General features: G+C 47.8%; 2 protein-coding genes across 2 annotated transcripts; both read right to left on the bottom strand.

Annotated features, from left to right (window-relative positions):
• Positions 1–10,291: 10,291 nt before the first annotated feature.
• LOC142559395 (receptor-type tyrosine-protein phosphatase alpha-like) lies at positions 10,292–78,171 on the bottom strand. Its single transcript, XM_075670997.1, has 6 exons — positions 77,375–78,171; positions 36,616–36,692; positions 33,474–33,670; positions 32,021–32,108; positions 10,449–10,516; positions 10,292–10,300 (listed from the first exon to the last, which is right to left on the bottom strand). The coding sequence occupies exons 3-6, from the start codon at positions 33,624–33,626 to the stop codon at positions 10,292–10,294; spliced, it is 318 nt and encodes a 105-aa protein (XP_075527112.1). The 5' UTR covers positions 33,627–33,670; positions 36,616–36,692; positions 77,375–78,171.
• LOC142559394 (cell adhesion molecule DSCAML1-like) lies at positions 75,255–146,625 on the bottom strand. The gene is made up of 11 exons (XM_075670996.1): positions 146,069–146,625; positions 140,643–140,942; positions 135,385–135,681; positions 118,862–119,112; positions 110,524–110,596; positions 106,180–106,280; positions 93,648–93,852; positions 89,034–89,130; positions 87,556–87,805; positions 81,303–81,342; positions 75,255–75,415 (listed from the first exon to the last, which is right to left on the bottom strand). Exons 1-11 carry the CDS (start codon positions 146,184–146,186, stop codon positions 75,255–75,257), a joined length of 1,893 nt encoding a protein of 630 aa, XP_075527111.1. The 5' UTR covers positions 146,187–146,625.
• Positions 146,626–215,266: the final 68,641 nt, after the last annotated feature.

Below are 215,266 nucleotides of genomic sequence, written 5' to 3'. Positions count from 1 at the left end.
ACGCTAGAAGCCTAGGGCGAAGAAGTGCGTGTAGTAGCTGCTGCAGAAACAAACAGTCAACCACCGTTCGCTTGGAGCTGACTGCTTGCCTTTTCCTCTCGCGACATACTGGTGAAAGTGCTGAGCGCCCGTGGTGTTGTCGTCTTTCTTGTGCGTTGTTTTTTGGAGCAAAATCTTTTCAGTATGCAGGGTACGCATACGCCCTATGCTTACTGGTCCTGAACCAGAAGCTACCGACGCCAGTATCTCGCGGACGGCAGAAATTAATCGAATCCGCCGTCGCCTTCAAGGTCTTCCGCTGCAATACAGTCCCCTGGAATGTTCTGCGAGGAAGATGTCACCAACAACAACCGCAAGCCAAACCGAGGAGATCCCAAATGCTGCTGTACCATGCATTGTCAACGCGCCTCGCACGCTTAACCCGTTCCACGGCGAGGCCTTCGAGGACGTCGAAGACTGGTTGGACTATTTCAGCCGGGTCGCTGCCTTTAATGAGTGGGACGATTACCGTAAGGTGAAGGTCGTTTACTTTTCCCTTTTAGACGCGGCAAGGGTGTTGTACGAGAACCACGAAGCTCCATTTACTAGCTGGCACTGGCAGGAGTTTTACCGACTGCTTCGTGACGCTTTCAGCACCCTCGAAAGGAAAGAAAGAGCCGAACCGGCACTATCTTCGAGGTTCCAAATGCCGAACGAAACCATCGTCATGTTCGTCGAAGACATGACACGATTGTTCCGTCGGGTCAGAAGACAAAAAGGTGCGTCTCTTAATGCGAGGCCTAAAAGAACAGCCTTTTGCGGGCCTCGTGCGCAACCCTCTTGCAACAGTGTCTCAGTTCGTCCGTGAGGCAACAGTTACGGAACGCATGTTTCGGCAACTGCTATCGCAGTATGAACGCCAGACCACCACGACTGTTGCAGGCTCGCTTGTACCTGCAAATAATGACAGGAAATCCCTTACCGAACTAATACGGCAGATTGTTCGAGAACTCCAGAAGCCTTATGCATCGGCTCCGGCACCTCCGAGTGCTGGGGCTCTTACGGACGTCATTCGGGAGGAAATCAGGCATGTGGTTCATCTCTTGCCACCAACACGTACCGAACCCTTCACATTCTCGTACGCGGATGCTCTTCGGTTTACTACGCCGTCGACGGCCCGTTTCTCGCAGCCACCCGCTGGAATTACTCGATGCTTCCTAAGTCCTACCCACCACACGACTCTGCAAGCAGCCTTTCATCCTGATCCGTGCAAGTCCCCATTGCGGGCAGGCTGGTCACTTGTATCGCGACTGGCAGTACCGACGTATTGGTCTGTGGGGATACCACCCGGACGCCCGTTGTCCGCACTATGGCGAACGCCCGCACGAAATCGCTGATTACTTGGAAAGCAACCGTCTTCCTCCTGCCTCGCAGCGAATATAGTCATGGTCACTATCACCTCGTCGGCACGCGTCACCAAATCGCGCTCGACCCGCCTTTAATTCCACTGGAGTCAACGGCGGAAGGCCGCTGTTGTGGCTAAGGTGGCGTTCAGGACATGGGATCCACCAAGCCTATCGACTACGACGACAAGTTGTAGAAAATGGAGGAAAAAAGGTGTATTTACATAGTTACACGGCACGAGTGCGGAAGCCTACTCGATGCAGGAGCAAGTTAAACGTCTCAGTTCACATCATGACTCTCTGTCCACCACTCTCCAAAATCTTCGCTTTTAATCCCGTCGTCTTCCCTAGGCGAGTCGACTAGGAAATCTCAAGACTGCCCATCAGCAAACCACTATCGTCGACTCCGTTGCGGACGCCCAGGCTATTCATAACCCGCCGTAACATCGCCTCGAAGAAACAGGTTCTTAATTTGTGGAAAAAAGAAATCATCCAGACAAAAAGAAATCATCTGGGGAAACCTGGTACGTTCGTTGTTGCCCACCCCGTCCTTCGTTCCATCTGCAAGGTGAAGCGCGGGCTTAGGGCCTTTCGGGGAGTCCTGCAGCAGACGAAATACACGCTGCCTGTCTTCGCTCCGCCTGCGAGGTGATTTGACTCGTCTAATTTACTGCGCTTATCTCTTCGTCGACGGGGCTCGATCCCCCTCGTTTATTCTTTTATCCGGTTTCTAGATAACGGGGGGTGAGCGCTTTTAGTCGTTGTCCACCCCGGGCTGACGTCTGGTTAGGAGGTGCGGTGGTTTGACAAGGGGCAAACGCTTAAATAACGCCCTTGGTGGTGTTTGGAGGTAACACGGCGCCGGGGAAACTGAAAACGATGACCCCCAGGGCTGAAGTCGCTGTCATGGAAACCATCAAATATTGACACTTGTACTTGTTTGTCTTTATCGGGCGACACGTTTCACTGCCCAACAAATGTTATTGCACAGCGCAGGACGCGCCTGCATGTGCCGCAAGTTTCTGGAATGTTATCGGTGCTTCCATCCGCTGCCTGTGGCCGAACCTTGTATAATCTGATCGCATATGTGTGCGCGATGCGAATAATGTAGAACATCGTGGAAGGAACGCGGGTCCCAGCGATTACTCTGGAGCATACGACGAATGATGTATAAAAGCCAGCGCGCTTTACCCGCTGATCAGATTTTCGACGATCGCCGACTGTGTTCGCCGCTGTCGCCGTTCTTTGAGTGTAGCCTGTTTTTAGGGAACAAGTTCGCCCAATAAAACGCTAGTTTCGTGTTTCTCAGTTTGGCTGCTTTCTTCACAGTCACTACCACGTGACATCTGGTGAAGGTGCTGGGTAATGCTGGGTAGCATTGCTGAGCCGCTGACACATCTAACTAAATCTGATGTCGAGTTCTAGTGGGAAACGCCGCAGGCCGACGCATTTGAAGAACTCAAAAGACGCATACAGTCGCCTCCAGTACTTGCGCACTTCGACGAGGACGCCTATACCAAAATCCACACTGACGCCAGTAGCCTAGGCTTCGGTGCCGTCCTAGTCCAGGGAAAAGACGGACTTGAACGCGTGATAGCTTACGCGAGCCGGTCGTTGCCAAAAGCGGAAGGCAATTATTCTACAACCGAAAAAGAATGCCTCGCCATCGTTTGGGCTACAGCGAAATTTCGCGCTTACCTATATGGCAGGCCATTCAAAGTCGTCAGCGACCATCACGCCTTGTGTTGGCTAGCCAATTTAAAAGACCCTTCAGGATGGCTGGCGCGGTGGCGCCTAAGACTGCAAGAATATGATATCACTGTAACCTACAAGTCCGGACGAAAACACTCTGACGCCAACTGCCTATCACGTGCCCCCATCGATCCCCCGCCGCAAGACGACGAGGACGACGACGCCTTGCTTGGAAGAATAAGCGCGGAAGATTTCATTAAACAGCAACGAGCAGACCCGGAGCTAAAAGGCCTCGTCGAGTGTTTGGAAGGGAGCACCGACGTTGTCCCTAGGGCATTTAAGCGTGCATTGTCCTCGTTCACACAACAAAACAACCTGCTCGTGACAAACTTCTCACCAGTCCGCGCCAACTACGTTCTCCTTGTTATCTCAGGGCTGCGTCCAGAAGTATTGCACGCCCTACATGACGACCCTACCACTGGACACCTGGGATTCTCCCGGACACTATCAAGGATACAGGAAAGGTATTATTGGCCACGCCTGACCGCCGACGTCACCCGTTATGTAAGAACGTACCGAGACTGTCAGCGACGCAAGACACCACCGAAAACGCCAGCGGGATTACTACAGCCAATCAAGCCTCCTTGCCGACCTTTTCAGCAGATCGGGATGGACTTGTTGGGACCCTTTCCGACGTCAACAACCGGAAATAAGTGAATCGTTGTGGCGACGGACTACCTCACCCGCTTCGCTGAAACTAAAGCACTGCCGAAAGGTAGCGCAGCCGAAGTGGCGAAATTTTTCGTCGAGAACATCCTGCTGCGACATGGTGCCCCAGAAGTCCTCATCACCGACAGACGAACGGCCTTTACAGCGGAGCTCACCCAAGCCATTCTGCAGTACATTCAGACAAGGCACAGGAGAACTGCCTACCACCCACAGACGAATGGTCTTACGGAGCGCCTGAACAAAACCTTCGCCGACATGCTAGCAATGCACGTCGACGTCGAACACAAGACCTGGGATGCCGTCTTGCCATACGTAACATTCGCTTACAACACGGCGGTGCAAGAAACAACACAGATCACACCGTTTAAGCTGGTTTACGGCAGGAACCCGACGACGACGCTCGACGCCATGCTGCTGCACGTCACTGACGAAGAGAATCTTGACGTCGCTACCTATCTCCAGCACGCCGAAGAAGCCCGACAGTTAGCCCACCTACGGATCAACAACCAGCAGCGTACCGACAGCCGACACTACAACCTCCGACGACGCTTCGTCAAGTATCAGCGCGGCGACAGTGTTTGGTTTGGACCCCGATACGCTGACGAGGACTGAGTGAGAAACTATTGCGCCGCTATTTGTGACCTTACAAGGTCATTCGACGTATTGGCGCACTGGACTATGAGGTCGTGCCAGACGGCATTTCGCATTCACAGCGGCGCCGCGCACGATCTGAAGTGGTCCACGTGGTGAGTCTTATACCCGTGCCACACGGGCAACTAGGATCTCCTTCAAACTTCTTTCTGTTTCACCTCAAAGAAGTTAGCTCCGTGTCACACGGCCTCTCTCTCTCTCTCTCTCTCTCTCTCTCTCTCTCTCTCTCTCTCTATATATATATATATATATATATATATATATATATATATATATATATATATGTATACATAAAGCGAGCTTTTGAAAGCCGCCGTTGGGAGCCCATTAGGCACTGCTCAACTCAAATATCTTTGTCAGTGCTCAAATACTATATTATATGCAATAAGAACTGTTATAATTGCTGGTAAAAGTGAAATTAATAAAAATGAGGGTGCTTTCTTGACTCAAAATTCAAGCACGCTGGGAACAATCTGCAAGGGAGATCTTGCATCTCCTTTCGCTAGGAACTTCCTTAAGAGGAAGCTTTAGCTCGGGCCCAACTCCGACGCGGCCTATTCAAATACATGTAAAACGCAAAAACGTTTTTCTGAGATAGCCCCTGCACCGATTTTGATGAAATTTGTTGCATTTGAAAGAGAAAGTTAAATTCTAGTGACTGTTGGAAGCGGAATTTCGATTTAGGGCTTAAATTTTCTGAACACATTTTTCAAATATTTGACCGTTTGAAAAAAATAGAAGCACGAAGTTTACAAATTCAGAGCTCTGCATCAAGAACTGATATCGCGGTTCTGTAAACGGTATCCATTAGATCATTGATAGCGGACAAATTCAGTATGCCGTTTTACATCTTACGTGAATTTGTTACGTTGGTTACAACGGTTTTGCAAACGTTGTATGTCCCTATGATTAAATTTTTTTATATTCATGTGTAACATACCAATTTTGTCCGCTTTAGATGCACTATTAGATGCAATTCACAGAATTGTGATATCATGTTTCATTGCTGAGTTACAGAGTTGTAAACTTGATAGTTTCGTTTTTTGAAATTTTTTCATTTTTGCCAATTTTTAATAAAAAATTCACGATCTAACTCAAAAATTCGAAACCAACAGTCACTAGATTTTGAGTTTTTCTTGTAAATGCAACAAACCTCGTCAAATTTGGTGCGGTGGTTGCTGAGAAAAACGAATTCTCCTTTTACATGTATTTAGATAGGAGCCCCCGAGCTAAAGCTTCCTCTTAAGCTTCGTGTGCTAAAGGACTGTCGTGTGACACGGCGCGCATCTCCCTCGAGATAAAGACGTCCTTGGTTGAAGGGAGTTAAAATGATTTTAGCTGCGCGCGTGGGACAGGGTACGGACGCTGACGAACGTCCTTAGTTTGTTGTTTTCTTTGCTACGGGTGTTTTCATTTTTTTCGTTTGCAGCATCGGGTCGATGTTCTTTAAGAGTGGGGTATTGACATGTGTACTTGTTTGTCTTTATCGGGCGACACGTTTCACTGCCTAACAAATGTTATCGCACAGCGCAGGGCGCGCCTGCATGTAACGGAAGTTTCTGGAATGTTGTCGATGCTTCCATCCGCTGTCTGTGACGGAACCTTGCGTAATCTCATCGCATGTGTGGGCGACGCGAATAATGTAGATCTTTGTGGAAGGCATGCGGGTCCCAGCGATTACTCTGGAACATTCGATGACTGATGTATAACACGTCGGCTGATGTATAAAAGCCGACGCGTTTGACCCGCTGATCAGATATTTGACGATCGCCGACTGTGTTCGCCGCTGTCGCCGTTCTTTGAGTGTAGCCTGTTTTTGAGGGCATAAGATCGCCCAATAAAACGCTAGTTTCGTCTTCCTCAGTTTGGCTGCTTTCTTCACAGTCGCTATCACGTTACAATATCCTCCGCCGACGCCACTCCCTCGCGACGTACCACTGAAGCTTTCATTCGAAACGGCCAAAAGAATTTCCGCTGTTATTGCTGTTTCCGTCGACTGTTATCCGGTAACTGCACCTGTCAATACTGAAGCTGATTACTCGGTTATGAATGCCTCCCTGGCCCCTCGGCTACGCAAGGTGCTGACAGCGTGGGACAGCCCACATCTGATCACGGATGGAGGACACCTCGTGTCCACCATTGGACGATACACCGCTATACCTGCAATTTGTTCTTCGACCTTCGTAGCGTTTCCTTGTGCTGCCCAAATGTTTCGGCTGGTTATATTGGACATGGATTTTCTCCAGGAATATGGGGCTATCATTAATCTGCGTGACTTGTTCGTGACTTTTTCTAACTATTTCCTTCAGATTGGCCTGTGGAGGATGAGCATCCTCGCGCGGCTTTACACATGGTCGATAACTGTGCGACGTTACCACCTCGAACTAGCATCTTCGTCCTCGTTGAGTTCCCACAAGACTAACTAGGAATAGGCGTCGCTGAAGGTAACCTCACCATTCTGCCGGATCGAGAAGTCGGCGTCGCACGAGGTCTCGTAGAGTTCGAAAATAGGCAAACTACGATCGTTGTTACTAACTTCAGTGGCGAATACAAGCACTTTGCGAAGCATACCACCATTGCCTACTTTGAAACAGTGGACGAGTCCAGCGCCTGTGCTTCGTTAACGACACTCTCGATTTAGGAACACAGCAATGTGGACTTGACGATGCAGTCACATCAACGTCAACTCACAGCTAGACCAAAACGAGAAGGAGAGGCTCCTCACTCTGCTATCGTCATTTAGCGACTGTTTCGCCACCACGTCGAAGGTCAAACAGACTACTTTAATCAAACACAGAATCATCACTGAACCGACCGTCCAACCTGTTCGCCAACACGCTTATCGCGTGTCGCAGAGAGAACAGGATGCTATTCGTCATCAAGTTAAACAAATGCTCGACGATGATGTCATTCAACTATCGACAAGTCCTTGGGCTTCACCTGTTGTATTAGTTAAAAAGAAAGACGGTTCACTACGATTCTGTGTCGATTATCGCAAACTGAAGAAGATCACGAAAAAAGACGTTTACCCACTTCTTCGAATTGACGACTCCTTGGATCGCCTGCGACATGCCCGTTACTTTTCTTCAATGGATCTCCATACTGGGTACTGGCAAATTGAAGTTGACGAACGGGACCAGGAAAAAACGGCGTTTATAACACCCGACGGTCTCTATCAATTTAAGGTCCTCCCTTTTGGATTGTGTTCCGCTCCGGCCACATTTCAACGCATGATGGACACAGTTTTATCTGACCTCAAATGGCACTCGTGTTTAGTCTACTTAGACGATGTAGTTGTTTTTTCCACCACGTTTTAGCAACACATCGAGCGGCTCGAGGCGGTTCTTCAGGCCATCCGCACCGCCGGCCTGTCTCTGAAGCCCAAAACATGTCACTTTGGATACGAGGAGCTTAAATTTCTGGCTCATATTGTCAGCAGCAACGGTGTTCGCCTTGACCCTAACAAAGCCAAGGCAGCTGCTCTGTTCGCGATACCATAGACAAAGCACGATGTCCGCCGATTTTAGAGTTTTGTGCATATTACCGCTGTTTTGTGCCCAATTTTTTCAATATTTTCGAACCCTTCCAACAAAATTATAGTGTTTTACGTGCCAAAACCACTTTCTGATTATGAGGCACGCCGTAGTTGAGGACTCCGGAAATTTCGACCACCTGGTGTTTTTTAACGTGCACCTAAATCTAAGTACACGGGTGTTTTCGCATCTCGCCCCCATCGAAATGCTGCCGCCGTGGCCGAGATTCGATCCCGCGACCTCGTGCTCAGCAGCCTAACACCATAGCCACTGAGCAACCACGGCGGGTAAACCCTTGCAACGACTCATCAATAATGACGTCCCTGTTGTGTGGGGCCTGGCACCAATCGGACGCTTTCCACGACCTTCAGCGAAATCTACAGACACCACCCGTCTCCTTGGTGACTTCGACACAAAGGCCGACACAGAGGTGCATACTGATGCTAGCAACGTTCGTCTCGGAGCGACACTCGTACAATTTCAAGCTGGTGTTGAACGCGTCATTGCGTATGCTAGCCAGACGTTGTCTGCTGCTGAAAAAAAAAACTACTCAGCAAATGAAAAACAATGTCTGGCGGTTTTGTGGGCCACCAGAAGATCCGGCTTTATTTGGACGGACGCCCTTTCCGTGTCGTCAGCGACCACCACTCTCTCTGTTGGCTGGTGAATCTCAAGGATCCTTCAGACCATCTCGCAAGATGGCACCTTCATTTGCATGAATTTGACGTGACAGTCGTCTATAAGTCTGGTCAGAAACACCGACGCCAACTGTCTGTCCCACGCCCCCGACGAACCCGCACCACTAGATAGTGACGAGGACTGTGGCTTTCTTTGTAATCTTCCGTCTTTAAACCTAGCTCAACAGCAAAGCCAGGACTCCGAGCTGCAACCCTTGATACCTTGAATGAAGCCGCCAACAACCCCCGCACCAGTTAGCCGTCACTTGTCCTCTTTCTGCCTATGCAGCGACATCCTTTACAAACGGAACTTCCACCATGTGGAAACTGTTTTCCTGCTCGTTGTTCGCACTTCTCTCTGCGACGACATTTTACGTGCATGCCACGACGAACGAACGTTCGGGCACTTGGTTTCACGCGCACTCTGGGAAGGATCACGCAGAAGTATATTGGCGAGAACTCAGAAAAACCGTAAAGCAGTGCGTCAGAAGTTGTCGAGATTGCCAACGTCGCAAAGTTACACCAATGAAACCAGCCGGTCTGCTTCAGGCTTTACGACATCCTTGCTGACCTTTTGAATAAGTCGGGATGTATTTACTTCACCCGTTTTCCAAGTATTCGGCTGAGAACCGCTGAATCGTTGTCGCGAACGATTACCTCACTCGATACTGCGAAACCCAAGCCGTTCAGCGAGCGACTGCTTCAGATGTAGCCACGTTCTTTGTCAAAAATATCGTCCTTCTACATGGTTCTACCGCTATCGTCATCACAGACCGTGGTACGGCTTTCACCGCGCAGTTGATGCGAGATATTCTGCAGCTGAGTGCAGCTGAGTTCTGCACTGTACGGCAACTGCGTATCACCTGCAGACTAACGGGTTAGCTGAGCGCCTCAACGAAACGATTGCGGATATGCTTTCTATGTATGTCACCACGGATCATAAAAATTTGGACGAACTGCTCCCGTATGTGACATTAGCGCATAATACTGCGCTTCAAGAAACCACCGGGTTTCCTTCTTTTTGTCTGCTCTACGGACGCGACGTCACCACTATGCTCGACGTGATGCTCGTGCCAACTGCGTCTCAACGTACCACACCAGATACAGACGCTTTTGTTCAGCATGCCAAAGAAGCACGGCACCTTGTACGGCAACGAATTCTATATCGACAAAGTCAAGATGCTCGTCGATACGACATACGCCACCGAGACGTAACATGCAACCCGGGAGATCTCATATGGGTTTGGACCCCTATACGTCAACGAGCCTGCTCAGAAAAATTATTGCGCCCATACTTTGGACCCTACATAATTTTGCATCGCCTAAGTCCTGTCAACTACGAAATTCTCAGCCGAAACATCACACCAGTCTCGTCGACAACGTTCCTCTGACATTGTTCACGTGACCAGGATGAAGCGCTGCCACTCGCGCTGGCTCCAATTCACAATTTTTTTGGTGTGGTCCTAGTCCTCACGTCCGTTGTCTTTCTTATTTCTCTTATTTTCTCCTTGTGGTATTCAACCCGTCCCCAATTGTTTTAGCTGATCTTTGGTGTAATCGCTTCGAGACGAAGTTTATTTCCATTTTTTTGAGGGGGGTGGGTGGGAGGGAAGGGTAATGCCAAGCGCTAGTAAGGCTAAAATCGGAGGACGAAGAAGTGTGTGAGTTAGCTGCTGCAGAAACAAACATTAAATGACCGTTCGCTTGGAACTGACTGCTTGCCTTTTCCTCTCGCGACAATATAAAAGAAGTAGGCAGAGTATACATGGAGAACTTTGCCTTACCGGTATGAAGCTTGCATTGATGTAGTCCACGATGCCTTCGCCCCTAAGCACAACTCTCGAGTGGTCGTCTGAAGGGACCAAAGAAAATTATGAAAATATTAACGTTTGTTCGCTGAGCGGCACCATGAAAGCTCCAGATTTTCAAAGCGAACAACACTGGGTCTGTCCAAGAATGGTAGCATGTGGAACGCTTCTAGTTATTGAATTATGCACAGCCGAGGACAAATTTGCGGTATGACGGTTTTGTGAAAAGAAAAAGAAAACGAAAAAACCCAACTACCGCAATGCCTGGGCACACAGCCTGTAATTCGAGATTTCAATCTATAATAGCTTCTGCCACATACATGGTCGTGCAATTAATTTGAAGCCGCACGCCTCAACAAAGTATAAATTGCACGTTCGGCGTGGAAGTCACTTTCCGCATATTTTTGTGGTCGGCTACGCTACGTTTGCAAAAGTAAATGCAGCGCAATACATTGTTACCCTGAGCACATAGAGAAGTGTTTCTTTTACCACAGTACTAAACTATGACAACTCCATGTAAGTGCTCCAGAAAGAAAACTTTTCTTTGAGTTGTCTTCATGGCAGTTGATCGGCAAAAAACAAACAATTTAAGGACATATGACAGAGAAAGTCAGACATGAGCTGGCTTTTTTTTTAGCGTTGGCGTCTTTTACTCAGCGATGTGATGTTTTCCATTTGTTTCTATTGGTGCAGCGCTCCCATTTTAACATGAGAATTAACTAATTATTCTCTTTTGGTGTTCCTTGATAGCGGCGCATAAGTCAACAAGAGAACGGAAGGTCAAGAGTGACATCTTCAAAAACGGCATGACGGAGGAAAACAAGTGACGAGCAAGTGAAACATCAGCCCCAAAAAACTGTAAATTATTTTGTTGTGCAGTAGGCTATACTTTTATCCCCCATGCTGGATAAAATATGGCCGTGTTTAATTCACAGGCTCAAACGTTTGTTTTTCTAGGATACATTTTTTTACAGTTCGCAAGTGAACTTCACTACGATGCGCGTTTGTATAACTATTGACAGTAAGTTAAGACAAAGTACCACAGTGCGCATGCTTTTCATTGGCTGTTGCGCGTGGTTTTGTAAGGCGGCCAAGTGTACTTTCCCATGTGTGCAAACGTGACCACCTGGGATAACGCTCAAGAATCGGTTACTTCGCCGTCACATTGGCAAGTGGCCTTGCAGAAAGGCTAGGGAACTACGCAAATGGTATATGTTTTTTTAGTTATATAATTTTCTGCTTAATGCACGTACCATGTCCCTGGCAGAGTGCACGAGGCTCCTGTAGCAAGCATGTGACGCCCCCTCGGGCATGATCTTCGTTGGCCCGCCAGGCTCGGTGGCCTGCCAGGCTCAGTTAGGCAACATTGGTCAGCGCACCAATGAACACCGGCGAGCACAGCTGCTTGGTGGTCAGTCATCGTTCATAGCCACCACGTTGCGGAGCATCCGTCTAACGGAGGGTGCCTCGAGCCCTCCCTCGTTCACGAACCCGGGCGGATCGTGACACTGGCGACGATGATGGCGACGAGTACCACCGGATCATCCCACGCCGCCGCGAGCGGCGAAACACCGCCCCCCGTTGCTACCGCCATGCCGGTGTACGGAAGGCTTGAGCCGTTCGAGGGAGATGGGTGCGCCTGGCAAATTTGCGAACAAGTCCACGTGTTCTTCCGGGCAAACGACACACCTGAGGCCGAACAACGGGACATTTTCCTGGTCAGCTGTGGGACACGCGTCTTCAGTCTCCTGCTCGACCTTCTCAAGCCAGCCACGCCGCATGTTAAGACGCTGGGTGAGCTGTTCGCCATACTGCGCTCGCATTTCAGCCCAGCACCGTCCACACTAATGGAGCGTTTCCGCTTCAACAACCGAAGCCGCCGGGAAGGAGAGACCCTCAGGCAGTTCGTTGCTGCGCTACGAGGGTTAGCGAGTGTCTGTGTTTTCGGGGACCAGCTGGACTCGCTGCTCCGGGTCGTGCCCACTCCCCCCACAGTGCCAGTTCTCTCAAGCACAATGCTTTACGTGCGGGAAAACTGGGCACCTGGCACGTGTATGCCGAAGGGGGAAGATGAACAGCAAACAGCAGCAGCAGCCTCATTCAAGTCCAGGTACCACACAAGCCCGCGGCCAGGGTAGCCGTCGCAAGGGTACGAGGCGGGGGCGTGCGGCGGCAGGCTGAAGTTCTTCCGTGGCCAAGGACCCGCCGATTTTCGACATGTGGCACACAGGCTTTTTTATCGTCGTCTGTGCCACCATGCATGCTGACCGTCGAAATCTGCGGGGACCCCATTTCCATGGAGCTGGACACAGGGGCCAGCGTGTCGGTCATGGTCGGGAAACTCTTCAGGCGTACTTTCCCCGGCGTGTCCATCGAGGCTTCGGGCGTGATGCTGCGCCGCTACTCCGGGCAGCTCTCACAAGTCCAGGGTCAGGCACAGGTCAGTGTTCGCTTTGCGACAGGGAGGGAGGCAACCCTTCCCCTTTACTTAACCAAGGGGTCGTCGCCGACGCTGCTGGGCCGAAACTGGATTCAGGCACTGGGCGTTTGTCTGCCATAGTATCAGGAAGCCAGCCTGCATGTGGTGAAAGACCTCACCAGCCTCGTGACCGAGTTCGTCCCTGTTCCAGTCAGGGGTGGGCACATTCGCCTGCATGACGGCTGGCATCTGTGTACCTGAGGGGGCCCGGACACATTTTTTCAAGCCTCGCCCACTGCCGTTCACGCTGAAGGACGGGGTCACCCAGGAGCTGCAACGGTTACAGCGTCAGCGCATCGTGGTCGCCGTCAAGACACCTGAATGGGTCGCTCCCATCGTACCAGACCTCAAGCGAGATGGCAGTGTCAGGTTCTGCGGGGACTTCAAGGTTACCATCAACCCCGTCGCTACCGTTGAGAAGTACCCGTTGCCTTGGATTAAAGATCTCTGGTCAGCATTGCCTGGTGGACAGAAGTGCACCAAGCTCGACCTCAGGGATGTTTATCAGCAGCTGGTGTTCCAGGATGCCTCCCTGAAGTATGTCACAATATCGACAACTTTGGGGCTCTTCCAGTACACGCGCTTACCGTTTGGCGTGGCCTCAGCTCCAGCCACATTTCAGAGGGAGATAGACAACCTTTTCAGGGGCATGAGACACGTGGCGGTGTACTTGGATGACATCCTAGTTACTGGCAGCGACGACAGGGACCACCTGCAAAACCTGCACAACGTCCTGGCACGGCTGCAGGACGCCGGCCTTAAGCTCAAACTGGAAAAGTGCATTTTCCTGGCCCCCCGTGTTGAGTAGTTGGGACATGTCATTTCCCAGGCTGGCCTAGACCCGGCTCCCCACAAAGTTGATGCTGTGCTCAAGGCGCCTAAGCCCCAGAACAAGAAGCAGCTTCAGAGCTACCTCGGCCTCGTCAACTTCTACAGGAGTTTTCTGCCGAACCTGTCGGAGTATCTACAGCCGCTCCATCTTCTGCTTCGAGATGATCAGCAAAGGGTCTGGAAGAAGGAGCAGGACCGGGCCTTCGAGCGCAGTAAGGAGCTAATCAACAAGGCTCCAGTGCCGGTACACTTCGATCCTGCCAAGCCTGTCGTCCTGACCGTAAATGCGTCCCTCTACGGCGTGGGAGCCGTCCTGGCGCACCGGGACAAAGATGGCCAGGAACGTCCTATGTCGTTTGCTTCTCGTCGGCTTCATGCTTCAGAGCAACACTACACCCAGCTGGACAAGGAAGGCTCGGCCCTCATGTTCGGTGTCGAACGCTTCCACCAGTACCTGTGGGGCCAGAAGTTCGAGGCGGTCACGGACCACAAGCCGCTGTTGGGGCTGCTGGTGCCTGACAAGGCAGTTCCCGTGCAGGCATCTCCTGGAGTGCTACTCTGGGCCTTGAGGCTGGCATCTTACAGTTACCAGCTGGTTTTCCGTCCGGGAAAATACCTGGGACCTGCTGATACTCTGAGCCGCCTGCCCCTGCCAGAGGTGCCTGCCTGGTGCTGTTCCAGAACCTGCTGAAGTGTTCATGCTGGAGCACGCGTACCCGGAGGTGCTATCCAGATCTGCGGTATCACAAGCGATCATCCGGGACCCAGTCCTGTCCCAGGGGGTCAAGGCGGTGTCGCGTGGGGAGGAATAGGTCCAGCAGGCCTATAGCAACAAGGTCGCTGAGCTGAGCTTGCAGCAAGGCAGCCTACTGTGGGGTTCCAGGGTGGTGATCCCACAAAATTTCCGGTCCAGGGTCCTGCAGTTGCTGCATGCGGGTCATCTTGGCGTGGAAAAGATCAAGATGGTGGCCCGGACAAATGTTTGCTGGCCTGGCCTGGACCAAGACATTGCTGACATGGTGCAGAGCGGCCAACTTTTCCAGGAGCATCGGCGGACCTCAAGTCATGTGGAAATCACCCCCTGGCCGTTCCCACAGAGACCCTGGTCCCGCCTACATGTGGAATTTGGGCGCCCTTCAAAGGCCACTAGTTCCTCGTAGTGATGGACGCCTTTTCGAAGTGGTTGGCGATTCTACCTGTCACCACTCCATCAGCAGGCGCGACCATTGCAGCGCTATTACAGGTCTTCACCACCCACGGGTTGCCGGATGTAATCGTGTCCGACAATGGTCCTGCTTTCGCCAGCACAGAGTACCTGGCCTGGCTGACGAAGAACGAAATCCGCCGGATGATGGTTCCGCCGTACCACCCTGCTTCAAACGGTGCAGCCGAGCGGGTGGTGCAAACCATCAAAGACAAGCTCAAGAAGAGCCAGACTGGGGATTTCCGGACGCAGATTGCCCGGACACTGTTTCAGTACCGGACCACGCCCCACGATTCGATGACCGTTACGCCTGTGAGCTCCTGCTGGGTCGGATGGTCAAGACACTCATGGACGTCTTGCATCCGGACCTCCGATCCACAGTGCTCCTGAAGAAGCTGAAGCAGAAGCTGGCTACTGACAAAGGGTGCCGTTCCGGGCCTTTGCCGGAGTTGGGAACTCCGGTTTTCGCCAGGAACTTCCGTCCTGACTCACCCTGGTCTGTCGGACAGGTGGAGTCTCCTGCCAGCGTCTCATCGCTGTTCGTCCGCATGCCAGACGGGGCCACGTGGCACAGACACACTGGCCTTGTTAGGCCTCACCTTGCTACCTGGCCAGTACCCTCAATTGCCACTTCGGAGTTCCAGCCCGCAGGAGGACTAGCGGCAGCACCAGTCGCTTCCAGCGGAGCACCGCCCACCTCAGAGGCGGCAGGCGTTGCCAGTGGTGCGGCGCCCGTTGGGCCAGTGTCGAGCCTGTCACCACTCACAAGACCGACCACTGCGGATCCTCCGGATGGAGCGAAGCTGGCTCAGGCTAAACCTGGCGTTGCCACTCCCGGCCCGTCAACACTGGTGCCCAGGCGGAGTACTCGACGGCGGATCCCACCAGACCGTTACTCGCCTGGATAGCAGGAACCGTAGATACGGTTAGTACGGAAACAGAGCCTCGTACATTGAACTTAGAAGTTTTTTTTGTTGGCAACAAAGAAACTGGGGATAAGGGGGTGTAGCAAGCATGTGACCGCCCCTCGGGCTTGATCTTTGTTGGCCTACCAGACTGGGTGGCCTGTCAGGCTCAGTTAGGCAACATTGGTCAGCGCAGCAATAAACACCGGCGAGCACAACTGCTCGGCGGTCAGTCATCGTTCATCACCACCACGCTGCGGAGCGTCCGTCTAACGGAGGGTGCCACGAGCCCTCCCTTGTTCACGAACCCGGGCGGATCGTGACAGCTCCCTGTTCTCGTCTCGCGCACCTCGTTTCCGCCCCCACACATCGGAGCAATGGGAGATGCTGCCGCGGGATTCACAACGAGATTCGTGTCCTAGAGTATATGCCTGATTTTATTCACCAAGCGGGCTGACAAGACGCTTCCCAACTCTGGTGAGCGCTGCATGGCGTTCCGTTCTCAAGTCCCTGGGTTTTCCAAAAGTAGAGGGAAAGGTGTTTGACGCGTGCGGTACAAATGAGTTGCCACGACATCCTACAGTAGAACAAGAGATCGCTGGTTTCATGTCCGGTCGTGGCGGCCGCTTTTCTATGGAAGCGAAATGCAGAAATGCTCGTGCACTGAGATTTAAGCTTACAGCGTCGCTTGTAGCCCCAGTGTTGCTTAGGCACGTTAAACGCCACGAATTAATCGAACCAAGTAAGCGCTAGACAGCATTTTGTGACGGTAATAATGACCAGGCTGCAATAATTAAAAAAGTGAAGCTCATTAGAAATATATGTAAGGCTTTATTTTGGCTGTTTTAGCGCGGCATTAGGGCTTATTCGGCTAAACGATTACATATTGTTCAAAAACCTGTGGTGGCAGCACCAAAGTAGCAGACGTTCGCATCATCATGAGAGCGCCAGTCTTCCGCTCGGCAAGCGGCAGCCCTGGCTAGCATTCGCCGAATTAAAACCAAGCCTGACACGTTGCTGACGCGACCTGTCTAAGGGTGGGCAAATAACATATAGTGCTTGACCTCACTTCAGCCTCTAATCAGATTTGACGATGTCACTCAACCTCACCCACAGAGCAAATTGCGTTGTATTCACGAGACATCACCTTGACCTCATCTCAACCTGATCATTAAGCTTGAAGTCGGCTCTTCAACCTCAACATCATCTCTTGAGTTCGGGGTCGGGTTATGAGCGTTGAATGTGTTACAAGTAGATAAACACGTTCTAATGTCTCTTATATGCACAGGTTAGCCAAAGGAAATGATACAGCTAGAAAAAAGAAGTATATTTCGCGAAACGACTTGTTCAATAGGAATTTCGAGCTACAAAACATGAGATAAAGGGAGGAGGCTTCTTAATGAATTCCGAGGAAAATTCATTATAAAGAGACCAGGATTCAATGCGTACTAAAGAGGATGCTGCCAGTCATGCTAGACTTGCCCGCTGGTGCGTCCAGTTAGCGTGCCACTCCAGGTGGGTATGAAGAAAAATAAATATATATGTCACAGTGCCACGTCACAGATACACAACTTCCGCCGTGGTTGCTCAGTGGCTATGGTGTTGGGCTGCTGAGCACGAGGTAGCGGGATCGAATCCCGGCCACGGCGGCCGCATTTCGATGGGGGCGAAATGGGAAAACGCCCGTGTACTTAGATTTAGGTGCACGTTAAAGAACCCCAGGTGGTCAAAATTTCTGGAGTCCTCCACTACGGCGTGCCTCATAATCAAGAAGCGGTTTTGGCACGTAAAACCCCATAATTTTTTTGCAGATACACAACATGCAAAGAGAGCCTCAAAACCCTCAGCAAACTAAACTATCTTATTGACGCCAGTGTCTCTGATGAACGTGACGTGCTATGGTGTCGTATAGGGCTTTGGTAAACCACTAGTCTCGTAGGCCTTAGCTATAGTATCACTGTGAACAACTGTGGCGACGAGCGACCACGTTGACCGTTAAAGTCTCGGGCTCTCGCAGGAGAGGAAGAACCGACAGTCCGTCTCTTAGAGTAGCATTCTTTTTAATGATCTCCTTCGGAACGCTAGCCCGTGCCGGAGCGCCAGCCGCTCGAGCCTCGTGTAGACGCGAGCGTCTACGTCATCCCTCGTGCGACGCCGATGCTGCTGCCGCTACAGAGGGCTCCCCCCCTAGAGAGGAGGAAAGTTCGACGAACGATGGAAAGTCCGCGTGACGCGGCGTGTCTTGGCGTTGGTCTTGGGTGTCACGTGCACTGGCGGCGGCGAAGGATGCAGCAGGGTCGCGTCGCGTACTGGTGGAGCTGATGGCGTGGGTGCTTCTATGTAGGCGGGTTGGAGACGTTCCAGGGCAATTGTGTCTGATCGGCCGTTGACATTCACAACAAACGTCGTCGGACGACGCTCTAGAACACAATATGGCCCGGAGTAGTGTGGTTGCAAAGGCTTCCGCACGGCACAGTTACGCACGAAAACGTGGGTAGCAGAGCTGAGTGCGGGAGAAACGTACGGGGACCTCGCTTCTTGTGAACGTGTAGGCACGGGGCGCATCTGGCTGAAGAAAGCTTGCAGTTCGGCAACGTAGTCGGCAGGTGATGGCATAGGCGTTTGGGGGGTGGCGACAAAAAAATCGCACGGAAAGCGTAGGTGGGTGCCGTAGACTAGCTGAGCACAGGAGCAACCTAGGTCACTCTTGAGTGCAGCTCTGATGCCAAGTAAGACAAGCGGCAAATGTAGGAAAGGTGGCGAACCTCGCGGGGCGAGTAACAGGACGCCGAACGATTCATTGCGTGCACAAGGGGCTTGTGGTCCGTCAAGACAGTGAATGCACGGCCTTCGAGGAAATGGCGAAAATGCTTGATAGCCAGGTAAACCGCGAGTAATTCACGGCCGAACACGCTGTAGCGGGACTGCGCAGGCTTCAGTTTCTTGGAGAAAAAAGCGAGTGGATGCCACGCATTGTCGATGAATTGCTGCAGAACGGCACCAACGGCGTTGTTTGAAGCGTCGGTCATGATGGCAGTGGGTGCGTCTGGCTTTGGGTGTCTAAGCAGCGTGGCGTCGGCGAGGGCAGACTTGACTCTTGTGAAAGCGTCGGTGGCCTCTTCAGTCCACTGAAGCACTTGTTTGCGTTTGTTTACCAGGAGAGCATCTAGCGGAGCCATAAGTCGTGCGCACTCGGGAATGAATCGGCGGTAGAAATTGACGAAACCGAGAAATTGGCGAAGCTTGGTGAGTGTGGTCGGTCGGGGAAGGTTTTCGATGAAGGGAATCTTGGAAGGCAGTGGTCGAATGCCGTTAGCGTCGACGATATGACCGAGGAACTCGAGTTCGGTTTGACCGAATTCACTCTTGGCGGCGTTGATGACAATTCCTTTACTGGCAAGGCGTGAAAACAACAACCGCAAGTGGTGAAGATGTTCTTCTGCCGAAGAGCTTGCGACGAGAAGGTCGTGAATGTATGCAAAAACGAAAGGCAAACCTCGGGTGACGGAATCGATGAAACGCTGAAAGGATTGGCCCGCGTTCCGTAAACCGAAAGGCATGCGGAGAAATTCGAAAAGACCGAAGGGTGTGGTGATGGCGGTCTTGGGAATGTCTTCTTCAGCGACCGGTAGTTGATGGTAGGCGCGAACGAGATCGATCTTAGAAAAGATCGTCGCACCGTGCAACGCTACCGTGAAGTCCTGAATGTTCGGTAAGGGGAGCGATCAGGAACTGTGACGTTGTTTAGTGCCCGGTAATCGCCGCATGGGCGCCAGTCTCCCGCCTTTTTAGGCACCATGTGAAGTGGTGATGCCCATTTACTGGAGGAAGGGCGGATGATGCCAAGTTGCAGCATGTGTTCGAACTCCGCGCGAGCGATCTTGAGTTTCTCCGGGGACAAACGCCGGGGTCGGAAGTAGACCGGTGGGCCGGAGGTGACGATGTGATGGCAGACGTGATGTTGTACCGGTTGCGTCCAGTCCGGCAGGCGCGTCAAAGTGGGAAACTCGCGTAGGAACGCGGCGAAAGGTTCGTCCAACATGGCAGAAATAGGCGCTATGGGCGATGTGCCTGATGATGGGACGCCGGGAACGGATAGCTCGGTCACGGAGTCGATGAGACGGCGTCGCTGGATGTCCACAAGGAGTCCGTAGTTATGCAAGAAGTCTGCTCCAATGACTGCATGACGGACGTCTGCAACCAGGAAGATCCAGCGGAATGCTCGTCGAAGGCCAAGGTTTAGCATGACGGAGCCTGACGAGAAAACTGGAATCCTGGTGCCATTGACGGCTTGCAAAAACGACACAGGAGTCGCTTTTCGGTAGGAGCGCTGGGCGGGGAGAATGCTGACGTCAGCACCTGTGTCGACTAAGAATCGTTGTCCCGTAACTCTGTCCGTCACGTAGAAAAGGCGACTTGTGTGTTGGGCCGGACAACTCGTCGCCGTTAGAGGTCGGCCGGCCTGTCTCCCTGCCAAGCGCAGGGACGCCGACAGTGACGAGCGTCGTTTCCAAAACGGCGGTGGTAGTAGCAAACGCCAGGCGCTGTAGTTGAGGTTTCATTTTGGGTGCCCGTGCGTCTCGATCTGCTGGAACTACGGCTGCGTGGGCGACGAGACGCGCGGCGATGTTCCGCTCCACAGATGATGCGTTCCAGGCGCTCACACAAGGAGTCGAGCGGAGATTGCACTGTGGAAGAGCAGCGAAGAGTTTGCAGAGCGGTTGTATTGTCACCCGGAGACGGTGACGTGGCTGCGATGGTTGGGGTGGCTACTTCCATGACTTTGTCGGCCAAAGCGGCAAGTCCGGTAAGGTCCATGGTAGAGGCTGTCGCCAGGACCATCTGCACGTTAGCCGGGAGTCGTTGCAAAAACAGTTCGCGCAACAGCGTGTCGTCGATGGATCTCGCGTTGTTTCCGAGCAGCTGGCTCATTCGGCGAAGAAGTTGACTAGGGCGTCGGTCGCCGAGTTCTTCAGCGGACAGAAGCTGCTGGATGCGAGAACATTGTGAAGCTGCTGTGCGCTGTAGCAGTGCTGCCTTGAGATCGTTATAGGCGGCGGCAGACAATGGGGAGTTCAGCAAATCTGCCACCTCGTCAATGGCGGCGGGCGAGAGCGCTGCGACGGCGTAATGGAACTTCGAGGCTTGAGAGCGGATACCAGCGACTTGAAATTGCGCTTCGGCCTGAAGAAACCAGGCCGAAGGATGCTGGTCCCAGTACTGTGGGAGGCGGACAGCGATGGCGGAACAGGAGGGCTCACCGCGTTCCTCGGATGGGTTCTGGCCTTGAGCTCTCGTAGCGTCGGTCTGGTCCATGGTCGTCTTTACCACAGGAGCGTATGGCAGTATCACGTCCGGGTTCACCAAACTGTGGCGACGAGCGACCACGTAGACCGTTAAAGTCTCGGGCTCTCGCAGGAGAGGAAGAACCGACAGTCCGTCTCTTAGCGTAGCATTCTTTTTTAATGATCTCCTTCGGGTAGGGCCCTATTCCGAGCACGACAACGGACGCTTCCTGCGACCTTCCACGGCGGCATCAAGATCACCACCGATGCAGCAGCGACGCTCGCGGCGTCTCTGAGCCGTAGTGCTCGAGCTAAGCCTCAGCGTGGTCTGGATCGGCGTCCAGGGACAGCCGACCTTGTCCAACACCGCGAAAACCCGTTGACCACGATCATGGATGTGGAAGCTACCAACAGCGACGATCCAGCAACAGAAGGATATCCAGAAGACCCGGCGGATGGATCATGGCTCACTGCTCGCGGCCGGCGGAGACGCCGCGCCGACGCTAAGTCTGACCCAGCAGCCCGCCGCCAAGAGACGCTGCAATCGAACCAAACTGTACCGCGACGACCCCAGAGGCCCCCACCTCTGCCCACTGACGATTTTAAAGTCATCCTGCGCCCGAGAAACGGTCTCATATTCGGTGAGTGGCCTCGCCACACTCTGACTCGCGCCGTCGGCATCGAGGCGCGCCTCAAGGAACAAGAGGTCGACGAACTTCATCTACGTGTTCAACGTGCCCAAAACATCGCCCTCATCAGCACGCCAAGTGAAAGAATAGCGATCAGCCTTAACAAGATGACATCGCTTGCACTTGGCCCGCATCGCTACCCCATCTCGACATACATCGCCTCCCCCGATAATTCCTGCAAAGGAGTCATCACGGGTCCCGACACAGGGACTACATCAACCGAACTTTTAGACTACCTGTTGGCACCTGGGGCGGAAATCCTCCATGCTCGCATGATGGGGCGAACAACCACGGCCATCATAACATTTGCTGGCCTCAAGGTACCGCGCTACGTTAGGTATTATGGGGCCGAGTACCGATGCTACATACACACCCCGAGGGCCCAGGTGTGCAGCGTATGCCTCACAGTGGGCCACCGTGCGGACGTCTGCCCCACGCCAAGCATCAAGCGCTGCATCACATGTGGGACTGAAAACCCATCCACCACCGAACCTCACCAGTGCCAGCCCCGGTGCCTGACGTGCAAAGGGGATCATCCGACAACCGATCGCAGCTGTCCAGGCCCGGCACGAAAGCCACCCAACAAGCAACGAGTGCGCCAGGAACTCGAGAAACAAAAACGGCAACAGCATCGTCCTCTGGCCCAATCTAGAGAGCGACGAAGTCGATCGCGGTCCCGTTCCCGATCTCGGTCCCGATCCCGGTCACGATCTCGGAGCCGAGACCCCTGCGAGTGTTCTAAGAACCGCGAGCGGGTACCGCCATCATCTTCATCATCATCATCATGCTCATCACCACCGTCGTCACCACCACCAGTGGCACCACCACCGGCCAAGAAGAAGCCGCCACCACTACCGCAACAGCTACCATTAGCAGCGCCCGAAGGGCCAGCCGGACCTTAAGGGGTAAGTTGGGCGGAGGGCCCGCCACCTTCACTGCGCAAATCTCCCTCACACTCATCCGAACCTCAGTCCCTACCACAAACCCAATCCCAATCCCAGGCGCCTCGCGCGAAGATCCCTCCCCAGTCTACAACTGCATTGTGCCGCTACCTCCAGCAGGAGCTTCGACGAGAATTGCACCGAGCTATACAAGAGATGCGAGAAAGCATTCTCACGGAGGTTAAGGAAATGATCCGAGCCGCCTTTGTAGACTTCCAAACCACCGTGCTGAAACCAATGCTACATGAAATTACTAACGAACTCAAGCAGAGCGTGAGAGAGCTCACGGCACAACCCCTTCCCCCTAAATCATCATCCTCCTCATCCTCACTAGTCGTACGCGCTACACCAACCTCAGCGCCGTCACTAACGACAAGCGAGCGCGCTCACCCGTACATTCGCCCAGCCCAGCTACAGAATGATGGCTCCTGCAATGCAAATGCAAAATAGAACGGCGGGACTGACGATGTGGCAATGGAATTGCAGGGGGTACCGATCTAAACGGGGCTCACTCCAACAGTACGTTGCCGCATCGTCAGAACCGCCGGACATCATACTTCTCCAAGAGCCGGGCGCCACCCTTGTAACTATCAGTGGCTACGAGGCCATTAGGGGCTCGGACGAGGCGAAAGTGTGCGCGCTTGTGTCCAAGAAACTCACCTATACCCATGCTGCTCTCACGTCAGATATCCCTCATCAAATCATTGAGGTTGTCCCCGCGGACACGAGACAAAATAGCCTGTACATCTTAAATGTATACAGTGCACCTCGGGCTCGGTGGGACAATTTCCAGTATCTACTCTTGGAACTCATCAAGTTGGGCCCGGTGTCCGTAGTGTGCGGTGACTTCAATGCCGCACACGTGGCCTGGGGCTATCGCAGTAACACACCAAAGGGCACCCGGCTTTGGGACCTCACACATAATCACCGATTCACCCTCATAACAGATCATACCCAGCCTAGTCGCCAGGGAACTAGCGTCGAGAGAGACACTTGCCCGGATCTCACTTTCACGAGGGGGGTCCAGGGCGAGTGGCTGAACACTGGCGAGACGCTGGGTAGCGATCACCACATTCTTATCATCCGCATCAATCACACAAGTTACAAACGCCCTGAAAAGAAAATTTGCATTACGAATTGGACCAAACTTCGCGAAATCCGTAAGGATCGAGCCACAGGAGATGAAAGCCCCAAAAATTATGCCAGTTGGCTCAGTGATTTACGCAGTGATCTAAACAAAACGACTAGCTGCATAACCACGACGACAGAGACCCCCGAGGTTGACCCGCATCTCCTACATTTGTGGGACGCGCGCCGAGGTCTCACGAAGCGATGGAAGCGCCAAAAGTTCAATCGAAAATTGCGCTACAGAATATCCCAAATTACGAGAGCAGCCCAGGAATACGCAGACCACCTAACTAGTGCTAACTGGCAAACGTTTTGTGATAAGCTAAGTGGTACGCTGGGCACCGCGAGAACGTGGGCAATTCTTCGGTCGCTAATAAATCCGAGAAACACGAAATCCCATAAAAACCGGCAGCTTCAAATTTTCCTCCACCAGTACGGAGGAGACGGAGACCAGCTCCTGAAGGACCTTGAACAAAGGTATCTCTCCCATAACTCTAAGCCAAGCTATCCGGACTATCCGTATAGAGAAGAAAGTGACCCACTAGGCACTGACATAACTGTCCAAGAAATCAAAGCCGCACTCGCAGACACTCATAGGAACACCGCACCCGGAGAGGACGGGATACATTACACTCTACTGCGAAATCTCCCGGACGAGGACCTGGAAACGCTCTGTGCTATGTACAATCAGCACTGGCACGCCGGAACTCTTCCTCTAGAATGGCGACGTGCCGAGATCACTTTCATGCTCAAGCCCGGAAAACCCCTGTCGATCCAAAATTTGCGGCCGATTTCCCTCACATCGTGCATGAGGAAGCTGCTCGAGTATGTAATCCTAAAACGGCTTCAACGTTTCTTGGAGATGTAAAATTTCTTCTCCCACACACAGTTTGGATTTCGCCCCCATTTGTCCGCTCACGATGTTCTTCTTCAGATAAAAGAGGATCTCGTTGACCCACCCATCAGGGCCCGGACGAGAGCTCTTTTGGCGCTTGATGTCAAAGGAGCTTTCGATAACGTTTCCCATGGTCTCATCCTTGAGAAACTGGCCCACTCCCACTGTGGCTCCCGTATGTACAATTACGTGCGAGCCTTTCTCAAGGACCGTGTAGCCACAGTGGAAATGGGCCCATATCGGTCAACAGACATTAATGTTACCGGAGCGGGGACACCGCAGGGGTCGGTGCTCTCGCCGACGCTATTCAACATAGCTATGGCGAGACTACCCCAGTTACTGGAGAAGGTTGAGGGGCTATACCACGCGATATATGCTGACGATTTGACTCTCTGGACGTGCACCGGCTCGGACGGAGACATTCAGGACCGCCTACAGACGGCGGTGGATATAGTGCAGGCGTACCTCGCGACTGGAGACCTCGAATGTGCGCCAAATAAATCAGAACTATTACTAATCCGACCCCGAAGCACCTATGAAGCGCCAGTTCCAGTGATTGAAGTGAAAATACAAGGCATACCAATTCCCACTGCACAAAGGGTCCGAATCCTTGGTTATCACCTACAATCCAATGCCAAAGATCACTTCACGGTAGATCTCCTTGGTAGACAGTGCGAGCAAATCATCGGTATGATGAGACGTGTTAGTAACCGCCGCTCAGGACTCAAGGAAGCCGATATGCTGTGGTTGGTCAAGGCATGCATTATCAGCCGGTTAACCTATAACCTCCCATACCACAACCTGACGCTCTCCCAGACCAACCGTATAAACACAATTATTAGAAGAGCCGTTAAACAAGCACTCGGAATTCCTGTATATGCTTCCACGGAACGACTACTTGCTCTCGGGGTACACAATACCATCGAGGAACACATCGAAGCACACAGAATGGCACAACTCGAGCGATTGAGACTGACCCCTACAGGCAGGCATTTGCTCTCACGGCTGGGCTACCCACAGCATTCACCCTCTACGCGAGAGCATGTCCCAGTCCCATCAAACATCCGAACCTTACTCACCATAGCGCCCATACCGCGCAATATGCATCCAGAGCATCATAATGGTCGCCGGGACGCACGTGTTAGATACCTTCGGAAACTGCTCAACGCCCAGCCGGAGGGCACCGTCTATTATACCGACGCTGCCCACTATGCTCTTGCGACCAGAAACAAAGAAAGACAAGTGTCGGTGGTGGCGGACGATCAGGGGAATATCGTCACCTCGTGTAGCGTCCAAACCGAGGCTACGCTCACAGGGGAGACGTTGGCCATAGCACTCGCCTTCAACCACATCGTCGGTCACATGAAAAGATCACCAAAACACGACCACATCATCATTACAGACTCACAAGACGCATGTCGAGCCTACCTCAGGGGTCATATACCCCAGGAAGCCAATCGCGCTCTCACCAGCACACGTAAGCTCCCCGCCATTCCAGATCCCTCAATACCACGCATCAGGCTGATTTGGACACCTGCTCATGCCTCACTGTCGGGCAATGACCGCGCTCATGCGGCTGCCCGAGAGCTAACCTGCCGGGCACCTGGCAGTGAGGCGAGCAACCCATATCAAGCCTCCCAGAATTTGCCCAACACATACCGGGACACTCTAGACTTTCACAGACTAGGGCGCTTGCAATATCACCCTCCTCCCAAATCCTTCTCCCGGAATGAAGCCGTATCCCTGAGACGGCTTCAAACCAACTCATATCCGAACCTCCTCCTTCTCAACAAGCTCTCCCCAACCTTATATCCCACCACCTGCCCAGGGTGCGGTGCACCACCGACGACGTTCCACGTCACGATAGAGTGCCAGAAACCACCTAAGGATATCTCACTTCTACAATCCCCCCAACCAACATATGCGCAGTGGGAGGCGATCCTCCGTCGCTCCGAGCCTCAGGTCTGGCTGGCCCTGATACGACGAGCACGAGCGGTAGCGACAGCCATTGGGGCCTTGGACTGAGGGCCCCAACCACATAAATCATTCCACTTTATAATGAAGTTTCTTCTCTCTCTCGCTCCTTCGGAACGCTAGCCCGTGCCGGAGCGCCAGTCGCTCGAGCCTCGTGTAGACGCGAGCGTCTACGTCATCCCTCGTGCGACGCCGATGCTGCTGCCGCTACACAACGTTTCGGTCACGTTAGCTTGGGGAATTACTTTTGTCGTCTGTGGCAGTCGTACTGGAAAAGTGGAATTTTTATTCACTTGCTCCCGTTGAAGAGAACAAAAAGAGGAAAGGGAGGAAAGGTCTGCTGCCGCTCTAATTTCCGGAGGTCTAATTCACAAAGCTTTTCGTTCGTAAGTGCTGTTTTGTATTGGCTCATCGGTTTTGCTAATAATATGTCTTACATCACTGGCTTGCAGGAATGCTTTTAGCTTAAAAACGTTTTTGAATATGGATCCTGTTGCGTAACATGGCGCTCTCCAACCACTCTCTGTATTCTCTTCTAGTGTTAGTTGATAAATCCTAGTATTTCGATAGAAACAAAGGGTATATTACAGCGAAGCTGTACATGGGTAGCATGATCGTCCGTCCGTCCATCTGTCGCCTGGACGCCGAAAACTCCTCTGGCACAATCCCATGCGCATGTGCGAAAAATTAAAAAAGAGAGAAAGAGAGGCGCGCGATTGGCCGCGCCAGTAGTGACGTGTTGCTCTCCGTCGCAGACGAACGCGCACAGCAGTTTCTCTTCGGCTCCGAAATGGGTAGGCTGCGCTTCATACGTACTCCTCAGGAGCAGGCAGCTTTCGATCAGCAACGGCGCGAGCAGAACCGGGAACGAGCTCGTCTGCGCCTTGCCGATGCTGCAGCCCGGGCGCAAGAACAGGCTCGTGCGGCCGCGCGCAAGCAGCAACTGCGTACCGAGGATCCGGCGGCCTACCAAGCCGTCGTTTAATGAATCGTCAGGATTAACGCAGTGATAAACACCGGTGCCGCACGTTTCAGCTTCGCTGGTTAACCCTCTGTACGGAGTGCTTGCGCAAATTCTTTATTGTATGCCTTCCATGAATAGAGAGAGGGAGATTCGTAGACAGATCAAAGGAAAGCTTGCCGCACCGTAACTGCCTAGCGCACGGCTGAACCTGAAAATCGGTCGGCAGTGTGGAGAAGGAGGAGAAGGGACGGAAAGACCATAAAGGACATAGCCGCCCTAGACAGGTGCGTGGTCTCGTGCCGCCCTGGCATTGCCTCACGGCAGGTAAGCCAGGATCATCGCAGCTATAGAACCTGAACAGAATCTTAAGGCTCAATAGCAAAGTGGCACTTCAACTAAACCACAGTGAAATTGGCCACAAAATTTACGTTTCATCGATAAGGCGGCTTTGTTCCACACAATTAAAGCTATTATTGACGAGAAAGATAACTGCCATTTTCAGTGATAAGCGATTACGCTCGAAAATTGGTTGCACCACGCTCAATCATTTTTCACAATCTTCAAACAAGAGTTGAATTCTTTTTTCTTGCAATTATTTCATGATCATTTTTCATGCGAGAAATCAATGTTACTTTTGGTTTTCACGATGGAACCCTTTCTGTTGACTGCAATGTTATAATACACGAAACAATCACAAAACTTCAATTTGTTACTGAAAGGTTAAAAACACTCTATTGGTCAAAAAATATACGCAGGAGGGCATGTCAAGGCAACCGTGGTGCACACAATATAGTGGGATTGTTCCTAACCTGCGGCAAGTTGCTTTTCCATCCACTTTCATTTCCATTAGTTTATCATTTTTTTATTTCCATTTGTTAAGCCCAAATAATTTCCCCTACGTTATCCTTGATGTCGGTGTTTGTTGGCTTCTTATGATGTGACTAATAAAAATGGGGCCCCTCGGTTAACCCCCTTTGTTCTCACTTATGTTACTTAGTATTTCGCGAGCAATTCCAAAATGATCATCTTCCTTTCATTGCTGCAGTTTCCCAAATAAATATGAGGAGCCTTTGGAAAATTACATTTAAGACAACGCATAAAGAACCTGACCAAGCTTTATCACCCGCTTTTCTATACGACAGCAACTATTTGCATCCCTGGACAAATGTTGCCCCGTAAGCTGCACACACCTACCCTAAAATTTTTTCGTCAAATGCCGAGTCTTCATTGTGTTACTTGTTTCTGACACGGACGCCGAACAGACTAACATGCAGGGGTAGAGCGGAGTCCGCCTTGACGTGTCGTTCTGGTGGCTAGCGGCGGGGTTTAAATCATTGAAGTTCGATTTTCTGGGCATGTCAGCGTCGTGGCACATCACTACTCACATTTTCCTACGTTTTTTGTACCTTTGCAACGTAACTCGGTCACTATGCCAGCCTTTACTTCTAGTTGGAACTTCTTTAGGTCAGGGTTCCCAAAGAACATCCGCGCGGAAGGCCAAGCTTACTCGCGTTACTAACGTTCCTGCGGTCTACGGGCCTTCACGATAGACTTTAAGCACGCCACTCCCTACCGCTCTGTATTGTGCGTGGTTTGTTCGTGCTAGTCTATCTTTCCCTCTATCTTCCCCTTCCACTCCCTTTCTCTTTTTATCCTGTTAACCCTTCCCACCAGGCAGGTTAACCAACCTGGTTAACCTCCCTACCTTTCTCTGAATAATTCTCTCTCTTTCTCTCTGTACTCTTAGCTAGCTGCAAGAGGTTTCAGCTAGCCATTTTATGACCACCGAAAACCTGGGAACGAGCGGTTGTTGGTAAGCGCGTTTGACGGTTACGCGGTTGATGGATAGCACTTCGTCGCCTACTACGACGCTGAGGCCAAGGAACTCCAGTGAAAGTGCGTCATACGCCGTCTCGTCATGGTCGTCACTGGGCCTTACCAAGACCAAAGACGCGCAAACAGAGTCAAGCGTGACACCCTTGTCTTAAAAGCGTCCCCTTCTTTCTCTGGGACAGTGAGCAGCGTGCCGCCGAGGGTATTTCTTCGATGGCGTTCCGTGGACAAAGGTGCGGGAGAAATTGTGCACACTCTCGCCCTGAAGGCGACTACGAGCACTCCGATTGGCAGATGGTGTGATCGCGGATTTCCCTGGCCTAGGAATCTAGGGAGGACTGGGGGAGGGGTAAAAAAGTTATGCAGATCCCACGCACTCTGGGAATTGATGTAAGCAAAGCATTCCGTGCTGGATACCTTGATTGACGGTAATTAGTGGTGATGTTGACGGCTAAAGCTTAATTTCTTCAACGTTTAGTCTAACACGAGAGGGGTACACTTCATGTTAAACGTTACCTTGCGGGAACCACTGCGGTTTGGCCACGTAGTACACAGAACACACAGGGAGATGTGTTTGCTTGAGGCGTTGTTGTGCACCATATTCCATAACCTCTAAGCACGGTTGAGCATAGTCATTGCCTCACATGGCACATCGCATTGTGGCAGAAGTATTAAACTTGAATTTGATTACGGGGCTCTACGTACCAAACCCACAATCGGATTATGAGACACGCCGTATTTGCGGACTGCGGATTAATTTTGACACCGTGCTGTTCTTTAACGTGGCCCAAAATCTAAGTGCACGTGCGTTTTCTATTTCGCCCCCGTCGAAATGCGGCTGCCGCGATCACATCCGCTATCTCTAAGAATGCCATAGCCGCAAAGCTAACGCGGCGGGTACAGAAGTGCGCATTTGATGGTCGACCGCTTCCGTAGTGTCGCCTGGACCGTGCGGTGCGCTTTAATTAATGCGGCCCTGCTTCTGCACGCCCAGCGTAGTTTGTCCCCTTGACATATATTCATGGTGTTCATTTTTCAGAAATAGCAGCGACGTACTGTACCGTGCCTTGAACTTCAGCTTATCCAGTTTCCCTGCAAACGCTGTCGTATAGTAGTAGGGCTTGCTTGCCTTCTCACGTCACCTCCCCCCTTTCTTGTATGGGAACTGGCTCTTCTCCTACCTCCTCCCTACAGTTATATCTACGACCCCTCTGGACTCTCCCCTTAGTAGAAAGGGAAGCGCTGCAGTTTCTGCAATGCTTCTGAGGGGAGCCGCGGCTAATAAGAGCTGTCAAGAGGCTAAGGTGGCAACGGCCAGGAAGCTCCCGGAGCATTATGCGCATTCGACGCGGTGGGGTGAAAAGGAGTTTCTAGTGTCGCCTTTCTTCTCTGACTCGTTCCTGTCATGTATGTAAACGCTGTGACCTCCCCATATTCCCCCCCGACGCGGTGTACCTGACAGCAGTGCTCACAGCAGCCACAGCAGCAGCAGCAGCACTGGGAGAGCCGAAGGAAGAGGCAAAGAAAGGTTCGCTTTAAAAGCGGACACCTTTAGTGTGCTAGTGTGCTCTAGTGTGTGAGTGTGCTGCGATGTGCGCTCGCCGAAAACATGTAGCCTTCTGACCGGTAGCTAAAGGAGCAACCCTCGTCAACAAAACTCTGACCACGGCGTGGGCACTCTTAGCCTCCGTGTGACGCCCCGGTAGCCTGGGCCAGCTACCCGTTACGAGACGCACCTGCGGCGTAGGCTAAAGAGCCACCGTCTTTGCGACGCCAGACTCCGATGCCACTTTCCCGGCTCCTACAACCTGAGGAGCTGCGCAAAATATTGGCAACACCAACCAACAACCGACCACATTCAACTTCACAGCTACGAATGAGGTCAGCACCGCTGGCCTAGCTCGCACACATAATTTATACCAGCCACCAACCTCCCCTCATTCTGAGGTTGAGGTCAAATTGCGGTCGAGGTCGACCTCGTGGGGGGAGAACCTCATGAGGTTGGCCACCTGTGGTCCTCTATGCTCTATCGGAGGCCTGCCGAGACCTGCGGGCAGGCACTGTTGCTCGTCGCCACGCCTTCGTGACCCGGACGTGGTCCCAGGTCACGAAGCCGTGGACCGGACCAAGTCCGTATCCCCACAACTTCGGACGCCACAGCTTCGTGGAACGTGGAAGAACTGTGCGCTGCTGAATGAAATAGGTTGCGCACGTCACGCACATCACTTGAATATTTTGTGTTAATGCCAATCACCAGAAGCTTTGGTGAGGTAATCAGAGATGGGTCCGAGCAAAATGAGGCCTTAATTCCTGTTGTTACCGAAAGCAGCATAAAACAGGGTAGCTACAACAGTACGGTTCGTTATAGGTATACGACCTCAGATTATGACTTTCCACTCAATGGCGGTCAAAATTCTTACATGGCAGAACGTTTCCGTCGCGGTTCTTTGGCTTGTGGTCGGACTTTTCCGCGACGGTTGCCGGGTGCAGCTTCTCATTCCTCAGCGTCTGTAGGAAGCAAGACTGTTATGAAAAAAAAACTGCAGGAGCAGTGCATAGAATCAAAACGCTTACTAATTCGCGGTCTAACTGAGCATTCACGATGCGTAACACGTGAGACTGATAAAGAAATATGCTGGACATGAACCACCGGCTGTCACCAGCTGTAACACACACACACACATACACTATATATATATATATATATATATATATATATATATATATATATATATATATATATATATATATATTATGAGAATCCAACATAGACACCAAGGACAACACAGGGGAAATTACTTGTACTTAAGAAGAGAAAGAAGTGATAAATTAGTGAAAGTGAATGAAACAACTTGCCGCAGAGGAGAAACGATCCCACGTCTTCGCATTACGCATATTATATAAAGATATGAGGATCTCTCAGGTAAAGGATAACCTAGGCGTTTTCCGGAGCCTATATAGCTCCTGCATGAAACGTACAATTAAATAATGTGTTGCAATATTAACGTCTTATACTTGCATAGTCATTATAAATGCTAGTCGTCCAGTAGTCGTTGCTCGACTTTGTCTTGATGTTTTTTTAACATGTTATCACTGGCGCAACATTAAGAAACAATAAGAGAGAGGTTTGGATTAGATCGCAAACGGGTATAGCCGATATTCTAATTGACATCAAGATAAATGAATGGAGCTGGGAAGGTCATGTTGAAGTGAGGAAACTCGCGCGCGCTAGTTGCAATCGGTTGGCACAGGACAGGGGTAATCGGAGATCGCAGTAGATCGCAGTCACATAAAGTAGGCTGATGATGATTACTGTTAAGTTATTCTTTCGCGCAATATGTACCGATCATAAACGAAATCTCTCATACATTGCTGCTAATTCTGCAGCGATGGAAGCTGATCCGATCATATTGCACGCGAGTTGCGAATAGTTTGGTAGCGGGTAGAATGTACGCATACATACGCGATTAATTTTGAATGCATGGGGAGACATGTGCAAACAGTGAACAAGCTCGTTCTATTCGATTATATTCGACGACCGACGACCGTGATTGCGGATGTCGTTGTGATTTGAGGGATTGCATATATATGTGGGCGCAAGTTCGCCCAATAAAGAGTTAACTTCGTAGCCCAAATTCTGGGCTGTGGTTCTTCAGCGCAGCGTTGCTGCAATGGGGCAGCATAATGCAAAGATATTCTTCAATGAGGGCCACTTGTTACAATGCATTGAGGAGTAATTACACCCATCAAAAAAGAGAGAGAGAGAGAAGTATAAGTGCAAAGCAGAAAGGTTACCCAGGATTGAGCCCTCGCACTGGGGCAAGGGGAATGGGGAGAGGAAGGAACTACCAGAAGGAGAGATTTTCCACCTACCGTGTACTCAAGCGCCAGTGTGTCTTCAACAAGGGCACGTGTCACGTACTCTTGGAAGCGCTTGATGGGTACGGGATTCGACGGGCGACTAGGAGGTGAGCCTACGCTAGCTGGAGATGCTGATTTGGCGTCCGTGGAAATGTACTCGTTCATCTCTGCACGCTGCGTCTTACGATCCAGTGCTGACTTCTCAATGGCTGAAATGCAGAGGCGCATGCAAGACTCATGGTTAGGTCGCCTCTAAGTTATGAAGTGGAGAGAACCAGGTTGAGCTGACTGTTCTAGTAGTTGATCAGGTACTGTAATTTGAGTTTGTTCATCATAAACTTGGAGGTATTACAGATTGAGCAGAATATACGAAAGAGGTCTCATAGTGTGATCACTGTAGAGGATATCCTGTTATAAAAAAAACGTAACAAAAAATTAAAAAATGATATAGAAGCAGCTGCGAAACAAAGTACATCTGTCAGTTTGTGGTGGTACAACAAAACATGGCAGGTTTAAAAGAAAGAAGGAATGAATGAGCAAGAGGGTATCTGTATTAATCGCGAAAACAGAAAAACCGGATCAGTCGAAATGTGATAACGCTAAAGTACGCAGAATGAAATATAAACAGACAAGCCGACTGTGGGAGTGTTGTAGGTACTTATGTAAAGTGTTTCCACGTTAAATTATTGTCAATATTATGACCTTTCAGAATGTTCGCAGAAATGGTCATCAAGCCCGCGTTTTATAACATTTCATTTCATTTTCCTTTTATTGCGATAACAATTACATGGGCACTCCAGGCGTATTTCTGCCGTCGCCATCACCGCCACCGTCGTCGCTGGTGTCGCCATCGACGCCAACCTCGATCACTTGCTCCGTGACCTCGATGCGTTGACGCCAGAGTCGAGGTGCGTCGGCGACTCGTATATTTGTGCGGGCTGTGTTCTCGGCGCTCTCTTTGCGTTGAAGCGATAGACAGCACGAAGGCCACTTCGCTCGCTGCTGCTGCCGTCTTTCTTCACGCCAGCTTTTTGACAGCAAGTGTCCGCGGTCATCCAGTGTGATGTGTTTATGTATGCTGTGCACGCTCACACCAAGCTTCTTAATTTAGTTAGCAAGCGAATGTTTACTGGCTGATACGGCCGATAAAAGCCGTGTCTTCACTTCGTTCGGCTGTCTGCTAATTTTCTATCGCAATAGATGCTTCTCCTTTCGGGCGAAACTGCGACTTTCCTTTCCCTCTTTATAGCGCGGTGCGCCCCTCTGCCATTACCAGTGATAACGGCGCTGTGGCGGTGCAAGTGACGTCAGAGTCAATGAAGGCGAGTGGAAAGGACGAAAAATGGAATAAAATATTGAAGAATACGGCCGGATGATGTTTACACTGTAAAATAATTTACACCCTTAAAAGCGAATAAGGCTTTGAATCAATGTATAACTCGCACCCTGACGCCATGTTTGGTGTAATAGTTTGAGTGATATGCCGATTTACACCCTTATTCACTCGAATGGGAGTAAACAATTTTGCAGTGTACTACAGTGAGTCTTCATGAGCAGATACCAAATAACAACCACGGCCGGCATTAAAGGGATTTTTACAGCTTTGAACAAAACTTCGTAGATTATCTTATTCTAGGATATAATAAGGCTCTCTCTTGCGTTTTCACTCATCTGTAGTTAGCTACACAGGACCAGCGAAAAATGTATTTTCGAATGATGAAACCAAAAATATTTTACAGCGTGACCTGTTACCCTTCCCTATACAAGGGTTATGAAGATAGCGTTACAGCGGAAATAAAGCGGCGGGCATTTAAGGCACTCAACAAATTCACTTATTTAGGGTAAAAATGCAATGGTAAAAGACGTGTATCTTCGAGCCGTTTCCTGTGAATATTTCTACAGCAATGAAGGTGTCGCGAAATGACCCAACGCTGACACCATGGAGGAAGGAAAAAACATGAAGCGAGGCCCTGACGTCACTTTTGTGAAGCGTCCGCAACGCTGGACGTCGGCCTTGCTGTCGCAAATTCTCCTCCCGTGCTTGCGTATTTCCCCTTCGGCGAACAACCCCGCCAGGGTGCGCACGCGCTGTAGCGATCCCACCAACTGATCTAATCACGACGTAGCGTCACGATATCGTTGCCGCAGTCATGTTGTGCGAGTATTCTGCTCAACTCCACAAAGTATAGACCGTGAGGGCAGTTTGTGGAGTCCAGTGTTACATGTGCGCTCGTTTCACGCTTTTGGTTAATCCAGGGCCACTGGGCCACGACAACAGCGGGGAGTGCGCGCTGTCTAGCTGGCCCAGCGCCACAAGGCGTAGCGACTATCGTAATATCTGCGCACAACACGCCTTTCCCGCGTACGAGACACACCAAAACAGCGCACACGCGGGCGCACATCACCATAACAAAACCGCCATTCCGCCGCGACAACATGGCCAGTAAAGCTAGAAATGTCACGTGACTTCCTCCACATTTTTTCTGATAGCGCATTGAGTGGGCCTCTTCAGTGCTTCTTTTCTTCCTCCGTGGCTGGCACCGTGCGGGCTCCCACAGAGAAGATACTGAAGAATAGCTTGTTTGTTCTTAGATGATTGTTTGTTCTTAGATGATTTGTTTATCGCGGATTAATCACTATTTCGATATTATCGGTCGATATTATCGGTTATGCATCAGAAATCTTTGGAATGCTGCCGCCGATTATCTAGCGAGGAAACCGTGCGTGATCAGCTTGCATGCTCGGCACGAATAGTGTTGTACGTTCTGAAACGCACGCGAGCTCCAGTGATTGCGCTGACAGCTACGACGTGCACTGTACAAATAGGCTGACGTGCTTGATCCCGTATAGATCACATTTCGACGACTCACTGCGCTCACCGCTATTGTTACGCTTTGAGTGGCATAAGTTCGTCACTCAAGGTTTGGCTTCTGTCTTGTTTTTCACTGTTGCTACAACGTGACAATGTACTTTTCATCTTCAATATATAGAAGTTTGTTTTATTTCCGTTATTGTTGCAGTTTACCGGTTAACGTTGTACCGATAATAGCCTTTCAATGCAAAACTCTGAGGCCGCAAAGACAGAGTAATTGATTGGTGATGTTGCATTCCCCGAAAAAACTCGCGTATCAACAATCTATTAAAGCGAACGCACGTTCCGGCGCTTCCGCGAAGCAATCTTCCAGTGCTACTCCAGAAATGTCAGATCGCCAACGATGACCTGAGCGCCTCCTGAAAAACAGAAGAACAACATAGAATATATATCAGACTCGGGCACAGCAAAGATATTGAAATCATAAGCAATACATCAGAGCTGAAAAGGCGCAGTGAATTTGAATGACCATGCTTACATCAAGATACATAATTAAGATCGTTGATAAACTGTGAATCAGCACTCCATTAGCTGCATTTAGCGCTGCCTTTGTTCGAATAAAGCAAAATTCTATCGTAGTTACATGTATTGCGTAGTTTCGTCGCTGACTACGTTGCACATAAATTCATTTTATTGACACGTGCGCTTGTTTATCTTTCGCAGGTGACCGCTTTTCACCGGCTAACAAACGTTGAACAGAATCTCTTGGCACAGGATGTGCCTGCATGTATACCGGACGCTTCTCGAATGTTATCGATGGTTCTACCCTTTCTTCGATGTCACCGAAGCTTGTGTAATCTGATTGTATGCGCGACGCTAATTGTGTAGTAATTTTTAAGACACGTGGGCTTTGTCTATATCTCTGTATGCGCTGCAAGTGATGTTTACAATAGTTTCGAGTCATTCTTCGACATAAATCCGAGCCTCCCCATGAGTTACCAGCAATAGCTTGGAAGTCTTGTTCGACGATGCAAAGACTGCTTTTCGACGTCATCGAAGATTCGGCAAACACCAGTCGGAAAGCATCGCATAGATAACCGAAGAATCCGCTCGACCACTCCGCCAGAGCCCTTATCGAGTGTGGACGCGAGGACGAGAAGCTATAAGGCAACAAGTCGACGAAGTGCTGCGCCATATCATTCAGCCGTCCAAAAGCCCGTTGGCGTCTCCTGTGGTTTCAGTGAAAAAGAAGGATGAAAGTCTGCGCTTCTGCGTCGATTATCGCCGCTTGAACAAGGTAGCGAAGACAGACGCATATCCCCTTCCACGGATAGAAGACGCATTAGACCGCCTGTGCAATGCAAAGTACTTTTCTTCAATGGTTATCAATACTGGTTATTGACAAATTGAAGTCGACGAAAGGGATCGAGAGAATTAAGACCGCATTTATCACACCAGACGGCCTTTTCGAGTTCAAGGTGATGCCGTTCGCACGTTGTTTTGCGCCTGCAGTGTTCGAGAGCGTGATTGACACTTTCTTGGCAGGACTGAAGTGGCAGACTTCTCTCGTCTGCTTGGATGATGTTGCAGTCTTTGTCACGAATTTCGAAGATTACCTGAGGTGACTTCAGAGAGTACAAGAGGCAATCAAGTCGTCTGGACTCAGCCTGAAGCCGGAAAAGCACCGTTTCGCTTACGAAGAACCTTGTTACGACTTTTACTTCCTCTGAATGATCAAGTTTGCTCATCTTTCCAACAGACCGGCGCAACCGAAAGGCCGCGCCAGACATCGCTCCGAAGACCTCACTAAATCATTCAATCGGTAGTAGCGATGGGCGGTGTGTACAAAGGGCAGGGACGTAATCAACGCGACCTTATGACTCGCGCTTACTGGGAATTCCTCGTTCAAGGAGAACAATTGTAAGCCCTTATCCCAACCACGAAAGAAGTTCCGCGGTCTACTCAGTCTTTTCAGACAGGGATAAAGACGCGCTGCTTCCTTCAGTGTAGCGCGCGTGCGGCCCCGGGACATCTAAGGGCATCACAGACCTGTTATTGCCCTGTTTCGTGCGGCTAGGAGCCGCTTGCCCCTGTAAGAAGGTTATAAGGTGCTGGGAAGCCCGCAGTTATTTAATAGGCTAGAGTCTCGTTCGTTATCGGAACTAACCAGAGAAATCGCTCCACCAACTAAGAACGGCCATGCACCACCATCCACCGTAGGCTCGTAGGTTCGTAGGCCACGCCATCAGCAAGTCTGCAATCCGTCCCGCTTCACAGGAGACAGCTGCAATCGCCAAGTTCCCGCGGCCCGTTGACAAGAAGGTATTGCGCAGATTCCTTGGCCTGTGTGCCTATTAGAGCGCGTTGTAAGAGACCTTTCAAGCATTGCGGAGCCATTAACTCATCTCACGAACGCCGACGTCGACTGCAAATGGGAAACACGGCAAGTTCACGCATTTGTGTGGCTGAAGCGACGGCTGCAGTTACCGCCGGTGCTTTCACGCTTCGACGAAGACGCCGAGACAGACATCCACACCGACGCAAGTAGCGTAGGCATCGGTGACGTGCTAGTGCAGAGCAAGGAAGGAGCTGAAAGCGTAGCATCTTACTCTAGCCGGTCACTGTCAAAAGCGACAGTGAATTATTCTACGACGGAAAAAGTTTCTTGCGATCATACGGCGAAATTGCGGCCTCACATATACGACAGGTACTTCAAAGTGGTAGTGACCACCACACCTTGTGTTGGCTGGCAAACTTAACGGATCCTTCTGGTCGCCTAGGCCGATGGAGTATCAGACTGCAGGAATTCGACATCACCGTGGTGTATAAGCTCGGAAGGAAGCATTCAGACAGTGACTGCCTGTCGAGCGCACCCGCCACCCTCAAGGCTAACTGGATGAGGACGCCTTCCCAGGAACAATAACTGCAGACTACTTTGCCGAACAGCAACGAGCAGACACAGAGTTACGAAGCGTTGTGGAGTACTTAGAAGGCAAGACCGACGTTGTCCCTAGGGTATTTCAGCGTGGGTTGTCTTCGTTTTGCATGCGCAACAAGATCTTCGTAAAGAAGCCAGTCCGCTCAAACTACATTCTCGTTGTGCCAGCAACACTCCAGCCAGATGTGTTGCACGCCCTGCACAACGATCTGACAGCCAGGCACCATGGGTTTTCCTGTACGCTCGCATGAATACTAAAGAAGTACGATTGACCACGCCCGACCGCCGACAGCGCCCGTTACGTGAAGACATGCCGAGACTGCCTGCGACGCAAGACACCACCGAAAAGGCCAACAAGATAACTACAGCCGATCGAGCCTCCTTGCCGACCATTTCAGCAGATCAGGATGGATTTGTTGGGACCCTTTCCGATGTCAACATCTGGAAATAAGTGAATCGTCGTGGCGACGGGCTATCTCACCCGCTTCGGTGAAATGAAAGCTCTGCCGAAAGGTAGCGGAGCCGCCGTGGCAAAATTCTTCGTCGAAAACATCCTGCTGCGCATTGGTGCCCCAACAGTCCTCATCAACGACAGAGGAACGGCCTTCACTGCAGAGCTCACCCAAACCAACTTGCAGTACAGTCAGACAAGGCACAGCAGGACAACTGTCTACCACCCACAGACGAATGGTCTTACGGAACGACTGAACAAGACGCTCGCTGATATGTTAACGATATACAGTCGCAATCGAAAATACGCGGCGCACGGCACCGGGCGCAGGAGCGGCTGCGGGGCCACAACGCGGCGCAGCTATCTCCATCGGGCGCCTGCTTTGAGGGCACACCGAACGATGGCAATCTTCGCCCTTACTCTCGTGCGGCCAAGTCACGCGCTTCATAAATTTCAAGTGCGGCGTTCGGCTGTTTCGCAGCTGATGGTCATTGCACACGAAGGCACCGTCTAACGCCATCACCGTCTAGCCAATGTTATCGTTCAGTGCGGTACGCGCTTGCATGTATCGGAAGTTTCTGGAATGTTATCGACGCTTCTATCCGCTGTCTGTTGCCAGCGCACCTTGTGTAATTTGATTGCATGTATGCGCGGCACGAATGGTGTCGAACTTTCTGGAAGAAACGCGGGCAGTAGCGATTACTCTGTGATTACGTTCCATGGCTCGCGTATAAAAGCCGACGCATTCTACCGGCAGATCAGATTTTCGACGATCGCCGACTGTGTTCGCCGCTGTCGCCGTCCTTTTTTCTGCTTTCTTCACCGTCACTACTACGTGGTAATATTTTTGTGTATTATTTGCCAATTACACAAAATATATACGAGTTCCTCAGGAACTATACTGAAAAATATTAGATTTGAAATATTTTTTTCCTACTCTGAGCAGTACTGTTACAGTGAGCCTCTGACAGAACATACAGGTAGGGTCTTCCTCGTCTGCACTAATATTGCCTGTTGTGGCATTCCAGTGCGCGCACAGTACAATGCAAATACCTGCGTAGTAGGCAGTGGCGCAATGCCTCGCACTAACTTCAAATCTTCAAGCTGCATGATGGCACAGGCTTTAGCGTGTCTGGCTGTATGCCATGCATTATCTTAGTGCGGCGGCGTTGGCTGCAGCGCTGTTTTTCTTAGCATATGGCAAGGGCTCAAGGTCTGCTAGTGGCCTCCAGGCTCGACGATGATGACCACCAGCGTAACTCAAATGGCTGACGCTGCTCAACCTGTTGGGAGTTCTTAATTTATGTGAAATCGTTAAGTTTCGGACTGAATAGCAAACTGTTACAGCGGGGGAGTCAAAACTACTGGTCTGGCATGTCACTAAACTTCCAGTGTACTTAGGGGACAATGTAGTGCTCTGAAAATTACACTAGCTATTGTACACGGATAGCCACTCATTGTATTTAAGAGATGAGCTAGATCTCTACTGAAACATTCCATACACGCTTCAGTAAGGCCATATGTTTCCTTCCCAGCACAGGGTAGCCAGCCGGTCTGAGAACTGGCTAACCTCCCTGTGTTGCCGTGTATTCCTTCCATACATTTTCTATGCAATCCTTGTAAAAGCTACATGAAATTTAGGTCATTCTTATTAGCGCCAAAATAACCAAACAGAAAGCATACGAAAACTATGTGCAGGTATTAGAACAATACATAACGTTTCAGTAGGATTAATGATAGCTAGAAAACCTTTGGTACCCACTTCAATTAGACAAGTAAGCCGGCCGACATTGCGAATCGCTTGGAATATCAAAGAACCTCACAGTGTTAAAATAAGCAGCGAAATGTGGTTAGCATGATGTAGGGGAACCCACGTGACCATTGAACCAGCACATGATTGAAAATGGGCTATGGTTCGCTGCTCACAAAGCGGCCAATGAATAGCTTGTCGCCAACATTGGCAGCGCTTCGTGACTTTCGAAGCGAACTCCGCGTAAGCTTGCTCGTTGTAGCACACTCGATACGAAGGATTTTGATGGTATTGATTGAATGGTATAAGTGGCAGAGTTAGCTGTGGTTAGCACTAAAATTGAGGCGACGTTTCAAGTATCTGCAATGTATGAAAAGCTTTTCAACATGCGGCGGGTAAGAGCAGTATTTGCGTTGACACAGATTTGTCTCTCGGTAGTAGCTTTTTTGGAGTCACACAGCAGTAGTACCAGTTATTCTTTCAGCTGTGATGGCTACCTGAACACCCAAGGTGGTAAAATATGTACTGACAAACGGCTGGACCTAATGGTATGAGGTGGTATTTATTTTCTTGAGAGGCTCGGAGTTCAAAGCCAATACAAACAACTACGTGGTCGTGGTAGAAAGGTTGAACAAGTCAGCGCTACAATTCAGTGCTGACAAAAAACGAGAGCTATCGACTCAATCTCGCAGTAAAGGGTCGATAACAGCATACAAAATTGATAGACATGACGAAAAAAAAAGACCCGCGAAGACGTTCCTACATCCTAAAGTGGGGATCCCGACACGCCCTGTAGCGGGTGCACTGTGGCGTAATTCCAAAACCCGTGATCAAGGTACTGACCATAGGCAAACCTCTGCAAAACTTTTGCGGTTATCGACTGGCTCCCGTGCCAAAAAAATGAACACCTAGTCCATTTTTCCTGATTGTCTTAGAGCATCATTCAAAGGAATACTCTGCTTTGGAATAAGCTTAAACAGAAACTGTGCGAAAACGTTTGCGCTGACGCCCTCACAATAGTTTCCTCTTCACATGAAGCATTTGGAGCCTTTGAAGAATCCATCATGATCTAGAGGAGAGAGGAAATGAAACGTCTATAATGCACATGTAAGGACGAAGAACTTCAGCGGCACGTCAATGAGTGCTTACAGTCGACTTTTGGAACAGCTCGAAAGACATTCCTTAGCCAGTCGTCGGAAGCTATATGGTTTCATTTTGTAACGGCGTCTGTGCTAGTTTTATTTTTCTGTGTAAAGATCGCACTGAGCGATTTATGACTTTCAACAGTGGCATGGTGTTATTACCCTTTCGAATGGCTGTCCTTGTTTTATGTCAGAGCAAGTGTCCTCTTTAAAAGGTTTTTTTTGTCAACCAGAGACTTCTGGAAGACGCAGACATTCCTGGATCAGTAAAAGAAAATTGGAGCCTAGGTGCTAATAGCATAAATAATAGGTGTATCCAGATGTCCTTGCTCCCTACACGTGAACCGAACGACGCTTCAAAGCCCAACAGCTACAAACATTACATTTTTATTGATGCCAGCGTAAATTGGTTTTGTGCACCTGTACACCCCAGAGCACAAGAAAGCGGCAACGTTAGTTACAGCAGCCCTAGATATCTCCATAAAGAATGACGTTCATTGAGCAGATCTCAAGCATGGTGAGAACTTTACGCGCAGATTGGGCTGCGCCTAAAACAGTGAAGAAGAAACTAGGAATAGGCAAGAATCAGATGTATGCGTTAAGAGATAAAGCCGGCAATATCATTACTAATATGGATGAGATAGTTCAAGTAGCTGAGGAGTTCTATAGAGATTTGTACAATACCAGTGGCACCCACGACGATAATGAAAGAGAGAATAGTCTAGAGGAATTTGAAATCCCACAAGTAACGCCGGAAGAAGTAAAGAAAGCCTTGGGAGCTATGCAAAGGGGAAAGGCAGCTGGGGAGGATCAGGTAACAACACATTTGTTGAAGAATCGTGGGCAGATTGTTCTAGAAAAACTCGCCACCCTCTATATGCAATGCCTCATGACTTGGAAGAACGCGGAATCTTGGAAGAACGCTAACATAATCCTAATCCATAAGAAAGGAGACGCCAAGGACTTGAAAAATTATAGAGCGATCAGCTTACTGTCCGTTGCCTACAAAGTATTTACTAAGGTAATCGCAAATAGAATCAGGAAAACCTTAGACTTCTGCCAACCAAAGGACCAGGCTGGATTCCGTAAAGGCTACTCAAAAATAGACCATATTCACAATATCAATCAGGTGATATAGAAATGTGCGTAATATAACCAACCTTCTTATATAGCTTTAATTGATTACAAGAAGGCGTTTGATTCAGTTGAAACCTCAGCAGTCATGGAGGCATTACGGAATCAGGGTGTAGACGAGTCGTATGGAAACATACTGAAAGATATGTATAGCGGCTCCACAGCCACCGTAGTCCTTCATAAAGAAAGCAACAAAATCCCAATAAAGAAAGGTGTCAGGCAGGGAGATACGATCTCTCCAATGCTATTCACAGCGTGTTTACAGGAGGTACTCAGAGACCTGGATTGGGAAGCTTTGGGGATAAGAGTTAATAGAGTAACTCGTAACCTAGTAACTTGCGATTCGCTGATATTGCCTTGCTTAGTAACTCAGGGGACCAATTGCAATGCATGCTCACTGACCTGGAGAGGCAAAGCAGAAGAGTGGGTCTAAAAATTAATCTGCAGAAAACTAAAGTAATGCTTAACAGTCTCGGAAGAGAACAGCAATTCACAATAGGCAGCGAAGCACTGGAAGTCGTAAGGGAATACATCTACTTAGGGCAGGTAGTGACGGCGGATCCGGATCATGAGACTGAAATAATCAGAAGAATAAGAATGGGCTGGGGTGCGTTTGGCAGGCATTCTCAGATCATGAGCAGCAGGTTGCCATTATAGCTCAAGAGAAAAGTGTATAACAGCTGTGTCTTACCAGTACTCACGTACGGGGCAGAAACCTGGAGGCTTACTAAGAGGGTTCTACTTAAATCGAGGACGACGCAACGAGCTATGGAAAGAAGAATGATAGGTGTAACGTTAAGGGATAAGAAAAGACCAGATTGGGTGAGGGAACAAACGCGAGTTAATGACATCCTAGTTGAAATCAAGAAAAATAAATGGGCATGGGCAGGACATGTAATGAGGAGGGAAGATAACCGATGGTCATTAAGGGTTACGAACTGGATTCCAAGGGAAGCGTAGCAGGGGACGGCAGAAAGTGAGGTGGGCGGATGAGATTAAGAAGTTTGCAGGGACAACATGGCCACAATTAGTACACGACCGGGGTAGTTGGAGAAGTATGGGAGAGGCCTTTGCCCTGCAGTGGGCGTAACCAGGCTGCTGATGATGATGGGCTGCTAGTGTACACAAGCTGTTGTGGGAGGCTTTAATCTTGATGTTAGAGCAGAAGGGAGGACGTGTCGATAGACTTCACTTTAACAGTTTGTACGGATTAAAATGTTGTTGCCAAGTAACACCAGCATCCTTCAACTTGCTGCTGCCAGAACTTGTGCGGCAAACAATACCTCCCATTTAGTGGCGTAAAATTTTGAAATATTTTGGAAATACTTAAAAAATATCCCCACCTTTCCTAGTACACGGACGTAAAAACAACCGCAGACAGGTGTATGTGCAACAGTATGCTTCCAAAACTTACGACAGGACGTTGTCATTCTGTACCATATAACTTACTTCATTTGCCCGAGATTCTTGGTAGCTATGTTCGCGGTATATCACACGTTAAGGATTCGCCGCGGCAAACAGAAGGCCAAACATATGAGCGCCTTTATATTTACAGGACGGTGTCAAAGCAATAGCCATAGGTGAGTGGATTTTCTCATGCCAACAGCCTATAGAGGTTGCAATGGTAGTTTCTGTCATTTTTATTCAATCTGTTGTAACAGTATTTGTAAATAATTGAAAAAGAAGAGAACCAAACCTTCTTTACTCAATTCCTTGCCGTAACGTCAGTGCCTGTGCTTGTGACCTCACGAATTCAAAGTTTTATTCTCGTATTTGGGCCCTTTTGATTCACACGTTCACAAGAGTTGCCTTTAGGTTGAGCCTTTGGTTCCTTCAAAAAGCGTTTGCAGTCCTTCGTTAACGAAAAGCAGATAGCTACACATCCACGCAAATGCTGCAGGAATCCATGACGTCTTTGACAAGCTAGAGTTGGTAAGGTTAGGGCAACATCACCAGCCCCATTTGGCTTCTGCATCTTTTCTGCCTTACTAATTCAGTTTCTCATAATAAATGGGGACTTCTTATCACTCATGAAGGATAATGTGCTAACACTGCGCAATTTCTTTATTGTAACTGCACGAATAAAATTATCCGCTTGAAGGAAAATGTAGTCAATGAAGTTATTTGTCGCCACTTAATCTTCTGAATCTTGCTCTAGAAGTGCGCTAATTCAAGTAGGGCAGCCAGAAAGCCCGCTGTTGAAAGAAAATCGCATAGAGGATTGAACCAAAGTTGAAAGCTGAGGCAAAAAATAATTTTTTGCCGAAACTTTCTTTATCAGAGTAAGAATAAAACTAAGTCAAGAAGCTGCTTTGCAGAGAACACCCATGGGCAGAATAATGTCGACATTTTATTAAGTACGGGGTTTATGTAGTATCTAATAAGGGGTGTACTTTTTGTGCCACCATACGTGAGATTCTGGAACTACGAGGTCATAACCATTTAGACATCATTCTATATTGGAGTTACCCATCGCGATCAGCAAAACACGTCTATCATGGATACATCAAGAAAGCCTTTAAATATGTAAGATTTACGGAATGGGCTGCCGTAATTTCTGAAGCGCGCTGCCTATTTGGATGCCCTCCCCCCCCCCCCCGCTCCTTCTTTTTTTTTTGTTACCGAAGCGAGCGCATCGTGCACGTTATTATTATTTTTAAACGCGAGTAGCTGTATGGGACCTGTGGCGCAGACAATCCGGTGGCGGAGTGTTCCGATCCGTTCGTGAGTGAAAGTTTCCGCGTATATATACGTATGTGTCTATGACAGTGCAGCGTATCCACTCTCGATAACTCGGCCTTTCGACGCAGCACAAGATGGAAGAACCCCATGTCTCATCACCTTGCGGGTGAGAGAAGCGACTACTTGCCCCATTATTTTGCCCCTTATTCATTTTAAGTGTTGTTCGAGGTCTATCGTCTATAACACGTCTATTGCGGATAAATCAAGGAAGTTTTTAGCCACGTAAGATTCTCTGGGCTGAAATTCTTCGTCATAAGACAGCCTCACAGCATGCAGGGTTATCTGACTCAGCTAACTGGTATGCTCGGTTGTCGTAGTCAGAAGCTCGAGTCTTCGAGGTTTTCTTTAGAATTTAGATTCTGAATGTGGTAATTTGGAATTCACCATCTCCAGTACTCAAACATCTCTAGGCTTGGACTGGCGCTGACATCGACTAAAACACCGAGAGTCAGTGGGACTATACGAATCGAATTAGGAACGCCCACTAAGCTTCAACAAAGTCACTCCTTCACCAGAACAGGAAATGGCCTCCCTGGTGTATTATTCGGCCACTACCTCCCTCATGACTCCTACAATTTACCCATGGCTCTCACTCCCCAGCAGCTGCGGAGCACCTGACCAAGGAGGTGGTCAGACCTGTAACGCAGCAGAGGGTGCTAAGGATCTCTGGGTCCGGACAGGCCGCCAATGGAAACTGGCCCTGTCAACTTTTAACAGCCGAACTCTGTCTAGTGAGGCTAGCTCAGCAGGACTCTTTGACGAACTTTGTTTGGGATATCAGTACCCTTAGTGAGCTTAGAACTGATGAGGCTTATACAGTGCTGATTAACGGCAATGTCATCTGCTGTAGAGGTCTCCCAGATAAGAAGCAATACGGGGCAGAGCTCCTAATCCGTAAGGACATAGCTGGCAACATTGACGAATTCTACATCATTAATGAGAGGGTAGCAGTAGTAATCAAACTTAATAGGAGGTATAGATTAAAGTAGTACAAGCCTACGCTCCATCATCCAGTCATGATGATGATGAAATAGCTCAGTTTTATGAAGATGTTGACTTAGTGACGAGAAACTTGCCAACGCAGTATACTGTAGTTATGGGCGACTTCAATGTAAAAGTGAAGAAAAGGCAGGCTGGTGAACAAAGATACGGCGTCTAGGAACACTCGAGGACAGATGGTAGAATTCGCAAGAAGGAATAAGCTGCGAATTGTGAACACCTTCTTCAGGGAGCGTTGGAACAAAGAGTGGACCTGGAAAAGCCCTAATGGTGAAACAAGAAATGAAATTAATTTCATACTTTCTGCCGATCCCAGCATAGTGCAATATGTAGAAGTGTTAGGTTCTGTAAAGTGCAGTGATCATAGGTTAGTGAGGTCTAGGATTCACATCAATTTTAAGAGAGAAAAGGTGAAATTGATCAAGAAACAGGCCAACCTAGATGCAGCAAGGGTAAAAGCAGACCAATTCAGGTTGGCACTTGCAAACAAATTTGCAGCCATAGAACAATGAGATGAAGATAACATAGAGGTAATAAATGACACAGTAACTAGGCTGGCTTCAGAGGCAGCAGTTGAAGTGGGAGGTAAAGCCCCAAGGCAACCAGTAAGTAAGCTCTTCCAAGTAACAAAGGACGTAATTTATTACGTCCTTTGTTACTCCTTTGTTACGTCCTTTGTTACTTTGTTACGTCCAGCTGAAAGGATCAGATAGAATTCGTGGAACTATCAAAACTAATCAACAACGAGGAAATAAAGGATATTCGAAATTATAACATGAGAAAGACTGAGGAAGCAGTAAAAAGTGGACGCAGCCTGAAAACAGTGAGAAGGAAACTAGGCATCGGACAAACCAAGATGTATGCACTGAAAGATAGACAGGGTAATATCATCAGCAATCTTGAAGATATAGTAAAAACAGCGGAAGAATTCTATACTGACCTGTACAATACCCAGAGCAGCCAGATACCTCCTTTGAAAGTAGTAATGAACAGGTGACAGAGGCTTCTTCTATAACTTTCGATGAAATTAGAAAGGCCTTTGAAGACATGAAACAAGGAAAGGCGGCAGATGATGGAATAACAGCCGCTTGAGTCAAGGATGGAGGAGACATCATGTTTGAAAAGCTTGCGGCCCTTTATGCGAAATGTCTCACGACTTTAAGGGTCCCAGAGAAATGGAAGAATGCCGACATTTTACTAATCCACAAAATAGGAGACGTTAAAGAAGTGAAACAAAATTTTATGCCCATTAGATTACTTCCAGTATTGTATAAAATATCCACGAAGATAATTTCCGATAGAATAAGGGCAACACTTGACTTCAGTCAAGCAAGGGAACAGGCTGGCTTCAGGAAGGTATAGTGTACAATGGATCACATCCATGTAATCGATCAGGTAATCGAGAAATCTGCAGAGTACAGTCAACCTCTCTACATGGCTTTCATAGATTACGGAAATGCACTTGATTCAGTAGACATATCAGCAGGCATAGAGGCACTATGTAATGAAGGAGTAGAGGAGGCTTACGTAACTATCTTGGGAAACATCTACAAAGATTCCACAGCTACCCTAATTCTCCATCAGAAAAGTAGGAAGATACCTATAAAGAAAGGGGTCAGACAAGGATGCATAATTGCTCCAATGGTATTCACTGCATGCTTGGAAGAAGTATTCAAACTATGGCAAAGAAGTCCGAAACGGCTGTGGACGCGGACAACGATGGACGCGGACGAGAAGACGCAACAGCGTAGGCTTAGCCAGTCACACCAGGAACAGCGTCTAGCCCAAGCCCCACTTCAGGAGCACTGGCGATCCGGCTGCGGAGCTCTGCAACGGCGCACTTCTTCTTCCTTAGAACTTCCCCCCTCGCTGAAGACGGAGCCGCAAAGGAGGCCTAAGGCGTCGTGAGGACGAAGGGCTCGTGATACGGCTTGAGCCGGTCTACGTGCACAGTTTCGCGGCCTCGGCGACGCAGGTCCGTAGGGGGCGTCAGAGGTTCGATGACGTAGTTCACCGGAGAAGTTTGCTGTAGAACCTGGTAGGGCCCATGGTATCGGGATACAAACTTCGAGGAGACACCTGGTGTCGAAGTATAGGAGGCACCCACAACCAAACGAGAGCGTCAGGCGAAAACTGGTAGTGGGGGCGCCCATCATGATGGCGAAATTTCTGTAGGGCTTGTTCTTACGTTGTAAGGGAGCGAGCTCGTTGCCGACAATCTTCTGCATACCGGGCGGCTTCGGAAACAGCTGTACCCTCTGATAAGTCGGGACGGTAAGGAAGAATAGTGTCAATGGGAAATGATGGTTGGCGGCCATATAGAAGAAATAAGGGAGAAAAGCCCGTCGTTGACTGAGGTGCCGTATTGTAGGCGTACGTGACATAGGGAAGGATGAGGTTCCAGTTGGTGTGGTTGGAGGCGACATACATCGAAAGCATGTCGCCAAGAGTTCGGTTAAAGCGTTCTGTCAATCCTTTTATTTGCGGGTGATATGCGGTGGTACAGCGATGAATAATGCGGAATTCAGCGAGAAGTTCTTGAATGACATCGGCGAGAATGACGCGGCCACGGTCGCTCAGGAGTTCGTGGGGAGCGCCGTGACGTAGAACGAAGCGGTGAAGCAGGAGGGAAGCAACGTCACGAGCCGTTGCGGCTGGCAGAGCGGCCGTTTCTGCATACCTCGTGAGATGGTCTACAGCTACAATGACCCAGCGATTGCCAGCAGCTGTGTATGACAGAGGCCCGTAGAGGTCTATCCCAACCCGGTCAAAGGGTCGCGAAGGGCACCGCAAAGGTTGCATTGGTCCAGAAGGGCGGCAAGGATCAGGCTTCGGGCGTTGACATTCTGTGCAAGCGCGAATGTACTTTTGCACAAATGTGTACATACCACGCCAATAAAACCTATGACGTAGTCTGGTGTAGGTCTTGAAGAGACCAGCGTGTGCGCACTGAGGGTCGGCGTGGAAAGCGGCGCATACATCGGTGCGGAGCTACCGAGGTATTACAAGCAGCCATATGCGGCCGTCGGAACTGTAGTTACGGCGATAGACGATTCCGTCGCGGATGGCGAAGTGCGAAGCTTGTCGTCGTAACGCTCGGGATGGTGGGCGTGTAGGTGAATTAGAGATGTAATCTATCAAAGATGAAATCCAGGAGTCCTTGCGCTGCTCCAAAGCCATGTCGACAGAAGTGAATGGAAGTGGGTCGTCTAGGACGGACACACTGACAATGTAGGCGTGGACAGGCGAGCGCGAAAGAGCATCGGCATCGGCGTGCTTCTTGCCTGAGCGGTAGACAACCCGGATATCGTACTCTTGGAGCCTCAGTGCTCACCGGGCTAGGCGGCCGCAGGGATCCTTGAGAGACGACAACCAGCAAAGTGCGTGGTGATCGGTAACGACATCGAAGGACCGGCCGTACAGGTATGGGCAAAATTTTGTGATGGCCGAGATGATCGCGAGACATTCTTTTTCCGCGACGGAATAGTTCGCTTCAGCTTTCGTCAGAGTGCGAATCGCGTGAGCAACATATTCTTGGCAGCCGGGCTTTCGCTGGGCGAGCACAGCGCCAAGACCGACACCGCTAGCATCCGTATTGATTTCCGTGGGAACAGTTAGATCGAAATGGCGCAGTATGGTGGTGTTGCGAGCAGGCGACGTAGCCTCGCGAAGGCATCATTGCAAGTCGGGGACCACGCGGAAAGATTGGGGTCTCCCCGAAGAAGCTCTGTCAGAGGTGCCATAATCGAAGCGAAATTTCGAATAAAGCGGCGGAAGTACGAGCAGAGGCCAATGAAACTGCGCAAGCCTTTTAGAGACGTTGGCCTCTGGAATTCTTTAACAGCACGGAGCTTAGCGGCATCAGAGAGAACGCCGTCCTTCGACACGACATGTCCGCGAATTGTCAGCTTGCGTGCCCCAAAGTGACATTTTTTCAGATTTAGTTGTAGGCCAGCGTCACTGAGACAGCGTAAAACCCGCTCCAAGCGATGAAGATGAGTAGGAAAATCTGGTGCGAACACTACTACATCATCCAAATAACACAAGCTCGTGTTCCATTTGAGGCCTCGAAGAATAGTGTCCATCAACCGCTCAAAAGTCGCGGGCGCGTTGCAAAGTCCGAATGGCATTACACGAAATTCGTATAAGCCATCTGGTGTGATGAAAGCAGTTTTAGGCTTACCTTCTGCAGCCATAGGCACCTGCCAATAACCCGAGCGTAGATCGAGGGAGGAAAAGAACTCTGCACCTTGTAAGCTGTCGAGGGCGTCGTCGATCCGCGGCAATTTATAAACATCCTTTCGGGTTACTTTGTTTAGAAGGCGGTAATCCACGCAAAAGCGGATCGAGCCATCCTTCTTTTTAACTAAAACAACTGGCGATGCCCATGGGCTGTCAGACGGTTCAATGACACCACGCTTTAGCATGTCACCTACTTGCTCATCAATGACGCGTCGTTCTGTCGACGAGACGCGGTAGGGTCGCTGCCTTAGCGGTGAGTGAGAACCGGTGTCAATACGGTGACATACAGTCGTCGTTCGGCCCAGAGAAGTGCTATGACTGTCAAAAGCAGGGCGAAATTTCTCGAGGAGACGGAGAAGATCATGGCGTTGCGTGGGGCTTAAGGTGTTGTCAATGACGTGGCTGAAAACGTCTTCAGGCGATGCGGCAGGTGCGGGACTACAGTAGAGGGTGTTGACCTCTGACGATCCAACAGGACGTTCCGACGTGGTAATGGTGTCGTAAGGCTCCACTGTGCCGAGAGATTCACCGCGAAGCAACGCAATCGAGAATGGGAAGTGGTTGTGTATAGGAAGGTGAGTAGCACCAGCTTGAAGGCTAAGCGGCGCAGTTGGGAGTGGTGAGAGGTGGCGGTGAACGAAAGCAGTCGAAGGCGTGAAGAGTACGGTAGAGTCGGAGGCAATGGAACAGGGTACAGGTGCCAGAACGGATGCGTGCGGAGGTATATGGATGTCGTCAGTGAGGGACAACTTGGTGCAGGAAAGCGAAACGTCAACAGATATGGCATTGCCAAGCGAAGAGAAGGCGACTTCTGCACGGGAGCGGTCAACAACAGATTGGTGACGGGAGAGAAAGCCCCACCTAAAATAACATCGTGGGAACAGTGGGGAAGAACGACGAACTCGACTGTGTAGACCACTCCTTGAATTTCAAGTCTGGCGGTGCACGCAGCCACCGGCTAGACGTGCTGTGCTGTGGCCGTGCGGAGTAAAGGACCGAAGAAAGGCGTCGTGACTTTTCGTATTGAGCGGCATAGTTTTTCGGCAATTACAGATATGGCGGCACCCGTGTCAATGAGGGCAAGCACAGAGACACCTTCAACTGCGACATCAATAACGTTGGGCGGCGAAAGAAGAGGCCTTGAGCGTTGTGACTATGACGCAGTTCTTGCCTCGGGAACTGCGTCAATTAGTTTTCCGTGTCAGCGGTAGAGGGATGTCGACGCATCGGGGAGAGCGAGCGACGACGAGGAGAAGGAGAACGGCGGTCGGAAACTGGGCGAAGGCTTGGGCGGGGAAGGGGTAAATCGCGGTCTGGAGCGTAAGACAGAGGATGGTCGTACGCGGCTGTGCGTGGGTCGTCACGTGGATGAAGTGGACGGCGGTGGCACAGGCGTGCAACGTGTCCGGGAATACCGCACGAATAGCAGATGGGCCGATTGTCCAATGTGCGCCAGGGATTATTTATTCGATGGGCTGGAGGTCGTGGCGGCTTGGGGGTAAAAACAGGGCTAGGCATCGGAGGCGGAGCCCGGAAGGTCGGCGGTCGTGGTCGTGCGACGGCGTCGGCGTAAGTCAATGGTGCGGTGAGTTGAGGCGCCCGTTCCAGAGGAAGGACCTCGGACACTTGCTGTTCTATAACACGTCGTAGGGTCGGACTAAGGGAGGAACTTGAGTCCGGCGGGTTGGAGATGAGGGAGAGCTGGCGAGCTACTTCTTCCCGGACGAAAGCCTTGATCTGCGAGAGGAGGGTGGAATCTTGAATAGGGGAGGTCAAGCCGGACAACGATTCGTGATGGGGAAAAGGACGGCGAGTGAGGCTGCGTTGACGGCGGAGCTCGTCATAGCTTTGGCGCAGTTCAATAACTTGTGCAACAGTAGAGGGGCTCTTTGAAATGAGCATCTGAAATGCGTCCTCGTCGATACCCTTCATTATATGCTTGATATTATTGCCCTCAGTCATGGATGCATCGACGCGTTTACAGAGATCGATGACATCTTCGATGTAGCTGGTAAAAGTCTCACCAGGCTGCTGAGAGCGCGACTGCAGGCGTTGTTCGGCACGAAGCTTTTGAACAGCAGGGCGACCGAAGACTTCGCTGAACTTTGTCTTGAACACCGTCCAGCTTGAGACTTCGCTTTCGAGGTTCCGAAACCACAAGTGGGCAATTCCGGTGAGGTAAAAAGGGACGGTAGTCAGTTTCGTGATGTCATCCCATTTGTTGTTGAGACTGACGTGTTCGTATGATGAGAGCCAGTCATCAACGTCGTGGTCGTCAGTGCCGCTGAAGATGGGAGGGTCCCGCTGACGGAGTGTGCCGGGGCTTACGGAGGACTGGGGAGCAGGTGGTGGTAAGCTCGTGGCGCTTGTGGTGGTCATGATAGCAGGGAGAGTCCGGCTGAGCAATTCTAGGATGACAGGAGACCCAGCGAACCTCTACCAATTATGGCAAAGAAGTCCGACACGGCTGTGGACGGCACGATGGACGCGGACGAGAAGACGCAACAGCTTAGGCTTCGCCAGTCACACCAGGAAGAGCCTCTAGCCCGAGCGCTGGCGATCCGGCTGCCGAGCTCTGTACCGGCGCACTTCGTCTTCCTTACAAAGCTAATAAATTGGGATGGTTTACGGGTAAGAATCACCGGTGAATATCTCAGCAGCCTCCGATTTTCAGATAACATTGTCCTATTCAGTAACACTGGGGACGAGCTACAACAAATGATTGAGGACCTTAAGGGAAAGAGTGTAGGAGTAGGGTTGAAGATTAATATGCAGGAAACGAAGATACTGATTAATAGCCTGGCAAGGGAACAAGTGTTCCGGATCTCCAGTCAGCTTCCAGTGTAGGCAAAGGCATACGCTTGCCTAGGACAGTTACTCACAGGGGATCCTAATCATGAGAAGCAAATTTACAGAAGAAAATTGAGTTGGAGCACATACGGCAGACATACCCAGATACTTACTGGAAGCTTACCATTATCACTAAAATAAAAGGTGTACAATCAATGCACTATACCGGTGCTAACATATGGGACAGAAACTTCTAGACTGACAAAGAAGCTCAAAAATAGATTAAAGACCCCCCAAAGAGCGATGGAACGAAGAATGATAGGCATAACGTTAAGGAGACAGGAAGAGAGCGGTGTGCATCAGAGAGAAAACGGGCATAGCAATTATTCTAATCAACGTTGAGGCAATGTAATGGAGCTGGGCAGGTCATGTAAAGCGCAGGTTAAGTAACCGTTGGGACTTTAGGGTTAAACAATGGGTTTCGAGAGAAGTGATGTGCAGTCGAGGATAGCGGACGACTACGTAGGGCGATGAGGTTAGGGAATTCACGGGCGCTAGTTTGAAACCGTCGGCGCAGCACAGCGGTAATAGGGGATTGGAGGGAGAGGCCTTCGTCTTACAGCGGACTTAAAATAGGTTGTTGTTGTTGATGATTATTATTAATAGTATGGAATTACTATAGCATCATCATGCGCTTGCGCTTATTCCAAAAAGCACAAATGCAGCCTATCTACTCAAAACTTATGCAGGGAATTGCCTATATTTTGGCTGACGTGCAGCTCAGGCCTAAGTTGACAGAATAGCAGATTACTCCGCCCTCAAAGAACCCTGCACCCTCCTCACTATCTGGTGCGGTCCCGGCAGCGACAGCGGCAGGCCACTCAACTGTAGTCAGCCTCGAAATTATTTATTCTACAATGCAGCAGATGCTTTGCGAGATAGGCCATTTGATCAACAAACTCAAGAACACACTAAGCAGTGAAGACATTGAAAGAAGAATATGCAAGGTTGAGTTTGGCTCGCGCATGAGGGTCGACGACGAGAGCAGGACCCCACGCATCAAGGGGTACGGCCGCATAGACAACATGGACGACACCAGCGGCGCAGACAACTACGACGGCGACAGCATGAACCTCAGCAGTGGCTAACACCCCACAGAGTACGCACGAGCACCTGGACACCTGGCAGTGGAATTGCTGGTTCTTCAACAAGACGGCGTGTTCGCTGCAGCTCTACATCTAAAATCACCCATAACCCCATCCCCCCTTCACGACGACGTCATCTGCCTGCAAAAGGACTGGAACCAGTCGATCAAGGTATGGGGTTACTACGTAATTAAACACGTGAGACCACTGACGGTGGCGGTTTTAGTTGACAAATCAGTAATGGCGGTGGGAAAACATTACTAACATCACGACATTAATCCCGTGCTAGTGGAAGTCCTCCAGCAGAAGATGGCTAGACGCAAGATGACACTCATCCTGAATTTGTGCAGTCGGCTGAGGGCTCGGAAGGACGACTTCCGCAACATCATTTACGGCAACGCGAGAGCCGCTGGTAGCAACCAGCTGATCGTGGGCTACCAGCAAGACACAGAGAAGGGGAGGCCGCTCCTCGATGTGGTTGACCGAAGGGGCCTCGAAATGATAACGAACCTCCTCCAACCAACCCGAGTAGGCAACACTGTTAGTCCAAAAACATTTCCGGATCTCTCATTTGTCAAAAACGTAAGGGAAGACTCGTGGACGCAACTGGACGAAACACTGAGCAGCGATCAGTACATCCTCAGCATCTCGTTATCCGGCCCGAAGCTCAAGAGAACATGTAAAGAGCAGGGCGCTAAGAACAGGACAGAAGAACACAAACGACAGGACCGGCGTGTGTTCTTCTTCTGTCCTCTTCTTAGCGCCCTTCTCGTTACACATTCAAACATGAACCAAATAGCTCAAGCAAGAGTTTTGCTTCAAGAGAACAATTGGCGAAATTAGGCTCACGAACTTCAAGACGTATAGCCAGCATCCCCTGCCAGTGAACCGTATGACGGATATAGCGGAATGGGTGCAGCGCCACTGGGACGCCTACATCGAAACCACCAAAAACAATCCAGTGCACAGTCGAGACGGCCGAAGTCGACCGCCGGCTCTTATACCTCTAGGAAGCGCGTGAGAGCCTTCTCAAATGGTGGAATACATAGCGCTTAAACCGAAAACTGCGTCTCCGAATCGAGCAGATAACAGGAGCCAGAAATTACGTGGCCGAGCCACACAAAAAATAGGGTGCAGTTTTGCACCTCGCTCAAGCGAACCCTCAATACGGCGGAGACGTGCACCATCCTGCGCTGCTGTAGACCGAGCTCGACAAAGCTAAATCACTTCAAGAAAGCGCTCACGAATTCCCCGGTAACGACCAGGACCTGAATGATGCTCTGAAAAACAGATACCTGGGCAGCGATCGCGTGCGACTCTGCCTGCTAAGGTACGAAGGGAAACCCAGACTAGAAGTGGACGCTCCGATCATGGAGGAAGAAATGTGCGCCACGGCGCGAGCCTCACAGCGCAACACCACTATCGGGGCCTGCAAAATTATCAACGTTATGATTCGAAACCTGAGCCCAATGCACATCCTGGACTTTACCGAATACATAACAAAGAACTCTGGAGTAAGGGCCACTTACCGTACGAGCGGAAACACGCGGAAGTCGTCACCATTTCTAAGCCCAGCAAGAAGGCCGCGATCGATGCCCTCCGTCCCATTTCGCTGACATCGTGCCTTTCTTTTTTTCTTTTCTTTATTTGTTTCCATTGCTAAAATACAATGACGGGGGCAAGCTATATGAAAGGGTCATCGAGGCCTGTCTCCAACACTACATAGAGGACTGCGACCTCTTCCCACACCCCATGCTCGGCTTCAGGTGGGGTTCTCTGCGCAATATGCTTTAATAATCGTAGGGAAAGGAGTCCTCAAGGGCGTCCCGAAGGGAAGAGAACACCTCCTGCTGGTACTCGACCTGAAAGGGGCCTTCGATAACACCTCTCAGGAGGCCATCCTCAAATCACTGAGCGACGTCAGCTGCGGGGAGCCCATCTTTAATTACGTGAAATCATTCCTGACGGGCCAAACGATGACCACCGGAATAGGCCAGGCTCGATTGGAGGAGATTGATGTGCCGAACAAAGGAGCGCCACCCATCGAGGGGTGATAGTTTCCCCACTTCTCTTGAACATCGGCATGCTAGCGCTGGCCAGAGAGCACCGTAAGGTCCCGGATCTGGGTTACGCCTTGTACGCAGACGAGATTATGCTCTGGCCTATCCAGAGCTCTCTCGCGCAAAAAAAGAAAGAAAAGGCGACCGTTCAGGAGGCCGTGACGGCTGCGGAGAGATTTCCGGCAGCGAGCGAGATGGGTTGCGCGCTCGAGAAGTCCTAGGTGACCCGGGTGCACGGAGGAGGTATCCACAACCCCATCAGTCTTGATCTAGAGGGCAAGGAGATCACGGAGAGCAAGGAGACAGGGATTTTTGGTTCCGGGATACAGAACATCCTGAAAGTCTCCCACAGCATCCAAACCTTGAGGTGCGCCATGAACCAGATCGCGCAGATTATCAAAACAATAACAAGAAGCCACAAGGGTATGTGAGAATAGGACACGCTAAGCCTTGTCCAGGCCCTGGTGGTCATCAAAGTGACGTATAGCATGCCGTATCACGGCCACTCGCTAAACAAACGAGATCAAGAACAAGTCAATGCCATCATCAGAGGCGCGTACAAAACGGTCGTGGGTCTCCCCGTCACCACCTCAAACGAGAAGTTAGCGGCTCTTGGGATCCGCAACACCTTCGCCGAGCTGTCAGACGTGGTTCTCACTTCGAAAAAAGCCAGACTACAGAACACGGTGGCAGGCAGAGCCTTCCTCCACCAGACCGGAACGTCAACGGATCTCCGCGCCCTGGAATGGCGACCATCACTCCCAACCGATGTCAGAAGCAGAATCAAGGCGAGCCCCATCCCGAAGCACATGAGTCTTGAAATGCCGACGCAAGGCTCGCGTCGGCAGACAGCGCCGACAATTCAAGGGTGATTCATAAGTAACGTACGTGGACGTGGCGACGTACCCCGAAGGGGGCGTTTTCGCGGCAGCCGCCGTGAACGGGAGAGACAACTCTTTGACCCTGGCAGCCTCCGTCAAGGCAGAGACCCTGGCTGCGGCTGAGAGCATAGCCGCGGCGCTAGCAATAAACCAACAAGACAAGGTGGGCAGGAAAATTCACGTCGTTACCGACTCGCAACAGGCCTGCCTTAACATTACCAACGGACGAACACCCCTGCTGGCGGCTGAGATTCTTGGCCCGAGGCCGGAAGAATCCCATCGAATCACATGGACGCCGAGCCACGCGGGAGTGGAGGGGAACAAAAGGGCGAACGCCTTAGCTCTAACCAACCGAGCTGGACAGAAGCAATTGTCCCGTCAATCTCTATCCTTTACCTTCGTGCCCCTGTCATCCAATTGCGGTGAGCGCCTAGGAATCCAGCGGCTCAACCGCATGATTTATTCTCTACGTGACAAAATGCTCAGCACTGAAGAGGCAGTAGCTCTCAGTTTTATCGAAACATCTTACTAAACCTACACAGATACAGCAAAATGTGCCCACTAACAATGACGCCGCATCTGCCCTTGGTGCGGCGACACATGCCCTACACTCTTGCAGACCTCGTTGGGATGCGTGAACCCATCGCAACACTTAAAGAAGCCAGCGCGTCATTTGAGCTGTGGGAAGTACAGGCGGGCCAAGAAGCGCTCGTCCAGCAAGCTCGTGGAGCAGCCATGGCCAGTGGAGTCCTGGAATGAGGACATCACGCACTCGACCTCAATAGCAATGACCTCAATGGTTGAAATAAATGTTTTCTCTCTATCTCCTCTGCATGTCCACCAAAGTGTTCATCAGTAGGCAAAGACGTTTTTACAGAATTTTCCCAATGAAAAGATTCTCCTAATGCCTTGAGCAAGTGCTGATGTTGAACAAATACACTTAAAAACGATGTCTTGTGGCTCATGCGAGGATGTTCCGAGGACGTCCTAACGCACAGAAGTGTATGTCCTGAGGAAGTCGGGAGAATTTTATAGTACGTTTGAGACAGATCAATGTGAATGATGGCGTTAGCAGGGCTGTCCTTGTTGCTGTTCGATCATAAAAGGTCGGGTGGTGTGTGTCATGCTAAATGACGTATGTTGTAACAAAATATGGAAATGCCGCGCACCGCCATCGTCAAAAAATTTACACAAACATGATGAAATAATATGCAGCCTGAATTTTTATTATGCAAATTTGGACCCTTTATTTCTTTCCCTCTTAAGAGTTTTTCTTCAAAATTCTGTTTTTTACTGCGCCCTTATATCTCTGTTACACTTAGAACCACTTTTTTTTGAAGACTAAAGGCGGCAAGTTCGTCATGTCGTAGCTTTGCATTGAAAGGTGTCTGAGGTAACATGATGACGTGACGAAGTTTTGAAAAACACATCAATGGCTGCCATGAACGTCGGGTTATTGTTCTTCAGCAGACAACGTTACAGGTTCAGCACCGGCATGTGGAGAACTAAGCGCTAAGCTGAAGACGTGCTTTCTGATTGTTACAATGTAAAGTTCGGCAGCATGTCACACTCCTGCAACACGTGAAGGCGAAAGCCTGCTGCACACTTGGCAATGCATTATGTTATACGATCGGAGGGGTCAGACTTCTTGCCAGACATAACGAGCCGCAGTGTGAAATAAATGTGTGGCAAGCCGTGGAAGCGAGCTTCAGCCTCCTCTCTACGTTGCAGCTTCGCATCGTCGCCTTGCTGCTTTCGCAGTTCAGCTTCCTCGGCTCATTTCCGACGCTTAGCTGAGGCTTCGCGCGCTCGTATAGTGGCCAGACTCGCGCCAAAGACGTTTCTCTTCGACTTGCATCCTCTCAGGAGCGGAAAGCAGCACTCGAGATGGAACGCCTTGCTCTTACCGTTTCGCACGTCGCACCTCGTTTCTCGACCGTAGCGTACTTCCGAGGTGGGTATGCAATACTTTATTAGTGGTTCGGATGCTTGTTTCGAGCTGGTTCTTTATAGAAACGTATGCTGGTCTATGTGTCGTATGGGTGATTATAATGAATGTATGCACTGTTCGTTTCACTTTGCTGAGAACTTGTAGCCTCTGCCTTTAGGGGTATGAGCCATTGCATTTTACAGCGTAAGCTGTTATGGGCTCACTCCAAAAGCCGTTTCGGTTGGCGATGGTGGCCGTCGCAGCGTAATGTTGAATAGGAACGGGGACAAAGCAGCTCCCTGTGGTGTTTCCCCGCTGCCCATGGTGACTTTGTCGCTGCAGAGGTCTCCAATGTGGAATTCAGCAGTGCGGTTGCGGAAAAAGTTGGCAATATAGTTGTAGGTGCGAGTGCCTGCATTCGTCTGCGAGAGGTTGGTTAGTATAGATGCGTGCGACATGTTGTCGAACGCTTTACTGTCATCGAGGCCGAGAATGGTGCGTGTTGCCTGGATGGGACCCGGGTCGAGTATGTCGTGTTGTATCTGCCACATGATGTCCTGGGTAGAGAGTCCAGCCCGGAACCCAAACATGGTGGGGGGGGAGGAGATCTTCCTTGTCTGCGTGAGTGTGGAGGCCCTCCCACACTTCTGCACACCATACCCCACATCAAGCTTATGCTGACGACATCACCCTCTGGACAAATTCTGGCTCGGACGGGGACATACAAGATTCACTTCAGGCAATCGACATCGTCCACACTTATGTGCAGGCAAGCGGTCTCGTTTGATCGCCCATCAAATGTGAACTGTAAGTTATGCTAGACAGACGTGTTCGCCGACTCGTCAACGACCCTCAAGAGCCGATCACGCTCCACGTTGCCACCCACCCCATAGTCCGCGTACAGACCATCCACGTGTTAGGCATGCTGGTGCAGAGCAACACGCAGAACTCGGAAGCCATCCAACGACTCCGAACCACAGCCCACCAAATCAACGGCCTAATCCGCCGTATAGCCACTCGCCGCAGGGGAATACGGGAGACCGACCGCTGCCGCCTCACACAAACCTACCTCATCAGTAGGATTGTCTACGCATACCCTTATTACCACCTCCTCCGCAAAGACGAAGAGGCGATAAATAGCATCATCCGCTTGGTGTACAAGGAAGCAATGGGACTGCCCCAGTCCGCCAGCACACAGCGTTTCCTCCAGCTTGGAGTATACAACACCCTCATAGAGCTGATAGAGGCACGCAAGACTGCACGGATGCACCATCTTTCTCGCACCGAACACGGTCGTTACATTCTTAACCTTCTTAACATCAGCCCTACAGGTGACATCCACCCCACTGCTCCCCTCTTGACTGGAGTCTGCAGTCGGCTGGTCATCAAAGCCATGGCCAAGAATATGCTACCCGGCCGCCACGATAGGCGCCGCCAACTGAAGGCACAAGCCTTAGACGTCACCTACTGCACCGACGAACACGCCATGTACGTGAATGCGGCGAAGTGCGACTCTAGCACATATTTGGCCTGCGTTGCCACGCCAACCACCACTCTCATCAGCACCGCTACAGTGCGCACACAATCCTCCACCGCTGCCGAAGAGGTCGCGATCGCGCTAGCCATCGCGGATCCCTGCACACGCACGGTTCTCAGTGAATCTAAGCAAGCCATTCAAAATTTTTCGAAAAACTCACTTTGTCTCCCCGCCGCACACATCCTCCGCGGTTGCGCTCACGGCAGAACTGTATGATTAGTGTGGGCACCTGCTCACGCGGGGAACTCTGGGATTGAAGAGGACGACCGCTTAGCCCGAGTCCTAACAAACCGGGTGGCCGGCCTCTCCAACCCAGATGCTCTCAAAGAGGCCCCCAAATCCTATGCTGAAATTACTAACTTCTACAAGGAGACGAGGCGTGTGTACCCGCCTCTGCACCCCGACCTCGACCGAGCGCAAGCCACCACGCTTCGCATGACTGCAGACCGATTCCGTTCTCAGTAATATTGAGCTTTATTTAATCACTGGCGGGGATTACAACCCTGTATGTACTAAGTGCGACCACGGAGTGTTCGCCACTCGTACATACATTCTCTGGGGATGCGAAGGTAACCCTCCCCCACTATCATTACTGCCAGCTCACTCCGAGGAGACTTGGAACCAGCTGCTGACAAGAGCATACAAGAAAACAGAACTGGCCCTCGTCTCGTGGGCCCAAGACGTCGCCCGCACCTGGGAGCCACACTAGGCCGACGTGCCCTAACTTCCAACCCTGCAGTGGCAAATAAAGTTGTTTGTCTCTCTCTCTGTGTCTCTGCCGCAGCTATCGCCTAGCGCACGAGAAGTCAGGCGACGCCACAGGCACGCCGCCTAGCATCGATACGTACTCACTTTGCATTGCAGTTACATTTTGTGGTGCGCATAACAGCATACTTATCAAGATTCGCGTTTTAATATTTCGAGCAAGCACACGCTTAACTTTCACAATGAGATGATGTATGCTTTGAACGGGCGTAAAATGACGCGTGTGTAGTGCGGCAACGGCAATGGCGAAAAGAAGACACCACCAGGCACGTACCCAGGATTTTTTTTTCGAAGGGGGGCGAACCCAAGATAACTTTTCCATGCAAATAAGGGAGGGGGTAGCTTTATTAGTGTAAATGCGAATAATGCACGCCGTTCACCATAAGAACACGTAAACCCCCAAAAGAGAAATAATTAAGGTGTATCTCACAGGTATACGCCTGTGAGATAGACTTATCCTTTGTTTGACAAACAAGGAACCACATCAAATGGACTCGCGCAGGAAAGAAGCGCAGGAAGAACACTGCTAAAAACAAGTAGACAAGCGAAAGTGTAAAATAAATATTTCTAGTAGCTTTTCTTAAAATTAGCTCCGGAAGAAATACAGAGAAATATATATTTTCGGTGCAATAAAAGTTCTTTAGGATCCCCCGTTAACTGCTCCACCAAGTTGAGTGCCAAAACTGACTCGTATTGTTATTTGGGAAGTTGCGTAACGATACGTGGCTGCCAGTCCCGTACTACCGCGTAGCACGCAAGACGCTGCAGTTCTAGACGTATTGCGCCCACCGCGGAAAGTTAGAAAAGCACCCGCATAAGCATAGGAGAGAAATGGCTACGTCAGGCGGTTAGACTGATAGCGGTAGAAGGGTCATTCAAAGCACACGGAATCCTTCTCCACTTTTGGCGGCGTTTTCTCTACTTCCTTTGTAAATAAGAATTTGTTGATCAATAAACAGTTTCACAAGCAACGGTTAAATGTGGTAATTTTCGTTTTTCCTTCCTGTTTGGCTGTTGCCTTGGCTATCTCCCTTAGTAGATCGCATAGTTTCTCAACTCGTTGCGGCTCTTGTTTCCAGTTGCCAACTTTCCATGAATATTTCTGTACTATTAGAGAAAAACCAGAAGAGGTAACGGGTCACATTCATATTCCTCAGGGGCTTAATGATTACTGCCGACTTTGATCATGGAAGCTGTTTCGCATGATTTTATTTTACACTTTATCTAACCTACATCACGGGTGCATGGTTCCGAGGATATGCTGCAGCGTCGCGGCGAGCGGTCACTCGAGGGAATAATGAAGCAAAACGAAAAGTTAAACGCAACAGGGGCCCTATAACGCAAAGCTATTCCAATATGTTTCTATTCCAATCTCCTGACGTCAAATTTGCGTAACCACCAACGCAAGCACCGGGCGGTCACCCGCAGGGTTGTCGAAAAGACCTATCAAACGCTCTCCTCGTTCATAGGAGGTCACTTTTGTTTGCTTGAAAAACGAATAACATGCCCTACACTGAGCGGCTTGTCGTATCTAATTGGCTGACAAGAGGCGAGGAGAACGCTCAAGTGAAGAGGGATTCGATGGGGCCGAGCCACTGCACTGAAAGTCGACAACTGGATGAAGAGGGTGGTGCCGGCGTCTACGATTGGTCGTCTTTCCCTTACTTAGCTTGCGGTGGCTGGTCGAAAATCGCCGCGGCATGCAACGAAACCTCAAGAATGACGCTAAAACTGACCCTCAGCAAAGAAGAGTTGGCAGAATGAGGGGGTAAACGTGCCGAAAGTGCTCGAAAACGTTACACGGCCACGCAAGAAGTTTTATTATTCGCAAATACACCCATGCTCTACGGCAGGTGCGAGTAGCCAGGGTATGAGCGATCGGCGGTAGCCAACTTCTATTCCTTTCGGAACGGGGCATCCTGCGGCTATTCCGAAGAAAATTCAGTTTTGTTCGGCATAATAATGCATCTTTATCGCGTACACGTCACTTTGACGCGGAGAGTTCTTGCGGTTTTGTGACGTCGCGTGACAGGCAGGTGAAGTGGGTACAGCCCGAAAACTTTTTACCAATAGCCGAGGGCTAATGGCGAAAAGGGGTCGAATCAGAAATAACTGCTTTTCTTTTTTTCTTTCAAATCATGCATAATCAGTGTGTACACATCATATCAGATGGGGAGGTATCACTGTTTTCGTGACGTCGCGTGACAGACAGGTGAAGTGGGGGCGGCTGAAAAAGTTTTTGGCCAATCGTGGAGGGCTGATAGCAGAATTGAAATAGAAAAGTTTGGAATAGTTTTACGTTATAGCGCCCCAGGTGTTGTCTCCGGCCGCAACTCGTTCCGCGAGCATATACAGACCAGCCGACTACGAACTGAATCCTTTTCCTTGTCCCTGGATCTGTCTAAACAAAGAAGGTTGAGCTAACGAAGCAACAGCGATGCGCGTGACCGTTGCAATAGATCGTGACAACTTAACGCATCTCGAGTTGATCGCGCGGGCACCGAATCGATGAGAAAACTGGCCTTCACACCCGAGGAGATTCCGATAACTGCCGCCATCCAAAAGCAGTGAAAAAGGCAGCAGAATTATTACCCCTCAGTAGAGGTCAAGTCTCAAGATTGATTTGGCGGCGCTTTAAGAATGTGTGTGAAGAGTGGTGGTGCGAGAAGGGGGGGGGGGTATGCCGCTTAGTTTCGGGGAGGGGGGGGGTTCCCCGAGGCACGTGCCTACACACCACCATATGCAAGAAACAGCGAACAGGAAGAAGCGACTAGCACGCGCTATTAAACAGTACTTTTCATTGGGCCTTAGCCACAAGAAAATCTGCGTGGCCATACGCAACTATCTCTGTGATACAAGAAGACGGCCATGCTGACTCTTGAAATCAGTAATTGGATAGCTAATCAAATCGCTGGTTGTGTGTTAAAAATTATTCTAATACCCCAAAAAGCATGTGCTGTTGATGTGTAATTCAAATTATTTTTATTTCTGTATCTGTCAGGTAAATCTATCTCCTAATTATCATAAACGTTATACCTCACCTTGATTAATTTTTTCTTAATCTTTTCTCTACCCGCCGTGGTTGCTTAGTGGCTATGGCGTTGGGTTGCAAAGCACGAGATCGCGGGATCGAGTCACGGCCATGGCGGCCACATTTCTATGGGGACGAAAGGCGAAAACACCCGTGTACTTAGGTTTACGTGCACGTTAAAGAACCTCAGGTTGTCCAAATCTCCGGAGTCCCCCACTACGACGTGCCTCTTGATCAGATCGTGGTTTTGGCCCGTAAAGCACATGATTTTTTTTAGTCTTGCCTCGCTCGTCTTTTTCGGTAACCTTTAACCTTCGGCTTCTCGGCCAATCCCCCGTAGTGAGGAAGCACCACAAGTGAGGAACAGGCAAGCAAGCACAGTCCTTCCCGTTTTTGTTCCTGCGAACTAAGTGCTTTGGAATCTCCAGTTTTCACTTGCATCGTATCGTGACCGCCATCAAGGGATGACATGTGCGGCGCGTAGTCTCGCGGCCTGTGTTACCTCTTCGCAACGCGTTCGGCTCCTCTCAAAATACGAACCGCTGCTGAAGAAGCGACTCGTAGAGCTGAGCGTGCGGCTGCAACCAGGCAACGTCTGACTCAGCAGACCACTATGCTGAGAGCAGTACAAGCCGCATGTCGCCAACGACGGCGGGCGGTCAGTTTAGTTCGTTCTTGAGAAAATGAGGAAATAAGACTTCGCCGCTGAGACCCTAAAGTGCATGTAGCCGAAAATGTGGCCCGGCAGCTCCGCCGCCAAGACCCTCGAATGCGTGTTGACGAAAGTCGGGCACTACAGCTTCTGCGAGCGCAACCTTGCGTGTGCTCAGCCGAAAATACGGCCCGACAGCTTCGCCGCGAAAACCGTCGTGTGCGTGCAGCAGAAAAGGAGGCCCGCGAGCTTCGCCGTATACAATAACGGTCGACATAGGCGAGATGGACGGGCTGGTCAATAGCGCAGTTGGGTACCTTGCCCACGCTGAGGTGGACGACTCGTGAATTGTAAAAAGACTGCGGCTCAGGTTCGACTGTGGTGCCACGGAACGACTGGCACGGCCAAGGCTCGCATCGTTGCGCAATGCACTCGGGAGCGTGGTCCGCCCCGAGTGGGTACCAACTGAACAACGCGCCGTCACCACAACGTTCGACCGTAAGGTTGATATCACATGTCGCCGCACACGGTTTGCCGTCGTGCAGGCTAGTGAAATAACGATTCCTAAATCTCGGGATGGCACATATACTACCGTTGTTTATGAATGTAACAACCGTCGCCCACAGGAACTTGTGTCCGTGGCAGTGAGTTTTAATGCATTCAAACAACAATGCCTTTACACAACCATGCAACGTTGCTTTGCACGGATCGAGCAGCTCCACCGATTTGCCATCTGCTCTATCAACCTACGTTCTCTGCCTGCCAACAGTCTTGACTACATGCACGATTGCATCTCAACGCGAATAGTCCCGAGACCTGGGGTCGTCTACATGGCGTTACCGACTACAGGTGACTACAGCAAACAGAACTGCGCACCGGGCCTCAGGTTTGGGGATATACGAACGAGGAAATTAGTGTGTACCATTCAAACTCGTAGGAGCACCGGATGTACACTTTGCCAACGTGTGGGCAGTGCGTGAATCCGAGCGCATAGTGGTTGCTTCAGTGCGTGTGTCACCATGTGCTCGACATGAGAAGATTGCGGACTTCTCGGCACCTACCTTCTTTCCTCAACAAGATGCGCCGCTAATTTTTACGGGTGATTTCAACGCAAACACGAAGGAACCCCACAACGCCTGGTGTGTATACTGTGTGAAAGAAGACCTCGGTGTGGACTTCGTGTCAAATGCACAATGCAAGATTTCGCGCAAGGCATATCGTTTGGACTTTGTATCCACAAACATGAATGCACCCTTATATTGCCCAGCTGCAAGGCCTTCTCGACCTATTTTTCTGACCATAAAGCACACCTGAGCGAGTTTCAATAAATGTACGGAAATAAAAACACGACTTTCAATATACTTACAACTCACAGTTACGCTGTGACTGTGACGCGCAAGTCTGTGGCTTTTTTTGCTTGCTTGCAGGGGTTTGAGCCATTGCTGATCATGCTATTTTTTGTACAACTCGACTGGACGCCGCGTTTCAAAGCGAAGCCTTCTTTGCCTCCTCCTCCGACTTTCCCACTGCTGATGCTGCTTCTGCTGTCTGGCACACCAAATCGGGCGGTGGCTCAGAGCGAGTGTATACATGACAGGAGCGCGGCAGAGAGGAAAGGCGACGCGAGAAACTAGTTGGGACCTTTGCGCCGCTCGAGCGGGCGCAATACAATTTGGAGCTCCCTGGGCGTTGCCACATTAGCCTCTTGACAGCTGTAATTATCCGTGACTCCACCCACAAGAATTGCAGAAATTGCAGCGCTTACCTTATAGTAACGTGCAAGTGCAGAGACACGCTAGATTGAAAGGTAGAGAGGAGGTGGGAGAGGAGGCAGAGAATGGGTAGAACCGACGCAGTCGCTAAACGAGTGAATAACAGCCTTGCCACTCTTTGCTAGCATTTCGCATATAAGGGGCCGAGCGATGGAAAAAGGTGACGTGAGAAGGCAACGAAACGCCACTGATAATGGCCATGCGGTCGAGCAGATTCGCCGCCTGGCGTACACTGGCTGAAGTCTTATAGTGTGGATGGCGCGCCGCATGGTCTGCTAGCCGCCACCTGTTTACATGTGCGCATGCGGCGCACATATCCTTTAAATTGGGTTTCTTCCGTGGTTGTATACTGCAGTCATAAATGGCGTTATCCATTTTTTTGACAATGTAGAGCTCATGTGGCTTTGCGCTGCATGCAGTCTTCGCGCTGCAATAACATCGCTGACGGCATGCGTCGAGCTTGAGATGCGTGATCGTTGCGCCGTCCGTTTGCCACACTCGTTAAAATTCTATGCTTGCACTGTGATTCAAGCACTTCACAAAGAGCAGCTCGCGTCGCTTGAAACAAATGAAGTGGTCGCTGCGATACCTGAACGCAGCGTTTTAGGGATTCCGTGTAGCGATGTGTTGGACATTCCGCAATGTTTGTGATGCCACGAAATATCAACGAGGTTGCGTGGGATCACTCAGCAGTAGGAAAGCGGATCTCAAGGGCTCATATGATGTCGCAAGATACGGTTGATCTTAGATGTATAATTGCATGGCTGTGATTGTGGTTGCGGTTAGCCGTTACGCAATCATTCTTAGTTGTTTCTGAGGTGTCCTTTTATTATGTGAATATGCCCCTACGCAAGTCAATTTTCGTGCGTTGATACTTTTAGTATCTGCTGCAAAAAAGCAGCGGAAAGAAAGTATTGCAAGAGGATTAGGTGTAAGAGTGCAGTCGTTAGACACGTGGCGTAGTAAAGCTACGCTGCTGGCGGCTAATATAATGCGCTCTTTAGCGTGGTGTTGTTTGCTTGACGGGAGTTAGCAGCCATCATTTTCGCAAAAAAGAAAACAAGACAACATGGTAGGCTCCTTAAATAATATGAAATTATTCGCACCATGCTCGTGAATGTGATGGCACGTGAATGGTGCCCTCGCATCATTCTCATGTTTCGATGTAACCATTGAAGACACCCTCGTGATAAAATTTCATTCTTGCTGTTATTGCAACGAAAAACAAAAAAACGCGCGCGCGAAGCCACACGGTGATCCTGCCACTGCACTGTCACTCACAGCGCCGTACTTTGTTTTACTAAAATTAGTAACTATATTGTATTTGACAGACAATCGAAAAAGTATGTAAAAGGTACTTATGCACGCGTTCAAGCGATGAAGTAAAGTCACAATAACTAGCTGCTTTAATTTCACTGAACGGGAACGCACGCATTTGTATAACCAGTGCAAGAATAGAAGAAAGTTGAGCTAGAATTTTGCAACAGCAGCGGCAACAGAATGGGCTGAGCGCAAGCCGAACAACAAAAAAGAGCACCATGCATGTAAAGGGAATGAAACTGCGTATTGCGCTCCTTGTGTGTATTGTAGGAAAGTTCCGTGTGTTTCGTGCAAAAATATGTACCATTGCAGGGCAACATATCATCAGTGCACAGCAGTAACGCATTTCATTGCTCAGAGCGAGCCCCCGCCATGTACTTCAATGCGCGCCGCCGACCACCCATCCACACTAGCGCGGCGACGGTGCTGCCATCTATAGACCGATCTTACGGCCTATGAGCCTATGACGGTGTTCCCCACTCGAGGCTTTGGCAAAAACTACTGAGCATGGGACTAGATTGTAAAAGCATAGACCTGCTCAAGAACCTATACACGGATTGCACAGCAGTGTACACACTACAAGAACTAAGGTCGAAGAAAGTCGAGCAAAAGATAGGACTAAAACAAGGATGCCCGTTGTCCCCAACATTATTCAACATATACATCAAACAACTACTCCAAACATTAGACAATGAAGGACCAGGCCTCCGCCTGTCCACGATGACAGCCGAAAAACAAGAAGAATGCACCAAAATCTCATGTCAGGCATTCGCGGACGATATTGCGCTGCTAGCAGAATCAGCAGCTGACCTCCAACACCAGCTCGACATCTGCTCCCAAGTCACAGGAACGGACCAGCTAAGGTTTAACACTGAGAAAACACAGTGGATGGAGATAAATACAAGCAACACTAACAACGAATTCACCCTCTAAGGGTACCTCGTCAAAAACATCGGAATACAAATACCTCGGCATAACTCTCAGTGACCAACCAAACTTTCTGGATCCGCATCAAAATGCATTAGTAAAAAAATCTAATCGCCTCAAAGGCCGCATCTGGCACTTGGTCAGACTTTCATACAACCTATACACTGTCGGACGCACACTGTGGGAGGGAGTAGCAGTACCAGCGACAACATACGCAGACGATGTGCTGGCCTACTCCAGGGAAACCATAAAATACCTGGAGCCTCACCAAACAGAACTAGGCTGCTAGCTGCTAGGGGGCAGCATAGCCACTGTAAATGCAACAGTAAGCGGGGAAATGAGTCGGTCCTCGTACGAGGCAAGGGAGGCGAGGTCCACATTACAGTACGCCGGCAGACTCAAATTCATGGCAAACACAAATTACAGTCGCAGAATGTACCTACACCTAAGATAGAAAAACACCAAGACGGCTTGGATTCGGAAATACACGTCCCTAGACACGAAATACAGCGAAAATTCAATACAACACGACACTAAGACGGAGGCAGATTGGCGCAAGGCTGTCATCAAGGAAATGAATGATGCTGAAAAAACGATTTGGCGCACGAAAGTAGTAAAAAAGCAAAGCCTGGCACTATATTACCACCACAAGCCAGAACCGTGCCCATCACCAGACAACCGGGGAGAGCGCCCTGCTGTTTCAAGCCCGCACTGGCGCTCTCCTCACAAACCAACGCCGCCACGAACTATTCGGCGTGGATCCGACGTGCCGCTTGTGCGGTGCACCAGAAGAAACCGTTCTCCACGTGCTACAACAATGTCCGAGACTTCCCGCAGATCCCCGATCGTGCTCCCTGGCTGAGAGTCTGGCGCTGACTGGTCTCACCGAGGAGGACCGAACTGCACGCGCCGAGACTACGAAGATCCGGCTAGAACAGTGGGAACGACTGGGCAGGCGAGCCGAATATGTGAAGGAAACCCCCAGACAGACATCGTCAAGCTAGAGCCGCCCAATCACAGCGACTGGCCGCTGATGCCGACCATCTCAGCTACACGAGCTCCTACGACAGAGACGGCCGAGCAGGCTGCGACGCAGCTGGGACGCACTGACTTGAACTGGCATGGCTGGCGGATTCGATTGTTGTGGATTTGGTGAAATCCGAGGCGACTGGAGCCTAGAATAAACGAACAGGACCAACCAGACGGACTCACAGACTGCGACTGTGACAAAACTGTGTTTTATGTTGTCTTTCTCCTTATTTTCTTTCTTTTTTGTACTTTCGACATCTCCTGTGGCGTTGACAAACGCCTGCCCTGAGTCAAAAAGGATCAGGACCACTTACTTTACTTTACCTACTTTACTTTACTTACATTACTTTACTTACTTTACTTTACTTACTTTACTTTACTTACTTTACTTACTTTACTAACTTACTTTACTTTACTTACTTTACTTACTTTACTTTACTTACTTTACTTTACTTACTTTACTTTACTTTACTTTACTTACTAACTCACTTACTTACCTACTTACCTACTCACTTACTTACCTACTTACCTACTCACTTACTTACTTACTCACTCACTCACTCACTCACTCACTCACTCACTCACTCACTCACTCACTCACTCACTTACTCACTTACTTACTTACTTACTTTACTTACTTACTTTTACTAACTTACTTACTTACTTAATTACTTACTTACTTACTTACTTACTTACTTACTCACTCACTCACTCACTCACTCACTTACCCACTCACTCACTCACTCACTTACTCACTCACTCACTCACTTACTTTACTTACTTACTTTACTGACTTACTTTACTTACTTACTTACTTACATACTCACTTACTCACTTACTTACTTTACTGACTTACTTTACAAACTTACTTACTTTACTTACTTACTTACTTACTTACTCACTTTACTTAACTTTACTTACTTAACTTTACTTACTTAACTTTACTTACTTTACTTACTTTACTTTACTTACTTTACTCACTTTACTTACTTTACTTACTTTACTTTACTTACTTTACTCACTTTACTTACTTTACTTTACTTTACTTACTTTACTTTACTTTACTTTACTTACTTTACTTTACTTACTTTACTTACTTACTTTACTTACTTACTTTACTTACTTACTTTACCTACTTACTTACTTTACTTACTTTACCTACTTTACTTACTTACTTTACTTACTTAATTTACTTACTTTACTTACTTACTTACTTACTTTACTTACTTACTTTACTTACTTACTTTACTTACTTACTTTACTTACTTTACTGTACTTACTTTACTTTACTTACTTTACTTTACTTTACCTTACTTACCTACTTACCTACTCACTCACTCACTCACTCACTCACTCACTCACTCACTTACTTACTTACTTACTTACTTACTTACTTACTTACTTACTCACTTACTCACTCACTCACTCACTCACTCACTCACTCACTCACTCACTCACTTACTCACTCACTTACTCACTCACTTACTTACTTACTTACTTACTTACTTACTTACTTACTCACTTACTCACTCACTCACTCACTCACTCACTCACTCACTCACTCACTTACTCACTCACTTACTCACTCACTTACTTACTTACTTACTTACTCACTTACTCACTTACTCACTTACTCACTTACTTACTTACTTACTTACTTACTTACTTACTTACTTTACTTTACTTTACTTTACTTTACTTTACTTACTTAGTTACTTACTTACTTACTTTACTAACTTCCAATAGACCAGACAGTGGTTGTGGACAAACGGGATAAACTTAAGTTAAAGGCACGGTATGGTACATCTCTGCTGTTTCTGAAGAAATAACCACCGTACAAATTTATTAAGCGGATAACTTACGCAGGGTTGGCAGAAGCAGAGCCGCACACACTGCTGAGTACAGACGACACTACCGGAGCAGTCACATGTCGAAGAATAGAAGAAAGTTGAGCTAGAATTTTGCAACAGCAGCGGCAACAGAATGGGCTGAGCGCAAGCCGAACAACAAAAAAGAGCACAATGCATGTAAAGGGAATGAAACTGCGTATTGCGCTCCTTGTTTGTATTGTAGGAAAGTTCCGTGTGTTTCGTGCAAAAATATGTACCATTGCAGGGCAACATATCATCAGTGCACAGCAGTAACGAATTTCATTGCTCAGAGCGAGCCCCCGCCATGTACTTCAATGCGCGCCGCCGACCACCCATCCACACTAGCGCGGCGACGGTGCTGCCATCTATAGACCGATCTTACGGCCTATGAGCCTATGACGGTGTTCCCCACTCGAGGCTTTGGCAAAAACTACTGAGCATGGGACTAGATTGTAAAAGCATAGACCTGCTCAAGAACCTATACACGGATTGCACAGCAGTGTACACACTACAAGAACTAAGGTCGAAGAAAGTCGAGCAAAAGATAGGACTAAAACAAGGATGCCCGTTGTCCCCAACATTATTCAACATATACATCAAACAACTACTCCAAACATTAGACAATGAAGGACCAGGCCTCCGCCTGTCCACAATGACAACCGACAAACAAGAAGAATGCACCAAAATCTCATGTCAGGCATTCGCAGACGATATTGTGCTGCTAGCAGAATCAGCAGCTGACCTCCAACACCAGCTCGACATCTGCTCCCAAGTCACAGGAACGGACCAGCTAAGGTTTAACACTGAGAAAACACAGTGGATGGAGATAAATACAAGCAACACTAACAACGAATTCACCCTCTAAGGGTACCTCGTCAAAAACATCGGAATACAAATACCTCGGCATAACTCTCAGTGACCAACCAAACTTTCTGGATCCGCATCAAAATGCATTAGTAAAAAAATCTAATCGCCTCAAAGGCCGCATCTGGCACTTGGTCAGACTTTCATACAACCTATACACTGTCGGACGCACACTGTGGGAGGGAGTAGCAGTACCAGCGACAACATACGCAGACGATGTGCTGGCCTACTCCAGGGAAACCATAAAATACCTGGAGCCTCACCAAACAGAACTAGGCTGCTAGCTGCTAGGGGGCAGCATAGCCACTGTAAATGCAACAGTAAGCGGGGAAATGAGTCGGTCCTCGTACGAGGCAAGGGAGGCGAGGTCCACATTACAGTACGCCGGCAGACTCAAATTCATGGCAAACACAAATTACAGTCGCAGAATGTACCTACACCTAAGATAGAAAAACACCAAGACGGCTTGGATTCGGAAATACACGTCCCTAGACACGAAATACAGCGAAAATTCAATACAACACGACACTAAGACGGAGGCAGATTGGCACAAGGCTGTCATCAAGGAAATGAATGATGCTGAAAAAACGATTTGGCGCACGAAAGTAGTAAAAAAGCAAAGCCTGGCACTATATTACCACCACAAGCCAGAACCGTGCCCATCACCAGACAACCGGGGAGAGCGCCCTGCTGTTTCAAGCCCGCACTGGCGCTCTCCTCACAAACCAACGCCGCCACGAACTATTCGGCGTGGATCCGACGTGCCGCTTGTGCGGTGCACCAGAAGAAACCGTTCTCCACGTGCTACAACAATGTCCGAGACTTCCCGCAGATCCCCGATCGTGCTCCCTGGCTGAGAGTCTGGCGCTGACTGGTCTCACCGAGGAGGAACGAACTGCACGCGCCGAGACTACGAAGATCCGGCTAGAACAGTGGGAACGACTGGGCAGGCGAGCCGAATATGTGAAGGAAACCCCCAGACAGACATCGTCAAGCTAGAGCCGCCCAATCACAGCGAGTGGCCGCTGATGCCGACCATCTCAGCTACACGAGCTCCTACGACAGAGACGGCCGAGCAGGCTGCGACGCAGCTGGGACGCACTGACTTGAACTGGCATGGCTGGCGGATTGGATTGTTGTGGATTTGGTGAAATCCGAGGCGACTGGAGCCTAGAATAAACGAACAGGACCAACCAGACGGACTCACAGACTGCGACTGTGACAAAACTGTGTTTTATGTTGTCTTTCTCCTTATTTTCTTTCTTTTTTGTACTGTCGACAACTCCTGTGGCGTTGACAAACGCCTGCCCTGAGTCAAAAAGGATCAGGACCACTTACTTTACTTTACTTACTTTACTTACTTACTTTACATACTTACTTACTTACTCACTTACCTACTTACCTACTTACCTACTTACCTACTTACCTACTCACTTACTTACCTACTTACCTACTTACCTACTTACCTACTTACCTACTCACTCACTCACTCACTCACTCACTCACTCACTCACTCACTCACTTACTTTACTCACTTACTTTACTCACTTTACTTTACTTACTTTACTTACTTTACTTTACTTACTTTACTTTACTTTACTTACTTTACTTTACTTACTTTACTTTACTTACTTTACTTTACTTACTTTACTTTACCTTACTTACTTTACTTTACCTTACTTACTTTACTTTACCTTACTTACTTTACTTTACCTTACTTACTTTACTTTACCTTACTTACTTTACTTTACCTTACTTACTTACTTTACTTTACCTTACTTACTTACTTTACTTTACTTTACTTTACTTTACTTTATTACTTACTTACTTACTTACTTACTTACTTACTTACTTTACTTACTTCCAATAGACCAGACAGTGGTTGTGGACAAACGGGATAAACTTAAGTTAAAGGCACGGTACGGTACATCTCTGCTGTTTCTGAAGAAATAACCACCGTACAAATTTATTAAGCGGATAACTTAAGCAGGGTTGGCAGAAGCAGAGCCGCACACACTGCTGTGTACAGACGACACTACCGGAGCAGTCACATGTCGAATCAACACTTTTGTGCCCGCCACGGGGTAGCTTTGTGTCTATGGCATTGCTCGAGGTCGTGAGTTTGATCTCGACCGTGGCAGCTGCCTTTCGACGGGGGCGAAATAAAAAACGCTCGTGTACTGATATTTAGGGACACGTTAAAGAATACCATGGTGTCAAAACTAATCCGGAGTCGGCCACTGGGGCACGCCTCATAAAACGACTGCGGTTTTGGCACGTACAGCCACAGAGTTCAGTTAAAGGTTAATACTTCTGCCACAATGCGATGTCTCATGTGAGGCTGTGAATATGCTCAACCCTCTCAGAGGTTATGAAGTATAGCGCATAACGCCGGTTCAAGCAAACACCTCTCCCTCTGTGTTCTGTGCACTTCGCAGACAAACAGCAGGGGCGGACGCAAGCAAAACTTAACATGAACTCATCACTCTCGTGTTGTACTAAACGTGATGAAGAAATTAAACATTCGCCGTCAACATCACCGCTAATATCGTCAGTCAAACAGCACAGAAACCTTCGCTTACATTGATTCCCACAGTGTGTGGGATCCGCATAAATTTCAAAGGTATGCAGCCATTGGAACGAGCCACTTAAAACTTTAATTCGCCTTAATAACAAGTGATTCCATAGGCCAGGGAAAATAGACAAACTCAGAAATCTTCAAGAAACACTTCGCTTGCAACATTTCTTCAACAAACTCTCGCCAAAAAATTATTACTTTCTGTGAACTTTAACGAGATCGTTCTGATACCGTTCAAGAAGAACGTTGTAGGAGGTAAACAATTCTGGGCCGCACTTTCTGCTATCGACGAGCTTTTGTTGCATCTTCACGGGAATTTTATTATTTGAACACACAGCTGAAATCTTAGAAGTGATCACCGAGCATTCAGCCACATACTGATGTACTACATATTGCAGAGCACGTGTAGACCTGAAGTATTAACGAGACTGCTCGCCCGCAATCACATACTTTTCGCGGAGCCTAAAACCGCAAAGTTATAAAAAGAAGCTGAATCTCTCCTCTATGAAGCCTTGTTATTCATCATAATGCTAAAAAAGTACAATGCTTACTTTCGACAGTAGCACAGGATTCCAGTGGCAGCCAGAGCGATAGCAGCGAGGCAGAGCAAACTCCCGGCGATGAAGGGCCAGTAAGTGTTGCCCAGTCCAGTTATGGGCACCGAACCACGTGGTTCGCTAGTGAGGACGTTCCTTCCGACTGCAAAAGAAGTCGGGCTGACATTTCTTAGCGTAAATATCAACTCCGTACTGTCAGCTCATTTAAACCTGACGACCTTATTCAACACTGACCTGAATTAACGCACTGCACGTAAGCATTCAAATAAAAGGCTGGCAGTTAGTTGCAGTTTTAACGAACTATTAGGGAAAATTCCTACGTGAGTCTCACGCACGACCTACCGAAAGTAAAAAAAAAAACGCAACAGCAAACTTGTCAAAGCGTTTACATGTCACACTCGAAAGTTGCATTATAGTGCTTGTTATGTCGTCTATCGTCGAGACAGAATGCATTCCGACACGAATTTGACATTGGTTACATGACGTTTGAACACTCTGGAAAGCACCCATTGTAACCGCATTAAATCCCAGTGTAACCACCATCTAATCAAGCATCTGAATCTATCATCATTTGGTCATGTTCTCGCGCTTGTTGTCTAGCATTTCTGCCTCGTGCATTGAGTCATGCGCCGTGTCGCCCATACATTTTTTAGCAAGTGGCTAAAATTAGACAAAGAAGTCATTTCTTTTTTGGCAAATTTTGCTGAAGTGTAGCTAAAATGCTCCCTGGCTCTGTCGAGTGAATTCTGAAAAATGTAAGCGTTCTGAAAGGCTATAATATATACTAACATAGCGCAACGTACCTACCAAAACACTTCACCTTCATCTGGTGTCCGCGTATGTGGGGAATTATAAGCGAACGTTTCTTCCCATATCAACTTGTTTGCAGATGAGTGTGTAAAACTTTGCGAAATAAGTAGTCTTGACGACAGTGCTATTCCACAGCCTTATCTTGATGCTGCGTGCGCTTGGTGCAGGGCTTGGTTCATGGAAATAACTACTACGAATGCCAAGTTATGCATGAAACTCGGTCTACTAATACATCGGTTTCCTATCATCTTCATAACCTTCCTTTGGAAGTAGTGCCGTCATATAGATATCTTGGCGTCACTACATCTTTAAAAGTTACCTGGAATGATCACATTGAATCCAGAATCTCCAGGGCCAGCAAAACACTTGCATATCTTCACCAGGATGTCTCATGTGCTCCTCAGGCTCCTAAACATTTACTTTATAAGACACTTTTCGTTCGAAGGAGGAATACGCCACCTCTGTTTGGCTCTCTTTCCATGACAATCTAATCTACTAACCTGAAATGGTTCAAAATAACTCTGCACGTCTTATTATATTTAATTACGCTCGAACTGCAAGTGTGACTAATATGAAATCGAGCCTTGAACTGCCATCTCTAGCATCTTTTCACCGGATATTTCACCATCGTTCACTACACGACGATTTCATCTTTTTTCCCCATTATGTATCATCGCGCATTCGTCACTGACATAAGGTTGCCGTTCCATGTTGTGGGACTTCTACTTTCCAGCATAAATTTTCCCCCAGGACTTGTGAGGAGTGGAACCATCTTCCTACCATCACGGCAGACATGAAAGACCATCAACGTTTCAAGAATGCTTTAACTAACATTAACTAAATACTTTTTTAGCTCATGTTAGTTGTTCTTGTTTGCTTGCGCTTACCTGTGTCATCTTCTTATGAGTGCACATTGTTTTATAGCTTGATGATCTCTATTGATGATTTGATGATTACAGTGTTGGATTTATATTGTATTGGTGCATTATATACCTTCATGTATCGGTATAGAAATGTTCTTCTTTTGCTATTGCCCTCTGTAATGCTTCGGCGTTGAGGGTACAATTAAAAAATAAATAAATATCACAATACACCGCTTCATTACGTGCCCGACTATAACCATCCAGGCGGCCACATCACTAATGAATGCTCCTGCGACATGCACGTCAAAATTAATAATAGGTCAATTGGTCTGGTCCTGAAGTAAAATAATATTAGGAAGAAGTTCTAGCTCGGGCCTAACTTCGATGCCGCCTATTCAAATACATGCAAAACGTGGAAAGACTTTTCGGACATAACCACCAGACTGAGTTTAATGAAATTCATGCAAAACGCGGAAAGACTGTTCGGACATAACCACCAGGCTGAGTTTAATGAAATTTGTTGCATCTTTGAGAAAGTTAAATTCTAGTGACTTTTGCGGAACATTGATTTAAGCCCTGAATTTTTAACAGGAATTTTCAGAAATGAGTAGGCTTGAAAAAATGCATAAGTCCAAAATTTACAAATTTGTAGCTCTGTAATAAAACAGATGTCGCAGTTCTGTAAACTGCCTCTGTTAGAGCATTCAAAGCAGACAAATTTGATCTATCAAATTAGATTTTATGTGAATTTTTCCCATTGTTTAAATGGCTTCTGCAGAAGTCTTACTCACATAATATTGGATAAAATTTTTAGCGCCAGCGGACGAGAATTAACAAAGACGTTGACAACACAACAAAGCGCACTGTGTTTTCAACGTCTCCCTTCAGTCCGCGTCCGCTGGCGCTAAAGATGTTACCCAAGTAGGAGTACCAACATGTCCAACATAAAGCAGCGTCAGAGAATAGTGGTATATTTAAGAGCCATATAGAATACATAATTTCTCTCCACTTTAGATGTACTATTATATGCGATTTACAGAACTCTGAGATCGTTTTTACCAATGTAAAATTTCTGCAGCGCGAAGCACTGAAGTGCGGGAAAAAGAACAAAAACAAAAACAAAAGTTTTACAACATGCATCTAAAGCAACTCGCCCACATCGCTATTCTTATATCGTTTTTCATTGCAAAGTTTGAGTTACAGAGTCGTAAACTTCATAGTTTCGTTTTCTGATAATTTGCAATTTTTAGGAATCTTTATTTTTCTATATGGACGGCCTAAATAAAAAAAGATCGGCACCAACAGTCACTACATTTTAACTTCTCTTTGAAATGCAACAAACCTGACCAAATTCGGAGCTGTCGTTGCCAGGAAAACGATTTCTGATTTCCCCTGTATTTATAAGGAGCCCCCAAACTGAAGCTTCCTCTTAGGAAAAGAAAATACAGAATGTCGATGATGGTAGACATTCCATGTCCTGAAAGGGAACGCTCAATTGGGTAGTTGTGGCGGCTATCACAGTGAGACCTTGTTGAGTCAAGAGTGAACAAGGCAAATCTGTAGAAGTCAGAACGTTCAACACGTTTGAGCACACCACTTTGGTCGGCGTTTCCGTGAGGAAATGGAAACTTCGGGAAACTATTATTAATTCTATGCCGCAATTTCGGTCCTTTCATTGTAACCCTGAAACTTCTATTTAGCGAAACCTTAGTGAGGCCCAGTTTTGAGTACACTTGCACGATCTGAGACTCTACTCGGCGAGTTTTTGTCTGTGCTTCTCTATTCGAAAGCGCTATTGGGACCAGAGAGCGCGGAAAATTCGTGGAGCGTTCTGCATTAGTGCAAGTAAGGCCAACGTAACGGTGCACCACCGCTATCTGTTTACGGCATGGAAATTGAGTCCTTATTATTAACTTGATCACGCCCAACTTTTGTCTTCATATTGTTTTAACCGTGAACCTTCATGGAGGAGAAGCGACTTAAGTCCATTTGAAGAAACTAGAGAGCGGGAAAAAGTATGTTGAAGGTAATAATCCTCTCGCCTAGGTGAACATTCCCACTGCAGACAAATAAGAGCTGTGTAGCCGAAAGGTTGGCATTGGTTTAATACTCGCTGTTTCATTTTCGTCTCATATTTTTTAACATTTGCCGTGAAACTGGATGGCAAGCCTTCTGTTTGGTTGGTTTTGCTCGAGAGAGAGAGAGAGAGAGAGAGAGAGAGAGAGAAGCAGGCGGGAGATTATACTTGCCGATTATTGGCGCGGTGAGCCGGTAGCCGTACAAGGTTTCCTGAAAACACAGACAATTCGTCACCAGACATATTTCACTAAAGCGAATGCTGCATGAACGCTTATCCTATTTCCAAATGCCTTTTTGGAAGCTGTACGAGCTACCGCCATTCATGGGTGCGCACATCATAACGAGTTGAGACTTTTCTGAACACAAGCTAGGCCGACTCTTCCATCATTGCCGGATTTCGATTCTCAAAAAAGTCTTAACGCAGCAAGCTTTGGAAAAGTGCACTCTGCGCATCTAAACGTAGCATACTTGTAATATGTCTGCGATCCACGCTGTTCGGAATGCTTTCACTTTCCAGGATGAGATCTATCCGCATTAATGGCGAGTATAAGCAATATGCTACTGCAACTTAAGCGCCAAAGAGCTAGATTAGCCTTTCTACGCGCATTAATCCATGGAGTATTGGGATGTTCGTCCACAGGATTTCTCAGCCCTGGGCTAACAATAAAAGACCGTCACCAATACGGCTGTAAGCTTGCCTCACACGTCGCGAAAACTGATGTGCATAGCTTTAGTTACGGTCCGCGAGCATTCCATGGGCGGAATTACTTGTCAAAAGCTGCTGCTATTAGTGAAAACTTTGATCATGCTCTAACCGCCCTTTTCGGTGCTCCTTCGTGATAGTTTAGCTAGTTGTATAAGTATGACTGACTGTAGCGCATGTTAATAATCCATAGTTAAGGACGAATCACGACCCTGTTCGTTGGCGCCATCCTTCCTTGAGTTGTACATTGTGAAAAATGGCGTATTCACTTCTTGAATTAGTGATGTCGCCGTTCTTGTTTCCCGTTCATATTAAAACAGGAATAATGATTGCGAACGTTAGGCTCGTTTAAATTATTCGTTGCTTGTACCATCTTGTAAGATTGTATAGCTTATCACGTGTTTATTTCTTAAAATATTTATTTTCTGTTTCTACCCGAATATATCTTCCTGATTGCACCTTAGTGCAACGTCCACACTATCTTGTAAACAAACAAACGAAGAAACAAAGAAATAAGATGTGGCTTCGTTTACGTCAACCCGACACGAGGAAGTCGAGTGAGAAGTCGCATTGATTACGGCCCACACGATCGCGCCGACACGCATCTTGCCAGCGCTCGGTGGTGGCGCGAAAAGCGACGGCCACCAGGTGGTCTGATTATCGCGTTTACGTCACTCAGCGGTGCACCACAGGGAATGGTATAATCGGTGCTCTATTAGCGCACTTCGCAATGCAGGCCAGCTCACTATTTGCGTAACGCCACGTTGTCAGCGCAATGCCTCACTCAGAGAGGGCAATCCGGATTTAGTCGAGGATCCGCGTTGGCACTGCATCAAATGACTGGGCACGGCGACATCACCACGATGTGGGTCGCATCTAATCCCTTCCTGTATTTTGCACAGATCTTTGGCCTGCTGATCACTGTCATAACACGCGCGGGGAACCGGCGAACGTCGTAGCGGCGCATGAGCGGAATTTCCATGACCTCGAAGCACCGGATAGTCTACAAGCATCATCATGGGCAACGCTACCCTTTCACCCAACGGAGACGTTACAGCGCTACCACGTGACCAAGGAGTGTATGACGACATGGACGGATTCCGCTATAAAAGGCTTTCCAGCGGACTTGCCTGGAACTGGGCACGGCGACATCACCACCATGTGGGTCGCATCTAATCCTTTCCTGTATTTTGTACAGGTAAGCAAACGATACGGAAAGTGCTTTCGTTCTGACGATCCATTTTTGGTGGTGTTGCCGTGCCCACGGTTGTTCGGCTCCGGAATATGTTGCGCATTGTTCGACGCTGCTTCATGTGTTCGATGGTTACTACTGCTTTGTGGCGACATCGAAACTAACCCCGGCCCTGACCTCGCACAAATAGCAAAACAACTTAGTGAGATTGCAATCGACATTAGGGAAATTAAAGAAAGACGCCTCACTGATATTGACAAAAAACTAGATTCCTTGGCCAGTCTAGAAATTAAGGTTACGTCGTGCCAGGAGCAAATTGCTTACCTTGAAGCAAGAATTGATAACCTGGAGAACCAAAGCAGAAGGTCTAATATCATTATTCACGGACTACCTGAAGCTGAAGAAGAGAAAACCGGATCTCTAGAGGGTGCTGTGAACAATGAGATAATAAAAGGTATTCTTGAGCTAGAACCACTGGCTATAGAACGTATTCATAGGTTGGGACGGCCATCGCCTGGCAAGGTCAGGCCTGTTGTTCTCAAGCTCCTAGATTCAAGAGACAAAATTAGAATTCTAAAGCAGGGAAGCAAACTGAAAGGCACGAATTACTCTATTGGCGAGGATTTTTCGGTAAGAGTGTGGGAAATCAGAAGAAAGCTATGGCAAAGCTGCAAAATGAATAGAGAGAACGGCGAGAAAGCCTCGCTAGTATACGATAAGCTATATATCAATAAAAAGGCACACGTTCGGGACGAAAACAAAAATGATTAAGTACCTGTTCAAAAAACGGAACCAAAAAGCGACGCACGGCGGGAAACCAGACGGCCAAATACTCGAAGCCAAGCGCCATTGCCACAGACATAACTGAGCAATGCGACCAGATCCCTCGTCTAGAAAGCACATCCAAAGTAAAAATCGCTAGGTCCTCAAAAAAAAAAAAAAAAAAAACTGGAGATTTAAGCAAATGGAAAGAACTGAGGCTACTTAACATAAACGCGCGCAGTGTCACTAATAAAATAGATAAGTTAGAAACCATACTTGTGCAGCATGATCCTCACATCGCGGTGATAACAGAGACGTGGCTGAGAAAGCAAATTAGTGACGATGAAATCTTTCCCTCATGTTACAACGTATATCGAAAAGATAGAACTACTAGAGCTGGGGGAGTAGCCCGAAGTAGAAGCTACGATTACAACTGATGTTGGCATTCCTGAATGCTTGTGCCTACAGTTGTCCTGTTGGGGACATAGCTTCATCTTATATGCATGTTACAGGCCTCCGGACGCGTGCCCGGAGTATTTACCTGTGCTCAAAGAACATATGTCACTGTATCATAATAAGAAAATTTTCGTGGTCGGTGACCTTAATTTGCCAAGTGTGGACTGGGAGGGACTGTCCTGTTCCCAGGCCAGTAAAAACGCTAACATTATTTTTGATATCATGCTCGCTCACGACCTAACTCAAATAATCAAACAACCCACACGCGTACAAGGACATGCAAGCTCGGTTCTAGATTTGGTATTTGTAAATAGGGCTTTTTCGGAACATACCATTCTAGTGGAACAAGGGCTGTCCGATCATGAACTTGTAAGCGTGTCAATTCCTCTTCCCAAATGCAGTAGCTACCAAAAATCTCCCATTCGGTATTTTAAGGACTATTCCCGAGCTGACGATGCTCGTGTGCTTGAATACATGGAAACCGTACTTGCAGACTTTGATGACGGCACCCCAAACACGGGCGCTCTTTGGGACAAATTTGTTGAGACGTGTCATTGTTGTATGAACAACTTTATACCCAGCAAACGCAAACAAACACACAGGCGTACACCCTGGATGACTCGCGAAAGCATTAAATTGAAAAGAAAAGTTAAACGGCTAAGAAAGCAGCATGCGCACTGCAAAGTTATCAGCGATCACCAAAGAATCCGTGCACAAGCGATGTATCACGCAAAGGATTACTACTTTAAAACTGTAATGCCCAATTTTATGAAGAATGATCCTTCCAAGTTCTGGAATTATCTTAATGAAACCAAGAAAGCAGTTTCGAAGATATCAGTTGGCGGTAGCATGGTTACAAATTATGAAGATATAGCAAATCATTTTAACGCCTATTTTGTTTTCAGTATCCGGACCATGTACGCCTACCGCAATCTCATTTCAACCATACGAAGTCAATTTTATTTCATATCCTGGTTTGGTTTCTATGCTTTTAAACTTAAACACGAAAAAATGTTGTGGTCCTGACGACCTTCCAAATGTGTTTCTTCGGCGAAATGCCGAATGCGTTGCCAAGTTCCTTTTTATTATTTTTAATAGTTCCTTGTTAACAGCAACCTTGCCGCGGGACTGGAAGACGGCCCGAGTAATCCCTATCTTCAAAAAAGGCGACAGAGTATTACTATCTAATTACAGACCGATATCTTTAACTTCCTCAAGTTGTAAAATTATAGAACATATTATAGCCACTCAAATTACAGAATTCCTTGACAAACACTCCATATTAAGAAGTTTTCAGCACGGCTTTAGAAAGAAGTATTCGACAGTGACGAAACTCGTCACTGTTACGCATGAGTTTGCCAAAGGTCTTGATAATAATATTCAGATAGACACAATTTCTTTAGATTTCTGTAAGCCTTTGATAAAGTTCCTCATGACAAACTAATCTATAAACTAAACAACATTGGTCTTCCGATGGTGTTGGTCGCTTGGGTGGCTGAATATTTGAGAAATCGGGTGCAGTTTGTCACAGTCGAGGATCTAAATTCGCGCCTTTTACCAGTCACGTCGGGTCTGCCCCAAGGCAGTGTGCTAGGGCCCCTGCTATTTTTGTGCTATATAAATGATATGGTAGATACAATTGATCCAACTGTTCAAGTTCGATTGTTCGCACATGACTGTGTATTATTCCGTGAAGTTTGCAGCCTACATGATCAACAAGAAATAAACAAAAATCTAGATTACATATACCAATGGTGCAACCAGTGGGGCATGGTCGTAAATGCACAAAAAACAGTTTCCATTTCTATAACTTAAAAAAGATCCCCTTTTCAGTATGCTTACTCCCTAGGTTCATCTACAGTTAATCATGTCGATAGCTACAAATATTTAGGTGTAACGTTCACTGCTAACCTCTCCTGGAATTCACACGTTGATAACATTTGTTCTTCTGCTTTCAGAAAGTTGTGTTTCCAAGACACAAGCTTCGTAATTCACCACCAAATGTAAAACTTCTATGCTATCAATCATACATAAGACCAAAACTAGAATATGCCAGCATAGTATGCCACCCCTACACAAAACATAACATTTGATAAACTCGAAAGAATTCAAAGAAAGGCTCTTCGATTTATCTTTTCTAAATTTCGTCGTGTGGACTCTCCGTCAGAACTAATGACAGCCAATAACATACCCCCCCTTCAGTACAGAAGAAGGCAATTTCACTTGGGTTTCCTGAATTCTCTCCTTAACCAGCAATTCGCTATTGACCCTTCATTGTATTTATCCCCCCTATCAACAAGACATACACGACATCAACAACCAAGATCTTTTACGCCATATTTCGCAAAAACAGATGCTTATCAATTTTCCTTTTTCCCGCACACAGTGTCTCAATGGAATTCTACAATGGAATGTGGTTTGTTAAAAAAATGCCCGTCCTGCTTGGACCACGTTATGTGCTCTGCAGTATCTATAAATAAATAAATAAATAAATACTAACAGATCGCAGCCCTCAAAATAAAAATAAAATAAAAGCCGCAGCTTCATGTGTTCCTTTTCTTGCATCGTGCGCTTCTTTGCGCTCAAAAACAATTAACGTAAATGAACAAGCACGGTGTCACGCGTGCACAATCAAGCACGATCACATCTCACTCAATGACAGCGGAAACTCGCCGTCAGAATGCTGTAATGAGGAAGTGCGGCAGCAGCAGCGAACTAAGCCGCGAAAGGACACCGCGCGGCGCACTGCGTCTCCGTCGTAGATGGCTTTCTGGATACAACGGCGCGGAGCAGAAGGCGTCCTCCCCCCTACCTACCCTCACCACGGAGCCTTGCGCGCGACAGAAGACGGCGCGCTTCCTCCACCTCGTCGTCGTCATAATTTATTAATCGTTAAAGGCTTCTTTCGGGACATTACATAAGGGGGCGGGGAGAACAGCTTTCGTCCCTTTCGTGCGCGAGATTGAGCCGCCATCGCCGGCTCACTCTCGCGCACTTTCACTTGCACATACACCATACGGCGTGCGGCTACGATTTTATCGCCCTTGCGATAAAATCGGCGGTGTGGGACCTCACGGCTACACCGACGCCGACGGCAGAAATGCGCTCGGGGTTTTGCATGAACTGCTACCGCAATAAAAGGCGACGCCGAGAACCTGCTTTGCAGAATTTCGCAGTACATGTCTGCTATGGCCAGCGGAAACGAAATGAGTGCCGTGATTTTACATATATATGAGCTTTGTAGACTCCGGAACAACCGAGCATTCCCACTGAATCTACGACGTTTTACCTAGGAGTGCTTGTTACTTACACCCGAGAAATTTGTCTCGGCTGCCCACCCGAAGCTGTACGGAGCACCGGCTTCGAGTGGAGGATTTGTGAAGCCGCCGACGGTGTCTCCAGCACCTACGACGAACCGTATCCCGTCGCCGACTTCCTCCGGTGTGAAACTGGCTCCAACGTAGTAACCGAGGTGCAAGTCTTCCGCTGAACTGAAGTTGAGAAGCTTTATGGGTGCCACAACTTCGTGCACTTTCTTCACGACGAGCAAGTAGTAGGCACTGAAAGTACAATACAGTTACACACTTTATTATGACTTTTTAAAACAACTACAGCCTTGTTACTACATGACAGGCGTGGTTATCTCGACGTTGATAAATTTTCAGAGCACTGCCGTGCGTACGGTAATAATTAGGTATACTTGAAATACGCACATCGCTCCGCATTTTATACATTACGCGCAGTGACGACGGCGACTGTGTATGTGAATGCGTCATTCATTCATGCAAAGCATCAAAACGTAGATGCCGCAGCACATCGTTTAGCAAGGCAACGTTCTTAGTAGCTGAGGAAAATAACGTACAATTTAAATCGAAATAATCTTTTTTTTTTTTTGGAACAAAATGTTCCGACGTGCAGGAGTGTTCGGCTTCCCTCTGCACTTTTCCTCGTAGTTATTACAGTTTTTTTCCTTGCATACTCATGTTTGTTTATTGTTGTAGGGGTGAGCAGCGCTAAATACATGGACACAGGTGAATGCACAAGAAAAACGGCGCGTCTGACTGTCATAGTAGCGTGTTCTTTTACCTTGCGCCTTCACCTGTGTTGTGTTGAAAAACCACGGTTTCATTATAAGGCACGTTGTATAGTGAGCTAAACCGGATTAATTCTGAATACCCGGTGATTTTCAGCGCGCACTACTGAAATCAGCGCAAGACCTTCGCAGGCCAACAACATCAATTCTTAGAAGTAAAACTGTACGATTTCACGTTAGAAAATCCACCGTTCATCTTCAAGGCGTGCACCTTCCTTGCGTCCGACCTGACACCGGCGTGCTAGAACGTAAGAGCACATGCGCTTTTTAGAACGCGCAATGCTACGGACAGATCGTTAGCTAGCCACGATACAGGCGTGCGTCAATCATCGTTCCAGATAGCGAGCTATTTTCGTGGCATCATTATCGGATGGCGTCAGCGTATTTTAGCAGTACACTGAAACTGCCGTAGCAACTCCTGGCCAGTGCTGATTTGCTACGGCTGGTTCGTATTTGGCGCGGCAGCAGAATCTGGAATTTCACAAAGTCAAGCCCAGTTGTCATTGAAAAGATTGTGATAACCGCGGCCTAGCACTGTAACGAAAATATGTGTTAACGTCGACGAGCATGCGTGGATACGTCATCCCCCTGCCATTAATGGCGAGGCTTAAATAGCTGTGGAGGAGAAAATAGACGAGATAGGAGAGCGGAAGGGGGGGCCCTTTTGGGAATGAGCTCAGCGTGTGAAAACTTACGTCAATGGCCCGTTGCGGAAGTCGACAGGAGCCAAACTGAGGGTGACTGTGTTGCCGTCCACCGCGTCCACTCTTGGTGCTCGGTTTATCACAGGAACTGAGAGAAAGGGAGACTGAGGCTGCGTTACTCGAGTTGCGCGAATGCTGTAGCGGCAATAAATTATGTATTAGGGCATGCGCAGATATCTGGAGAAACTAGTGAATCATCGGCCTTAGTGAGATTAGAAGTGGTGAGGCTTATGCATTGCTGAATAACGGCCATGCCCCCTGCTTTAGAGGTCTCCTAGATAAGACGCAATACGGGGTAAGATTCCTAATCCATAAGGACACAGCGGGCAACATCGACGAATTCTATAGCTTTAGTGAACGGGTAGCAGTAGTCGTAAATAAATGTATTAAGAGGTAAAGAGTAAAGGCAGTACAAGCCTATACACACACACACACACACACACACACACACACACACACACACACACACACACACACACACACACACACACACACACACACACACACACACACACACATATATATATATATATATATATATATATATATATATATATATATATATATATATGTATATATATATATATATATATATATATATATATATATATATATATATATATATATATACGCTCGCACATCCAGTCACGATGATGAGGAAGTACATCAGTTTTATGAAGAAGTTGAATGAGCGATGAGAAACGTGCACACTCAGTATACTGTATTAATGCGCGACTTCAATGCAAAAGTGGGAGAAAAGCAGGCTGTTGAAGAAGCTATTGCCAACTACGGCGTCGATTCTAGGAACGCTAAGGAGAGATACTGGTACAACTCGCAAAAAGGAATAAGCTTCGAACAATGAACACCGTTTTCAGGAGGCGTAGCAACAGAAAGTGAACCTGGAAAAGTCCTAAGGGTGAAACAAGGAATGAAATTGATTTCATACATTCTGCAGATCCCAGCATAGTGCAGGATGTAGAAGTGATAGGTAAGGTAAAGTGAAGTGATCATAGGTTAGTGAGGTCTAGGATTCACCTCAATTTGAAGAGAGTAAAATTGGTCCAGAAGAAACAGGCCAACCTAAAGGCAGTAAGGGTATAAGCAGACAAATTCATGCTGGTACTTGCAAACAAATATGCAGCCTTAGAACACAGAGATGATGATGGCATACAGCTAATGAATGAAACCGTAACTAGGCTGGCTTCAGAGGCAGTAATTGAAGTAGGAGGCAAGGCACCAAGTCAACCAGTGGGCAAGCTCTCCCAGGTAACAAAGGACCTAATAAAGAAACGACCAAGAATAAAAGTGTCCACGTCAAGAGATAAGATAGAATTCGTGGAACTGTCAAAATTTATCAACAAGGCGAAAATAAGCGATATTCGAAACTATAACGCCAGAAACACTGAAGAAGCCATAAAAAATGGACGCAGCCTGAAATCAGTGAGACAGAAACTTGACATAGGACCAACCAAGGTGTATGCACTGAAAAATAAGCAGGGTAATATCATCAACAATCTCGAACATATAGTAAAAGAAGCGGAAGAATTCTATACTGAGCTGTACAATACCCAGAGGAGTCAGGATACCTCCATTAGGAACAGTAATGAACAGGAGACAGAAACTCCTCGTATAATAACTAGCGATGAGGTCAGAAGCGCCTTGGAAGACATGAAACGATGGAGAACGGCAGGAGAAGATGGAATAATAGTAGATTTAATAAAAGATGGAGGAGACATAATGCGTGGAAAACTGGCAACTCTTTATGCGAAGTGTCATTCGATCGCAAGGGCCCCAAAAAACTGGAAGATCTCAAACATTATACTAATCTACAAAAAGGGTGACGTTAAAGAACTGAAAAATTATAGGCCCATTAGCTTATTCCCAGTAATATATAAGATATTTACCAAAATAATCTCGAATAGAATAAGGGCAACACTGAACTTTAGTGAACCAAGCGAACAGGCTGGCTTCAGGAAGGGATACTCTACATTGAATCACACCCATGTCATTAATCAGGTTATCGAGAAATCCGCAGAGTACAATTAGCCTCTGTATATGGCTGTCATAGATTACGAAAAGGCATTTGACTCAGTAGAGATATCAGCTGTCATAGAGGCATTATGTAATCAAGGAGTAAAGAACGCTTACATAAATACCTTGGAAAATGTCTGCAGAGGTTCTACAGCTACCTTAATTCTACACAAGAAAATCAGGAAGATAGCTATAAAGAAAGTGGTCAGACAGGGAGACACAATCTCTCCAATGCTATTCACTGCGTGCTTGGAAGAAGTATTCAAGCTATTAAACTGAGGGAAAGCTTAGGAGTAAGGATCGACGGCGAATATCTCAGCAACCTTCGGTTTGCCGACGATATTGTTCTAGTCAGTAACAATGCAAACGAATTACAACAAGTGATTGAGGACCTTAACAGAGAGAGTGTAAAAGTGGGTTTGAAGATTACTATGCAGAAGACAAAGATAATGATGAATAGCCGGGCAAAGAACAAGAGTTCAGGATGGCCAGTCAGCCTATATAATCTGTGAAGGAGTAGCTTTACCTAGGTTGATTAATCACAGGGAACCCTGATCACGAGAAGGAAATTCATAGAAGGAAAAAAATGCGTTGACTGCTGTAGAATCAGTGCATTTTACCAGTGCTGATATATGGGGCAGAGACTCTGGACTGACAAAGAAGCTTGAGAACAAGTTAAGGACCGCGCAAGGCGTAGATGGAGCGAAGATTGCTAGGAATAACGTTAAGGGACAGAAAAAGAGAGGTTTGGTCAGAGAGCAAACGGGTATTGACGATATTCTAATTGAATCAAGAGGGGAAAAAATGGCGCTAGGCAGGTCATGTAATGGGCCGGTTAGACAACCGCTGGACCATTTTGGTTACAAAATGGGTACCACGAGAAGGGAAACGCAGTCGAGGACGGCAGAAGACTGGGTGGTGCGATGAAATTAGGAAGTCTGGGGGTGCTAGGTGGGATCGGTTGGCGCAAGATAGGGGTAACTGGAGATCGCAGGGAGAGGCCTTCGTCCTGCAGTGGACATGAAACAAGCTTATGATGGTGACGATGATCTATCTATCTATCTATCTATCTATCTATCTATCTATCTATCTATCTATCTATCTATCTATCTATCTATCTATCTATCTATCTATCTATCTATCTATCTATCTATCTATCTATCTATCTATCTATCTATCTATCTATCTATCTATCTATCTATCTATCTATCTATCTATCTATCTATATGATCTATATGTACCCGTTCAACTGTGACGCCGAGGGTCAGCCATGGTATGCAGCAGTATAAACGCAAGAGAGAGTGCGAGGTAGCTACTGCATTCTAAACTTATTACAACCAGATTTTAAAAGCTGACTTATGACACATGTATTATTTAAATGCAAAACAAATGAAGTTCTTTTCATTACCTAACTGGATAATAAGCGAGACGGGTAGAAAAAAACTGAACAACTCATTTTGTATTAGTCACAATCGTAAGAAAACCGGGCAATGACGCCAGCAAACTTAATTACTATGTTTATTGAAATGCAAAAATAATAAGGTAAACGAAAATGAGAATGAACGAAAATATAACTTACCGTATTTCTCACGTATCGGGGCGCTGGGTATCCCGATGAAAGTCACCGCAAGGTCAAAATTATTCTGGAGCCCTCCACTCCATTCCACGCCCCGCCCAGCGCGTTGTTTTATGAATTTCGCCCACTCAGTATTTGTTCCACAAGATCCGAACTTGGTTATATTTTACTGCCTTTGTTTTGGACGAACACAAGAGCGAAACACTGAATATATTTACACTAATAAAATACTCTTTTACAGGTATGGAGGTACAGTTTACTTAGCCGTGATAGGTTTATTATTAAAGAAAGTACAAATGTCGAGTTTTCCTTTTGTTTTTTCAATTGAGCGCCTCATCACAGCGCTGGTACGTCTGTGTGACATCATAAATTATATTTCGCATTCTGTCCACCGTGGCCAAGTAAAATTCTTTTTTTTCTTTTAATTTTCTATCTTCGGTCTTCGGCTTCCTTCAAATAAAAAAAATATGGGGTTTTACGTGCAACACCACGATCTCACTATGCGGCACGCCACAGTGCCTGGAAGAACTGGGACCTCCTGGCGTTCTCTGACGTGCCCCAAAGTCGAAGTGCACGATTGTTCTCGCGCTTCGCTTCATCGGAATGCAGGGCTGCGCTTTTATCCCGTGAGCCCGTGCTTAGGAGCCCATTATTCCTTAAGACAAAGAGCAGTTGGGCCTTTACCGATAGCAAAGTTAACCAGACCTTAGAGAACGCCGTGAAAATTCCCGCCGTCAAGGCCAGCTAGTGCGGGGCTTTCCAGTCAGCACCTGCATCAGTCTTTAGTTTTAGAATATTCTTGGCTTTTTAAGTCTCGCTCGCGTGGTATCGTGGAAGGGTCATTTAACAGTAAGGTTTAAATTATATCTGTCTATATTTTATTATAACTATACCACTTTCATTAAACATTGGAAGTTATTTGTCGCTCTTGCAACCTTTACTGGGCACACCTTCATTGCGACCGACTTCAGATCAGTGCACTTGACTCGGGCACTTACTGGAAGGCCTAGTGCTGAAGTTCGCGCAGGCCGCTTCACCGAAGCCGTCGATTGTGTTTTCTTGAACGCAAACTAGATACGTCGATCCGGGGAGAAGCCCGGAAAGATGGAATTCTCTCTCTTTGGATCCGTTGAGTACAGATGACTGCGGTGGCGAGACTTGTTCCAAACCCTCGTCGAAGGTGTGAATTAACGAGGAATTGACCTGCGATGAATATTCGTGGGTCCACTCAATTTCAAGCATCGTGCGTACATGGATAAACAGCAGGGGCATGCGTGCAATATTGCCTTTTGTTTTGTCACAGGCGACAGAAAGTGGCAACCTGCGCAAATGACGCACCATTGGAAAACGTCCTCGACCTGTCTTTTAAGGACGCAGCGTAATACACTTCCTTTTTTTCTTCTTTTGTTGCTTCGTATGGCGTCAGGAGGCGAAACGGGACACCCGCAACGCTCGCAGATTTTGCCTGACAGGCAGCACGCTCCCACTGAGCGGCTGTGAATGTAACGGCATTTATTGCGTGCGAAAGCACCGAATGGCCCACTGAGCGAAAAAGCCAGAGTCTGCAGCAGCGAGGCGGAACCTGAATGCCCATTGGCTGCGACGCAGCGTCACGAGCGTGCCTCGACGGAGCGGGCGCAACGCGGGGGGGGGGGGGGGGGGGGGGTGCGCCGTCTCTCTCTCTCACCCAGACTATAATAATAATAATAATAAACATAGGCTCGTCTGCTGCGCTCGCCTGCCGGCCTTGGTGGCCGCAGCAGCTTTCTGCAAGAAAATTAGTTCTGAAATAGCCTATTTTAACTTCATAATGTGTTTTCCCATTTGGATACAAACTGGTTCGGCGCCCTTTTAAACAAACATCCCATTGAACTGTGAACTGCTCGGTCTTGCTGCTAAAATTCAGTCGGTGCTGCGACAACCGTCACCGTTCGGTGGCGCGCATGGCGGCTCAAGTGTGTGTGTGGGGGAAGGCGCGACGCCTCCGAAGCTCTAATCGTAACCCGAAGCGCACTAATCGCCCCGTCGGATATGACGCCTCCGGTCCACCTTTATGCCGGGCACCATTACGGGCTTCGCGTGCTTGCGATCGCTTTAATTTCTTCGCCCTTCGAGCGAAACTGTAATTAATAAAAGAGTGCGCCATTTTAGACATTTGTATTTCTAAACGCGCAACTGTAATTTATAAGGCTGCACATGTGTGTAGTTGCATTTCTCGATGTGCAACGAAGCTGCCACCGCCTCTTAGCATACACGTATCACTTTCGCGTTGCGGCCAATTCCTTTGAAAGAGGGGTGAACCTATTTGTTTTCTCGGGAACACCAGCGCTGATGTATTTTGCTGAGATGGCTGGACTTTAAAGATAAGTATTCCATCTGCACATTTGCGCTAACGTCAAAAAGCCATTTTAAAGCGAATAACTTTATTTGCCTCTCTTGCCCGTTTTCGAGGTTGGCGGCGGTCGCTGGTAGCGGTTCGTCTTAGCCCGTGCTTGGCCGTGCCATACAAACGCGCCGAGGGAAAGCGAGCCTGTTCTCGCGAAAGCTAACGGCGGTGGGGAAGGAGGGTGGGATGGGGTAATTTTCGTGCGCGAGCTTTGTGACGCCTGAATGTTTTCGCTCGCCAGGCGCAGCCCTCCTCTCCACCCATCGCCATCCCCCTCGTGCGATGGTAGAGAAACGCTCGCTTGCTTGTTCGCCCTCGATTGCTTGTTCGTGCGTTCGTCCGTCTATTCGCTCGTAAGTTGGGACTATTCGCTTGCATTGACAATCGTCGTCGATGTTCTTTCCACAGTTCTTTTATTACGCTTGCCAAATTAATTTTTTGAGCAGCTATAGTGCTGAAAACGCTTAGAAAGATTTCAGTGCGTTGTATACAGAATAGCCAGGCCTTCACATAAAGGTCAAACAAAAAATCGTTGCACTCATTTAGATAAAAATGGCGTTCCCATTCATGAACAATTTTTTTGCCTAGTATATAACAATCGTTGCCCCACGAACACTCCTTTAAACGAAGCTGACGTGATAAATTTTTAAAATCTAATATAGACGTTGAAGTAAGAACGCTTATGGTCTAAATAATTATACATAAATAATTTATGTATAGCTCATGCAAGCAGGTTTCTAGACGGCGCAGCAAACAAACAGTCACGAGACAATGACTGGGAAAACGTCGTTTGCGTCGGCCACTGCCTAGCACATGTTACTTTTTAATTCAACTTTTCGATAGTAATTTCTTTGCCCCTTTTGCGCGTTTTGGCGACTGGTCGCTAGCCGGACTCGGCGCGCGTAAGTTCTTTCGTTTTACTCGCGCGCTCACTCGTTCGTTCGTTCGGAGCTGTTCGCTCACGTTGATAACTACGGTCATTGGTTCCCGCGCAATTCTTTACTTTATCCGCTGATGTTGTTGTGCCTATTACTCGAAAAAGCATTCCTAGCTTGTCGCTGATGTTGCCACGAAACCCCTGCTACGAACATAGCAGCGAGCAGCAGTAGGAGGGCACCACAGAGCATGGGCGCAAGCAGCAGCTATGCGTGTAGCTATGCTGTCGAGCGAGCAATTTCGTTTTGCTGTGCCTTCGGCAAGACGGCGGATGGCTTTTGCTGCGATTTGATAATCTTGCTTGATATTTTGAATCTCCGCTATTCTCTGCATCAAACCCTGAGTTACGATAACACGTATGACGGGCGCACTTGTTAATTTATCCTCAATTGCTTGGGCCTTATGACGTAAAAGTATTCCAATATGTTTTTATTGCAATCTCCTGACGTTAAATTTGCGTAACTGCCGACGCAATCATCGGGCGGTCACCCGCAGGGATGTCTAAACAGACCAATCAAACGCTCTCCTCGTTCATAGGAGGCTACTTTTGTTTGCTTGAAAAACGAATAACATTACCTACATTGAGCGGCTTGTTTTATAAAACTGGCTGACAAGAGGCGCGGAGCACACTCAAGTTGTGAGCGATTCAATGGGGCCGAGCCACTGCACTGAAAATCGATAACCGTATGAGAAGGGTGGTGCCGGCGCCTGCGATTCGTCAGCTTTCCTTTACTTTGCTTGCGCTGGCTGGTCGAAAATCGCGGCGGCATGCAACGGAAGCTTAAGAATTACGCTAAATCAGATCCTCAGCAAAAAAGAGTTGGCAAAACGAAGTCGTAAACGTGCCGAAAGTGCTCGAAAACGTTACACGGCCACGGAAGAAGTTTGATTATGCGCAGATAAACCCATGCTCTCAGGCAGGCGCGAGTAGCCAGTGCATGAGGGATCGGCGGCAGCCATCTTTTATTCCTTTCAGATTGGGGCAGTCTGCGGCTATTCAGAAGAAAATTCCGTTTTCTTTGACATATTAATGCATTTTTAACGCGCACACCTCCCTTTGACGCGGTGAGTTTTTGCGGTTTTGTGACGTCGCGTGACAGGCAGGTGAAGTGGGTGGAGCCCGGAAACTTTTGACCAATAGCCGAGGGCTAATGGCGAAAAGGCGTCAAATCAGAAATAAGTGTTTTTCTTTAGTTCGGTTAAGCCATGCATAATAAGTGTGTGTACGTCATATCAAATGGGGAGCTATCGCGGTTTTCGTGACGTTGCGTGACAGAGACGTGAAGGGGGCCTGGTCAAAAAAAAAAAATGTTTGACCAATCATGGAGGCCTGATTGCAGAATTGGAATAGAAAAGTTTGGAATAGTTTTAAGTTAGCGCGCCCCCTTTTTTCAATAATGCATGGTATGTAGGCTCGAAAAGTACTTAAATCTTCCCCAAACAGCGCCGTCATAAAAGGACGACGTCATTTTAATTATCGCATTCGCTCTTATTGAGTGATTCTTAAACTCAAAAATGACCGACTGTTCGGATGGTCAGTATGGCATTAAACTTGGTTAGTGAAATATGCTGCAACAGACGCAAGAAACACTGCTTTCAATAGCGCGCTGGTACGCACAGGAATAAGTTTGGATAGAAACACAAACCACACAGAGCGCTTTATGCAGTGTGTGTTTCACTCCAATTTCAATTTGATGTCTGTGCATAATGAATGAATGAATGCGTGTTGCTTAGGGTTGCAAGGGCCAGGCATGGCCAAAGAGCGCCATGCCAGATTTAGTGAGTTCGCGGTGGAGTATTGAAATCTGAGACGTGGCTGTAAAGGGGCCTAGAAATAGACGCTGTAATGTGCGTAAGTTCTGCATGCAATAATATTATGGCAATGACTGATGAGGTGGTGCTATGAACATAAAAAATGCACTGCGAAAGAATGATACGATATACAAAGTATGCCAGATGTAAGAATTCGCAAGAAGCCCTATTGCCTAAACAGAGCCCTTTGAACACAAGCGCCTAGAAGCATATGCTATACGAAACTACTATCGCAGCGGCATCCTATGGAGAGATAATGCGCTACTAAATTGTTGGGCTAATAAGATAGACCACATCGTTCAAGATACCTAGGACAGCTTGGCTGTTAAAAGGCGCTTCTTCATCAAGAAACATAGCGTGATGGAAAGGAACACAGTAGCGGTATGATAGAGGCAAACGTTTCTCTCTCTCATCTTCTGCTTTCCGGCACTTCAGGAAGACGTGGAGGACGGTCAGCTACCCACCATATCTACCACAGGTTGGTGGCTCATCACCAGTCAAAACTGTGGGTGCCATATGTGTATTCTATTCTGAGACGACAGAATAGGACATCAGTTCGTCGGGTTTTCTTAGCGGAGGGCCAGAAACCTAACTGCGGCTTGTTCAAGTGGAGCTTATTATTTGTTTCGGAGTCGCACAAGCGTTGCCAGTGGCTTCGTAGTTTATTTCGCGAAAAAATAAAAGCTAGAGATCTGTGGTAGGAATAGCAACGGTAGGATTAATAGCTTACGACGAAATTGACGGTATCATTTTGTCTGCTAGCACATAACCGTCGATGCATCTATGGCCAGGAACCCAGCATATTGTCACCTGTCTACGAAATGGATAAATATTTCAGAAGTATCAGTAAAGCTTAGTAAAAACGAGATTCTTTCAGTTTTCTTACGAAAATCAGTGCTTTTACGACATATAAGGAATCCGTAAATATTATTGTATTTTCTAGTTTTAATTGCTTTATGTGTTTAACTTTAGACAGTGCTGCATAGGCATCTGCAGTAAATATACTTGTATGAGGGTTCAATATGTCTGATTTAGGGAAAGAGGGAACAACCGCAGCGTAAGATACGCCAGCATGTGAATTTGGTGCACTGGTGTACAATTCAGAGCAAGAGTACTTCGATTGGAGTTCATGTAATTATATTACAATTACGAGCCCGAGTGCGTACTCTGTAACTGTTATAAAATGTATGTCACATTCTGTCATTTGCCACTCCCAAAGTGGTAGCTGCTTAGCTGGAGGCATTAAGCGATGTTCGAGGAGTGGTACATCCATTTCAACGCTAAGCTCCCTCACACGCAGTGAAAAGGGCTGTCTCACAGTGGCTCGACTATGACAAACTGTAGTACACGTCAAATCGTTAATGGTTTGAGAACATGGATGTTCATGATTAGAGTGTGCTTTGAAGAAGCATTGGAAGCTGATTCATGATCTCTACAGACGGAACGACCACTGATTCGATTCTACTTATGAGCTTTCAGTAGGCCTTGCTCTGAAAGCGCTGGTGGCCAAGCGGATACCTGGGTGGTGAACAGGATGGTTGGATGGATGGATGGATGTTATGAGCGTCCTCTTTGGAACGGGGCGGTGGGTTGCGCCACCAAGCTCTTGCTATTGTACTGTGTAATGTCCTACCTAAGTAAAAAAGAAAAAAAAAATCCACGATGAATTCCCATAACCAAATTTTCTGACCACCTATTGCGAATTTTGTTTTTATACGTCTCCGTTTTTTGTCGTTTCCCTACTTTTCTTCCACCAATCCTACTAATCTCTATTGCGGACATGTTTACATTCCCCTGCCCTCGCTGAAGCCAAGGGCTTCAAGGGGGCCAGTGGTGCCTAAATCGACCACTGGGCAGATATCTTCACATTCAAATAAAACCGGCTGCATTGTTTCCCTAGCTTTACCGCAGCAAGCACATGCTTCTTCTTCCTTATTTTATCCTGCTTTATAGGTGCGACTTCTAAGGCATCCTGACCTCGCTTCAAAAAGTAATTAACTTCCTTTTGAGTTATCATATATTGTTTCTTTCTTGATGTCGTTTTTTCCTCTGAAGTAGTTACTCATGGCAGGCTTCTTTTTCATTGCCGCCACCCATGAGATTATTTCACCTCTCTGACTTTCTGCTTGACGTTATTTGTTGCTGTGTTGCTCACCCTACAGGCCGCATACCTGTTGGTAAACTTCCTAGTTCTTTTCCTCCCCTGTGAATCAATGTTCTTGCTGTACAAATACCTCAACACTCGCCCAGCCCATTCACTTTCTTGCATATTGCTCAGCCGTTCTTCATAATTAATTTTACTGTGAGCTTCCCTCACTTCAAAACTTGTCCAGCCCATATCACCCTGCAGAGCTTACGCAATTCAAACAGACTTCATGGTAATTGGAGGTGATTTCAACTTGCCTAATATTGTACGTTGGTTGGACTAGTTGGTTGAAGTGCACACGGAAAATGTTTTCGCGGAGACACGAGGACAATGCCGAGAAAAGACTGTCTTTTCTTGGCATTGTCCTCGTGTCTCGGCGCAAACATTTTCAATATGTCTAAGACTGATTTGAGTCATCAACCTCACTTCCACTCTTTTTCGGATTGGTCCAGTCAAGAACTGATTAACTTGGGTGAATTTCTTGCTTTGCGTCAAACTGTTTTGGAGCCGACACGTGGGCATCATAACTTGGGTTTGTTATTCGTAAATCAACCTGAATTCGCCCGCTCCACTCAAGTGCTACCTGCGATAAGCGATCATAATGCTGTGCTTTGTGAAATGAATGTTGAACATATAGAAGCATGGGAACAGCCAACATACGCGTATATAACTACGAAAAAGCAAATGAAAGCGAGATAAAGTGTTGAATGAGTACGGGACGGTATTTGAAACGTATGCCGACAACACTGGAATAATTGAAATATGGTCTATATTTAAGGAAAAGATGTTTGAGCTGAGACAGCGCTTTGTTCCGGCATGGAGGTTAACGAAAAGAAGTAAAAGTAAACCTTGGTTTACTCGGCAGTCACGCAGTCTTACCCGCAAAAGAGAACTAGTTTACAGCAAATTTAAAGGAAAGCCGACACATGAGAATTGGTGGAAGCTACATGAAATTACCGAAAAAATGAAAGTTGCAGTGGCAGCTGCAAAGCATTCATTTGGTATTGCAATGGAGTCGAAATTAAAGGAGAATCCAAAGGAATTATGGAAGCGTGTAAAGAGAAATGGACAAGGCACTGTAACTACACCATCTCTTGTGTATGGCAACAGCTTTGTTGATAATGATGTAAGAAAAGCTGACTTCATTAATACGTATTTTAGTTGTTTTCAGCCGTGCAATTGGACATGATGATAGAAATACCTTGAATTTCCAGTCAGTGATGAGTGTTATGGATGATATTGTTATTAGCATCAATGGTATGGAGTCTCTGTTGCAGAATCTGGATTGCTAAGACTGGGCGCCCTGATGACTTGCCAAACAAATTTTATAGACTTTGCGCTGAGTCGGTTGCACCGGGCTTGAAGATTATTTTTGAAAAATCGCTTTACGAATCATGCCTTCCAGATGACTGGGAAATTGCAAGCATTGTGCCAATCCACATATCTGGTCCTCGTGGCACCGTGTCAAATTATAGCCCCGTATCACTAACTTCATTTGCGTGCAAGACACTTGAACATATTTTGTACCCTAGTATAGTAGCACATATCGGCGGGCATTCATTGTTTAATCCTTGTCAGCGCGGTTTTCGACAGGGCCGATCTAGTACCACGCAATTGGCTGAATTTGTGCATGACCTGGCAGGTGCACTGGACAGGCGTCTCAGCGTGGACTGTGTGTTTTTAGATTTCAAAAAGGCATTTGATACCGTGACGCATTGTTTACTCATTCAAAAATGGCATTTTACAATATTAGCCCTCAAGTGATATCATGGGTAAATGATTACCTATGTTTACGTCAGCAGTTTGTGGTTGCGAATGGCATTGAGTCTCTGAGTCTCAGAGTGTGCAAGTTGTGTCCAGTGTTTCACAAGGCTCCGCGTTGGCGCCGGTATTGTTCTTGCTGTACGTGAATGACATTAGCGACGGAATAGTGTCTCAAATGCGGTTATTTGCGGATGACTGCGTCCTCTATAGCGTAGTCACTTGTGACCGTGATGCTGAGATGTTTCAGGAAGACTTGAACAGCATCTCAAAGTGGTGCGTCAAATGGAATATGAATTTGAATTTGTCTAAAACTGTTCGTGCAAAATTTACAAGAAAGAAAAACCCGATATGCAACCATATGTTATTAGGAATGTAATGTTGGAACAGGTATTCGAATTTAAATATTAGGCACATGTTTTACTACTGAAATGAAATGGCACCGTCACCCCGATTATGTAGCTGCTAAACTATGCGAAACCTCGGGATTTCTTCGCCGAAATGCAAACACTTTTCAACAGTCATGTCGGGACATTTCCCACAAGACTTATGTCAAGTCGATTCTGGAACACGCGTGCACGGTTTGGGACCCGCTTGCAGTATCTGGCACACGCGGTGCTTGGTGCAGTGCATCGCGTACGAAGGAAGCACTCAAACATGGGAATTGCTCTACACGGGCCGAAAGATGTTGCGTCTGAAGCTTTTTCACGCTATTTCTTATTCAGCTGTTCGGGTTGATCGCGAAAAGCATGTGCAAGAGCCTTTTTATAGATCCAGCCGCGTTCACCATGATTTTAAAGACTGAATTGTGTAGAATGTCTGTCTTTCCTAAAACCATTAGGGAATGGAATAGACTGCCAAGTGATGTTGTGAGTGTTGTATCAAATAATGCTTTCTTTTTGATGTTGTAGATGTGCACTGCTAAGGGATTTACCTTTCATTGATTTTTGGGGGGTTTTGAACTTATAACTCTGCCAAGGAGCAGAAATGTCATATGTACTTCTTCTTGTACCCCTCCCCGCCACCCCTGTTTTGCCATCGCGCTGTGGGTCTCTTCATAAATAAATAAATAAATAAATAAATAAATAAATAAATAAATAAATAAATAAATAAATAAATAAATAAATAAATAAATAAATGCAACTTGTTAAAGCTATCGGGCGCTAACTTGCCACCGAGGAAGGGTCATTACCCTGCTTCAAAACAGGGACTACAATCGCTTCTTTCCATGCGGATGGTCGGTATCCGGCAGACCAAATAGTGTAGAAAAGTGAGAGTAATGCCAGTTGTGTGTCAGTGTTTTAAGTTTTTAATCACGCCATACATGACTCTGTCAGGTCTCGGTGCAGAGCTTTCGTATGCAATCAAGGCATGCAGCCCTCAACTCGGCAATACCAAAATGACTGTTACATGGCTCGTTTTGTTGAAATTTACGAACAAATCCCTTAAATTGTTCTATTTGTTTGTGCTTCAGGAAAGATTGTTAGTAGTATATTGAGCTTGCCGCACGCTCAAAGTGCTCCCCAGGAGAGTCTGCCTGCTCTCCTAAGGTATTCCCTTCGTCGTTCACCAGAGGCAACGGATGTGTGTCTTGCCCCTTTAGCTTCCTTACGCCATTCCACACTTTCGACTCCTGTGTGCATGAATTTATACCTGAGACGAACCTAACTCAGGTTTTTCTCTTTGTCTGATGCCGTGCCGCCTTCCTGCGATTTAATGTTTTTAAACTGAATGAGATTGTCAGCATTCGAATATATGCGCAATATGTCCCATGCTTTATTCTGCTTCTTTCGCGCATCTGTGCTGTCTTCGTTCCACCAGGGAACACGTATTTTAAGGGGATCACCATTCGTTTGTGGGATGTACTTTTCTGCCGCATCAATAATGAAAGCGGTAAAATATGCGACAGCGCCATCTGTACTTAAACTGTTTATAAAACCGCTTGTTAAATAAGTTGATTTTTTAATAAGCCCCCACTCAGCCAATTGTAATTTCCATTGAGGAATATGGTGAGGGTTATTATGCTACGCTTTTAAATTTAAAATTACAGGGAAATGGTCATTTCCAAAAGTACTGTTGATAACACTCTATTCCAGGTCAGGCAGAAAAGAAGGAGAGCGAATTGCTAAGTCTAGCGATGAATATGAGTGGTACATTGTAATAGGTCGGCTCCTTCCTATTGAATATAAATGCACTATGAAGAAGGGTAAAAAGAAGGACACCGACCACTGAATGAATATGTGAACATATATATGTGAATATATATGAACCCTTCTTCATGATGCCTCCCGACCAGACGGGCTTCCGTCAAAACCTCGACTTCATAAATGCACTATATGTCAGAAGGAAATGTTCTATCAGCCGACCTCTCGCGTCACAACGGGAATCTCACCACATGGTGTTGTGAGCCTTAAAAACATCCACGAGTTTGTAAAGCGTCCCGCAAGCTGGCTTATGATATTATAGAAATCTAAGTTTATGAGATGGTAGTTTGGGGGGTATATATAGGGAACTAACAGTTACCAATTTATTAAAAAGAACTCCGGGAACTGACATTGTCCCAAGGAGTGTCTGTAGTGCTACTTGACGACAACTACAGACTTGTCTGCAATGATTGCTACACCGCCGCACGAGGAGTTAGCCTCGTCACGGTCTTTGCGGAAGTTGGCGTGCTTACAAAGAAAGTTTGTGTGTATTCCAGGTGTATCTATTGAACACAGGGCATCTTTGAATTACGTTTATGTAGGTGTTCTTTAACGTCGCCGAGATTGTGAAGTCCCCGTACATTCCAATATAATATTTTTTTATCCATAATGAAATATTTTTTTGTGCTGTGTGTTGAAGAAACGAGAACTGTGTTAGCTCACCGGGGCCTTTCCAGGCCCCGTGATGCGGAGTTCGTCTTTTTTGGTGCGCTCCTCAGAGATGCGCCAATTCCTCGGCGTCTGGGACGCTGGTGTCCGAATCACCCTAGGTGTGACTCGGACGGCCGCCGAAAAATGTGACGCCGCCCCCCGCTGCGTCACGTCAACGTAGGATGGGTTGGATGAATTAAGTCATGGAAAAACGTCTGTGTGCTCCTTGGAAAGAGATGTTCAATTTCACCCTGAGTTCTATTGCTTCATTCTATGTTTTCCATGACAGACACAATGGCGAATAAGCGGATGATCTCCGCTACACATGACACAATGGGTAGCAGAAGTGCGGATGTCAAAGGAGGTGTCATTTGAGGCACATTTCGCACAAGTAGGGCGCCCTCGGCAGCTGTAAGACACATGCCCAAACCACTGACACTTGATGCGTCGGCGCGGATTTGGGATGTACGGTCGTACGCGCATGTTACACTATCCAGTTTCAATGTATTCGGGCAAATTGATGGTTCCAAATGTGATAATCAAGTGCTTAGTTGGGATTTCCTTGTCTTCGCTCCTTAGTTTAATTTTTCGTGCATTCACAATGTTCTGAGATTTCCACACTTCAAGCAGTTCACTTTCAGTAAGTTCGAGCAGGCTGTTTTCCGAAATGACACGTAAAGTATTCATGGAAATATGGGAATGGGAATGTCCCCGAATGCAGAGAGGTTTGTCAGTTTGGCGTGTTGCAGTGTTTCACGAACCTACAGCAAGGGGTCGCCGCTTACCATCTTCGTTACCTTATAGCCCGGGCCTATGGTGTCTGTCAAACATTTCGATGCTAGAAAAGGGGCTATAATTCAGACAGTCTTTGTTCCGTGCTCAATGTGTACCTCGTGATACCCGAGAAGTGCTTCTTTCTGATGAATAAAGAACTTGAAAGTTGCATCGATGCGCCCCCTTTTGAGGGAGCGATCAGGGAGTGCAGAAAAATTGCAACCCTAATGATGCCATAGTATGCGGCAGACGTTCCAACTAGAGGACGCGATAAGACTTGAAATATTCAGTTATGATCACGCCAGCGGTACATGCCCACTATAACCCAGTATGAATAATCTAGGTTGGTTAGGTCACAAAAGCTGGAATATCGGGAGTAAAAAGAAGTGAAGAGAAGACAGTAAAGAGTGAAAGCACGAGAGAAAGGCAAGGATTGGAGAGGAGGACAGGAAAAGGCAAATACCAATTTCACCCAGGTGGGGCAGTTCGGGGGTTCCGCCTACGTGAAGCCGATGCCAAAGTGGTGTGTTGCCTCCTCCGAGGGGCATTAAAGGTCCAAACACTCAGCATCAGTTCAACCCTCAGGATCCTCTTTTCACTGGAGATGGCTGAGCCACGCGCGGCTAAACGCGGGAGGGGCCAGCCCCCATGTGCTCAGGCCCATGGTGCCACAACACACTAAACGATCCCCGTGCTTAGCAGCGCGTTATCGAAAACAATGTGTCCCCAACTGGCCCTAGTTGCAGCTCTAGAATCGCGTTACCTATTTTGTGCCGATGCCTCTTGCAGTATATTTACGCTAGTATACTCCTCGACAGCATGGTAAAAGTAAGCGAGAGAGATTGAGAAACACCGGCTACCATGTACGTCCTGTATTCTTCGTTCCTGCCGTCGGCCCCATACCACAGTATCCTCAGGCTGTGTTCCGTCCGCTCTGAAAAGTGAAGGTCCCGGGGAGGCCCTGTGCTCCGCAAACAAAGAAAGGGATGCAGCGTTATCCAAAGTACCCTCCATTCCTTAGTCTCAAATTTCATAAAAAATTGTCATCCTTGAGGACGTGTTGCCACAGCTACTGATTTTTGAAGGCATTGTTTGCCTTCACGTTTTGCCGCCACATTTCTGTATCGGGTATGTCAGTTTCTAGCCTCTAACGTCTTTCGTGGGCCGATCCCGTACATAGCGCAGTCTAAAAAAAATTCGGTGGAACCTGTCTCACGATGACTGTCGCCGGTAATGCATTGCGCATTGAATGAATATAGCGACATAATATATTGTCACCGTCGAAACGAGCATTGTATAAGGCTTGCACTGCAGCGGGAGTCCTCTTTCGCGCTTTGACGATGACGATGATTTATTTGCATCCACTTTGAAACGGGGCGCGGACAAATAGCGATCCAGACTGCTTGAGTCAATTAGGTATGCTCTACATCTTTTTCATTCGAGCATTTTTGTATAAATCGCTTCAATCTTATTTCACTTCCTCAAAACGTCTCTATCTACCTTGTACAGCTACTTATACCTGTAACGGATCCGGTCATATCAATCTATTTCATGCTTTTTTAACCAATACCCTAAACGCCTCTTGCTTATCTCGACTGCTGACCGGCTGATGCACCTCTCCACTTTAAGTCCAAGCGCTTCTGGAAGGTGTACGTTCCATACGGGTCTCACTGGGTAAGTCCCTTCGCATCCCACTGGGATGTGCTGAGTGGTCTCCCAATTTTTGCAGCATACACACCCCTCGTATATATAGTTGCGAACATGTGCTCCGGTATGCTTTGGTACTTAAGCAACCAGCTCGATATTCAGTAGCAAGGCACGTCCTTTCGTGCTATCATAGAGATTCTTCCTTGCAAGTCACTGTCTCTGTTGAAAGAAAGGGCCCAATGTAGAAGTGATATGCTCAAGTAAAACTCTTGCTTGGGCTAGTTGGTTCATGCTTGAAGTAGCAAAGGCAAGGCGCAGAAGACCAGGACTCAAGAAGAAGAACACAAACCAGTAATTTCTTTCGTTTGTAAGTAATTGTAAGAACACAAACGACAGTAATTGTGTCGTTTGTGTTCTTCTTCTTGAGTCCTGCTCTTCTGCGCCTTGCCTTTACTACTTCAAGCATGAACCAACTAGCCCAAGCAAGAGTTTTACTTGAGCATATCTCTCCTACATTGGGCCCTTTCTTTCAACAAAGCTTTCGCACCGATCCTGCCATTTTGTGCGTCAACCTGATCGCCATCTCAGCTTGCCAGTCTCGAATGGCGCCGTTCCTGTCGTTTGTGCTCTTCTTCTTGAGTCCTGGTCTTTTGCGCCTTGAATTCACTGTCTCTACTTCGCTCACTTTCTTTTTGATGACTCCTGGTTGTCTGTTTACACTTTCAGTTACCCCGTAGTTCGTTGCCAACTGTCTTAACTTCTTCCTCCATCCTGTGTCCATACTTGTGCGCTTTAGCTGCCCGTTTATTTTCATCCATGTTCCTTTCTTTCTTCAAAACTAAATTACTCTGCGCTTCTCTGACTTCAAACGAGGCCCAACCCATGTCACCCTGCACTGCCACATTTGTTTTGTTTTTCTTCCGAGGGCTCTCAGAGCCAACCGGCCTAGCGATCATTGTTTAACTTCACACCACGACAAGATATGCGATTTTAAGCACAGAATTGCATTTCCGAGCATTAGCGCTGGTACCCTTACTCGTTTTCAGATTCAACGCACCACCTCATATTTATTGCGGGCCCGAAACGTTCTATGTTCCGTTATTGCTGCATTAGGCTACCTCTTTACTGTCAGATTATCTTGATGGGTGCTTGAGTAAATCTTTCCTTTGCCGAGGTATTTATATTGCTTGACTATGGGTAAGGCTTGCCGTTATATTGACACCACGTAATTATTCGTGTCTTCATTAAATATAATCATTCCTGATTTATGTGTGCTAAATTTGAGGCTTAGATTGGTCGCTTAGTTGCCACACACATTCGCAAGTGTATGTAAATTTCTTCAGTTGTCCGCCAGTAGCAGTATGTCGTCCGCACACACCAGTCCGGGAACTTTCTGATGCGCCATTCGTACATTACGCATGCAGGATAAATCAAACCCTAATTCACTATTTTCCAGCCGCTTTTCTATGCCCTTAACATACAGCGTGGAGAACAATGGAGGCAGCAGACATCCTTGCTTCCGTCCTTGGTGAATTTCCACCGCATCTTTACACTTTCTGCCTTCCTACACAATGCCTAAGAACTATCGGCGCCATCTAGCGTAGCTGCCTCAAAACCTGTGCGCGGCCTCAGAAATTCATGGCGTGCCGGTGCATGCGGACGCCGAGAAGCACTTCATGCGGCGACCAGGCTCCTCTCTCAGGCTTCTCCCCGGACACGCTGCTCCATCTGGTGGCGCAGCGGAGAAGTCCGGGCGGTGCCTCCGTAGACAAGAAGCGTGGCACTTGGGTGCTCGCGAACGCTGAGAATTGCTGCCTCGCATGACGCACACCTAGTAATGGGGGTACGAGTGTTCATCGGCGTTTAGTTCATTTTTCAGTGCTGTATTCACACGGGTGTTCTTAGGGAATTGCGAAAGAGGAATCTTGCTGCAGTACACAACTCTTAAATAACTCGCTTTCACGGTAGCAGACGTTGTGTCACTATACTGATTCAATGCCAAACGTGTTACTGGCGACAGCCATAGTGAAATGGGCTCCACCGAATTAAAAAAAAATATGAGCGATTCACTGATAAAGGTTCGGGATCTTCTGAAATTTGGTGTCTTTCAGGAAATCAATCAGAAAATTTTTTACTCCTTCCGTTTTCCTTTTTTACTTTTTGTGCTAGATCTGCGAAATCTGCTGCTTTGTGAATCAAAATCCGCCGATCAAGTTTGAGTGCAGACCAGTAACGAGTGATGAGCCATTTATTTTATTTTGAGGATTAAGCGTAGCCAAAAATACACTGAACCCTTCGGAACTCAGCAGATGCGATATGGGGCTCGTTCAATACTTCTTTGAGGGTAGGAACAAGAAGTCCTTCTGCTAGATATGGTGTTTAAGATTTTCTGTGCGCTGTGCTGCGTGTGGTGTTTCAAAACCGTCACGACGCCATGAATTATGAATTTCATTCTTTTGTCGCTTTGCAAATGGTGCATTGTAGAACTAACACTCAGCGCTGGATTATAGCCAGCAAGAACTGAACTGCTGAACTGATTTCTGCTGGGTTTTTTTTACACAGGCTATGAAGTAGAGAAGAAAATAAAGAAAACAGCTCGCAATAGTGCAAAAAACTTTCTTAAGCTAGGTGGACGTCGTAACAAGTGTTGAGTCATTTTGTTTTTGATCTGAGCAGTGCCTTTAAAAATGACTTTTCACAACTTGAGATAGATTATTCGAAGAGGCGAACATTTCTTGCGAAAATTTACTGGGCAACAATTGTTGATTTACTTTGAAGTTAATTATTGTAGCGTACATATTGGAATTTACAAATTTAATCTGATAAGTTCTTAAGTCCTCATGGAACGTACTTTTAAAGCTGTTTTCAGATAGGCATTGCCAATGTTGTGGCAAATTGCAATACTAATGATTACAATTAGCTTTCTTAAGCAGCACAAGGGAAAGGATACCGGAATTACAGTGCATTTCGTTGAACATATGGAAAAATACTTAGTTAAATACATTTCTGGAGATTTATTTGCCAGGACAAAGATCTGATTATGAGGGATGCCGTAGCGGGAACCTCAGGATTAATTTTTACCAGCTTCGGTTCTTTTCTGGGAGCCTAAATGGAAGTACACTGGCGCTCTTGCCTTTCTAACCAATCGAAACACGGCCGTCGTTGTTGGAATCGAACCTGCGTCCCTCAACTCAGTAGCGCAAGGACTTGGCCACAAGAATACCACGGCGGGTCGTTTTTCGCAGTGCTTATCTCAATCTTGCGCAAGCCTGAAAATACCTCTTGATTCTAGATGCCGTGCGAGCTCACCAGTCCTAAATCGTAATTCGTGTAGCGGTGTATGGTTTCACAGGCACTTAAATTTAAAAACCGGTAGCAAACCGGCTAAGCTAAACTGGTTAACCTCCCTGCCTTTCCTTCTCCACTTTTTCCTTCCTTCCTTCCTAAATTTAAAAAGAAGTACATCATTGCCTCAAGTTAACTTGGTCGATGACTTTGCAAATGAACCTAAAATAAACCAAGAAATTTCTACACGCGATTTGTGTTCTTTTAGTTACCTGCATCCTTAGTTTTTATCTGGAGCTCCACGGAGTAGGGCGAATAGGAGGTTCCCTTGTTGGTGGCCCTTACCTGAAATAAGGGATAGGTTGTTTTTTTTCAAGGATAAGTGAAGCAAATAAGAATAAACGAACAAATTCGTCCGAACACTTGCCGCGCACTTGCTATTATATAGACAGATGTACTTGTTTGTCTTTTTTGGGTGACAGCTTTTCACCGTCTACCAGATGTTACCGCTCAGTGCAGGACGCACCCACATGTATCGCAAGTTTCTCGAATGTTATCAATGGTTGTATCTGCTGTCTGCTGTCACTGAAGCTTGTGATTGTATGCGCGACGCGAATTGTGTAGTGCTTTCTGGAAGGCACGCGGGCACCAGCGATTACTCTGGAACCTTCGAGGACTCATGTATAAAGATCGGCGCACTTGACCAGCAGATCTTATTTTCGACGATCACCGACCGTGTTCAGCGCTATCGCTGTGCTTTGCGTGTAACTTACTTTTGTGCGCCCAAGTTCGTCCAGTAAAAGTTAGTTTCGTCGTTTACAGATCTGCCGTTGCATTATTCACCGTCACTACTACGTGAAAATATGCCCCCGGAAGGTCTTTCTTTCTTTCTTCTTTCTTTGAGTCACTCAGTCAGTCAGTCAGTCGGTCGGTCGGTCGGTCGGTTGGTCGGTTGGTCGGTTGGTCGGTCGGTCGGTTTTCATTTGCAGGAAAATCACATCATCCTGCGAGTGGCAGAGACTAAAGGCATGATTGCCTGACGAGGTCTCTGCCCCCTCAGTACTCAGTAATCAGTAACCAGTACTTTGAATCGGTGACTAAAGGACTCGGTGATGCTTCACCAAGCAAATATATCGAGGCAAATTATTGACTTCGTCAAGTTGAACATTACATAAGCCTAAAAAAATGCGGGTATCTTGTATATAACGCAGCGGTGCAACATGAAAATAATGTTGGTGCAGCATTACGTTTCTTTTGCTATACTTCGCCAGGGCTACTAGCAAAGTGTATTTTAGCACTGCTGGAAGGCTACAGACATCGCAATGCTCATCTACTGCTTCGTTAAGGCTTTGAAAGGCTCTCGGAGGAATTCGTGTTCAACTTTATGTGCTCAACCTCCGCTTCATGCCGGCTTTCACACATGTATGTCTAAGCTGCAAGCACATACACACACAAACACAAAAAAGGCTACAATTGACGCACGCCGGAATAGAGCAACCAAATTCACGGTCACCTTATTGTGATAGTTCCATCTCCGGTCGTTCAAATCATCTACACTAAGAATGCTCAAACCAGCACTTGGACGCATGAGGAGCTTTATCTACTCGCATAATTCCGGCGCTCTGCTTCGGGGCTGTTACGAAAACGGCAATTTTGTAACACCTAGTTGGCTGCTTGAAGCTCACTGTTACGACCAGCTGGGAGCGTTGTAATTGAAGTCTGGAAAACGTCTCGAAAATTTTGTTCAACACTACTATTTTCTCAGCAATAAATTTTCAGCGCGCGTAAAAAAATAACTTGCCATATTTTCAAGATTTCGAAGTTCAAGCTGTGCACATAACTTCAGACATGTCAGGCACAACAAACAGTAACGCTCATCTGCAACGTGCCAGCAAGATAGTAGTGGTACAAAAACGTCTTTACCGTGGGCATTGCCTCAATTCCTGCGAGAGGATGGAGTGAAAGTATCCGTATGCTCCTCATTCACAGCAGGCAGTGCAAAGCGGCCTCCCAGATGAATGGGAGGAGGCTGGCACATGAGGTGCCGCTGAGCCATGCCAGTAGTGCTTCTCGTCAGAATCTGTTTCCTCGGTACATTAGCTGGGCATTGCCTCTGTGTTTATTTTTACTTCGCAAAGCCGATGTTCCTCTATAGATACCACGCTACGTTCTAGCTCGCAGCCGCGAAGAGCGCGGATGTTGAACATTCATGGAATTGAATGTTCAGCACACACATTTTGTGATGCGTTCTTAGATGCTGCACTCGTAGTGCAACCTCCTCGCAAATCATGCAGTTCGGGACGACGACGACGACGTAATAAAGACAAAAATTTCTTTCATATGTTAGCATAACCGCACAAACACTGACTATGCATGTTACCACATGTTATTTGACTTTTTTGCCAGTGTCCCTTTCGACCAGATTGTCAATGTTGTGAAGTTGTCGCTCGAAACGACGCGCTCCTATGCTGCATCCAAAATTTCACAAAATTTGTCGCAAGTTCTGTAGTGAAAGAAACGCGTCGCATCCTAACCTGCCGAACATATAGGTCTTTCACGCGCAGCTCTGATGACTAGACGCTCCTTGAAAAGTCCGCCGTAGGCAGGACGTTCCACGTCCGTCTGTGGCCTTTCACACGGAGTTGATCAGCATTTGGTAAAGCGCAAATGGATGAGAAGCTCAAGTGGAGCAATGTCTTGCCAAGCATACTACGCTAAATCAGCCTCTTGCAAAACAGTGCCACTACCTCTAATGGTGTCGTACATTCTTGAATGAACATTAAATACGAGAGATTATTCTGGCAAATCAGTTCTGCGGAAGCTCGCAAGACGGAAGGGGAAATGCTGTCATCCACGTGAACTGTAGCACGAAGCTACAAAGCCAACCCACATGGGTTTCCCAAAACGAATGACTCACAGTTGAACAAAAATTCCTCCTCCCGGGCATCCCGTCATCCCGGATGAGGACGAATTTTGCTTTAACTGCGAGGCTTTCTTTCTGAGAAACCCGTATGGGTTTTCTTTGTAGCTTTGTATTACGATTCGGGTGGATGTCAATACTTCCCTTTTAGCGATTACGTTGTATATTACGTTGATGCATGCACATATAGCAGGCAGACCCGGGAGCTGAAATTCAACAACTGAGAATGGTGCTTGCCGCCGTACAGAATTGTGTTTCGAGATAAAGTTTAATTTGCTGCTAACTGTGTCAGAGTGCGAACACGCTATTGTTACGGGGACAAAAAAGTACGAAATATATTTACAGGATGTTTACAATTTACAAAAACTGTAGCGGCTTATAAGATGGTTGTTATGTTGTGAAGATTTAGAGTGTCGTCTTCTTCGGACTAATCGCTGACGCTGTCGTCGATTTAAAGGCACGTGTCCTAGTCCTCATCTAACAGTATAGCTAGTTCGTAACGTTCCTTCTTTATCAGTGTCATTTGTTAACACAACTAACCTGATGTCGATGCGCGATCTCATTTCAAGTTATCTAGATTATGCTTACTCCTATGTTATTGCTTTCACCGAGACTTGGCTGTACCCCGCAATATCTGAAAATGAAATTGTTGCCTTAATAAGTATCTACAATACATATAGGTCTGCTCGCACTTGCAAAACAGGAGTCGCTGTCTTTTTGAAGTTGTCTGGGTAGCCTGCACGGTATTTTCTATTAGAATACTGTTGGATTGCCGTTACTGCCCGCCAGATTCAAGGAGCTATTTTAAAGATCAGTTGAGCATTAGAATAGAAAAAGGCGTCTGAGATCGTCACCACTGACATTACCTATCTGTTTGGTGAATTCAACTCTCCTATAATTTACTGGTACAAACTTTCATGACCATGCAACATGTCGACTGAATTCGTTAACTTGACCCTTGACTACAACCTCTCCCAAACTGCATCGCAATTACAAACAGCTTACAAACTATCCTGAAACAGTAGTTCACATGAACGTTTATCCAGTTTTAGTAATCACCCGACGTGGTTGCTCAGTGGCTATGGTGTTGGGCTGCTGAGCACGAGGTCACGGGATCGAATCCCGGCCATGGCGGCCGCAGTTCGATGGGTGCGAAATGCGAAAACACCCGTGTACTTAGATTTAGGTGCACGTTAAAGATCCCCAGGTGGTTGAAATTTGTGGAGTCCTCCACTACGGCGTGCCTCATAATCAGAAAGTGGTTTTGGCACGCAAAAACCCATAATTTAATTTTAGTAATCACAATTTGCTTCAACTCACAATAAATATACCTTCTCCTGTTTCTAATTAACATGTCGCCGAAACTAATTCGCGATTATAATAAAGGTAATTACATTGTCATCAACACTGAAATAAAAACATTTTGGGAGCATCAGGTGCCGTCATTTTACGACCGATCAGTTGAAAAGAATTGGTTGATGTTTAAGGAAAGGATGTCCTCGTTAACTGACACATACATTCTTCACATTAAAATCAGTAATAATGTATCGAATCCTTGGTTCACAAAATTTTTAAGTGCATGAAGAACAAAAAAAAGCGGCTTTACAAGTGCGCCAGGTGCGGGACAACGCCTTCGTCGTGGATTGAATACAAAGCCTGCCTTAAATCTTGTTGCATTGCCCTACGCACAGCAAAGGATAAGTACTTTTATAACAACCTTCCACAATTACTCATAAACAATGCAACATAACTTTTGAAAACGATAAACCCTAGTCAAGAGAGTAACCGCATTCGGTTACACGATGATAACGCAATCGCTCTTTCTTAGAGTGAGTGTTCAACGATTTTCAAATCCTTTTCGCGTCCGTGTTTACAAGTGAGGATAGCTCAAATGTACCCTTTGTACCTTATTTCGACTACGATTACATGTTACCGATGAACATCATGGTCGGGGGCATTGCTTCGCTAATAAACAACATTAAAGTGCCGTCTTTTCATGGGATTGATGGAATAAATTCTAAGATATTAATAAATACCACCTCTGTTTCAAGCGTCATCTTGTTTCATATATTCAGGCAGTCCTTAATGTCTGGTATGCTTCCCTCCTACTGGCAGATACCAAAAGTTGAAGCGTCTGAGAGCAGTGAGTATCAGATCGCATCACGCTCCGTTTTTAAAATGTTATCGTGCGGAAATCTTGCCGAACACTACCAATATATTATATCATCGTGTTCGTAAAGTCACAAGGTTTCCGAGGATACCGAATTCTTGGACCTACGACGACTTCACGAAGAACTATCGTCACCAGAAGAAAGCGCCGTGAAATTTCCTGCAAGTCCACAAGTCGACGTCGGGCAATATGGCGCACCTTCCGCGCCTTCAGTATGGCTTCGAGGGCGTAATCCGATGTGAAATTCAGACTGGCAGGCCGAGCGGTGTTGAAAGGTGGAGTAGGATCGCGGCCAAATAAGAGGAAGAATGGAGAGAATCTGTGGTATCGTGGCGAGAAGAATTATAGGCAAAGGCAACAAATGGCAATGCAAAGTCCCCGTAGCGATGGTCAGTGGAGACAGACATGCAAAGCATGTCAGGTAGGATTAGGTTGAGGCGCTCGGTTACACCGTTCGTTTGTGGGTGGTAAGCAGTAGCAAGCTCGGGTTTAGTCGCGCACGAGTGTAGGATGGCATTAACAGGTTTAGAAAGAAAGCGGCCTCGGTTGGTGAAGAGCTGTGGAGGGGCACCATGGTGAAGGAAGACGTTCTCTAGAAGATGTCGGCAACATCGGTTGCACAGCTTGTCGCAAGAACCCGTGTGATTGCGCACCTCGTGGCGTAGACTCTTGCTTCAGCAATCCATTTATTTTCCGAAACAGGCGTAAGAAAATGGCTTAAAAGATGGACATCTACACGGAAGAATGGTTCTGATGGTACGTCAAGTGGTTGAAGGTGGCGAGCAGGGAGTGTGCTCGGCTTTTTTCGTCGTTGGCAAAGCTCACACGCAGCGATATAACGGCAAACGTCAGGGTAAAGACCAGGCCAAAAGAAAACGCCGACGAAATTGGTCACAAGTCCGTGACAGGCCAAGGTTACCGGCGGATCATCATGGCACATCATGAAGCTGGGCAAAAATGGTCTGACGCAGATGCGCAGGCACTCCGAAGAGTCGCTCAGGCTGGTCATGGCGCATGTTAAAGTGATGCGATATGGCGTCTTGAAGTTCAAACATGCGAAGTGAAGGGTTGGTTGAATGAGGTTTTGTAAGGAGGCGTCCCGGCCTTGCTCCGCTCCGATATCGGGAAAAGCAGTCAGTGTAGCCCGAGAAAAGCAGTCGGACAGGTATGCCGGCTGCAGAAACGACAGGTGGGTCGACAGGATGGCGCAGCAAGCAGTCCGCATGTGTCAGGCTGTTCTTGTATTCAACTGAGTGGTTGTATTCTTGAAGGCGCAGAGCCCAGCGGCCAAGGCGCCGAGAAGGATCTTCCACGAGTTATTAACGACAGGTGAACAAATACTACAGGACCAACGGCTCGGAAGAACGCAATACGCTCCCCCACACAAAGCTCTCAATAAACTCCAGGCAAGGGACTGGCGCCGCCTGCAAACTAACACATACCCACACTTGTCTCGTCTACACGCAATCTACCCAGACAGTTATACGTCCCGAACACGTCCCTGGTGTAGCAACCACACAGCGACACTCGCGCACATAACACACGAATGCACCGACCGTCCGGGCGACGCAATTTCGCCACGAGTCACAACACACACACTCACTACGTGGTCTTGGGAGGCGAGACTCTCCGAACTGGACCTGGGAAGCCAACTGGCGACCCTCGACCAGGCCCGGCGAGCCGCGATCGCCAGTGGAGCCCTGTCAGAGGGAACCACCCAGGAATAAACCGCGCAACGGTTTCTGCAATAATAAAGTTTCTCCTCCTCCTCCTCAAGGACGAGAGCCAATACTGACAGAGCGTGAGGATCAGTGGTGACTGTGAAGTGCCGGCCGCACAAATAGGGGCGGAATTTACCCACTGCTCAAATGAGAGCCAAGTATACGCGTTCAGTGATATAATACTTGCCCTCAGAAGGGGAAAGAGGGCGGCTGGCGTAGGCAATAACACATTCTTGCCCTTGTATCTGGGTCAGAATAGCCCCAACACCGTGGCCACTGACATCCATACGTACTTGCGTTAGAGCTTACACATCAAAGTGAGCTAGAATGGGAGGGGAGGTAAGTGCTCAGCCTGATCCACGCGGTGGAAGCGGTCTCAAATTATTTGCCTCCGTATATCGCGAAATGAGAACATGCATTGCGCTGCGCTTAAATTTCGCATTAGAGAGTATCGGAATCAGCCGAGACATTTTTTGATCATTTGCTAGTCCTATAAGACGCTTAACTCACAGTTTTGGAAGCGTCTTCTCTCTCCGAAGTCACTACAATGCGTCCCTATAAAGTACGTGTAAGGTGCTTCAGCACTTGGACTGTTCAGTTGGAATTATCAGCTGTGTTTCCAGTGCTTGCTCTAACTGGCTTGTACGGAGCCATGTTTTCTTTGACAGTTCTTTCACGTTCGATGTCAACTCAATTCTTTACGTTCTGACAAAACACAAATAACTTGATCATATCAACATGCTTTGATTGGTTCACAGCATATTGGGATCATTGAGGGTATGAAAACCTGCAAGTTCATCAAGCGCTTTATAGTCACAGTTAAAGTGCCAAAGCGTAAAAAGACGCGCCGCGGTTGCTCAGTGGCTATGGTGTTGGGCTGCTGAGCATGATGTCGCGGGATCGAATCCCGGCCACAGCGGCCGCATTTCGGTGGGGGCGAAATGCGAAAACACTCGTGTACTTAGATTTAGGTGCACGTTAAAAAACCCCAGGCAGTCAAAATTTCCGGAGTCCTCCACTACGGCGTGCCTCATAATCAGAAAGTGGTTTTGGCACGTTAGACGCCATAATTTTTAAAGCGTAAAAAGCCTGTGTACAATATTTGTGCAAAGCAGATTTGTCACAGTCGCATGCATTTAATGTGTGCATGCACAATTGAGTGATGTGACCACAAAAACAGTTTGCATATCTAATGGCAATTTTCAAGAACTATTGCGAAAAGGTGAAATGCCATAGATCAGGTATCAGGTTCTTGTCAAAGTGTGCGGTTCACAACAAAACAGCCTATTCGACAACTAAAAGATACCACGCTGGCGGCTCACATTTAATCTGTTAGGGCTTGAAAGTAGAATTAAGTTCCTCATGAGTCCATGCCAGAAGCCGTTGTCATATGTATATCGTCACTTTTTCTTACCCTTGAAAGCCGGAATAAATCCGTCATTATAACATACCAGAAAAAGTGGCGATAGCAGTTGTTTACCTAGTGTGTGTCTCGAAAGTAGACCTAAATCTATCGTCAGAATATGCTAGAAGCAATGAAGATATATGAAGACCATTATTTAGTGTTTGCCTTTAAATTAGACTTAAGTCCGTCATGAGAACATACCAGTTGCAGCCATGGTTTGAGGCTCATCGCTAAGTGTTTGTCTCGAAATTAGGTTTACATCGGTCAAGAGAACATACCAGAAGCAATGGCGGTATGTGGATTATCACTTGTGTTATAGCTTGAAGGTGTAGGCTAAGATTAGTCGTGAGAAAATACTAGAAGCAGCGACGACACGTGGATCATCGGGCCTTACCGAGAATCGGTAGACGCTGCGGGGTTCCAGGCCTTTGACAGTATAGCAGTGCCTCGCAACGAAAAGGCGCCTGCGGCGACATTCCTCGTGCACGATGGTTATTTCCGTCGCTCTGGACTTGTCGCTGCCGCGCCAGAATAGGAGCCGGTAGTGATGCAGTACGCCGTGTGGAGGGTACGGAGCGTTCCACGACACGCGGACGCTGTCCTGGGTCAGGTCCGACGCCAGCAGGTCCGTCGGCTGCGGCGGAGCTGCGGCACGACCGTCGGCAGGTGAGCGCACACGGTCACCGACCAATGGGAAAGCTACATCGTACGAGCCGCGCATTTATTATTTGTCGTTATTGTTGCGTTAATGAAAGTTGAAGACCTAGGCAGACGCGTCTTATATTTCACAACTTGACGCAGTATTTCGCGTTATAATATCGAGGATTTCTAATCTTGCGGTTTTCGTATTTGCTTGTGTTAACATGTAAAAAGAATTGCTGAAATGTAGTGTTCCATTACTGTTCCCATATATGCTTGTATAACTCATCGCTGCGTGGTCACGGAAATGGCCTGCAGTATTCGAAATTCAACACAACAAAAGCTATCTCTGACTAAGTTAATCTCAAATAAAGACGCCTTTGTGCTCTGCTCACAACATCTATAGCAACTTATAACATTGTATTATAGGCGCTCGAGATATGGAGAAGTTCGGGCCATGAAAAATATATTTACACCTTTCACACAGAGTACAAGTTCCGGTTATATACTGATTGATTTCTATTATGACGTCGATCCTCCCTCTCTTTTCTTACCTTTTTCCTCGCCCTCATGAGGTTGGCAATGTAGCAAAAGTAATGTCAAATTACAATTTGTGTTGATATCTATGTTCCAAATATATAGTTAAAATTGCATGCAACTTCTAACGCGCGAATAACAATTTTTTATGTACACAGCTGTCACCTAAATCATATACAATGTTACCAAGGCTGATGTGTCTTCATATCTTCAAAAAGCGGGGCCTTTCCCGGTTTCTGCAAGTGCTAGTGGTAGATTTGCGTCGTTTAACAAATTTGGAGGAACAAATGTTTAACTTCGTCCTCTGCATTTCCGCAGTTTCATAGCGGCATCAGCACCACCAACACGGGGGGGAGGGAGGGGGGAGGATGCCGACAATACATGTAAAGTTCAATTAAGGCCAGCCGTTTAAGTGCAAATATATTCGATCAAGCAGCAACATAGGTATAAAAATTGTAGGATAAAAAATGCATGCTAAGTTTATGCGGAGAAAAATCAGCTTGTTTTTGCGAGAGCGACACTGAGATCGAGATGACGCATTAGCTTCAAGCGCATGCAATTTTAGTGACTTCAGCAATTTCTCTAGTGAATTCTGAACACTGTGCAAACGTCGACTCACAGCAACACCAAGATATGCACTAGCAATATTAGATTTGTGTTATAATTATGTTTTCCTAATAAATCGCTAAAACAGGATCAGTTTTCCCCACGTAAGCATTCCAGTATGAAAGTGCCAACACCTTCTGCAAGTGAGACAAGCACTTTGCTATATTTGCCGCAAACTGCTTTATCTGCGCCCGCTCGATTAACCTCCCAAGGGAGCGTAACAACTTTTGCGGAGCTCAAGAAAGATGTGGCAGTTCCTACGGGAGGTTATAAGCATTGACAACGCAGCAATTGAGGCATCACATTGACAGCCCTCCGCTTCAACTCCGCCGCAGCACACGAGGTCAGTAACTCTTCAGCTAACACACCACAAGAAGCAATCACTCCCAGTCAGGAAACGGCGCCATATCATTTCAAAGTGGGCGCTGCCGAACATAGGCGTTCCGACGTTTTTAGGTACACTTCGCAATTCGCCGTGCTTCTTGGATCACTTTGGTGCTAAGATACACCTGAACAAGAAGCTCTGGCTCATATGCAAAAAATATTATCTCTTATCTTATTTGACTGACGGAGCGAAAAGAGCAACGAAAGGAACTTGGCTCAATGAAGCAAATTTGAAAGCGGCTATTCATAATCGCTGGTTGAGCAGAGTCTGTTCGCGTATTCCAGAAATTACGCTACTGCGCGGGTCTACACTTCTTCTGGCTTTGGATAGACAATTAAATGTCCCGTTCAAAAGATCTACATTCTCGAGGTGAGCTACCGCGAACCAGCTACCGTGATGTGATCGCCCTGGCTCTTTGCAAAGATGTCGAAGATTGCATACAGGTGACAACCCAGCCGGCAGGGCATATAAGAAGTAAGAACGGCACAGTCTGTCAGAATAAAAGATGGAGTGCTTGGCTATGGGGTTCTTTTTCTGCGACACGCTGTAACATCACGCATTATCAAATCGAGCGAGAAACCGCTTTAAGAAATAGGAAAATCAAAATATTGGCAGCCTATGTAAATCTATTCCTATACGAGGCTTGTGTACCTGGGAGGGAGATATTCTATTTATTTCTGGGATAAACTGATTTGTAGAATGCTCAAACAGAACCTTCCTTTATTGCCCGTTTCTTTCGTGAAACACGTAAAAAAATACGAAAGAAAATATAAAAAGAATCGTGGATTGCTGCAGCGATGTTGTGTAGAGCGTCCCATTGTCATGGGGTCTCTCGTATATCGGACAGCTGTGTTAATGACCGACTCAGAGAGCATTCATCCTAGCTCAGAACGGATCAAGGACGTGTGCCCCAATCCCCAAAATCGCATCTGCCGGGGGTGCGGCATCGCCAACCCGGACAAAGAGCATGCGTGCGTGCCCAAGTGCGGCCTGTGCGGCGGCAAGCATCTCACCGCCGACCGGGCCTATAAGGCAAAATTTAAGACGCCGTACGTGGTGCGGCGCCGGCGCTGGGAGCAGCGCCGGGCCATCGACGACAGCATTCAAGAGGAAAGAGGTCCTGCAGGCCGACCCCAACGCAGCACCTCTTCGCGGAGCCGTTCGAGAACGCCACCCCGCAAGGGCAGCCATCAAAGCCGCCGACGATCGAGATCCCGTTCCCGGGGCGACCCGAACGGGGCCGACCAGGCGCCATCGGCTGGCTCCAAGAACGGCCGCCGCTGGTAAACGATGGGGAAAGGAGGCAGTCATAGCTCGAGCGGAAGACGGCTGGAATCCCGTTCGAGGTCCCGGACCTGATCGAGAACCCGTGTCGAGTCCAACCAACGAGGGATACTCGCCGAGAAAAAGGTGGGCTGGCCCGACAGGTCTTCCGTCGCTCTAGCGAACGACAGAGAGTTCCCACCCCTCAACCCTACCCAACTTCCCCCCTCTAACTAAAACGCCGCAACACGCCAAGAGTGCGGCGAATGTACAGAACTTAAAAGACTAATCGAAAGGCAAAACGCCCAGATTCAGGAACAGAACGTGCAGATCAGAGCACTCATGAGTAAAATAGATGCGCTAGCTAGCGGCAGCTCAGCGACTAAAATAACCAAAACGAGCACGGTGCCCGAGGACGCCAACGAGAAACGCGAGGTGCCGCGGAGGGACCCGCCCCTCGCCCCGCCAAAAAGGGAGAGGAGAGGCGCAGCCCATGCAACAAGCAGTGAATGTTCAAGAAGCGATGGACGCTGAAACCAGCGCTGACTGCGAGACAGCAGCAGCGGCACCGCACACGTCACATCAACGACAGCAACCGCCGCAAGAGGGCAAACTGGCTACTCGCAGCCATCAATCAAATCAACGAGAATCTCGTCAATATGAATGCCAGGCTAGCGGTCTTCGAGGGTCAAATAAAGATCCTGTCAGTCAAGCACGAACGACTGGCGGCGAAGACAGCGACGATAACCGTGAAGAACAAGTTCGCAGCGCTAAGGAAAGAACGCGCCAATAAAATCAAGGAATCGATCGCGTACAGGCGCGGTCGCATCAAAACGTCAAAGGAAGATGGCGTAGACGCCGAACAGTAAAAAGCAAATCCGCAGGGGAGAAACAACGATCATTTACCAGTGGAATTACAGCGGCATCCGCACCAAGGAAGCCGAGTCATAACTTCACATAGATGGGCTCGACAAGAAACCGGATATGATCGCGTTGCAAGAGACACACGGCAGACGCCCGGGATACGTGACCTACACGGATCCGACGGAAGGCGGGACGGCGTTACTGGTGTGCACCAACGTAGCAGCCACCCAGCACCTCACGGCGCAAAAAGGCTGCGAACACACGCTAGTCGTGGTCCACACAAGGACAATTGGCAGTGCCGGAAACCTGTTTGTGTTGAGCGCATACTGCAGGCCGTCACAAAGGCAGGAGGACTGTGAAACAACAGTGAGCCAGGCGAAGAAGTTGGCGGGGAACAGGCCGCTCCTGGTCCCAGGCGACTTAACACCCCTCACCATACATGGGGTTACAAATACCAATCTAAACGAGGCAAGGCTCTAGCAAAGGCAATGGAGGACCTAGAAATGGCGCTCCTTAATGAACCAGGCGTCGTCACCCGAAAGGGTAACAGCGTCAACAGGGACGCCACCCCTGACCTGTCGTGGATGGCGGGCTCCTTAGAAGTGGCTTGGCGGAACGAAAACGTAGACCTGGCATCTGACCTGAGCATCATAAGTGTAACGATCAAGGAACCAAGGTTCCTGGCGGCCCTCGGCAAAGCCCGGATCACCGACTGGGACCGAATGCGCAAGCACACGGATGAAGAAAACGAGACCATGGAGAAAACGTGGAGGAGGGCAGACATCAAACGTACGCAGAATGGGCGCGAGAACAAAAGATCGCGCTCGACAGATTTGCTCAAGAAGTTGTGACAACGATACAGACGCCCTTCGTCGACGCCAAGCTAGCCCGCATGTGGGCGGCGCGGCACTCGCTCACGCGAAGATGGAAGTCTCAACGTCGAAACAAGAAGCTCGTCAAACGCATCGCGCTCCTCAACGAACAGATCGCTGAACACGCAACCAAGCTGTGCCGAGAGAACTGGATGAGTACGTGCGACGGGCTTCAGGGAAAGCTGTCGGCGCGCAAGACCTGGTGCCTACTCAGACCCGTTGAGCAGCAAGACCGCAACCAACCGCCACCTCACCAAAGTACTGAACGCTTACGATGGCAACGGCCAAAGGCTCATTGAAGACCTCAAGGCGATCTACCTCAAGACGGAGAGAGGGCGATTTCCGATACCGGAGGAGTACGGGGGACCGGAAAATCCGCCATTGGATGAACCGTTCACCATCACGGAGTTATTAACAGCCATAGACGAAAGTAATAAGACGAGCGCACCCGGAACGGACGCCATCACATACAAGCTGCTCAATAGCATGAGTGAAGCGGCGGCACGCGCGCTCCTGGGTCACATCAACAGAACCTGGGAAAGCTCGAAGTTGCCTGCAGAATGGAAAGAGGCCGAGGTATGGTTCATATCGAAACCCGGCAAACCTCTGATGATCGAGAACATGCGCTCGATCTCGCTCACGTCCTGCGTGGACAAGGTCATGGAACGCATGGTTCTCAGAAGACTTCAAGCACACCTGGACGAGACGAATCAGATGCCGGCGACCATGTATGGATCGCAGCTACACATGAGCACCAAAGACGTCCTGATCCAATTACACGAACTAGTGATTAAAAGAGCAACGAGGCACGCGGCCCGGGGGATACTGGCTTTGGACCTCAACGGGGCCTTCGACAACGCATCCCACGCCAGCGTGCTCGAGAACCTGCGCAAGACGGGGTGTGGCCGCAAGACCTACGGCTATGTTGAAGGATTTCCTAACCAATAGAACGGCAACTATCTGGATAGGAAAGAAACGGTCAGAGCCTGTGGAGCTCGGAGACAGGAGTACCCCACAGGGGTCGGTCCTGTCGCCTCTGCTTTTCCACCTGGCCCTCCTGCCTCTCCCGGAACATGCAGCCGGGGAGGAACGACGAGAGACGCTCTGCGCAGGCCAGGGCACTGGCTCGACAGCTGGAAGAGGACCCACTACGCGGACGCCTCACTTCCCAAGCACGGAACCAGAGCAACGGCGGTCGTCACCACCATCGATAAACTAGTCACAGGCGCGTCGCTACGGACTACGAATACAGCCGAAGCAAAAGAAGTGGCCGTGGCCCTCGCACTCGCACAACCTGGAGTGAGGACCGTGGTCAAAGACTCCCAGACCGCCTATCCAAGCCACCGCAAGGGGAAAATCTCTCCCGCGGCACTAGCGATCCTCACCAAATACAAATCACCGGGACGGGCCGTTGAGCTCGTGTGGGTCCCGGCGCACTTGCAAGTGGAAGGCAACGCACTCGCCGACCACTATGCCCGAGAACTGTCAATCCGGGCTGAGGACGAGCCAGAGCTACTGCACCCCGTGACAAGTTACAAAGAAATCACACAAATGTACAGAAGCGGCAGATGTAGGCTTCCCCGTCCGCATCCGCAACTCAGAGAACGCAGCAAACGATCGTGCGACGCACGCAAGCGGGGTCGCTAGCGCATCCCGTGCTCTTAATAATAATATTTGGGGTTTTACGTGCCGAAACCACTTTCTGATTAGGAGGCACGCCGTAATGGAGGACTCCGGAAATTTTGACCACCTGGGGTTCTTTAACGTGCACCTAAATCTAAGTACACGGGTGTTTTCGCATTTCGCCCCCATCGAAATGCGACCGCCGTGGCCGGGATTCGATCCCGCGACCTCGTGCTCAGCAGCCCAACACCATCCCGTGCTCTTGCACAAGATGTTCCCAACAGAGCATGACACTTCATGCCCGTTTTGCAGACGATCAAAAGGTACTCTAGCACACATCCTTGCAGAGTGCACTAAACTTAAGAACCCCCCACTATCCCTACCCCCCACCCTCCCCAGCCCCAACCCCCCCGAGCGATGGGAGACCTTGTTGTCCAGCCCCGACCTACCGACCAAGCTCGCGCTGGCGGCTAGGGGCCAGGAACTGCTGGACACATATGGGACCTGAGAAGAAGGTTCCACCCCATCTGGTGCCAGCGCGCACCAACCGTTACTAAGGACTCAGTATAAAAGTTGATTCTCTCTCTCTCTCTCAAGGAAGCAATCTGGCTTTGCACGTCCCGACATGCAGCGGTTGCAAACCAGATTTTGCGCGTCGCACTATATTGTCACGTGGCGGTGACGTTGAAGAACACAGTAGCAAATGCTGTGAAAGACAAAACTAACTTTTATTGGGCGAACCTGTGCCCACAAAAACAGGCTACACTTATAGCACAGCGATAGCGGCGAACACGGTCGGCGATCGTCGAAAATCTGATCAGCGGGTCAAGCGCGTCCTCTTTTATACAGCAGTCGAATTTTCCAGACTAGTCGTTCGTACCCACGTGACTTCCACAAAGTTCTACGCCATTCGCGTGACGTGATGAAATTAGATAACACAACGTTCGGCGACAACAGACAGCCGGATAGAAGCATTGATAATTTTCCAGAAACTTCGGGTACATGCAGGCGCGTCCCGCGCTGTGCGATTACATTTGTTAGGCGGCGAAAGGTGGTCGCCCGATAAGTACACGTGTCAATACCCCCCTCTTAAATAGCATCGTCCCGAGGCTACAAATATAAGAGAGCGAAACACAAAAGGACACTTATTAAACATAAGTAACAAAACAAAGAAAAGAAACAAAGTCCAAAGGTCACTTACGCGAAGTCCCAAAGTTCATCAACGCTGGTAGTACGGCTTGAGTCGCACAACGTGGACAATTTCAGGTCGTGAGCGGCGCCGCTGTGACAGCGAAATGCCGTCTGGCACGACCTCATAGTCCAGTGCGCCAATACGTCGGATGATCTTGTACGGCCCAAAATAGAGACGCAAAAGCTTCTCCCTCAGTCCTCGTCAGCGTATAGGGGTCCAAACCCAAACACGGTCAACGGGCTGGTACTCGACGAAGCGTCGTCGGAGGTTGTAGTGTCGGCTGTCGGTCCTCTACTGGTTTTTGATTCGCAGGCGGGCGAGCTGTCGGGCTTCTTCGGCGCGCTGGAGGTAGGTAGCGACGTCAAGATTCTCCTCCTCAGTGACGTGCGGCAGCATGGCGTCGAGCGTCGTTGTCGGGTTCCTGCCGTAAACCAGCTTAAACGGCGTGATCTGTGCTGTTTCTTGCACCGCCGTGTTGTAAGCAAAAGTTCCGTACGGCAGGACCGCGTCCTACGTCTTGTGCTCGACGTCGACGTACATTGCTAGCATATCGGCGAGGGTATTGTTCAGGCGCTCCGTGAGACCATTCGTCTGCGGGTGATAGGCAGTTTTCCTCGTGTGGCTTGTATGGCTCTACTGCAGAATGGCTTGGGTGAGCTCCGCTGTAAAGGCCGTTCCTCTGTCGGTGATGAGGACTTCTGGGGCACCATGTCGCAGCAGAATGTTCTCGACGAAAAATTTCGCCACTCGGCTGCGCTGCCTTTCGGTAGAGTTTTAGTTTCAGCAAAGCGGGTGAGATAGCCTGTCGCCACAACGATCCACTTATTTCCGGATGTTGACGTCGGAAATGGTCTCACCAAATCCATCCCGATCTGCTGAAATGGTAGGCAAGGAGGTTTGATCGGCTGTAGTAATCCTGCTGGCCTTGTCGGCGGTGTCTTGCGTCGCTGACCGTCTCGGCATGTCTTGACGTAACGAGCGACGTCGGCGGTCAGACGCGGCAAGTAATACATTTCTTGTATCCTCGACAGCGTTCGGGAGAATCCGAGGTGCCCAGCGGTTGGATCGTCATGTAGGGCGTACAGTATTTCTGGACGCAGCGCTGACGGAACAACAAGAAGGTAGCTGGCGCGGACTAGTGAGAAGTTCTTCTTTACGAGCAGGTTGTTTTGAAATGTGAACGAAGACAATGCGCGCTTAAATGCCCCTGGTACTACGTCTGTGTTCCCTTCCAAATACTCGACGAGACCTTTTAGCTCCGGGTCTGCTCGTTGCTGTTTAGTGAAGTCTTCTGCGCTTATTATTCCGAGGAAGGCGTCGTCATCCTCGTCGTCTTCCGGCGGGGGATCGATGGGGGCGCGTGATAGGCAGTCGGCATCTGAGTGTTTTCGTCCGCACTTGTAGATTACCGTGACGTCATAATCTTGTAGTCAGAGGCTCGACCTCGCCAGCCGTCCTGAAGGGTCCTTTGAGTTAGCTAGCCAACACAACGCGTGATGGTCGCTGACGACGTTGAATGGCCTGCCATATAAGTAAGGGCGGAATTTTGCTGTAGCCCAAATGATGGCGAGGCATTCCTTTTCAGTGTTAGAATAATTGCCTTCCGCTTTTGACAGCGACCGGCTAGCATTAGCTATCACCCGCTCATGTCCGTCTTTCTTCTGGACTAGGACGCACCGAGGCGTGGCTACTGGCGTCCGTGTGGATTTCGGTATCGGCGTCTTCGTCGAAATGTGCCAGTACCGGCGGTGACTTCATGCGTCGCTTTAGTTCTTGAAATGTGTCGGCCTGCGGTGTTTGCCATTTGAACTCGACATCAAATTTGGTTAAATGCGTTAGCGGCTCAGTGATGGGTGAAAAGTCCTTGACAAAGCGCCTGTAGTAGGCACGCATGTCAAGGAATCTACGCACTGCCTTGTTGTCGATGGGCTGCGCGAACTTTGCGATGGCAGCTGTTTTCTGCGGGTCGGGGCGTACTCCGGATTTGCTGATGACGTGGCCTGGGAACAGAAGCTCGTCGTAAGCGAAGCAGCACTTTTTTGGCTTCAGAGTGATTTGATAGCCTCTAGTACTGTTGCAAGCCGCCTAAGGAGATCGTCGAAGTTTCTGGCGAAGACGACGACGTCATCCAAGTATACGAGACCGGTCTGCCACTTCAGTCCTGCTAAAACAGTGTCCATGACGCGCTGGAACGTTGCAGGCGCCGAGCACTGTCCAAATGGCATAACCTTGAACTCGTAGAGGCCGTCTGGGGTGACGAAGGCCGTCTTTTCACGATCTCTTTCGTCGACGTCTATTTGCCAGTAGCCAGACTTGAGGTCCATCGACGAGAAATATTTAGCGTTGCAGAGCCGATCCAGTGAGTTGTCTATTCGTGGGAGGGGGTATACGTCCTTCTTCGTGATCTTGTTCAGACGACGATAATCGACGCAGAAACGTAGGGTTCCGTCCTTTTGCTTCACCTGGACAACAGGAAATTCTGATGAGCTTTTCGACGGCTGGATGATGTCGTAGCGGAGCATTTCGTCGACTTGTTGCCTAATAGCTTCACGTTCTCGCGTCGTAACTCGGTAAGGGCTCTGGCGGAGTGGTTGAGCGCACTCTTCGGTTATTATGCGATGCTTTGCAACTGGTGTTTGTCGAATCTTCGATGAAGTCGAAAAGCCGTCCTTGTATCGTCGGAGAAGACTTCTGAGCTTTTGCTGCTTGCTCTTGGGAAGACTTGGATTTATGTTGAAGTCTGGTTCGGGTACTATAGTCGGCGGGGTAGATGCTGCAGAATCTGAGAGGACAAAGGCATTGCTCATTTCCACAATTTCCTCGATGTATGCGATTGTCGTGCCCTTGCTGATGTGCTTGAACTCTTTGCTGAAGTTGGTTAGCATCACTTCCGTTTTCTCTCCATGGAGTCGAACGATCGCTCTTGCGACGCAAATTTCACGGTCTAGCAGTAAGCGTTGGTCACCCTCGATGACGCCTTCTACGTCGGCAGGTGTTTTGGTGCTGACGGAAATGACAATGCTGGAGCGAGGCGGGATGCTGACTTGACTTTCGAGCACGCTTAAGGCATGTTGACTTCGAGAGCTCTGCGGCGGTATCGCTTGATCTTCAGGGAGCGTTATCGATTTCGACTTCATGTCGATGACTGCGCCATGTTGATTCAGGAAGTCCATGCCGAGAATGACGTCGCGTGAGCATTGTTGGACGATAACGAAGGTGACAGGGTAAGTCCGGTCATGAATGGTAATTCTTGCCGTGCAGATTCCAGTCGGCGTAATCAGGTGTCCTCCAGCGGTCCGAATTTGAGGGCCTTCCCATGCAGTCTTAACCTTCTTCAGCCGGGCGGCGATGTGTCCACTCATGACGGAGTAATCGGCCCCTGTGTCGACTAAGGCGGTGACTGCGTGGCCGTCGAGAAGCACGTCGAGGTCGGTGGTTCTTTGTCTGGCGTTGCAGTTGGGTCTTGGCGTCGGATCACGGCTGCGTCGTGTTGAACTGAAGCTGGAACGTCGCCTCGTCAAGTAATCTTTCGTCGGTGTAGTCTTGGCTTCCTCACTTCGTCGGAACGGCGGCGTGTCGTCATTAGGTCGTCGAGATGGTCTCTTTGTCGTCTTCGTCGGCGGCGGAGGATCTTCGTCAGTTCGACGAACAGCAACCGCACCTCCATCGGTTGCTGCTTTTAGTTTTCCGGATATGGGCTCGCAGAGTGGCTCCGGGCTGGGCCGGTGCATGGTCGGCGCTGCGGCGACAGGTAGCGGGCTGGTGACGGCGAACGGGACGGTCGTCGAAGGCTCCATTTATTAGCGGCGAGGTAGTCGGCGATGTCACGTGGGCGCTCTCCAAGCTGTGGACGCGGCGCGTTGACGGCGAACCCTCTCAGTCCCATCTCGCGGTATGGGCATCGGCGGTACACATGGCCGGCTTCTCCGCAGTGATAGCGGAGCGGGCGGTGGTCGGGGGCTCGCCAAATGTCCGTCTTCCTCGCGTAAGTGCGCTGGGCGACGGGTGGGCGTGCTGGCGGCGGCGGCGGCGGACGACGGAATTGCGGCGTTACAGGACTCTGGCGCGGTCGCGGAGGGGGCCTTGACGGCGTGCGACGGCGGCGTAGGTCATCGCTTCTGGCTGGGGCTGCGGTAATTGAGGTTGCACTTCAGGAACCCCAAGCGAACGCTGAACCACGAAGGCAGGACCTTGCGCAGTTCTTCGCGCGCGGTGGCCCTGATGGTCTCTTGAAGGTCGTCCGAACCCAGTCCTTGGATGGCGTACTGCGGCGTGAACCCCTGGCGGTTATATTGCCGGTTGCGCATCTCCAGAGTTTTCTCGATCATCGATGCCTCCGCAGAAAACAGTCTTCGGTGGGGCTAAGAATAAGTCCGGCGAAAAGTTCTTGTTTGACGCCCCGCATCAGGAAGCGGACTTTTTTCTTCTCTGACATTTCCGGGTCGGTGTGCCGGAAAAGACGTGCCATCTCCTCCGTGCCATCTCCTCCGTGAAGATCGCGATCGTCTCATTTGGCAGCTGCGCTCTGGTTTCTAGTAGAGCTTGGGCTTGCTCTTTTCGCACCCCGCTTGTGAATGTTTGCAAGAAGCCGCTTGGGAACAGGTCCTACGCCATTAAGGTGGCTTCTCGATTCTCGAACCACAGTCCTGGCAGCGTCTTCCAATGCGAAGAAGACATGTCGCAGTTTGTCGTCGCTGGTCCAGCTGTTAAATGCAGCGACCCTCCCATACGTCTCGAGCCAGGTTTCCGGGTCCTCGAATGTTGATCCGCGGAACGTCGGAGGTTCCCTGGGCAGCTGCAGCACGATGGGGGACGCTGGGGCTGCCATTGGGGTTGCCTTAGCCACAATCTTCTTGGTCTTCTCAGGTAGAAGTCTGTGCTCCGGGGGCAGCTGTTAAAGACGGTGGCTAGCTCGATGCTCCGGGACTACGTTGGTGTTCTCTTTGCGGTCCGGGCTTGGATCACGGCTTGTCGGGGGCGTCCGGTACATGAACGAAAAGCACCTCCACCACGTGTCACGTGGTGGTGACGTTGAAGAACACAGTAGGAAATACTGTGAAAGACACAACTAACTTTTATTGGGCGAACCTGTGCCCACAAAAACAGGCTACACTTATAGCACAACGATAGCGGCGAACACGGTCGGCGATCGTCAAAAATCTGATCAGCGGGTCAAGCGCGTCCGCTTTTATACAACAGTCGTCGAATGTCCCAGACTAATCGTTCGGACCCGCATGCCCTCCACAAAGTTCTACACCATTCGCGTCACGCGATGCAATTACATAACACAACGTTCGGCGACAATAGACAGCCGGATAGAAGCATCGATAACTTTCCAGAAACTTCGGATACATGCAGGCGCGTCCCGCGCTGTGCGATTACATTTGTGAGGTGGCGAAACGTGGTCGCCCGATAAAGATAAATACACGTGTCAATATTAAAGATGTGCCACAATCTCCTCACGCGCGAAATATTTGAGGGCCACGCAATCCACTGAAGGTACAATTGCGTCAGCATCCCATCAACCGATATGGGAGTTAAGGAGCGTGTATACCTTGGATGACAGATACATACTCATTCTTCGACTAACCACGTGTGCATTGGCGTCAGTATACAGTTGTCCCAGCTAACATTAGCCAGAGTTAAAAAATATGCTATTCACGGCGTGTTTACAGGAGGTATTCAGAGACCTGGATTGGGAAGAATTGGGGATAAAAGTTAATGGAGAATACCTTAGTAACTTGCGATTCGCTGATGATATTGTCTTGCTTAGTAACTCAGGGGACCAATTGCAATGCATGCTCATTGACCTGGAAAGGCAAAGCAGAAGAGTGGGTCTAAATATTAATCTGCAGAAAACTAAAGTAATATTTAACAGTCTCGGAAGAGAACAGCAATTTACAATAGGCAGCGAGGCACTGGAAGTGGTAAGGGAATACATCTACTTAGGGCAGGTAGTGACGGCGGATCCGGATCATGAGACGGAAATAATCAGAAGAATAAGAATGGGCTGGGGTGCGTTTGGCAGGCATTCTCAGATCATGAACAGTAGGTTGTCATTATCGCTCAAGAGAAAAGTGTATAATAGCTGTGTCTTACCAGTACTCACCTACGGGGCAGAAACCTGGAGGCTTAAGAAAAGGGTTCTACTCAAATTGAGGACGGCGCAACGAGCTATGGAAAGAAGAATGATAGGTGTAACGTTAAGGGATAAGAAAAGAGCAGATTGGGTGAGGGAACAAACGCGAGTTAATGACATCTTAGTTGAAATCAAGAAAAAGAAATGGGCATGGGCAGGACATGTAATGAGGAGGGAAGATAACGGATGGTCATTAAGGGTTACGGACTGGATTCCAAGGGAAGGGAAGCGTAGCAGGGGGCGGCAGAAAGTTAGGTGGCCGGATGAGATTAAGAAGTTTGCAGGGACGACATGGCCACAATTAGTACATGACCGGGGTTGTTGGAGAAGTATGGGAGAGGCCTTTGCCCTGCAGTGGGCGTAACCAGGCTGATGACGATGATGATGATGATGAAAAATATGCGAATGCCACGTAGCTGGACAGGACCAAGGTAATGTTGTTTACCGTTGCTTGGAGATACTTAAACTACTTTTTCATTCCGCCTAATTAGCTCATTAGTCTTAATTAATCAACTTCTCGAATATTACAATTACATAAAAAGTGTCAATGAGGAAATTGTAGAGCGACATGAAAAACTCCCGAAACAGCTGTCTGTTGCTCAATAGGTGCTACATGAAGGTGTTTTTCCGAGCGTTCAAGAAGCCCGCGAATACGGGGTATGCACTGACGTCATCAAGATCGCCATATTGCAGTACAGCGAGCATGGTGAAAGCCTGCGTGTTATCTGAATCCGCTTATCTTCAGAAGCGCTGTGGAAGCTGTGAAAAGTACAACAAAATGGGGTGCGGTGACGTCGCTTGAGTACTCCCAATACAAGGAAAGTGCCTCGAGCGGCCAGTAGGGCGGCAATGCGCCAAATTGTTCCCGAATCTCCACGGGTGGTACGTGGACGGGCCACTACCCTTAGTGATGTTGGTACGTCCTCCAGAATTAACTCAGCTAACTTCAAAGGCTGCGCACCATGCGGCTAACTTCAATGCAAACTGTGCCCTACGACGAGTACTACTCATGTGGCCAAGTGCATGCACCGCGTCTTCATTTCCATTCAAAATCCAAGGGGTTTACAAGTTCGACACCTGTAACGTTGTACGTATCCTCGAATACGCCATTTTCCACGCACAATACATCGGACTACCGGAAACCACTTTTCGGCTACGCTTTGGTAATCACAAATAACATGTATAACCTATACCTGAGCTCTTCCTCTCCAAAAATGTGAACACACTCGCCCACGCTTTTGGAAAATTTAAGTCTACTCTATTAAAATCAGGATTCTCCACTCGCTACGAGATAGAAGCTTGCGTTTCATGTCTAATACGCCCCCTCACCCCCCCCCCCCCCAAGTTGAGCATATTTCTAGGGGAAATAACAAAAGCATAGGTAGGCTGCCGTGTGTGCCCAACTACACTCTAAACACAGTTGCACACTTGGCGGTGTATATCTGCCACACAAAGATAATAGTAATCTGTCTTGCCCGCATTTCCTTTCTTTAACGCTGCGAGCCCGGTACTTCCAAGTCACGAACGGCTTGCGCGTTATTAGCACTTCACAGCATTCTCGAAAGGAAAGTATCAAGCGCAACGCTTTTAAGAAAGGAAACCCAAGCAAGGCAGATGACGAGTATCATTGTGTGGCAGATATACACCCCAAAGGGTGCAACTGTTTTTAGAGTGTAGGAAAAGAAAAATTTCCGAGATTGCAGACATGTTTGGTGCACCAATGGATATTTTTCCTGTCTGTTTTCTGAATTACCTAACGATTATATATATCATAAGAAGCCAACAAACATTGACACCAAGGACAACATAGGGGAAATTACTTGCGCTTAATAAATGAAGTAATGAAACGATAAATTAATGGAAATTAAAGTGGATGAGAAAGTTATATGAAAAAAAACGGTTATATGTTGTATATATCGCATGTTTATGAAGTTATGTGAGGATTTTGGCATCATTTATTAGCGATTATTGTCGCTCGTCTGTTATGTTGATGTTTATTACTTCACCTTTGTCATATAAAATTAAATAATGTTAGATTTTTCTTTTTCATATGCGGGTAAATTTTGTAGAAAAACAATTTGCCCGCAAATACACATTATACAATCCGAGCAAAGAATGCAACAGAATACAGTTCGTGTAACTCGGAGGTTAATGAAGGTCACAGTATGGGGGCTGTATAACGAAGAGGTGGTGTGCGACCGCCTTCGCGTACGGTCTCACAAAAGGTGCAGTCACTTCAAACAAGACAAAACACTTTTCTGGGAGCTGTGACCCCTCGCACGCACGGTTCATAGGCTACCTTCGCTTTCTTTCCTTCTTTCTTATTTCTTGACCTGAGTGAATGTACGCGTGTTGGTATTCATGACACCACTGAATACGCGCGTGCTTGTAGTCATAGGGTGCCTTCACTTTCTCCCTTTCGCTTTTGTTCCCACTCTTACAGAGAACATGTATAAATTGAGGTCTCGGTGCTTGCAATAGCACTCTTCATGAAGGCCGGACCACGGCCTAAACGTCTGAATTAAATTATTAGCGAAAACAAGATCAGTTTTCGCTGTCTGACAACACAACGCGAACAACATGAGATATCATCAAACCAAATGGACACGCAAACCGTGCACCCGCTAATGCCAAAATTATATAAAAAACGTACTTTTCTGAATCCAGTGTGACTTTGCCGGAATTTCATTTAGCGTTGTCTTTGCGCTTCTTGCCAGTAAGTAAAGAAAAAAGATATTGTGCATCTCTTAGACAAACAGAAACCACGCCAAATAAGGCACTGCCAGAAGTCACTTACGGAATGGGGCGGAGGTGAAATCTACAGATGCGAAGTACGGCGAACGTCCGGCGTCGTTTTGGGCGAAGACCTTGGCGGTGTATCTCGTGAAAGGAGCCAAGTGGGCGAAGGTGTGCGCGGTCGAGGTGGCGTTGTGCTCGTGCGTTTCCGTCTCCCAGGGGTCGAGGCTGTGCAAGTGCAAGTGGTAACTGCGTATCTCGCCGTTGGCCCGGTCACACGCAACCTCTGACCAGGTGAGCAGTTCGAGCAATGCCGCTGACGTCGAGTGTCGCAGATCTCTGGGCGGGCCATCGGGGGCTGGACGCCGTTTGCCATGGAATAGAGACGTGAAATGAGGCAATGGCTACGCTTGTAAAAAAAATAAGACGACCTTAAGATGCACGCACTAGGATAGCACCTGGCCGCACGGGACAACGGTCCGGCCGGCGAGGAGGTGCCCAAACTGTCGTGTCGGGTAAAACATTCGATTTGAATGACTGGCTGAACCTGCACTTAGTGCCCAAGCGGATAAATCGGGATAATGCGAGAAAATTACGGGGGGCATTTGCAGCAGTTGTTTAAGCTCGTTGCTTTTTTTTTTTTTGGAGGTCTCGACAAGAGGACTGATGCAGGCTGTCAAGGTGAGACAAATGACTGTAGGTCACAAGTGCTAGTTTCAGAAACCGTGTCATGGCCAAAATGTTTGCTCTTTTCTTGTAGGAAAAACTCAGAATTCTCAATATTGACGACCCATTTTCTATTAAAAGCTCTTAAGAAACCGTGAACTTCCTGAAAGACAATTCTGAAAAAAGCTTATCGGCTTGCTCCTTTGACACAATGGACTTGTACTACTCCTTGCCTCAATAGAAACTAATAGCATGCGTAGAAGAGTGCATAGACGAGCATGGCGTAATTGCATTTCAAAATTTATTTGGTCTATCCATTCACGGCTTTTTATAGATATGCTTAGTTGCTACCTTCGCTCGACGTATGTAGCATGGTATGGCGAAATATTCACTCAAAAGCCGGGTCCACGCATCGGTTCATGGTTGGCACCTATAATAAGTTACAATTTTCCAGCCGACCATAACAAAAACCTGTCGCGTACCTTGTCGGAGCACAGGGTGGTTAAAGTTGTCAGGTAAGTTGATGACTATCTAGTCCATTTCCAACCAGGCGCACGTTCTACAGTAGGCAAGCTTTACAAAGTTTTTTTCTGCAGGGCTTAGCCCACTTACTCTCACGCTTGAAGGGCGGACTGATAACGTGCCGCGTTTCTTAGATATTCAGCTCAAGTTCATGGAACGGCGCACGTGTTGGGAGTATAAACGTAAGGCTAATAAGCCTCTCTTGCCGTATCGGTCCGCCCACTCGAAGATCGTCAAGAGGAGCATTGCCAACTTGTGCTTTGGAAATTCATTAAAGAAGTCTTGCCACCATGAGATTTATACAAATCTTCTGGATCAGTCGGGAATATTATCAGCAGCAGGGCGTCCGGACTCAGTGCAGGTTTCGGTCATAGAGGGGCTGCTACAAAGATGCGGGTCAGACCGCACAACTTGGGACGCGGCATATCAACGGACGGAACACACATGGAAGGTAGCGGCAGTGCCCTATCTGCATAGAATGGCGCACAGTCCTAAGAAAATGTCTAGCCGGGTGGACACAAAACTGGTCTTTTCAGCGCCAGAAAAACTCGCTAAAATATGTCAGTCAACAGACCCGTACCGTAAGCCAGCTGTCGGATGCTCTGCGAATCATCGTAAAGCACCAGTGGGTTGCGTAGAAGCTATTGTTTATGAGCTTGCGCTGTCCTGTGGGAAAAATACATCCGACAAACAGGAAGGTGTCTTAATGACCGGTTACGAGAACATAGCCTAAACGTGAGCAATACGGTCATCTGCGAACTCACTGTGCGAAAAGCCCGTATACTTAGATTGAGGTGCGCGTTAAGGGACCCCAGGTGGTCCAAGTGGTTCCGGAGTCCACCGCTACGGCGCGCCTCATAATCAGATCATGGTTTTGGCACGTAAAGCCCCATAAATTAATTTTAACTCGGAGCCCCCCCCAAGTACAACGATGTACGTGGAAAAATCCTCAAAATACATAGAGTGATGAAACCTCGTAGGACACAATGCAGAGTGCTGCGCTCTTCCCCTCACAAGTACACACGCCCTGCTTTTATTATCGCTGGCACGAATTCATGGCAGCGCCTCGAGCCAGACCATAAATACACATTTTAAGCTCTCTTCGCCTAGTTTTTCGTGTTTCTCGTGGTCACCTGGCTGTTGGGTCGGTCGCTATCCCGCCTGACATATTTGTGGATATATATGCAAAGGTTGTGTGATAATATCCGCGCAGTGGTGTAGTGGCGTATCCGTGTAGTGTAGTGGCGTACTACTAATACCAATCCACAAAATACTAATCCTTAAAAACGGAAACGGTAAGGAATTGAAAAATTATAGGCCCATTAGCTTACTTCCACTCTTATATAAAATATTCACCAAGATAATCTCCAATAGGATAAGGGCAACACTGGACTTGAATCAACCAAGAAAACAGACAGGTTTCAGAAAGGGATACCGTATAATGACTCAGATCGATGTCATCAATCAGGTAATCGAGAAATCCGCAGAATACAATTAGTCACTGTATATGGCGTTTATAGATTACGAAAAGGCATTTGATTCAGTAGAGATACCAGCAGTCATAGAGGCATTACCTAATCAAAGATTACAGGCCGCTTATGTAAATATCTTGGAAAATATTTACAGAGATTTCACAGCTACCTTAATTTTACACAACAAATGTAGGCAGATACCTATAAAGAAAGGGGTCAGACAAGGAGACACAATCTCTCCAAAGCTATTCACTGAGTGCTTGGTAAACGTATTCAAGCTATTAAACTGGGAAGGCTTAGGAGTTAGGATCCATGACGAATATCTCAGTAACCTACGGTTTGCAGATCCCATTGTTCTGTTCAGTAGACAACAAATGATTGTGGACCTTAACAGAGATAGTGTAAGAAAGGGGTTGAAAATTAATATGCAGAAGACAAACATAAAGATAATAGCCGGGCAAGGGAACAATGGTTTTGGATCGCCAGTCAGTCGCTAGAGTCTGTGAAGGAGTATGTTTACCAAATAATCACAGGGAACCTTGACCATGAGAAGGAAATTCGCAGAAGAATAAAAATGAGTTGGAGAGCATACGACAGGCGTTGCAAGCTCCTGACTGGAAGATTACCATTATTATTGAAAAGGGAGGTGTAATATCAGTGCATTTTACCAGTTATGACATATGGGGCAGAAACTTCGAGTCTGACAAGACACAGAAAAAGAGTGGTTTAGATCAGAGAGCAAACGGGTATAGCCGATCTTCTCATTGACATTAAGAGAAAAAAATGGAGCTGGACAGGTCATGTAATGCGCAGGTTATATAACCGGTGGACGATTGGGGTTACAGAATGGGCGCCAAGGGAAGCGCAGTCGAGGACGGCAGAAGCCTAGGTGGGTCGATGAAATTAGGAAATTCGCGGGCGCTAGTTGGAATCGGTTGGCGCAGGACAGGGGTAATTGGAGATCGCAGGGAGAGGCCTTCGGCCTGCAGTGGACATAAAATAGACTTGTGATGATGATTATGATTATGATGATGATGATGATGATTATAGTTTCTATTAAGACGAAGTGCGCCCACCTCGGTTCTGCGCAACAAGAAACTTGCCCGCCCATAGGAGTCTGTAAAGCACACCCATCTCTTGACGCAACGGTCAATAATAATTAACGCACTCTTTCATTTTGCTATATTCTTTGATACAGCCGCTTAACATACGCCAGTGGGTGTGTACCCGTCCTCGGCCAATGATCCCGCATCGGCATGACCCGCTACGGCTCCGACATAAAATTCATCAGATCAATCCAAACCGAGCCAGCCATTGTAGAGCATGAAATAGGCATCACCAATAAACAAAGCTTCATTTCACATAGGAGGAGCAGATTTTAATGAAGAGAAAGGAGGAGAGTTCGGACTGGAGAGCGTGTCTGTAGCCTGCTACTCCTCACTGGGAAGAGGGAAAGTGGGAGATACAGGGAAAGGCAGGTGGCAGGTGATTATGTTGTGGTGCAATGAGCTACAATATATCCGTTGTCCAATACGCGGATGCGCTCTGTAGGCATAATACACGCAGGAATAATCTTGTCCACACAAGACGTTATTGCGCAAACACATTTCGCACTGTCTGCACGTCTCACAGGTTCTGGAGGCAATCGTCTAAGCCAGTCTCGCGTACAAAGTTCAAGAGTGACTTTATGGTGCGTTGCTACGCGCCGAAAATCTTCTCTACCAGAAAGGGCCAGATTCCAAGAAGTCAACGCTAGACCTAAGTGTTCTTCACTCTGCCGCATATTGAGGGCACACGCAAAGTACGTGAGCTATTGTCTCGGGAGTGTGACAGACGCTATAGTCAGGGGCCCGTTCTCGTCCAATCTGGTGAAGGTATCGGTGAGTGTACGCCACACCGAGATATAATCGATAGATGAGTGTTTCCTGCCCTGTCCACAATCGAAGTATAAGTCGGAATTGAAAACCAGCGTCAAGTTTGTGGAGGCGCTCTTACCCATGTTCGGGGTTGTCCCATTGTCACGTCATAGAAGTTTTGATGAAGTTATCTAGCAAGGCCTTGATGTCCATACCGGGAAAAATTACGTTTTATAATCTTCTCGTCAGTGTGAGGCTTTCTTGCCTCCGCGTCAGCCTGTTCATTTCCATCTATTCCCTAATGGCTAGGATTGTCGGCTCATAGGCGTCTCTAAAGCACACCATGCAATATCTTAATAAAATGGTGAATAATATTTAACGCAATCTTTAATTTTGCTGTATTTTCTTTGATACAGGCGCTTACATCGATCTGTACATTTTTTTTCATCCTAAATCAAAGGTGCACTCGCTGGTCCATTAACCGAAAAAGCGTATCGTGGATGGCACATCTTAGTAGTGCCCGTGTTCGGCTTGACACCAAGCTTTTACAAACAAGACCACTCAGATAATTCTGTCTGGGCGGTTCCACTCTCGCGAAAAAAAAAAAAAGGAATGCAGCCGGCGACACTTGCCCAACAAAATGTGATGCGTGCTTTCACGCATTCGGGCTACCTCACCGCTTCTTGCCATTATAAGCAGCTGGCGGGTCGTGCTGCCAACACCCTCACGATATTTCGAGAGATTTTACGTATCTAGAGCCCACGTTACGTCCACGTTACGCTGCGTAATATTGCCCGTCTCACCTGCATCCTTAGTGTGAAAAGTGGTGTCCAGTAGTGGCACTGTTGTGGCGCTGATGGCGACCACAGTGACTCTGTACACAGTGTACGGGCGCAGTTTCCTCAGCGTCACGCTGCTCAGTCCGGGCCGAGTAGTCACCGCAATCTCTTCGGTTTCCTCGATCGCGCAGTTCTTTAGAAGGCTGGCCATGGGCTTGTAAAGGACCCGATGCAGGATGGCGTCCCTGCTCGACGTTGTCGGTTGACTCCAGCTGACGACTGCTTCGCGGTCACCAGGCACAACACCGCTTGCCGTGGGCCTCGCTGCGCCCCGTACGCCGAGGGTAAAAAAAACAAGAGTCGTCCCTTTACCATCCGATAGGTGGGTGACTTGTTCAAGGAAACACGGAAACTCAAAGCTCGGATGTCGTCGCCATGATACGTGCATGCCTATTCAGTATCACGCTATTTTTTTCTTTATGACTCAATATTATTTTATTTGTTTTTAGCGCCTTACTAATACGTTGTGCACACGCATTAGTACTACGTGCCGACTGCCCAGCCTCTCACACACGCAATGTTGCTTATGCGGGCATGATATGTAACTGACTCAAACGGATGTAATGAAGATTATTATTATTATTATTATTATTATTATTATTATTATTATTATTATTATTATTATTATTATTATTATTATTATTATTATTATTATTATTATGCCAACTAGACGGCTTTTTCCCAACTTAGCTTAACATGTCACAGAAGTGTTCACTACGCAGTGCACCAATTGCAAAGATGTGCGCATGCGCAAGAGAGGTGTTCTCGAACCAGTTGTGAATATCTGCAGGTTACACCGTATTTAAGAAACGAACTGAGTAGTAATATATTGATGATAACACGCTTAACTTTTTTTTGCCTTGAGAAATATAAGGCGACTGACCAATGGCGAAGAGCGCGCATTCCAAGCGCAAGCGACTAAGCTCAGGTCAACCGGCCGATAGAGAAGCGGCCAAGTACTGCTGACAGCGATAGCCTTGCTTGCAAACCCGATTTTGTACTTCGACCACTGGATGCAAGAGGGCCGCACTGTGTTTCAAGTAGTCTATTCTGAAATATCTTAGAGGCTCACCACTTTGGTCGAGACACTATTATAAAATCTTAGCCTTCGCTCGTCCTTCGCTCGAGGGTTGAATTAATGTTCCCTCACTGCCTCTGGTTTACTTCATGACCTAACTTTTTGTGACCGTAAGCACAAAACTGCATTTCGGAACGCCAAGCCCAGTACCAGTACACCTCTTACTACTTCGTAGTTCGTATACTCTCATAATGCTCTCTGCTTCGTTACAACTGCATTTGTCTTACGGATTGCTTTAGGTTCAATTCTGTGCGTTTTCACAAACATTATTCGTTTATTTATTCACACTCTCAGGTGTTTTATTCGCTTACAGTAGATAACTGGCAATCCTGTGACGAGACTAACTCATCTGTATTGATGCTAATAACCGTGACGTCTGATTTTTTAAGTCAAACGTTTTTTGCAATTATTTGCGAAGAAAGTGACTGTAGCGTTCTATGTCGATGCTCACGCAACTAGAATGAACACAGACATGACAAGTCGCTTGTGCTTGTAGCCTCCTTTAGTACCGCTATAGGTGCGCTCGATAAGGGCTATGTTCTCTGAGGGACATGTTCACTGCACGAAATATACGCCTTAAATAGCCTCTTTCCTATAATTAAGCGCAGAAGCGTTCGGCTATTCGCTCACATTGACAATCGTCATTGCATGGTGGTCGGTGCGCAATTTGTATGCTTCTTCGTAAGGCTGTACCAGCACCTATGAATATTGACTCAGTTGTTCTATAGAAAGCGAATTCCTAGAATCAGTAGGTAATATGGCTAAAGTTTTTAGAAAATCGCTTCACAAGACAGAAGTAATTAAACTTCATCTGGCCTCAAAGTCTGGATAAGAGGTAATAATGGAAGAGTCGAGCACGTTGAACAACCGCTGAACTCCTAAGCTTAAGGTTCAGGTGGCCCAACAAGGGTTATGTTAAAAATCTCGTTTAATCTCACTCTGCGGAGACCTGCTTAATATGGTCAACTACTTCGGTATGTACGGTGCTGCTGCTACAAATTGGAGGCTTGCTAAAATGATATACCTCCTTGAAAAAAAAAATGCAAGCACAGGGACCGCACATGGATAATCTACGGCCCATTACTAACTTCTAACGCTATGAAATAATAGAAAGCTGTTACTAAAATACAAACATCTGATAACTTATAGTACATTGCTGTACGAATTTCAGATTGAGTTCTGACGCTGATACTCGATATTCTGCGCGGGCATCGCTTTCGAAGGATGCGTTAAGCTTGGTCGACAGTGGCGACAGTATGTGACTTGGGTGACCCTCGATTGTTGCTAAAATATACAACATCCTAGGGCATGTCCTTCTAAATATATCAACGTTCAAAAACTGTATTGCCTCCAACATAGGTTTTTGACGCCAAAAATGATATTGACAGGAGTGCATTGTTTATCTTCTTCCGGTGACCATTTTCGCTCGGCGCAAGACGCAACTTCATGTACACGAACTTTCTCGAAAGTTGTCTCCGATCCTGTGGCGAAAGAACCTTGTCTACTCAGGTTTCGTGAGCGACGCGAATAGTAGTATGCGCATTTGTGGAACGCACGCGTGCACCGGCGACAATTCTGGAATGTCGGGTGAGTCACGTGCAAGCAGCCGACGCACTTGACCCGCTTACCAGTTCGGCCCAGTGGAAAGTCGCTGACGTTGTCGGCCGTGGCGTGTTATTCATTATCGCGACAGCGCCGAACTATTATAAGCCAGAAATAGTTCCCCAGAGCACGGAGCTTTCTGCTCTTTTAAAGCGAATAACTCCCTCTGGCTCCCTGGCTCCAGTTATCGGCGCGGGCTCTCTCGCGGCGACCGAGTCGAGGAGAGCGTTGGTGACCGAACGACGACAACCGGCTCGTTGAGACGGACGTGCTGTCAGCGCGAGATGTTTGCAGCCTCCCAAGGTTTACAGACGCTGTGGATGATCGCGCCGATGTGCCCGGCGTGACGGTTGCGGGCCGCGTTAATCGCCGAGGCTCGCTGCACGTCTCTTGTCGAGATGCGCCCGGATGTACTTGAGGCGTCTTTCTTGCCAGTATTTCGTATTTCCGAAGACCTGGTAAATACAACTTATCACGGCGCTGCGCAATGCCTTATCTTTCACTTTGGCCATGGAAAACGTTCGCACGGAGAAAGAAAAAAAATTATTCGCAGTAGCTTGTTACGTTTTCTCGCAGTACACTGCATGCGGCCAAGACTATAAAACCGCTTTCCTTATGTGCAGCTACTAAAGCAACTTCATTTTTTTTTTGCTGAAGCCACGGGGGTTCTCTGGGAATTACCGTGCACAAAGAACCACATTCGAGCTTGGTTCTGAAGACCAGCAAACCAGCGTACTTCAATTTACATTCGCGCCAAGTTTCTTATTTTGAGTTCCAGCAATGGTTCTCTGAAATTCAGAAGTTAGGCCGAATGGGTAACGTTGCATAAATATCATTTGTAAGTTATGCACTTATGTCTATGCTTTATGGCGTACAACTTATGGTGGATGCTGTGAAATGTGTCCAGAACCGTGCCGCTCATTTTGTTGTATCCAATTACTCGCGTGATGCCAGTGTAGTCTATAAACTCAGTGATTGCTCCTCTCGAATCGCGCCGCATGTGCACCCGTTTGTGTTTTTGTTTCGGAATATTGATTTCGCTAACAACGCCGTCCTTGAAGATCAGCTTCTTCTGCCTCCCACCCGCGTTTCTTCTCGCAGTGACTACGAATCCATGCCATACCGAGCTTCTTCCGGTTCATTTGTGCCAGGCACACAGCAACGAATGGAACGCGTCTCCCTCCTTCTGTTGCTGCAATTAGAGATGCTACCGCCATCGAGAAAGCCACATTTGAGATTTGCGTATATAAAAATATCCACTCCTCTATGTAAAGCCGTTGGGCCTTGAGAATGTTGAAGTAAATAAATGAAAATTAATAAGCCAATGGTCTGATATATTACTGATGAATGCATTACACAGTAAGCATGAGCATGATGAACAGAGAATAAGTCTTTGTTTTTTTTTCACGAGATCATTGGTTAACAGCAACTCCAGTGAAAGAAAACAAAAGAAACTTCGAAATAAAATCCGTCTTCTGCAAATAATCTTTCTGCGTGAACCTTCAACAACTCCAGGGTATCAAAATTAATTCGGAGTCCCGCGCAACGGCCGGGCCTCATAATATTATCCGTGTTTTCGCACATAAAATCTCAGAGCTTTTTGAAATAATTTGTGTCCGGCTTATATCTTAACATGTAACCAAAGATTAACCATGCATGCTTTGTTTAGGCTCAAGTGCTAACTGGCTGAACCAAGCACAGCCAGCCGGGTACGAACCAGGTTTGAAATCACTTGGGACAGGATCGCATGGGCAACATATGGCATTCTCAGGCTCTGGCCGGCTGTGGGGCAGGATAAGGGGCCTGTTTGGTGCTTTAGCTTAAAGCACTGACAGCCACCTTTCATATAACGCCGCCCGTGAAAAAATCTCCAGGCAATGTGTTTCAACATTTCATAGTGAGATGTTTGGAGAACCAGTGCTTTGATTACCAGTAAATTTGCCGTGTACTTTCGAAATAAATGTGCCAGGCATGTCCTCGTAAGAAGAGGGTCACTCGCTTGAGTATGTTGCCTCACCACGTAAACCGTTATTAGGGCAGTACTCCCCTAATTAACACTTTGCATCGAAATTTCATTTCGCACATGTACGGCTCCTGTAGTGGTTAGATGCAGAAAAGCGCTGACTTAACCTCTTTGTTGCTGCGTCTTTTGGAGCAACATTGCGCTCCCCAAACAGTTCTGCGCCAAATCGATAAGCTTTTCCCTACGCTCTCGCTGTACGCTTTTGAGCTCGTTTGGTAGTGATTACAACACGCCGTTGTCACACTGTTGCCCTGGCATCATACTGCTGAGCGAGAGGTTGCTGGTTAGATTCCCTAGGCGGGGGTTTCCATCTTTTTAGATAAGTTTTAAAAAACGCGATGAAACCTTTTAATATGACGTTGATGGTAAGTTTCGGCATACTAAATCCCGTAATTTATTCTTCTACTACAATCTGAAAAACTTACGCGCCCATTAAGGGTTATCACGTTGCCAAAAAATAATCTCCGTCTATATGGCCCGCAGTTTTCCTCTTTCGCGCCGGGCGCCAGGTAGTTTCCCGTCAGGATCGACATGCCACGATCATACCGCGTGCCGTTCGGGACATCAAAAGTAATAAGAACGCAGCGTGAAAGAAATTGCAAGTAACGTAATAACGGTTGTTGTGCGCGAACAGGTAGGCCTTAAAAACATGTGCACATTATTGATCGCGCATGATATTCAACTCACCTGTAATGCATGCGGTGAATAACAGAGCGACGATGCACTTGGTAACATCAAAACACATTGGAACCGGCTGTCCGCAGACCTGAGACAGGCCCGTGGTTAGAGCTCCCAGGGGACGCATCTGTGTCGATGGCTGCGTCTGCCGCGGCGCCTCCGTTGCGTGTGCCCTGTACACAGCCTTGACTTTAACGTCCAAGGCTTTGTGGAACACCAGCAGCCACGCTGATGAGCGATCACATCGGAGGTCTGTTTGAGCGGAGCTGTTCGTTGAAACTCTACAACGGCAGTTAAACGGATGGTCACAGTTTCGCGTGCAGGAGCGCCAAGTGGACGTAAGGAGAGTAACGAAACACGGGGTTCCTTCTTACTGCGCTCCCTGTGCCGGATGAGTGTCGCGAACGAAGGCCTTCTTCTCCACGACCGGCGTTTTAGGCGTCGCCGTCAACTGTACAGAATGACGTCATTTGCCAGTGAAGAAACGCCAGCAAAACCATGGCGTAATCAGACAAACGATTCCCTTCGTCTTGCGCGGAAACTTCCTCGTTGGATGAACAACAGTTCCTTGGTGGATGCCAGCCGCCCGAATGATTTCACCAGCCTTCAACGGAAGTTTCTCACTCCCGCTCCCATTATCAGATCCGCCATTCTGGCTCCGATGATCGCCCCCAGGCGCGTGATTGTGTATAGCAGTGAAGTATCTAACACTGGGAGGGACGCGCCGCAAGGAATTGATGAGAGATTGAATAATGTCACTTAGTACGGGGAAATGAAACTTCAATAAACTTCCATTCCAACTAGCCCATTTTTTGCTGCTGATCAATTCAATAAGTGTCATATACTACCGAAATAAATACTCAGAATTGAGTGTCCTCTATGACTATCGGTCAGCTCAACTTTTTTATAATATAATGACAGTTCATCATGTGTATTCATATTGCTTAGTTTCATTCTATGAGGACCGAATAAAATGAAACAGTTTTGGCTAAATTAGCTCAGATCAAGAGAGCAGCTACGACATGCAAAACTAGCAAAACTGATGCATGGCATATTCCATGTCGTAATACGAACTATGAATCGCGAATGATCGAACCAACGCTCCCGGAACAATTAATCTATTGGGCAGCAAGTCAGATATTTCTACGAACCACTACCTGAAAAAAAATAATGCGTCCCTTTTTTTGATACGCAATGTGAATATGTAAATTTGGCTGTTACCGTGCCTAATTGAGCTCTCTGTGTATTATTCATGCTTGTTTAATTTATGTTACGCACGAGAAATGTGCTTTATGTCATTTTATATGTTTCTAAGAAAAATGTATTTCCATTCGGTGAGGTGAGCTGGTCAAGCTTGTTCTATAGGGATTTTCTTCATCAATATTACGATGCAAAGAAGTTATTATTATTATTATTATTATTATTATTATTATTATTATTAGCAATTTTTGTACAGGATACTTGGAGTGTGGAACAGGTAGCTGCTAATTTTTCTAGTGCGGAATCTTTGGCACTGAACATTTCAAACGAACTTAGTCATATTTCAATCTTGGCAGTATATAGACCACCCTCAAGTAAGCTGTCCTTGTTTCTCAATGAGCTGGAGGCACATTTACAAGGAACAAAGTTAGTTCCTAAGATATGCCTAGTAGGCGATTTCAATATAGACATTCTTAATCCCATTGCAGCCTCGGTATGCCATTACATAGATATCATTGCAAAACATGGCCTTGAAAGTATTATTGATATTTCAACTAGGGAAGAATTGCTTCTTAATAATTTAGCAAAGTCTTGTATTGATCACTTCAACATCCGCACGGAGTCTGCTTCAGTTCATGGTGCAGTGTTACAGCAGAAAGTTATTCAAAAGACTAGCGCAAAATAGCAGGGACAAAGACAGCGCAGGGATTAGAGCTCGTCCTGTCGTCTACTCTGTCTTTGTCCCTGCTATTTGCGCTAGTCTTTTGAATAATGATGACACACCAACTAGCCCAGCTTTCTGCCTTGATAATAGAAAGTTGCCGACCATTACTTCATAGCTTGTCAGTTACGCTTTCCTTCTCGGTCGTTATCATGTTCTAGCCCCAACACTTGCCACGCTGTTACCGATACGGCTACTTTTGATAAACTGGTCGCCTTTTTCGACTGGCCTGGCCTGCTTGAACATACCGACAGGCTCGAGCTATATAATGCATTTTCACGTTCGATGGACATTATATATAAATCCAGTGAAAGGACAATTTACGTTCGCCAACGCCGCCCGAGCCAGCCCTGGTTGAACAGCGTGATATTATCCGCTATCAAAGAAAAAAAAAACCTGCTTTGGCAACGGTGCAGACGTTCGCCTAGTGATTGCATTCTGCGTACACAATTTAAAACTTCTCGAAATAAAGTAAATGCCCTTATTCGTGCAGCCAAGCGTTCGTACAACAGAAACCGCTTTTATGAATCTCGTAGAAATCCTAAGAAAACGTGGTCTCTGATAAACCAGGTGAGAGGACTACTTTCAAATTCGGCTAAAGATATTCAGAATCATTTTGATTCGCGTTTATCAACAGTCGTAGACAATTTTAACCAATTTTTCTCTCAGTTTTATGGGGTGTCTAAGCAATCATGCTACACTGGTAGCACTGATACTTCTGTAATTGAATCCGCTTTCCTACCCAATATGACGGAAGAAGAGCTTTACTCGTTATTGGGCAGCTTTGGCAGGCATCAATCACTAGGTATCGATAAAATTCGCATGTTTGATCTATACAGGAACTTCGGCGTTCTGAACAATGTCTTGCTAGAAATCCAAAATGGGATAATTACAAGCGGAAGTATTCCTACCCGGTTAAAAACGGCCGTAGTTCGACCACTTCTAAAAGGTGGTGATGGTAAGTGTGTGCACAATTATCACCCCATTTTTATCCTCCCTAGTATAGCAAAAGTTCCAGAAAAACATATATTTTTAGTAATGAACAGCTTTATTAACAAAGCGGGGGGTTCTCCGACTGTCAATACGGTTTTATTGAAAAAAGGGGCACTCAGGCTTTATTAGAAGAATTGCGTGACCATTTATTTTCTTCACTTGAAAAAATATTGTATGTTGCGCACTTTCTTTAGATGTGGCAAAAGCCTTTGACACGGTTTGCCATTCGATTATGCTAGAGAAACTCTACAACTTAGGTTTTCGAGGACCTTTCTTCCGATTGCTACGCAATTTCCTTACAGATCGCCCCCAGATTGTTTCCATTTCAGACATTTGCAGTTCCCGTGTTTTTCTGAAGGCCGGTGTGCCACAAGGTTCCATACTGTCACCCTTACTTTTTAATAATTACGTTAAGAGGAAGCTTTAGCTCGGGTGCTCCTATCTAAATACATGTAAAAAGAGAATTCGTTTTTCTCGGCAACCACTGCACCAATTTTGACGAGCTTTGTTGCATTTAAAAGAAAAACTTAAAGTCTAGTGACTGTTCGTCTCGAATTTTTGAGTTAGGGCGTCAATCTTTTATTAAAAACTGGCGAAAATCCGAAATTTCCAAAAAACAACACTGCCAAGTTTACAACTCCGTAACGCCTAAAGAAAAAACGATAATACAATTCTGTGAAATGCATCTAATAGTACATCCAAAGCGGACAAAATTTATATATTACACATGAATCTCAAAAAATTTAGTAACATGGAAATACAGCTTTTCCAGAACCCTTGTAAACAACGTAACAAATTCACGTAAGATGTAAAATGACATATCGAATTTGTCCGCTTTCAATGATCTAATGGATGCCGTTCACAGAACCGCGATATCTGTTTTTGATACAGAGCTATCAATTTTAAAAATTGTGCTTCTATTTTTTTCAAACGGTCAGATATTTGAAAATCGTTTTAAGAAAATTCAAGCCCTAAATAGAAATTCCGCTTCCAACAGTCACTAGAATTCAACTTTCTCTTTCAAATGCAACAAATTTCATTAAAATCGGTCTAGGGGTTATCTCATAAAAACGTTTTTGCGTTTTACATGTATTTGAATAGGCCGCGTCGGAGTTGGGCCCGAGCTAAAGCTTCCTCGAGGAAGCTTTAAAAAAAAAAAGAAATGGGCAATGTGCTGTCTGCAAGTTATTTCAATATGCAGACGATACTGCAATATTAGCCACGCATGTGAATTTTCCAGACGCATTCTCAATCCTTCAAAATGACGTCGGGAAATTAATGGATTATTTTGGTGCAAATGTAATTGATATCAATCATTCTAAATCAAAGTTGGTTTGCTTCCATAGCCCACTCAAGCGTGTTTCACTTTCTTCTTCCCTTTATCTGCACAGCTCTCGATGTATTATTTGTTCCTGCCCTCCAATAAATTTTTCGGACTCTGTGAAGTATTTGGGCGTATGGTGTGATTCTAGCGTTATTTTTTCTACTCACTTATCCTACATATGTGCCAAACTTCGTAAAATCATCTGTTGACTGTACGGCATCAAAGTTTTTTTACCCTTGTCTGTTAGGAAACTTTTGGTCCACTCGTTAGCCTACAGTGTGCTCAGATATGGGATTACAACATTTGTACATTGTTCTAGTACCTGGTATCAATGTGTAAATAGGTTGCTAAAGTGTATGTTAAAAAGGGTTACTTATGACGTATACAGACCACAAGAGATGAACCTTTTTCAGATGCTAAAAATGCCGAACATGCGCTCGCTGTTTGTTCAAACAGTGGTACTGAAACACTTCTGGACGGATACCTTTAAAATCCCCACTGTGCCTTGCCGTCCTTTGCGGCGTGCACCTGCTTTTTCAATTCCTCACACACGTACCAGATTTGGCAGATATACTCGGGCCTTTTATGTTCCCGATATATTCAATGCCCTTCCTTCTGAAATTTCTTGCTGTAAGTCTGTACGCGATATTCGCAAAAATTTGAGGGCATTGTACACGGAATGATTATAGGCGTCATATTTTTATTTTTCCTGCCATTGTTGAAACACGTCTTCACTCTCTGGTCGTTTCTTCGCTTTTTTTGTTTTCTTAGTTTTTTTCCGTGATTCTCTATTTTTTTTTTGCCTTTTACTTTATCACTCACTACCTTAGTTTTCAATGTCTTTTTATTTTTATTTCTTGCAAAAGAAAGAAAAGTCAGTTTCTGGCTGAGTCCTGTTACTGACTGCCGGGTTTCGCGTGACAAGCCACTGTGATGGCTTAGGTGGACCCGATTTCTGCACTTATACTCGCAGATTTGCTAATAAATTATTATTATTATTATTATTATTATTATTATTATTATTATTATTATTATTATTATTATTATTATTATTATTATTATTATTATTATTATTATTATTATTATTATTATTATTATTATTATAGGATTTATATGCTGCCTGCCTTGGAACTGGGAACAGTAAGGGAATTATGTCGGGGGTTAAGAGGAAGCTTTAGCTCGGGCCCAACTCCGACGCGGCCTATTCAAATACATGTAAAACGCAAAAACGTTTTTATGAGATAACCCCTAGACCGATTTTAATGAAATTTGTTGCATTTGAAAGAGAAAGTTGAATTCTAGTGACTGTTGGAAGCGGAATTTCTATTTAGGGCTTGAATTTTCTTAAAACGATTTTCAAATATTTGACCGTTTGAAAAAAACAGAAGCACAATTTTTAAAATTGATAGCTATGTATCAAAAACAGATATCGCGGTTCTGTGAACGGCATCCATTAGATCATTGAAAGCGGACAAATTCAATATGTCATTTTACATCTTACGTGAATTCGTTACGTTGTTTACAAGGGTTCTGAAAAAGCTGTATTTCCATGTTACTAAATTTTTTGAGATTCATGTGTAATATATCAATTTTGTCCGCTTTGGATGTACTATTAGATGCATTTCACAGAATTGTATTATCGTTTTTCCTTTAGGCGTTACGGAGTTGTAAACTTGGCAGTTTTGTTTTTTGGAAATTTCGGATTTTCGCCAGTTTTTAATAAAAGATTGACGCCCTAACTCAAAAATTCGAGACCAACAGTCAGTAGACTTTAAGTTTTTCTTTTAAATGCAACAAAGCTCGTCAAAATTGGTGCAGTGGTTGCCGAGAAAAAGGAATTCTCTTTTTACATGTATTTAGATAGGAGCACCCGAGCTAAAGCTTTCTCTTAAGAGCGCCCCACGACCGAAAGCCATTTTTGTGTCTAGGCTCTCTCTCCTGAAACCTCGCCTGCTGGTCTGACTGCGCACCGCTGAAGCGTCGCAGCAGCGCCTGCAAACAGCTCTAGGCGCAAGCGTGAGTCTTCTTTCGCCTCGTTCCACGTCCGCGCCGATGGAGGGACATCTCTGCGCCTGCAGGACCCCTCCATGGGGCCAAAAAAAGACTGGTCATTTGGGTCATTTGAAAGGCCCCTCCGCGACAGTCTTCTCCAGGCAAGCGAGTTAGAAAGCCTTACCAATGATGATCACGTATAGAAACCTTGATGTTTACCATCAAAACGTTAGTGGTCTGAGGACGAAAGCTAATGATTTTCGTTGAAATTTCTTTTTCAGCTGTCCTTTTATTTGTCTTGACTGAGACGTGGATTTCTCCCCGTATATCGTCATCAGATTATTTTCCACCTAACCATAACGTCTACCGCAGTGACCGTGACAGTTAGGGTGCTAAGAACACAGAAGGAGGAGTCGCTGTTCTTAGTACGCTTGCATGAATGGGGCACGCGAACTTGGAAAACGAGCCCGAATCTGCATGGGTAGATAGATCCTGCGGCGAGGGAAAGCACATATTATTCGAGGAATTTTTCATATCAGTCTCGACGAGTCCATCTTTATTCGACGAGTGCCTACAATCAGTTGAGAATATCACGCCTTCCAACCCTAAGCATAACTTTACTGTACTTGGAGATTTTAACGTACAGAAAATAGAATAGGACAATTTGTCGATATCTCACCTAAACAACTAGATCACACATTAAAGTATCCACGCTCCTCGAATTGTTTCTTTATTTTTAACAACCTTTTACAGTTAAACCGCGTGCCGAACTCGCATTGTAAGATATTTGAGTTATATTTGTCGAAGATGGAAAGTGTCCGCGTCTCCCACGATGGCAGAAAACTGTTTAGAGCAGACAAGTACCACCCTTGTCTTTCACTTGTGACAACAATCAAACGAGGCTTCGAAGAAAATGCCCCACCTGAGTCGGACTTTCCGCAGTATAATTTCGACGCTGGCGATTACTTCAGTTATTATCACCGTCTTTCTAAGGCAGACTGGGCCCCTATATTAAAGCCAGATAATGCAAATTATCAAATTAAACAGTTAGCCGGCATTTTGCAGGAGGGAACGCGTATGTACGTTCCTCTAAAACGAAGTCACGCTTCGGGCTAGCGATATGGGTTTTAGACTGAGCTTCGGAAACCCATTAAATGCAAAGAGCATTTGTGCATGGCAAAGAGCCATGCACAAAAAGAGCGAAGAGCGGATCTGAAGATGGAAAGCTTAATTCAAGGCGTACCGGTACGTGTCTCATTAAGAAATTGTACGAGCGTGAACACGATAACTACACTAACTCAGTCGAAAATGATCTTGATAAAAAACCTAGAGACCTAGAGATTTCCAGAAATATGTGCAACTGAGGTCGATATCAAGTAAAACAGGTGCTATCTCTCGGTTAAGCAATCCAGAAACTATCCAAGGCGCCTCAGGTGCATCTGCACACATTACGTCAGTTCTCAGCAGGGGTGGTGGCTCCACTTGGTCTGACCTTCCGCCGCGCTGTGCCGATGCGCCAAGCATTGCGTCCATTAGTGAATAATTTATCGCCAAAAGCATTCGCACTGCAAGATCATAGCGGTCGCGTGGCCCTGAGGGTACGTCCGCACTAGCGACAAAAACGGGCTCGACGCACCGTGCGCGGCGAGCGACGCTGGTCCACCAAGCTCTTGCTGTTATACTCACTAATGTCCTACCTAGGTTAAAAAGAAAAAAAGAAAACACGATGAATTCCCAAACCCAAAATTTCTGACCCCCTATTGTGAACTTTGTTTTTGTACGTTTCCGTTTTTTTTTGTCGTTTCCCTACTTTTCTTTCGCCAATCTTCCAATCGCCTCTTACTAATCTCTATTGCGGACATGTTTACTTTTCCCCTGCTCTCGCTGAACCCAAGGGTTTCAAAGAGGCCATTTGTGCCTGAATCAACCGCTGGGCTGGTATCTTCACATTCATCGTTTCCCTAGCTTTACCGCAGCTCTAACCATATGCTTCTTCTTACTTCTTTTATCTCGCTTAATAGGGGCATGTTATAAGGTGTTATGTGTTATGAGGGGTGCAGCGGTGACGTAGAGATAGAGTATCCGCCCCGCGTGCAAGACGACCATGGTTCAAATCCCGGTGCCGCGCAAATTTCCGCTGGATAAAAAAAAAAACACGTGTTGATAAAATTGCATAAACAGGCCTGGACTGCGGCCTGATCGCGGTAACGCACTCCCTCACCAAAGCTGGATTGGCCACCCTGGTGCAGTACTTGGCCACAACCTCCTATATGTATACAACAATCAAACCCCGGCCGTCAGTCGCCAGCAGTTGCGAAGCAACTGACCACGGCGGCGGTCAGACTTGTGACGCAGAAGGGGGTGCCATACCTGGGTCCGAACAGGCCCCCATTGGAATCTGAACCTGGCAACTTTTAACGCTAGAACGTTATCTAGTGAAGCGAGTCTAGCAGTGCTATTGGAGGAATTAGAGGGCAGTAAATGGGATATAATAGGGCTCAGTGAAGTTAGGAGGCCGAAAGAAGCCTATACAGTGCTAAAAAGCGGGCACGTCCTGTGCTACCGGGGCTTAGCGGAGAGAAGAGAATTAGGAGTCGGATTCCTGATTAATAAGAATATAGCTGGTAACATACAGGAATTCTATAGCATTAGCGAGAGGGTGGCAGGTCTTGTTGTGAAACTTAATAAGAGGTACAAATGGAAGGTCGTACAGGTCTGCGCCCCTACATCCACTCATGATGACCAGGAAGTCGAAAGCTTCTATGAAGACGTGGAGTCAGCGATGGGTAAAGTAAAAACAATATACACTACACTGATGGCCGACTTCAGTGCTAGGGTAGGCAAGAAGCAGGCTGGATACAAGTCAGCGGGGGAATATGGCATGGGCTCTTTGAATAGAAGGGGAGAGTTATTAGTAGAGCTTGCACAACAGAATTATATGCGGATAATGAATACCTTCTTCCGCAAACTGGACGTGGAGGAGCCAGAATGGCGAGACTAGAAATGAAATAGACTTTATTCTCGGCGATATCTCGGGAATCATACAAAATGTGGACGTCCTCGGAAAGGTGCGCTGCAGTAACCATAGGATGGTAAGGGCTCGAATTAGCCTAGACTTGAGGAGCAAACGGAAGAAACTGGTACATAAGAAGCCGCTCAATGAGTTAGCGGTAAGAGTGAAACTATAGGAATTCCAGATCAAGCTACAGAAGAGGTACTCGGCTTTAACTCAGGAAGGGGACCTTAATGTTGAAGCAATGAACGACAATCTTATGGGCATCATTAAGGAATGTGCAATAGAAGTCGGTGGTAACTCCGTTAGACAGGATACCAGTAAGCTATCGCAGGGGACGAAAGATCTGATCAAGAAACGCCAATGTATGAAAGCATCTAACCCTGCAGCTAGAATAGAACTGGCAGAACTTTCGAAGTTAATCAACAAGTGTAAGACTGCTGACATAAGGAAGTATAACATGGACAGAATTGAACATGCTCTCAGGAACGGAGGAAGCCTAAAAGCACTGGAGAAGAAACTAGGAATTGGCAAGAATCAGATGTATGCGTTAAGAGACCAAAGCCGGCAATATCATTACTAAGATGGATGAGATAGTTCAAGTTGCTGAGGAGTTCTATAGAGATTTATACAGTACCAGTGGCACCCACGACGGTAATGGAAGAGAGAATAGTCTAGAGGAATTCGAAATCCCACAGGTAACGCCGGAAGATGTAAAGAAAGCCTTGGGAGCTATGCAACGGGGGAAGGCAGCTGGGGAGGATCAGGTAACAGCAGATTTGTTGAAGGATGGTGGGCGGATTGTTCTAGGGAAACTGGCCACCCTGTATACGCCATGCCTCATGACGTCGATCGTACCGGAATCTTGGAAGAACGCTAACATAATCCTAATCCATAGGAAAAGGGACGCCAAAGACTTGAAAAATTATAGACCGATCAGCTTACTTTTAGTTGCCTACAAACTATTTACTAAGGTAATCGCAAATATAATCAGGAACACCTTAGACTTCTGTCAACCAAAGAACCAGGCAGGATTCCGTAAAGGCTGCTCAACAAGAGACCATATTCACACTATCAATCAGGTGATAGAGAAATGGGCGGAATATAACCAACTTTTATATATAGCTTTCATTGATTACGATAAAGCGTTTGATTCAGTCGAAACCTCAGCAGTCATGGAGGCATTACGGAATCAGCGTGTAGATGAGCCGTATGTAAAAATACTGAAATATATCTATAGCGGCTCCACAGCCACCATAGTCCTCCATAAAGAAAGCAACAAAATCCCAACAGAGAAAGACGTCAGGCAGAGAGATACGATCTCTCCAATGCGGTTCACAGCGTCTTTACAGGAGGTATTCAGAGACCTGGATTGGGAAGAATTGGGGATAAAAGTTAATGGAGAATACCTTAGTAACTTACGATTCGCTGATGATATTGCCTTGCTTAGTAACTCAGGGGACCAATTGCTGTCCATGCTCTCTGACCTGGAGAGGCAAAGCAGAAGAGTGGGTCTAAAAATTAATCTGCAGAATGCTAAAGTAATGTTTAACAGTCTCGGAAGAGAACAGCAATTCACAATAGGTAGCGAGGCACTGGAAATGGTAAGGGAATACATCTACTTAGGGCAGGTAGTGACCGCGGATCCGGATCATAAGACGGAAATAATCAGAAGAATAAGAATGGGCTGAGGTGCGTTTGGCAGGCATTCTCAGATCATGAACAGCAGGTTGCCATTATCCCTAAAGAGAAAGGTGTATAACAGCTGTGTCTTACCAGTACTCACCTGCGGAGCAGAAACCTGGAGGCTTACGAAAAGGATTCTACTTAAATTGAGGACGACGCAACGAGCTATGGAAAGAAGAATGATGGGTGTAACGTTAAGGGATAAGAAAAGAGCAGAGTGGGTGAGGGAACAAACGCGAGTTAATGACATCTTAGTTGAAATCAAGAAAAAGAAATGGGCATGGGCAGGACATGTAACGAGAAGGGAAGATAAGCGATGGTCATTAAGGGTTACGGACTGGATTCCAAGGGAAGGGAAGCGTAGCAGGGGGCGGCACAAAGTTAGGTGGGTGGATGAGATTAGAAAGTTTGCAGGGACGACATGGCCACAATTAGAGCATCATCGGGGTTGTTGGAGAAGTATGGGAGAGGCCTTTGCCCTGCAGTGGGCGTAACCAGGCTGATGATATATATATATATATATATATATATATATATATATATATATATATATATATATATATATATATATATATATATATATATATATATATATATATGCAGTGAAAACTCGTTAATTCGCACTTCAATAGTTCGCATTCATGGATAATTCAAACTGTACGATTTGGTCCGGCCAAGCTCCACAGAAGTCTATGTATAAGAAAGTCCGTTAATTCGAACGCGAGAAGGTTTCCCCACGGATAATTCGAACTACGGTCGCCTGGCACACGGCCAGAGAAACGCGCCTACTGCCTACACACAAGGCTGCATTGCCGCCAGAACGGAGAGAACGGCCAGTGGAGGCAAAATCGAAAAAAATCTAACCGGCGCGGGGTCAGCCAGAAGGCAGCGGCGGCTGCCGCCTCTCCGTTCTACGTAACCTCCGAGACGTCTTGCCCGTTGCGAATCTCGGAGGCTTTGCAAATCTTGTGCAGCTGCTAATGTTGTGCGGAGATGGCACGGCAAGCACCAAAACACAGCGAATCAAGTACGTTGCAGCTGCGCTTGCAATCAACAACCAACGAATCAGGGCCTTGGCCACCTTCATATGTTCAGCGTCTTTGTCTCGGCAGTCGTCATCTGTTGTGCACCTCTGTTTTCAGCTTAGGAGGTATCGGCCGTCGCGATTCATTGTGATGGTGTTAAGCCTCAGCTAACGTTCGTTTCGGTGGACATCGGTGGTGTGGCACAGTCGGACCCAGAGCTTCGACTTGAAGATGGCGTATGCCCGCGGCACACGCCATTACTTTCTGACACGCCAAATATCTGACATGCCCTACTGCTCCCAAATCGCAGTGTACTGCTGCTCTCCTTCATTTTCGTTAGTTCGAACTTTCCTTAATTCGAATTGAAGCGGCTTCCCCTTGCGGTTCGAATTAACGAGCTTTTACTCTGAGCACTGAGCAGCGCAACGTCGACGGGCGGGGCAGTCACAGCTTCCAAGCACGAGAGCCGTTGCTGAGCAGGAGCGCTCGATCCACTAGCGTTTAGAGCCAGTAGCGCTGAACCCACTAGCGTCTCTCTTCGCTACAATCACCCCCCGGGAGCGAGAAGGGAGCCGTCCGGCGACCTAAAAGCTCGTCACGATGAGCGGGTCGTAGTAACGCTTTAAACGGTCGACATGGACAATGTCTCGTCCACGGCGGCGCATGTCTGAAGATGGCTCAGCTGGTTCTATGACATAGTTCACAGGAGATGCGTGTTCGAGAACACGATAAGGGCCTTCGTACTTAGGGACCAGTTTTAATGAGAGGCCAGGGGCAGATAAAGGAACTGAGAGCCACACGAGCGCTCCCGGATCGAAGGTGACCGTGGCAGTGGCGTCACCGCGAGTGCTCCTCTGGCGCTCTTGATCATCGGAAGTAAAGGCCCGTACGAGGTCGCGGCACTCTTCTGAATGTCTGACCGTGGCAGAAATAGGCACGCACTCGGATGCATCCGGCCGGTACGGAAGAATGGTGTCGATGGTGTGCGAAGGGTGTCGACCATACAGCAAGAAATAGGGTGAAAATCCAGTGGTGCTCTGCGTAGCGGTATTATACGCGTAGGTGACGAATGGCAGAACGGCGTCCCAGTTCGTGTGGTCGTAGGCAACGCACATTGAAAGCATGTCGCCGAGCGTACGGTTGAAGCGTTCTGTGAGGCCATTCGTTTAAGGGTGGTACGCCGTAGTCGTACGATGAACAACGTGGCACTCTTTGAGAAGCGCTTCAACTACTTCCGACAGGAAGACGCGTCCGCGATCGCTGAGCAATTCTTTAGGTGGACCATGCCGCAGGATGAATCGGCGAAGCAGGAATGATGCACCATCGCGCGCTGTAGCTGCTGGGAGAGCGGCGGTTTCAGCGTATCGTGTAAAGTGATCTACTGCCACAATGGCCCAGCGGTTACCAGCCGACGTCAGGAAAAGTGGCCCATACAAATCGATGCCAACGCGCCCGAACGGCCGGGTAGGGCCGGGTAGAGGCTGCAGACGAGCTGGCGAGTGGTGGGGTGAAGGTTTTCGGTGCTGGCAGTCGGGGCATGAGCGAATGAACTTTTGAATGTAGTTGTACATTCTTCGCCAGTAGTAGCGTCGTCGGATGCGCTGGTAGGCTTTGAAAAGTCCCGAGTGAGCACACTGTGGATCAGAGTGGAACGATGCACAGATTTCAGAACGCAGTTTTCGAGGTACAACTAATAACCAGTGGCGGCCGTCATAGGTGTAATTGCGTCGGTGAAGCAGGTCTTCGCGAATGGAGAAATGGCGAGCTTGACGGCGCAATGCACGAGTGGTTGGCTGCGATGACGGATCAGCAAGGCAGTCTATGATGGAGGCAATCCAGGGGTCCTTGCGCTGCTCAGAAGCGATGTTCCCAATGTCGACGGAAGAAACGTCAAGCTGGGATATTGCGCAGCAGGCATTGTCGTCTGGCAAGGGAGAACATGAGAGGGCGTCAGCATCAGCATGCTGGCGTCCGTTGCGGTACAGTACGGGGATATTGTAATCCTGTAAGCGAAGCGCCCAGCGGGCGAGACGGCCTGAGGGATCCTTCAATGACGACGGCCAGCATAGTGCATGGTGGTCCGTGACGACATCAAATTGTAGACCATACAAATAGGGCCGGAACTTGGTAAGCGCCCAGATGATCACCAGGCATTCTTTTTCCGTGACGGTGTAATTGGTCTCGGCTTTAGTAAGCATACGGCTTGCATATGCCACAACATATTCAGGAAACCCTTCTTTGCGCTGCGCTAGGACAGCGCCGAGGCCAACACCGCTGGCATCTGTGTGTAGCCCAATAGGTGCCGTTGGGTCGTAGTGGCGCAAAATGGGAGGAGACGTCAGCAAACGACGGAGCTTAGTGAACGCCTCGTCGCACTCGGACGACCACGAATGGAGAGGTCCGTTGCTGCCAAGGAGCTTCGTCAGGGGCGATATGACGGCGGCGAAATTGCGAATGAAGCGCCTGAAGTAGGAACACAAACCTACAAAGCTGCGCAGTTCTTTGACGGACGTCGGTTTAGAAAATTCAGCTACGGCACGAAGTTTGTCTGGATCGGGGCGGATTCGATCCTTCGAGACGACGTAACCTAGTATCGTGAGCTGCCGCGCTGCAAATCGGCACTTCTTTAGGTTCAGTTGGAGGCCAGCGTTTGCTAAGCACGTCAAAACACGCTGTAGGCGTTGAAGGTGCGTGGTGAAATCAGAGGCAAAAATAACAACGTCGTCGAGATAACATAAGCACGTGTTCCACTTCAAACCGCGGAGAACTGTGTCCATCATGCGTTGGAAGGTTGCTGGCGCATTACAAAGTCCAAACGGCATGACGTTAAATTCGTATAAGCCGTCGGGTGTGACAAAGGCTGTCTTCGGCCTATCGACGTCAGCCATGGGTACTTGCGAATAGCCGGATCTAGAGATGAAAAGAATTCTACTCCTTGTAGGCTATCGATGGCGTCATCGATTCGCAGCAGCGGGTATACATCTTTGCGAGTGATCTTGTTCAGGCGCCGATAGTCTACACAGAGCCGTACCGAGCCATCTTTTTTCGTAACAAGGACGACAGGGGAGGGCCATGGACTGTTCGAGGGCCGGATCGCTTCGCGACGAAGCATATCGTCCACTTGCTCATTAATCGCACGACGTTCTGTGGCAGAGACGCGATATGGTTGTTGCCGCAATTGCGGTTGGGAGCCAGTGTCAATATGGTGCGTGACAGCAGACGCCCGGCCCAGGGAAGGTTGCCCGACATCAAAAGAAAAACGAAATTCTTCTAAGATGCGCAGAAGCTGCGAACGCTGAGGTGGGGTGAGGCCATCGGCAATAGATGAATCGAACACGCCTGTGGGCAAAGGGTACGACGTAGAGAGAGAACCGAGCGTGTTGTAACTGGCGCAGGACGTGTCTTCGGGAACATCCGTAATTTGTACGGCGTCGATCACTTCCACGTGGCCAAGACATTCGCTGTGAAGCAGCATCACAGGGTATGAGAAGGGGTTACAGACAAAAATAGCTGTGGAGCCCTGTTTGACGTTCACAGTCACAAAAGGCAGCAGCAGACCTTTTCGAGTATAAAAGTGACCCGACGGAGAAAGTAGTGCGATGGCGTCAGAGAGGCTGCTGCAATGCATTGATACAAACACTGACGAGTTGGGAGGAACGTTTCTGTCGTGCCTGACGAGTAGTTTGCTCGCAAAAGAAGCATTATCGGCAAACGTCATATCTGAGATCGGCGACAGTTCTAGTTCAGCCCGTGCGCAATGAATGATGGCATCGTGGCGGGCGACAAAGTCCCACCCCAGGATAACTTCGTGGGAGCACGAGGAAATCACAAATATATCGACGGCGTATACAACGTCCTCGATGAGAACACGAGAGGTGCACGCCGCGATATGGTGAATACGCTGTGCGCCTGCTGTTCGGAGAGCGAGTCCAGCAATGGGCGTCGTAACCTTTCGAAGGAAGCGACAAAGCTTTGCGTCTATAACTGATACAGCGGCTCCTGTATCCACGAGGGCATATGTGCGCACACCGTCAACTAACACGTCTATCACATTGGTCGGGCTACGTTGAGGACTTCCGCGTTTCGACGGGGTCGCAGCCCTTGCCTCATGGACTGCGACGATTAGTTTTCCTCATCCCGAGCTTCGGGACGAGGCCGCATCGGTGATGGGGAGCGTCGGCGTGGAGAAGTTGAGCGGCGGATGTTGGCGGACCGGCGGAATGGTGGTGACGCAGCCCGAGGCTCGTCGTCGTAATAAGGGTGCGGAGAACCCGCCATAGAACTTGGCCCATATGGTGTAGCGCTAGGCGACTGCACGCGACTACAGTGGCTTGAGACGTGGCCTGCATAGCCGCACGCAAAACATATCGGTCGATTGTGCGCTGTACGCCACCGAGTCGTTGCGGCAGGTCCCATCCATGTGGAAGGACGCGTTGGACATGGCGGCTGGTGAAGTGATTGCATAGCAGGCTGTTGTCGGGGCATAGCGAGGACTTCGGCGTACGTGAGAGGTCCCCGTTGAGGGAGTTGTTGAGGCTGTGTGACGACTTCCGCGTAGCTGAGTGGTACAGCTGTCGGGATCTGTTGGGGCCTGGCCATCACTTTGGCGTAGCTGTGAGGCGCAGCCGCAGGGACACGCTGGTGGTGCTCAGGCAAAACCTCGTGCAGTTCTTGCGCTATGACGCGGCGAAGCGAAGGCACAAAACTTGGCGTAGGCGCCTGTACCGACTGCGGCTGTGCAAAATCCATCAACGAGAGTTGCCGGGCAACTTCCTCGCGGACGAACGCCTTCATTTCTGCGAGCAACACTGCCTGGCTGGGCATGGCAGCCAAACCAGCGAGGTGTTCGTCACGCGGTAGAGATCGATGGGTCAGTGACCGCTGCCTGCGGAGTTCTTGATAGCTCTGACACAGTGTGACAATTTGAGCCACAGAGCGTCGACTTTTGGCCAGCAACATGTTAAAGGCGTCGTCTTCTATGCCCGTCAGGATGTTTCGGATTCGATCAGAATCCGCCATGTTCGAATCGACTTTCCTGCATAGGTCCAGGGCCTCTTCGATATAGGTGGTGAATGTTTCGCCTGGCTGTTGAGCTCGTTCTCGCAAACGTTGCTGGGCACGCAGCTTGCGAACAGCAGGGCGGCCAAATACATCGGCGAGGGAAGTCTTAAATTCCGACCATGTCTGTAACTCTGCTTGATGATTGTTATACCACAGGCTGGCCACTCCAGCGAGGTAGAACAGAACATGGCTCAGTTTGGCCGCTTCGTCCCACTTGCTATGGTCGCCTACCCTGTCGTACGCCGTGAGCCATTCGTCCACGTCAGTGTCGTCCGCTCCAGTGTAGATAGGAGGGTCGCGATGACGAGGCACTCCGGGACACGCAGTGGGTGCAGGAGGAGGCGTTTGCTGGGAGGCGTCTTGGGGCATGGTAGATGGTAGGGCATGGGACTGGAGTTCCAGGATGATTGTCTGAGGGTACCCCGCACACTCCACCAATTCTAAAGGTGTTTATTTGGCAGAGCTCGGAGCAGCGCAACGTCGACGGGCAGTGCAGTCACAGCTTCCAAGCACGAGAGCCGTTGCTGAGCAGGAGCACTCGACCCCCACTAGCGTCTCTCTTCGCTACAGTATATATATATATATATATATATATATATATATATATATATATATATATATATATATATATATAGAGAGAGAGAGAGAGAGAGAGAGAGAGAGAGGCGAGGCAAAGGTTGCGACATATGTAACCTAGAGTACGATTCGTAGAACGTATCATGTCGTTGACGTGAGAGGTCCAAGTTAATTCACGCGAGATGTACACGCAAAGATATTTCAATGAATCAGTTGTTACAGTCCGCATGTGATTGTTGCTATAACTTGGCGCAATGTAACTACGACGACGATGAATAGGCATCAACATGGTTTTAGAACTATTTAATTACATGAGCAAAGCGTTGCACCAGTTATGTATGTGCCTAAGGTCACTTGGTGATGCGAAATGATTGGTGGGACTGGTAATTGCTCGATAAACCACACAAGCATCTGCCAAGAATCGGATATGAAAACAAATAATATAAGGCAGGTTTATAATGCATATCAAGAAAAGTAGGGGGCCTATAGTACGGTACGTTGCAGCACGCCTAAACGTACAGGTCTTAAGGACGAAAAGTGTTAGTTGGCATATGCCAACTGGCTGACGGTGAGTTAAAAAACCCTCGAATCCAGCTTGGAACACAAGGCTGAATGCTTCGACAGGATACCTTTACTAAGAGGTGACCATAGGGAACCTTATCGAACACCTTTTTTGAAATCAAAAAAGTATTGTGTCAGTCCGGAGGTAGCAATTTAGGCTTAAATGTAACTTATGCAAAGAGCAAGTTGGGTGTCACAAAAAATAATTTTTTTTGCGGAAACCATGTCAACTTGGGTAAAAAAAATTAACAAATGTTTGGAAGCTAGCAATCATCATCATTATCCTCATTATCATCATCATCGGCCTGCTGGCAATATGTGAGTATAAAATGTGTTCCATTATTTCCCAAGAGACGCTTGTTATGGAAATGGGATGGTAGTTAGTCGGTGATGATCGACTTCTTTTCTCGAAGACTGGGATCACCTTGCCCACCTGCCAGTCATGTGGAATTGAACCTGTTAAGGGATTTCTGGAATATGAGTGACAAAAAATAGGCTACACACATGTTTAATATTTTTAGCACTTTAGCATCGATACCGTCTACTGCCGTGGATGACGAGTTCTTCAATGCTTCAATTACTTTGACAATGCCGATGCGATGAAGTGTGGCATTTTGCATGAACGGATAGGCCAATTATGGTGGATCGGGCACGCTGTCAGGTGATTCATTAGTAAAAACCGAACTAAATGCTGTGTTGGGAAAATCTGCAACCTCAGTCTCAGGGATCGGGAGTTCGGAGCTATAATAAGTGAAATCTCATTCCGTTGATTAGGATTATTGGTTTTCCAATATCACTTTGGGTTAATTTGCAGCATAGCTGCTAAAGTGGTAGAAGCTTGTGTTTAATCTGAGCGGCTAACTATCCATATTCTTTCTCGACTGCATAATACTTCTGCCATATGTGGAAAAAGAGTTAGATTATTTGGCGGACTGAAACAGCCACATTTTCTGGTTATTTAGTCGTTTGAAGGATACATTATACCATGGTGATGTAATTCTTTCTGTTATTGTAATAGCGGGAATATAAAGATGTATGAGGCTATGCATCTCTGCTTTGAATAGGAAGCAGTTCAACTCGAGAGAAATTAATGGAAAGTTGGGGGCGAAGGTACAAAGTATTCAGACGATTCTCGGTTTATGCTGACACATCATAGAGCTTTGCCACAGAGTGTAAGCGTTTTGCGATTTTTTTTTCTTTAGCATGCTGCAATAAAACGAAGTATGTACTGTAAGGTGGAAGGAAGGAAAGAGAGAAAAGCAGTAGGCTGGGAGGTTAACCAGAATAACTTGCGAATGGCCATCCTACACCGGGGGAATGGGAAAGGGGAAATCAAAGATGACAGGGTGAGAAAGAAAGAAGGAAATTAGCGGTGAGTTCGCTGACGCGTGTGGTCTAATAGTTATTGCACTTATAACCACACACGTTCACACAAGCCCGTCGTCTCCAAGAAGCACAAAAGTGCCTTCACCGCTTTATGGGCCGACGAGCGATGGAGGCGGTGTTCCAGCAGCACCTGCACGGTAAGCGGCCAATTTTCCAGTTTTTGTAGAGCCTTGGCAAGTTCTTGTCTTTCTGGGGCATATCGTGAACAGTGGCACAGCAAGTGGTTTATATATTCTACGGTGCCGCAGACCTCGCATGCATGCTGCACTGTCGGTCACTCCAAATAATGTAGAGTATGCCTTTGTGAATGCAACTCCTAACCAAAGGCGACAGAGAAGCGTAGCTTCACGTTGAGAAAGTCCGACTGGAGGTCGGAGTTGCAGCGAGGGGTTTAATCGATGCGGTCCTGTGAGTCTTAAGTTTGGCGAGTTCCACGCGGTCAATGAGAGACTGCGCGCCAGGTGTCGAAGCTGCCTTGCGGCGTCTGCCCTGGAAAGCAGAATTGGAACGCTGTGCTCTTCTTGATGTGATGTGCAAGCAGCGCTATCGGCGGAATCATTGCCACTGATTCCACAATGGCCAAGTACCCATTGAAAGACAACCTCGTAACCTTTTTGTTGGACGTGGTGGCGAAGTTTAACGATTTAGTATGTCAGTTATTCACGACATCCTCGTCGGAGAACTGACTGCATGCACTTTAATGCAGGTTTTGAGTCCGATAACACAGCCCATTTTCTAGGTCTTTAAGAATCAATGAATTCCAGTGCACGACGCAGAGCCATTAGTTCTGCCGCCGTTGAGGTCGTGACATGCGATGTCTGGAACTGCAGTGTTATTCCTCGTGTTGGTTGTATACCAACGCCAAGAATGTATACTAGTCGCGGTGGTTATACCATCTCGCGTTGGTATAACCACCGCACCACCAGAACTGGACGACGTAGTCAATCCATCGGTATAGATGCGCACGTGGTTGCTGTACCTTTCATGCAAGAGGAGTAAGGTCAGTTGTTTTCGAGCAGAAGCCGGTACATCTGACTTCTTCTGTAGTCCTGGAATCATTATATGTACTTGCGGACGGCTCAAACACCACAGAGGAAACACTGGCTTGGCCGCAGGTGCGTACGCTGAAGTAAACGACGCGCGATGTGCACTGACAGTAGCGCTAAATGCCGAGCAGAGCCTTTCAGCAGTGAGGTTCGCCAGTTGGTGGGAAGGGGTCTTAGCATAATGTCTGAGGTGCCTACGCATTGTTTCAACGGTAATGTGCGCCTTGATTGGGTAATCCTGCGCAATGGCAATGGTTTCAGCCATTGACGCACTGCATGCTAAGCCAAGATATATCTTAAGGACTTGGGCTTGAATGCAATGTGTCGTACGCAGGAATCTAATTAACAACGCTATTTACAGTTGTGACATAGCGTGTATAGATACTCCCCAACTTTTTCTTAAGGTACCTGAACAGGCGACAGATAGCAGTGTGCCGCTTTTTCACGGAATTCACGTGCGGAGTGCAAGACAGGTCTCTCAATTACGACTCCGAAGAAGCTATGACTTCTGCTGTATGGTATAAGCTGTCCGTTAATTGATATGCTGCACGCAGACATTGGCTTCCTCGTGAATGCCACCATTGCGCACTTTCCGCGCGAAATTTCAAGACCTTGCTGACGAAGGTAGATGTGATTGTCGCTGCTTTCTGTAGTCGAGCGCGAAGCTGAAGTCGTGTTGCACATGATGTCCAAATACTGTAAGGTGACCGCTCAAACCGCGCAATAGGGTGGCGGGAGTAAACTTATCAGGATGAGTTGTTAACACAACATTTAAAACATCATACGAGTGATCAGTAACGTGTGTGAGATCAGTGAGGAGCTGCGTTAAGCCGAATGTTATACACCTGCTTAAGAAATCGCTAGCACGACTGCTTTGAGATAATGTAGAGGCAGGATCAGACCAATCTATAGTTGGAAAATTAAAACCACCGAACAGAAGGACATGACTGTTAGCATATGTTTTTGTTAACGTATTCAAGGCTCAGATGTAGAGGCGTGAAAGAACTGTCCACGCTAGCAAACCGATAGCAAATACCAACGAGGATGTGTGGGCGTGTAGCAATCTATCGAAGCCAAATAATTTCCAGTTGTGAACAGAACTTTAAATTTACAAGTGAACAATGCAGATTTCGGTTAGTGGCGATCACGTGACCAAGGCACGTGAATTGTTAGAGACGTTTCATATAAAAAAGTGAGGTTAATCTTGTCTTAGCGACACATCAGCTTCACTTTTGCATGCAGAAAGAAGTTTTTTTGGTGGCCAGCTGTCATTGGCGTGTTGAGCGATTGAAGCTGTTTTGTATGTTGCGCGTTCGCTGGCGTGTATATTTTGGATAGCATACAATATAAACAGTCGAAAGTTGGCGCTCCCCTTGTTCCCTCCCTTCCTTCCTTGTTTGCGCCAAGCGATCCTATTTATGGTCTGCTCAGCAGTATGAACCGACTAGCCCAGCAACATGTAGTTGTAGTAGATCTACACCGTGCGAGTTGTCGGGTCTTTCTTTCCGGAATGTGTCAAAATGCGAGAGGAACGAGACAATGTCGGTATCATCGATTGCATGATGTGTTAAACCATGTTTCTCGAGAGAACAGACAGAGGCATGTTTCTGTTATTAGTAAGGCACCGCACAAAGATGAGCGTATAGACTGCAGAGGGCATCACGCTTGGGAACACTTGGTATATTAGCGAGCAGAAATGATAAAGACTGACAATTCCGTCGACACGGTGTACAATTCGGAATCAATGATGGCTCCTCAACAACCTGGTTAGAAGTGTGGTCGAAATAGTAGGTTTATTTCACCTGTGATAAGCTTTCCATGTCGCAACTTGTACCGCAGTTTTCGGGTCCGTCCCGCTCTATGAGGTGTTTCTGGGCAAGGCGCGTGCTTGGAGCGGGATCTTGTGCAACGGCATATCTTTGAATTTCCAAGCTCACGAGAGGACATGATGCTTGTCTTTAGCGTGAGAAAACCTAACAATTACAGGATTGCATTTTCCACTTTGGAAAGGACAGATGTGATGTGAACGCCCAATATAACGCAGTTATATATCTGTAAATCTAAATACTGTTTACAATGTGCAATAATGATTTTCTAGAATCACACCATGATTCTTTCGGTTTATCTCCGGTGCCGTAGAAAACGAGAAGATTTCTTCTGGATCTATTTTCAGCATCGTTTATCCAGGCATACAGTACACCTATCTTTGCGGTATTTTCGGTGCTTATTTTTTATGCAGTTTACCCAATTCAATCTGCATGTCGTCGATACGAGCACAGGCTGTCTTAATTTTGTCTGGCCGTGCCTTAATTTCGCTGAACATTTTATCATGATCAATCAGCTTTTCTTTTTCAATAGACTTTAGTTGCTCTAGCATTGCCTTCTGCCCAGATTGCAGTTCTTTCAAAACATTAAAAATCTCCTTGTCGGGCCGGGGTTAGATTCGATATCACCAGCTAGCATGAGAAGTTTTACCAGCATATGCGCACAGTCACACTAAATAAATGTGTGTTAATAAATGTGTCTAAGGATATGTTGGCTCCTTTCGTACCGCAGGCTACTGATCTACTCCGACGTGCAATAAATTGAGGAACACCTTGCGAAGAACAAATCTCTAGCGCGCACCCAAGAACAACCCGCGAACTAGTTGCAGCGTGTATTTCACAAGTGGCAGCACATAAGCCACAAGTTCGCAATTCAAGTCAACAAGCTAGAACACAAGCCCCGTGCAGTCCATGTAAAAAAAGAAAAAGAAAAGAGAAAGAAAATAAAGATCGACGTATAAAGACGGCCACAATGTCTTGTATGTTTTCGCAATTTTTGCCTTGACTTTTCCCTCGCGCATCTGTGGTCTGGGGCGGCCTTCTCTGCGGCATCGCTGCCTTCACCCGTTCACTTGCGCTTACAGACGTGCTGTCAGCGCCTCTAGCGGTCGCTTTGAGTGATATTTATTTGTTTATTTTTGTAATCCCACCTTTCACGTAATACCCCAAAGTGGGGGCCATTAAAAAAACTTAAATGAAATTCAAATATAAAGTTTGGATGGTTTCGAGCCCAGCCTATACCCTATATTTGTTTTTCCAAAGAGCCAGTTTATGACTAGCGAAATGTGGAGGGTTATCACTGCTGAAGTTCGCAGCGTTTTAAGCAGGAAAACGAATGTTTTGATAATTCTCGCACTTTTGTTCGTGCGCTCCCTGATGGAAGCACCTGTCGTTATGAATGAGAAAGACAATTCCTGCCAGAAAGAGAAAGCTTTTAATCGCCGCGAAAGAATACCGCAAGACAGTGCGCTCGTTTTATTACACACAGGTGCGGAGGAAGAACGAACTAATCAAGCGCTTTTCACAAGATTCTCGCGGAGAGACGTGAAGAAGACACATGGCAGGGTCACACGAAGAACTCGCTGCGCACCTGACGGGGAAAACGCCCCGCGTCACACTTACGCGACTACAGCCTTCCCAGTACAAGGGTGAGTAACAGACTTTGTGTTTATTGTATGGGCAAAAACTGGGTCTGTTAGCCTATGAATACATGCCGCGATAGTGCAGTGGTTACGTCGCTGCGCTGCTCAGCACCCAAGTCCTGGGTTCTATTCCCGCCCGAGACGGCCGCGCTTACGTTACGAGGGCGAAGCGCAACGACGGTCGCGTGGCGTGCTTCAGGTATCACGACGCAAAGGAGCCGCAGGTGGTGCATATCATTACAGAGCAGTCTAATACTGGTTGCACTGTGGTTTCGGGGCGGTGAACTCCCCCCCCCCAAAAAAAAAAAAATTTGAGGTGATTAGTCGTCGCTCTGTGCAGCTGCGTGAGTTTGTTCCTTCATCGCCAATAACGCCACCCTACGTGACGGAGCACTTAAAATAATGTCCTGCAAGGAAAAAAAGACAATTAAAAAGACGTAATAAATAGGGCAATTCGAATACCCCATCTTTTCTGGTTTCTCTTTCGGCTGTTACTGTAAATTCAGAAAAAAAAACTTTTTGTTTAGAGTTCTTTCCGTCATTTTACAGAACCGGAAACGCAAAAATTTTTGTTTAGAGTTCTTTCCGTCATTTTATAGAAAGGGAAACGTGTTACAAAGTGTACGCATTTTCGGGAGTACCCCCATCGTGAATAAAACTTTCACGATGCACGAAACCGTCAGATGCTGGAATGCATGTGCAAAAACTAAAAAATTCAACAGATATTGCACGTGTATGTCGCCACGCTACATGAAACGTAAGAGAAGACACCCGGCGACAATTCACCCTGCACTAAGAGAAACATGCGGGCATCCATTCGACGAGTCAGTGTGGCCAGGCTCCGAGTGTCGTTACGCGGCCGGAGAGCAGCTGAAGCTTTTCAATTAATTAAGACCAATTGGTTCACGCGTTTTCTATCGTGCAGTGATCCCTTGAGTGGCTGGTGAAGTTGCACACAAATGGTATTTGAGGATAACAAAGGGCCGAACAAATTTCATTTCACTCTCAGTAGGCCTATTGGTTAGAAAGCTTTTACTTTACCGTACAGGGAATAGTTTTTGCCTAAATCAAAAGAAACTTTTTCGTTCAACTGAAACAGAACAATGTTTTTTCGTGTTAGTGAATATGTTTTCTTGCTGATTCAGTAAAAAAAGGAAGAAATTTTATTTCGTTTGGTTTTTCGCATTTTTTAGGGTATTTTTTCTTTGACGGCATTGATTTGGGCGTTCTGTAGGGTTTAAAGGAACCTCACCGCATGGTCTGTATTACTGCAGCCGCTTTTGAGAGAGGTTAGAAAGGTGAATTGTAGTGCAGATACTAACACTGCCGAAAACAACAGCAATCCAGCGTAAAAGCAACAGCACTTTTACATGTTCTTGGTATATTACCGGCCATGATTTATTTGCCTGTGACTGACCTCTGATTTTCTGAATCGCCGCCTATCTAGAACTATGAGCTCTGAAAAAAAATGAGCTTGCAAGCATCCTCGTTAAAGTATTAAGCGCGGTGTCAGCTAGCGCGCACAGGAAAATCTCAACACATCGTACTCGGTGACCGCGGGCAATCGCTATCAAAACACTGGCGTGAGGAATCGCGGCAGCAGCATCGAGCTAAGCGACCTTCGTGCTGTCTATCACTTCAACGCAAACTGAGCGGTGAGAACACAGCACCAAAGGCACGAGCGGTTGGCGCACCTGCACTTTGCCCCCAACGCGGACCGCTTTCAATATATGGCCCGCGCGCGTGGCTGTGCAATACGCAGTTGCTGCCAGAATACAACGCCCCCCCCCCTCTTCCTCACCTCCTTCCGGTGCCTCGCGCGCGATGGACCACGGCGCGCTTCCTCCCCGCGTTCCTTCTTTGCGCGCGCCACATTGACCCGTGATCGTCGGCTCCCCTCACACGCTTTCTTTCGCACATACGGCATACAGCGCGCGGCGACGGTGTTATCGCCTTCGTACCTTATACGAAACGTCGCGCCGGCGGCGACGCCGACGGCAACAATGTGCCTGGAGTGTTCATATAGTTGCTATGTCAATAAAGGACGAGCACAGAATAAAACTGGTATAAAATGTGAGAGGACACATCAATATTCAGTGCTGCCTAATGAGCTTTCCTCGAAGAAGATTTTTTTCTACGTGCAGGATATACATGCATTGCCTGCATCATCATCATCATAGCACTATCACCATCTAATTTTTTATGTCCGCTGCAGGACAAAGGCATCTCCCTGCGATCTACAATTACCGTTCTCTTACGCTGCCTGATTCAAAGTCTACGTTGAAATTTCTTAACCTCAGCACACCACCTAAACCTGCGACGCCCTGTATTGCGCTTCCATTCCATTGGCACCCACTCTATAACTCTATTAAACAACAGGATAGTACGTATAATATGGCTTGCCCAACTCCATTCTTTCCTCTTAATGTACACTAAGAGTATCGGCTATCCCCGGTCTCTGTCTTTAATATACACCACCGTTTTCTTGTCTCTTAACATTACAACTAACATTTCTAGAGCTCAGCTCTCAGTCACTTGTTCCTGCGGGAAGTGTCGGCGGCGTAACCAAGTGAACGAGCAAAGCAAAAGATGAGAGCGAACGCGGATTGTATTGGGGGGATGAAACACGCGAGGAGGAAAGCGGAGAGGTGGGTGCGGCGACGATGGCTACGAGATTGCGCCAGAGCAGCGCGCATCGTCTGGTAGATTTGTTGGCGGTGGCTGCTGTGAATCGCGCCCACGCTTCATGCACACGCTGGCTCTCGCCATCTCCAGATTAGCGAGGCAGTCACGCCACACTTCGCTCTGTTTGCAACGTGCCGCACGAGACAGGTTGTCCGGGCCAGCCATCGTCGGTGCATTTTTGTAATCGTCGGTAAATTTTTGGTTCATCGCAAGTTGAAAGTAGTAAAACTCTCTCTCAGCCTCTTTGTTACTAAGTTTCTGCCCCAATACTTACTACTAATAGAACGGTATGATCGCGCACTTTTTGTTTAAAGGGCCCTGAAATACTTTTCCAACATAGTGGAAAAAACGCTATCTGTAGAAGAATCCCTTATGAATATGTGAGCCAAATATTATTGCGCTGCATGCAGCCGGAAATTAGCTATCTGCAGTCCAAAACACTGATAAATCGCTTTTTCACGACTTCCAATGTCGTCATGCAGCTACATCGCAAGCAGCGAAGCCTACCAACCGAAATATTGGCTGATTTAGATGTCGTGAGAAAAATCTCAGTCATAATATTGTTGCTCATTTTTATTCAGACCAATGAAAAACATACATGTCTGTGATCTCAAAAAAGATATGTGATCCCAATAGCATTGCGCGGCCGTTTCCAAGCCTATTTAATACCCGTGTACTTCATTTTGTTGGCGTTTCAGGCGATCGTGCATCTTTATTAGACGGTCTACCAGCGTCATGGAACAGGCAGTATACGCAAGCACATAGGGGCGATTTCTTTGCGGTGATGTTTCACACGCAGATGTCCAATGGCGCCTTGTTTGTATTTGCACGCGAACAAATGGTAATGAGAGAAGGTTATTTTTTGAGGAAATTAGCCCCTAGCTTGAATGCGAGAAGTATGTCATCTTCCTTGATGATTTCAATTGTGTATGCTTCGCAGAGGATAGTGTTAGACGACAACGTACACGTGAACATAGTGCAGAACATCGAAGAGAAATGACTGAAGAAGACTTGGAAGATGTGTAGCTGGCCTTCTGTGCAGCAAAAAAAAAAAGACAAATGCACATTTTCAAAGCTAGAGCCATACCAGGTTGTATTGAGCATATGTATCTCGAGACATTATAGGCAGGCACGAAGATTGCCGAGTCACCCCAACTCCTTTAGTAAGCTTGCAACATGATACAAATGTAGACAAACAAAATTTAACTGGACTCAAGCAAGGATCTCCTGAAACACAATAGATTTGTGGAACAGGTACACAAAATGCATCAAATGTTTATGTTTGAAGAAAACCAAGAGAGCGAAGTTTAATAAAAAAAACACTGAAGTCTGACTCAAGATAGCGGCTTTATCACGGAAGTTTTCCCACCGTTGTAAGCCATGTTCGGTTGCCCTTGTAACGCGTATATTCCCTGATCTCGGCTTGTTAGGATATTATTCCGGCACCATTCCAGACAAATTATATACGAACCTTCGCTCTCTGACAACTGCGAAACCTGCAGTTGCCGCTAGAGGCGCCTTTGAGCGTCTGTTGACAAAGGAGGTCGGTGTTGACATCGACATGTAGCGTTCCCATCTTCTACAGCTTGCAGTCGCTGCACTTCACTTCCTGCCGTCAGGTGCACTGCAACGCGAGCGCAGTATAGTGCAGCCACCAAAGAAGACATCACCGCTCCTATTTTCAATTAGAGCCACTCCGCGTCCATCGGCTGCACCAGTCGACTACTTTCTGTGGCAGTGATGCGTAGGCTATGGCGGAGCCTATGCAAATGTATTACTGCGCCAAGTAGTCCGAACCTTTCACTCCAGGTTTCGGTTTTAGGTTTCGTTTTCGGTTGCGCCAGCGCTTTCCGCAAATGGGCGTTTTCGACGACTGCTTTCGTGCATGCATGTGGTAGATATATATTAGCCGTGTTAAGGCACTTTAAAGATTAATCATACGTATATCGCATCATGTGTATGGAAAGCTAATACATATATTTTATATATGAATACTTAAATATTGGTTGTTTCACGAGCAACCATAACTTTTAAGCGTTCACTGTTGTAGCTACGTACGAACTCAATTTCAGTTGAACTGTTAGCCAAAATATACTATTTCTGTAACTTTTGGAAAATGCCTGTGACTATGCGGTTTGCGCGCATACTTACATGCCACGCGGCGACATGCCATGCGATGTGTTTCATTGTAAGGGGCAAAGTTAACTTCTTTATTTATACACACTTTCTTTCCAGATCATTGCAGCATTCCAGAACTATTCATTACTATTCCCAGAACTGTTATGTTCGCCATCGAAATGCGCATGTCCTGCACCCACCACGACTCCTAAACAAGGATGTGCAGCAAAGCGCAAGCTTGCGGGTTCGATCACTGGGGCCACATTTCCATGTGGGCACAATGCAAAAGCGGCCGTGCATTAAATTTTGGTGGACGTCAAAGAACGCATTTGTTCACGTATTTTTCACGCTCACTCTGTTAAGCCTAAGAGGAAGCTTTCAAAATCAAAAGGAAAAACATAAAATGGCACACATTGTTCCACGGTGGAGCTCTATGCTGGTCCTTGGGATCATACTGTGGTTTTGGCACGGAAAACCTCACAGTCAATTTTTCCACATGCCGCATGATTAGTAAAAGCTTGAGGCAGAAGCCCAAGCCCAAAACACAATGTTGCGGAGGCTTCTGCCACCGTGCCCGCATTCGCAGCGGCTCTTCCACTCCGCTCATCTCACTATCAGTCGCGTCACTCTCGCTGCTCGTATCTGATACGAGTGAAATTTCAAGCCTGTCGAGGCTGGCGTCAATGATGCCGTCACGCTGCTAGAATTCCTCTTCAACCCTCTGAATATGAGAACACAGCCTAAGCCACTTGCATGCCGCTACAAAATTGATGCTCTCCTGCAGCCACTTTTCGACAGCTGAAAGGGTGAATGCGGTATTGTTAGCTGCTACATAACCTTTCACCTGGCTCCAAATCGCTTCGATCGGATTCAGCTCGCAGTGGTACGGAGGAAGCCTCACGACGTCATGACTTGCAGCCTTAGCAACGACATCCATGCGATAGGCCGAAAACAACTTCTTGTGTTGGTTGACGAGCTCCAACAACTCTGGCTTTAATTGAGCCTCAGAAAACGCGATGCCTTTCTCGGTTAGCCAAGACTGAATGTCAGCCTGTCGTGTGATGCTGTCAATAATTCCTCGAGGAGAACACTGTGGTAGGGTGCATTGTTCATTACTATAACGACCCGCCGTGGTTGCTCAGTGGCTATGATATGTTCGGCTGCTGAGCACGAGGTCGCGGGATTGAATCCCGGCCGCGGCGGCCGCATTTCGATGGGGGCGAAATGCGAGAACACCCGTGTACTTAGATTTAGGTTCACGGTAAAGAACCCCAGGAGGTCTAAATTTGCGGAGTCCTTCACTATGGCGTGCCTCATAATCAGAAAGTGGTTTTGGCACGTAAAATCGCATAATTATTGTTTATTAGTATAACGCTGCGTGGTTTGATGTTTGGTAGAAGCGGCTCAGAGAACAACTTCTCGAACCGCGGCCCACCCATTTCGTTGTGGTAGTCACCAGCTCATTTTGCTACTTGGGAAACGAGGCAAGCACAATTTACAAAGCCACCTTCGCTACCGGCTTGGAGTAGGATCAGCCACCCACCTTCCCCGCTGGGTGCGCGAAGGCCTGTTGCCAGACCTTCCCGAAAAGCATCCTCGCGTGTAACGACGTTCACGTGCTCCCAGGCCTTTTCCTCGGTGTGTCCAGCGTTAACACAAGTTTAGTCAAGGTATTAAATCCGCCTACAAAAAAGAAACGAATAATGAAAAGAATTGAAGAATGTCGCCAGGCATACGCAGCTCGCAATTTCTCAAGTCCAGCGAAGGATTGAGTGAATCTGCCCTGCTCAGCTATTGTGATCAAGCAGTATCCAGGCACCTCATGTTCGTGGGACGCAACAAGCGAGGCCTATTATTCTGCGCAGCGTGCAAGCGCTGGCCAGGTGATGTGGGGTTGCACGACATGCGGCCGCAAAAAACGCCACCACTTGCAATGCTAGCCTTAACGTGTGTTCCGCGATGATAAATGACGCGCCGAAATATCAAGCGACAACACTTGCGTTTGTGCCCACAGCGCTTTTGTGAGCAGCAAAAGCTTGGGCACTACCACTTTTTATGCTAAAACAATTACAGCCAGACGCAGTTCGCGTGTTTTGCGTCTCGGGAAAAAAATCTTTTTGCGGAACAATGAAAGGTTCAGGTTTACGGGGTGATAAGCAATCACCCATTCCTCCGTATACTGTAAAACTTGCAGAAAGGGTCGACTATCGTAGATGCCGCTTTTGGCTGCGAAGTTCCCGAATGGTGCGCAGGTATACTACCGCCGCCACAAGATTATTTTTCTCTTTCGTTTGCGAAAAGAAAACCCAATGTCGTTGAGCAGCCTTTGCAATGCGCGTACACACGTTTTAGGCATATCCATGTCACTATCGCTGGGCACCTCTCGAGCACGTACGAATGCGCAATAAGATGTTAACATGAGTTCCTGCGTTCTTTCTTTATAACAATATTGTGACGCTGCACGACACAGCCGAAGAAAGAGAAAGTCGAGTGTGCGCGAGGAGCTGGCCGCTGCCTGTTGGCCTTGCATGACTGCCCTGTCCCTTGCTCTACGCTAACCATCTGTGGTCTTCTAAATAAGCCATTTTTATTCTTACGATGATAAATTGAGGTCTTCCGAGTGGTCTCCGGTAATCTGAATGTGCGTTGAACAGAATAGTCTTATGGTAATAGTATTTTTGCAGTAGAAAATTTACTTGCATGAAAATAATGTAGAGCGTGCTTGAGGATTGCGAAACATGATAGCAATTGAGGACTTTGCACGCCTAGTTCATCCACTCACGACACTCCGTCACAAGGACACATCGTTTACATTGCTATTGTTGTTTGCGTCGCTATTGAGTGTGAGTCTGCATTCTGTCAACTAAAATTTTTCCTCCCCTCAGCTCCAATGTTTTGTCACTTTGATCCTGAGGCCCCAACTGAGCTTCACACCGATGCTAGTGGTCTGGGCGTCGGATATTCGTACAGATACACGGGGGACGCCCAACAAGTCATTACCTACGCAAGCCGTACTCATACCAAGGCTGAGCGGAACTATACCGCAATTGGAATGCTTCGCGGTAGTCTTCGCCACCCACAAGAGTTCCGACCATACTTGTACGGCCGCCACGGGACGATAGTGACAGACCACCATTCCCTTTGCTGGTTGGTTGGACTGCCCGATCCATGTAGCCGATTAGCTAGGTGGTCATTACGGCTTCAACAATACGACTTTTCCATCGCATTCAAGAGTGGGCGCTGTCATACCGATGCTGACTGTTTATCTCGCCTTCCGTCAGCAAGCATGCGAGATACGGACGATGACTTAGATGAACACATCCGTACCATCACTGAAGAGTTTCCTGATGCGACCACATTCAAGCGTGAGCAACAGCATGATCCTTCCATTAGTCCTATTCTTGACGCCGCCCGGTCATCAACATGAGGCTCACCTTTCATTATCGTTGACGGTTAATTGTATAAGACAAATTATTCTGCTGACGGCGCTCCACTACTCCTCGTAATTCCCCGGATATTGAGACCTATGATCCTTCAGGCCATGTACGATGACATCCCATCAGGCCACCCTTGGCTTTGTTCGGACGCTCCACCGACTGCGTCAACGTTTCTATTGGCCGAAGCTCTGGAAGACGGCGAAGCAGTACGTTTGCAGCTGCGCAATTTTCCAACGACATAAGCAGTTAACGACGTCTTCTGCGGGTACCCTGCAGCCAGCCAAACCGGCGACCTTGCCATTTGAAAAAGTTGGTGTCGACTTGCTGGGTCCCTTCCCCAACTCTACTACCGGACGTCACTGGATTATTGTGTTTGTGGACTGTTTGACCTCGTATACTGAAACGGCGTCACTTGCTTCGGTTAAAGCAGTCGACGTTTAATGTTTCCTGCTGTACTCCGTGATTCTCCATCACGGCGCTCCACGCGTAATGATTAGTGATCGTGGACGGCAGTTTACTGCGGAGGTTGTTGAGGAACTAGTACGTCTTTGTAGATGTGACTACCAGCCCTCGACACTTGCCACCCGCAAAAATACGGCCTCACTAAGCGCACGAATCGTACCCTGACCAACATGCTTGCGTGTGTGCCTCCACAATTCACTAAAATTTTGATTTTATTGTGCCATTTGTTACGTACGCTTCCAATGTTGCCAAGCAAGAGAGAGAGAGACAACTTCATGTAGTCGCCTGCAGAACGGCACCATGACTAAATGGCGCCGTGACGCGGGCCCTGACGTCTTCTCAGCGGGTGGTCTCTACTCAACTCCAGCGCGTCTTACTCCCCTGGTCGGTCGCCCTGAGGGGCAACGTTCCGTCGTTTTCACTCGGCCTTTGTCTTTCAAGAGCCGCCGAGACCTGCTGGACGGCCCAGGTTTGACTTTCGTGGTCGTAGCATTCCGCCGCAGCCGCGAGTCGCGGCGGAATCGTTGTACTTGTCGAAGCCTCATTGGGGAACTTGGTGCAATCCCATAGGATGTGCGTCAGGGTGGCCCTCTCCCGCTGGCACACGCGGCACACATCACTCACATATAATTTAGGGTATAGATGAGTCATTAACACTGGGGTGGGTAAAGAGCCAGTTTGCAATTGTCTGAACAGCACCGCCTCCGCTCGGCTCAGCCCCGGGTGCCGGGGTGGGAAAGTCCTTCGAGCCAGGCGGTGGAACTGTGTAAGTTCGTTGAACGTCGTCATGCGGTCCTTGGCACTACACCACGTTGGACGGTCGGTTGCAGCGGCGCGGTTAGTCACAGGTTATGAGCCTTTCTTTCTTCTGTATGCTCGCAACGCCCAAAGCTTTATCGACACTATCCTTATCTGGTCTCCACACGATGACTCTCCCATAGGCCAGGCTTTATGTAGTGCCGAAGAAGCCCGTCGACTGGCCCACCTCCGGACTCTCTCCTCTCAAGATCGTGCCAAGGCTCGTTATGACGCTCGACATATGCTCGTCACATCTACTCCTGAAGACTTTGTTTGGCTTTGGACACCTATACGGAAAAGGGGCTGTACAAAAAATTTCTCTCACGATACACCGGCCCATACGTCATACTGAACCGCTTGAGTGACGTGACATGCGTCATCACAAGAGTGACTTCGTACAACCGGCGGTCACGTAAAACGCAAGTAGGGCACGTCGCCCGACTCAAACTGTACCACCATCGGGCTGTGTAACTCGGAGAAGCTGCTGCACGACACAGCCGAAGGACGAGAAAGTAGAGGTGCGCGCGAGGAGCTGGGCGCTGCCTGTTGGCCTTGCATGACCGTCCTGTCCCTTGTTCTACGGTAACCATCTGTCGTCGTGTAAATAAGCCCATCCCATCTGCAACATCTTTTTTTTATTCTTACGCTGATAAAGTGATGTCTTCCGAGTGGTCTCCGGTAGTCGGAATGTGCGTTGAACAGAACAGTCTTATGGTAACGGTATTTTTGCATTAGAAAATTTACTTGCAAGAGAATAGTATAGGACGTGCTTGACGATTGCGAAACATGATAGTGCGTGGTACAACTAATGTTCTAAGTAAACCGCTTGTCATTGAACGCATTAGACTTATCTGGTCAGAAAAAAAGTTTTCTACATGCAACACAAAGTGGCTAGAATTATGAGCGAAATTTAAAATTTGTAATCACGTACAATGCGACTTAGTCGACGCGAAATTTTGCGAATGAGCCCTCCGATCGTGCCGAATTTCCAAAGCTGCGCAAGCTCTCATTTACCCGCTCGGCGCGAAGTTTTATGACTGAGTCACGAGAATCGTTTTCCTGCCCGCGAGAGCTCTGGTTATATGAATTTTCTAATAAGAATATTGAAATTCTGGGATTTTATGTACCAAAACAACCATATGATTATAATACACACCGTAGTAGAGGACGCCGTATTCATTCTGACTACCTTAAGTTGTCCGACGTACACCTAAACTTAAGTATACGCGAGCCCCATCGCATTTCGCCCCCATCGACATGTGGCCACCGCGGTTGGGGTCGAATGAGCGACCGCTAGCTTACCAGCGCAACGCCATAGCCACTGGGCATAGGCTGGTGATGTAGAAGATACATTAAACACACAACATTTGCTGTCTTCCTAATGCTGTCATTCATCGAACTAAAACTTGGAAAAAATATAGGAACAGTAACTGGAGAGTGTTATGCTACGCAGTCCGAGCGCGAGAAAACGCACGCAAAGAAGGCCATTCTATAACGCGTGCGTAGCAGACGACGAAGGTGGATCCCCCAGCTGACGCAACCGGAGCGCCGTTCGCAGCGCCGCCATAATAAACGCGTCCTTGCACGTCAGCTGGCACGACACGTAGCAGCTGCATAGGTAGCGGTGCAAGGTAGACAGGGAAGGCTTGTGGAAGAAAAACAAGGTTAAGGAAATGATTATAAAAATGCTAGAATGAAAAGCTTGCGCAGCGCACTCGATTAAATCAAACAGGCTAGGTCACCGTTTGCCACCGTCCAGTTTCAAAAGGAATGCCAATAGATCATCATCATCATCGGCATCGTATCGTGCCATTTGTCACCTGAAATGACATACGCGCCGCGCAGCGTCTACACGTGCAAACTTTGCATTGCAGCTGCGTTGTATTCCACAAGGTATCCAGACATTTAGAGGTAGCACGTAGCATTTGCATGCTGCCGCAGCTGGACCCGCTTAACTCAAGCAGGATAGGCGACTATTTGTCATCGCCCCATTTCAAAAGAAATGCCGTGCCACAACATCGTATCGTGTCACGGGATGTGACACGTGCGCCGCGTAGTCTGGGCGCCTGTGTCTAACCTCCAGCACACGTTCTGGCGCCTCCTCGCAAGTACGAACCGCGGACTGAAGGAGCGAATCGTTGAGCTACACTCTTAGGCAAAGGTACACCCCCTTTCGGGTGTATATCTACCACACAACGATAATCGTCATCTGCCTTGCTTGCGTTTCCTTTCTTGAAAACGCCGCGCCCACTACTTTCCTGTCGGGAATGCTATGTCATGCTGATAACGCGCATGACGTTCGTTACTGGGAAGTACCGGGCTTGCAGCGTTAAAATAAGGGGAACCGGACAAGAGCGATTACGTTTATCGTTGTGTAGCAAGATACAACCCAAACGGTGTAATTTTGTTTTAGAGTGTACACTCTTAAAACGGTTGCACCCTTTGGGGTGTATATTTGTCCCACAACAATAATCGTCATCTGCCTTGCTTGCGTTTCCTTTCTTGAAAGCTCGGCGCTCGCTACTTTCCTGTCAAGAAGCTGCGTCACACTGATAACGCGCATGCCGTTCGTGACTGGGAAGTACCAGGCTCGCAGCGTTAAAGAAAGGAAATGCGGGCCAGACAGATGACGATTATTGTTGTGGGTCAAGATACGCCCCAAAAGGTGTAAATTTTTCTAAGAGTGTACGCGCGCCGCTCCAACCAGGCAACCTCGGGCCCCGTAGACCGCTCTGCAGAGAGCAGAACAAGCCGCCGCCGTGCAAGCCGCGGCTCGCCGCCGACGGCGAGCGTACAATTCAGTTCGTTCTCGTGAAAACGACGCCAAGAGGCCTCGCCGTGATGACCGTCTAGTGCGTGGTGCCGAAAATGGAGCTCCTATGAAGCCGCTCCTCCAGCATTACCCTGTGAGTGTGATGCGTGCGCCGCGCAGGCCGGGGGCTCTTCTATCAGTGTAGATGACCTCTACTAATCTGCGCCTCACCCCAATCTGTCCTTGCAGTGCGACAAAAAAAAAATCGTAGGCGACCCTAATCTTTGATTTGGGTTTCTCTTAGTGGCACTCGCACCTCAAGGTTTGTGTTCTTTAGGTAAACTTCAGGCGAACGCAACGCACAAACCGAACTCGCAGGCAGCTGATTTCCATTAATTAGCCGGTTAAATATCCTGCCACCTTCTTGTGTGGGACGTCATTAGTGACCTCAGTACTTCCGCTTTCTCCTTCCTGGTTTCCAGGAATTTTGCCAAAGTCTTGCTCACGTTGCGAGTCTCTAAAGTCTACGTTTCTGTGCTTTGGGGTGCGGTAATCAGTGATTTCTATTTAATTCTAATTATTCCGGACACTTCAGAAAGTTAACTTGTAACTAAACTTACGCTCTGATATATCTATAATGAAACCTGTAAATTTTTTTACTTTACTACTTTTTCTATTTTTTTTTTCATTTATATTGAATTTCGTCCTGCGTTGCCTCGTCAATTGCCGCGTGCTCACCGGAAAAGTCCGAATACCTCCTGATCAAGCCCGGAAGAATTAGCTGTCCCAGGGGATTACCACGGAGAAGGCGCTTCCCTGAACTTAAGATCGGAGAACTTACCATCCCGGAGCGCCCCAGTATCAAAATATTGGGGCTAGACTTTCAGAACACGCTGCGCTGCGGGCTCATGTTAAAGAAACTCCAGAGGGCGACCAACTACACACTACAGCTCCTTCGCCGTGTGGCTAATCGGCACCACGGCATGGGCGAGGGCGACCTGCTTCGACTTGTGCAGGCATACATAACCAGCAGAACCATGTACTCGACACCATATGTCAAACTCGCAGCCACAGACTTAGCCAAATTAAACACAATGATCAGACGAAGCACAAAGGCAGCCCTGGGCCTTCCGGACCACGCGGCCACTGCAAGGCTAGAGGCCTTAGGCATGCACAACACAATCGAGGAGCTCTTAGACGCTCACCACACAGCCCAAGTCCGTCGTCTCTCGCTAACCCCGGCTGGCCGCACAGTCCTCCGGAAGCTCAGTCTCGAGGCTATCCCCGAGGTTACAGAGTAATGAATAAAGGGAAAATGAGACATCCACCCGTTCGTAGCAATTGCTACAAAGGAAACCCATACGGGTTCCTCGAAAGAAAAGCCTCATAGTTGAAGAAAAATTCGTCCTGGTCCGGGACTCGAACCCGGGACCACCGCCTTTCCGGGGCAGCCGCTCTACCATCTGAGCTAACCAGGCGGCTAGCAGATGACAGAGCGAAGTCGAATTTGTCGACAACACGAAGCGAAGGCAAGAGTTTGACGTAGTAGTTCTGCGGAAACCCGCAAGGTGGAGAGCAGAACTACTACGTCCACCCGTTCGTAGCAATTGCTACGAACGGGTGGATGTCTCATTTTCCCTTTATTCATTACTGCTCTCCACCTTGCGGGTTTCCGCAGAACTACTACGTCAAACTCTTGCCTTCGCTTCGTGTTGTCGACAAATTCGACTTCGCTCTGTCATCTGCTAGCCGCCTGGTTAGCTCAGATGGTAGAGCGGCTGCCCCGGAAAGGCGGTGGTCCCGGGTTCGAGTCCCGGACCAGGACGAATTTTTCTTCAACTATGAGGCTTTTTTTTCGAGGAACCCGTATGGGTTTCCTTTGTAGCAATTGCTACGAACGGGTGGATGTCTCATTTTCCCTTTATTCATTACTGCTCTCCACCTTGCGGGTTTCCGCAGAACTACTACGTCAAACAGGTTACAGAGCACATGACGATTCCGCGAAAGGTCAGGGGGCATATTTATGCCCCACCTCTACCCCGCAACATGGACCCCGAGTTCCATCAGGGCAGTCGGCAGGCCCGTAGTGAAGCCATTTGGCGACGCTATGGCTCGCAAGATGGAGTGGTATACACAGGCGCAGCCAGACACCCTCGCGGCGACCTCATGACCCCAGTGGTAGCGGATCACAACGGAGGATTGGTAGAACACACAACAATCACGCCTGGCCGATTGGTGCAAGCGGAGGAAACCGCGATTGCCATGGCCATGCATGCGGAAACGAATACCGTCATCAGTGATAGCAAGCAGGCCATCGGCAATTTCGTCCGCGGTAGAATTTCCAAACAGGTGTACCATGTCCTAACACGACGCCCCCTAAGCGGCTTGAAAACCCTCGTGTGGACCCCCGCTCACGCGGCTGTGCCCGGCAACGCGTCGACTCACAGCTTGGCTCGAGATCTCGCGCGCCGAGCTTCGTCCGCGGATGCAGACTGCGTGAATGAGGAGGAGAGACACGAGGAACCCTGCGAGACCTATCATGAGATAGCCCATAGGTATCGCTTGAGGCGTCGCGCGCTCCCACCACCGGCCAAGCAACTCGATAAAACGCAAGCGGTCGCGTTTCGGCGACTTCAGACAAACGCATACCCACACCCAAGATACATTAACAAAATCACAGGGGGCAAGGAAAGCGACTAATGTAGGCTCTGTTCAGAAACAGGAACGCTCACACACATAATGTGGGAATGCACCTCGCTCCGGTTTTCTCATCCCCCCGTCAGCAGCGAGACTGGCTGGACAGCCTGGCTCAGTTCCGGGGACGTCGACCGACAGCTTCAACTGGTGGACTGGGCGGAGAAGATCAAGCAGGCCCAGGGCCTTACTTGAGCCCAATCCCTCAGCCACGTCCCCCTTTACCCTTCCTCCTTTCAATAAAATTTATCCCCACAACCTAAATAATTCTAATTATTCCGGACACTTCAGTAACACTCAAATTACAACTAAACTTATGCTTTTGTATCATATATATATATATATATATATATATATATATATATATATATATATATATATATATATATATATATATATACATAACGAAACGCATGAATATTGTGCTGTACTATTTCTTTTCTATTTTGTCTTATTTATTTTAAATTTCCTCCCCGGTCCTCTCAGGAGGTACCGGAAGGACTGCACATGATACAAGAGTGCCACTCAGGGGCGTAGCCAGCGGGGGTGTGGGGGCGGCTTATGGAAGTTGAACCCCTCCCCCGAAACTTTTTCGCGCTGTCATGCACCGCCGACCAAAACAACCCCCGCCGCTGGAAATCATTCTGAATCTTGTGTAGAATGTCTTTTTTACGCTCGAAAAAGCATCAACATTTCAGCGCGAACATTGTGAACTCGGACTGATCCGAACCGCTCTTTTTACCGTATGTGTTTACTTTTGCTGTGCGGTGACGTTGAGACAAATCCAGGCCACGATATTGAAAAAGTGCTGCAAGAAATACTGGCAGGACAAACTAAGTTAGTTGAAGATATGGCGATGCTTAGAACGCAGCAGAATAATATGAAAAAACTTTTTACTGATTGGGGCAATCGTTTCACTGTTTTAGAAAAACGTGTCTCTCGTGTTGATGAACTTGAACAAACCCTTAAATCTCTAGAAACCAAGATAGCAGAATGTGAAGATAGGAGTAGGCGTTCCAATTTGATACTATTTGGCCTTCGGGAGGAAGCCGCTGAAACAGAAACCGAGCTTAAGCAAGAAAATTGTGACTGACATATTTTCCCATGTGCTAAACGTAAATTGCAGCTCGATTGGAAGAATCAACCGTTTAGGGAAGACTGGTAAACAAAGGCCTGTTATTATGTTCTTTCAGGACTTCAATGAGAAACGTGCAAGCTTAAAAAACGCCCACAAGCTAAAAGGGACCAGAATTTCTCTACAAAATGATTATTCGCATGAAACCGTCCGAAAACGTAAATTGCTTTGGGACAGCGGAAAGGCTGAAAAAAAAAAGAGGGCAAGAAAGTTACTTTGATAGACGCGAAACTGCGGGTCAACAATGAATACTTTATATGGAATGATGCCACGAACACCAGGATTAAAATCCACAACTATCGCAGTACTTCAAAAAAGGACTGACTTGCTCCCCCTCAAGAATTCCGAATCTTAAATATCAATGCACACAGTGTTATCAACAAGAGTGATCAGCTTGACGCGATAATTCTTGCGCGTAACCCACACATTCTCGTCATCACAGAAACATGGCTGCATCACGAAATAGAAGATACGGATGTCTTTCCCTCTAATTACCGTACTTTCCGTCGTGATAGACCTACTAGAGGTGGCGGTGTTGCTATTTTGGTGAGACAAGATATTTCGGCAGTTCTCCGACATCAAGCTGATAGTATTGAAGTGATCTCTTTAAAAATTTTATGCCATAATGCTTCTGTTTTGATTTTTGCTGTTTACCCCGCTCCCGATTCCGCTCCGCAATTTCTCAATGATCTGCGTGATCACATGGCGTCTTTTGTGCACGAAAAATTTTTTCTCATAGGTGATTTCAGTCTTCCGGCAGTTGACTGGATTCATGGAACTCCTAGCGCTGATGTTAATATAAATAATGAGCAGTTGCGTAACATAATCTTGATGCGCAACTTGCAGCAAGTGGTTACTGAGCCAACACGAATTAGCACTACTTCTGCCTCAATACTTGACCTTGTGTTTATTAGCCGGACTTTAGATGATTCATGGTTCATGGTTATATTGCGCGCAGTTTTACAAACACGATATTAAGGAAGGACAGGACGTGGACGGACGTAGCGCAACGTCTGTCCCTGTTGTACATGGCATTTCTGATCATGAACTTGTGGCTTTTTCTTGCTACTTTGATCCTCTCAGATCTACTCATTGTAAAACTATTACTGTAAAAGATTTTTCGCGCGCCAGGGATGAGAGCATACTGGATTATCTTGACTTTCGTCTTAGCGGTTTTGGGAGACATGACACCGTTCAACTTTGGGATGAATTTAAGAATATTTGTACGCACTGTATTGACAACTTTATTCCAAATAAAACCAAGAAAACATATAGAGCTACTCCCTGGATGACGCGTGACATAGTGCACATAAAGAGAAAGGTCAAGCGACCAAGACGACAGGGTATTTCTCGTGACATAGTAGAACCCTACCAAGCAAAATTAAATGAGGCTATCAGTGTTGCTAAACTTCGCTATTACAAGTTCACCCTTCCTAACTTCATCAGAACTGCTCCTTTCAAGTTTTGGGGTTATCTTAGTAAAAAAAAGTAAATCAGTTGACCATTTATGCATTAGGTCAATCCTGTCGTCCAACAAGATATCCAACAAGATATCGCTGTTCACTTCAATTCTTATTTTAACAGTGTCTTTTCGAACTCGCCCGTTTCCGCTCGTGTGAATGGCGTAGCACACAACGATGATTTTAGTTTTATTTCCTTGTCTGGCGTCTTTTCTATGCTTCCGAATATTAAAACAAAATCATCTCCTGGGCCTGATAACCTACCAAACGTGTTTCTTCACAGGTACGCTGAAATGCTATCTCGCTTTCTCGTAATTATCTTTCGTGCATCCCTTTCATCGGCGGTGCTTCCTAAAGACTGGCTTTCTGCTCGTATTGTTCCGATACTAAAAACAGGCGATCCATCACTAGTGGCAAACTATCGTCCCACTTCACTAACCTCATCTTGTTGCAAACTTTTAGAGCATATTATTGCTTCTGAAATCAATAAATTTCTCGATGATAGATCCATTCTATCTCCTATGCAGCATGGTTTTCGAAAGGGCCTCTCCACTGTAACCCAATTAACCACTTTAGTTCAGTCTCGCTAGCACTATCGACAAATCAGGGCAAACTGACATCATATTCTTGGACTTCAGGAAAGCATTTGATCTTGTATAGCACGCAAAGCTAATAGAAAAACTTGAACATTTCAACATTCCTTCACGTCTCGTAAGTTGGATTCGCGCTTATATTTCTAACCGTACGAAATTCGTAGTAGTTGATAATTGCTCTTCCAGCACCCTTCCTGTCACTTCTGGTGTTCCCCAGGGTAGTGTTCTTGGACCATTATTATTTAAGATATATATTGACGACATTATAGACACTGTTACTCAACCCGTGCAAATAAAACTATTTGCTGATGACTGCCTCCTCTTTAATGAGATCACTTGCCGACAAGATCAAGTTATTCTAAACTTTAACCTTCAAGACATACTAGCTTGGTGTGCGCGCTGGCATATGCAGCGTAACATTGATAAAACAGTATTTATGAAGATCACTAGAAAAATTAATAAATTATCGTTCACCTATAGCCTAGCATCCAAACTTCTTACGGAGGTGAATGAATATAAGTACCTCGGTGTTACAATAGCCAGTAACCTTAGTTGGAACTCGCACATCTCCCATCTTTGCGACTCGGCTTTTAAGAAGCTTTTCTACCTCAGGCATAAATTAAAACACGCTTCTTCTGAAACCTGCCTTATCGCCTACACCTCTCTTGTCCGTCCTAAACTCGAGTATGCAGCTATTGTATGGGATCCCTATACTAAAGCTAACATCCATGCGCTAGAAATGATACAACGTAAAGCAGTAAGGTTCATCTTCTCTAAATATCGCTCAAGTGATACCCAACTCAGTTAATGGCTGAACACAATATTCAGTCTTTGCAACTAAGAAGAAAAATTCACAGGCTTAAATTTCTCTTCTTACTGAGTAACAATAAACTATCTCTTTCTACCGAACCTTGCATAATACCCCTTACTGCCCGCCGAAGAAGACATCGCCACGCTGCCTCATTAACGCCTTATAATGGTAGAACCAATGTCTTTATGTCTTCCTTTTTCCCTCGAACAGTAACGGAATCGAACAGCCTACTCTATAACAAACTTCTCAGCACTGACTCAATAGCGTCTATTACTATTACTATCTAATATTAGTGCTTGTTCTTACGAAATCTCGTTTCAATTTGTATCGTTGTGCAATATTTATTGATTTGCGCGTTGTAGTAATTTTGAATTATGCACTCCTCCTTTTTTCTATTACATTTCATGTGCTTTGATATTGTGCTTGTGAAACAGTGTTTCAATTTGTATCTGCCACTCTCTATGCATTATTTAGGTGCTTTACTCATTATGCAATTGTACTTTCTATTACATTTTTTCCGGAGCTTTTTTTTTACTCCTTCGTCAATCTATTGTGTTTTCTTTTTTTTTTGTATGTACCTTTCCCCTCCTGCCCGGGCCTTCTAAGGCCTGCAGTATTCCTAAATGTCAGCACTGGTAAAATGCACTGATTGTACACCTTCATTTTCAATGATAATGGTAAGCTACCAGTCAGGAGCTGAGAATCTCTGCCATACGCGATCCAACCCATTTTCATTCTTCTATGAACTTCCTTCTCATGATCAGGGTTCCCTGTGATTAATTGACCTAGGTAATCTTACTCCTTCAGAGACTCTAGAGCCTGACTTGCGATCTTGAGCTCTTGTTCCCTTGCCCGCTCATTGATCTTTGTCGTTGTCTTCTGCATAATAATCTTGAAGCTTTATCACGACAGCAAGATTAATATGCTGTCGTGATAAAGCTTCAAAATATTCTGCCGACTTGCGTCTGGTACCTCGAACTTTCCCTCCTTCAACACAATCTCTTCTGTGTCTTCCGAAATATTTACCGACATGCTGATTTTCAGTTATTTCAGTCTCAGGAATATGCAATCTCGATAAAGCGTCTCCGTCTGGGAGATTCTTTCCAAGACGGTGAACGACGTGAAAGGCGAACTGCTGGATTTCGGTGACCCAACAAGAAATCCTTCCCCTCGGTTGAGTAACGTTCAGCGAGTAAGTTCAAGCTTGGTTGTCTATAAAGCAGTTAAAGTGTTGACCTTCGAGTTAAGGGCTTCGAGTTAATTTTCTCTAACCTGGTCACCTTCCTGTAACCTAACTCGTTCTTTAGCAAGTCACAGCATGGAGTTAGGAAATCGCTTTCATGCAAAACGCAGTTGCTGTTCCATTCCTTACACGCCATTCTAGATCGTGGTTCCTGGGTCGATTGTAAGTTTTTGGAATTTCCAAGGCTTCTTACAATATTAACCACCTTCTATTACTCTACAAGCCTAGGAGCCTAAACATCGACAGCAGAATTCTAACTGGGATTGAGTTCTTTTAACGCGATAGCGTTAAGGAGCTCGTGTCGCAGAAAAGCCGGTGTCGTCGGCGTCGGTGTCGGCGGCGTTGGCCGTGAGCGATAAATCACGGCAGGCACTTCATAAATAAAAGCAACTTCCAAGATGAACTGGGTGGGAATCGAACCAGGGTCTCCGGAGTGTGAGACGGAGACGCTACCACTCAGCCACGAGTTCGATGCTTCCAAGCGGTACAAACGCGCCTCTAGTGAATGCGGTGTTGCCTTCGAAACTAGCCGTGGAAAGTTATACTGCGGTGTATATCGGTAATTATGAACATGTAACTTACAGAAGTCGCAATTACACGAGTAGCGAAGTGCGTTTCCGCTGCATTTCTTCTGGGCTTTCCGCACACGCAGAGCCATCTTGCGGCAAACATAGAAGACCCCCTCCTCTCCATGTACGGCGCTGCCCGACAGATGGCGCGCCACGCGCGCATTGGAGCTGTACGAGGACCGGTGCGAGGCGGGTCGCGGCATGGACTCTCTCTCCCCTGACAACGCTTCGCCTTGCTCCCTCTGCAGAATCATGCGGCCTTCCTTTCTTTAGATCACTATCTGTCTATCTTTCGGCCCGTGCCGATCACCACGTTTGGCTGGCGTGCATCATTTCCCCCTCCGAGATACCGAGTTCTTTGGTTCGTTCCGCTTGCTCAGGCGCACGTTTCGTTGCTGCGCCGAACGCTGCGTTGCTCGACCATATGGCTCGACGCTCACCGCGTCCGATGCGGGGCGCCTCGTAAGTGATGGCTGCCCTGTAGCCCATTGTCTTACACCCCTTGGCGGGTCGACAGGAACGCTGTCGCGTTCCACTCTTGAAGGCGAAGCTTAAGCGTCCTCCAATTTTTTAACTAATCGCTTACAGTACGTTCTTCCCAATAATTCTAACTGACCGTCGTCTCCTGTTACATCTCACTATTCAGTCCGCTTAGATCATCATCACAAAGTACACGTTACTACTTGCCGTACTAGCACTTTTTTATTAGCGCAAGCTCTTGGGCCAGTCGGTGCATTATGAACTTGAAAAAGGGGGTACCAGTGAAAGACAAATGGGGACGCACAAACAAGGAAAAGGCGTTAGACACGTGCGGACGCTGGGCTTTCAACTGCACTTTATTGGAATTGACGTTGTCGCACATAACCTCCGACGCATGCACATCTTCAACTCCTCCCGAGGCATGTGCATTGATAACACCTCGAATAGTAAACTGCCGCATGAAAACAGCCGACGCATGCGCAACTTGTACTCCTCCCAAGACCCATGCATCAATGTCAGTTTTTGAATCACCTTTTACCTATCCGATAGGTAAGCACGTTTCTTGTATGGTTATTCTTTCGTCCCACGGATGTCCAATCACTGGAGCCACCTTCCCTCCAATATCTTTTCCATTTCTGTTCTTGACTTATTTGTGCAACCATACACAATTACTTATTTGATGACGCGTGAAGTGTGTGTACGTGCGTGTTATATTATTATATATATTATGTTTATCGCGTTGTGCCTTTACTTGAACTTTCTGTTGTGTTAGCCTAACATTGCTGTATTGTACATGTTATTGAACTGGATATTTTGTATTATTATTTGATGTACCCAATTCCCCTCCGTAAAGCTCTGTGCCATTAAGGGTAAAATAAATAAATAAATACGCCTCAGTGTGGCTAGTGCTAGACGAAGATCCGACTGGACCGCTGTCACGGCTTGGTTGCGCCTTGATCTTAATTCACAGACGCTGTTTGGGACCACGAAGTAAACATAACACCTATTGCCAATATGAAGCTTCTGAAACCGCACTGAAAACTTTTTAACGCTTTGCGTACCAAGCTTACGTAACTTTTTCCTCACATTTCTTGTCGCTTTACAAAAATATTCACTAACAGTTAATTTGGAAGATTTTAGGTTGTTCTTTGAGGAAATAATGGCTTCCCTGAGTTTAGAAGACACAAATTTTACAATAACAGGTTCACCTTTGTCGTGGAAAAAACGACCTAGTCTGTGGGCGCGAGATATACATTCGTCGTTCCCGTCCCAACCAAAGTTATACGCGTTATTCAGAACGGAGCGGATAGTTTTGTTAGGATTCGGCCCACGTCTTCTTTATTAGGTTCTCTCGGCGTGAGCGATCTTCAAATTTGTGCAGTTTCTGAGCAAGTGTCCCAATCTGGGGAGCAACAATTTGAAACTGCAGTGCCTCAGATGTGTGAATGCGTTTTTCAAGTGCATTAACACGACCTTCCATATCTATAATCTGCTGTTCCATTGAATTTTGGGTCACCTCAACTTCGTTGAGCGGAGTCATAACTTGATAACATTCAAGGGGGCGTCTAAAAATGTCGTTGCACTTGGGTGGCTTTACTACTGGCGGTGAGACATTGAGGCACGCCGCGCGCGACCTCTGCGTTGGTTGATTTAACGCCGTCGCCTCCGCGCTTCAGCAGCTCCATTCCCTCGTCGGCCAGCGCGCAACGTGCACAGCGGGCCTTTACGACGGGGCTGTGAGAGCGGTGAACAAACCGCAATATATATGCAGTCGGTTTACAGTTTTCAGGGAATAGTGAGCTACCTATCAATCGGCGAAAGCGGTCTGGCAAGGCACAAGTGTATACATTTTTTTTCCCTTTTTGTGGACTCGAGAAGCGTAGTGGGAGTCATCTCATAGGTGTGTGCAAGGCTGCTGCTGCGGGTCTTAGCGCCGCTTGCGTGTGTTGTGCGCGAGCGCGAGAAATTCTGCGCTGCGTATTTTATCCTCTATCTTATCAAAAATGAATTCAAAGTAAAAACAATGAGTTCACCTCCACCTTTGTCCTGGCCACTGAAAAAGCCACAAAGGAATCAGTTTAGTCTAGAATCGAGGGCCTTGCAACGGGGACAGCGTTATCAGCCGTTTTTCCGAGGGATTGTTCCTTTTCGAATATTGGATAACTGAATGCACCCGCAACACACGCGATCTGCCATTTGTATAACGTGAAGGAGTAAGCTGTCACTAATTACCCCGTTATATCAAATGTGGAGGCAAAATGTCAGAAGTGTGCTGAACATCATTCAAGTGAACATCTTATTCACTGTGAATTGACATGTGTTGAGCTACTTTACGTACATTGGCATTGTACTTATTTGATGTATGCAATTGTATTGTCCTCTCTGTTATGACCCTCTATGAGGGTTGACAGTATTAATAAATAAATAAATGAATTAAAAAATTAAATATTGATTTATTCATACATGCCTATGAGCGTTTGGTGGAAGACATGACATCACTCAGATCTCGTTACGTCATGCACAACACTTTTACTCTGTTTCTACTTTTACAGTCACATAAAAGTAAAAAAACGCAGCAACAAATGCCCATCATAAGAGGCCAATGGCTTCCTTTGTCCGCATTTCATGACGTCGCGGTTAATCCCCTTGCGCCTGCTAGCGTGACAGCGCAGGCAAATGATTGCAGCAAAGGGAATTAACCGGATTACCCTAGGCTTCATAATAATTCGTCGACATCGCTGGTCGAAGAGATTACTCCGAGGGACATTTGGCACTGCAATCTTCACTTGTGCCTGACTGCAAGTGCATGAGTTAAAAAAGCTTCCATATGTAATAGGCAGTGTTGTACGTTTTCGCCAGTTTTGTTCAAACAGCCTTTTACTAGTGTTCTCATGCCATGAATTGTGTTTAAGAACACATTTTCGAATAGAACGATTACGGAAGGAAATATATTAGTAATTAACGAAGGAACAACAGGCAATACCTGCAAATATGGCATCTTCCACAAAGTTTTGCGAGAAGCGCATACCCTGTGCATCTAAACTGTGTCAAGTGTGGAAACGTGCTACGCGCCAACATGCAAATTTTACGAGGCCCAGTGCATTTCTCTTTCTCTTTCCCAAACATTCTTAAAAGGTTTTCGGTGCTGCAATGGTTATGATTAGAGAAATGATGGTTAGCTTTGTCTTTTCCCCTTGGAGAGGGGACAGAGAACATCAAGTCAAGTACAAGCCGCTTCATAGATCTTTTTATTCGACATATAGGTTACAACAGAAATGCCAGAGACCAATAAAATATAGCTAGTGAACTTACATATGCATTATCAATGCAGACTAGTCAACAAAGCCGTAAAGATGCCAGGAACTTCTGGTAACAGCCAGAATATCACAGTTCACTTGGTTGTTCTGTCAGTATACATTGATAGCATATGGAACATGCGCTACATTGCACATGGTCTCATGTTTTCAAGCTGTACTTACAACTGTTATCTACATCACAAGAAATGCAAGCAGGAGCTCAAGGCCACTCGGCGCCAAAGAATCATGTGTGCTTGTGCATAGCGCAACTGTTCTGCACAAGAACTCAAGAAAAAGAGACAATCAACAAAACCCCTGATTTGTGTGATTTGGGGATGAAAATTACCTTTTCCTGTGCCCAGTGGCAAACTGTCAGCATGGCCAGCTTCCAAAGAGCCTACAAAGCAAAAAACTATCATCAATATCATACACCGTCAATGGGTTTTACACCCTACCAAGTGCAGCATGGTGATCGGCATCACACAGTAAATACCGACTTACGGCGATGAGAAATGTGTGCGTAAGATGGCACACGAGATCCTGCGTGATAACGGAGATGAAAGCTATATTTAGTTTCATTCATACATAACATGTGATACGTTGTATGTACTTCACGCTGTAATTAAAATTGCGTAACATTTAGCGAGCGGACGATCTGTTGGTTACTCGACATTAATTTACTCCGCCCCAAATAATGCTATGACCTCAGCAAACTTCGTTTCTGAAGAAGTCGACAATCCGGCACGCTAGCGTCCTTAAAGTGCTAAGTGTAATCTTACGCTTCGCAGATGGCTTCCTCCGCTTCAGCTGCTTCCGATGAACGAAGAACGATGGAATGGATTGCGCCTTCGATTTTCTCTTCTATTTCGTGCCGCAGCTTTAAATATTCACCTGTTCACATTGATCATCCGTGAAGTGAACCTGCTCAAACGGGAAATCAGAAAACAAGATCTCACTATAAAACGTTGCTCTTTCAAGTATAAGGCGTAGTTGCAGCTTCAAGGCACTGGTTGTGGACTTCGGTAGGTGTTTCAACTCCCTGTCGCTGCGTTGAGCCGTCGTTAGTGCGGTGAAGTCGATGCCGCTTGGTAGGCTGATGGCATTCACTGGGCTGCGCGAAAGAGCATCTGCCACTGAATTGTCCTTCCCACTGACATGGCGTATCATCATCATCATCATCAGCCTGGTTACGCCCACTGCAGGGCAAAGGCCTCTCCCATACTTCTCCAACAACCCTGGTCATGTACTAATTGTGGCCATGCCGTCCCTGCAAACTTCTTAATCTCATCCGCCCACCTAACTTTCTGCCGCCCGCTGCTACGCTTCCCTTCCCTTGGGATCCAGTCCGTAACCCTTAATGACCATCGGTTATCTTCCCTCCTCATTACATGTCCTGCCCATGCCCATTTCTTTTTCTTGATTTCAACTAAGATGTCATTAACTCGCGTTTGTTCCCTCACCCAATCTGCTCTTTTCTTATCCCTTAACGTTACACCTATCATTCTTCTTTCCATAGCTCGTTGTGTCGTCCTCAATTTGAGTAGAACCCTTTTCGTAAGCCTCCAGGTTTCTGCCCCGTAGGTGAGTACTGGTAAGACACAGCTATTATATACTTTTCCATTGAGGGATAACGGCAACCTGCTGTTCATGATTTGGGACTGCCTGCCAAACGCACTCCAGCCCATTCTTATTCTTCTGATTATTTCCGTCTCATGATCCGGATCCGCCCTCACTACCTGCCCTAAGTAGATGTATTCCCTTACGACTTCCAGTGCCTCGCTGCCTATTGTAAATTGCTGTTCTCTCCCGAGACTGTTAAGCATTACTTTAGTTTTCTGCATATTAATTTTTAGACCCACTCTTCTGCTTTGCCTCTCCAGGTCAGTGAGCATGCACTGCAATTGGTCCCCTGAGTTACTAAGCAAGGCAATATCATCAGCGAATCGCAAGTTACTAAGGTATTCTCCCTTAACTTTTATCCCCAATTCTTCCCAATCCAGGTCTCTGAATACCTCCTGTAAACACGCTGTGAATAGCATTGGAGATATCGTATCTCCCTGCCTGACGCCTTTCTTTATTGGGATTTTGTTGCTTGCTTTATGGAGGACTACGGTGGCGGTGGAGCCGCTATAGATATCTTCCAGTATTTTTACATATGGCTCATCTACACCCTGATTCCGTAATGCCTCCATTACTGCTGAGGTTTCGACTGAATCAAACGCTTTCTCGTAGTCAATGAAAGCTATATATAAGGGTTGGTTATATTCTGCACATTTCTCTATCACTTGATTGATAGTGTGAATATGGTCTATTGTTGAGTAGCCTTTACGGAATCCTGCCTGGTCCTTTGGTTGACAGAAGTCAAAGGTGTTCCTGATTCTATTTGCAATTATCTTAGTAAATACTTTGTAGGCAACGGACAGTAAGCTGATCGGTCTATAATTTTTCAAGTCTTTGGCGTCCCCTTTCTTATGGATTAGGATTATGTTAGCGTTCTTCCAAGATTCCGGTACGCTCGAGGTCATGAGGCATTGCGTATACAGGGTGGCCAGTTTCTCTAGAACAATCTGTCCACCATCCTTCAACAAATCTGCTGTTACCTGATCCTCCCCAGCTGCCTTCCCCCTTTGCATAGCTCCTAAGGCTTTCTTTACTTCTTCCGGCGTTACCTTCGGGATTTCGAATTCCTCTAGACTATTTTCTCTTCCATTATCGTCGTGGGTGCCACTGGTACTGTATAAATCTCTATAGAACTCCTCAGCCACTTGAACTATCTCATCCATATTAGTAATGATATTGCCGGCTTTGTTAACGCATACATCTGATTCTTGCCAATTCCTAGTTTCTTCTTCACTATTTTTAGGCTTCCTCCGCTCCTGAGAGCATGTTCAATTCTATCCATATTATACTTCCTTATGTCAGCTGTCTTACGCTTGTTGATTAACTTCGAAAGTTCTGCCAGTTCTATTCTAGCTGTAGGGTTACATGCTTTCATACATTGGCGTTTCTTGATCAGATCTTTCGTCTCCTGCGATAGTTTGCTGGTATCCTGCCTAGCGGAGTTACCACCGACTTCCATTGCACACTCCTTAATGATGCCCACAAGATTGTCGTTCATTGCTTCAACATTAAGGTCCCCTTCCTGAGTTAAAGCCGAATACCTGTTTTGTAGCTTGATCTGGAATTCCTATAGTTTCCCTCTTACCGCTAACTCATTGAGCGGCTTCTTATGTACCAGTTTCTTCCGTTTCCTCCTCAAGTCTAGGCTAATTCGAGTTCTTACCATCCTGTGGTCACTGCAGCGCACCTTGCCGAGCACGTCCACATCTTGTATGATGCCAGGATTAGCGCAGAGTATGAAGTCTATTTCATTTCTAGTCTCGCCGTTCGGGCTCCTCCACGTCCACTTTCGGCTATCCCGCTTGCGGAAGAAGGTATTCATTATCCACATATTATTCTGTTCCGCAAACTCTACTAATAGCTTTCCCCTGCTATTCCTAGTGCCTATGCCATATTCCCCCACTGTCTTGTCTCCAGCCTGCTTCTTGCCTACCTTGGCATTAAAATCGCCCATTAGTATAGTGTATTTAGTTTTCACTCTACCCACCGCCGATTCCACGTCTTCATAGAAGCTTTCGACTTCCTGGTCATCATGACTGGATGTAGGGGCGTAGACCTGTACAATCTTCATTTTGTACCTCTTATTAAGTTTCACAACAAGACCTGCCACCCTCTCGTTAATGCTATAGAATTCCTGTATGTTACCAGCTATATTCTTATTAACCAGGAATCCGACTCCTAGTTCTCTTCTATCCGCTAAGCCCCGGTAGCACAGGACGTGCCCCCTATTTAGGACTGTATATGCTTCTTTTGGCCTCCTAACTTCACTGAGCCCTATTATATCCCATTTACTGCCCTCTAATTCCTCCAATAGCACTGCTAGACTCGCCTCACTAAATAACGTTCTAGCGTTAAACGTTGCCAGGTTCATATTCCAATGGAGGCCTGTCCGGAGCCAGTGATTCTTAGCACCCTCTGCTGCGTCGCAGGTCTGACCGCCGCCGTGGTCAGTTGCTTCGCAGCTGCTGGGGACTGAGGGCCGGGGTTTGATTGTTTTGTTCATAGGAGGTTGTGGCCAAGTACTGCACCAGGGTGGCCAATCCTCTGGTGAGGGAGTGCGTTACCGGTTCTGGTCACCGGGATCAGGCCACACTCCAGGCCTGTTTGTGCAATTTTATCAACACGCGGATTTTTTTTTTTAATCCGGTGGAAAATTGCCGGCACCGGGATTCGAACCATGGACCTCTTGCACGCGAGGTGGGATTCTACCTCTACGCCACAGCTGCAGGTGGCGTATATCCACATGGCGTATATCCATCGGGAATTCTGCGATGTGCGACATTTGGCGGAGCTCTTGTGCAACGTGTCCACCCGTATATAAGTTGATCGTGCGCAATGGGTAGGTCAGCGGCTTGTGATCCGTGAGTACAAAAAATTCTCGCCCTTCTACATAGCGGCAGAAATGTCGTATAGCAGCGTATATGGCCAGGAGCTCCCTAATAAAGGTGCTGTACCGTCGTTCGGACGGACTCCCTTTTCTGTAGATGAAGGAAGTCGGTCGCCACTTTCCGCTCGACTTCTGCTACAATACGGCTCCAATAGCTGCAGCACAATGGTAGACGCCTTTGACGCATGTGTCAAAGGCGTCTACCATTGTGCATTGCGGAAACCGGGCTGCGGGTATGCGAGCAGAGCAGCACTTGCGAGAGCCTCCTTAATATTACCGCAGAGACCTCTCCACATGCCAGTTACGAGCACTTTCGTGAGGCACCTTTCCAAGCGTCTCATCGCTAAAACTCATTACTCGTCGCATCGCCATTAGAACAGGGCCAGCAACGCCTCGCGCATGGCGCTACAGCGCGTGTCTCCCGTGCACGCGCTCACGGCAGCGCCCGAGTCTGCCGTCCAATGAGAAGCCACGGCGTGGCTCTTGGCCTTCGGGGGCGCGTGAAAAGTGCGTTCGGCGGAGAGACGCGGTTAAATGTGGAATAGGCTCCTGTTAACTGTTCTTGTAAAGTGTGTGAATGCTTAATATTGAGTTTCCGGGCACAAGTTCGCCCACAATAAATCACTGTGTGTAATGTGCTTCATTGAAAAGTGCTACATTTCTGGTGGAGGTGCGGGGTATTATTGGAAGTCCCCAGTTCGTAAGAGGACGGAACCCCGACCCTCAGCGATTGGAACCCAGGGAACTGACTCCAGTACACCAGCGCACAAGCCGCCGCATTGGAGGAGACCCAACCGAGTTCGGACCACTTCCTGTTGCTGCAGCAGTGCAGGCAACAGTTATCAGCGATGGTGCAACCATGATCAGCCCAGTGGCATCGTCCCAGCTCATTGTGTACCCACCACGCACGCCTGAGTCCTTCCATGGCGATACGTTCGAAGATGTGGAAGGCTGGTTAGAGTACTTCGAGCGAGTGGCAGATTTCAACGGCTGGGACGAGACACGGAAGCTTCGCAACATGTACTTCGCGTTAGAAGAGTCAGCGAGGACGTGGTACGTCAATCATGAAGCGACGCTATCTTCATGGGAAGAATTTCGGCGACAGCTGCTTGCCACGTATGCCAGCACCGATCGGCGAGAGAAGGCAGAGCATGCTCTACAAGCCAGAAACCAGCGCACTAACGAGAGTGTCGGCATGTATATCGAGGACATGTCCCGTCTCTTCGCGCGCGCGGATCCAAACATGACCGAATAGAAGAAATTACGCCATCTGATGCGTGGCGTTAAGCAGGAGCTGTTTGCAGGACTCGTCCGCAACCCACCACACAGTGTTGCTGAGTTTCGCACCGAAGCGACGACCATAGAGAAGGCGCTGCAGCAGCATGCCCATCACTACAATCGTGATGTCACCATTGCACCGGCCGATATCCTGTCAGCAGGCCCAGGCAGTAACGCCGAAACACTAAAGGAACTGGTGAGATCAATCGTAAAGGAGGAGCTTCGAAAGCTGCAGCTACCGGAAGCCACGCCGACAGTTTCAACTCTCGCCGTCGTCATTCGAGATGAAGTTCGCCACGCCATTCTGCAGCCAGGAGCCAGGACGTGAGGAACCGCCTGTTCATCATGACCAACCACCACCCGTACGTCGCGTGCCAACGTACGCGGATGTGTTATGTCAACCGACCGGGCATAGTTCTCCATTCGCGACCCGGCCCCAGCAGCCGCCAGCCGACTCTGCGCAGTGGACCCCTTCTAGCAGAGCTGAGGCCACGAAAAAGTAACGTGTGGCGTGCACCCGCCCGGACGCCACTGTTTCCACTGCGGGGAAGCTGGACACCTTTACAGAATGTGCCCATATCGCAGAGCAGGTCTTCGCGGCTTTACGATAAATGCGCCTTGTCCCCGTAATGGCGAAAGACCCATCGACATTCAGGACTACTTGACCCGACAACAGGATCCGGCTGCTAGATACCAACACCAGCCCCGATCATCAACGCCTGCACGCTACCGATCACCAAGTCCACGGCCATACTCGATTTCACCAAGGCGTCGTCCTCTGAGCCCACGTCCGGAAAACTGAAGCGAGCGACCTGTGGAGGCGAGGCCGCTGACGTTCGAAAAAGCCAAGATCCTCCGTCAAGTTTACCGAGCAGCCGCGACGAACAGAAGCGGATGAATAAGATAAGTGAACAGAGAATTTCTTCAGACTTGCGCACTACAATAGACGGTCATGAATTGAGTGCATGAGTTGACAAAGGTGCCTCACGAGAGTGCTCGTGACTGGCATGTGGAGAGGTCTCTGCGGCATGACAACAACCCGTACGACGTCGACGACTTCCTACAACGAGCTGAAGCCCGGAAGTTGGCACAGTTCCGTATCCGCCAGCAACAACGTAGGGACGCGAGCTACTACAACCTGCGCCGCAGAGAAGTTCAGTGCCACCCGGGCGACAAAGTGTGGGTATGGACACCAGTGCGTCGTCGCGGACTATGTGAAAAACTCCTTCGCCGATAACTTTGGACCTTACGAAGTTATTCGCCGAGTAGGTGACCTGAATTCCGAAGTCAGCCCTCATGAGCAAGAGCGATCAAAGCGGCACATCCATGCGGAGGTCGTACACGTAGGCCGCATGAAGCCTTACTACGACAGGCAATGAAAACATATCTATAGATAAACTTGCTTCCCACGCATCGGGACGATGTGTTTTCGGAGGGAGACTAATGCCACAGAGACCTCTCCACATTCCAGTTACGAGCACTTTCGTGAGGCACCTTACCAAGCGTCTCATCGCTAAAACCCATTACTCGCCGCATCGCCATTAGAAGAGCGCCAGCAACGCCTCGCGCATGGCGCTACGGCGCGTGTCTCCCGTGCACGCGCTCACGGCAGCGCCCGAGTCTGCCGTCCAATGAGAAGCCACGGCGTGGCTCTTGGCCTTCGGGGGCGCGTGAAAAAGTGCGTTCGGCGGAGAGACGCGGTTGACTGTGGAATAGGCTCCTGTTAACTCTTCTTTTAAAGTCTGTGAATGCTTAATATTGAGTTTCCGGGCACAATTTCGCCCACAATAAACCAGTGTGTTTAGTGTGCTTCATTGAAGAGTGCTACAATATGCAGGAAGGCTTCTACGGCTTGGTCGTTTCACTGAATGGCACTTGCATTAGTTCCTGATGCCGCTAGTAGGCTGTGCAGCGGGTGAAGGATGTGGGCGCACTTCGGAAAGGACCCATGGTAAAAGTATACGAGTCCCAGAAACATTTAGAGCTGGCGGATAGTTTTTGGCTGTGGAAACCGTCGTACTGCTTCGTCCTTGTCCTGATGAGTTTGCACTCCCGCGCTTGAAATGTTGTGGCCCAAAAATGGTAGCGACGGTACCCCGAACCGCACTTGGCCGTATTGATAACGATACCGTGCTCTGCCAGTCGCTGTAGCACGCAGCGTAGATGACTCTCGTGCCCCTCGGGCGTGCGGCTAGCAATGAGCAGGTCATGCAAGTAAACGCTGCAGAGGTCGACGCCCCGGACAACGCCATCCATGAACCGTTGAAAAGTTTTGCCTGCATTGCTTAAGCCGGAAGGCATCCGTAGAAATTCGAACGTACCAAATGGCGTTGTTATTACAGTCTTGAGAACATCCTCTGGTGCTACAGGTGTCTGATGATATGCTCTCACCAGATCTATTTTTGAGAAGATGTTAGTGCCATGCAGGCAAGAGACGAGGTCGTGGACGTGCGGCCGTGGGTAACAGTCCGGTACAGTCACACGGTTTAGTGCCTTATAATCCCCACAAGGACGCCAATCGCTGCCTGTTGATTTGGGGACAATGTGCAGAGGCGACGCGTATGGGCTGAGCGAAGGGCGTACTATGCTGAGTTCCATCATGTGCGAAAACATCTGTCGGGCTAGCCGTAGCTTTTCGGGCGAAAGACGCCGTGGCCGCGCGTAGACCGGTGGTCCTGTAGTTTTTATGTGATGCTGAACATCGTGTTTCACTTCGGCGAATGCCTGTTGCTGTCGCGTCAGCTCTGGGAACTCTTGTACTATGGTGGTGAAGCGCGATTCTGAGGACACAAGGAGTGATGTCGGGCTGAAAGCAGGACGCAAACACGGCTTGCCTTGTACCACTGCACGACATAAAGGACACTGAAGCCATTTGTTCCGAACATCAACCAACAGACCGAAGTATTGCAGAAAGTCAGCGCCCAATTTGGCGAACTTGACATCAGCGGCTATGAACACCCATTTGAACGTTCTGTTGAAACCGAAGTTCAACGTAAGCGAACGACGTCCATATGTTCTTATCACCGGGTTGTTGACGGCTTGGAGTGGCGATGTACTAGGGTTCTTCCTTTCGGTTTGTGACGCGGGTATCACGCTCACCTCGGCGCCTGTGTCGACTAAGAAACAAGCCCCGTTGTTGTGGTCGGTAACAAAAAATACAAAGGGACGACTTGTAGGCAACGTAGAAGCACTGGTCGCCCTCAGTGCTTGCAGCGGTCGTTTCCCGAGCGCGCGCAGGGTGGAACACAGTTACGCGCAGCATTTCCGAACCGCCGATGATACCAGCATATCTTCTCCCGCTGAGGTTGTGATAGCGAGTACGTTTTTGGCTCGCTTGAATTTTGTGCTTTCCTGCTTGTGCACAAAGCTGATAACGTCTCGGTGAGTCGAGAAATACCTTCATGCATTTGCTGAAGTTCGTCTTGAGCCCGTGGTGCTGGCACGGCAGCCATTGATGTGGGCCTGGTGATCGCCATGAGCCGATCGGCAAGCTCGGCGACCGCTTTCTGCTCGGACGCAGCGACAACGAAGCGGACACTTGACGGCAGCTTTTGCAAAAGGAGTTCTCGGAATAATGCTCAGTCTTCAGTGTTTGTCGTTTCACCGCACAATAGTTGCATGTGCCGCAACAGCTCACTGGGGAGCACGGTGGCCGAGGTCCGTGTCGCGAAGCAATTGCTGTAGTCGCTGCGACTCGGGGGGCGTGACACGGTAGATGAGGGTTTCTTTTAGCGTTGCATATGCTTTTTCAGCAGGCGGGTCGACTAAAAGATCCTGTATTTCACGGGCCATGGGCGGCGAGAGACTGCTTACGACGTAGTGGTATTTGGTAACGTCTGCTGTGATGCGTCGTGCTGCGAACGGCGCTTCTACTTGAATAGACCAGAGTGCAGGGTCCGCAGTCCAAAATGGGGGCGGGCAGCTTAACGTCGACTGAAGAGACTGTCGGCGTAGGGTCCGTCTTGGATGTCGAAGTCATAGTCGTGGAGTCCGTCGTCGACGTCGAAGTCATAGCGACATTGATGCTCAACCCAGGTGGCTGCTGATCACGTCCGGGTCACCAACGTTGGAACGCGATGCTAGGCTGAGCTAAGCGAGTATAAGTAACCACACGTCCCAAACAAAAACTGAACGTTTATTCACTCCGAAGCACGCGAAGAAAAGTCACGTGGTTCCTCGCGCATGTGCTCTTGGCAATGCGCACGGAAGCGCTGTTTCACGGCGCTACAAGCACAACACTACCGGCACAAATTGTAATGTCACCGGGAAGTCTCGTATGGCTGCTTTCCCTTTTCCGCTGGCCACCAGCACAGGGTAGTCTCTGTCTATCCTGACTAGAGTGCTCTGCACAATTATCACGAGCAGCACTTTCTCCCATTTTCGAGATAGTTATGGGTCCTCCAGACGTCTGAGCGCAGACGATAGCGACAGGAATTTTGATCTTCGCCGACCACCGAGTTGAGTTTCCTTGAAGGAGAAAAAGTCACCCGAATAAGTTCGTCTTTCCGCAGAGAAGCGCCCTTTCTTACAATGCAGCGTTAGGGTGTGAGTGCGTGAGCGTGGAAAAATAAAAAAGTGGTTAGTTCCTGTTTCTCCGACGTGGCAACGTCTCGGCTCCTAAGCGCATTCGAGTCTCACCAGTGCTGACCCCACCTAAAGCCCCTCCACACACGTTTCCGCCGACCAGGTTAAGTACCGCCAACCCGCCCTCCTCCTCCACGCCCCTATCCCACTCAGCCCCTTAGCTTCCGGCGTCAAGCGGAACTTATGTAGCTGCAGCTTCCTGTTCCGAGTGGAAGTGACACTTTGTTTTTTAGCGTTGTTTACTTTCGCGCCGCTGAAGAGGCTTTAATTGCACGAGCTGCGGTTGAAACTGTGAATGCGATCCCATCCAAGAACCACCGCCTACTGTAACCAGCGATCTGCTCGTGTTCTCTGCTTCGCGTCAACCTGCGACGGGTTGTGGCACGAGCGACAACGTACAGTGGAATGTAGTGCCTAGGCGCTTGGAGACCACTGCCGTTTTTCGTGCATTTGGACAACAGCGACCGCGAACTACTACTTCAGCGGAATACAACAGCTTGTCCCCTTTGCATTCTTCTTATGGTGACTGCCACAGCTCTGCTAAGCACGCGCGGGCGTCTCACCATCGTCTAACAGCAGTCAAAGCAGAAATTCCCGCAGCGCAACTACAGGAAGCGGAAACGCCGGAACCGGAAATTTTTAAACCGGAAATGCCGGAACCGTAAATAGAGGAACCGGATTTGGTGTGAGGGGAAAAGGCGTCGCACAACAAAGGTTGTCGCTACTTAAGAAAGTGGCGGTGGCGCGTAGATGCAGGGGCTTTAACCCCACCGTGCAGTCTAACAATTCGAAAGAATGCTATTCGTAAGCGAGACACATGCTTCTTAATCATCTCCGCGAAATATGTAAAACTGGTATCTCTCGGGATTGCAATCTCTGCACCATGCAGTGACCACAAACGTAGAACTAAGGTAAACAAGGGGATTTTTACTGCGAGAGGACAGAAAGAAGCGACGTTTCTCACCTCTGGGTCGATTGCTCCTAGTGTATCCTGGCCGCGATGGATAACAGAACACTGCAACATACTTAAAAAGGCCCGTTTCACTTCTGCTCTACTTCGAAATGTCAATGTCTTCTTGGGTGAGTACAAGTGAGTAGTCTTGGATGAGTGCTTGTACAGTAAGTACAAGCGGGTGAAGTAAATAAACGCGGTCAGCTGTAGTTTCGGCGAAAAAAAAAAAGATGTAGCGACGGTCCGTCACTTCACCGTGCCCGCCGTGGGGGTCATCGTCCCTGCTCTTTCTTGGAACCGAGGCGGTGCCCGACTTGGGCGCCACCACAGCCACTCGGCAAACTTGCTTTTACTTTTGAATAAAGCCAGTTGACTCTCCGTTCTGAAGCTGTCAAAACACCTATTGCTTGCCTCCGCCAAACCGAGCTCCCAACAAGTGGTGACCCAGGACATTTACGTTTTTTTTTTCGAACACTTGCCATGGACGACGGTGCTCGTACTCCTGCTGACAGAGACAACGCCACGATTACGTCTCCTGCCATCGCCGCACAGCTTCAGCTTCCTTGCTTTTTTGGCCCAAGAATACCCGATTTTAGTTTATGCAAGTAGAGGCCCATTTTCAAATCCGGTGCATCACTTCACAGACACTAAATCACCTGCACGTCGTCCCCGCGCTGCCCTCCGACATCGCCGGTGCCATAGACGACTTGCTAGCGGGCGCGCCTTCGGCCACAGCATACAACAACATGAAACGCACGGTCCTCCAGCGCCTCGAGCCAACCGAGTAGGCTTCAACAGCTCCTCTTCGAGGAACTCGGCGACAAATGACCGTCACGATTCCTGCACCGGTGGCGTCAGTTTATGGGTTAGCACTCCGCAAACGAGCGCCAGCTTCGAATTTTGCGCGAGCTGTTCTTGCAGTGCCTCCCATAGTCCGCGTGCATGGAACGGGCGGATTCCAACGATGCGAGTCTCGATCGGCTAGCTGCAGTCGCTGAACGCATATGCGACTGCTCATCTGCGGCACAGCTACCTATCGTCGCTGCGAAAGTCTCAGAGCCAGGAGAGCGACTCTCGCGCCTGGAGGAAACAGTCGACTGCCTTACGAGTGCACTGGAGAAGCTGACGACTTGCTGCAACACTGAGGATGCCGAATTTAACTTCTTGCGCAACCGCCTTTGATGTGCAGGTACCGGCTTCTCTTCTGCTTGGTGGGCGCATGCGTGACAAGAGGATATATATAGGCACTATCCTTCCTTCCATTAAATAGTTGTGAGTAGCGCTTGTCTTTGTCAGTCTTTCTTGTGTCTGTTGTTTTATTCGCGCTGTGCTACTATGTCAAACTGAGGACCAATTTCGGTGCAACTATTGGGCTCGATAGTCTTGCAATGTGCCTAGAGACTCGCCGCGGCAGTTGTGCTGGTAGCATGGGTTGTGCTGGTAGTTGTGCTGGTATACTCGCCGCGGCAGCATGCTGGTAGCCTATTCTTCGTAATCAAATGCCTCACCGGCACCCGCCTTCTAGTCGATACCGGAGCCGAGCTGTCTATCGTTGCCGCCACGGCCGCAGTTCGCCAACGCGGCAAGTCCACACCCACGTTCCACGCAGTGAACAATACTGCCATCGCGTCGAATGGGCTCCGGTCAATAACGCTACACATCGGACTCCGGCGCTTGCGGCGATCGGTGTTTGTGATCGCCCACAGCAGCTTTGCCATATACTGGGAGCGGACTTCCGCAGCCATTTCAACCTAGATTTGAGCGTTCGCAATCGGCGCCTCAAGGACAACGTCGCATCCGTCGATGTACATGGCCTGTAGTGCAACCTTACATAATCTGGAATCCGTACGTTTCGGCCGGTCTCAACGTACGACAAGATACTTGCTGAGTACCCGCAACTCACGAAGCCCCGAAACGATGCGCTGCCCGTGGAACACAAGGTGTCGCGTCATATCACCACCACCGGCTCACCTGTCACCGCCCGGCCACGTAGGCTCGCTGGACAGAGGCTGGAAGTAGCCCACCGTAAGTTCGGACTCATGCTTCAGCTCGGCGTTATTCGTCCTTCTTCCAGCAATTGGTCTTCAGCAGGACAATGGTGAGACGGAGTTGTGATGATTACCAAGCTTTGAATGCCGTCACTACTTCGGATCAATATCCCCGTCCCCCCATACATGACTTCGGCGTTTGTCTCGCTGGAAACAAAATATACAGCAAGATCGATTTGATCAGCGCGTACCACCGAATTCCTGTCGTCGACATTCCGAAGGCAGCAATCACTACTCCATTTAGCCTATTTGAGTTTATCCGTATTCCTTGCGGTTCGCAGAAGGCGGTGCAAACTTTTCAAAGGTTCATGGCCGAGGTTACGCGCGGACTCCCGTTCATTTTCGTCTACCTTGACGACATTCTCGATGCAAGCCACGCAGACGAAAAGCACAAAGATCACCTTCGTCTTTTATGTGAGCGACTGCATGAACACGGCCTGATCCTAAAGCCCCAGAAAGGCATTTTCAGAGCTGAATCCCTGGATTTTCTCGACCATCGCATTTCCCCCCAAGGCATCAAGCCACTGGAATCACGAATGCGAGCAATCGACGACTTCTCCTCTCCAGCCCCCTTCCGAAAGTTTCGCGAATTTCTGGGGCTAATCAATTTTCACAGGCGCTTCATGCCATCCTGTATGCAAGTTTTTCAGCCGCTTACCGACTAGCCGCGTCGCGACTGCAAAAGAACGCCTACCTTCCGCCTGTCCTCAGAGCACGAGCTTACGGTTCGTTCCAGGAAGTCCTTCCAGGAAGCCAAAACGTGGTTGGTGAATGCAACGCTGCTGAGTAATCCGTTGTCCGACACGCCAGCTTGCCTTATGGTAGACGCGTCGACAACGGCATTGGGTGCAGTATACAGCAGCACGATGGCACAGAATGGAGGCTGCTGGGCTTCTTCTCAAAGCGCCTGAACCTACAGCATCTCGCTGCAGCATCTTCGGGAGGGAGATATTGGCCATCTATTGCGCAGTCAAGCGTTCCCGTCTTTTGCTTTAAGGCTGTAGCTTTTGCATTCTGGCCGACCACACGCCTTTAACCTTCGTTTTCAAGAGCAACAGTTCCTCGTTCACGAAACGTGAGCTGATGCAGTTTTTCTTTATCTCCGAATTTTCTACGGACATCCACCATATGTTTGGGACCGAAAATGAGGCAGCTGAGGCACTGTCGCGGATCGGCGCTGTGCCAGCTGCCACTGTGCATTTCCCAGCTCTAGCCTCCGCCCAGCCAAATGACCCCGGGCTGCGGCATTTGCGACAAAAAGACTCGTCGCTCCCGCTTGCGGAGGTGCCTCTTCCATATACAACATTGGTCACGTGTGGCACATCGCAGACAGCTCCTCATCTGTTTGTTCGCCATCAGTTTCGGCGGCCAATATTCGATTCACTGCACGGGCTAAGCCATCCCTGCATCATCATCATCATCATCATCTTGGCTACGCCCACTGCATGGCAAAGGCCTCTCCCATACTTCTACAACTACCCCGGTCCTGTACTAATTGTGGCCATGTAGTCCCTGCAAACTTCTTAATCTCATCCGCCCACCTAACTTTCTGCCGCTCCCTGCTACGCTTCCATTCTCTTGGAATCCAGTCCGTAACCCATAATGGCCATCGGTTATCTTCCCTCCTCATTGCATGTCCTGCCCATGCCCATTTTTTTTTCTTGATTTCAACTAAGATGTCATCAACTCGCATTTGTTCCCTCACCAAATCTGCTCTCTTCTTATCTCTTAACGTTACACCCATCATTCTTCTTTCCATAGCTCGTTGCGTCGTCCTCAATTTAAGTAGAATCCTTCTCGTAAGCCTCCAGGTTTCTGCCCCGTCGGTGAGTACTGGTAAGATACAGCTGTTATACACTTTTCTCTTGAGGGATAATGGCAACCTGCTGTTCATGATCTGAGAATGCCTGCCAAACGCACCCCAGCCCATTCTTATTCTTCTGATTATTTCAGTCTCATGATCCGGATCCACGGTCACTACCTGACCTAAGTAGATGTATTCCCTTACCAGTTCCAGTGCCTCACTACCTAGCGTAAGATGCTGTTCTCTTCTGAGACTATTAAACATTAGTTCAGTTTTCTGCAGATTAATTTTTAGACACACCCTTCTGCTTTGCCTCTCCGGGTCAGTGAGCATGCATTGCAATTGGTCCCCTGAGTTACTAAGCAATCCCTGCATCAGAACGACACAAAGGCTTATCACGGGCCGTTTCATCTTGCCAGGTATCAACAAAGATGTTCGAAGCTGGGAAAGAAGGTGCCAAGCCTGTTAACCCGTGAAAGTGACCCGGGACGCGTTCAGCAGTGCAGCCATTTCGATCACGCGCATTTAGACTTAGTGGGGCCACTTCAGCCCTACCAAGGTTTCAGGCACCTCCTCACGTGTGTCGACCGGTACTGAAGGTGGGCTGAGGCAACGCCTCTGCAAGACATCACGGCCGAAACAGTGGCGGAAGCATTTGTTGCTACGCGGATGTCGTGGTACTGTTTCCCTTTGCGCATAACTACTGACCGAGGCCGACAATTCCGAAGCTCGCTTTATCTGCCCTCGCGAGGCTGCTCGGCACGCGCCTTCATAACACCACGGCTTGCCGCTCGCAGAGCAACGGTATGGTCGCGCGTCTCCACCGACGACTGAAGGCGTCATTGACCCCACGCCCGACAGATAGCAGTGTGTGGAAAGGCTGTCCCTAGTACTTCTGGGGCTGCGAACAACAATCAAGGATGACCTCGGAGCCAGCGCAGCCTAGATGCTCTTTTGGTCAGCAACCCACGTTCCAGGCCCGTTTTTCGGCACCCAGCAAGGCACTCCGCCAGCGGCCGCGCTGCCCTTATAGAGGCCACCTTTTTGGCTCTGCTAGATACGACATACACCCCCGCTTATCACCAGCGGGGAGCCCGTGTTTATTTATTTATTTATTTATTTATTTATTTATTTAATATTGAGGCCGATGCGGGCCCAAGCAGGAGTGGTAAAATTACAAAAAGCACTCATACATGCATCCAGAATGGCGCAACGTACTTAAAGGCCCGTTTCAGTTCTGCTGTACCTTACATTATTTATTTATTTATTTATTTATTTATTTATTTATTTATTTATTCATTCATTCATTCATTCATTCATTCATGTTGTCAATCCATCAGGCATGATAGCAAGAAGGGCATACATAGTTATCTTGCAATGTAACTATAATAATTAGCGCAATATTAAGATTACACAGAATAGACATGCAATTGACAAAGGCAAACAATATAGTGGGCAGAAAATAGCGTAATACATTGTAATAAGGTTACGAAAAAATTGAGAGTTAATAGAAAATTAACACGGCAAGCTGGGCGAGTTGGTGATCGAACATGTTCCCATGGGCGGGCGCAGCGCCACCCGGTCGAAAGCCGAGCCGGCGCTCGTGTTGTGCACTTCCTCTCGTCTTTCGTCCGGGCTGCGCTGCCCGCCCATAGAAACACGTAATCAAAAGGTAGAAAATTTACAAAGGTCAACAAAATGGTAGGCATTATTTACACAATAACACATAGCAGTAAATTTAAGAGTAACAAGGGGTAATGAGGTAGTCTGTCACATACCAATCGTGGTAGGCAATAATTACAACAGGAAAATAAGTAAACAATTTGCATAAATAAATAATAGTACTGAGTAATGGCAAGTAATACAAGTTATAAAAGTGAGGTATACACAAGAGGTAGTAATCCATAATATACGTTTAAGGTGTCGTTAAAGAAATTGTGATTATGTGCACAATATAATGAAATAAAATGGCACAAAAATAAATGGTGACACAGGTACGTCATAATTGTGACGTCAATGTCAACGCCTTCTTGAGTGAGGCCGAAAGTAAAAAAAGACGAAGTAAATAAACGCGGCCGGCTATATTTTCAGTGAAAGAACATAATATGTAGCGATCGTTCGTCACTTCTCCGTGCCTCGCTCTGGCGGTCATTGACCCCTGCTCTTTCTTGGAACCGAGGCGGCTGCCCGACTGGGACGCCACTGCAGCAACTCTACAAGCCTGTTTTTACTTTTGAATACAAGCAGTCTACTCTCCGTTCTCAAGCTGTCAAAACGTGTTTTCCTTCCCTCCGCCAAACCTAGCTCCTTACAGAGACGTTAGAAATGCGCACACATTATGTCGTCGCTTTCGTCTGATTTTTTGAACACTATACCTTCTTTCTCAAGTTACCACCACTTTTGTGCATCGAGTAGGCCTGTTTGTACAATGTGAAAATGTGACAATGTATTAATTGTGGGGTTTGCTATGCCGCAACCATGGTGTTAATTATTAAGCAGCACGCCGTATCGGGGGGCTACGGATTAATTTTGACCCCCTATGGATCTTTAACATGCCCACAATGCGCGGTACACGGGCGTTTTTGGATTTCGCTCCCCTCAAAATGCGGTGGCCACGGCCAGGATTCGATCCTGGGACCTCGTGCGTAGCAAGGCAACGCCGAATCTCCTAAACCACCGCGAATGTGACTAATGTGATTGTGGTGGCTGATGCCTGATCATTATGACGGTGATTATGATTATGAGGATTATTATTGTTGTTTATGTTGTGATGGTGATGACTGCAACTGATTATTTAAAGTTGAAAGGTGATTCAACGTCTAGTTTACGTAAATCAAACATTTACGCTCCAGCGCTGATCTCACATTTTTCTCCGTACGCACCATTGTCACGCCCAAATTTAACAGCAAGACAATGATTTTAGAGCAAGAGCTCTACTGTGCCATGCCTCGCAAGGTCATTCATCGCGTCGCAATGACCTTGAACCGCCGGAGCACAAGTCTGGCAGATGTGACGTCACGCTATGTGATACGCTGCAGAGAGGCGTCGCAGCTGAGTTCTCTCGAAGCCTCGCCGCTGCGGTACCGCGTGACTAGGCGAGGGTCTAACGCCTGCTTCGCCGGCACTTGGTCGCTCACTCTCGCCATGGATGGCGCGCTGGCTGGGCCGTCTGTCCGTGAGCTTCAGCACAAGCGAAAGGCTGAATCCAATCATCCAGTAGATATAGTCGTACGGTAGGCGGCGACATCTCAATTAAAGGCAAAGTTGCCTGCTGAAACCCTGGAGTAACGGGAGGCCATATTATAACGTTTTAGAGAAGGTTAACAAGCGCGGAAGCGTGCAAAGATCCAAGACACTGCAACCGCCTAACACGAACAACAAGAAGGAGACGAAGCCGTGGATACAAGCAACGGCAGCCACAACGAACGTTTGACGAACCACACCCTTCGGCTGGCGGCAAGCTTGACTACGATGGCAATGTTTCACCGCGACTTCACGGATAACCCGTCCGGCAGCGTGTGTAACGTGTGTGAAAGACTGTGGTCTAACTTTGATGAAACACTGTATGCCTAGTCTTTGCAAAACCAAGCCAGACAGACCTCTTGCTCGTCATAACTAGGCTCACAAGAGTTAAACCTCAGCCATTTTTTTATCGAATTCTATTGGACGTTAATCGCCTTTCAACATATTTATTGCGATAGCAATAATATGGACACTCCAGGCGCATTTTGCCGTCCGCGTCGCCGTAGCCCTGATGTTCCGTATAATGTCAAAGTGCGATAACACCGTCGGCGCGCGCCGTAAAGGAAGCCGGCGATCGCGGCGTAATCCGGCGCACGCGGGGGAGGAAAGCGGAGGGCAAACGCGCCGTCTTCCGGCGTGCGGAAAGCCGTGTGTGGATGGGAGGGAGGGAGGGGGGCTGGCTTTGGGTTTCTGCAGCAGCTGCGTATTTCGCGACTGGGCGCAAGGGGAGCTGACGATGACGGCTCAATCTCGCGCGCGAAAGGGCGGAAAGTCGAGAGGCAACACGGAAGGTAAGTGGGAGGTGCGGTTTCGATATGCCCTGCCGGCAGCTGCGTACTTTGCGCGGAGGCTCGCCGTGACGCGCGCCGTATCTTGACAGGGATCTGCAGACGGCTCATGCCTTTGTGTGCGCTGCGTTCTCGCCGCTCTTTGCGTTGAAGCGATAGACAGCACGAAGGTCACATTGCTCACTGCTGCTGTCACGCGTGCCTACGCCAGCGTTTTGACAGCGAGCGTGCACGGTCATCGAGTGTGATGTGTTAATGCTTGCCTGTGCGCGCTGACATAATGCTTGATGCCATTCAGTCATCAAGCGAATGTTTCTAAATCTATACGGCCGATAAAACTACTATCCTTCCTTCGTATAACTGTCAACTAATGTGCTGTTGCAATCGATCGTTCGTCTTTCGGGAGAACCTGCTACCTTTTTGCCATTTCTGCCTCGGCTTCTATGGACTGCGTGCTACCCCAAGGTCTAGCGTGTGTCGTTCGCATTGTGTAACCAGTTGATCCAAATAAATTATTATTATTATTTGTTTTGAAAAGACATGTACATTTGACAGGAAAGGGAAAGCCAGGATTAGGCTGGCAACTCCCACCAGAAGGGGCGCAACACCTGCCTATTCTTCAGAAAAGGAGGTGACAGAAACACAGATATGGAAGATAAGAAGTAGGGGAGGAAATAGGAAGGAAAGATCAGCAGGACAAATCTAAAAGAACAAAGTAGAACAGGCAGTACAGGTCACATACCGTAGGGCCGATCACTGAAGTTCACGCTATTACAGAATGTTAAATAGAAGAAATATTGTCGGAGCTACGAACGTGAACCTAAGTTAGGTCATTCTAGAAAAGTAAGTAGAGTGAGATGGAGCCTGATCGCGTAGAGATGCACAGCCACTCGGGTGCAAACATCGAGCGTCGTACACCGCAGGCCAAGGAGATCTTAATCCCTCACTAGAGACATGCGCTGCGCACTGAAAGCGGGACACTCCAATATCAGGTCCTGAAGTGCCTGGCAGCAACTACAAGACGTACACGACGGACTTGCCACACGTTCTTGTCTGTGTAAACGTTCGCACGCGCTCATAGAGCCAACCCTTAGCTCGAGTAGTAGCGCGACGAGTTCGAACGCGCACACGGTGCGGCAACGTTCCATTTGCGACGCGCTGGTCTGGATATTGCTTGGGTAGGTGGCGACGAATCAGCAACCGAGCGTCATCAAGCTTCCACGAAATTTCAGGGCAGGCACAGTTGTTATGAGCCAAAGAAAGCAAACATAATTGTAGAAAACAGGACTTGCGCAGAAACAAATCTTTGGACCGTTACATTGAGCACGGCCCTCGTGCCTACTTTTATTGAAGTCTTCTGGCTAGAATATGGTCCATAAAGTGATTTCAATGACACATTGAAAGTAAATAAAACAATTGA

This window comes from Dermacentor variabilis, chromosome 10 (genome assembly GCF_050947875.1).
Source record: "Dermacentor variabilis isolate Ectoservices chromosome 10, ASM5094787v1, whole genome shotgun sequence".
NCBI classification, from domain to species: Eukaryota; Metazoa; Arthropoda; class Arachnida; order Ixodida; family Ixodidae; genus Dermacentor; species Dermacentor variabilis.
Note: the sequence above shows the minus strand (reverse complement) of the source record. Positions and strands in the feature narration are given on the sequence as shown.

Coding starts and splice junctions, on each gene's coding strand:
- LOC142559394 (XM_075670996.1), bottom strand. CDS start 146,186: ATGCGTCCCCTGGGAGCTCTAACCACGGGCCTGTCTCAGGTCTGCGGA. Junction 106,281..110,523: donor GATAAAAACTAAGGATGCAG/GTAACTAAAAGA, acceptor TGCGGAGCACAG/GGCCTCCCCGGGACCTTCAC. Junction 75,416..81,302: donor GCTCACCGCGCCAATAATCG/GCAAGTATAATC, acceptor CGTTTATTCTAG/GCTCCAGTCGCCTCGGATTT.
- LOC142559395 (XM_075670997.1), bottom strand. CDS start 33,626: ATGAACGAGTACATTTCCACGGACGCCAAATCAGCATCTCCAGCTAGC. Junction 32,109..33,473: donor CACTGGCGCTTGAGTACACG/GTAGGTGGAAAA, acceptor TGCTTCCTACAG/ACGCTGAGGAATGAGAAGCT. Junction 10,517..32,020: donor CGACGGAAACGTTCTGCCAT/GTAAGAATTTTG, acceptor TGGTCCCTTCAG/ACGACCACTCGAGAGTTGTG.